Source organism: Ambystoma mexicanum, chromosome 7q, assembly GCF_040938575.1.
Source record: "Ambystoma mexicanum isolate Mex_15411 chromosome 7q, UKY_AmexF1_1, whole genome shotgun sequence".
Classification (NCBI taxonomy): Eukaryota; Metazoa; Chordata; class Amphibia; order Caudata; family Ambystomatidae; genus Ambystoma; species Ambystoma mexicanum.
Genome location: NC_090941.1, coordinates 733,240,932 through 733,529,289, shown reverse-complemented (window position 1 = coordinate 733,529,289; position 288,358 = coordinate 733,240,932). Strand labels below are relative to the sequence as shown.

Here is a 288,358-nt window from a genome sequence, read left to right as displayed (position 1 = left end):
GGGGGCGCGTTTCGATGGGTGCGGCGAGCGAAATGTGCGGAAAAAGCATTTTTTTCCCCACATTTCCGACTTTGCAGGGCTGTCTGGGTAAAAAATTCTGGGGCGATGGGCGCAAATCACACCTCTGCGGATTCCCACGGGTGTCCTCTTTTCGAAAATGCATGGGGTTCCCTGTTTTCCTCGGTGGCTTGGACACCCGAGGCCCATATCTGTAAGTTGCGCCGGTCGGCAGAATGTCTGAGTTTTCCCTCTGAAAACAGACTTGGGGTTACTTGTGTTTTAGGCTTTCCCCTTGGCGGCCAGGTAGGTGCACCCACACATGTGAGGTACCGTTTTCATCGGGACACCTGTGGGAACGCGGGACGGTAGGCCATGTGTTGTTGGGGGCGTGTTTCGATGGGTGAGTCGAGCGAAATGTGAGGAAAATGCGTATTTTTTCCCACATTTCGGACTTTGCGGGGGTGTCTGGGTAATAAATTCTGGGGCGATTTGGGCATATTATACCTCTGCGGATTCCCACGGGTGTCCTCTTTCCGGAAATGCATGGGGTTCCCTGTTTTCCTTGGTGGCTTGGACACCCGAGGCCCATATCTGTATGATGTGAGAGTGTGACATTTCCGGTGTGAAAACAGACTTGGGGTTACTTGTGTTTTAGGCTTTCCCCTTGGCGGCCAGGTAGGTGCACCCACACATGTGAGGTACCGTTTTCATCGGGACACCTGTGGGAACGCGTGACGGTAGGCCATGTGTTGTTGGGGGCGTGTTTCGATGGGTGCGTCGAGCGAAATGTGCGGAAAAAGCGTTTTTTTTCCCACATTTCAGACTTTGCAGGGGTGTCTGGGTAATAAATTCTGGGGCAATTTGGGCATATCATACCTCTGCGGATTCCCACGGGTGTCCTCTTTTCGGAAATGCATGGGGTTCCCTGTTTTCCTCGGTGGCTTGGACACCCGAGGCCCATATCTGTACATTGTGCCGGTCGGCAGAATGTCTGAGTTTTCCCTCTGAAAACAGACTTGGGGTTACTTGTGTTTTAGGCTTTCCCCTTGGCGGCCAGGTAGGTGCACCCACACATGTGAGGTACCGTTTTCATCGGGACACCTGTGGGAACGCGGGACGGTAGGCCATGTGTTGTTGGGGGCGTGTTTCGATGGGTGAGTCGAGCGAAATGTGAGGAAAATGCGTATTTTTTCCCACATTTCGGACTTTGCGGGGGTGTCTGGGTAATAAATTCTGGGGCGATTTGGGCATATCATACCTCTGCGGATTCCCACGGGTGTCCTCTTTCTGGAAATGCATGGGGTTCCCTGTTTTCCTTGGTGGCTTGGACACCCGAGGCCCATATCTGTACATTGTGCCTGTCGGCAGAATGTCTGAGTTTTCCCTCTGAAAACAGACTTGGGGTTACTTGTGTTTTAGGCTTTCCCCTTGGCGGCCAGGTAGGTGCACCCACACATGTGAGGTACCGTTTTCATCGGGACACCTGTGGGAACGCGGGACGGTAGGCCATGTGTTGTTGGGGGCGTGTTTCGATGGGTGAGTCGAGCGAAATGTGAGGAAAATGCGTATTTTTTCCCACATTTCGGACTTTGCGGGGGTGTCTGGGTAATAAATTCTGGGGCGATTTGGGCATATCATACCTCTGCGGATTCCCACGGGTGTCCTCTTTCCGGAAATGCATGGGGTTCCCTGTTTTCCTTGGTGGCTTGGACACCCGAGGCCCATATCTGTATGATGTGAGAGTGTGACATTTCCGGTGTGAAAACAGACTTGGGGTTACTTGTGTTTTAGGCTTTCCCCTTGGCGGCCAGGTAGGTGCACCCACACATGTGAGGTACCGTTTTCATCGGGACACCTGTGGGAACGCGTGACGGTAGGCCATGTGTTGTTGGGGGCGTGTTTCGATGGGTGCGTCGAGCGAAATGTGCGGAAAAAGCGTTTTTTTCCCCACATTTCCGACTTTGCAGGGGTGTCTGGGTAATAAATTCTGGGGCAATTTGGGCATATCATACCTCTGCGGATTCCCACGGGTGTCCTCTTTTCGGAAATGCATGGGGTTCCCTGTTTTCCTCAGTGGCTTGGACACCCGAGGCCCATATCTGTACATTGTGCCGGTCGGCAGAATGTCTGAGTTTTCCCTCTGAAAACAGACTTGGGGTTACTTGTGTTTTAGGCTTTCCCCTTGGCGGTCAGGTAGGTGCACCCACACATGTGAGGTACCGTTTTCATCGGGACACCTGTGGGAACGCGGGACGGTAGGCCATGTGTTGTTGGAGGCGTGTTTCGATGGGTGAGTCGAGCGAAATGTGAGGAAAATGCGTATTTTTTCCCACATTTCGGACTTTGCGGGGGTGTCTGGGTAATAAATTCTGGGGCGATTTGGGCATATCATACCTCTGCGGATTCCCACGGGTGTCCTCTTTCCGGAAATGCATGGGGTTCCCTGTTTTCCTTGGTGGCTTGGACACCCGAGGCCCATATCTGTATGATGTGAGAGTGTGACATTTCCGGTGTGAAAACAGACTTGGGATTACTTGTGTTTTAGGCTTTCCCCTTGGCGGCCAGGTAGGTGCACCCACACATGTGAGGTACCGTTTTCATCGGGACACCTGTGGGAACGCGTGACGGTAGGCCATGTGTTGTTGGGGGCGTGTTTCGATGGGTGCGTCGAGCGAAATGTGCGGAAAAAGCGTTTTTTTCCCCACATTTCGGACTTTGCAGGGGTGTCTGGGTAATAAATTCTGGGGCAATTTGGGCATATCATACCTCTGCGGATTCCCACGGGTGTCCTCTTTTCGGAAATGCATGGGGTTCCCTGTTTTCCTCGGTGGCTTGGACACCCGAGGCCCATATCTGTACATTGTGCCGGTCGGCAGAATGTCTGAGTTTTCCCTCTGAAAACAGACTTGGGGTTACTTGTGTTTTAGGCTTTCCCCTTGGCGGCCAGGTAGGTGCACCCACACATGTGAGGTACCGTTTTCATCGGGACACCTGTGGGAACGCGGGACGGTAGGCCATGTGTTGTTGGAGGCGTGTTTCGATGGGTGAGTCGAGCGAAATGTGAGGAAAATGCGTTTTTTTCCCCACATTTCCGACTTTGCAGGGGTGTCTGGGTAATAAATTCTGGGGCAATTTGGGCATATCATACCTCTGCGGATTCCCACGGGTGTCCTCTTTTCGGAAATGCATGGGGTTCCCTGTTTTCCTCGGTGGCTTGGACACCCGAGGCCCATATCTGTACATTGTGCCGGTCGGCAGAATGTCTGAGTTTTCCCTCTGAAAACAGACTTGGGGTTACTTGTGTTTTAGGCTTTCCCCTTGGCGGCCAGGTAGGTGCACCCACACATGTGAGGTACCGTTTTCATCGGGACACCTGTGGGAACGCGGGACGGTAGGCCATGTGTTGTTGGAGGCGTGTTTCGATGGGTGAGTCGAGCGAAATGTGAGGAAAATGCGTTTTTTTCCCCACATTTCCGACTTTGCAGGGGTGTCTGGGTAATAAATTCTGGGGCAATTTGGGCATATCATACCTCTGCGGATTCCCACGGGTGTCCTCTTTTCGGAAATGCATGGGGTTCCCTGTTTTCCTCGGTGGCTTGGACACCCGAGGCCCATATCTGTACATTGTGCCGGTCGGCAGAATGTCTGAGTTTTCCCTCTGAAAACAGACTTGGGGTTACTTGTGTTTTAGGCTTTCCCCTTGGCGGTCAGGTAGGTGCACCCACACATGTGAGGTACCGTTTTCATCGGGACACCTGTGGGAACGCGGGACGGTAGGCCATGTGTTGTTGGAGGCGTGTTTCGATGGGTGAGTCGAGCGAAATGTGAGGAAAATGCGTATTTTTTCCCACATTTCGGACTTTGCGGGGGTGTCTGGGTAATAAATTCTGGGGCGATTTGGGCATATCATACCTCTGCGGATTCCCACGGGTGTCCTCTTTCCGGAAATGCATGGGGTTCCCTGTTTTCCTTGGTGGCTTGGACACCCGAGGCCCATATCTGTATGATGTGAGAGTGTGACATTTCCGGTGTGAAAACAGACTTGGGATTACTTGTGTTTTAGGCTTTCCCCTTGGCGGCCAGGTAGGTGCACCCACACATGTGAGGTACCGTTTTCATCGGGACACCTGTGGGAACGCGTGACGGTAGGCCATGTGTTGTTGGGGGCGTGTTTCGATGGGTGCGTCGAGCGAAATGTGCGGAAAAAGCGTTTTTTTCCCCACATTTCGGACTTTGCAGGGGTGTCTGGGTAATAAATTCTGGGGCAATTTGGGCATATCATACCTCTGCGGATTCCCACGGGTGTCCTCTTTTCGGAAATGCATGGGGTTCCCTGTTTTCCTCGGTGGCTTGGACACCCGAGGCCCATATCTGTACATTGTGCCAGTCGGCAGAATGTCTGAGTTTTCCCTCTGAAAACAGACTTGGGGTTACTTGTGTTTTAGGCTTTCCCCTTGGCGGCCAGGTAGGTGCACCCACACATGTGAGGTACCGTTTTCATCGGGACACCTGTGGGAACGCGGGACGGTAGGCCATGTGTTGTTGGGGGCGTGTTCCGATGGGTGAGTCGAGCGAAATGTGAGGAAAATGCGTATTTTTTCCCACATTTCGGACTTTGCGGGGGTGTCTGGGTAATAAATTCTGGGGCGATTTGGGCATATCATACCTCTGCGGATTCCCACGGGTGTCCTATTTCCGGAAATGCATGGGGTTCCCTGTTTTCCTTGGTGGCTTGGACACCCGAGGCCCATATCTGTATGATGTGAGAGTGTGACATTTCCGGTGTGAAAACAGACTTGGGGTTACTTGTGTTTTAGGCTTTCCCCTTGGCGGCCAGGTAGGTGCACCCACACATGTGAGGTACCGTTTTCATCGGGACACCTGTGGGAACGCGTGACGGTAGGCCATGTGTTGTTGGGGGCGTGTTTCGATGGGTGCGTCGAGCGAAATGTGCGGAAAAAGCGTTTTTTTCCCCACATTTCGGACTTTGCAGGGGTGTCTGGGTAATAAATTCTGGGGCAATTTGGGCATATCATACCTCTGCGGATTCCCACGGGTGTCCTCTTTTCGGAAATGCATGGGGTTCCCTGTTTTCCTCGGTGGCTTGGACACCCGAGGCCCATATCTGTACATTGTGCCGGTCGGCAGAATGTCTGAGTTTTCCCTCTGAAAACAGACTTGGGGTTACTTGTGTTTTAGGCTTTCCCCTTGGCGGCCAGGTAGGTGCACCCACACATGTGAGGTACCGTTTTCATCGGGACACCTGTGGGAACGCGGGACGGTAGGCCATGTGTTGTTGGGGGCGTGTTTCGATGGGTGAGTCGAGCGAAATGTGAGGAAAATGCGTATTTTTTCCCACATTTCGGACTTTGCGGGGGTGTCTGGGTAATAAATTCTGGGGCGATTTGGGCATATCATACCTCTGCGGATTCCCACGGGTGTCCTCTTTCCGGAAATGCATGGGGTTCCCTGTTTTCCTTGGTGGCTTGGACACCCGAGGCCCATATCTGTATGATGTGAGAGTGTGACATTTCCGGTGTGAAAACAGACTTGGGGTTACTTGTGTTTTAGGCTTTCCCCTTGGCGGCCAGGTAGGTGCACCCACACATGTGAGGTGCCGTTTTCATCGGGACACCTGTGGGAACGCGTGACGGTAGGCCATGTGTTGTTGGGGGCGTGTTTCGATGGGTGCGTCGAGCGAAATGTGCGGAAAAAGCGTTTTTTTCCCCACATTTCGGACTTTGCAGGGGTGTCTGGGTAATAAATTCTGGGGCAATTTGGGCATATCATACCTCTGCGGATTCCCACGGGTGTCCTCTTTTCGGAAATGCATGGGGTTCCCTGTTTTCCTCGGTGGCTTGGACACCCGAGGCCCATATCTGTACATTGTGCCGGTCGGCAGAATGTCTGAGTTTTCCCTCTGAAAACAGACTTGGGGTTACTTGTGTTTTAGGCTTTCCCCTTGGCGGCCAGGTAGGTGCACCCACACATGTGAGGTACCGTTTTCATCGGGACACCTGTGGGAACGCGGGACGGTAGGCCATGTGTTGTTGGGGGCGTGTTTCGATGGGTGAGTCGAGCGAAATGTGAGGAAAATGCGTATTTTTTCCCACATTTCGGACTTTGCGGGGGTGTCTGGGTAATAAATTCTGGGGCGATTTGGGCATATCATACCTCTGCGGATTCCCACGGGTGTCCTCTTTCCGGAAATGCATGGGGTTCCCTGTTTTCCTTGGTGGCTTGGACACCCGAGGCCCATATCTGTATGATGTGAGAGTGTGACATTTCCGGTGTGAAAACAGACTTGGGTATACTTGTGTTTTAGGCTTTCCCCTTGGCGGCCAGGTAGGTGCACCCACACATGTGAGGTACCGTTTTTATCGGGACACCTGTGGGAACGCGTGACGGTAGGCCATGTGTTGTTGGGGGCGTGTTTCGATGGGTGCGTCGAGCGAAATGTGCGGAAAAAGCGTTTTTTTCCCCACATTTCGGACTTTGCAGGGGTGTCTGGGTAATACATTCTGGGGCAATTTGGGCATATCATACCTCTGCGGATTCCCACGGGTGTCCTCTTTTCGGAAATGCATGGGGTTCCCTGTTTTCCTCGGTGGCTTGGACACCCGAGGCCCATATCTGTATGATGGGAGAGTGTGACATTTCCGGTGTGAAAACAGACTTGGGGTTACTTGTGTTTTGGGCTTTCCCCTTGGCGGCCAGGTAGGTGCACCCACACATGTGAGGTACCGTTTTCATCGGGACACCTGTGGGAACGCGGGACGGTAGGCCATGTGTTGTGTTTGTGTGGTTTTCATAACGTTTTGACCCATTTGCTGGAGCCCTTTGTCTCACAACCCTTTCTTTTCCCAAATGTGACCTACATTTAGTCGCTGCTTTAGCCACCATACACTTTTGTAACCTGCACAAGTCACCTACCCTTGAAAAGGTCTGCCTGTGCTCTTTCAAAAAATGTATGGCTGCCGTTCCTCACCACATTGGTTTTCCCAATTTACACATGCTAAGTGCGTCTGGTCAGGCCGTGAGCGTAAAACTCCTGTGTACCATGGCTCAGTGTTTGGCTTGTGGTATTGCTTGTTTTGTACAAACACTACAAAAATGGTATGCTCTCCTAACTGCAAGAGTCGGGGGAATGTAGCGGAGCATTGCTTTTCTCAAAATTCATAGAAGCCATTGCCGTACCAAGCCAACCATGTCCAACACATACCTTTTTTTCAGTCATTTTCCCGCTTTTCCCCCATTCGATGGCAGTTTCCCCTACCTAGTTGTTGCCTGACCTATACAAATCACCCCTTCCTAAACTTGGAATTTTGTCTACTTTTCAGAAATATATGCCTTTCTGTCCTCCAATTTGGCTTTCCTGCCCTTTTCTTCCATTCCGTCCATGCATGTCCAATTGGCAAAAATGGCAAAAATCGCCTACCTCTCACAAAACGGTTGATATCCCCATCAAAATAATTTTTTTCCATTTCCACTCAACCTGTTCCTGAAAGCCAACACATTGGGGAACTCAGCACAGCAAACCATTTGTTCCTAGCTCTTACAAGGAAAAAACCACAGGCTTCTTTGTTCATCATTTTATTGGCATTTTTTGAAAAAACCCAAAATTTTCGCACATTTTCCTTATTTTCTCTCACCCCCCTACAGCAACCTGGGATTCCTGGGTGGCGTTACGACCGCCTACATGTGGGAAAAAAAGGAGCCAAATTTGGCCGAGATATCTCATGTAACAAAAAAGTTACAAGCCATTGAATGGCCACATACCAAAATCACCAAAAAAGGCTCTGGCACTGGGGAGAAATACCCATGGCACTTAAAGGGTTAAAATTTGTAGTCTATTGTGCTTTCATGTGACAGTGCTGTGCCTTGTGGTTTTTGAAGGCATCCACTGTCTGTTCCAGCTGGGCCCTTCATGGTTGTCTTGTGTATGTGTTTGCTGCTTGGGTTCCTTGACTCACATATGCCACTCCTGCCTCCCTTATCCATGGGCTCGCAAGGATGGTTCGGTGTTACAGAATTTTACACAAGGGCTTTGGACTGTCATATCTGTGGCATCTCTGGTGCTTTGTGACTTGTGTTGACACCCCTAGTGGGGATGATTTAGGTGTAATTGTCCACTGTTCAGCTTTTGCTAGATGGGGTGTGTCATGATTAATGTGGACATTGATTGCTATGCATTGTGTATTATGTTTCATATCTTTCCTGTACACGTGCTTGTTGCAAATCATGCTGTAGATAGTGTTCCACACTTTGGAGGTGAAAGACGGACTGATGGTGTGATTTGTGATGTGACTCTCTGACATGGTCAAGTAATGAGATGCCTGATGAGACACACACAGATCACTTTGATGCATTGATCATGTGTTTCATGCCCTTTCTGCAGGGGGATGAGGCACCAGAGCACCTTTGCCAGCAGACATGGCCCATTGGACGACGGAATTCCTGACCCGTTTGTTGGTGCCCACATGCACATGTGTGCACAAGCAGAGCCACAGTGATTGCAGACCCACATCCTAGAACTGCTGACATGTTCCAAGGAACTCCAGGGAAGGTGAGCAGCACAGGGGGGCCACGACACAGCAAAGCTTGCACCAGGCGAGTTGCACATGCAGGCTTAGTCACAGCACTGAGGGTGAGCTTAGACGAATATTGGTGTTGAAGCACACAATGCAGCTCAGATGTGTATGTGGACTGATGGCTGTTGATAGTAGGGTTGTCTGGGACACATGCAGGGGCAGTGGCACATACCCTGCGGTACACCAAGGTTCATTGAGGCACTTGTATTTGTATCAACCATGTAGCCTTCCGAGACATGGAAAGGGGCAGCTCACAGGGACATACAGCAAGGGACATACTCGGGTGCAGTGCATGTCTATTCCACGTACTTCATGATAAATGCACTGCCAACTTTGTTTCGGTCATGGTGGTACGCAACTTGCTCTGTAGTCATGGCTTGCTATATGGGTCTGTCTGCTTACCCAGGGAACATTGCATGTTGTGTGAATTGTGACACATTGGTGTTCCATTTGCCACGCACCCACCAGCGGCTGACTTACTGCATTGACTGTGTATGACCCGTCACAGGGGTGATGTTATATATGGGTACGAAGCATCGAGCACAGATTGTCTGTTTGTAGAGTAGTTTGTTGCTATGGGGGCATGTTTGGTGTTGTGTTTTTGTGTAATTGGCACATACAGGTTGTTGACTGTGTTGCTCTTTGCAGCATTGCAGTGCTCCTGTAACCGGACCTGAGAGTGCGCAGGCAGGAGGCCAGCACTCAAAACCAGAGCTAAGTGTCTTGTTGTTTTTCTTACGAACTGCTCTGCATAGGCTTGCTGGGGAGTGTACTGATGCATGGATGTATGTGTGGTTCTATTTGGTATGTTTTTTTCCCTAATCACCCGTGATCCTATGCAATTTTGAAACCTGTACCCTCTACCCGGTGTTCCTGCTTCCCGTGCCTATCCAAGCAACGTTCCCTGACCCTCTTTCCCCACTGGGGTTGCGGATGCCTGTGTAAGCCCCGAACTTGCAGGCGCCAAAACCCTAGAGGGGGTGGTTGGTTCGTACCACTCCTGAGCCTGGACTATAGAAGGCCATGACAATGATGTCCAAGTTTGTTTGGATTGTGTATGTGTTCATGCAGGTTGTACATTTTAGTGCATTCCCTAGTTTCATGTGTCATTCCTCCTCCCCTCACCTGCCACTCATTCCAGTCATCCAGTGTGTCTACACCTGTCCCGACTGCATATCCCTGAACCTCATTCCCCACCAGGATCTCAGGGGCCTGTGTGAGTTTGACCTTGCAGGCACCCGGGACATGGTGTGGGTGGTTGTTTCATGACACACCCGCGCCTGTACAGGGGACCTGTGACAGTACACATCCATTCATGGTGCATCATCCTATGTCATGTACCACACATGTCTCACATCCTGTCGTGACATTGTTTTGCTGTGCTACCTTGGTTGTTGCATCATTGTGGTAGTACTTGGCGTTTGTGAGGTACTGCTACGTCAAGTCATCTACTGGAGGGTGTTCGGGTTCGTTTTCATGCCTTGGATTTTGTGCATTTGGAAATGTGTGGATTCTGAGGGTTCAGGCATCTTTTTACACACAAGGTGGGAGATGGACACGAAGGGTAAAGGTGATCCTGTGGCCAGGTGGAAATGAGGGTTGGAGGCTCCATGACCCAGGTGCAGTTGTTCAGTGGGTCATGGTCATTTGTGAGGGATGGGGGGGTTGTTGTTGATAGTTGCGTTGCCCTGCAGTGTGATGGGAACTCTGACATTGTAATGTTGTTATCCTATGTACATGTTGGGTTCTGCTGATCAATGCCTGTTCATGTGTTGTGTTTTCCTTTCAGGTGCGAGGGGATAGTTGTGGTTTGACATGCTGGGGTGTACACATGGTGGATGTTCACATGTGATGTGTAGGGAACACTGATGTTCACTTGAGTGCACATGCATATGTGGAGTGCATGTCCTTGCAGAACCACACACTTGCACTTGGATGCACTCCATGTACTCCCACCCTTGCATATCCACGTGTACACTGTTTGCCTTCTGGTGCCCACTGTGTCCCGGCAGCACATGTTCTGTGACCGATTATGGTTCCAGAACATGCCTAATTTGATGTTTGATGTGGTCTGTCACTCAGATGTGATGCTCAGGGTGTGCATCACACACAATGGCTGTTCACTGTGCTGTGCGCTGAGCAGTGTGATGCAGGAGTAGGACACTGCACACATGAGCTGCAGTGTTGATTTTGCAATGCATAATGTGCATATAGACAGGCATTCATTGTGATGTTACGTCTACGACTGTTGTAATGCATTTGGAAACGACTTATTTTGGGTGGGACATTTTGTTGGTCTGTCATGTCATCTGATTCCGGGTCAGGCATCATTGTCCGATGCCACTGTACATTTAGGACATGGCAATGTGTACCTTATCGTTACTGCGTCGGTGTATGGGTATTGCTTGCCATGTCATGTTGATGTTTGGGAGGGTTTGACTGACATGACAGTGATGGCCATGGCCTGTTTTGCAGGTGTGTGTGATGCACACCTTGCATGTCCAGGTCATCCGCTTCTCAGAGCAACTAGCTGGGGGTGGTTTCTCTCCGCAGCAGGGCCCTCCCCCTGGAACAGACTTCCTGCCTGACTTGAACTTGAGGGGAACCATCTCCAGTTCTGGAAGCACCTCAAGACCTTCCTCTTTGCTTCTGCTTACTCTCTGCCTCTCCCTTGCAGAATTCTTCACTGGAACTGCACAGGAGCTGCAACTGGGACACTCTCACCAACCTCGGTCCCTGGCCCAGCCACTCTCCACTTGCACTGCCACCCTGGCAACCCCTGCACTGCAGTACTGTCTCTCTATCCCTACAGCCCTCCCTTCCCAGCACTTGTCTGCACTTACCTTTGCAGTTGCCACCAGGCGACCTATGTATTATTTTTTGGCCTACTTCCCCTGTACTGGACTCCCCCTCACCCTTCCCCTTGCACTTTTCCCTTCCCCCTACCCCTGCACTTGCACAATCTCAATGACACCTGGCCTAGTAGTACCGTTCTCTGTGTTCCCTTGTTCCCCCCCCCTGCCTCATTGCGCCTTGGAATACTTGTGTATGGCCCATTTCATGTCACATGTCATATGTGTGCATTTTGGTTGCACAGGATAGCTTGTGTTTAAGTAGCTAGGGATGCAGACGATGTGGCACTTCCATGGCAACTATCTCAGGGTGGTAGGGTTGTGACAGTTGACTGTCACTTTGTCATCATCGATTGTCACCTGGTATGTGCCAGGCCTGTGTGCACTCCGCAGGGGTGGGAGTTTAGGTGAAAAATGTGGCCACAAGCTGGGTCCGGGCTTCCTCGCCACGTGCCCTGTCCCCTCCCATGGACAGCGCCTGTGCCTGTGGTTGGGGATGTGGGGGCACCACCATGTCCACCGGGACGCCCTGCCGTGTTGCAACATTGTGCAGGACACATGCTGCCACAATGATCCTGCACACTACTGGTGGTGCATAGAGTAGTTGCCCACCAGAGCGGTCAAGGGAGCGGAAACGTGACTTGAGCACTCCGAATGTGCGCTCCACTATGCCCCTGGTTGCAATATGGGCGGCGTTGTATCTTACCTGGGGTGGTGTGGTGGGGTTCCGGATTGGCGTCATCATGTGGTTGCTCAGAGGGTAGGCACTGTCCCCTGGGGAGGTGATAATAATTGAGATTATTAGGGTTGGGATATTTGTCTGTGTGTGACTTGCATGCATGTGCAAGGGCATTTGTACTGACCTAGGAGCCATGTGTCGCCATGCTGCCCAGCTTCCAGGGCCCGGCTCAGGGCGGACATTCTGTATATGAAACTGTCATGGGTGGAGCCAGGGTAGTTTGCATAGACAGAGGTGATCATTCCCTTTGCATCGCATACCACCTGTACATTGATGGAATGCCAGTGCTTGCGGTTTCAGTAGATGTGCTCAGTGGCCCTAGGTGGACGTAGGGCCACATGGGTGCAATCTATGGCACCGAGCACTTTGGGGAAGTGTGCCACCCTGAAAAAATCCAGGACAACGGCCTGCCTTTCTGCGGGTGTTCTGGGCATGTATATGTGCCTGCGGACTGAGGGGCGCGCTGTCATGATTGCCAGTACCTGGTGTAGGCAGCGTGACTGCGTGGCCTGTGAGACCCCCCCCCACTATGGCAGTGGTCCGCTGAAACGACCCAGTGGCCAAAAAATGCAGGACATTGAGCAGCTTCTCCAAGGGGCTCAATGCTTGGGAGCAAAGGGTGGGGGATGTGAGGTCATCTTCCCACTCCCTGTCCAGGTCTAGGATGATATGGGGTGGAAACCTATACCTGCCGTATACCTGGTCGTCAGGCATCCCAAAAAGGCTTGTCCGTGGTGCAAAAATGCATGCCCTGGCTATTCTCCTCCTCCTGCGGTGTCCCACGATCAGTGCAGCAACAAATGGGGCATTCATCGTTGCTGTATATACGCGTTTGTTGTTTGCGCGCACTTTTATGCTGTACGCGGGACGCCTCCGTGTGGGCGGACTCGTTGACGCCTGTGCACGTCTTTTGCCGTGCGCGGGTTTCCCGTATTCGGGTGTCATCGCGTGTGATCGGAGGGGAGTGAGCGTACACGCGATTGGCCTGGGTACGTGTGTTTCGGGGTGCGCGGGTAGTTCCACACGCGATTAGCCTGGGTACGTGTGTTCCGGGGTGCCGGGAACTTTCACACGCGATTGGTTGAAATCCACGTGTTTTCTGTCATCACGTGCAATGAGGGATACACCCTCGCACGTCACGTCACAGACGCGCTCACGCGCTGAGGGCCTTTGGTCCAATGAAATCGCATATGCGTGCTGCCGTGCATACGCGCTAAGGGCCTTTCCTCGTATTACACGCGGACGTGCAGTTTCCACGCGCGCTTACGCGCATAGCCCTTTCCTCGTATTACACGCGGACGTGCAGTTTCCACGCGCGCTTACGCGCATGGGCCTTTCCTCGTATTACACGCAGACGTGCAGTTTTTCACGCGCGCTGAAATGCCCATGCACGTCTGTACGCATCACGTCACAGGGGCGCTTGCGCTTGAGGGGCCTTCTGTCCAATGAAAATGCGTATGCGTGCAGACGCGCTTACGCGCTAAGGGCCTTTCCTCGAATTACACGCTGACATGCAGATTTTTCACGTGCCAAATCACTCCGTATCAAGCTGGCCACGCGTAAGCACACGGAAGACCACGCTCCTGCCCAGAAGGCCGAACTACTGCCCCCCAGAGCCCCGAGCACGCTCCCACCTGCCATCTGCTGCTGCCTGACTGCCTGCTGCCCACGTGCACTGCCATTTGCTGCCTGCACATCAGCCAGGGGTGCTGTTGCTGTGACCACCCCTGCTGGAACCGAAGACTCCCGACTGGGATTCCATCGCTCCACAGCCCAGCCCCAGGACCCAGTTGCCCACCCACTCCTGCCTCTGGGGTTGTCATGTCGGGGCAAACACCATCTGTGACCACTGACAACCCCCGGCCAGAAAGGCAGAGGGACACCAGCTTCAGTGCCACCGAAGTTGGTGTCCTGGTGGAGCAAGTCCTGGGGCAGCATGATGCCCTCTTCGGAAGTTCCCGCGCCGACAAGGAAGGACGGACTCGGATCTGGACGGACATCGTGACTGCCATCAACGCGGAGGGGGTGGCAGTCCGCGACTTACAACATGTCAGGAAGCGCTGGGAGGACTTCAGGTCCAGGACCCTGAACAAGGCCCGGCGCCTCTTGAAGGCAGCGGATGCCAAGGGGCGCCGGGGCCACTTGTCGGAAGAACAGATGAGGGTCCTGGAACGCATATCCCCAGCGCTCCACGTCCAGGTCCTAGAGAAGCAGACCCGTCTGGAGTCGAGCGGTGAGTGTACATGCATCCTGATTGTGAGCAGTGCGTGTGGTGATTATTCAGTAGTGTGCAGGTTGCACATCTGTTTGTATGGGGTCGAGCATGGGTGCGGGTGTACAGGGCCGTGGGGCTGACACATGCGAGGTCTGTAATGTGTGAGACATGGATGGTGTTTGTGTGTGTAGGCTTGCATGCCAAATGCAGTTGTGTGGGCACACATGTTTGGATGAATGTGTATGTAAGTAGACATGTCCGTGATGTCACGCATGTATGTTCTTTTCGGCTGCATGTATCAGCACTGTGTACATGTGCATGTGTGTGTATTTGACAAGGGTGCAACAGTGATGCAACATGGATGCATGTGACAGCGGTATGTGGAAGCCTGATTGGCAGATGTGACATGGATGCCCGTCTGAACAGTGCGACACTTGGCAGAGGTGTACACATGCATGCAAGTGTGGTGGTGTGTGTACATGTGTGGTGCACTTCCTGTGTTGCATGTGATGTCTGGCTCACCTTTGGCTGCTCATGCTGTTGTATGTGTATGGATGGTGGTGGCAGTTGCGATATGGCTGTGGTATGGCTCATGTGTGCGAGTTGTAATGACATGTGTGTTGGGGATTGTGATGACATGTCTGAGGTTTGCCAATGCCACTCATGTGCAACTGTCATGTGTGTATGTGTCCATTGTACAGTGCCCTGATGCCTGTGTTTTGTTTCTCCCTGTCTGCAGCGTCAACTGATGAAGAGGGCGGAGAAGGTGCTGTGGAGCACAGCGGCGGGGATCCCACCGCCAGCCGGAGACGCAAGGCCCAGCTCCCCTCCCGTGTTGTCATCTCGTCGGGGAGTGAGGAGTCCGGTGCCGCGTCCCAGGCCGCAGCTGCCGGGGGGAGGTCCAAGAGGCAGAGGTTGGAGTTGGACTCCTCGGCAGCAGAAGGGGCAGCTGGGATCCCACAGGGCCCAACAGGGGAAGATGGCACGGAGTCATCCAGGTTGGTGGGGGGTTTGGTGGAGGAGGAGGCCGTGCAAGCACCAGAGACGGGGTCTGGAGGTGGGGATCCCACTGGTGCTAGTGGTGCAGTGCAGGACCAGGGACAGGAGGCAGCACAGGCCGCCGCGGAGGTGCCTGTGTGCAATCCTGTCCCCGATCCTGTCCCTGCATCATCTTGCACCAGCAGGGATGGGTGTCCAGTCAACTGGTCGACTGCAAACTGGTCGACTGCAATTTGGTCGACACCATTTGGTCGAATGCCAAATGGTCGAATTTTTTTTTTTTTTTATATATATGTGTTTTGTGGGTTTTCGTGTGGGGAAAAAAAATAAAAAAGAAAAAAAAGGGGGTTGGGGGGGGACCCCCCCAAAAAAAACCAAAAAATGGGTAAAAAAAAAAAAATCGACCATTTGGCATTCGACCAAATGGTGTCGACCAAATTGTCTGTCGACCAAATGTTTTCGACCATTTGACTGGTAACCGCAGGGATGCCTACGTCCAGACCCGTTTTCAGGCAGGGGATGAGCTCACGTCAACTGGCCTTCCTCTGCCTGCGGACGTGGCTATCCAGGTCCGGGTTGAGCCTGTCCTGGCTGGTGTGGCGTTGCGTCAACGGGCCAGGCGAGGTGACCTGCAGTCTTTTCATGGAGAGACTGCACGTCATCTCGAATGGCTCGTTGACCACGTCAGCCTGCTGGGACAGGTCACCCAGGCCGGATTCCTCTGTCTGATGGGGCTTGCTCCGACCCCCTCCTCAACTGGACCCCCTACGCGCCAGTCGTCCTCTGTGCCATCTTCCCACCCATCAGTCACCTGGGTGCCCTGTGGAGCTGCCTCTGACGGTGCGGCCAGGCTGGTGGAGGAGGCATCCATGCCACAGTCGGGAGTCGGACGTCCAGCAGGGGTGGCCACATCAACAACTGCACCCCAGCCGGCGGAGGATGTGCAGGCAGCAGGAGGCAGTGCACGGGCAGAGGCACAGCAGCAGCAGCAACGTGGTGGGAGCCATGAAGGCTCGGGGCCTTCAACATCGGAGGGGCAGGCATCGGCCGGAGGGCAGGTTGACCCAGGACGGGGTGTGTCTTCTGTGTGGCAGCGGTTGGACCAGCAGATAGGTGCGGAGCGGCGGCAGGCGGAAGAGGCGCGGCTCACAATGGTCAGGGCGGAGAACTCCATGCGGAGGGCCCTGAGGCGGGCCGAGTGCCTCGAGGCAATCCGCAGGGGGTTGGAGGAGGAGACGGCGTCGTCCCTGCGGACCCTCGGGGCCATGGAACAGGACCGCCTCCGGGACATCGAACAGGAGTTTGATGATGCCCTGGCCCGGAACACCACGGAGTGAGCCGCTGGACCTGCCCGCCGCCTTTGTATATAGTTCTTTAGTTTTAGCTTTCCTTTGTTTGTTCTTATGATTTGGAGTCGACGGACACTGCTCCACTTTTTGTATATAGTTGCATTTTAGTTAGGGTTTTTTGTAGGTTTCCTTTGTTCATTTGGGCTCATGGACCCTTGGATGTTTTGTACATAGTTCTTCATTGGATTGATTTTATTTTTAATTTGACTTTGGACAACATTTTTTTGGATGTTTTTGGTGTTTTTATGTTTTTAGACGGAAATGCAGCTTATCTTTTTTTCATTCCCATTGTAGTTTGTTTCATTTCATTTGCATTCATTTTTTTTAATACAATTTTGTTTTCATACTTCACTGTGTGGTATCATCTCATTGGTTTCATGCATGTCATGTTGGGTGTTTTCCCATTCAATTGCAACCATTGTGTGTGACGGACATGGGTTCATTTGCTTTATGAACATTGGGGGTGTAACATGTAATTTCAATTTCCATGTGGGTGAATGGGTTACTTGGTAGGGCTTTTTGGCTGTGGAGGCTGACCATAACGCACATGATTGGGGATTGTGAGGACCTGGTGGAGGCTGCCCATGGTGGCTGGTGGGTTGGGGTGGTGGGAGACATGAGTGGGGGCCTGGTGGGGGCTGCCCCTGCACTGCTGGGGGGGTGGGGGTGGTGGGAGACATGAGTGGGGGCCTGGTGGGGGCTGCCCCTGCACTGCTGGGGGTGGGGGTGATAGGGGACATGAGTGGGGGCCTGGTGGGGGCTGCCCATGGTGGCTGGGGGGTGGGGGTGGTGGGAGACATGGGTGGGGGCCTGGTGGAGGCTGCCCCTGGTGACTGGGGGGGTGGGGGTGGTGGGAGTCATGAGTGGGGGCCTGGTGGGGGCTGGCCCTGCACTGCTGGGGGTGGGGGTGATAGGGGACATGAGTGGGGGCCTGGTGGAGGGTGCCCCACAGTGCTGGGGGGTGGGGGTGGTGGGGAACATGAGTTGGACATGGGTGGGGGCCTGCTGGCAGGTGCCCCACAGTGCTGGGGGGTGGGGGTGGTGGGGAACATGAGTTGGACATGGGTGGGGGCCTGCTGGCAGGTGCCCCACAGTGCTGGGGGGTGGGGGTGGTGGGGAACATGAGTTGGACATGGGTGGGGGCCTGCTGGCAGGTGCCCCACAGTGCTGGGGGGTGGGGGTGGTGGGGAACATGAGTTGGACATGGGTGGGGGCCTGCTGGCAGGTGCCCCACAGTGCTGGGGGCGGGGGTGCTGGGAGACATGGGTGGGGGCCTGGTGGAGGCTGCCCCTGGGGAGTGGGGGGTGGTGGGAGACATGGGTGGGGGCCTGGTGGAGGCTGCCCCTGGTGGCTGGGGGGTGGGGGTGCTGGGAGACATGGGTGGGGGCCTGATGGAGGCTGCCCCTGGGGAGTGGGGGGTGGGAGACATGGGTGGGGGCCTGGTGGAGGCTGCCCCTGGTGGCTGGGGGGTGGGGGTGCTGGGAGACATGGGTGGGGGCCTGGTGGAGGCTGCCCCTGCACTGCTGGGGGGTGGGGGGGTGGGAGACATGGGTGGGGGCCTGATGGAGGCTGCCCATGATGGCTGAGGGGTGGGGGTGATAGGGGACATGGGTGGGGGCCTGGTGGAGGCTGCCCCTGCACTGCTGGGGGGTGGGGGGGGGTAGGAGACATGGGTGGGGGCCTGGTGGAGGCTGCCCCTGCACTGCTGGGGAGGTGGGGGTGGTGGGAGACATGGGTGGGGCCTGCTGGCAGGTGCCCCACAGTGCTGGGGGGTGGGGGTGGTGGGGAACATGAGTTGGACATGGGTGGGGGCCTGCTGGCAGGTGCCCCACAGTGCTGGGGGGTGGGGGTGGTGGGGAACATGAGTTGGACATGGGTGGGGGCCTGCTGGCAGGTGCCCCACAGTGCTGGGGGGTGGGGGTGGTGGGAGACATGAGTTGGACATGGGTGGGGGCCTGGTGGAGGCTGCCCCTGCACTGATGGGGGGTGGGGGTGCTGGGTGACATGGGTGGGGGCCTGGTGGTGGGTGCCCCTGGGGACTGGGGGGTGGTGGGAGACATGGGTGGGGGCCTGGTGGAGGCTGCCCCTGGGGAGTGGGGGGTGGGGGTGGTGGGAGACATGGGTGGGGGCCTGGTGGTGGGTGCCCCTGCACTGCTGGGGGGGGTGGGTGCTGGGAGACATGGGTGGGGGCCTGGTGGAGGCTGCCCCTGGGGAGTGGGGGGTGGGGGTGGTGGGAGACATGGGTGGGGGCCTGGTGGAGGCTGCCCCTGGTGACTGGGGGGGTGGGGGTGGTGGGAGACATGGGTGGGGGCCTGGTGGCGGGTGCCCCTGGTGACTGGGGGTGCAGGGGGACATGCGTTGGTGGGCAGTAGTGCAAGTTGACATGTGGGTTGGCTGGGGGTCATGGCCATGGTGGATGGTGTGCCTGCAGGACATGTGCAGGGTAGGCCCCTGTGGTGTGAGCCACCTGCAGGGGCCGTGGAGGGTGTAGAGGGGACACCTGGGAGGACCCACACGTGCAATTCACGTGTGCTGCTCCCGGCGCACCCCTGTAATACACGTACCCTGATGAGATCGCGTTTGGAACTTCCCGCGCACCCCTGGAATACACGTACCCCGCTCAATCGCGTGTTTCATTTCCCGCGCACCCCTGGAATACACGTACCCCGCTCAATCGCGTGTTTCATTTCCCGCGCACCCCTGAAATACACGTACCCCGCTCTATCGCGTGTGTAACTTCCCGCGCACCCCCGAAATACACGTACCTCGCTCAATCGCGTGTGTAACTTCCCGCGCGCCCCCGAATTACACGTAGCCCGCTCCCCCAGGCCCGATCGCGTGGAAAAGTTCACGCGAACCCCTGAAATACATGTAGCCCGCTCCCCCAGGCCCGATCGCGTGTAAATGTTCACGCGAACCCCTGAAATACCCGTAGCCCGCTCCCCCAGGCCCGATCGCGTGAAAAAGTTCACGCGAACCCCTGAGATACACGTAGCCCGCTCCCCCAGGCCCGATCGCGTGTAAATGTTCACGCAAACCCCTGAAAGACACGTAGCCCGCTCCCCCAGGCCCGATCGCGTGAAAGAGTTCACGCGAACCCCTGAGATACACGTAGCCCGCTCCCCCAGGCCCGATCGCGTGAGAATGTTCACGCGAACCCCTGAAATACACGTAGCCCGCTCCCCCAGGCCCGATCGTGTGAGAAAGTTCACGCGCACCCCCGGAATACACGTACCCCGCTCAATCGCGTGTGTAACTTCCCGCGCAACCCCGAAATACACGTACCTCGCTCAATCACGTGTGTAACTTCACGCGCGCCCCCGAATTACACGTAGCCCGCTCCCCCAGGCCCGATCGCGTGGAAAAGTTCACGCGAACCCCTGAAATACACGTAGCCCGCTCCCCCAGGCCCGATCGCGTGTAAATGTTCACGCGAACCCCTGAAATACCCGTAGCCCGCTCCCCCAGGCCCGATCGCGTGAAAAAGTTCACGCGAACCCCTGAGATACACGTAGCCCGCTCCCCCAGGCCCGATCGCGTGTAAATGTTCACGCGAACCCCTGAAAGACACGTAGCCCGCTCCCCCAGGCCCGATCGCGTGAAAGAGTTCACGCGAACCCCTGAGATACACGTAGCCCGCTCCCCCAGGCCCGATCGCGTGAGAATGTTCACGCGAACCCCTGAAATACACGTAGCCCGCTCCCCCAGGCCCGATCGCGTGTGAAAGTTCACACGACCCCTGAAATACACGTAGCCCGCTCCCCCAGGCCCGATCGTGTGAGAAAGTTCACGCGCACCCCCGGAATACACGTACCCCGCTCAATCGCGTGTGTAACTTCCCGCGCAACCCCGAAATACACGTGCCCCGCTCGCACAGGCACTATTGCTGTATGTTGCCACTATTGTAATGCGCAGGGACGCTACCGCCTGCCTTCGTGTGGCAGATGTGTTTGGGCTTGTGCGTGGCTTTGCCCTATTCGATTCCATGAATACGTGTGGTTCGGGTGCGTGTGGGCGTTCCGTCTGCTTCCCTGCAGTACATCCCCAGTTACGCCCTTGTTTTCGCTAGTTGTTCCCCATTCCGCGCGTTACGCCCCGTGTTCCGCCCACTTTCTAGTGTATGCGCAGAGGTTGTGCGCTTTCACTGTGCGCGTCGCGCACGTCTTTCGGGATGTTGCAGTGACGTGTGCGCCATGCACGGGTTTGGCGCACATCCCGAGGAAGACACGCGCAGGGACTTCCATGAATCGCACGCGTGCGCCTGTTTTTTTCCGCTTGCGCCTGCTTGCGCGTAGATTTTCGGCGCACGTTTGTTCCATGAATCGGCCCCTAAATATAGAAAGAGAGTGGGATAAGGGTTTCAATGAAAAAAGAAGTGTTTACAACTAATAAGTCAGGATGTGATTGCCAGGGGTCTCCCTTCCCCATGTTTTGAGCACGGGGCAAGGCGGTTCTCCTAAGCACAGCACACACTCGAGCTTTGCCAGCACTGCCCGACAGTTTCGTACCAGCTTTCAGGTTATTCGATGGTTAAGTCTCTTTTCAATAAAAGTCTCTTGCCTTTGACGACCTGATGCTTTCCAATTAACAGAATAAAAGTTTGTTTCCTTGCAGCACTTAGGGTGATGATTTCTCACCCCTGGGTCCCCCCTCTTCCGTGCGCCAACCCCTCTCGAATCTCAGCCTTCGTCCACAGGGTTCACTACGGCTTTCCTAGCATTCACAGATCGTAATGTCTTTTTAAACAGTTTTCCGTGGACATCCCTCTGCCGGGTTCACTTTTATCAACACACTGTTTCTTGGGACTTTAGACTTCGCCCCTCTTTATTGGCATTACTCTGCCGGGTTCACTCTTGCCACTTTTCAATTCCTTCTGTTTTCTTTTACTGCGGATTTCACTTCCCTTGCATTTCAATGGTTTGTCAGTCAAATAATTTTGACTGTACGGGGATTTGGATCGGCCCCTGAATGACCTGTCTTGGCGGCTCTCCTATGGCCTTCTGGTATTAACAGTTTCATTCAACACAGGATCAACTAGAGTCTCTTGAGTGAGCACCCACGTGGTGTCTCTCCCTTCTGCAGCTGGTCTTCCCTCAAAAATTCACAGTTCTATGAATTCTTCCACTTTGCGACTTTCATTCAAAACAGCTTGGTTTCTTTATCGGCTCTCCCCTCGACTCACCGGCTGTGACGAACCGCTTGGCCTTCTTTATATCTAGAGTCAAGGCTGGTACCATGGTAGCAGGAGTCTCCCTCGGTCCTGCTTATCAGCGTGGGCACGCTCTGTGTACCGTTGACATCTGCTGCAACACACTTGAGCTATTGTTCGTGGTCTTACAATTCCTTCTATGGAGGTCTCACGGGCCTGGCTCGGAAAGGGCAAGGTCACTTCTCGTCTTGTCACCTTCTTGGTTTGCACCGTCTTTCTCCTCCTCTTGAACTGCCATACCTTGATAGCTGTCTTGTTGTGCCTCCCTTGCTCGTACTGTGCTCTCATGCTCCACCTTTAATCCCTGTGGGGAAGGGAAAAGGGTGTCAGGTGTGTGTGTTTCTGGTCAATTGCCTGACTTTGCCTGACACTTTTATTGGGACATGTCAGGTAAACGGCTCTGGTGTTAATCTGTTGTCTTTCGTGTTGTGCGATGGTGATCGAGTAGGAAAAGGAGGGGGCAGTGGTTTTGAATGTTCTACATGGTAGGAATGTAAAAAGGTGTTGAAAGAAGGGTAATACTGCGTCTCACCCATCAGTGTCCCACTCCCACTCCCTGAGGACCCTCCATGCAAGGGATCCTCCCTCACTGGTCCACCACAGGAACTGGATCCAATTGCAATGGCCGTGTCCTGGCCACCTGGATAACAGATTGCGGGGACCAGCTAGGGAGACACTTTCAGGTTTTTCACACATCACAACACTCTCCCACCCAGAATATTCTTTCTGTGCTTGTGTGGAATTGATGAAAATGTTGAGCAGCCTAGGCTGTTTGTCATTTGTTTAACAGTCTTTATGGGTTTCATTCCTCTAAAGGTTCCCTATAGAGAGTCCGAACCATTCATCTGGTGGCATAGTGATGCTGTGTTCACTGACCACGCAAAAATAGTTAGGCTTGCCTTCTAAAGCTTGGGCCAACGAGGCAACAAGTGACATGGCCAAAAAGCACATTTAAAGGAAAGACACACACTCGGTACCGTTAAGGACGCAGATGTCACTTTGTGTACATTCTAGATAAAGCTCAGTCATGCAAAACATTTTCTTTAAATTCAGCAAATAAGTTTAGAGACAAACTCGAGTGCCACAAGCACACAAAATATCCCAGGCATAACTTTGGGTAGCGTAATCATATGACTTGCTTTTTTCTTACACAAAAGTACAACAAAACACACAATTGGAAATACAAGTGGTGTGCTCTTTCTTGAACCACCCTTTCTGGATTTGAACCAATAATCCACATGTTGCTGTAAAGACCTTTATGCAACGACAGTAAAAAAGAGAAAATAATTAAAACCAGAAGTGTCTGTGTGCCAGATCATTTTGTTTTGCCAGCTCGTTTGCAGGGATCCTAGTGTTGGGTGAACACAGCGCTTTACAGGGCGCTTCTGACTCAGATGAGGGTAGGACTGGCCGTCATGTGGATCTAATCCAGAGGTATGGAGCATGCAGGGAGAAGTGCTTGTCCATCAGTTGCCTGCTTGCTCGCTTTTAGACCTCAGCGTTCTTATAGGCCTTTTTTTTATTACCATGGCAGGATTGCACATGAAGGCCTATTGACACTGGGAAGTTCTAGATGGGCCAATCGGTCCAACAGTCTTGGGGCAAAAGTCTCACCAGCATAGTCTGGCTTGCTCAACATTTTCATCAATTCCACACAAGCACACAAAGAATATTCTGGGTGGGATAGTGTTTTGATGGCTGTGCACTTCTTTGATGGATAATGGGGATGTTTGGCCCACTCTAGAGACACGATTTCCATGCAACTTTAACTGGCAGAGATAGATCAGCGTGTGTGTGTGTGTGCGCGTGTGCGTGCGTACATGCATGCGTTCGTGGGTGTGTGTGTGTGTGTGTGTGTGTGTGTGTGAGGGATCGGTAATGCGAGGCGGACAACTGCTTTTTCCCTGACTAACCAAAGCTAAGGGAAAACACTCTAACACAGGATAACTGGCCCTCACACTAAGCAATAAATACACAAAGAAAATATATGGCAATATAACATCACATGAACAGCATTCACAGTTTCTGAATAACCTTCTAATGTCCTGATTTCCCTTCCCCAGGATTCAGAGTCAGGTCTGTTATTGTTCAACCAAAGAATGACATGTCTCAAATCACTTCTTGATAGTTCAAAGTCAGTGTAAATGGTTGTTAACCAAAGTTCCACTAGCAAATCTCTTCTTCATGGTGAAATATCTACTTTCCATTTTCTCCAACTAGCACCAATGGTAATCCCGGCCACAATGCTGTGCCACCTTCCTCAAGAAACCTTGACACAGTTCAAAAGAAATACAATATCCAGACCTCCCAGTGATACTCAGGCCTTGGTTAACAGTATTCTCTTGGTTACAGTTTTCAGCTTCACAATGGTATATTTGTCAGGATGACTTCTTAGGGCTGCTGCTTCAACTTGAACAACTTCACTTCTACTTCATTCACTATGAGAACAGTCATCTTTGGCTCACAGTACTCCCCTTTGTTTGAACTACTACAATATTGCATCCAAGGACAACCAGATGTACCACCACAGATTCAGTACTTTGGACTACTACCACTTCTTCAGTGATTTGTACTTTTAGACAGGCATTCGACAAGATATACTTCAAAGTGCTTCAACAACTTTAAGTAGACAAAGCACTCTTCCTCTGAATAACTCTCTTCAAAAGGGGCAGCCTCTTTGCCTCTCTTGTCTGTCTGCCACAATAACAACCTGGGTTTGCCTTTGAGATTCACTTATCTCTGTCTTCCACAGTCTCTGGCACTACATGTTGCGTCAACTTCAAAGTAGTCTTTACAGGCAGCCGATTTCCCTTCCCCTAATTTTACCTGCACCTTTCAGCCAGTTATCAGCCCAATTAATTACCCAGAAGCCTTGGTGCCACTATATTTGCTTCAGGTAGTACTTGTACACTTGTATTTTAGGCCAATAAACTGTTATCAACTTCACCGTACAGTTAGATTGCTTCTTAACTCTGGGTAAGGTTAGTTTCAGTGTGAATATGGGGAGACTTGGGTATTGCGTGTTTTCTTCTTCAACTGTTATACACTTTTACTTCTTTAAATTAAAAAGGTACGTCTAAATAAGATAAAGAATAGAATTCAGTCTCTCTTTGAAAATCAGAATTAGGCAGAAGTGACCATTTCTTGATATAGTTATTAACGTTTAAAGATTGGGTATAATTGTATTCTCAAGTGAAAGTAAAGGATAGAGTTCAACCCTCCTTTGGGAATCACAATTAGGCACACACAACCACTCTCAGATGTAGTTTTCCCAAGTTAAAGATTGTAACTCTTGTATTGTCAAAGTTAGGTATTCCGTAATGGTATTAGCAGTGTTCCTTATCCTTAATTAGGGACACACAACCACTCCTACAAGCAGTAACAGTCTTTGAATAATGGAACAATGGATTTTAGTAACGTTAGCTTCTCACACGAGTAAAATACCATTTATGTTATACGTGAGTGCTACTTTGCCATTGTTCAGCATATTTTAAATGCAATGAACAACTTCTACTTGCTTAAAGTCTTATGTGAATTAACGTGGAGTTGGATACTGTTGCTGGCAATGCTCATGCAATGTGTTAGAATGCAGTGTTTCACTCACTGGCTTCTTAGACACTTGCTCTGCGGGTCGCACTGCTGTCCCAACGTCTGCCACAACTTCTACTGCTTCTGGCTCACTGGGGACCCACAAACCTGTCCTGAAAAGATGTCTCGGGTCCGGCCACACATTTTTAAAGCTCCTCTCGGTCCCAAGACCCATGGCTTGACAACTGCTTCTGGCCTCGGTCTCCTGCACGTCCGCAGCTTGGCATCCACGGCAATCAGGCTCACATGGAGAAAGACAGCTCTTTTGCACGTCTTCCACTGTGAAGCCTCTGCTCTTCAGAGTTTGGGGGAACAGGACCCTCTCAGAAGTAGGTGAAATCTGCTGTCTTCACGTTCCGGCATCCCTCTTGTTTTCCCACTTCTGCTTGGTTTGCCAGCCTTGTGCCCTAATGCTACAGCTTGAATTCCAGTCACAGTTCCAGCTCCTTCCACTCCTTTCAATGGCCTGCACCTGAGGGTGTCTTTTATGCTTCCCAGGTTCCTTTAGGTGTTGGCTGTTAGGCTTAATTGCCTTGCTACAGCTACAGCATGCCTCTTTAGCCCTCTTCCTCGTCTCACTACTTCTGTGATTATAGGACTTGTAGCCCCTATTAATTATGTTTTTTCAAAAATGTAGCTATTTTTAAGGGTAGGTTTATTTCCCTTAAACTCATTAAAAGATGGACTCTTAGGATTGGTTATTACAGAGGATTACATTGGATTTAAGGCATTTTCTGTAGATCCTTTTATATTATACCTTTGGGAATAAGGAGGGTATTTAGTATTAAAAGATCTTTGTATTGACATGGTTTGCTCAGATTTAATATAGCTTGGTTAGGATTGGTTATTACAGAGGAGTACATTGGATTTAAGGCATTTTCTCTCGATCCTTTTATATTATACCTTTGGGAGTAAGAAAGGTGTTTAGTCTTAAAAGATCTTTGTATTGACAAGGTTCACTCAGATTTAACAGAGCTTGTACCCCGGGTCACAGATCGTATGTGTGTGTCAGAGACACTGTAATGGCAATATGGCATCACCTGTTTTGGCAACCCAGAAAAGCACCTCCTTTCAGAGGACAAACACTGTGTCTCACCCCACTGGATCTCCTCACCCCCTGGGCCCCGTCTCCTGCCATGTGATCCTCCCGCAGTACACCACCCACAGGTTCAGGATCAAGAAGCATCTGTTCCCTGGCCTCCTGGGAGGAGACTTTAGGCAGGGTTTAGTGTGGGATCCGTATGATTCTTCACAGGGCTTGCGTACACAGTATGACTGGCAACAATAGCCTTCCTATTGAAAAACTGTGGATCAGTATTCTAGTGTACCGCACATTTTATTTTCTACCCTCTACCCCATTGTTGCCAGGACATCTTACTGGTGCATTCTTTTTGTTGTGTATCGTGCAGCAACATTGTTTTTTATTTTTTATTAAGGAGCCTTTACCACGGAGATGTGTACAAACGGGAAGCAGCATATAAGAAGTGGGGGCAGAGTGCAGATGGATCCTCCGGGGCAAGATAGCTGAACACTAAACATGCAGCTCACAGATGGTTTATGATACTCCAGTAATTGTTCTTTTACTGCATAGTCATAGAGACCAATTCACAAAGCTTTTTTAAATTATTGAATATGCCCTGATTTACAAAACGTTTTTCAATGGGGGTTGGGGGATGGAATCAGGATTGAGTCACAAAGCATTTTTCAATGGGCGAATAAAGCGCATAGTGATATGGAGAAAACGTGTGTATAGGAGCTTGTCATCATCTCCCCACAGAGTGGGGAGCTGGCAACAGTTTGTTCATTACACATGTGAACCAAGGCTGCCACGCCGAACAGTTGATATCTGTTCAAAAAGCCTGCAGCCCCCCCAAGAGTTCATAATCGCATGCCCCCAAAACCCAAACTGCTCGCAAGTTTTAAACAGACAAAGTTTTACAAATAAGCAGTATCACAAACACATGTCTTTTTAAAATGTTCCTCATTCGCTGAAGAATCGCACTTTCAGAAAAAAGATCTCCAGAGTGCTCTGACAAGGGCCAGTCCAAGGTCTCATTTATAGGTGAAGTTGCAAGTCTTACAATGGGGGGGTGCAATCGTTGTCTCATGCGACACTCGGCTGATACCATTGTGACAGTCCCAATTTTTCACAGCCATTGTAATGCCCGTTCAAACTCTGAGCATCACAGGAAAGGCGGCCACTGGACCCTCTGCTCCCCATCCTGTCTCACACGATCCTCCGCAGATGCCATTTTAAATCTCCCAATTTTTCACTGCTATTATCCAGGAAACTCAGGCATGGGACCTCTGCTGCCCAGTCGCCTGGGCAAAGATTGTTCACGGGAAGGGGTGTGTGCTCCAGGGCATTTTGTATAAACGCAGCAGAGACACATCTATTTTAATTAAGGCTGTCTCACACCTGCAACAAACAATCATAAAGGATGCAGTTGATTTTTCTCTGATCTGGAAGCATGTAATTGAACATGTGAGAAACCTGATGGTGTTCTCCCACCAACTACCCCGGGATTTTCCATTCAGGTGGCCAGGGAAGGGCCATTGCTTTTGTATCCCTACCCTGGGGGTGGGCAAGTGAGGGAGGGTCACCTGAGTGGAGGGTCACAGGGGAATGGGAGGAGAATACCTGAGCGTGAGTCATGGTATTCCCCCTCTCCCCATTTCCCATTGAAAATCCCTTCCTCAGTCTTCGTGGGATGGTTTCAATCCCATTCCATCCCCCCTCCCCATTTCTGACAAAAACTGGGAAGAAGAAGAGGCAACCAAGAGTAGTGAGGATTAACTTCACAAAATACTTTGAGAAACAAATGGAAGGCTGCCAACTTCTACCATTAGGTTGTCCCATTAATAGAGTCAGACATGATCAGGCATTTAACACTGACTACTCACACCTGACTCCACTTGACTCCTGTTTTACGTATAAAAGGTGTGGTTTTGCACGATTTAAAGAGTGGCTGTGAATCCTGATTGGAGCCGAGAAGCCTGGAGAATCCAGAGGAGAGCGGCATGCCGAGACGCTAGCCTTGTGCTTGTGAGGGGCTGCAGCGTGGCTAGGGAGCCATGTCTCCAGGGAGCCAGAGTGAGGCAGCTTGTGTCCTGCTGGCGGTGTGAGGGAGAGTGCTCGTTCCCTTTGGACATGTGCAGGTCCCAAGGGTGTCTGAGGAGCAGGTGGTGCGACCCTGACCCATATCCCCAGAGAAGACTACTCACTAGTGCAATGCTACCCAGTGAGTTTTAAAGCCTGTAAGGGAGAGTAAACTCTGGAGCATGCGGCTAGCTGGAGCGGGAAAAGAGAAAGACAGAGTTTGCAAGCAGCACGAAGCAGAAAGCAAGAGAGAAAACAGAAAGTGAATGGAAAGCGAGAGACAGGCTTTGAGAGAGTGGAAAGGAAGAAAAGGACTTGAAAGTAGATAAGAAGGGTGCAAGTGACCCGAAAGTAAAGGAAAGGTGCCTGTGAGCACCGAATGGCTAAGAGAATGGAAAAGAAGGAAAAAGGCTTGAAAGTAAATAAGAAGGGTGCACGTGACCCGAAAGTGAAGGAAAGGTGCAAGTGGGCACCGGACAGTGCAACAAGTGTGCAAGAGGAATAGAAAGGAAAAGGACAGGTGCAAGGGAGCATGAAAGTAAAGAATTGAATGTGCAAGAGGCACAGTGAAGAGAAAGTGAACCCAAAGGAAGGTGCCAGGGGCACAAGAAAGCAAGAGAAGAAACAGACAAAGAAGGTGCAAGTGTACACAGCAAAGTAGAAGATAACAAAAGGGTTGCAGGAAGCACCTGAAATAGGAAAGGATAGAAGAAATGCAAGTACAGGAAATACAGAGAGGGGCCAAAGATCAGAGTGGTCACGCTTAGGAGGAGCAATGAACCTAGCGTTTTTGAAAGTCTCTGATGTTACCCCATGAGAAGGTTGTATGTGAAAGGAACAGTAAAGAAAATAAGGCACATCTTGACAAGTTGAAGTTTGTGTTTGGAAAGTGAGCTTGTGTTTAAAACTGAAGGGGCCTAAGCTTGGGCAAGAGAGCCCTGAGAGGCCTAATAGGAACTGTGTTGTTAAACTGAACTTGTGTCTGAAACTGAAAGGGCCTGAGCTGGGGGAAGGGAACCCTAAGAAGTCTGAGAGAAATTGTGCTATATTTTTGTTTTGTTTGAAACTTAGAAGGATTGAATCTTGGGGAACGGAACCCCCAGGAACTAAAGATATTGGATGCTGTTTAAATAGAGTGCAATAACTCTGTGGAGAGAGCTAACAAACAACCTCTTTTTGCTTTTTCTAAACTTTGATACTGATCAAGCCCCACCTGGTGAGAAGACCACCTGAAACCAGCCTTGATATATTTTTTTGAATCACTGTTTTTCTTTGAAGAGACTTCCTGCCACATTTTATCAGAGAGTGAGGGCAAGAATAGGTTTAGACACAAATTATGGTTTTGGACTTTCAGACATCAACGGTCCTTGGAAACATCAGTTGAGGCAACCATCCCTTTAGAGTTAGGGCCAGTTGGTATTACACCAACCCCAGCATTATAGTAAATAAAGCTTTTGAAAGTTTAACACCCGAGTCTGTGTCTCTCTTGATACCATGCCTGTCTCAAAAACTTAACAACACACTAGATCGTACTATTAAAGGATTTGAGCGCCAAATCAAAATAAGGGTGAAGCTGCTTCAGAAGGCTCCAATTTACAAGTGGTGTTCAGCAATCATTGAAAACCCAAATCTTTTCACCCACCAAAACCCAAAGGGTACCCTGCAGACATGACCACACACACAGTTGTTATTCTGACTTCAGCTCTGAAGTGCTCAAATATGCCAAGATATAAGACACTTTGGGCCTCATGCCGAGTTTGCCGGTCTGGAAATAAGGGTGCCGGGGACCAGCAAACTATGGGTTTGCCTGCCGGAGCCACTGTGCCCGACAGGTCTGACCCTGCCAGGCGCAGCGGTCACAGTATGCAAAGCCATCATGGACGCACCAGCACTGTTAACAACGTTGCCATTTCTTCTGTGTCCCCACTCCCACAGAGTCCGATGGGACTATAATGGAATGCGGATTAACAGAATTACCAGCGCCTGACTGCCTGGCTGCTGGAATTGTAATAGCCCTGTGGCACAGAGAAGTCAGTACATTTCTACTGGTCTGGCGACAACCAGCTGGTAGTACCGGCAAGGTTACCACCGGACCCATAATGAGGCTCTTTGTCATTCGTGTGCGCTTTTAAAATTTCTAAACTGGTCCCAATGTGTATACATGTAAAGAGTTTAATTTAAAAGATATGCCTGGAGTGGACTAGGTGTCAATTTGGTTCAAGATCTCCGTGTTAAAACGACATTACAATTTATTAAGGAACATGCATTGACAAAGCCAGCAGTTTGTGCTTTTGTGTAGGCATGGGTAAGGCGCTGCCTGTATAAAGTTTGATGGTGAGGGTTGGACTAGGTGTCAACTTGGTTCAAGATCTCAATGTTAAAATGACAGTTCAATTTATTAAGGAGCAAGTTCCGACAAAGCCAACAGTCTGAGCTTTTGTATAGGCATGGGGAAAGGTGTTGCCGGTCTAAACTTTGATGGTGAGGGTTGATTAAAGCAAGGTCAAATTTATAGGGGGTGCGATACATCTCTATCTATACCCCAAAGTGGGGGTTTTATCAATTTTATATCAAATGTACACCAGACCATGAATGATCTGCAGCTATTTACCCCTTCCATCCATTACTTTAACTATGATTTATTTGAGTGCTATTAAATGTATAGGGGTTAACCACAAAGCAACCCCTCTTTCCCTGTTGAACCCATGAGGGGCGGATCACTCTCTGATGTCATAACGACATCACTCTGCATGACCCTAGAGTCATAGTCCTTGTCTTCAGAGCTCACTTCGCTCGCAGATGCCCGGCCAGGCTCCACGGCCAGGGGCAGCTCCAACGATTTATATCCAATTTATATACATAAAGAATGTTGGGGGCCATCAAATGTATATCAAATTTATTGGGGGCTTAGCAATATTGGGTGGGTTATCAACTTGATATGACATATATATCAAACATTTTAGGATGCTTATCAAAATGATAGCTGTTATTATCAAATTGATATCAAAAGGGGTGAGGGATTAGGCATGGGAAAAGGGGCGTGCCACCTGTCAAATTTATTATGATGATGGAAGGGGCCCCCTACACTACTGCAGTAATAGTTCTGCTAGTCCTTGTCAGTAAAATTACCTGAAAACAAATTAAGGATAACAAAGGATCCAAAAAGGACTTGCTTTGTATCCTTTGGTAAAGTTAGGTTAACAGCCCCAATCCAAGATGGCTGCCGAAAATGAAAAAGAGACTTGGACAACTCTGCTCTGTTTTATTATGTACATAGCACTTCAGATGCATTAACCTTAAACATTCCATCCATTAAGCAGGATGCATTAACCTTGAACATTCCATCCATTAAGCAGCCCCAAGTGTATTCTTGGGTTTGGCTGCTAATGGATTGCCTTTGCACATGCTCACTCTTTAGGAGTGGCAGGGTGTGGCTGATAAGCCAGCCCTAATGGGCATGCCCACGATCTCAGCTATATAAGCTGCCCCGATCCTCAAGACAGATGCTTTGCGTTATTCTTCACTTGCAAGCAGCATAACGCTCACTGTCGCCTGAGGTCAGACTTACCTTTGAAGATCCTGCTTCCTGAACATCCTGCTTCCTGCCAGCATACTTACCAACTGAGGGAAGCTGTTCTTACCTGTACATCTCTTCGGCGAACCAAGTATTCCTCTTTACACTTTCCGGATTGTCGAAATGTTCATCTTGGCACCGCAGCACGACGCGCTCCATCGTTGACAGCAGCGCTTGCAAGGAAAAACAGAAGACAAGGTTAGACATCGAAAAAACAGTCCGTTTAAGGTTGCGCTTCGCCATACTTCGCGCTTTCCGTAAACCATCACTTACCTGCTGTCGAACATTGCGGTAGCATCCATCTTCCATCTGGCCGCATCTCGCGTCTCACAGCTGCATTGAGGCCGTATTTCCATCTGAGGGAAGAAAACAGAAGAGAGACATTATTGCAGGCATAAATAGGAGCAACATATAAAGACATTAAACAGAATGAACAGCATCACAAGAGCTCAAGAAAGACTTACCAATCATAAGGAGAAGCATAGTCACAGCTGGGCTGGACTAATCCTTATCAGGGATCAGTGAAGGAACTAGATCCCATTTGACGCGCCCCTGCCAGAAATAGCAGGACGGAGAGCTTATCTTCCATAATTCACAGGTGAGCTTTATGGGCCGGCGTATGCTCACAGAAACTGTACTTTGGGGTGAAGGGTTCAAGAGGTACAACAATCACAGATTGGTGCACTCACACACTCGTATCACCACGCAGGAGCAGTATCACCACGTACCACTGCTCACAGCTTTTCTACTGAGTGAGAGGCCTGAAGGGGGTGATTCAAGTTCAGGTAGGGCTGCAACCGTGCCCCAACGCCTCTGCAGAGACCAGGTGAGCTTAACAGTTACAGAGAACAGGAATAACAGGACTGGCTTCTCTATGTAGCCTGAGCATGCCTACACCCACTTTTAGGGCCATGGCCTCTTGCAGCTTTTACCCTGGAGTAATTTCACCAGTCCCAGGACGTCCAGCCTGACATTTGTCAGATCATATTGTTTGCAAAGAACTCTATATTCCAATGACTGACTAAATGGATTAGGCAAAGACAGGATTATCAAAACCTTTTTAAGATTTACAAACAGATGTAATGGCCTATGTGAATGAAACCCTACAGGCTGTTGCTAAAATTAATTAACTTCAGACTGAGATAAATGCTCTAGCGCAATCACCCAAAGGAGGATCCATTTATGGATATAATCTGGGGAGAGCTACTCCTGCATCTAATTATAGACTCCCATGAACAGTTTCACAATTACCTTCTCCCCCAATGACAGCAACATTTTCCAGAAATTCACAAACTTTTTAGAATTCTAAATACAGTGCCCAGTTCATCTTATGAACAAACCTGGTGGGTAAAAATGTGGGGAAAATAAATTGTTGTTGCACTTAATGCGTTTGGAAGGGGTTTCACTCTCCCCAGCAACTGCTTCAATTAATAGTGATAATGATGAAGAAGAATTCCAGAAAGCTTTTCAACATATTTTTGAGACAAAACATCTTCAACAGTCAATTCAGAAATGAATTTATTGAAGGTTTTCGGCAAGCCAAAGATGTCGACACATATGTGGGCCACTTTAAATCTCTAGGTGCAGAGACTAAGTAGGCTGGAAACATCCAGATCACTTTTTTGCAAAGGGATAAGAGAGGAATTTAAGGATGCACTCGTTCATTCATTCCATCTCCCACTACCTTGAAAAGGTACATAGTGTGCGTTCTACAGATTTAACATAGAGCAGTGGAAATGAGAAGTGAAAACCTGCACTGGGAGGGTTTCAAAAGTGAACGGTAATGTCAGAAACAACTCCAACTTTATTACCATCCTCTGAGCCTTTGTAAATTGGGTGGGGTGGGGGTAGTAGGCCCCTAGACAGAGGAAATCGGAGAAAGGAAACAACAAATCCATTGCTGTGTTTATTGTTGGGCTGGGGGTAATTCTATTTAATATTGCTCCAAAAAGGAAGGGAACATTCGGTAAACCAGACAGCCTATCCACTGCAGGAAATTAACTTTTGATTGGGCATCCCCCCTGCAAGCAAGGCTAAAATTCACCTTAAGTTTGTCCATTAGTTATTTCTTCACACTCCCCATTTAATGATCTCAGAAATAGTTTTCCCTTTAGTGCATTGCGTGGCCGCAGGCACTTTTAAGGATGCGCCATTCCTTAGAGAGCATCAACTTTCAGCTAGAGAAAAAAGTATTCCAGGAGCTATAAAAGCAGTGGGTTGGAAAAATCTCATGTCAAGTTAATTACCTATCAAGCACTACCTTTGATTATGATCTGTGAACAAAACCACCAAAAGAGTATTGTATTTGAAATCATAGAGGCTGAGTACTTTAAATGTATCTTGTAGCTTTGTAAATGTAACTTTGGTAATGCCCCTGGGGCCTCCGTTAAGGTCCTCACTACACTCGGGCATATAACTGTGGGCCCCGGGGGCATTTCCTTAGGCGGTAATGGCCCACCGGCTCGGGGCTTATTGCCACAATACAGAACAATGTTTGCACACTGGCTACAAGCAGCACATTTTGTAAGAATACCAAATTCCTTGGTGCAGGAGACAGATTTAGGAAACATTTCTGAAATGCCCCCTGAATATCAAGATTTGAAAGAGATATTCGATCCAAAAAGAGCTATGAAACAGCTCCACATTGACCTCATGATGGCCATATCAATTTAAATTGCAGAGCAAAAATCCACCAGGGAAGAACTTGCCCAACACAAAACAAGGTGTTACGCAAGCATTTTCAAGAACATGTAATTAAGGGTTGTATCAGATGATCTACTTCACTTACAGCAGCTCTTATCTTTTTCACCTCCAAATAAAATGCTACTGCATTGATACTGTGTATCAATTATAACCTTCTGAATGACATTAGTATTAAAAATAAGATCCCTCTTCCTCTTAACAATGTGTTATTAGATCAGTTCGATCTAGAGGGGGCATACAGTTCAATTCAGATCAATCCAGGGAATTAATGTAAAACAGTTTTTCACACATCGCATGGTGTGTTTGAGTATTGTGTAATGCCATTTGGGCTTTGTAATGCCCCGTCATTTATTTTAATCATTAATTACATGTTTGGAGACAGCCCAGTATGTTATAATCTATTTAGATGGCATCCTCATTTTCTTCTCCTACTTTAGGGTACCCATGCAGCATGTCAGAGACAATGGGCTTCATTACAAGGTCGGCGGTAGCCCACCTGTGCTATCGGCGGATTGCCGCCGTCCTCGTAACACTGTTCCGCCGCTTGATATCCTGTTGCCACTGGGATATTCCAGGTGGTGACAGGCTGGGATGTCAGGCAGTAAAAGTGTAAATCCCCATTGCCGTGACAGGACTCCACGAGAATGGGGATACGGAGGCACCGGCACTGTTAATAACGGTGCTGGTGCTTCCGTGAAAACTATGGCTTCAGCAAGGGCCGGTGCTCCGGCAGGTCAGACCTGCCGGGAGCACCAGTCCCGGCAGGCATTTTCATAGTCTGGCGGTCCGGAAAAGGTGCTGGTACGTTGCTACCAGAACCCTTATTTCCAGACCCCAGACTTGTAACAAGGCCCAAAATGTCAAGATTAAGGCAGAATGGGCTATATGCAAAGCTCAGAAATCGTGAATTTCATAGAACTTCAGTCACCTTGTTAGGATATGTGTTGTCTCCACAAGGTTGCTATGGATCCTGCTAAGGAATCTTGCATAGTGTGTTGGCACACTCCCACTTGGGTGAAAGATGTGCACAGATTTTGTAGGCTTTGCCAATTTTTACCGACAATTTATTTCCAACTATTCGTACATTATTCAACCTTTAACAGCCTTGTTGAATAAGGGAGCAGGATCCTTGAATATCCTTTCATGACTGCTACTATTTGGCACTACCTCGACTCTGAACAACCATTTGTGGTGGTGGCGGCAGATTCATCTAATTTTGCATTAGGTGCTCTCTTATTGCGGAAGGACAGGCAGTCAGGAGTCTTACATTATGTAGCATTCTATTCAAGGAAACGTGATGACTGTGAAAAAAGTATATGATTTTGGTAAAGGAGTTACTAGCTAAACATGTTTTTTGAGTATGGAGTTATCACCCAGAGAGGGCTGCACACCAGATGACATTAATTACAGACCATAGAAATGTGTCGTTCTTTGAAACATTCCGCTGCATGAATCAGCGGCAATGAACATGGGCACTTCTTTCCTCTGCTTGACATTGTTTCAGATATAGACTGGGAAGTTTATAAACTAAAGCGGATACCCTTTCACACATGTTTGAAGGTGTGAAATGGAATGCCTGGAATTGATTGCTTTTATTTAAGAAGACAAGATATTTTCTTCTCCATCAGGTCCAATATCTGGAAGTTTGGAATTCTTACATGGGGGAAGATGGGAGAATGTTTGCAAGATCATCCCTCTGATAGAAAAATGTATGTTTTACATTTTAGAGCAGGGCAAGTATGGATTCCATGTAGAGAGCGATAACAAGTACGCGTACAATGGTGTCAAGATATACTTACAGGAAACCATCCAGGTCAAACAAACAGAGTACTTATTTCAAAGATTGGTATGGTGAGACACATTAAGGTAAGCCATGCAGGAGTATGCTTTTGACACACTTTTTATGTGTTTAAGGCAAAGTTGATCATCAGAAACCCATCGGACTGCTAGAGACTTTGCCAACTACCGGAGGGTCATGGTGGAGGATCATGGTTATGGTTAGGTGTGGATTTTATTACAGATTTGTCTGTTTATGGGGGCTTCACGACAAGTTGTGTTGTGGTGGATCATTTTCCTAAAATTGCCCAACATTTCTTCCTACCTATTTTTGTTTGCATTACTTACCAGACACCATAGTGAGTGACAGTGGGTCCCAAATAAATGGCTTTCTAAAATGTGGAAATTATCAAGCATTACAGGTGGAGTACAATTTTCATCAAGCTACAGTGCCATCCACAAACTGGTGGCCTGACGCAGTTCTCGATCAAATTCTAGAACTGGGGTTTGTCAATACCTCCTAGCTGACCCCCTTGCTTCGGACTATCTTCAACGTCATTGTTCCTCCCAGGACAAAGTTCCTGGCCTTGGTTTCCACAGCAGTTCTCACAAAGATACATTGAGTTCAAATACATGCTCCTCTCAAAAAAAGGTACAAAGTCACTCAGTCCTTTTTCATTCAATTCACCAAAGCTTTCTTTGATTGCACCTAGTGACTTTTACAATGTATCTCTCCCCAAGACTTCTGTGGCCCACCTTGCCCCCTCAAGCCTTCCCAGTCCTGTAAAGCGTGAACGTTACACTTTTTAAATCAATGTACTCTTCACTCTCAATATGATCAATTCTTATGTTTCTCGGGACCCCTCGGCTCGGCTGTAGCCTATTGTCAGAATGAGGAAAGCATGATGAGCCTCTCGGGAACCAAGGAGAAACAAACACTCCAACCCCAAAAGAAAAAGTAACACAATTGGAATAAATACAACTGTGGGACAGTTCCCCCGAGGCAGGAGTGCTACATGACACACCCCTTCTTGATGGTTTGTGACTTCCCCAGGAGCTATGCGGGAAACAAAGGGGACAGATTAGAAACAGAACAATAGACAGGAAAATCCCATCCCTTTCCCTTCAAACTGATTGTTACCTGCAAGCAGGAGGAAGTCAGCAGGGATAGAATGATAGATCCCTTGCCCCAGTATTTGAGAGAACTGGTGAAGCAATAGGGATTCAGAGGAATCCTCTATTTTTTCACACATTGAACTCAATATAATCTGAAATGGGAATGTCTTTTAGCCGAACACCTGCAGCTCCCTTCCAAAGTTCCAAACATAAAGTCCTTCTGGTTATTCACAATTTCACTTTTGTATATTTCACAATCTGAGGGAGGATGGCTACTGTTGGTTTGGTTGTTTATGACCATTGCTTGCCAGTACTCTGACCTGCATTGGTCTATGGACCCCATGGGCGTAGCCACTGACGTGTGCCTGATCGTCACAGAATCATACAGTGACTGATGTGAGTGGTCAGAAATGTGAGGTGGATAACTTTGTGAAGGTTTTTCAAAAGATGCCATTTTATTAACTCAAATGTTTGGATAAATTACTCACTATACCTACCCTGCTGAGGATTTCCCTGCCTAAAATAAACTAAAGAAAAAACTCTAACATAAGGTTTCTGTCCCTCACACTTGTACATACAACAACTCAACAAGGTATTATATGGCAGTTCACAACTAATACATAAAACAGTTAAGTTTGCATCATAACAACTGTCTCTCCCTTTCCTCTGAGTGAATTCCCCTTCCGCAGATTCAAGCAGGATTTTTTTTTGACAGTTCCAAAAGAATAAGGAAATCCTGTCTCATAACAAGTTCCAAAACAGTTCTGTAGGTTTCAACTTTATAACAAAGTTCTAATGCTTCATCATTGTTCAACAAGGTTTTTTCGTCTTCTGCTTGTAACATAAAGGATTCAAAATAATCATCTTGTTATAAACTAAGAAAACGTTCTTAATTCATCAAGATTAAAAGAAATTGTCTTTATCGTGAATCTTCTGCAACAAACACTTGGTTTGCCAATGTTAGATACTTCTGCAGTAGTTTACACAACACTTTCTTCAGCAATGTAAGCTTATCAGTATGATTCTGTAAAAGTTCACAAAGCCACATCCGCTTTATAACTTTTTATCACCACATCACAGCACTCATCAAATTGCACATGGTCCACTCACTTGCCAGGCCTACTATGTCAAATTTCTCTGTTCTGGTGTACTCTCCTGCCAGAACAAGTGCTACAAAGTCATCTGACCTGGTGTACCCTCCTGCCAGCCCAGATCAAAAAACTTATTACAAGTACTTCTCTAGTAAAGGTTATCTGCCAACAAATTAGCAATGCCTCTTGCTTCACTACATCATGATTACAAATGTCTTCAGGGAAAACAAGAATCACACTGGTACTGTGTATTACACCTTTGTGGTTGCCTCACGCAATGCAGTTTACGCCCAACTCATTCTGAATATCCTCTCTCAGAAGGGTAGCCTTCCTGCCAGTCTTGCTTCCCCACTTCTGCATTAACCAAGTGCTGACATTGATTCTGCCTCACTCTGACTCTTCTGTGGTTTTGGCAATGTGGGTTTACGCCAGCTCATCTCATGAGCTCCTTCAAATATGGGCAATAGATTTCACAAACATTTGGATTCCCGTTTGCCCCTCTTGGCTTTGGCAATGATTGTTCCTTTTAATTTGCCTTGTTAAAGTTCTATTTTGGCTTTGGCAATAGTTGTTATTATTGGCTTCTCTAATTTTTGACCACTCTTGTTGCTGGCCGTCAACCTGCCCCACATACATATATCACACCCTTTTGGTCCAGTGATCAAGTTCTCATTCCTCCACTTGCTTCTTTTAAGGTCAGCTTGGTTTACAACATAATGATTGGTCTGCTTTATGTCAGTTCGATATTTGCAAATACCATGCAGTTTAAAAATGTCACTCTACTTGTATTGGTTTTAATGTTAATGCACCCAGACTTGGTACGTGAGCGGTTACGGAACGCTCTGGGGTCACAATCTCTTAGTGAACTCACTGGGTCTGATGTGCGTGTCCATTCGCCTCGCTGCCTCCAGCTCCTCTGCTTCGGCTGCTTCTCGCGGTCTGGCAACCTGCTTCCTTCAGCCTTCTGTGGTCCGTGCCACTTGAATAAAGAGCTCTCACTGCTCCAGAGGCTCTCTGGTGCTCACCTGCTAACGGAGACAGCCTTACTTCGGGGAAAGCTTTTCAAGTTTGCGCTTTCCGCTGTGCCACCTCTGCAATTCTGGTCTCCAGGGGGAAAGCTTCCAGCTTCGCTTCCCGCTGCACGACCTCTGCAATTAAGGCGGTTGGAGGAAAAAACCCTCTAAGGACCGGCAACTGCTCGACTCTCAACAGTGGTCCTGGGGTCTTCTTTTTCCTCCATATTCTGCTTCTGCTGCAACTGGGCCACTCACCGTTCTCGGTCCTTGGCCCAGCCACTCTCTCCTGCACTGCCTCCCTGGCAACCCCTGCACTACGGGACTGTGTCTGTATCCCTACAGCCCCCCTTCCCAGCACTTGTCTGCACTTACCTTGCACTTGCCACCAACTGGCCCTTGTTATTTATCCTGTATGCTAATAACCCTGTACTGCACTTTCCCCTCTCCCTTTCCCCCATGCACTTTTCCCTTCCCCTCTACCCTTGCGCAATCTGAATGACACCTGGCCTAGTAGGATCTGGTGTACCCTCCTGCCAGCCCAGATCAAAAAACTTATTACAAGTACTTCTCTAGTAAAGGTTATCTGCCAACAAATTAGCAATGCCTCTTGCTTCACTACATCATGATTACAAATGTCTTCAGGGAAAACAAGAATCACACTGGTACTGTGTATTACACCTTTGTGGTTGCCTCACGCAATGCAGTTTACGCCCAACTCATTCTGAATATCCTCTCTCAGAAGGGTAGCCTTCCTGCCAGTCTTGCTTCCCCACTTCTGCATTAACCAAGTGCTGACATTGATTCTGCCTCACTCTGACTCTTCTGTGGTTTTGGCAATGTGGGTTTACGCCAGCTCATCTCATGAGCTCCTTCAAATATGGGCAATAGATTTCACAAACATTTGGATTCCCGTTTGCCCCTCTTGGCTTTGGCAATGATTGTTCCTTTTAATTTGCCTTGTTAAAGTTCTATTTTGGCTTTGGCAATAGTTGTTATTATTGGCTTCTCTAATTTTTGACCACTCTTGTTGCTGGCCGTCAACCTGCCCCACATACATATATCACACCCTTTTGGTCCAGTGATCAAGTTCTCATTCCTCCACTTGCTTCTTTTAAGGTCAGCTTGGTTTACAACATAATGATTGGTCTGCTTTATGTCAGTTCGATATTTGCAAATACCATGCAGTTTAAAAATGTCACTCTACTTGTATTGGTTTTAATGTTAATGCACCCAGACTTGGTACGTGAGCGGTTACGGAACGCTCTGGGGTCACAATCTCTTAGTGAACTCACTGGGTCTGATGTGCGTGTCCATTCGCCTCGCTGCCTCCAGCTCCTCTGCTTCGGCTGCTTCTCGCGGTCTGGCAACCTGCTTCCTTCAGCCTTCTGTGGTCCGTGCCACTTGAATAAAGAGCTCTCACTGCTCCAGAGGCTCTCTGGTGCTCACCTGCTAACGGAGACAGCCTTACTTCGGGGAAAGCTTTTCAAGTTTGCGCTTTCCGCTGTGCCACCTCTGCAATTCTGGTCTCCAGGGGGAAAGCTTCCAGCTTCGCTTCCCGCTGCACGACCTCTGCAATTAAGGCGGTTGGAGGAAAAAACCCTCTAAGGACCGGCAACTGCTCGACTCTCAACAGTGGTCCTGGGGTCTTCTTTTTCCTCCATATTCTGCTTCTGCTGCAACTGGGCCACTCACCGTTCTCGGTCCTTGGCCCAGCCACTCTCTCCTGCACTGCCTCCCTGGCAACCCCTGCACTACGGGACTGTGTCTGTATCCCTACAGCCCCCCTTCCCAGCACTTGTCTGCACTTACCTTGCACTTGCCACCAACTGGCCCTTGTTATTTATCCTGTATGCTAATAACCCTGTACTGCACTTTCCCCTCTCCCTTTCCCCCATGCACTTTTCCCTTCCCCTCTACCCTTGCGCAATCTGAATGACACCTGGCCTAGTAGGATCGTTGTCTGTCTCCCCTTGTTCCCCCCGCCTCGTCGCGCCTTGAAACACTTATGTATAGGCGCTTTACAAATGCCATATCATATCATATCATAACACCTCCACCTGTTACTACTGCTATCCTCTTTCTCCTTTCTAATGGCCTTTTAAGCCCCACCAGTCTCCGTCGGGCGTGGGTCATTTCCACTAATAAGCTGCACTTTGCAGTTTTGTGCCTCTTCAACCCTCTTTTTCATCCCAGTACTTTTGGAATTGTGGGACTTGTAGTCCACAATGTAAACATCAGTTTCTTTAACTTTTTCTACTTTTCTACAATAAGTCATGAAAAGGGTGGGGTATCAGTGAACGTTGAAAGAGGGAGTTTCCCATTCTTCCTGACCTGCTCCCCTTTGTGATCCTCCTGCAGCACACCATCCCCAGGGTCAGGGGCAGAAAGCGTCTGCCTTTCCCTGGCCACATGAGAAGGGTCACAGGCCAGGTTGTCTGGGGGAATCATCTCCGATTCATCACACGGACTGACCCCTGCCAAGCGACGAGGACAGTGGGACAGTGTCCCAGCGAACCTCCCCCTTCTACCTCTGGACCCGTCATCCACTGGCTAAAGGAGGTTCCCAGCCTCCAAAGCCATTCTCCCCACTGACCCAGGTAGGGCACTTCACATGGGCATACAGTGCATTCACATATTGGTTTCAGTCAAATTACGCTCCGTGTTTACAGTGAGCACCTTCTAAATGGGGTTTGTCATCCGTGCACAGGTATACCCTGCAAAGGTTTTGCCATGTTGTTGGGCTTGGGCACACACTTGAGGTACCCCTTATTTTGTGCCCATATAAAATTGATAGGATTTAAGTTAGGAGCTTGTGGGAGTATTTTTTTATTTTTATTTGGTTAAAATGTAACATTTAACAATGTGAAAAAGAAAACATAAAAATATTGAATTTAAAATACAAATTACAAGGTAGACATTTTAAAATAAGAGATACAGCATACAAAGTAAATAAAAGGAGTATTGAAACCGAAGTGAACCCCTGTTCCACCATCAAGCAGCTGCAGAAGTGTGCTTCGAGCCATTGACTTGCAAGATGCAAAATGTGCAGGTGCCCACAAGGTAATGCCCTCGCACAAGGCATAAGGCAACACCCCCACATAATTATGATCTCTTTCAAGAAGTCTGTGCCCATTATGCCCTCAAAATAAATAAGGGGTGCTAGGCCTTTCTTGGAGATGTGACCCGAGACATGTACTTTGACTGGATGCTTTGGGATGGGCTTAGTTGAATAGTGTATTTTTTTCCTGAATAACATGTAGTTGGATCCTTCGAGGTCAACAGTATTTTTGTCCATTAGCAGAACATCATTAAAGGATTTCATTGTTTTCATCCTGACCCTAACGTGGGCCACCCGCTTTTCCTTACTGATGTCGTGGATCACAGGGAACAGCCTGTGGAGCTGAAACAGAGCATTATTATAATACAATAAAAGAACATTATCTTGGGTTGGAGTGAGGTAGAGTGGGTGAGATAGAGTGGCTAGTTTGGTGAGGTAGAATGGGTGGATGAGATGAGCTAGGGTGGGTAAGTTTGGCTGACGTAGAGGGAGTGAGTGTAGTGAGGTGGTGTGGATGAATGTAGTGAACTAGAGTATGTGCGTGGGGTGAGATAGAGGGGCGAGCTCGAGAGGCAGTGTGGGGTGAGGTAGAGTGGTTGAGTGGGGTAAGGTAGTGTGAGCGACTGGGGTGATATAAAGTGGCTGAGTAGGGTGAACTGCGGTAGGTGAGTGGATTGGGCAAGTGTAGATGAGTGGAGCGAGCAGGAGTGAATGAGTGAGGCAGTGAGAGCTCGCCGCTCAGGGTGACATGGGCGGTGCCCCCGCTCCCTCCTTCATTTTTGGTACATCCGGGACCCCCTGAAGAAACCCAGAGAATAAAAAAAAAACACATTTACATTATGGAGCGAGTTATTTTCACTCGCTCCATGATCATGCAAATGTAGCATAAATGTAGCAGAGCTGCGAGGGCCCCATTTAAGGTCAGCGTGCACAATGGCAGACCAACAGGATCTGCAAAGCATCTAAAAACATTTAAATTCTTTGCAAATGCAACGACTGGTGGTGTCCCTTATGCCCTAGACAGTACTTTACATTGGTGAAAGCCGGTGAATAAAACGCCCATTCCTTCACTCATGTAAAGGCATTAGGGAGACCAAGGGTGATGTCACACCCTTCAAGATGCCTCAAGGGCACCAGAGAATCCTGCGCAGGAGGCATCCTGAAGGGCTCTTCACCCCTCCTTCTGCCTGTCTGTCTCAGGCCGGGAGTGGATTAAGACTGCTGAACCTGCACTCTGACTGATACAGCAATAGGCAGGAGGGCGGGTGCAGGGTGTCTGCTGACCTTCTTCCACAAATGTGATGACTTTGGAGGAAGAAGGAGAAAGCACAAGAGAAGATCACTACCAAAGCCCGCTCAGTTAAGTTTTAAAAATAAAACAAAAATGTGTATGTGTGTGTGTTTGAGAGAGATATTGTAAATTTAAATGCACATACACGAGTGACAGGTTATTTGCATCAATGAAGTGTTCTGGTGAGTGCATGAGTATGATTGAGAGCGCGGCTGGATGGGTGCGTGATTGCTTGCTTGTGTGCATGCTGTGAAAGTGTTTATGAATATGTGTGTCTGTGTGAGTAAGTGTGTTCATGTGGGGGACGTCTGACTGACTGAACGAAGCTCTATGAGTGCCTGGCTGCCTGTGTGAATGCTGTGAATGACTATTGAAGGCATGATTCTGGGCTCCGTGTAAAATGAGATAAGTGTCATTCCATGATGGAAAGAGACTGCTTATTTTACATGGAGCTTGCAATCAGGTCCTGCATGTGTGTCTACGTACGTGTTCTGGTGCGTGAAATCTAAATGATTGAAAGATGCTGTATGAGTGCATGACTTCTTGTGTGAATACTGTGAATGTGTTTTGAGGGCCTGATTCTGAGCTCTGTAAGAAAAGTGTCATTACTTGATGGAAATACACTTTTCTTATTTTACTATCATCAGCCTTTATTTGACATCAACCTTGGTGGTGTACAACATCATAAGAACATCATATCTGAACTCAGCAATTTACATAAATATCAAAAAATACATATTGGTTATAAATATTCCATGGAGACATAAAAAACATTAAACATAAAATTACCTGGTCCAACATGATTAAACACGCAAGCACATTTGTTTCTACAGTGATTCTAATCAAAAGATTGAAGTATCATCATAATGTGTGGCCTCATCATTTTGACGTGACCTTTTTAGCCAAAGACTACTGTGATGAATCTAGTGAAATCACCCCAGGAACCCCGACATGGGCCTCTTCTCATGCGGCCAGGGAAAGGCAGCCGCAACCCTGATCCTGACCTTGGGGGTGGTATTATGCTGGAGGATCACATGGGAGGGGACTCATGTCGAAGGGAGTGGGAGATCTCTCTAAGAGATTTCCATAATGTTTTTAAAACCTTGATGGTTTATTGTGAAACTGACAATGTTGATCTAAAAACAAACCAGAACATTATGGACTTCAAGTCCCATAATGCTCATCGCGCTCAGGCGAGGAAGAGGGGCTTAGAGTACATGAAGTGTTGTGAGCGGTATAGTTATTTGATTGGGAAGCACCCGAGCAGGAACTTAAAGGACTTTCAGGTTCGAGAGCAGCAGCAGAAGCAGGGACGAGCCGAAGCTGATGTCGGCACTGTGGCAGCAGCAGGATGCTGTGGAGGAGATGTAGCAGAGGTCGGGAAAACGAGGCCAAGTAGAGGACGCGCAGTGGGAATCGGTGTTAAAGCAAGCCACGCCGTGTGGGAAAGAAGCTCCTGACATGCCGTGAAATGCTTCAGCATGAAATTTGCACCAGACAGTGCGCAGAGCTGCGAGGGACCCATTTAAGGTCAGTGTACACAATGGCAGACCAACATGAGCTGTCAAAAGCAGAAGAGGCCCCGAACAGACCCGCAGCAACACCAGCGAGTCAGAACGAGATGCCAAGGCATACCAGTGACCCTGGGTGCTCTGAAGAAGACCGCTTGGTGAGAATAATCATTTTGAATACCGAACCATTGAATTAAGGTGGACTGGGCGCAACTCTCCTACTGAGGGATTCCAAATAGGGGACAATTGTAACCAGTATTACCAAAGCCAGAAAAGAGTGACACAAAGACAAACTGGGTACAACTCTCCCAGAAAGAGATGTCAAGTGGGAGACAATTGTAACCAGCAGTCAAGAGGTTGCACAACCAGAGAACCAAGGCTGCAGGAGCAAACCCTCCTTTTATAAGAGACCAAGGGGGAGAGAACTGTAACCTGCATTGTCTAAAGCCAAAATACAAGCAAGAGAACCATTATCCTTTTGTGGAAATATCAGGTTAGGAAAAACTGTAAGACGTTCTGTTAAGAGCCAAAAGACTATTAAGAGAAGCAGTTGCTGGTTCAAATCTCCTCATGTATGGTTCTAGTGTGGAGAGTTTGGAACAAGCATTACCACAGAGTACAAATTAAAGTAGTAGGAGTTTGATCCTGGCAGGTGAGTACACCAGGAAAGGGACCAATTTTAGTCAGTCCTGGCAGGCGAGTATTCCAGGAAGAAGAAGCTGATTGAAAGTACTGTGGTTGTGTAAAAAGGTAGCAGTGGAAAAGAAGTGTTGACTCCATCATCTTGTCTTGGTAACTGTTGCACTAGAGAATGTGATTGTTGAACCATCCTGACTAAAGTGTTTCTTTTGAAGAAGAAGTATGATGTACTAACAGGTGCTTAGCCTTTTGAGAAAAGAACATTGGCTTTTGATTTGTGAATTTGTGTTTGGAGGAGAAGACTTGTTTTACCAAGGAGGAGGTTGGGGAACATTTGGAATCTCTTTGATTTGTGAGAAAGCTTTTGGAAGAGAGATAATCACTTTGCCAAGTGAAAAGATATTGGATGAAAAAGACTTTTTATGCTACATTAAATGGAACTTTGTTATCTCACAGAACTTTCTTGAAACTGAACTTTGTTCAAATATTTTTGAATTGATCCAGGGGAAGAGAACCTGATCCTGGTCACAAGGATTACTGGTAACAACCTTTGAGCTTGAATTGATATGTTATTTTATGACATTTAAGACAGCCAGACAAACCTTGCATAATTTTGTCGTTTATGTTAGTGTGAGGGTCAGATACTTTTTTGACACTAGGTTAGGTAAAGATCAGCATTTGTTTCACCCCTTTTTAATTAATATAAAATGGCAACTTGTTAGAAAACTATATCTGTTTGTCCGTCTCACATGTCTGACCCCTCACACAACATCACTGCATTTCTCTTGAAAAGCAATTGATCTACTACAGTTTCTACAAGAAATTACTGCAGTTTAGCTGTGAATACTGTAGAACACAATATTCTATAGATTTGTATAAATGCTGCACAGTGGAAACCATTTACTGCAGCATTTCTTACAAACAATTGTAGAGTTCTGTAATATTCTACAGTGTACTACCATATGTTGTCAATTATATTGCACTATATTATAAACACAGTAGATGCACTACAGTTTCTACTGCACATTATTGCAGTTTAGCTGACAATAGTGTAGTAAACTCCAGTATTTAATGGAGAGGGATGAGGGACCTAACCTCAGAATGCTTGGTTTTAGCCCCCCCCCCCCAAGGATTGCACCAGGACATATTACACAGTAAGATGTATGTCACACAAGGGTGCGGGTAACTACCGCGCCCATACAAGGTGCAATGACCCAGATTCTATAAACTTATACTACACTATGTAACCCAAAATACTATTGATTTTTTTTAGCATACTAATACGGTGGGACATATTGTAGTGTACTGTAAACTTTTCTTTTACATAGGGATACACTGCACCTAGTGACCAAAAGAGGATAGAGGGTAGTCCAAACAAAGACCAGCTTTGAGCCTGTTGCTATAAATGCCCAGGTAAGCATTATTATAAATATATGCAGTACATTTTGGGTTTCAGTTACTCTTATGCAATATACAGAAGGGACCACCCAGCGGCCATCCTCATCCACTCCAGCTGAAGCCCCCAACTGACACATTCTGGAACATTCACACTCAAGCACTCATTAATATTTTCCTGAGCTGTCAGTCACACACATGCACATACCTGTTAACTCACCCGCCTTTGGTGGATTTTAACTGCCCTACAGTCAGTTTACTCACCCGCCTATCCCCTTTCTATCGGAGTGATGGAGCTGTCACCTGCATTAACAAAATCCTTTCTTCACCTGCCTTGGAAACTCCAAACGTTGTGAGGTATGCATGCATCAACATTCCATCAGCATCCACAGAAGGCCACAAGGACAACATTCAGCAAGACACTGCCAGAGCTCTCATGTTTCCTGTGGCAATGTGTGTGAAGGCCATTCAGTCCTGTTTTTTCCATTTGGATTTTGGACTGTTCGTTTTTAGTTTGGGCTATTAGGTGGTGCTTATATTCAACCACTGGTCGTATCAGAAGCGGCTTCGGAGTTGCTGTGGTGCCGCTTGATACGCTAGTCCTGAGATGCTGGTAGGTGCTTTCCTCTAGCTCACTCCTGCTGGTGCCAGAAGCATTGGAAGTGTTGGAAGTGTCCAGAGAGTGGCGGTGAGGGCATATGGGAGCAGGAGCTCACTGACGGTGCACCTGTGAGAAAATCTTAAGTGAGGTGTGGGGGAATGTGGTGGAGTTAAGGGCCAGTCTCACTCGTGTGGTGAGTGCTGACCAACTATTTACAACAGCGAACAAAACACACTGAGCTGAAGAAGCAGCCACAGTTTCAGTCGCAGTCGTAGCTGACCTGGTCCCGACCGAAGCAGTGTGTGCATTCTGCACCCTGCCGAAGGAAGAGTCCTGAGCCGGTCGGCTAGAAGAGTTGCGGCTGGGACAGCGGGAGTGAGACCATAGTCCTCGGTGTTCTGGGCCGTAGCATAGCCCCTGGCTCGCATTGTAACACAACTCTTGTCCTAGCTTTGTGTGGAGGTGTGGGTTGGTGAGGTGGCAGGGTTGAGTGGAAGTCTCCCTCCCTTCTGCCCCCTTCCACCCTCCCCTTTTTCTGCCTCTCTGACACTCCTTTGGTTAAAGGATTGAGGGTGTGATCGGGGGGATGTGACAACACCGATATGCTCTCTGTAGTGGACCTACAGGCCTGCAGGGGCCGATTAAGTGGCCTAGGAGTGGCAGCAGACTTCAGGCGGCTGGAAAAGACATTCCGTTCTGAAAAGGGAGAAAAAAGGAAGAGATGACTAGTACCATAAATACAGCAATCCAACCTAAAATTACAAGGTTCCTTTTGCCTTCTGATCCTCGCACCATAACTGATAAAAATGATCCCGCAATGCTTAAAACAGTGGATATGCCCAGCATTCCTGATCATAACTACACGCATCATGCTTTTTCAATTTACAATGATAGCTCACTCTTAAACTTGGTAATGGATTTTAAGCAGAAATCTTTGGGCCATAGTTCGTTCCAGCTGGCTGAAATTCCGGTCCAAAATTATGAGGACACTCTGGAGACTAACTTAGCTGCTACTCCGGATTTGGAAGCGCTGGTGTCAAGCTCTGGGATCTCGGATGAAGGTATGACCTTCAACGAAGAAAGAGAAGACTCAACAGCGGAGGGTCATGAAATGGAAGCCTGTATTACCTTGCATAAGCACACCATTGACATGATCCTGGCAAAAACGGAGGCCTTTCTTACATTATGTTTCGGATTCGCAGCTGAACAACAAGAGATGAAGGCCTTGGTGGCTAAGATCGTGGATGTAATTTTAGACACTAGTACACAACTAATGGTGAATCAGGAGAGCTCCTCCCCAATGGTTGCTGTACCAGCGCAGTCATTGATAGGGATGGGGGAACAGACACAGGGACCAACTAATGGGCTTGTACATCTGGAGTGGGAATGACTCACTTACCATCACAGCAGCAACATAGCAAGATGCTATTATGTGCTATGCAATGAGATCTCCATGCTGAGAGATCTAGAGGCCTCAAAATTCAAAGGAGAGGCCCGCCAGCTAGGAAAACTGCTCAACAGTTGAGACTATTAGAATTTGCTAATGGAAACATAGCAGATTTGGAGCTTTGTTGTCCTGGGATGGTGGTTTTGGAACCTAAAGGTAGAAGAGCAATGGTAACATGAAATATGGGTAATGGTACCTCTAGGCAAGCAGAACTAAGGGGCTTCTTGAACAATTGGATCACCTCCGTTAGATGACAAGAACAAGGGAGGTTGGACATACCCAAATGCCAGGAGGAACAAAAGGAGCCAATTTATGTGGACCATAAGGCAAACCGACATGCAGAGATTAGCCTAACAATGGTAGCTCCTCGATGGGCTATGAGGCAAATGACAACCCTATAGGACCTGAAATAGGTGAACTTGCACCACTTGACCTTAGCCTATTCAGATGGTTGGGAAACTTTGTAAAAGTGGAAGAGACAGCCCTGAGGGTTGATAGTCCATTCTTGAATCACACCAACCTATTATCTCTCTTGAAAAAGTTAAATTGCGATTAGTAGCAGAGATGTGCTAAAGGTCGAGCTTCTTAAATGGCATAGTGCCTCAAATTGGACACTTATTGAATGAAGCTCCTCTTTTGTGTACTTAGGCATGAGCGTTACAAAATTTAGGATTTAAGCTAACTGTGTGACACATCCCTACTCCAAATTTGTGTGGGGGTCAGTTAGACCCCCAAGATTGGTCTCAGCTCTAGTCCCATCCATACAGACCGCGAATGTTAGTTTGGTAAGTTGGAACTCCTACGGCTTCAATAGCATTATGGGAAACACAGATAGACAAAATAATCTCACTGGAAAACGAAATAATTTTCTTACAATAAACATGGCGTTGTGTTCCGATGGTGGTGGATGGGTTTAGAGCTTTTCAACAAAGGGCGATAAAAGGCTCAACAGAACGACCGTCTGGGGGTCTAGCCATATTGATCCAAAACTCTATGTTGATAGAAGCAGAACTTCTTAGCGAAGATACCTATGGTCTACTGGTAGTAGAAGTAAAACTGAAGAGGCTATGCTATTGTCAGCCGATATTGCCAGTTAATATATATATTAATGCAGCTTGCAAAGAGGTGGGTGTTCTGGCTGAAAAATGTGGAGAAGTTTGTGAAACCTTTTTGTGTGATCGAAAAGTTTCCATTTTGTTATGGCTGGTGATTTCCATACGGTTCTTCCTGGGGAGGAAAGCAATGACAGAGAGTGTGTACCCCAGAGAAATGAAGGAGAGGAGGAGGAAGTATCAATTTGGTCAGATTTATTAACTATGTGGAATGTGAGAATCCTGAAAGCGGCAATAGAGGGGGATACCCCCTCCACCCCCGAGTTCAACTTGGCAGATCGGGGAGAAGACAGCATACCTAGATTATTTCGCAGTAACATTAGATCTCTTTGAGATATGTGAGGAATTGAGGGTGGTGGACTCGAATTGGAGTGATCAAGCACAGCTAAGATTGAGTCTGAAGGTGCCCCTCACTGCGGTTTGTGGGCGTATGATGAAGGGGTTGACAGTTAATCAGGCAGGAAATAGACTCTCAGGATATGTGGGGAACCTGGCTGATAATAATAACCATGTCCAGGATCTTCCGAAGGGTAAAGGCACGTTTGGATTACTCCAAACCATTTTGAGGCTTTTTGGAAACTTTTAAAAAGACCTCACAGGGATACCCTAGGGAAATACGAGATCTCATAATCATGATGCAGAGGTCCAGGAGAAAAAGAGAATGCTTAGAAGAGAGATTTGCTTGGTGAGAGAATCAGTCCACACTCGGTGTATAGGTTTGATGGCCATTAAAAGTATGAAGCAAAAGTTTAACAATTGGATGACGAATTATAGATTTATACTGATACAGAACAATGGAATTAAAATGCTGGAGACCCTAGTAAAAAAGATAAAAGGAACTTTTGGGAAATAATTAACTTGATGCAAAATACCTAAAGCTACCTGCAAAGTAATGTGATTGCAGAGTGCAAGTGGATAAAGCATTTTCAGTATGTCTATAGGAAATCAGACCTTGTGGTTGCTTGTCCATTATCTAAGGCAGCATCGGAAATGAATATGTCAGCAGGTCTGATAGAGATGATGATAAAAAGAACATCAAATTCGAGGGCAGCTGGTCCAAATGGCCTTTTGAATGCCCTACTAAAGTTGGATCCGGCGCTATGGTCAAAGGTACTATTTATGTTGTTTGGATCCATTCTGCAAGAAAAGGCGGTGCCGAAGGGAACACCTGGCAAAAATTGGGAGCCAGGATATACGCCTGCCCGTAGCAGCTCACTGGTAGAAATGTCATCAAATGGAGAAGAAGAGTGACCTTAAATTTATTGGGCTGCAGTATGTACAAATGGGCAAAAGAGGAGGAGACAGAGAGAAAGCACTGCGTCAAGCGGAAGCCAGAATCATCTGCAGACTTAACAGTACTGTAACTGGACTCAATTCTGATAATGAGATGGTGTAAGTTCTCTAATTAATGTTTTCTATATGTATATGATCGATATCTGAATGTATAGTTTTGAGATGTGTGGGGGTAAACAAGTTAATAATCCAAATGTATTTCTAGAGCATACATATCGGAGACCAAAATAGTCACCAGATGAAGTCAAGGGTACAAGTACATTACGACTTGGATTAGACATATGCATACTCTTAATTGGACGATAATCACTAAATATGATTTTGCGTTTACCACATGTGGCATCAATGCTCTGCCACAATGCATGACGTCAACATTACTGCCACCCATGAATCAGGCGTAGCTTATATTATGCCTTGTTAACTCATTTTCATTAATAAATATGCTTCAGGCATAGAACTATGTGGATCGGCAATTCTAAAAAATCACCAACACAATTTAGTTATGGCATCACATATGTAATTATTCAAGATTGGGGGCCATGCAATAGGGCTTTACTGAATACACGGTGAAAGCATGCCCAAAAAATGGCGGCCGTAATTTGCCACAATCCACAATGGACACAAAGGTAGGACTCAGGCATCCACTGTTGCCTGAGCAACGCGAGTAGGCAAGTTTGTATTAGCCTCACTAGAACGCAAGAGCAAACACAGAGCCAACGCGAGGGACGCCGGAGGGCACACTAAACAGGTAAGAGACCGTCAATTTAATGGGGACAGCTCAGAATACGTAGAGCAACATCAGCATTCTATAATGAAACCTCCTTACGATCAGTGCAATAATTGCCGATATATGTAATTACACAGCTTAGAAACTAATTGTGCGCAATTATAATGAAGTAATATATGGCTCTAAAGCAGAGAAACCTTGCTACAAGCTAACTGATTGATGAAACAGCAGTATACAGAATTATGCAATACGAGAGCATCCTTATTTAAAAAGTAAACCACTAATGTTCGTAGATGTCTAGTGCAAACTGATGCGAATAGAGCGCTGGATTCCCCGCTATAGATAACGATTAAGTGAGCAGCAAGAGCACACATGCAATTAGTTAGAATAGTTGAACCGGGCTTGATACGTCCGAGACAAAAACCGAATATGGGAAGACTGGACGCTTATTCTATATGAATGCAACCTAAACAGGATCAAAAGAACTGCACTAATTATAATGCACAGAATTTCGATGTTGCTATTAATTTAACTCCCAGGCAATGATCCACCAATGGGAATTGAACACAATCTTATGATATTTACCAACAGGGATTGGACCCTTATGACTAGGTTTTAAACCTAACAACGTTTGCGACTTTAACAAAGCTACAAAGGTAATGTGGAACATCAATAGCCCACACATCCATATGAGATTAATATGGATTGTTATTTGTTAATTGCACAAAATGTGGAAAACAGACCCTTACACTTATATATCTTTTGTCTTTCTGTTCCATGTTTTTCCAAAAAATAAACACCCTACAATACTCCCTTTCTCCAACCCTGAATCTCTGTATTTTATTGTTTTTCCTATTTTGATTCTTAATTTTGTCATTCTGATTTACTCATGATATTTACCATCATGTGACTAGCTATGCAAATGCTATTAGCCCTGATTTGAGGAAGGCTTTCAGTAGCCGAAACACGTGTCATCACTATGGGCATAAATTAAAACCTGAGTAACGCAACATCACAAGTCTGGCGCATTGCTTGCATTCTGAGTATGTGGATAAAATACTATTTGTAGGGTGGTTCGTAGACTCTTTTTCCTCCTAACTCAGAAAAGACGTGACAGTACGTATGAACTTAAACTAAATCTAAAAACAGTAGGTCTAAGGAATCAAGTGTCGCCTGACAGACTAGCCTCGCAAAAGGAGTCCAAGTGAACATATATAGTACATTTTAGGTTGCCTTGTACATGCAATTTTAGCTATCCAGTCTCCCCTTAATAAGACCCTTTTCACCACATTGGGATAAACCTTGAGGTCTTCCACTGATACTTCCAACCTTGTTAGAATTCTGTTCGCTCTCTCCCTGAAGTTACTCACGGCCCGATGCCCAGATTGTAGGATATCTCTCAAATCCTTGTATAGGGAGTCGTTCAGAGGAAGCAGGATTTTTCTATATAATGACAGAATCCTTCAGTCAGTCCAAACTGCGCTCAGTGCTGCGAGACCCGACATGAATCATAAGGAGGATATGGGTATGCAGTCCGGTAGGCCCAATGCGCTCTTCCAAATTCTTTTAACAACCGTCTCATACTGTAAAGAGCATAATGTGTGACTAATTTGTGTTCCAAAGAGCATAGCCGGTACCACCTTCATCCTATAGCATACCAACAAAGGACGAATAGAGAATCTGCAGTACGAACATCTAATTTTCCCCATCTGAGCTCCAGGATGAGTGGCCTTGCCAAGCATATGCGAGAGGGAAACATCTTTATTGTCTGCTACGTTCAGCTTGAACCACAAATAGGTAATAGAGGCTGAGGGTTTTATTGACTGGGTGTCCATGTGCCAGCTAAGTACCTTTTTATCTTTTTTTTTCTCGTGAATCTAATTATAGTTGTTTTCTTCTCATTAATCACCAGCTCATTGCTCGCAGGATATATTTTAATAGCGTTCAATAATCTTTGGAGCCCCCGCTGGGTCCTATCCATCAACATTACGTCATCTGCATACACTAGAAGAGGTATGCTCAATGACAGCAGCCTTGGGGTGCAAAGGACGACTTCATCAGTGAGTTTATCATGTTGCCTATATAGAAGTTGAATAAAGAGGGAGCTAAACCGCAATCCTGCCAAAGTCCCCACTGAGCAGAGATGGCCTCCGACAATCCTCCCTGTCCATTCAACCTCACGCACAACAGATTATGATCATGTACATGAATCAGGATTGGCAGCAGGGGTCCTGGAATCTGCCAATCTCTCCGTTTGAGCCAGAGCAGATTACGGTTCACACAGTCAAAACCATGTGAGAAGTCAACAGCTGCCAAGAATAACAGTAAGTTGCCTGCTCTAAGAGATTCCTCTCCCAACCAACCACCAAACCGTTCAGGTCAGTTCCCATCCCCTTGCGAAACCCAGTCTGATACTTACCTAGAATTACCCTTTTATTTATCAAGCATTCAAGCTCCCTCAGGACTAAGTCTGAGAAAATCTTGCTCTCAGCATCAAGAAGGGAGATCAGTTGATAGCTCCCAGGATTCGCCCTTTCTCCCTTCTTATATATGGGCACTATAATGGCCATGCGCCAAGAATTCGGCACCGCCCTCTCTTGCAGAATGGATCCAAACAACATAAATAGTACCCTTGACCATAGCGCCGGATCTGACTTTAGTAGGGCATTCGAAAGGCCATTTGGACCAGCTGCCCTCGAGTTTGATGTTCTTTTTATCATAATCTCTATTAGACCTGATGACATATTCAATTCTCATGCCGGCTTAGCTAATGGACAAGCAACCACAAGGTCTGATTTCTTATAGACATACTGAAAATGCTTTATCCACTCGCCCTCTGCAATCACATTACTTTGCAGGTAGGTTTGGGTATTTTGCATCGAGTTATTTCCCAAAAGTTCCTTTTATCTTTTTTACTAGGGTCTCCAGCATTTTAATTCCATTGTTCTGTATCAGTATAAATCTATAATTCGTCATCCAATTAATAAACTTTTGCTTTATACTTTTAATGGCCCTCAAACCTATACACCGAGTATGAACTGATTCTCTCACCAAGCGAATCCCTCTTCTAAGCATTCTCTTTTTCTCCTGGACCTCTGCATCATGATTATGAGATCTCTTATTCCCCTCCTTAGGGTATCCCTGTGAGGTCTTTTTAAAAGTTTCCAAAAAAAACTCAAAATGGTTTGGAGTAATCCAAACGTGCCTTTACCCTTCAGAAGATCCTGGACATGGTTATTATTATCAGCCAGGTTCCCCACATATCCTGAGAGTCTATTTCCTGCCTGATTAACTGTCAATCCCTTCATCATAAGCCCACAAACCGCAGTGAGGAGCACCTTCAGACTCAATCTTAGCTGTGCGTGATCACTCCAATTCGAGTCCACCACCCTCAATTCCTCACATATCTCAAAGAGATCTAATGTTACTGCGAAATAATCTAGGTATGCTGTCTTCTCCCCGATCTGCCAAGTTGAACTCGGGGGTGGAGGGGAAATCACCCTCTATTGCCCCTTTCAGGGTTCTCAAATTCCACATAGTTAATAAATCTGACCAAATTGATACTTCCCCCTCCTCTCCTTCATTTCTCTGGGGTACACACTCTCTGTCATTGCTTTCCGGCCCAGGAAGAACCATATGGAGATCACCAGCCATAACAAAATGGAAACTTTTCGATCACACAAAAAGGTTTCACAAACTTCTCCACATTTTTCAGCCAGAACACCCACCTCTATGCAAACTGCATATATATATATATATATATATATATATATATATATATATATATATATATATATATATATATATATATATATTAACTGGCAATATTGGCTGACAATAGCATAGCCTCTTCAGTTTTACTTCTACTACCAGTAAACCATAGGTATCTTCACTAAGAAGTTCTGCTTCTATCAACATAGAGTTTTGGATCAATATGGCTAGACCCCCAGACGGTCGTTCTATTGAGCCTTTTATCGCCCTTTGTTGAAAAGCTCTAAACCCATCCACCACCATCGGAACACAACGCCATATTTATCATAAGAAAATTATTTGGTTTTCCCAATTCGGATTGAACACAATCTTATTATATTTACCCACAGGGATTGGACCCTTATGACTAGGTTTTAAACCTAACAACGTTTGCGACTTTAACAAAGTTACAAAGGTAATGTGGAACATCAATAGCTCACACATCCATATGAGATTAATATGGATTGTTATTCGTTGATTGCACAAAACGTGGAAAACTGACATTTACACTTATATATATATATATATCTTTTGTCTTTCTGTTCTGTGTTTTTTCCCAACAAAAAACACCCTACAATCCTCCCTTTCTCCAACCCCGAATCTCTGTGTTTTATTATTTTATTGTTTTTCCTATTTTGATTCTTAATATTGTCATTCTGATTTACTCATTATATTTATCATCATGTGACTAGCTATGCAAATGCTATTAGCTCTGATTTGAGGAAGGCTCTCAGTAGCCGAAACACGTGTCAACAGTATGGGCATAAATTAAAACCTGAGTAACACAACATAACAAGCCTGGCGCATTTCTTGCATTCTCAGAATGTGGATAAAATGTACTATACCTGGTCATTTTTGGACAAACCATTGGGGAGCATTCCAAAATACCTGGATCATTTTCCAAACGCATATTTGGCTATTCAATTCTTAAGATACTGGCTGAACCAGCTCCCTACAGGATCTTGAAATAGAGAGGTGGGGGTTGGTTGTGCACTGTGTGGCGATGTGAGCATGCTTCATAACAGAGAACATGTGGTTCTGCACTGCCAGGCACTTTCAACCTTCAGATCATTCGTTTTGGAACATTTGGCTTATAAGTATGAAGTGCTAGATGCTACATCTTTTTTTGCCCGTGTATCCAGAGGCGAGGAGTCAAAAGCTACAATAGCAGTTATAATAATCTTGAATAGAGCTGGTCTGATAAAGCTGAAATTGTAAATGTATTACTCAAATTTGTATCTAGTTATCTCCCTTTTTGGGTTGATGTGGTTTACTTCCTTCTTTTAATTTTACTGTATTGCTAATTTATGATAGTTGACTTCATTTTTTTTATGGATTGCTCCGATTAACTATTTTAATATGTTTAATGACATTAGTTGGGTGTATGTATCAATGTATTTTATGTTTTTTTTTTCTAAGTTTTAAAATAAAAATAAAAATGATGTGGTGCTTAAGTGCCACCCATAAGCCAAAACGATTGCCTTGGAGTACATTGGAGGGAGATGACATGTGTGGAGGGACACAAAGCTTGTAGGTGTTGCTTGGTAATTTACCAACCCTTTGACTGCCCCAGGCAATGTAATCCCTATGGCCATTCCCACACACTGCCTGCCCATCCCCGCCCAAAACATCCTCCTGGGATCTCTTTAAGCTCGTCCTATCAAGAGAGAACATCACATTTTTGCCTATCACTGTTATTACTACACCGTCTGCTGGGAATTAATGGTTTAATTGCAGCTGCAAATTGCCAGTGGAGTCATAAAAAACAAGTCTTAACCAACTGTGCCTTCAGCCGCTTGATTTATATCTCTTCCAGGCATTGAAGTCTTGTTAAAAAAAACAATGGCAAGCCAACAATTTTGGCTTGAGATATTAGACAGGCGTTTGGCAGGTACTGCCATTTTAGTCCCAGGTAATCGTTCTATTTGTTAGCTGTTGCAATTTTATGGCCAGGTAGGGACCAATAGGCCGCTGCCTTGCAAATGCCAATCCTATGCCTACACAGATCCCAAAACTGTTGGCTTTGCCAATGCTTCTTTATTTCTCATTTGAACTGTAGAAAAACTACAAGTCCCAGAATTCCATTCAATAGCTCTGAAGCTTTTGTGTTGCCAAGATTGGTGAAAACTCCTGATTTTGAGGGCAGGGGGCAGGTGAGAGCCCATTGAAGTGAATGGGCGTGTAGGGGGCGTGGTGGGCGAGGCAGCTGATTGCACGGCGGGTGACAGCAGAAAAAGTATGTGAGTCGAGAGTTATGCATTAAAAACAGGACTGGTCTTCAATCTCATGGCTATGGGAAACTTGAGAGCTTTAGCTCTGCACTACCCTACTGTGCAGGGTGCTTCGAGCATTCTAGAGTTGTGTATTTCGGCAAAGCTCATTTTAAGAAGCTACTTTTCTTTTTACTGACACTTAAGCTGTTATATTATTTCAGACTTTAACTTACTTTCATTTTCATGTAACATCTAAACAAGTTTAATGAACAAAGAGCATGCAATTCTGTATTTAAAAAGATTAGCATATAACATTTTAGAGTAATTTTAGAATGGCTAGGGTAAGTTCTTTCGGTTCAGGGTTAAGCATAGAGCAAAAACACACACCTGCATATACTTCATCAATGGATTAATTCTACTTCCGGGGGACTGTTTTAAACAGCGGTAAAAAAAAAAACCGTGGTGAAATACCGTGAGCTGCGTTGACAGTTCCACAACCCGTGCTACGTACGACATGTACGTCATACCCGTGTCATTGGATGGGCGGGCACTGTCTCTGCCTTCCCAGCCCAGCATACTCTTGCTTCCTCCTGTTAGACATGGCTTCGGTGGTCGCCACCAGGTTCCTATCGGTATCCCTCAATTTACTACCCCGAACTCGGCACGTCCTACTTCTGCCGCGCCGACTGGGATACTGTGTGGCTAGGAGTACAGCCCGCGGCTTCAGTTCGTCTCTCCGCAGGCTCAGGTAAGCAGAGGCAGGGAAGTTAGAGCCGGCTGCGCAGGCGTAGTGCATGTCGGCAGCCAGCGGGTGAAAGTTCAGCTTTTACCGTCACCCACCCGCCGGTGAAAACTTGCCCTTCAAATCGTTGTTCATTTTAACCTCCTGTTTGCTGTTGGTAAATGGCAGGCACCGTATCCTCTTCGCAAACTCTGCGCCATCAATTCTGTATATTCTTTAAGACCTGCCGTATTCTTCGGCATTCGTTTATATATATCGTAATTCGACAGTTTATGTAATGAGCTTTCGGGGTGTGGACAAAACATGTTTAGTACGCTATTCAAATCAATTGGGATACTCCGGCTGACCAGCTGTACGTTCTGTGTGTTAACTCTCGACAACTCACTATTGTAAAGAAGATGTTCGTACATTGAAGTATTGGTCTGGCATGTCCAGGGGTTTTAACAATCATCGACCAAGCCATTTGGTCTAGCTCGTATGCAGTATATAGTCGTGTATTATCTAAAGTGGATGAATGTGTATTTGGGAACGTTTAGGTGGGTGATTAGTATGTGTACTGTACAAAGGGATCTTATGTCAAATGTATTATAAACATGACTGTCACTTTACATATTCCTTCCAAGGGTTTGGAGTTGAATGAGGTTCGCAAAGCAGCATATAACTTCCAATTTCTATCCCTGGGTTTGTTTTATAGACCAGCTGGAGTGGAGATGTTTGAATCTATGGAGGTTGGTCAGGGCTCAAATCCTTTAGGGCTTCTCAGACGCAAATCGGGGGTCAGCAGAATTGTAATATGCACGTGCACTTGTGGAATGTTGATGCATTTTCAGCAGTCAACATTCCACAGTGGCCGTTAGGTTGAAGAGGCTGAAGCAGCAGGCTGTGGGGTCTTGCAATAAAGTACTTAGCTTCATCTTACCTGTGTCCGGTGAGATTTTGTCGTTGGCGACGAGGATTTTGCTTGACCCCGTCCTACGTGTGCGCCGGACGGTTGTCCCGTGCTACCTGCCCATCCCTGGCGTTGTTGTGCGAGGACGTGGAGTGGCCTGCATCGGATCCCTGTGGAGCTGTCTGCCGTGTACCGTACCCCCTTCATCGTTAGGGGCAGCGGTGACCACAGGGGGGCTCCGTCGGTGGGCGTGCGGTTCCCCCACGGTGACTGGCTGCCCAGGAGCCCAGTCGGGGCATCGGAGGAGGGCACGCCGGTTCGTGGGGGGCAGCTGCGAGTGCGCAGGGTGCCAGGAGACTCGCGCTGCCGGCCGCTTGCCATCCCGGGTTTCCAACGGCAGTGGCGGTTGCAGGCGGGTTTCGTTCGTCGTGGGAAGTCACCACCCGGTGTTCGGCTGCTCGGGGTCCAGTCGGGGCCTCGGAGGAGGAGAGGCCGTCACCGCATACGGAGGCCAGCATCCTCGTTCCTCGTAGGATGCTGAGCGCCGGCCCGTAGCCCCGCCCCCGGCAGTGTCCGCGTACCAAGCTGCTCACCGCTGTCTCCTGAGGGAAGGAGGAGGGGCTGCAGTGGCGCGGCTCAGCAATCAGCTGATTGTTGCTGCTCGGCTTTTGGGAAGGGGCAGGAGCCTCATACAGACACTGTCCAAGGACGCCCAGAGTCTGGGTTGCCACAAGACATCCCTGATCTGCAATCAAAGGGGCCGTGGTGGTAAGGTTGGGGCATTCAACTGCTGTGGAGCCCTGGCAGGTGGAGTTTGGTGCATCTGGGTGGGGCTGTGATCGCAGGAAGTCCGTGTTTGCATCAGTTGGTTTGTTGTGACTCACCCAGTGCAAATTCTCCGGCTGTACTGCATTTACGTGTGGGTGCACGTGTACAAGGTGACAGTGGGGGACATTCGCCATCTCGAGGGAGCAAGGAGTATTGAGGCTCGCACAGTGGTGGGCAAGTTCCTGTTGGGGGCCTGAGGAATAAGGCACCCTATCTGTCCAGCCATGTTACATACGGCTGCCAGGCCTTCGCCTGCCTTTTTGCCAAACCCTGGAGAGCCTGTTGCTCCTTGGGAGCAGTGGGTGGATGCCTTCAAAGTATATTTGAGGGCTGCTGGTGGGGCAAAGTTCAACGATGATGAAAAGGAAGCTGGATTTCTGAATTGTATTGGTACTGAGGGGTTGAGGGTTTTTTGTCACTTGCCTGGAGAGAATGTAATGGTTCAAGGGGGAGGTGAGGGTGAAATGGTGATAAGTACTTACAAGACTGCTTTAACGAAATTGCAAATGCGTTTTGGCAAAAGAGTTAATGTAGTTTTAGAGCGATATAAGTTTTTCTCTAGGGCGCAAGGTTCCACGGAAAGCATAGATACTTATGTTACGGCGCTACGTGCGCTCATGGCTACATGTGGGTTTCCTGCTAATGGGCAGGAACACATAAGGGATCAGATTATGATGAAGACATCCAATCGGAGAGAGGTTGTGGATAGAGAGTGATCCTTCACTAGATAAGGTGTTGGAGATTGCTAGAGCAATTGAAGCTTCTAAGACGAGTGTACAAATAGTTACTGAAAGGGATATGAATAGGGAGATGGTGCATGCCATAGTGTCAAGGAACAAGAAAGGTTTGTATAGAGCTGTGGTGCAAGGGAGTAGAGCATCTAAGAGTAAGGAGGGGTGCAAAAATTGTGGCTGGTCGAGTCACACTGCTGACTCTAAATCCTGTCCTGCTTGCAATGTTGAATGCAGGAAATGTAGGCGTTTGGGCCACTTTGCACGCATGTGTAAGGGGCAGATGGTCGCTAGTGTGGCTCCAGAAGACTCTACCATATTGTCAGAAGGGGCATCAAAAGGTGGCTCTAATCAAAGTGTCATATTACATGTGGAGGGAAGTGGGCGGAAGGGTCCATGGGTGTCGGTATTGGTGGATCAGCACCCTGTGGATATGCTTGTGGATTCGGGGTCACCTTATACACTGGTGGCTCCGGATGTGTATCAAGATGTTTTGGGTAAACAGATTTCTACTTTGTTGGCTCCGGACATCAAACCATGTGCATATGGGCAGAGTCCCATCGACTTACTTGGTTACAATTGGTCGAATTTTTCTTTCAAAGGGAGGCAAACTTTGGGTAAATTGTATGTGGCTTCAAAGGGGACGAGTGTGTTGGGTTGGGATGAGCAGGCTGCACTAAAAATACAGATTCATCCAGGTGAGAAGGAACCGGTTCTCAGTGTCATGGAGGGTGCGGGACAGAATGACATATTGGTTACTCCTACAGTGCTCATGAGTGAGTTTCCAGAGGTATTTTCAGACACCCTTGGTAAGCTCAGAGGTTTTACACATTGCATTGTTTTGAAGATTTGAAGAAGGGTGAAGTTCCTAAAGTGCATAAAGCGAGGGGAGAGCCAGTAGTGGCGAGGGAGGCATTCAAAGTGGAATTGGCTAAGTTGCACTCAGCAGGGATAATTGAGCCCATTAAGTCCTCAGAGTGGTTGTTTCCCGTGGTTTTAGTTAAGAATGGTGACGGGAGCATCAGAATGTGTGTAGATCTCCGGGAGCTAAATTCCAGCATATGGGTGGATCGGCATCCTTTGCCGAATATTAATGAGTTGTTGTTGACATTAGGAGATGCCAGATATTTTTCAACTTTTGATCTGTCAACGGCGTACCATCAAATTTACCTGCACGTTGAATCTAGACCCCTTACTTCATTTGTGACTCCGTTTGGGGCATACAGATTTTGTCGCATGCCATTTGGCCTTGCTTCGGCTTCGGCTGTGTTCCAGAGGTTGATGCAGCAGATGTTGGGAGTCAGCTATTTTCAAGATGACATTCTGGTCTGGGGCAGCAGCAGGGAGGAGCATGTCAGGGTGAGGAGGGTCATGCAGATTCTTAAGGACAAAGGTCTGACTGTAAAATTAACCAAGTGTCAGGTAGGAGTGGAGGAGGTCACATACTTGTGGCATATATTGAGTTCACGAGGTGTGAGCCCCAAAGGGGAGTTGGTACAGGTGTTGAGGGGTACACCAGCTCCGGTCAATAAGGATCAGCTAAGGGCTTTTCTGGGCTTTGCGGAATACTATGTTAAATTTGTATCCAATTATGCTGAAAAAACGGTGGCCATGAGAGCTCTCATGAGGAAGTGTGTAAGATTTGCATGGTCTCAGGAGTGTACGGCAGAATTTGAGTTGGGGCAGAATTTGAGTTGGTCAAGAGGGATGTGGAGAATGCTCCTTGCCTGAAGTCATTTGACCCTAAAAATAAAACTGCTCTGACTGTGGATGCAAGTGAGGTGGGTCTGGGGGCAGTGCTGGAGCAATGGATAAATGGTGAATGGATGCCAGTGGCCTTTGCCTCGAGGACTTTGAGGGATGTGGAAACCAGGTACTCAGTAATTGAGAGAGAGACTTTGGCAGTGTTATGGGCTTCTAAACACTTCAGGACATTTTTGTGGGGCATACCCTATATTGTCTGAACGGACCATAAACCGTTGGTGCAAGTGTTTTCTACCAAGGGAGTCATGGCGGTATCCCCGAGGATTGCGAAGTGGTCAGTACAGCTACAGGATTACAATTTTTCTTTGCAGTATTTTCCTGGAAAGTTTAATGTTGTGGCAGACTGCTTGTCCCGTTTGCCTGTTGTGGAGGTGGACAGTCAGGCAGGCTTGGTGAAAGAGGAAGACTTGCAGGAATGTCAGGTTGCTTTTGTGGCTTCTGCTGTGGAGAAGTCGTTGTGGGATGTGGAGTCTGAGGCCGATCTTGAGTTAAAATGGATTAGGGAAGGTCTAGTGAAAGGTTGGCACACGGTTAAGGATAGGCCTGAAGGGAAAGTTTATGCCCAAGTTCTGCATGAATTAGCCGACGGTCCATGGGGCGTGTCTAGGGGAAGTAGGTTGATACCCCCTGTAGTCTGAGAGGTAGAATGGTGGAATTGGCACATGTTGGTCATTTGGGTCGATCTTTGACCAAGAGGAGACTCGGGGAGGGGTACTGGTGGCCGTCCATGGACAAGGATGTTGAACAAGTGGTGAAAGACTGTCAGGCATGCTCTGTCAGCGATAAGAGCAAGGTACTGCATCTACAACCTGTACATCCTGTAGAGGTTCCAGAGCAAGTATGGTCGAAATTGTCTTTGGACATCATGGGTCCATTTGAGTGTTTAGAGCCTGAGTCTAGATATATGTTGGTGTTGGTGGACTATACGTCCAGATGGATTGAGGTGGCGGCGTGTTCCTGTGTCACAACCAATTCTGTTATTGCCTTCTTGAGGAAAGTATTTGATCGTGAGGGATTACCTGCAAGTTTAGTTACAGATAAAGGGGTGCCGTTCACCTCCAGAGCAATGAGAGAATTTTTGGAACAGCATGCCATTTCCTATTATAGGACAGCTCTGTATAATCCTTCTGCTAATGGATTAGTTGAGAGGGCCAATAGTACGATTAAGTCAGCTATACAATTGGCTTTGGCCAATGGTTTGGATTGGCAGGAGGTGGTGACACAATATCTGGCTGCATATCGGAGAACCCCTGCCATGGTTACGGGCAGATCTCCATTTGAGCTCATGAGGGGCAGGAAAGCAGGTACAATGTTGAGAACCCTGGCTATGGGTGGTGGCGGTCCATGTAATATGGATTTGTAGGCTATTCATCGCAGCATTTTGGCGCGCCAGGAGGCCACAGTGTCTTCACAAAAGTTTAGGAAGGAGTTGAACGTTAAGCCTGGGGATGAGGTGTACATAAAAAATCCCAGGATGGTTCACAAAGGCTACAGCACGTTTTTGCCCTCAAGGAGAGTGGTTAAGGTTGGAAAAGGCCATGTGCAATTGGAGGATGACTCTGTCTAGAGTAAGAGACAGGTGGTGGTGGATGGCTGCAAACGCGTGGAGAGGGCAGGTGTGGAGTCTGATCCGGAATCTCAGGAAACAGTGCTGGATTATGATCCTGTGGGTTCACAAGTGATCAGGTTCGAACAGGAAGAGGTTGTCCCACTTCCAGGTTCTTTGGGTGCAGAAGTGAATGTGGAGTGTCAAAATGCTTCTGATCAGCAACTTGATGTAGGATAAGAAGGGGGTCGTCTGGCCAGGAGGTGTGGTCCTCCTATAAGGTTCAGAGATTACATTTGTTAAACGTGAAATTTAGATTTTATGGTGCGTCGCACCCATGTCGTCAATCTTTCTATATCTATTTGTATTTGTAATGTGTATTAATTATAAGTCATATAATCTTCTGTTCATATTTCCATTGTTCAATTTGTGTTGCGGTTTATCCTTTTACAGGATGTTAACATTTTTGTTATGCAAGGGAAGAGGATATGTTGTAATATGCACATGCACGGGCACTTGTGGAATGTTGATGCATTTTCAGCAGTCAACATTCCACAGTGGCGGTTAGGTTGAAGAGGCTGAAGCAGCAGGCTGTGGGGTCTTGCAATAAAGTACTTGCCTTCATCTTACCTGTGTCCGGTGAGATTTTGTCAAGAATCCAGGTCCCCCCTCTACGTCTGTTGGCCATGAATCCTGCCACCTTGAACTTTCTGACCCAAACAGGTTCAATTATCATGGACCAGCCAGAGGGAGCTGTTACTCTTGTAGCCCCCCTGCCATTTGAGGACCATCAGCTAGATGCCTGGGAGCAAATGGTGGGAATTATGTTATATGTGACTGCCACAATTATGGGAGCAATTCCTTTCGGCATGTTTTAATTTTTACAACGACCAAAGCGGTAAGAGAACGGTAGCCCTATTCAGAACCTTATCTAATTTTGTGTTTTAAATAGCTATGACTGTCAGGGGTGTGCTTTCCCGGTGATAGCGGGGGTTGATTTCAATGTTCGCTTGGGCGTATGATAACGAGAAAGAACTTTCGTTGTCGATTGAAAAATGTGCTTGGTGGATCTAAATACTTAGAGCAGTGCCCTAGTCCTTTCGGACATCCTGATGGAGTATGGTTTGTCAACGGTAGATTTTACTCTAATGCTGGAGGGAATTATACCTTCAACAATGGAAGCTCGTATAGCATTATAGATTGTATTGCATTATAGATTGTATCTTGATACCCATGAAGTGGTGGGGCTGTTGGTGGTTTTGAGATCTCCGAGAGGTGTGAGAATGATCACCTCCCTCTGTCTCTCAAGGGGTTGGGGTGGGGGAGACGGGGGGGGGGGGGGTTAACACTGAGGAGATATACACGCAACTGCTGACTAGGGGTCCACAGGGTTGGGTGCTTTGGTAGGTGGATAGGGAGCCTAAACTCACAAATAAGGTAGCATTCTCCAACAAGGGTGTCGTCTATGATCTTTTTGAACCCTTCCCCTGTGGCTATAATTAACTCCTGCTTCTTTTGTGATCAATTGTAGGACAATCTTCAGATTTTATGAGTCTGGAAAATCTAAATCATGACTGTTAGCCAGCTGCAAAGAGAAAAAGAGGTGCCTACTTGGCGTCCCAGATGCTAGGCATATTATGATATGGTATGGCATTTATAACGTGTCTATACACAAGTGTTTCAAGGCCCCGAAGATAGGATTATAATAGGAATTGATTAAGAGATGAGCTGAGATTGCCAAGGAGCAATCAAAGGCCTTCTGGATAATTGCAGCAAGGAACCTGAATGGGCCGGATTTGGGTCATTTAGAAACCCCAAAGCTTGTGTTGCAGAGAAGGACTGGATGCAGCACTTTAGCTCCTTGTACAGCTGCCGTTTTGTTTCTGACTGGTCAGAGATCGTGTGTACAACCAACTGTGATGAGTCTTTGCCCTTATCTCAGTTACTGAACTCTCCTTTGTAATAAGGAGACAAACATCAAGCCCGGGCCTGGGTCCAGATGGGCTATCTGGATCTATTTGGTACCAACACTCACCTGTGGGCCCCCTTTCTCACACAGGACAACTGGGTTAAAGAACATAATCTCCTGACTGATACTCAGATGGCATTTAGGCCAGGCATGGGTACAGTGAACCTGTGACTTTAATATGTATTTGCTCCTGGCAAAATATGTGCCTCTTGTGGGCTCTCCTGTCTACGTGGCCTTCATAGATTTGAGTTCGGTGTTTGACCACGTGGAGAGGAGACTCCTCTGCGTGGCTTCGGACCAAATGGACATACCAAGACCCCTGAACCGGATGATGGAAGCCTACCATACCGATTCCAAGTCCCGGTCTGTTATGGTAGAGTGAGGGTGCTGACCTATCCTATAGAGGTAGTGAAGGGTGTCGGCCAGAGATGTGTCCTTGCTCCACTCCGTTTTTACCCAATATCAACTCCCTTATGCCGACTCTAGAAGCTAGTAACGCTGATGCCCCCCATCTCACAATTATGGGGTAGGATACCCGCCTTCAGTTATGCTGTTGACACGTACTTACTTGCTAGAACTCCTAAATCCTTACCGGTACTTGTGGATTCCTGCGGTGGCTATATGCAGGATGGAAGACTGACGGCAAATACCACAAAATGCTGTTGTGCGTTTCTTGAGCACCCCACAAATAACTCTGCAGCTCTCATTCTCTCTGAATGGCCATAGGCTGCAGATCTGGGGATTAGCTTTAATGAACGCCTCTCCTGGAAGTACAACAAAGGACTAAAATGAATCGGATTCACCACAGTAATGAGGCAGTACTCGGTTCAGTACATGCTAAAGATTCACAGTGGAAAGGCGGTTGGTGTGGGGGCTTATGGATGCAAGCTATAGGGCTGTGGCAATTTGGGGACTCTACGGGGGGGGGGAATCTCTTTCCTGCTTGTCTCCTTGGTGTTCCCTTTTCCACTTCCTCATATATTCTACATCTGGAAACCGGCCTATCATTATTTGCAGACTTATTATCATTGAGGCTGAACTTGCCATGTGGGTCCGCAAAGAGGGAACTCTTATTGACTGTTGCTTTAGAATCTTCTGTGCATGGAAAATTGCCACAAAATTGTCTCGCTTAATTTTATAAAAGTTTATTTGAGTTGCCTGGGTTTGACTTACTATTTTGAAAACCCAGAAGTATCGCCAGCCTTTCCACCCAGCTGCTTAAAGACGCATTTTTGAGGTCCTGAAAAAAGAAAAAGAAACGCCTGGGAGGAAATGAAATTGTCCTACAGGGGCCTCGCTGCACACTTTACCATGGTCTCAGATTCCTACCTTGAGCAGGGCCGCCTAAATGGCTTCCTTTCAAATAGCATATCGTGTAAATGGTTGGGAGCTCAGTTGTCCGGCAAGAAGGAAACACTACTGCATTTTGTGTTCTGCCCCTTTTTTATATTGACACCCAGAAAATATTCATACTGTATTTCCTCAGGGCTGGCTCACGTCTCTGGAGATCAGGATTTCTGTTTCTGCTGTCTCTCCCCGACCCGGAGGTTGCCTTTGCTCTTGCATGTTTTTTAAAGACAACTTGGAAACTGAGAATTTTTTTTTTTTACTAAAATGGCTGCGTCCTAAGCTGAGTTTTGTTTTTAAAAATTTGACTTGACTATTCTATAATGAATTAAGGCACAGGATTTATTAATCTCCCTGATTACAAGCAAGAGGAACTGGGCAGAGGGGAAATGCCCTGCACATGTGACAAAGTTACTGTTTATTCAAAGCTTTCATAACCAGGATCAAGTTGTGTACAACGCAGTATTCTCACAACACTTTCTCGTCTATCTCAGGCCTGTCATCCTGTTTTTAGGCCGTGCCACAAAATAAAGATACACTTCCAAAAACTTAAGGGGGAACAGAGTTGCTTAATAAAATAGACTACATATATAAAATGTAGGGGATTAGTACATGGATTGGTTGAACCATATCTAGTGGCTCCTCCTGAGACCACCTCCTAAATGTTGCAACTACAGGTATGTCAGGTTAGTGTGCTGTTATTGGGTTATGCACAAGTGTGAGCTTAGCGTGGAAGGTGAATAGGGATTGGTGGAAGAGGGTCTTCTCGACCTTGGAGCTTTGGAAAGTTACCAGCCCAAGTGCAACTATTCAAGGTGGTGGTAACAGCCCTGGTGGTGCTGCTTGTACAAGTTACTATCTCCTATCCTCTAGCCTTGAGTCAGAACCTTGTATCCTCTAGCCTTGAGACAGAACATTAGCCTTTGAACCTGGTATTATTTTTTTATCATCCTGTCGGATGGGAACAACTATCTCAGCTTGGCTCGAATGAATAGACTTTGTGTCGCAGGTTCAGATCACATGTGCACGGACCACAAACTTTATTTTTCCTGCTTGCGTTTATGAGGATTTTCAGCTTTTACACACGCACGTGTCCTATCTTCTCTGCTAATATGAAACTTCATCTCCCCGGTATCCTTGGCAAGAAAATGCACAGTGGCTGCACTGACAGCCTGGTTTGCGTGTCTCTGCGAAATCAGCATGTGAGGTCGGTCTCTCTTTCTCCCCCCCCCCCCCCCCCACTTTCCATTAATTTCAATGTTGCTGTGGCTTTTCGTTTAAACAAAAAAAAAATATTTTTGTCATTTTGCATGAAAAAACAAACGGTAACGACCACTTTCCCCTCCCTTCATACTACTTAATTCTTAATCTATTTTTCCCTTGGCATATAGACCACTAAATGGGATGCAAAACGGATGGTATCCACTTCCAACTAAGGACAGAGCTCAAGAACCACATGTTGCTCGTCCCTCCGCCTCCGAGGGTGTCTTCCATCTAGATCTATATGGCCGCCCATGTTAGTTGCGTATAGCATCAGCAAGCAGTTCATATTTTTTTTTTGGTAAAAATCAATTCAAACTTTAACAATATTGATTAAGCACTAAACACAAAGAGAAAGAAAACATACAATAACTAATGATCATCACGTAGAAATAATCAAATCACAAGTCAGCAAAAAAATAAAAATGACAGAATAACGCATTAAAAGGACAGTCTCCTGTAAAGACGCTGGTGGGGGGTGTCTGTACTTCCGCTCTCTATATGGTAGAGGAGAGGCACAGAGGACCCTATCCAAGATTCTGTTATTGGTATGTGGTCGAGCAATCCAGGCCTAGCTTCTCAGGAGGTGATGCAGGCTGGGTCTTAAGTACAGTGTAGTCCCCAAGCACCCACAAAGGAATGGCCGCACACTGTATCGGTTAAAACACAGTCTTTATATAATTAATATTCAAAGGTATATACAATATCACGATAACGCACTTTGTGCCTGGAAAATCAACAATGGTAAATATATACAGTTCTAAAGTGGTATCACGATTATTAGATCTCATTAAAGTGCACAAACTATGGTCAAAATGGCACACAGATCGATAAAGGGGAAACCAGCAGTAGAGGGAGGAAGGAAAGCAAGATGGTTGAACAATTGGCAGACTACTGGACTGGTCCCGCTACCTAGACACAGTTCTGTGTGGAGATCCCCCCGCCCCCCCCAACCTGGGCAATCTGTAGAATAAAGATGCAACCCCAGTCCATATATTGTTCACACTAGACTTCCCAATAGTTCTGCAACCCCCAAAGTACCTGGTGTTGTAGCGTTCCTCGTCGGGGGAATCAACAGCATTTCTTGAGTGCCCTCCCTTTGAGGCAGGAGTCACGGGTCGTCGAATGTCCGACGGAGAACAGGTTGAGCTACGCTGGTGAAGTGGCTGCGTCGTTCCTAGCGGTGCTCGTTGACTGGGAAGCGTAAACGTCCTGCAAGGAAGAGGCGTGCGGGGCACCTCGGTGTCGATAGTTCTGGACCGCAAAGAGTTTGAAGAACTGTGGCCCAACAAGGGCGTCAAGTCGTTGGTGTCTCTGTGGTCTTTGGGTGGCAGGAAACCCACCGGCAGATGCTCCTCGGCGCGTCGACTGTCGGGCCTTCTCCAGCAGGATACAGCGGCGACGATGCGGATGAGGGCATCCTGGGATCAATGAAGTTCTTAGGCAAAACGGGAGCACGGCGGCTCCATTCGTCGACAGCGGTCGTCGACCGTGGCGGACAACAGTCCTATCGCTTCTCTTTGTGATTCCGCGGCTGTCCCCGTCTCGGGTTGGCAGCCTGTCGAAGGTCTGTCTACCAGGGAGCTTTGGCAAAGGTCTGCTGCTGCATGATGGTCCCTCGTAGCTAGGTAAGAGGGCGCCTTACCAGGTCCTCTCTGGGTCAGTCCTTGGAGGCACAGCAGCTTTCAGATTGTGAAGGAGAGCAACAAGAATTCTTCTCGTTCAGCAGGGCTCAAGGTCAAGCTTCACTCCAGTTACTCGTCGTAGTGGACTTCAGCTTCTGAACACGATTCCTAGCAGTGAGAGGTCCCCAGATATACTGTTGATCTCCCATTCATTCCGCTGGGTCATACTCAAGCATCCAATCACAACTAAGGGCATTCAGGTAGGCAGGCAGCCAATCAGGCAGACAGTGCATTCAGGCCATTCATTTTCTCCAGACACTTACAACAAGTTATGTGTATTGGGACAAGTACCAAGCCATTCAACACTTCATACTGCATTCATACCGGTTTCGGGCAGGGCTGTCTCAGTCATTGTGTCAACCACCAGAGACTAGACACCCACAACTTAGAATGCGTATTCATCACACACTCCATTCACCCAGGTCCCACCCACAGGCGTACCCACAACATAGGGTCGTTGGGAAGGCTCCAGCCAGTCTGGTCAGCACTTCCCCACACTACCATATATGGAACTTCCACCCAACAGCCAGTCAGGGGGAAGGGACAGAGGCCCGTGTCATTTTGATGCGTAAATTTCAATTTTTGTCCTTCATGGTCTGGCTTACGTCAGGCAGGCTCCACACACTGTCCTTTTGCCTTTATTGAGGAGCCACTTGATTCTTTTCTAATCTGGTTAACATTGCTTGAAGGAAAATTCCGAGGGCCCTTGTAGTTTTTTGGTTTGGGTTATCATACAAAGTTGACCACCACAAGTCCGGATCTAGGACGCATGCTGGCATTAATGTTGGCTGTAGCAATTTTCCTCTTGCTGATCTTAACTCGGTACAGTATCAAGTGTTGTAAGGATTCTTTGTCCTGCTTACAAAGGCCACATGTGATATCACTTGCTATGCCATATTTCTTAAGATTTATTTTTGTTCTTAGGATGTTGAGTCTAAATCGTAAGTTTAGATCTTGATGGATGGGCTTTGCACTCTTTCAAGTAACCAGGCAAGTTTTTTGGTACTGTGGTGGATCTTTTTGAAAGTGTGTGGAATTTGGAAGTTGCACGGGCACTTTCCGTATGCGCCCAGTAAACGGGCAGGAGCAAGGTCTTTACTCTCTTAGGGTTGTTACATAGAGTGTCTTTTGTTACGTGCTAGTTTTGTGAAATCTCATTGCGTTTTTCTTTCCAGATGCTCACGGGCCAGAATGGACCTTTTTCGTTTTCAACTTTTAAGATTGCATATTGTGGAGGACAATCTTTTACAAGCGTCTTTCTAAATGTTGACAGTGCTTTCCATACAACCGAGACCTGCATGGGGTGAAGGCCCAACTCGTGCCGTATTATACTCATTGGAACGCATGGCGGAAGTCTCGGGACTTTTCTCCAAAACCTGGCTTCAACCTTATCCCAGGTTTCCCATGGGATTCTGAGTGCTGCGTCACCAGCGTAAGTTATTGATGGGATTACCTTTGAATTATAAAAGTCCACTGTTGGTTGAATCGAAAACTTGCCATATCTTCTTTTTAGGGCTAGGGCTTGTGCCGTGAGATGGTCCGTTTTGTCGTGGAGATGTTCTATCCATGGCTGATCGTTCTAATCGGCGCTTATTATTGCTCCCAGGTATTTTGAGCTCGTTATCGGTATGGGCTTATTGTCAACACACCATTTGAAGGGTGTTTGTACTCTTGCTCTCGGTTTTTTTGATTATTAGAATTTCCGATTTGTCTGTTTATTTTTTTGTTTGTTTTCTTTGACGTAAACGTCCAGGGCTTCAAGCTTGTCCAATATGATCAAATCGTCTGCCTACAGTATATGGCCTATTGCAGTGATGCCTAACTTTGGAGAACATGCTCTTGTTGGTCTGAGCCGATCTACATCCCGGAAATAAAAGAAGTTATAGAGGATTGCCCCCAAAGGTCACCCTTGTTTCAGTCCTCGTTTTGTTGGAATGGCCTTCGTTAAATTGCCCTTTTGATTTAACCGCACTTGTATGGAGGTGTCAGTGTGGAGGGCTGTAATTGCTGCCACTAGATCTGCTGGGCATCCTTTCTGCTCCTTCTTCGTCCACAGTATCTGTCTGTCCACTCTGTCAAAAGCGGCAGCCATATATGCACACGCGAGGTATAGCTTCTGATTTTCACAAATGCTTTTCGCTTCAACAGATTGAGTATAAGTATATTTAGGCCACAGTCGACTTTCTCAACGAACCCTGCTTGCCTGAGGTCGTAGTTTCTTGACGATTCAATCCATTCTTTCAGTCTTTTTAGGAGGATGCCAGTAAAGATAGATTTTGTACATCACGTTTAGTAAAGATATTGGGCGGTAATTCTCAGGCCTTGCTCTATCCCCCTTTTTATGTATTGGAATAATTATTGCTGTTGACCATGTTTCTGGTATTTGTTTGTTATTGATGATTCTTGTGAATAGCACGTGACGCGTGTCAGCCCACACTTCTGGGGCTTGCTTTAGTATGGCATTAGACAGACCGTCGGGCCCGGGAATTGCTGGCTTTGTTGATTAGAAACCTATTTTTCTCGTGTGCAGTCATCTTCATTCGAAGATATTCTGTATTTCTTGGAAATGTTGTCCATTTACCCTCATGGATAGGGTTGATCTGTTCCGCCCCTTGTGATTCAGTATTTTGGTTCAGTAGTCCCCACATAAATTTGGCAGCATTTTTGTTGTTGGATGATATCAGCATTTGTTCAGTCTTTTTGAAACAGTTGGGCCCTATGAGATTTGGTCCAGTTTCGATATGCTTTTTTTTTTAACCTTGTCCTTTTGTCAATTGCGCACTGGGGGTTCTGCTTTTTTTTAGTACCCTGAGCTTTGCGACAAGTGAGATTATATTTATTTATTTATTTTTCTGCTAATTCAGAATTCTGTTTGCGGTGTCATGACTATTTTGGGCTTTATATTATGGCCTTGTATTGTTCTGAAGATGGTAAGACAGGCTTCATATTCTACACTGTGTTAGTCGCTGGCTGCCAGCTCTCCATTGCTTTTTTGAGAGTCGGAATCATATTTGGTGCCAGTCTGTCTATTTAGGCCTTTGTTCACATCAACCTTGTGAGCCCAAATTTCTTGGTGTTCCGTGCCACTTTAATATTGGTTATTTGAGTGTGAACACTTAAGAATGAGTATTTTGTGATCGCTTTTTGTTATTATGTTCAAAGAAGAAATTGATTTAAAGGTTTTGCGATCAACAGAAAAATAGTTGAGGGTTGCGCTTAGGTTATGTGATGTCCAAGTCGGGTCTCCTTGTAGGTCGCCAGTTACATTACTGTTCACCTGTAGGAGATCCCGGCTTTTCATCTCTGTCAGCCAATTTTGCATGAGAGAAAGCTTCTGTTGTTTTTGACCTGTTCGACCCTCGCAATGTTTCCTCTTTGTAAAGTCTATGTTTAGGTTGCCGCAAATAATTATTGATTGAGGAGTTTCGATACTCTGCTCTTAACTCGTCAATATGCTTGGTCACGGTGTCCATGAATTTGTCACCATCTTTAGCTTTGATGTTCCAATAAAGGTTAATTATTATTTGCGTTGTCTTTTCAAATTGTGGTGTACCTCCTTTTTCCTCTTGAGTTATTATTTATATAAGTGGTGAGGGCATCACAACCCTGATAATGTTGCCTTTGTAGTCGTTTTTTCTAATAGTTAGCAGGCCTGCAGAAGGTCTTCTGTCCTTTGTATGCTTTGTTCAAAAGGCATGTGGCCTCATTCATAGTTGGGGTCTCTAATAGCCAACATTCTTGGATGCAGATGATATCTGTCGTCAGTAGCTCATCATTTAATTGTTCCCACAAGTGTTGAAAACCTAGCGTGTTCCATGAGGCTATCCGCAGATTTTTTGACGTCTGGGTATTCAGTCTAGTGACTTTTATTTGGGGCTAAGGTCCAGCTAGCCAGTCCCATGGTTTTTTTGTGTCGATTTTTGTCACAATTGGGGTTTCGCCGTTCGCTGTGTGGTCCACGGCCTTATTTTCAGCACGTCCTTTTATTCTCATTCGAAGGGCATTTGGTCCTCGCAGGACAGTTGGAGAAAACCTTGTTGCTTTGAGATTCTGGATACAAAGATGGCACCACTGATAAAGCGAAACATGCTATGAAATGACTCTTAAGAATAAACATCCAAATGTTACAACTTACAGTGCAGCCATTTTACTGTCGGCTGCCCATATATTGGCCAGACCACAAGGTAAGGGAGGGAGTGCCTCAGTCTTGCCCAGCCAGTGCGAGAGTGACATTACAGAGAGGTTGGCTCGGGAGAGGAACTTCTGGCAGAGGGAGAGACAAGAAAGTAGTAGGCAGCTGACCAGAGCTTTCGGAAGAAGCCTTTTAACTTTGATGCTGTTTTGTTTCCTTCCAATGGGAGTACAATGAATCTGTCGCTGCATGTGAAGACTGGGCGTGTAGTTTAGGAGAATTGTTTCTGTGCATTTGAACTAAACTGTTCTATTATTATAAACATTCACCATGTTCCTTGCTTAAATTATGATTTTGCTGATCGGTTTAATGTGTTATTTTATATCTGCCTTCATACTTGCATGCTTACTAAATATACCAGTTCCTTGGGAGGTACGGGATTTTAAACTGCATTAACAAGCCAACTCATTGTCAATCATTGCACCGAGTCAAATCTGCCATGAACCTTCGTTTTCCCCGACTATATATGTGCTTGATCATGCTGAATCACTGTAGAACTAGGCCCAGATATTCAGAAGCGCTGGCATGGCGTGGCTCAGACATGAATCGCTGATGACCAGGTTTTACAAATGGTACCTTTTGTGTCGGTGTCATACTTGTTATACCATGCTTCCCTTACAGATATTGGGTCCTATCTTGATCGCGGGAGCTGCTGAACCCCACAGTCCCACCAAGTGTTTGGTCAACTACTGAATAAACTAACAGCAGAAATCCCAACACTTCCAGGGAAAGGGGAAGTGGAGAAAATAGATTTCTGTCTTCTAACTGAACGTTTGAGAATCTGCAGAGGATGAGAAAAAAAGAGAATTGGTAAACTCTCTACTCTGGGCCCCTTCCCATCCTAGTAACAATTAGTACCTGTTTAGCCTCCTCGAAGAAGACTCTTTGATATCCCAAAAGATGCAAAGATTCATTGTCAGTAAGTTCTTGGATCACCTTGCACATTCAGGATCAATGGTTTCTCAGATTTATATTGTCCAATATTTCACTCCTAAAGTTTAACCTGCTTAAAACTTGTACGAGCCCATTTGCTCTTAACCTTTGAAACGATGAAACTGTTTAGTATTTGCCTCTTTTTGAATTAATCTTTGAAAAAAGCTTTTGACTTCTTTTGTGACACAATTGAATTACGAAATTGTGTACATTATAACACGCAGACTTGGTTATGTAAAGTCTCATTAAACACGGCTCTTCTGAAGACTTTGCCAAATAATGTGTGCAGAAGATAAGAACTGAGACTCTGACGCGCAGACTAGGTCATAAATTGTCCCAATTAACACTGCTGTCCGTCAGGTGAAGCAAACGTTAAGTGTGTGTATGCACAGATGATGGGAACTAAGCCGCTGATCATAAAAACTTCAATGCGCGTGCACAAATATTAAAACAAAACCTAAATGGATTCATAAAATCTTACAAGGGCGCAATCTAAGTGCATGACACACTTTCAAATCAAAATAGTTTTCTCGCTACTAACTGTAAGGTTCGGGAGATCTCCCTTGAGGGATTCAAGTGCTAATCATTGCAACATGCGCACTTCAGGAAAACTGGTCGTTGAGAGCAAACACTAATCATTTTAAATGCTCAGACTTCCTTTTCATGGATACAGGATCAAGCGTTCGGGAATCCAAAAGTTCCAAATGCAAGTAAATGACCATGATTTTATTCAGTTGTGTAGTTACTTATAACAAACTTGGTAACAGTTTATGGCAGCGACTAACCTAACTAAATACTGAAACTAAGTTATATCTATTTAGAACCTGCTCCGTGAAGGGCTCCTTCACAGAATTGCCAGAGGAAATCGCACAAATGAATCCAAGCACAGCGCTCCCACCAATGCTTTCACTTGTCTTGTCCCACGCTGTACGTACTTCTCCTGATACACCTGTAACGTGACTAAACTTCAGATTATAGACTGGCCTCCAAATTAAGAGCAGCTACACACAGGACCTTCCTACTTGAGGAAGGAAGATGAAAGGCAGTTGGAAATACTAGAAAACCTCCTATGTCTCTAAATTGACCAATTCTGAATTGTTCTGTCCATCTAATCCAATCAGCAGCTTGATACATCTCCGCCATGATGGATTGGGGAAACGTCACTGCAGATATTAAGGGCCCACCCCAAGAAGAATAGACAACTTAATGCAACTTTATTAGTGCCAAGTGCAAGGTATCTCGTCCTTGGGATTACCTCCTTGTTGCGAAGGACGAGATACCTCGTCCTTTTCGGCATTCTGTTTGTGCGATCCCTGCAAAGCAGGGATCGCATAAAACTGTAATCCAACTCCCGGGCTATGAGAGGGGGAGGTCCCCCTTCATATGAGAGGGGGAGGTCCCCCTTCACTGCCCGGGGTTTGGATTAACTTCAATTTCACGTCGGCGTGCGTCACGCATGCCGAAATGAAATTGAAAGTAAATTCACTGCGGCAGCCATTTTTGGCTGCCGCAGTGAAGAGAGAAGGTGAGTGCCCTTCTCCCTCTGCCTCGCTCTCCGACTGTACTTCAAGCCGGAGATCGAGGCACGTATCGTTGGGAAGGGGAGATTCTCCACTTTATAACAATACCTTATGTGACAGCATTGCTGATCACGGATCGGGCGCAGAGCGCTCGATCCGTAGCCAGCAATGCCACTGGACCACCAGGGATTTGTTTGGGAGCGGGGGGGAGGAGGGCCGCTTACTGTGTAAGCGGCCTCCTCTCCACTAAGCCGCCACAGCTCTGGAGACCCCTGGGGGCAGATGGGTGATCATCTGCCCCCAAGGGAGGGGATACAACATTTTTTGGGGAAAGAAGGGGGGAAGTGGGAGTGGGGTTTGGGGCCCACTAGCCACCAGGGTTTGCTCAAAAAGTGGTGTCGTTGGAAAGGGGATATTCTCCTCGCCCCTGAGCCACCAAAGCATGGGGGCACATGCATAGAGACCCCTGGGGGCAGATGAGTATTCATCTGCCCCCAGGGGTGGGGATATTTTGAAGAAAAAAAATATTTGAAAATGAAATGGGGGAGAGGGGTGGGGGTTTGGGGCCCACTAGCCACCAGGGATTTTTTGTAGGACATGAAAGGGTGGTGGCCCTCTCCCTCCCACCCCAAGTGGAAGGGGGGCACCCCTTGTAGTTCTCCCTGGGGGGAGATTTCTGCCCTCAGGGAGCAGTACACGAGGTGGCCCCCCATCCAATTTGGGGGGCACCAAGAGAGTGTAGGCAGGCCCCCCAAAGGATGGGGCCTGCAGTTTAGGGCCCCTGGGGCAGATGGGTGCCCATCTGCCCCTAGGGAATGGGCGCAAAAAAGAAACAAATATCTTGGTTGGTTTTGGGGGGAGTGGCCCCCCACTAGACCAGCAGGGATTATTTTTATGGATGGGGGTTGTTCCCCCCCCCCCCCACCCCCCTCCCTCAAAATGGAATTGGGGTCAAGTCATGCAGCCCTCCCTGGGGGCAATTATCTGCTCCCTGGAAGGGGAATCTAACCCCAGGGAGGGCTGCATGAAATCCTCCACCTCTTATCCTCCCCCAGGGAGGGCTGAATGAGATGCCCCCCTTGCATTTGGTGTGGGGGGGGGAAAAGGGGCACCCCCCTCTACATAACCGAATTCCCCGGCGATTAAGGGTGCCCCTCAGCCCCCCCACCTAGTGCAGGCTGCCATATTCAATATTTTTATTTTTTGTTTACTAAGTTTGCCTTGGCGCAGATGGGCACAATAGTGTGCCAATCTGCTCCCAGGGTGCCCAACCTTGCTGACCCACCCACTGGGGGGCATGTCAGACATTTTTGGCTGCCCCCACCCCAAATGGAGACGGGGTGTACCTCACGCAGCCGTACGTAGGAGGCCTAGGGAGGCCTGCATGATGTTCACCCCCCCCCCCCAATTTGTGGTGGGGGAGAGGGCAACCACAAAATGTCAGACAGGCCCCCCCTTTGGGTGGGGCAGCAGGTTTTGGGCACCCTGGGGGCAGAATGGCGCACTATTGTGTCCATCTGCGCCAAAGGGAGTTGGGTAAATAAACGAAAAGTTAAAATGGTAGACAGCATTTTAAGGGGGGGGCTGTGGGGCACCCCAAAGGGACGAGGAATTTTCTAATGGGATGGGACGTTGAATTCCCCCACCCGCAATGGAGTGGGTGCCATGTCATGCAGCCCTCCCTGGGACCAGATATTTGCTCCTAGGAAGGGACGTCTGAGCCCAGGGAGGAGTGCAGGACAGCCCCAGCCCCTTCTGCCCCCGGGAAGGGCTACATGAGATGCGCCGCCCCTCCAATTGGGGTGGGGGTGGAGAGGTGCACCCCCTTCACATTAGAATATTCCCCAGCGGTGTAGGGTGCTCCTCAGCCCCCGCTAAAGGGCAGCCTGCCATTTTGAATTATTTTCTTTCTTTACTAAACTTGCCTTGGCGCAGAGGGGCACATTGGTGTGCCAATCTGGCCCGGGGTGTCCAAACCTTACTGCCACACCCACTGGGGGGCCTGTCCCACTATTTTTGGGGGCCCCCTCACCTTAAATGGTTGGCAGGGGCACCTCATGCAGGCCTCCCTGGGGGCAGATGTCTGCCCCTAGGAATAGGCAAATGTGTATTCACTGGGGGCGAGGTTCATTAGACCACCAGGGATGGCTTGCAAGGGGGGGGGCATGCTTGCAAGTATTTATTTGTATTTGCTGGTGTGACCGTAGGTAACACATGTTTTTTGTTTTGTGTACAGCTTTTTCCATGTGAGCAGCTGCAATGTTATGTGAGTACTGATTTTTATTATTCTATGGTTGGGGCCTACTGTCAGTGGGGTGGGTGAGACTGGGGCTGGATTGTTGGTGGTGTGGATGGGAATAGGCTGTCTGGGCAGATATGTTGGTGGGCTGGGACACAATTGTAGGGGCAGGCCACAAATTGCCCCCCATGCCAGCAGAACATTGGTGTTTCCCTGGGAGTGGATCCCTCCCATGTGGGTTGTCAGTCTGCAAGCGCAGGCTCCACTTCTGGCTGTGCCACGTTACAGATGTCAGCTCCGGGGAGGAATGGGGATTCTGCTGGGGCTCCCTGAAGCTGCTACTGTGCATAGGGGACGGTAAACCAACATGGTACATGGATGTCAAAGGCCACGGACATCACCTCCAACCGTCCTGGAGTTGCGGATGGGCTCCATTACAGCTTTTCCCTTCGGGGAGGTATTGGCACACTGCCGGGACTCCCTGGTGGGGAGAAGCTGTAACACAGGGCAGCCAGGGCTCCAGCAAAGTCGGCGGTAATATCCCTGGCCTTGGGCACCCTTCTCCCAAGTGGGTGTTTACCCGGGGTTCTGGGTAATACATTCTGGGCCGATTTGCATAAGACAGACATCTGTGGATTCCCACGGGTGTCCTCTTTTGGGAAATGCATAGGGTTCCCTGTTTTCCTTGCTGGCTTCGACACCCTAGGCCCAAATCTGTAGGTTTCCCATATGAACAAAATGTGCTGTGCCGAAAGGCTTGGGGTTACCAGTGGGTTACCCTTTTCCTTTTGAGCCCCCGGTAGCTGCACCCACACATGTGAGGTACCGTTTTCATCGGGACACGTGTGGGGACGTGGGAAGGTAGGCCATGTGTTGTTGGCAGTGAGTTTTGGTGGGTGGCCAGAGCGAAATGTCTGACAATTGTCTTCCTTTCCAGCCAATTTCAGAGACCTTTCCCTGTGTCCACTCACCGAAACACGTCGCCATCCACAGGTGTCATACCGTCTCGCGTACCCACAGGTGTCCCGACGAAAATGGTACCTCACATGTGTGGGTGCACCTACCGGGGCGCAAAAGGAAAAGGGTAACTCGCTGGTAACCTCAAGCCTTTCGGCACAGCACATTTTGTTCATGTGGGCAGCCAACAGATTTGGACCTAGGGGGTCGAAGCTAGCAAAGAAAACAGGGAATCCCATGCATTTCCGAAAAGAGGACACCTGTGGGAATGCACAGTGGACTGACTTGCGCGCAGAGGCCCAGAATTTATTACCCAGAACCCCAGACAAAGTGAACATTGTGTTTTTCCCCCCACCAAATATCACACTTTGTCAGGGATTGTGGCTAATAAAAACTGGGGCCATTTGCGCACGGCAGACCTCTGTGGATTCCCACGTGTGTCCTCTTTTCAGAAATGCATGGGGTTCCGAGTTTTCCTTTGTGGCTTGGACACCCTAGGCCCAAATCTGTATGGTGTGCACATTAGTCAAAATCCTGCGTACCTGCTGTGTGGAAAGAGTTGGGATTACCAGTGTTTTAGGCTTTCCCCTTGGCGCCCAGGTAGGTGCACCCACACATGTGAGGTACCGATTTCATCTGGACACGTGTGGGAATGCGGGAAGGTATGACATTTGTTGTGTTTGTGATTTTTTTTTTTTTCTTTTTTTTATAAAGGTTTGACCCATTTGCGGTGCCCTTTGTCACACAACCCTTTCATTTCCCAAATGTGCCCTACATTGAGTCGCTGCTTTAGGCACCATACACTTTTAACCTGCTCAAGTCACCTAACCTTGAAAAGGTCTGCCTGTGCCCTTTCAAAAAATGTATACTTGCTGTTCCTCACCACATTGGTTTTCCTGATTTACACATTCTAAGTATGTCTATTCAGGCTGTAAGCATAGCACTCCTGTGTACCATGGCTCAGTGTTTGTCTTGTGGTATTGCTTTTTTTGTGAAACACTACAAAAAATGTGTGCTTTCCTAACTGCAAGAGTCGGGGGGGGGGGGGGGGGGGGGAAATGTAGCAGAGCATTGCTTTTCTCAAAATTCATAGAAGCCATTGCCGTACCAAGCCAACCATGTCCACCACATACTTTTTTTTCTCATTTTCCCGCTTTTTCCCCCAATCTATGGCATTTCCCCCTACCTAGTTGTTGCCCGACCTGGGCAAATCCTCTTCCTAAACTTGAAATGTTCTCTACTTTTCAGAAATGTATGCCTTTCTGTCTTCCAATTCGGCTTTCCTACCCTTTTCTTCCATTCCGTCCATACCAGTCCAATTGGCAAAAATGGCCAAAATCGCCTACCTCTTACAAAACGGTTGATAACATCAAAGTATTTTTTTTTTTCTTTCATTTCCACTCAACCTGTTCTTGAAAGCCAGGAAATTGGGGAATTCAGCACAGCAAACCATTTGTTCCTAGCTCTTACAAGGAAAAAAACCACAGGCTTCTTTGTACGTCATTTTATTGGCATTTATTCTCTTTCACCACCCTACAGCAACCTAGGATTCCTGGGTGGCATTACGACCGCCTACATGTGAGAAAAAAAGGGGCCAAATTTGGCCGAGATATCTCATGTAACAGAGTTACAAGGCATTGAATGGCGACATACCGAAATCGCCAAAAAAGGCCTTGGCAGTGGGGGGAAATACCCATGGCACTTAAAGGGTTAAAGACTCCCAAATCACTACACCTATCAGGACTACACCTATCAGGACTACATATCTCCCAGAGAGCCCAGACCTCACAACAGAGTCTTAATTCATCCCTGGCGGGGATCTTCTCTTTCTATCTCATGAATTCTAAATTCATATTTTCAGTATTATGCCTTAACAATTCCTGGCCTCTCTACCGCGATTGCTACGTGTGGCATGTGTGCCTGTTCTGCTTCCAGAACAGGTGCACACGCTGCATGTATGCGCCTGTTCTGATGACAAAGAGAAATCCCCCAGGGATGCATTAGGAATCTGAAAGTAGCAAAACGCTTTTGAAGAATCCACATTTATACATGAGATACCTCGTTAGGAACACAACAGAAGGTCCCAAAACACAGGAATCCATTTATGGGTTTTTAAATAATAATGCCATACTGATGAAGGCCAACACATTGTGTGACTGAGCATACTGCTAGTGGCTTGCATAGGCCAAAACACTGTGGGGCCGATTCATGGAACAAACGTGCGCCGAAAATCTACGCGCAAGCGGAAAAAAAGAGGTGCACGCGTGCGATTCATGGAAGTCCCTGCGCGTGTCTTCCTCGGAATGTGCGCCAAACCCGTGCATGGCGCACACGTCACTGCAACATCGTGAAAGGCGTGCGCGACGCGCACAGTGAAAGCGCACAACCGCAGCGCACACACCAGAAAGTGGGCGGGACATGGGGGCGTAACGCGCGGAATGGGGAACAACACGCGAAAATAAGGGCGTAGCTGGGGATGTACTGCAGGGAAGCAGACGGAACGCCCACACGCACTCGAACCACACGTATTCATGGAATCGAATAGGGCAAAGCCACGCACAGCCAAAGACACGCACAAGCTGAAACACGGCCGCCACACGAAGGCAGGCGGTAGAGTCCCAGCGCATCAAAAAAGTGGCACGCGGGAAGTAAAATACGCGATTGAGCGGGTACGTGGATTTCAGGGGTGCGCGAGAAATTCTACACGCGATTGGCCTGGGTACGTGTATTACAGGGGTGCGCGAGAAAATCTACACGCGATTGGCCTGGGTACGTGGATTTCAGGGGTGCGCGAGAAAATCTACACGCGATTGGCCTGGGTACGTGTATTACAGGGGTGCGCGAGAAAATCTACACGCGATTGGCCTGGGTACGTGGATTTCAGGGGTGCGCGAGAAAATCTACACGCGATTGGCCTGGGTACGTGTATTACAGGGGTGCGCGAGAAAATCTACACACGATTGGCCTGGGTACGTGGATTTCAGGGGTGCGCGAGAAATGCTACACGCGATTGGCCTGGGTACGTGAATTTCAGGGGTGCGCGAGAAAATCTACACGCGATTGGCCTGGGTACGTGTATTACAGGGGTGCGCGAGAAATCCTACACGCGATTGGGCCTGTGCGAGTGGGGCAGTGTATTACGTGGGTGTGCGGGAAGTTGAAGAGGTGAATTGCCAGTGTGGGTCCCCCCAGGTCTCCCCTCTACCCCCTCCACGACCTCTGCAGGCAAGCCACACCACAGGGGACTACCCTGCACCCCTGGTCATGTCCCGCAGGCAGCCCATCCACCATGGGCATGCCCCCCAGCCAAGCCACATGTCCCCTTGCACCCCCACCCCCCAGCACTGTGGGGCACCTGCCAGCAGGCCCCCAACCATGTCCCACTCATGTCCCCTTGCACCCCCACCCCCCAGCACTGTGGGGCACCTGCCAGCAGGCCCCCAACCATGTCCCCTTGCACCCCCACCCCCCAGCACTGTGGGGCACCTGCCAGCAGGCCCCCACTCATGTCCCCTTGCACCCCCACCCCCCAGCAGGCCCCCACTCATGTCCCCTTGCACCCCCACCCCCAGCACTGTGGGGCACCTGCCAGCAGGCCCCCAACCATGTCCCACTCATGTCCCCTTGCACCCCCACCCCCCAGCACTGTGGGGCACCTGCCAGCAGGCCCCCAACCATGTCCCCTTGCACCCCCACCCCCCAGCAGGCCCCCACTCATGTCCCCCTGCACCCCCACCCCTCCAGTCACCAGGGGCAGCCTCCACCAGGCCCCCACCCATGTCTCCCACCACCCCCACCCCTCCAGTCACCAGGGGCAGCCTCCACCAGGCCCCCAACCATGTCTCCCACCACCCCCACCCCCCAGCAGGCCCCCACTCATGTCCCCCTGCACCCCCACCCCCCAGCACTGTGGGGCACCTGCCAGCAGGCCCCCAACCATGTCCCACTCATGTCCCCTTGCACCCCCACCCCCCAGCACTGTGGGGCACCTGCCAGCAGGCCCCCAACCATGTCCCCTTGCACCCCCACCCCCCCAGCACTGTGGGGCATCTGCCAGCAGGCCCCCAACCATGTCCCCTTGCACCCCCACCCCCCACTCATGTCCCCTTGGACCCCCACCCCCCAGCACTGTGGCTCACCTGCCAGCAGGCCCCCAACCATGTCCCACTCATGTCCCCTTGCACCCCCACCCCCCAGCACTGTGGGGCACCTGCCAGCAGGCCCCCAACCATGTCCCCTTGCACCCCCACCCCCCAGCAGGCCCCCACTCATGTCCCCTTGCACCCCCACCCCCCAGCACTGTGGGGCACCTGCCAGCAGGCCCCCAACCATGTCCCACTCATGTCCCCTTGCACCCCCACCCCCCAGCAGGCCCCCACTCATGCCCCCCTGCACCCCCACCCCCCAGCACTGTGGGGCACCTGCCAGCAGCCCCCAACCATGTCCCACTCATGTCCCCTTGCACCCCCACCCCCCAGCACTGTGGGGCACCTGCCAGCAGGCCCCCAACCATGTCCCCTTGCACCCCCACCCCCCAGCACTGTGGGGCACCTGCCAGCAGGCCCCCAACCATGTCCCCTTGCACCCCCACCCCCCAGCAGGCCCCCACTCATGTCCCCTTGCACCCCCACCCCCCAGCACTGTGGGGCACCTGCCAGCAGGCCCCCAACCATGTCCCACTCATGTCCCCTTGCACCCCCACCCCCCAGCAGGCCCCCACTCATGTCCCCCTGCACCCCCACCCCCCAGCACTGTGGGGCACCTGCCAGCAGGCCCCCAACCATGTCCCACTCATGTCCCCTTGCACCCCCACCCCCCAGCACTGTGGGGCACCTGCCAGCAGGCCCCCAACCATGTCCCCTTGCACCCCCACCCCCCCCCCAGCAGGCCCCCACTCATGTCCCCCTGCACCCCCACCCCTCCAGTCACCAGGGGCAGCCTCCACCAGGCCCCCACCCATGTCTCCCACCACCCCCACCCCTCCAGTCACCAGGGGCAGCCTCCAACAGGCCCCCAACCATGTCCCACTCATGTCCCCTTGCACCCCCACCCCCCAGCACTGTGGGGCACCTGCCAGCAGGCCCCCAACCATGTCCCCTTGCACCCCCACCCCCCAGCAGGCCCCCACTCATGTCCCCTTGCACCCCCACCCCCCAGCACTGTGGGGCACCTGCCAGCAGGCCCCCAACCATGTCCCACTCATGTCCCCTTGCACCCCCACCCCCCAGCACTGTGGGGCACCTGCCAGCAGGCCCCCAACCATGTCCCACTCATGTCCCCCTGCACCCCCACCCCCCAGCACTGTGGGGCACCCCCCAGCAGGCCCCCAACCATGTCCCCTTGCACCCCCACCCCCCAGCAGGCCCCCACTCATGTCCCCTTGCACCCCCACCCCCCAGCACTGTGGGGCACCTGCCAGCAGGCCCCCAACCATGTCCCACTCATGTCCCCTTGCACCCCCACCCCCCAGCAGGCCCCCACTCATGTCCCCCTGCACCCCCACCCCCCAGCACTGTGGGGCACCTGCCAGCAGGCCCCCAAACATGTCCCACTCATGTCCCCTTGCACCCCCACCCCCCAGCACTGTGGGGCACCTGCCAGCAGGCCCCCAACCATGCCCCCTTGCACCCCCACCCCCCAGCAGGCCCCCAACCATGTCCCCTTGCACCCCCACCCCCCAGCACTGTGGGGCACCTGCCAGCAGGCCCCCAACCATGTCCCCTTGCACCCCCACCCCCCAGCAGGCCCCCACTCATGTCCCCTTGCACCCCCACCCCCCAGCACTGTGGGGCACCTGCCAGCAGGCCCCCAACCATGTCCCACTCATGTCCCCTTGCACCCCCACCCCCCAGCACTGTGGGGCACCTGCCAGCAGGCCCCCAACCATGTCCCCTTGCACCCCCACCCCCCAGCACTGTGGGGCACCTGCCAGCAGGCCCCCAACCATGTCCCCTTGCACCCCCACCCCCCAGCAGGCCCCCACTCATGTCCCCTTGCACCCCCACCCCCCAGCACTGTGGGGCACCTGCCAGCAGGCCCCCAACCATGTCCCACTCATGTCCCCTTGCACCCCCACCCCCCAGCAGGCCCCCACTCATGTCCCCCTGCACCCCCACCCCCCCCCCAGCACTGTGGGGCACCTGCCAGCAGGCCCCCAACCATGTCCCACTCATGTCCCCTTGCACCCCCACCCCCCAGCACTGTGGGGCACCTGCCAGCAGGCCCCCAACCATGTCCCCTTGCACCCCCACCCCCCCAGCAGGCCCCCACTCATGTCCCCCTGCACCCCCACCCCTCCCGTCACCAGGGGCAGCCTCCACCAGGCCCCCACCCATGTCTCCCACCACCCCCACCCCTCCAGTCACCAGGGGCAGCCTCCAACAGGCCCCCAACCATGTCCCACTCATGTCCCCTTGCACCCCCACCCCCCAGCACTGTGGGAACCTGCCAGCAGGCCCCCAACCATGTCCCACTCATGTCCCCTTGCACCCCCACCCCCCAGCACTGTGGGGCACCTGCCAGCAGGCCCCCAACCATGTCCCCTTGCACCCCCACCCCCCAGCAGGCCCCCACTCATGTCCCCCTTGCACCCCCACCCCCCAGCACTGTGGGGCACCTGCCAGCAGGGCCCCAACCATGTCCCCTTGCACCCCCACCCCCCAGCAGGCCCCCACTCATGTCCCCCTTGCACCCCCACCCCCCAGCACTGTGGGGCACCTGCCACCAGGCCCCCAACCATGTCCCACTCATGTCCCCTTGCACCCCCACCACTGTGGGGCCCCTGCCAGCAGGCCCCCAACCATGTCCCCTTGCACCCCCACCCCCCAGCAGGCCCCCACTCATGTCCCCCTGCACCCCCACCCCTCCAGTCACCAGGGGCAGCCTCCACCAGGCCCCCACCCATGTCTCCCACCACCCCCACCCCTCCAGTCACCAGGGGCAGCCTCCACCAGGCCCCCAACCATGTCTCCCACCACCCCCACCCCCCAGCAGGCCCCCACTCATGTCCCCCTGCACCCCCACCCCCCAGCACTGTGGGGCACCTGCCAGCAGGCCCCCAACCATGTCCCACTCATGTCCCCTTGCACCCCCACCCCCCAGCACTGTGGGGCACCTGCCAGCAGGCCCCCAACCATGTCCCAACCATGTCCCCTTGCACCCCCACCCCCCCAGCAGGCCCCCCACCATGTCTCCCACCACCCCCACCCCTCCAGTCACCAGGGGCAGCCTCCACCAGGCCCCCACCCATGTCCCCTTGCACCCCCACCCCCCAGCAGGCCCCCACTCATGTCCCCCTGCACCCCCACCCCTCCAGTCACCAGGGGCAGCCTCCGCCAGGCCCCCACCCATGTCTCCCCCCACCCCCACCCCTCCAGTCACCAGGGGCAGCCTCCACCAGGCCCCCAACCATGTCCCCTTGCACCCCCACCCCCCAGCACTGTGGGGCACCTGCCAGCAGGCCCCCAACCATGTCCCACTCATGTCCCCTTGCACCCCCACCCCCCAGCACTGTGGGGCACCTGCCAGCAGGCCCCCAACCATGTCCCCTTGCACCCCCACCCCCCCAGCAGGCCCCCACTCATGTCCCCTTGCACCCCCACCCCCCAGCACTGTGGGGCACCTGCCAGCAGGCCCCCAACCATGTCCCACTCATGTCCCCTTGCACCCCCACCCCCCAGCACTGTGGGGCACCTGCCAGCAGGCCCCCAACCATGTCCCCTTGCACCCCCACCCCCCCAGCAGGCCCCCACTCATGTCCCCTTGCACCCCCACCCCCCAGCACTGTGGGGCACCTGCCCGCAGGCCCCCAACCATGTCCCCTTGCACCCCCACCCCCCAGCAGGCCCCCACTCATGTCCCCCTTGCACCCCCACCCCCCAGCACTGTGGGGCACCTGCCAGCAGGCCCCCAACCATGTCCCACTCATGTCCCCTTGCACCCCCACCCCCCAGCACTGTGGGGCACCTGCCAGCAGGCCCCCAACCATGTCCCCTTGCACCCCCACCCCCCAGCAGGCCCCCACTCATGTCCCCCTTGCACCCCCACCCCCCAGCACTGTGGGGCACCTGCCACCAGGCCCCCAACCATGTCCCACTCATGTCCCCTTGCACCCCCACCCCCCAGCACTGTGGGGCACCTGCCAGCAGGCCCCCAACCATGTCCCCTTGCACCCCCACCCCCCAGCAGGCCCCCACTCATGTCCCCCTTGCACCCCCACCCCCCAGCACTGTAGGGCACCTGCCACCAGGCCCCCAACCATGTCCCACTCATGTCCCCTTGCACCCCCACCCCCCAGCAGGCCCCCACTCATGTCCCCCTTGCACCCCCACCCCCCAGCACTGTGGGGCACCTGCCACCAGGCCCCCAACCATGTCCCACTCATGTCCCCTTGCACCCCCACCCCCCAGCACTGTGGGGCACCTGCCAGCAGGCCCCCAACCATGTCCCCTTGCACCCCCACCCCCCAGCAGGCCCCCACTCATGTCCCCCTTGCACCCCCACCCCCCAGCACTGTGGGGCACCTGCCACCAGGCCCCCAACCATGTCCCACTCATGTCCCCTTGCACCCCCACCCCCCAGCACTGTGGGGCACCTGCCAGCAGGCCCCCAACCATGTCCCCTTGCACCCCCACCCCCCAGCAGGCCCCCACTCATGTCCCCCTGCCCCCAGGTCCTGACGAAACACAATCATGGCAGTAATGGGCAGCATACCCAGCACAAACACCCAGGCAAGGATTGCATCCACCCACATAGTAGATGCAATTACATGATACAACCCCAATGGCAAGTATGTAAATGAACACATGTCCCTCACACACACATACACAATGGGTGCAAGTGAATGTCAAAACCCATATCATGACATGCATGAAACCAATGAGAAAATACCACAAATGTAAGTAATAAATATATGTATTAAAGATGAAAATGAAGTAAAGAAATAAAACACACAACAATGGGGATGACAAAACAAATGGTCCATGTCCGAGAACAAATAGAAAAAATCAAAAAACAAAGGAATCCAAAAAATCATGTAGTCCAAAGCAAAATAATGGGGGGAAAAATAAGGAAAAACCATTGCCTCATGGTGAACACAAATATAAATCCAACAAATGTTTTCCAAACATCAAACTATGTACAAGAATATCCCAGGGTCCATGAGCCCAACACCATAAATTAAACCTACTACTACTAACTAATATTAAAAATATATACAGAAAAGTGGCCATTGTCCGAGCGGTCCAAAAAAAACTTAAAAAATAAAGGAAACCTAACACTAACTAACTAAAGAACTATATACAATGGCAGCGGGCAAGTCCTGCGGCTCACTCTGTGATGTTGCCGGCCAGGGCATCCTCGAACTCCATGTCGATGTCCCGGAGGCGGGACTCTGTCCTGGCCCCGAGGTCTCGCAGGGACAACCCCGTGTCCACCTCAAACTCCCTGCGAGCTTCCTCGAGGCACTCAGCCCGCCTCAACGCCCGACGCATGGAGAACTCCACCCTGACCATGGTGAGCCGCTCCTCTTCCGCCCGCTGCCGCTCCGCACCTATCCGCTGGACCAACTGTTCCCACACGGAAGACACTGCCATCCCAGGGTTCTCCTGCCCTCCGGCCGATGCCTGCCCCTCTGATCTTGATGGCCCCGAGCCATGATGCCTCCCACGTCGAGCCTGCTGCTGCCTCCGACGCCACTGCCTCTGCCAGCACGACGGCATCCAGGCTGATGGAATCCACCGATGCCATCGTGCACGTGCCCTGCCAGATGATGCCGGCACATCCTCCATCTGCAGGGGGACAGTTGCTGGTGTGTCCACCCCTGCTGGACCTTCGACTCCCGACTGTGGCAGGGATGGGGTCCCCACCGAGCTGGCTGCGTTGGTCGGGGCAGGTCCACAGGGGGCCCTGGTGGCATCTGGGCCGGAAGACGGCATGGAGCACGACTGGCGCATAGCCTCCACAGAGGAGGAGAGGGTCGCCAGAAGGCCACACACATGTAGGAAACCCCCGACCATGGCGGCTCCCAAATGGTTCACGTACGCACGGTGCTCTTCGTGATGATGTGCATGCTCCTCCCGGGAAGCATGCACCTCATCACGAATGCCAGCCGTGCGCAACGCGACACCAATCAGGACCCTCTCCACACGGCCAGGGGTCCCCTCGTCCGCAGGTAGAGGAGTGTCAGATGACATGGACATCTCCCCTACCTGCGGACGGGCCTGGGATGGGGCATCCCTGCTGGTGCATGGTGGTGCAGTCATAGTGTCAGGGACAGTGACATGCACAGGCACCTCCACGGCGACCTGTGCTGCCTCCTGCCCCTGGCCCTGGACTGCACCACTTGCACCAGCGGGGATGCCCCCACCAGGCCCCATGTGTGGCTCAGTAGCGGCCTCCTCCCCCTCTGTGGAAACCACCAACCTGGATGTCTCCACGCCGTCTTCCGCCGGTGCAAGCCCCTGTGGGGGCTCACCCACCCCTTCCGCTGCAGCCGTGGTGGCATCCCCGCCGCTCTGCTCCACAGCGCCTTCTCCGCCCTCTCCTTCACTTGCCACTGTGTAGAGGGAGACATAGAACACAAGCATCAGGGTACTGTACAATGGTCCCCTAGACAGGAAGCAACAGCAGATGAGTGGCACTGTCATACATCACTTCCATCATGTCCCGCCACAACACATGGGTCAGTGCAGGCAAAACACATACAGTAACAGGCATGGCGCATGCCATGGACATTGGCATACATGACCAAGGGACACATGATTCATACAATGTTGGTTTTAAACTCACATGCATCATGGGTCTTGCCATCACATGCACACACCTCACTGTAGTTCCATCCATCTGGCCTCGTACACCACAGACGCAGTGGATACAAGGATGACTAGGCTGCATCAGTGAATCTGAACATTGTCACAGACATGTGTCATGCATCCATGGCAGTTACAAGTCACAGACACGCAGTTCAGACACACACACATGGGCACCATACGTGTACATGGGACCAGCACCCATCCCTCACCCCCACCCATGTCCAGGAACAGAGACTGCCATGCTTCCATGTGTCCATTCCGCACAGAGCCCCCCATGTTGCAATAGAACACATGCACCAACCATGTGGTTCACACATCACTGTACTCACATGCCTGACCATGATGTCCCTGCACACACACATACGTACATGGCCTATGTCACACATACAGGCAGGTATCAGACAACCAGCACACTGCAACATGCCCTGTCTCACACAGTAATGCTTGGCCACTTACCGGCCAACTCCAGATGGGTCTGCCTCCGAAGGATCTGGGCGTGGAGCGCTGGGCCTACGCGTTCCAGGACCCTCATCTTGATGTCACTCAGGCGTGCCCGGCCCCCCTCCGCGAGGCGCCGGGCCTTATTGAGGGTCCTGGACCTCAAGTCCTCCCAGCGCTTCTTGATGTGCTTGATGTCGCGGGTTGCCACCCCCTCCGCGTTGATGGCAACCACTACATCGTCCCAGATCCTCTCCCGTCCTTCCTTGTTGGCGCGTGGTCTTCCGAAGAGGGCATCATAATGCCCCAGGACATGCTCCACCAGGACACCAACTTCCTTCTCACTGAAGCTGGTGGCCCTCTGCCTCTCTGGCTGGGGGTCGCCACTGGTCTCAGATGGTGCTTGCCCCGACATGGCGACCCCCGAGGCAGGCGTGGGTGGGCAACTGGGTCCTGGGGCTGAGCTGTGGAGCGATGGTATCCCAGTCGGGAGTCTACTGTTCCAGCAGGGGTCGACACAGCAACTGGACCCCAAAGGCCCTCAGCGCGTGAGCGCGTCTGTGACGTGTCGTGCGAGGGTGTATCCCTCATTGCACGAGATGACAGAACACACGTGGATTACAATCAATCGCGTGTGAAAGTTCACGCCACCCCGGAACACACGTACCCAGGCTAATCGCGTGTGGAACTACCCGGAAAAACACATACCCAGGCTAATCGCGTGTGGAAAACTGCACGTCCGCGTGTAATGCGCGTGAAAAACTGCACGTCTGCGTATAATGCGCGTAATCGCGCATGAAAAACTGCACGTCCGCATGTGACGTGACGCGCGCGTGCGTTTCCCTCAGCACGGGTTAAAGGTGAGCGGGCCCAGCAGTTCGCTGTACGTGCCTTCCGTGGAGACCGACGTGTGTTGCTGCTTCCAGTTGTTTCGCGCGCCATCTACTTCACAGCTCTCAAGGACGTATCTCTTCTTTTGGCGGGGGTATTGGCTATGCGTGTTTTTCTGCATCGCGCTAGTCAGACGGTGAGTCGCAAACGCTCCTTTTCCCACTGTGGGTGCCCCTGTGTATTGCACCCATTTTCGATGTCATCGTAGCCTGCGTGTCCCACGCGTACGCGTTATTCGTGTTACTGGGTGCCACCGCGTACTGCGGGAGGTCAAATCCACACACGTAGGCTGCAGGGTTGCGTTCACGGTTTTACTGCAGTTTTGGGGTGCCTGAGCGTTGCGTGACCCATCACCACATCACCGGGGTCACATACAGCCTTGCAGGTGCAGGGGGGCTGTTAACATCTTGCTTCCCACCCCCTTCACCCCAATTGCCCAGGACAATTGTGGTGTACACCTCCCATTGGCACCACTCCATCTGTGCCAGCGCTATTACATCTGTGCCATGGTTGGGAGGCCACCAAAGGTGAGGGGCGCCTCAGCTGGGCGTACTCCTCGTGGCGGGCGTGGTCGGGGACGTGGCCGTGGTGACCAGGGAGTAGGGGGACTCCAGGGTGTCCAGGGCAGCCACAGAGGGGGAAGAGGCAGGGGTGCGCCACTTGAGCACAATGTTGTGCCATGTGTCGGTGCAGCCATGCCACCACCCCCTGTGGTTCCGGGGGATGCAGCTCCTGCATCTGGCACTGGCACCCGTATGACCCAGCAGTCCGTTCCATCGACTGCCACGGGCCCAAGGGTAGCGGTAGCTGCAGGTGCAGCTGTGGACACCGCCACCCAGGCTCAGGGTCTGCCAGCGCAGGCTGCGTTGGCACTTGAAGAGCCCTTGGTAGATCTCCAACAGGCCAGGGGGGAAACCATAGGGGCACGCCGGGCTGCTCAGACCAAGACACGTGTCCCTGGGGCAGTCATGTCATCTGCTGCCCCGAACAGCCGGGTGTTGGCAAGTGCAGGGGCTTCTGCACCCAACAGCACCCCGGTTGTGAGTCTGCCAACCAGGACCGTTGCGGTCAATGACCCTGCCACAGCTGATGTTGCTGCGCAGGGTCCATTAGTGGGCACCCAGCTGCCACTGACACAAGTCAGGCCTTTGGTCATCCCTCCACCTGCCACTCCCTCGGCTCAATCCACCGAACCCACTGGCCATACTGGTCAGGGCGGCATTAGCCAGCCAGGGTCTGCGCCACAGTCCAAGAGGAGGAAGGTTGCACCTGCAGCACAGGCTGGGACCCCACACACAGCCACGACCTCCTGCACGTCGAGGAAGAAGCCTTTCTGTAAGCAGGAACTGGACTTCCTCGTGGACTACGTGCGGGGACACAGCCGTGACATGCTAGTGGGTGCCAATAGTCAGACTACGGCTGCCCAACGTGACACCCACTGGAAGCATGTTGCGGAACATGTCAGTTCATTCGGCCATGAGGTGCGCACAGCGCAGGAGTGCAAAAAGCGCTGGAATGACATCAAGCGCAGCACTAAGGATAAGCGTGCCTCAAATTACAACTTGACTCTGGTGACTGGCGGTGGGCCTGCACCAGAGGAGGAAGAACTCACTCCGCATGAGGCTCTCGTTGCGGAGTTCATACCACCAGAATTGGTCGAAGGTGTGGGAGAGATGCTGGACTTTGATGCCCAGTCCAGTGAGTGTTGAAGCGTAGTTGTTGAGGACGTGTGTGTTTCACTTGTGGGATGTGTTGTGCATGATTGCTGCTACATGTGACGTGTACATGGTTCTGAGGTGTAAGTAATGCAATGCTACCGTCATGCATGTCTCCTCTGCCTGCATGCGGGACTCCATGTGGGCATGCTCCCTTGCCCCTCCTCCGCCACTCTGCACCCCAGTTCCACCTTTGCACTGGTCTGCTACATTCTTGCCAATGTGTAGTTTCTTGTTCATGTGTCCTGTGTAGATGCTAACTTCCAGCTTAGAAACTGCCAGACATATGCCGTGTGGTACAGCCTTAGTACTCGATGCAGGGTATCCCACTTGTACTGTGCATGGGTCAGATGTCCCGCAGGGACATGAGTGCCCATTCATGCTCCATGTGCATTGCACGCATGCCCATATGTGTCCTTGACTGGATGATCACTGTAATATGAGTCCTTGGTTACATACATTGCCTGCCATATTATCGGCCTCCCCATGTCAACTGTGGCTCAGTCCTGCGTTGCACACATGTTTAGGCAATGACAATCTGTGTGGCTCACAGGCCTCAGCCTGTTCAATGGCCAATGACTCTGTCCAACTCTTGTCGTGTCTTCTTCACACGTGGCTGGCCTCCGGATCTTCCATCATGTGTCCTGCCCACTGTCCCAGCATCATTAGCAGTGTTGTAATTTGATTCACATTAAGCTGTTGATGCCAGTCAACACTGCTTGTCAATACACAGGTGTATGGGCAGCCTTTTGATACCATGCTAGGCATCCCTGCTTTGGTACTGGGGTGGAGGGGTGCTTGGCTGCTAGACATGGTACACATTGAATACACAATGCACGTGATGTCTGAATTTGACATTGCACTGCCTTCACATTTCCTGGCACACACCATGGAGTGCTTGTACATGTAGGTAGTGAGTGGCGTACACATTTTCAGCACTGCATAGACCCACTTCCATGCAAACTGCCACCTTTCAACAGGTCTGATCACAGTGGCTATTCTAAGTAGACCCAGCATGCATGCCAGGTCATATGTTGTGTGTCACATGTCTGCCGGATGCCTTTGCTGTCGGTGTGTGTGTGTGTGTTGTGTGCTTCTGACATGTGTAGTGACCTTTTCCTCTCTATTTTTCAGGTGATGACGCAATGGATGCAGAGGATGGTGTTGTCACGCCAGACACAGGGTTGGTAAGACCACATCAACCCGGCACTAGTGGGGGTCGTGGGGTGGTAGGCCACGAAAACCCCCAAGTGCTGCAGTCCATCCTGTCTCTGGCTGCCTAGGAGTCCAGCCTTGATGACGACTCTGACGTCCATGTTGAGTTGGATGACCATCAAGTCCATGTGTCAGGGGTGAGTGATTCTGATGTGGACACTCTTCTGTCTGCGACACCTGCACTGAGGGATCAGACAGTCTTGGTTCCTCCGCCCGTGGTGGATCGGGACGCAGGGTCACCCTCCACACCAGTCACTGATGTGCCTGGGACATCACGTCGACGGGGGCATGTAGTCGTGCAGCCGCAGGCGGTGCCAACACAGCGAGGACCTCCGGTCCTTGGGTCCCGCAGGGGTCATGCCCGGCAACGCGGTCGCCGCGCGCAACCGCTGTATACTGAGTGGGAGCAAGCCATGACTGCCAATTCCGAACGGCAGGGGGCAGCAATGGAGAACATCGCTGACAGCATGGAGCGTGTGGCCCGATCTGTGCTCCCCCCTGCTAGGCAGGTGCTTCTCCAGCAGCAGGCGGCACGGTCCACGGCCCGCTCGCTCAGGCTGGGCATGGCGGCCTCAGACAGGGCACGCCAGGCTGAAATGTCGTCTCTGCGTCAAACAATTGCTGCTCACGCAGAGGCGCACATGGATGCCCTGAGGGAGGAGTATGCCTCTCTCAGATCCACTCTGGGTGTCCTTATGATGTCCCAGAGGCAGCAGGCAGAGGAGAGGTTTGCACAGCTTGAGCGCACCATCTCGGCTGAGCTACAGGCTTGCCGGGAGGTGCAGCGGTTGTCCAGCCAGGCCTTGCAGGAGGAACTCCGTGTTACACGTGCTACCTTGCAAGAGGAAGCACGTGTATCATGTGAGGTTCTGCATGCAGACCTATGTAACATCGCCACACAGAACCAGGCTCACCTGGTGCAAGCGCAGACTTGCTGCCGACGAGGGGCAAGCTGCGGCTAGGCGTGGCCAGGCTACTGTGCCACGTCCTCCTTTCCGGGATGAGCCAGACTCGGACGACCATCTATCTCCCACATAGGTCGTGCTGTGCAGGCGTTGAGCCCATGGAGGTATTTTTTTTTGGCTCAGCATCATCGCATGTGGATGTTGAGCAGCACCCTGTACCTCCCCCCCCCCCTCCTGGGTGCCTCCCCTCCCCCCCGGGTCGTATGTGGCCATTTTTGATTTTTCGTTTAGTTTAGTTAGTTAAGTTTCTGTTTGATAGTTAGTTTAAATAGGTAATGTAGGTTTTCCATAGTTAGTGTAATTAGTTAATAGTTGAGTTAGTTTAAAATTTGTAGTCTATTGTGCTTTCATGTGACAGTGCGGTGCCTTGTGGTTTTTGAAGGCATCCACTGTCTGTTCCAGCTGGGCCCTTCATGGTTGTCTTGTGTATGTGTTTGCTGCTTGGGTTCCTTGACTCACATATGCCACTCCTGCCTCCCTTATCCATGGGCTCGCAAGGATGGTTTGGTGTTACAGAATTTTACACAAGGGCTTTGGACTGTCATATCTGTGGCATGTCTGGTGCTTTGTGACTTGTGTTGACACCCCTAGTGGGGATGATTTAGGTGTAATTGTCCACTGTTCAGCTTTTGCTAGATGGGGTGTGTCATGATTAATGTGGACATTGATTGCTATGCATTGTGTATTATGTCTCATTTCTTTCCTGTACACGTGCCTGTTGCAATTAATGCTGTAGATAGTGTTCCACACTTTGGAAGTCAAAGACGGACTGATGGTGTGATTTGTGATGTGACTCTCTGACATGGTCAAGTAATGAGATGCCTGATGAGACACACACAGATCACTTTGATGCATTAATCATGTGTTTCATGCCCTTTCTGCAGGGGGATGAGGCACCAGAGCACCTTTGCCAGCAGACATGGCCCATTGGACGACGGAATTCCTGACCCGTTTGTTGGTGCCCACATGCACATGTGTGCACGAGCAGAGCCACAGTGATTGCAGACCCACATCCTAGAACTGCTGACATGTTCCAAGGAACTCCAGGCAAGGTGAGCATCACAGGGGGGCCACGACACAGCAAAGCTTGCACCAGGCGAGTTGCATATGCAGGCTTAGTCACAGCACTGAGGGAGAGCTTAGACGAATATTGGTGTGGAAGCACACAATGCAGCTCAGATGTGTTTGTGGACTGATGGCTGTTGATAGTAGGGTTGTCTGGGACACATGCAGGGGCAGTGGCACATACCCTGCGGTACACCAAGGTTCATTGAGGCACTTGTATCAACCATGTAGCCTTCAGAGACATGGAAAGGGGCAGCTCACAGGGACATACAGCAAGGGACATACTTGGGTGCAGTGCATGTCTATTCCACGTACTTCATGATAAATGCACTGCCAACTTTGTTTTGGTCATGGTGGTACGCAACTTGCTCTGTAGTCATGGCTTGCCATATGGGTCTGTCTGCTTACCCAGGGAACATTGCATGTTGTGTGAATTGTGACACATTGGTGTTCCATTTGCCACGCACCCACCAGCGCCTGACTCACTGCATTGACTGTGTATGACCCGTCACAGGGGTGATGTTATATATGGGTACGAAGCATCGAGCACTGATTGTCTGTTTGTAGAGTAGTTTGTTGCTATGGGGCATATTTTGTGTTGTGTTTTCGTGTAATTGGCACATACAGGTTGTTGACTGTGTCTCTCTTTGCAGCATTGGAGTGCTCCTGTAACCGGCCCTGAGAGTGCGCAGGCAGGAGGCCAGCACTCAAAACCAGAGCTAAGTGTCTTGTTGTTTTCCTTACAAACTGCCCTGCATAGGCTTGCTGGGGAGTGTACTGATGCACGGATGTATGTGTGGTCCTATTTGGTATGTTTTTTTCCCTAATCACCCGTGATCCTATGCAATTATGAAACCTGTACCCTCTACCCGGTGTTCCTGCTTCCCCTGCCTATCCAAGCAACGTTCCCTGACCCTCTTTCCCCACTGGGGTTGCGGATGCCTGTGTAAGCCCCGAACTTGCAGGCGCCAAAACCCTAGAGGGGGTGGTTGGTTCGTACCACTCCTGAGCCTGGACTACAGAATGTCATGACAATGATGTCCAAGTTTGTTTGGATTGTGTATGTGTTCATGCAGGTTGTACATTTTCGTGCATTCCCTAGTTTCATGTGTCATTCCTCCTCCCCTCACCTGCCACTCATTCCAGTCATCCAGTGTGTCTACACCTGTCCCGACTGCATATCCCTGAACCTCATTCCCCACCATGATCTCAGGGGCCTGTGTGAGTTTGACCTTGCAGGCACCCGGGACATGGTGTGGGTGGTTGTTTCATGAGACTCCCGCGCCTGTACAGGGGACCTGTGACAGTACACATCCATTCATTGTGCATCATCCTATGTCATGTACCACACATGTCTCACATCCTGTCGTGACATTGTTCTGCTGTGCTACCTTGGTTGTTGCATCATTGTGGTAGTACTTGGCGTTTGTGAGGTACTGCTACGTAAAGTCATCTACTGGAGGGTGTTTGGGTTCGTTTTCATGCCTTGGATTTTGTGATTTTGTAAATGAGTGTGGATTCTGAGGGTTCAGGCATCTTTTTACACACAAGGTGGGAGATGGACACGAAGGGTAAAGGTGATCCTGTGGCCAGGTGGAAATGAGGGTTGGAGGCTCCATGACCCAGGTGCAGTTGTTCAGCGGGTCATGGTCATTTGCACGGGAGGGGGGGGTTGTTGGTGATAGTTGCATTGCCCTGCAGTGTGATGGGAACTCTGACATTGTAATGTTGTTGTCCTATGTACATGTTGTGTTCTGCTGATCAATGCCTGTTCATGTGTTGTGTTTTCCTTTCAGGTGCGAGGGGATAGTTGTGGTTTGACATGCTGGGGTGTACACATGGTGGATGTTCACATGTGATGTGTAGGGAACACTGATGGTCACTTGAGTGCACATGCATATGTGGAGTGCATGTCCCTGCAGAAACACACACTTGCACTCGGATGCACTCCATGTACTCCCACCCTTGCATATCCACGTGTACACTGTTTGCCTTCTGGTGCCCACTGTGTCCCGGCAGCACATGTTCTGTGACAGATTATGGTTCCAGTACATGCCAAATTTGATGTTTGATGTAGTCTGTCACTTAGATGTGATGCTCAGGGTGTGCATCACACGCAATGGCTGTTCACTGTGCTGTGCGCTGAGCAGTGTGATGCAGGAGTGGGACACTGCACACATGAGCTGCAGTGTTGATTTTGCAATGCATAATGTGCATATAGACAGGCATTCATTGTGATGTTACGTCTACGACTGTTGCAATGCATTTGGAAACGACTTCTTTTGGGTGGGACATTTTGTTGGTCTGTCATTTCATCTGATTCCGGGTCAGGCATCATTGTCCGATGCCACTGTACATTTAGGACATGGCAATGTGTTCCTTATTGTTACTGCGTCAGTGTATGGGTATTGCTTGCCATGTCATGTTGATGTTTGGGAGGGTTTGAGTGACATGACAGTGATGGCCATGGCCTGTTTTGCAGGTGTGTGTGATGCACACCTTGCATGTCCAGGTCATCCGCTTCTCAGAGCAACTAGCTGGGGGTAGGTTTCTCTCCGCAGCAGGGCCCTCCCCCTGGAACAGACTTCCTGGCTGACTTGAACTTGAGGGGAACCATCTCCAGTTCTGGAAGCACCTCAAGACCTTCCTCTTTGCTTCTGCTTACTCTCTGCCTCTCCCTTGCAGAATTCTTCACTGGAACTGCACAGGAGCTGCTACTGGGACACTCTCACCAACCTCGGTCCCTGGCCCAGCCACTGTCCACTTGCACTGCCACCCTGGCAACCCCTGCACTGCAGTACTGTCTCTCTATCCCTACAGCCCTCCCTTCCCAGCACTTGTCTGCACTTATCTTTGCAGTTGCCACCAGGCGACCTATGTATTATTCTTTTGGCCTACTTCCCCTGTACTGGACTCCCCCCCCCCCCCCCCCCCCACCCTTCCCCTTGCACTTTTCCCTTCCCCCTACCCCTGCACTTGCACAATCTCAATGACACCTGGCCTAGTAGTACCGTTCTCTGTGTTCCCTTGTTCCCCCCACCCCCCCTGCCTCATTGGGCCTTGGAATACTTGTGTATGGCCCATGTCATGTCACATGTCATATGTGTGCATTTTGGTTGCACAGGATAGCTTGTGTTTGAGTAGCTAGGGATGCAGACGATGTGGCACTTCCATGGCAACTATCTCAGGGTGGTAGGGTTGTGACAGTTGACTGTCACTTTGTCATCATCGATTGTCACCTGGTATGTGCCAGGCCTGTGTGCACTCCGCAGGGGTGGGAGTTTAGGTGAAAAATGTGGCCACAAGCTGGGTCCGGGCTTCCTCGCCACGTGCCCTGTCCCCTCCCATGGGCAGCGCCTGTGCCTGTGGTTGGGGATGTGGGGGCACCACCATGTCCACCGGGACGCCCTGCCGTGTTGCAACATTGTGCAGGACACATGCTGCCACAATGATCCTGCACACTACTGGTGGTGCATAGAGTAGTTGCCCACCAGAGCGGTCAAGGGAGCGGAAACGTGACTTGAGCACTCCGAATGTGCGCTCCACTATGCCCCTGGTTGCAATATGGGCGGCGTATCTTACCTGGGGTGGTGTGGTGGGGTTCCGGATTGGCGTCGTCATGTGGTTGCTCAGAGGGTAGGCACTGTCCCCTGGGGAGGTGATAATAATTGAGATTATTAGGGTTGGGATATTTGTCTGTGTGTGACTTGCATGCATGTGCAAGGGCATTTGTACTGACCTAGGAGCCATGTGTCGCCATGCTGCCCAGCTTCCAGGGCCCGTCTCAGGGCGGACATTCTGTATATGAAACTGTCATGGGTGGAGCCAGGGTAGTTTGCATAGACAGAGGTGATGATTCCCTTTGCATCGCATACCACCTGTACATTGATGGAATGCCAGTGCTTGCGGTTTCGGTAGATGTGCTCAGTGGCCCTAGGTGGACGTAGGGCCACATGGGTGCAATCTATGGCACCGAGCACTTTGGGGAAGTGTGCCACCCTGAAAAAATCCAGGACAACGGCCTGCCTTTCTGCGGGTGTTCTGGGCATGTATATGTGCCTGCGGACTGAGGGGCGCGCTGTCATGATTGCCAGTACCTGGTGTAGGCAGCGTGACTGCGTGGCCTGTGAGACCCCCCCCCACTGTGGCAGTGGTCCGCTGAAACGACCCAGTGGCCAAAAAATGCAAGACATTGAGCAGCTTCTCCAAGGGGCTCAATGCTTGGGAGCAAAGGGTGGGGGATGTGAGGTCATCTTCCCACTCCCTGACCAGGTCTAGGATGATATGGGGTGGAAACCTATACCTGCCGTAGACCTGGTCGTCAGGCATCCCAAAAAGGCTTGTCCGTGGTGCAAAAATGCGTGCCCTGACTATTCTCCTCCTCCTGCGGTGTCCCACAATCAGTGCAGCAACAAATGGGGCATTCATCGTCGCTGTATATACGCGTTTGTTGTTTGCGCGCACTTTTATGCTGTGCGCGGGCGCGGGACGCCTCCGTGTGGGCGGACTCGTTGGTTTCCCGTATTCGGGTGTCATCGCGTGTGATCGGAGGGGAGCGAGCGTACACGCGATTGGCCTGGGTACGTGTGTTTCGGGGTGCGCGGGTAGTTCCACACGCCATTGGCCTGGGTACGTGTGTTTCGGGGTGCGCGGGTAGTTCCACACGCCATTGGCCTGGGTACGTGTGTTTCGGGGTGCGCGGGTAGTTCCACACGCCATTGGCCTGGGTACGTGTGTTTCGGGGTGCGCGGGTAGTTCCACACGCCATTGGCCTGGGTACGTGTGTTTCGGGGTGCGCGGGTAGTTCCACGCGCCATTGGCCTGGGTACGTGTGTTCCGGGGTGCCGTGAACTTTCACACGCCATTGGTTGAAATCCACGTGTGTTCTGTCATCACGTGCAATGAGGGATACTCCCTCGCACGTCACGTCACAGACGCGCTCACGCGCTGAGGGCCTTTGGTCCAATGAAAATGCGTATGCGTGCAGACGCGCTTACGCGCTAAGGGCCTTTGCTCGAATTACACGCTGACGTGCAGAATTTCCACGTGCCAAATCACTCCGTATCAAGCTGGCCACGCGTAAGCACACGGAAGACCACGCTCCTGCCCAGAAGGCCGAACTACTGCCCCCCAGAGCCCCGAGCACGCTCCCACCTGCCATCTGCTGCTGCCTGACTGCCTGCTGCCCACGTGCCCTGCCATTTGCTGCCTGCACATCAGCCAGGGGTGCTGTTGGTGTGACCACCCCTGCTGGAACCAAAGACTCCCGACTGGGATTCCATCGCTCCACAGCCCAGCCCCAGGACCCAGTTGCCCACCCACTCCTGCCTCTGGGGTTGTCATGTCGGGGCAAACTCCATCTGTGACCACTGACAACCCCCGGCCAGAGAGGCAGAGGGGCACCAGCTTCAGTGCCACCGAAGTTGGTGTCCTGGTGGAGCAAGTCCTGGGGCAGTATGATGCCCTCTTCGGAAGTTCCCGCGCCGACAAGGAAGGACGGACTCGGATCTGGACTGACATCGTGACTGCCATCAACGCGGAGGGGGTGGCAGTCCGCGACTTCCAACATGTCAAGAAGCGCTGGGAGGACTTCAGGTCCAGGACCCTGAACAAGGCCCGGCGCCTCTTGAAGGCAGCGGATGCCAAGGGGCGCCGGGGCCACTTGTCGGAGGAACAGATGAGCGTCCTGGAACACATATCCCCAGCGCTCCACGTCCAGGTCCTTGAGAGGCAGACCCGTCTGGAGTCGAGCGGTGAGTGTACATGCATCCTGATTGTGAGCAGTGCGTGTGGTGATTGTTCAGTAGTGTGCAGGTTGCACATCTGTTTGTATGGGGTCGAGTATGGGTGCGGGTGTACAGGTCCGTGGGGCTGACACATGCGAGGGCTGTAATGTGTGAGACATGGATGGTGCCTGTGTGTGTGGGCTTGCATGCCAAATGCAGTTGTGTGGGCACACAAGTTTGTATGAATGTGTATGTGAGTAGACATGTCCGTGATGTCACGCATGTATGTTGTTTTCAGCTGCATGTATCAGCGCTGTGTACATGTGCATGTGTGTGTATTTGACAAGGGTGCAACAGTGATGCAACATGGATGCATGTGACAGCGGTATGTGGAAGCCTGATGGGCAGATGTGACATGGGTGCCCGTCTGAACACTGCGACACTTGGCAGAGGTGTACACATGCATGCAAGTGTGGTGGTGTGTGTACATGTGTGGTGCACTTCCTGTGTTGCATGTGATGTCTGGCTCACCTTTGGCTGCTCATGCTGTTGTATGTGTATGGATGGTGTTGGCAGTTGCGATATGGCTGTGGTATGGCTCGTGTGTGCGAGTTGTAATGACATGTGTGTTGGGGATCGTGATGACATGTCTGAGGTTTGCCAATGCCACTCATGTACAACTGTCATGTGTGTATGTGTCCATTGTACATTGCCCTGATGCATGTGTTTTGTTTCTCCCTGTCTGCAGCGTCAACTGATGAAGAGGGCGGAGAAGGTGCTGTGGAGCACAGCAGCGGGGATCCCATCGCCAGCCGGAGACGCAAGGCCCGGCTCCCCTCCCATGTTGTCATCTCGTCGGGGAGTGAGGAGTCCGGTGCCGCGTCCCAGGCCGCAGCTGCCGGGGGGAGGTCCAAGAGGCGGAGGTTGCAGTTGGACTCCTCGGCAGCAGAAGAGGCAGCTGGGACTCCACAGGGCCCAACGGGGGAAGATGGCACAGAGTCATCCAGGTTGGTGGGGGGTTTGGTGGAGGAGGAGGCCGTGCAAGCACCAGGGACGGGGTCTGGGGGTGGGGGATCCCACTGGTGCTAGTGGTGCAGTGCAGGACCAGGGACAGGAGGCAGCACAGGCCGCCGCGGAGGTGCCTGTGTGCAATCCTGTCCCTGATCCTGTCCCTGCATCATCTTGCACCAGCAGGGATGCCTATGTCCAGACCAGTTTTCAGGCAGGGGATGAGCTGACGTCAACTGGCCTTCCTCTGCCTGCGGACGTGGCTATCCAGGCCCGGGTTGAGCCTGTCCTGGCTGGTGTGGCGTTGCGTCAACGGGCCATGCGAGGTGACCTGCAGTCTTTTCATGAAGAGACTGCAGGTCATCTCGAATGGCTCGTTGACCACATCAGCCTGCTGGGACAGGTCACCCAGGCCGGATTCCTCCGTCTGATGGGGCTTGCCACGACCCCCTCCTCAGCTGGACCCCCTACGCGCCAGTCGTACTCTGTGCCATCTTCCCACCCATCAGTCACCTGGGTGCCCTGTGGAGCTGCCTCTGACGGTGCGGCCAGGCTGGTGGAGGAGGCATCCCTGCCACAGTCGGGAGTCGGACGTCCAGCAGGGGTGGCCACGTCAACGACTGCACCCCAGCCGGCGGAGGATGTGCAGGCAGCAGGAGGCAGTGCAGGGGCAGAGGCACAGCAGCAGCAGCACCATGGTGGGAGCCATGAAGGCTCGGGGCCTTCGACATCGGAGGGGCAGGCATCGGCCGGAGGGCAGGAGGACCCAGGACAAAAAGTGTCTTCCGTGTGGCAGCGGTTGGGCCACGCCATAGATGCGGAGCGGCAGCGGGCGGAAGAGGCACGGCTCTCAATGGTCAGGGCGGAGAACTCCATGCAGAGGGCCCTGAGGCGGGCCGAGTGCCTCGAGGCAATCCGCAGGGGTTTGGAGGTGGACACGTCGACGGCCCTGCGGACCCTCGGGGCCATGGAGGAGGACCGCCTCCGGGACATTGAGGAGGAGTTCGATGATGCCCTGGCCCGGCACATCCAGAAGTGAGCCGTGGAACTAGCCCGCTGCCCTTGTACATAGTTATGTAGGTAGTGTTAGGTTTCATTTTTGTTTTTGTTTCATTTGGACCTTTTGGACATTGGCCACATTTTTGTATATATTTTTTTTATTAGTTAGTGTAGTTAGATAGGTTTCCTTTATTTTGTTGGGATAATGGACCCTGGCTTCTTGCATTGTACATAGTTGTAGACTTGTACATACTTTCTTTTTTAACATTCTCCATGGATCAATGGCTTTTATTTTTATTTCCCATTGGATTTTGTTTTGTGGACATTGACTTAGTACAACATTACTTTGGATTTCAATATATTTTTATTTTTTTTATTTTGAACGGACATGCTTCTTTTAATTTTTTTACATTCACATTTCTGTTTCTTCATTTTTGATTCTATTCATGTTTCCTTTAATACATTATTTTTTTGTTGAACTTCATTGTGTGGTATCTCATTGTTTTCATGCATTTCATGTTGTGTTTTGAGATTCACTGACACCCATTGGGTGTATGTGAGGGACATGTTTGTTTCGGAACTTGCAATTGGTGTTCTGTGATGTGATTGCAAATTATGAGTGGGTGGATGCAATACTCGGGTGGGTGTTTTGCATTTGGGGGCTGACCATAGAGACCAGGGTTCTGGATTGTGATGACATGTTGGGACAGGAACATGAGTTGGACATGGGTGGGGGCCTGGGGAAGGCTGCCCCTGCACTGCTGGGGGGTGGGGGTGCAAGGGGACATGAGTGGGACATGGTTGGGGGCCTGCTGGCAAGTGCCCCACAGTGCTGGGGGGTGGGGGTGCAAGGGGACATGAGTGGGACATGGTTGGGGGCCTGCTGGCAGGTGCCCCACATGGGTGGGGGTGCAGGGGGACATGAGTGGGGGCCTGCTGGGGGGTGGGGGTGCAAGGGGACATGAGTGGGACATGGTTGGGGGCCTGCTGGCAGGTGCCCCACAGTGCTGGGGGGTGGGGGTGCAAGGGGACATGAGTGGGGGCCTGCTGGGGGGTGGGGGTGCAAGGGGACATGGTTGGGGGCCTGCTGGCAGGTGCCCCACAGTGCTGGGGGGTGGGGGTGCAAGGGGACATGAGTGGGGGCCTGCTGGGGGGTGGGGGTGCAAGGGGACATGAGTGGGACATGGTTGGGGGCCTGCTGGCAGGTGCCCCACAGTGCTGGGGGGTGGGGGTGCAAGGGGACATGAGTGGGGGCCTGCTGGGGGGTGAGGGTGCAAGGGGACATGGTTGGGGGCCTGCTGGCAGGTGCCCCACAGTGCTGGGGGGTGGGGGTGCAAGGGGACATGAGTGGGACATGGTTGGGGGCCTGCTGGCAGGTGCCCCACAGTGCTGGGGGGTGGGGGTGCAGGGGGACATGAGTGGGGGCCTGCTGGGGGGGTGGGGGTGCAAGGGGACATGAGTGGGACATGGTTGGGGGCCTGCGGGCAGGTGCCCCACAGTGCTGGGGGGTGGGGGTGCGAGGGGACATGAGTGGGGGCCTGGTGGAGGCTGCCCCTGGTGACTGGAGGGGTGGGGGTGGTGGGAGACATGGGTGGGGGCCTGGTGGAGGCTGCCCCTGGTGACTGGAGGGGTGGGGGTGGTGGGAGACATGGGTGGAGGCTGCCCCTGGTGGCTGGGGGGTGGGGGTGGTGGGAGACATGGTTGGGGGCCTGGTGGAGGCTGCCCCTGGTGACTGGAGGGGTGGGGGTGGTGGGAGACATGGGTGGGGGCCTGGTGGAGGCTGCCCCTGGTGACTGGGGGGGTGGGGGTGCTGGGAGACATGGGTGGGGGCCTGGTGGAGGCTGCCCCTGGTGACTGAAGGGGTGGGGGTGGTGGGAGACATGGGTGGGGGCCTGGTGGAGGCTGCCCCTGGTGACTGAAGGGGTGGGGGTGGTGGGAGACATGGGTGGGGGCCTGGTGGAGGCTGCCCCTGGTGACTGGTGGGGGTGGTGGGAGACATGGGTGGGGGCCTGGTGGAGGCTGCCCCTGGTGACTGGAGGGGTGGGGGTGGTGGGAGACATGGGTGGGGGCCTGGTGGAGGCTGCCCCTGGTGACTGGAGGGGTGGGGGTGGTGGGAGACATGGGTGGGGGCCTGGTGGAGGCTGCCCCTGGTGACTGGGGGGGTGGGGGTGCTGGGAGACATGGGTGGGGGCCTGGTGGAGGCTGCCCCTGCACTGCTGGGGGGTGGGGGTGCTGGGAGGCATGGGTGGGGGCCTGGTGGAGGCTGCCCCTGGTGACTGGGGGGGTGGGGGTGGTGGGAGACATGGGTGGGGGCATGGTGGAGGCTGCCCCTGGTGACTGGAGGGGTGGGGGTGGTGGGAGACATGGGTGGGGGCCTGGTGGAGGCTGCCCCTGGTGACTGGAGGGGTGGGGGTGGTGGGAGACATGGGTGGGGGCCTGGTGGAGGCTGCCCCTGGTGACTGGAGGGGTGGGGCTGGTGGGAGACATGGGTGGGGGCCTGGTGGAGGCTGCCCCTGGTGACTGGAGGGGTGGGGTGGTGGGAGACATGGGTGGGGGCCTGGTGGAGGCTGCCCCTGCACTGCTGTGGGGTGGGGGTGCTGGGAGACATGGGTGGGGGCCTGCTGGGGGTGCAAGGGGACATGTGGCTTGGCTGGGGGGCATGCCCATGGTGGATGGGCTGCCTGCGGGACATGACCAGGGGTGCAGGGTAGTCCCCTGTGGTGTGGGCTGCCTGCAGAGGTCGTGGAGGGGGTAGAGGGGAGACCTGGGAGGACCCACACTGGCAATTCACCTCTTCAACTTCCCGCACACCTACGTAATACACTGCCCCACTCGCACAGGCCCAATCGCGTGTAGATTTTCTCGCGCACCCCTGAAATCCACGTACCCAGGCCAATCGCGTGTAGATTTTCTCGCGCACCCCTGAAATCAACGTACCCAGGCCAATCGCGTGTAGATTTTCTCGCGCACCCCTGAAATCCACGTACCCAGGCCAATCGCGTGTAGATTTTCTCGCGCACCCCTGAAATCCACGTACCCAGGCCAATCGCGTGTAGATTTTCTCGCGCACCCCTGAAATCCACGTACCCAGGCCAATCGCGTGTAGAATTTCTCGCGCACCCCTGAAATCCACGTACCCAGGCCAATCGCGTGTAGAATTTCTCGCGCACCCCTGAAATCCACGTACCCAGGCCAATCGCGTGTAGAATTTCTCGCGCACCCCTGAAATCCACGTACCCAGGCCAATCGCGTGTAGAATTTCTCGCGCACCCCTGAAATCCACGTACCCAGGCCAATCGCGTGTAGAATTTCTCGCGCACCCCTGAAATCCACGTACCCAGGCCAATCGCGTGTAGAATTTCTCGCGCACCCCTGAAATCCACGTACCCAGGCCAATCGCGTGTACATTTTCTCGCGCACCCCTGAAATCCACGTACCCAGCCCAATCGCGTGTAGATTTTCTCGCGCACCCCTGAAATCCACGTACCCAGCCCAATCGCGTGTAGAATTTCTCGCGCACCCCTGAAATCCACGTACCCAGGCCAATCGCGTGTAGATTTTCTCGCGCACCCCTGAAATCCACGTACCCAGGCCAATCGCGTGTAGAATTTCTCGCGCACCCCTGAAATCCACGTACCCAGGCCAATCGCGTGTAGAATTTCTCGCGCACCCCTGAAATCCACGTACCCAGGCCAATCGCGTGTAGAATTTCTCGCGCACCCCTGAAATCCACGTACCCAGGCCAATCGCGTGTAGAATTTTTCGCGCACCCCTGTAATAAACGTACCCAGGCCAATCGCGTGTAGATTTTCTCGCGCACCCCTGAAATCCACGTACCCAGGCCAATCGCGTGTAGATTTTCTCGCGCACCCCTGTCATGCACGTACCCAGGCCTATCGCGTGTGGGGACACCCGCACACCCCTGAAATACACGCTCCCCGCTCTGCGTTTGCTGCTGCCCTTTGCGCTGGATTGGGGATTTTGATGGCTTTTCCCTGCGCAAGGGGCGTTCTTGGGGGCGTAACTGACGCTGCTGCAGGGTCGCTGCGCCACTGCGCCACGGCTTTTTGTGGATGTTGGAATCCATGAATACGCTGTGCGCCTGAATGTGTTTCGGCGCACGCGGCTGGCGCAGACTACCGCACGCGCACACTGTGCGCCAGCCGCGTGCGCCACTTGTGCGCCGAATTCTATGAATTGGCCCCTGTGTGTCAACAATGTTCGTAAAAATATGCAATTGGCATGTGAATGGGTTAGCATGTATTGCCTTTCTATATCCAGTAGATTTCTGTTGGGGGAGAAAGTATATGCACAATAAAGTTGATTGTATTTACGCACAAAGCGTGTTGTCTTAATGTGGTTTATCCCACACTGTGATGGATTTCAATGTGCTGAAGGATGTTTTTAATTGTGCTCAGAAGTGTGAATACACTAATTAGCACTAGTGTGAATACACTTGTTGGTGGTAGTGCATTTGTATGTCTAGGTACACTTTGATGTAATTTATGTTTTTGGTGTGCTGACCTCACAAAAACTGTATCAATAATACAATTAATTATTACAAAGATTTGTACATTTTTCTTAAGTAGATGGCTCTGTCCCAACATTTGATTGAATGTCTGTCCATATAACCCTGATCATTTAGTTTAGAGAGATCATGGCCATGCCCCTCTGGGTGAACATTAAGTAAGGTAAGGTGCGGCGTAGCAAGCGCAGCTGGGAGAAATGGCTCCTGGCTATGGCTTTGACCCGTGGATCAAGAGTGAATGTGTGGTCCATTTTCGTTCCAAGATTTCTTACTATGCATGACTGGTTTTTGCAGAGTTTCATCTTGTCAGGCCGCGGGATTGTGGTTGAGTTAGAACCTGTATTATAATTATTATTATTATTACTATTATTTCTTTATTTTATTTAATGGTTACAATTTTTACAAAATATTGAATACCCCTTGTCCCACATCTTTTATGCCTTCTGTTTGTTTTCCAGTCAGTTGTCCAAACATCATGAAACACTTGGGTGGGGGGTGGGTGGGAAGAGGAGAGGAGAAAAGAAGAGATATTGGTTCAATTCAGTACACTGCTCCAGGCCAATGTTTTTCATGAATGAAGCGACCGCAATAACCCATTGCCTCTTCTTTTTACCGCTCATTAATAAAGACCACCATGTTTCCTCATCGTTAGTTGATGATGACTTCAGATTTTCCCTAAATATGTAGATCTAGCTGCCTGTGTGCCAGTGCAGGTTAAGAGGAGATGTCAAATTGTTTCCACTTGATCTGTAGCTTTACAAAAGTGCCATTTGTTGGAGCTAGATTGGCACCTTATCACCATTATTTCATTTGTTTTCATAAAATTTAGGTGAATTCTTAGGAATGTGCGGCCAAGCTTTTGTCTGGAAATTGTCCTAAATATCCTCGGACTTCATTGATTTTCATTGGGTTGGTTGGAAGACTTAGTTAATTTGTAGGTCTCAGCCACTTCTATGGTCTTGATCCAGTCCATTTCAATGAACTTCCTTATGACTTTGTCTGGATTTGTTAAGAGGTTTTCTTCAGTAGTACCCAATTCATCCAGGAGGTTGTTGTTTTCCAAAGCCCAATTCGTCAACATTTTGTTCTTACCACCTTCCATCTTTTATTTTTTTATGATGTTGAAGTTTTTGGGTCTTGGGTGAATAATAACCTTTCTATTCAGCATCAGTGTTTCTTGGCATCATTGTGTTCAATGATGTTAAACATAATTTGCGTCTTATGAGGACCATTGGAGTTGTTTGAGGAAGGCCAAATTCGTGCCTCCAAAAATATCCCTCTCGCTTAAGCCACATTTTTGGGGGGATTTGGGGCATAGCTTCTGTACTGTATGATAGGCTTGTCACCACTTTAGCTTTGAAAAAGTTTATTGCCGGGATAAGTGAAAAACGTACGCATTTTCTATCCACGGCCTTCGCCTGTGTGGTCAAAACTTTCAACTTTTCATACAGTGTCGCCTGCATAGGTGTTTCCGAGGGGTTGCTGTTCATTGTTACTCCAAGATATTTAAAGCTTATCACCTTCTCCAGTTGGACTCCTACAATACGCCATTTACATTTTTCCCAATTTCTTAGATGGCTTTTCAAACGTAATTTTTGTTTTTGCCTTATTCAGCTGAAGGTTGTTTTCCTTTTAAATATTTTACAAAGTTGTTCAATTGTCTTTGAAGACCCACCGCCATTTGGTCCGATAGGATGATTTTGTCTGCATAGAGGAGTATATAGATCTTCGACTCCCCTATTGTCGGCGTGTGAAATTTCAAATTGATTTTTCAGTGTCTCCAAAGTCTGCCATTTAGGCGTTATACAGGGCTGGGGCCAATGGGCATCCCTGTTTAACGCCTCTGGCCGTAGGGATTTCCTTTGATGGAGCTCCTGCTTGGCTGAGTCTTACTCTCATTGATGTCTCTAGATAGAGAGCTTTGATGGGACTCCAGGCAGTTCTGTTTAGCCAATTTGTCCCAAAGGCGGTCCCAGTTGACCTGGTCAAATGCTTGTACCAGGTCAACAAAGGCTTTAAAGATCTTGGGTCCACCCTGTAGAACCTTGGCTTTAAGGCTACTCAGCAGGAGGTTGATCGCTGTGGTTCCTGTGTTCTTACCAAAACCTGTCTATAGGGTGGATAATGTCGCAGATCTTGCTTTTGAAAATCGGTACGAATTTGGTGGTATTACCTTGCCCTGGTTGCAGTTGTGGAAGATTTTACTAATGAAGAGCGCCCATTCGCCTATTCAATTTGGTGATTTTTGCCAAGATTGACTCAATGTCGCATGGGACCTCCCAAGTTGTTGCGTTTTGCTCCTGAGGAACTGGGGTGGTAATCGTCAGGTTTTATATAGTTGTGAAAAGTGCCCACTGTGATTCACCCACATTGTTTTGAAGTGAGTCGTTGCTGCTTTTCGCAGTTGCTTTGATCAATGACCAGAAATCCCTGGCTTTCCTTCAACAGGCTATGCGCAGCATCTGCTCCGAGTCATGGTGGTAAAGCTTGAGGTGGTGTTGTAAAAGCCAGTTTTTGTATCTTTTTTTCGGCAGACTTGACAATTTTTCTGATCTTTCAGAGAATTCCTTTTCTTCGCCACATGTTTTATTTGACATAGAATTCTTGTTTGTTGGACCAACTGCTGGTTATACGTGTTGATAGGTGATTTCCGTGGGTGTTCATTCGTTAAATATTTGACATAGTGAGCTGTAAGGAGAGGTAAGTAGTCCACTTCCAGTTTGAATTGACTAGTGGGTTTGTCCCGCTTGTTGTTATGATCTCTATATGCTTCTGACATTTGTCCAATTGTGTTCTCAGACAATTTTAGGCAGTTGCCACTTTCACAGGCTTCAATGTCGTGGGTCATGTAAAATTTCGGGGCCTCTTGAGGTGACCAAGAACACCCTTAATAGTGTGTGGAAATAAGAACATTTGGGCTGAGAGTTCTAAGCCACTGCCTAAAAGAATTGCTGTTGAAAGGCGGGGTGTTGGGCAGCCTGTAGAACCCTTTTCAGCTAGTTTCAAGGCTATTACTTAACCATTCAAATTCGATTTTGTCGTCGGCCGTGTCTCCTGCAGGCATAGGACGTCAACATTTCCCAGATTGACGTCGCTGGTTTTGGTTGGATGCCCAAAGACTCTGGTGTTCCACGAGCCCATAAGGATGTGGTTGTTGAAATCCAGTGTGGTTTCTTCCATAGTTTGCTTGTGTGGCTGATGCACTTGAGCAGCTGGTATTCAGGCCCACTTGTTTTGAACGTCTTCGTTATTCCCTCTCCCTGGGTTGTTCGTTATCCTCATTGACTTATTACTCGGTAGATCTTGGTCAATAGTTATTTTTACCTTTTGCAAGGGGCCATGGGGGTATCCTATCTGGATCTCTTGCATCTTCAGCTGGCCCGTCCGCATCAGCGCTGCTGGATCTTGTTTATTTTGTGGAAGTCCTCACCATGAACTTCTGGTCTCGTCAATGGCTGATGTTCTTTTCTGTTTTTCCTGTCGTAAGATCTTTGATCTTGGTATGAGGATTTTTTAATGGCATGGCCCGTTTTCCTGGTCTTTCCACAATTGTTTTCAGGCCCTCGGATTCCATCAGAGTGAGAGTATCTGGAGACCGGTTTGGGCTCTCTAGAATCAATATCTCTCTCCTGTTTGATTTCCCTTAGGTCGTAACTCAGGATTAATAGGCTTTCTACTAGCAGGTTTTTCACTACTGGGGAGGCGATCTGAAGGTAGGAACAGTCTGGACGACCGTTTTCACAAGCTTCAACTATCCTCCGATTTTCCGTGTGTAATTGTCTCAGACTTGGGATATGCCTAAATAGGCTAATTATTGTATTCCTGTTCAATGTCAGGCTGTCGTGTAAGTCCAAAAAACGTCCCAGCTTGAAAGTGCAGCTGCTCTGGATTTTACGGGTGATGTGTTTATCGGACCTTCCTCTCGCTCTGGGATTTACGACTTGGTCGCCGGCCACAGGTTCTCAATCTTCTTGGACTGGATGTATCCTTCTTTCAGGTGAAAGGTGTTGTGGTGGTGGACTGGGACTCCTCTTGTTATCAGAAAACTATCTTCTATGCTTCATCCTTAACTGGAAGTTCCGTTCAGCGGTCAAAGACCTCCTTTATTCTGATCTTTTCCCTTGTTGATTCTCGGTTGTTGGCGGTAGAATAACTTTGTCTAAGGTTCTGTACTACCTTTTACTCTCTCCATCCATGGTTGGGAAGATCTGGGAGGGTGGTTCTCTTCCTAAATTCTTGAATCAAAGTATTTTGCTGAAGATCGTCTGCTTTCCTAATCTGATTCGAGTGGTTTAGCAATTCGGATTCTTACACAGTCTACATGCTAAAATCCATCAGATCCAAAGATGCCTATTTGTCTTCCACGACAACTTTATCTGGGGCTGTTTTTTCTTTATCGTTCAGTTGCAGCACCCTGGAAGTCTCCTTCACCTTACTTCTTAAATTTTGCTTCCTTGGGGCTAAGGCCGTACTTGGTGATCAGTCTATATTCACTGAGTCTTTGATTCTGCTTGGGATTGGGCCAGAGAAATCTTATTTACGGTTTTCTGGACGTTTAGTAAATCTGCCAAACACAAGTCTGTTTTTTTTTAATTTGCCTTAGTGGCTTTCCAGAGGCCACTGGTATGGTTGTCGGTTTTGATATTTGTCCCTGGGACTCAGTTGCTATACAGCCATTTACTCTCGTTTTTCCTACGTTGTTTTGTTTGTTGACCTCTAACGTTTGATTTCCTGTTGGGGGGGGGGGGGAGGGGGGGCTTGGGTACTGCTCCCTGTTTTGCTTTTGTCATGGATTTACTTTGTGATATTGATTTGTTTTCCGTTAGTGTTACCTCTTCATCGTTCTGCATGTCCCTATTGGAATGCTTTTGTGTCCCTTCTTTCTTTGTCTGCGAGCCTACCGAGATCACACTATTTTTTTTAATATTTATTTATTTATTTATTTTTTTTGCAGAGGATTGCCTTTTATTTAGTTCCGATTCATCATTAGTCCTAATTGGGCGCTCAGTCCCTTGGACTCTTGTGTTCGTTGTCCCCTCTTCTCTTGCCATTATGTAGCCTTCCAAATACGTCACCTTGGTGTGCATTAGCGTAATTCTAGTTGTGTCGTCTTTTTGTTCCCTCTTCTCTTGCCATTATGTAGCCCTCCAAATACGTCACCTTGGTGTGCATTAGCGTAATCATAGTTGTGTGGTCTTTAAGGGTCTCGTTCAGTGCTTCATAAAGCTTCCTGAATGGAGGCAGGGCTGTGGTCACAGTGGATGTAATTGCAAGTAGATCTGTGCTTTTTTTCCTGATGTTTCTTTCACCAAACTTTGTGGTATTTCACTTCATCTCCTGGCTTGAATAGCGGTGCTGGTCGCGACAGGGAGATTTGTCGGTGGCCTCGTGTCGCTCTTGTTCTTTGGCAGTGATGTTATTCCTCTGGGTGCGTTATTTGCTCGCTGGCTCTCTTGGCCACCTTCAGCTCGAACAAGTCCGGCGTTGTAGGCATCAATACCACTTCATCCACTAGCGCTTCCTCCTGATCTTTTGCTATGGGGGCAATTGCTAGTGATTTAGGTTGGGTTCCGTTAGGGGCATAAAGCTCCATTCCTTACCCCCCCCATTGGAGGCATTGCTGGATATACGTTGGTGTCTAAGAGGGGACCAGGTTTGCCGAAGGTTTGTACTTTGCTAGGCAAGTTGTCGGCTACTTTTCCAATGGGAGTTGATTTTTTTTTCAGGCTTCCTTATTTGAATTTCTTTAGAGAACGAAGGATCCTTTGATATCTCTTTAATTGCGACGATTTCCTGGTCCAGCGATGCTTCCACGCCCTCCAGGTTTTCGGCGTCCGAGATTTCCTCCACTCTGGCTCCACTCTTTATGCCCTTTTTTAAAGTTCACCAGGAGATCGGCCTCGATAGGCATTGAGGACAACTTCTGCGGGCCCACCTTCTTGTGAGCTTGTCGACTTTGGGTAGGCTTCTTCAGCGTTTTGCCATGATTTAAACTTTTAATCCTATTTGTAGGTTTACTTTGATATTGCTGTTTGGTCTCATTAGACTTCTGCGCCTTCTCATTATCGATGCACAGTAATCTGTCTGCAGAGTCCGGTCTGGCTTCTGTATTTTCCTGGGTGGCTTGCATTGGTGTGGCTACGTTACCCATGTCCGGGCTTATGTATTTTACATTTGGCTCGGGCGCTTTTTCGGTGGTGCTAAGGCCAAGGGAGCAAGACTTTGTTCCAGGGAAACTTCACAACCCTTCTCTCCCATGCCTGAGCTAGCTCCTTCCATCCAGGAGAACGACAAGTACGGTGAAGCGTCCTGAGGGCTCTTTAGGTTTTCTTTTTCGATGTGGGGATGAATTTCAATATGGATATTCAATGGTTGCTTTTTTATTTCCAGGTGAACACCCGGGTTGCCAGGCTCAGACTTTATTATCCACAAACATTGGAGGCTCCTCTGTGGACTGGTTATTGGGGACTTAGCACAAATTTGCTGTAAGAGATGGGTTTGGACAATCAGGTCGTTTCGCCTGAGGGCCTGACTAGGTGGTGTTGCTAAATCTTCCACGTTGGTTTTGTCACCCCCTCCTCACCCCCCCAGACTGGATTTGCTCCGGTTCCAACCCTCCTCCATCCGTGTCACGGATATTAAAATCTCAAATCCGCTGTCGCAGGTGAAATTAAAGGTTGGCCCAGAGTTGGGACAGGTTTTGGTTCCAATAGTTTTATGGTAATTTTGCTTGGTTTGCTAATGGCAGTCTCTCTTGTAGCACCGTAGCGCTCGCCGTCTGTTGTCCATGCTTGGCAGTAAAGAGGGGAGGTGAGTCGTACATGTGTTTACGCAACCTCTCTTAGCTGCATCTTCAATCTGCCGGTTGCTCGGCACCACGAGGGAGTCAGTCACTGATGCTGGGGACGTGAGCTGGGGCCGCGAACATAGCCTCCTTCCGACGTTGTCTTGCACTTCTCAGATGGCGACCCTCATCTTCGTCTTCCGACAGTCTCCGCCCCTCTGCTTCCATGACTGCAGCACATACTCTGCAGCCTGACAAGGGTTTTGTGGTGGGTCCTCCCACTGAAACAATGAACAGATTCTGTAAGCAGGAATCGGGACCAAACAGACTGCCAGACTGCAGTACTCTGCAGTATTAGAGCATCGGCTATGTTTTGCTTGGGTTTAGTTTTAGCATGTTTGTTGTCATCCATGTTTGGGGTATTTGATGGATGGGTGCTACACAAATGTGTAGATTGTGTCTCATCTCTGTAGCTGTAGCAGGAGATACCAGATTTATTGATGTCATGTAGAGGTGAGAGTGCGGATCCTTGGAGTACTATGCAGGTAAGGAAGGGGGCGAGGCTCAGGAATTGTAGGGGCCCAAGATTGGGGTTTCTGTTCTACCCGTGAGGAAGGAGGTGATCCAGTGTAGAATTGATTCTTTAATACCATTCGGTGTCAGTCTTTCCTGGAGGATCTCATAACTGATGGTGTCAAAAGTGGCTGTGATGTCTAGCAGGAGGAGTGCACTCTGGGTTTTCATCTGCATTGCTTTGAAGTGTATCCCAGATGGAGCACAGAGCTGATTCTCTATTCAAAACCATGTTGAGCCTCATTCAGGAGTTGGTTTGTTTCAATAGATTCTTGGGAGTTGACAATATATATGAATTTTTGCAGATGTTTTCCATTGACAGGTGTTTGAGATGGGGCGAAGGCTGGCTGGGTCATATGGCTCTGCTCTGGGCTTTTGGAGCAAAGGTCTGATGTAGACGGATTTCAACTGATCTGGGACTTTTCCCCAGCTGATGAGTCATTGAGGGATTGGAAAATTGATGCCCAGTCTGGAGATTTTATGATTGATTTGTAAATATTGGTGGCACTTGGGTCCAAAGGAAAGCCTGACTGGTTGCATGAGTCAATTGTAATTTGTATACCCTCTGTAGACGGCAGAAAGACAATAGCATAGGTAGGCGAACATGCTAGTGGGTAATTAGCTTTTTTGATTTTCTCCAGTTTACAAGTTTCCTTTATTAAATGGGTGGTGGGACTGGGACTGGTTATTGGTCCATCTGCGGGTGTGGTAGATATGGTTGCTTCTAGTATTTTCAGTAGGGGGTTGTTTCTTTCCATGGTCTGGTCCTGGTTGATGGTTCTTTTGAATGTCTTGCAAGGCGTGTTGTCTCATTCATGTGACCGGGATAGATAAATGATTTCTTCAACCCGACCCCTCCCTCTGGGAGGTATGCTGGGAGACAAGACAGTGGATGGCATTTTTTGTAATGACAACCTAATCCTAGTGTGTGCAGCTATATGGGTGGGGACCCTTGACCATCTAATTCAAATGATTTTGTAATAGCGTTTCCTTCTTTCTCAAGCCAGATTTTGAAATCTCCATTTCATAGTCTCCTCCATTGAGGTAGTTACCCAGTAACGTGCCAGATAGTTTAGACCGTAGTTGGCGTTTTTTCACATGCTTCTTTTCAGGTGTTTTTCCTAATTGAATCACTGTTGCCTCCCTTTTTGATAATTCCTAATTGGGGGCTTTGCAGTGCTGGTTGAGGACTAGAAATGCCAGTATGTCATTTCTGGTGTAAGCAGAGTTTTCCCCTTGTGGCTCTTCAGGGCTCTTGTCACTCTCCCTGTTCACTCTCCAGCATTTCGGTTAAGCCCAAACTAACCTTGTATCTCGCTTGCATGCCTATATTGCAAGATGTACAATTCTTATTAGAGGAAGTGCAGTGTTTGTCAGCGGCAGTCCCTTCTTTACTGCTCCATACAAAGTTGCACAGCCAACTATTGGAGGGTTTGTGGTTGGCTAAGGACTGGGCACTTCTACTAACTGATGCATGTACTTTTAGGAGGCTCCTATTTACGCCCTTGCTGTGCCTTGTAGAACACATTGGACCATAAGGTGTCCCTCATCCCCCAGATCTTGAGAAGTAAATGTTATATTGCCAACCTAGTGCTTTGGAGTGAAGACTGGGCCTGGGCTCCCCTATTTAATCTTGTTAAATGTCTCGTATGGAGGGACTCTGGGCAGTGCACCACCCCTTTATACCACCTGGCTCGCGCATTAGGTGACCTTCCCTAATCGCCAGAGCCCATGAGCCATGACCTATAATGTGACTTACCTAAGGAAGATAAACTGTTGAATAGGAAACATGATTATATAGCAACAAGCATCACGAAAAAGGATTGGTCCATAGAAAAATAAACTTAATTTCAATCATTGGGAATCCCAATATTACAAATCTGGTATACAACGTATCGATGACATAAAGGCTATTTCGTTGAAATAAATTAAACATTTCATGCTCGTATGCTTAACGCGCGCCTGTCTTAATGGTGCTTGGTGCAAAAGATACTGCCCCCTTATTCAATAATGTAGAAAGTCCATTGTTGCTTTATTTTTTATCTTGTAACATATATATTTTATTTGTTTGTAAATTAATTACGCGCTGTGGGGGGGGAGGGGATCAATTGGATCCATGGTTCTAGAGCAGAACCAAAGATGCGAAGGCTGGGTTAATGATGTGTGATAATGATAAGTTGCTATTCTGTGGTTTGCTATTTGATCAACTTTTTTGTGAATTTCTTTAATGAAAGTAATCTTAACTTAGGAAATTATTTGGAATCTTATCTCAAATTTCGTCTAGCAGAGCATGTAATATCTATGGTAAATGCTTATTTTTGTTTCTGTAATGTTTTGTCGTTTACCTGCTTATCTATCAGCACCACTTGCTGCTTTCCACTACTGCTACATCTCTACTTGCCTCTGTCTCTAAAGCCTCTGCTACTTTCACTGCTCTACAGTCTCCAACCTTTTCCAAGTCTGAGCATCCTGCTACTGTAACCCACATTGCCTGCCTGGATCATAGTTCTTTTTGATGCTGTGTTCCCCCTTCCCGCTGGGTGGGCCTTTCAGTGACCCTTACACGCACATCCCATCATGAGACCTCCAGAACATGGTTGTTATCCGAGAAATGCCATCTACTCAAAGCTTTAATTCCAGCCTGGCCCAGCATGAAAAATAACCATAACATGGAACACTCCCATCCTATCATAACATGTGTGATGGATAATGCAATAAATATAGCCGTGTACCATGACAATATTAAAGTTCAATCACATTTCTCAAGCTTATACTTGAATTGCTAACTAACTTTAGTGCATTTGTATTGCACATCAACGTATTGATTAACCAAAATAGTTGAACACATTCCCAATTCATTGCATTAATTTAAACGAAAGGCATAGTTCTGGGAATGATCTCTTGGTATAAGACTTGGAAATGCATGTTTTCCACATTGTAACCCTTAAATGCAAAATTTAAAGTGGGTCATAATATTTTAAATCCAAAAATGATCACCACCCTAAACTTTCTATTTTTGTTTAATATTGTATCCAAGAAAATGCAATGAGCAACAAATGGACGCAACTAACCCAGTTCAATTTGCACACCCAATAACAAATTCAATGTTGTGCAACTTATTTATCTTGCAAATAAATTGATCTATTAATCTCTGTCGCTCCAAATGCATGGTCTTGCAGGCTAACCTAGCACACTCTTTTGTTTCTATTCCAATCCCACAAAGGCTACACATATAGCAGCGATGTACATGCTGTAGTACAAATTCCTGGATTTGTCCTTAGGATTGGTGTTACTCCTACGTCCCGTCCCCTTTCCTCCATACTTATGGGACATCTTTCTGTCCTGTGGGACGGGACCGGAGCACTTTGAAAAAGCATCAAAAACTTTCCAAAAATGTTGGTCCTTCCTCTCTTTCCACGCACAGGGCATGGCACACTGCCGTATCCCTGCCCACCTTGGTTCCGCCCATGCATCGCCCATCAGTCCTTTTCTCCTCGTTTGGGACTGGACGCACTTAGCATCCGCGGAAGAATTCTTCCTTTTTTCCTCCTCTCTGCCCCTCGCTAGCAATCGCGTAATAGTCTGTCTGTCGTTTTAAAGTAGACTTTCCAGATTGTTCATCCTGTCATCGACGCTTTGCGAGGGCGGATCCCCATCCTCTTTGTTTAGAGTGTTTGGGTCCGGATCACCGTTGGGACTCTTGCTTTTACTGTGATTTCCCTTTCGGTCCGGGCACTTCAACGTCGGTTGGAGCGGTGGGAGGAGGTGTTTCGATGTACTCCTCCTTCGCATTTCCAATCTTTCATAGACTAAAAGAAGAAACGTCCGCTAAGTTCTTTACTTTTCAGAGCACCCCGGCCGGGAGACACCTTCCCGGGTTCTACTCGTTTCGAGAGGAGCATCAACCGCTCTAGCACCGGGGCCTGCCCCGAGATGCTTTGTGGGCCTAATAATTGTACTGGAGTTTTCTCTGAGGGTCTCCGTAAATGGCCTGTGGATACCGGAGTATGCTCCGAGGCCCCTCCTGTGGGGGCTGCTTGTAGACATAGCTCTACTGAATCGTGGGGTACCGAGTTCGTTCTGAGGCCTCTTTGTCGGCTTCCCTCAAAAGTACTGGGGTGCGCCCCAAGGCCTTGGTGGGGCTTGGTGTTAACGAACACATGTTAGAGGCCCGCGTTGGTAAGGCTGTTACCGGACCTGGGTCCGAGGTCCCTCGTACAGATGCTAAAGAAACCAACATTTCTTAGAGGACTGAGAAGGCCTTATCGGTGAAAGCTGTGTCTCGCTGTTCCCGCTCATGTGGCGACGCCAGAACTGTTGAGGGGGCAAGGAGTCGAAGTTCCTCTTTTACCGGCAGTGCCAAGGTCCTTCCTGTGAAGGCTAGTTTGGCTATTGGTATGCCCCAAAAACATTCCAGGCCGCATAGTACTGGTTTAGCCGAGGTTCCTTGGGTAAAGGCTAAAATGAAGACCCCCTGATCCACCGACTGGGACCCCTGCCTCACTTCCACACTTGCTCCAGTTCCCCTCAGGCGACGGCAAAATGGCGGCCGTTCCCGCCACAACCTCGGCTGCCATTTTGGGTGCTTCGCCCACAACTTACGCCATCAGCCTCAGGTGTGGGGAGCGGTTCTGTAGGTGAAGATAAGGTTCTGTTTGCGCACCTGTTTCGTCCAGTTTACGGCTGGAACGCTCGGATGCCTCTTCCGCATAACCTCTCGCAGCCTGTGGGTTCGGCGCACTTGATTTATGTGGACTCTTCAGGGGACGGGCTGGCTTGGCAACCCTCTCCTCTGCGTCCGTGGAATCATCCCCCTCATGAGAGGCCTTCTCTGGCAGCTCCAAAGCTTTCTCTGGAGGACGCCTTTTCAGGTGCTCATGCGTACTGACCCCATGAGGGAGTATTTCAAGGGTCTTTTTAGTGAGATATGCCCGCCAGCGCCCCCGGCTCCACCCCCACCCCCACCTTGGTGGTTCCTCCGGCGCCGCCCTTGCCTACGGTGCCTCCCCCGACCCTTCCGCCCTTGCCTCCATTGTCCCCTGTGGACAGAAACGGTGCCTGACACGGTTCAGCAGGACCCTGACCTGTCGGATGATCCGCAGGGCGATCAGGACAGCGAAGACCAGCCCCGCTCTATTAGAGCTTTTCATGACCGGGTACTGGACATGATGTGCCTATTGGATGTCCCAGTGCGGCACCCGCTACGCAGGAGGGCGTGCTTTCGAGGGCGTTCACCTGTCTCCTTCGGAGCGTACCTGCCTGTTCTTGCAGAAGGACGTCTTGGCCGAGGTCCGTAGAGTCTTGGAAAAGCCACACTCTGGACTTTTCGTAAGAAAATTGACGCGAGATACAGTACCTTCTTCAGAAGAGGTGGCCCCATCCTCTTGTCTGCCTCCCTCCTCCACGGTGGTGGCCGCGGCCACTTTACAGTCCAGGCCTGCAGCATCCTCTTATACGACGGCTACTCGGGTCCTGGGCAAAGAGGACAAGCTCCTCGACTCCCTTGGAGGAAGATTTTTGTAAACTCGGCCCTGCACCTCCTGCAGGCCAATGCGGAACTGGTGTTAGCGGGGGAGAATATGAAGATGTGGAAAGGTCTGTCGGAGTTTGAGGAGTTCATTCCGGTCGAGAAGCTGGAAGATTTTAAGGTGGGATTGTCCGATGCCAGGGTCTTGGCCCAGGATCTGCTGAAGGCTGCGACTCATCACCTCGACACTTCGGCTCGAGGCCTGATGCTGGGAGTTGATATTTCTGGGCAGGCGTGGTTGCATGCCACCAAATTCTAAAAGGAAGTGCAGGACAAGGTGTTGGACCTGCCGTTTGACGGTAAGGCGCTTTTCCATTCCACAGCGGATGTGGAGCTGACTAAAACAAAGGACAGCACCCAGACAGCTAAGTCCTTGTCTGTCCTGGTCAAAGATCCTTTTAGAACCCAGAGACCGTTGTCGCAGAGCCGGCCCGCCTTGGGTTTCAGAGGGTTTCTAGACCGGAAATCTCAGAGTGGACACCCCTTCAGGTAATAACCGCCAGAGGCAACAGCGGACTCGGTTTTTCTCCCGCTCCTCAGCCTCCTCCTCAGGTTCAGGCGGTAACACCACCGAAAAACCTGCCAAATGAGGGTTCTCTGCGCTCGCACGAGACCCCGGTGGGAGGACGCATTGCGTCTCAGTGGGAGGCATGGCAGACCATCACCGAAGACAGGTGGGTCTTGTTAGTCGGGCGGGCTTCCGCTTACCTTTAGCCCCTACCTCACCCTTTAACCCTCCTTTCCAGCAGTCGGGGTCGTCCTCCCTGAAAGCCGAGGTTCAGAAGCTTCTGGACCTCAGAGCTGTGGAACCTGTTCCCCTTGGGGAACGAGGGGAGGGCTTCTACTCCCGGCTGTTTATAGTGCCCAAACCCAACCAGGCTGGCCTGTGCACAATCCTAGACCTTTCCCAGTTCAATCTTTTCCTACCCCAAGAGAAATTGAAGATCATGCCCCGCCAGATACGGTCCTCCTTGCAGATGGGCGATTGTCTCAGCGAGGTGGACCTTCAGGATGCATACATGCATATTCTGATCTGGAGTCCACACAGGAGATATCTGTTTCTCTGTGGGAGAGGAGCACTTCCAGTTTCGAGTGCTTCCTTTTGGCCTAAGCTCGGTCCCGCGTGTCTTCATGAAGATGTCGGCGGTTGCGGCCTATCTTCGTCTGCAGGGTATCCATGTGTATCTGTATTTGGACGACTGGCTCTTACGCAGTCCTTGCCCGTTGAAAGCCGTGTGCAATCTTCAGTCTCTCCTTCAGCTCCTGCTACATCTTGGGCTGTCGGTGAACTGGCGGAAATCTTCCATGACGGTCTTGCAGGACTTGATTTTCCTGGGTTTTCGCTGGAACATGATCGACTGCAGAGTGTACCTGACCGGGGACAGAATGGCGGATCTGTTGGCCACCTGTCTGATATGATATGGCATTTATAACGAGCCTATACAAAAGTGTTTCAAGGCGCGACAAGGCAAGGGAGGGGAAAACAGTGGAAGACAGACAACGATCCTAATAGGACAGGTGTCCTACAGATCGCAAGTGCGAGGGTAGGGAGAAAGGGAAGAGTGCAAGGGGAAGGGAGAGGGGAAAGTGCAATGCAGTACATGTAAGAAGAATAAATACGATAAATAAAACAGCCTGATGGTGGCAAGTGCAAGGTAAAAGCAGACATAAGTGCAGGTAAGGGGACTGAAGGGATTTCAGAACCAGTCCCCAAGTGCAGGGGGTTGCCAGGGAGGCAGGGCAGGTGAGCAAAAGGTGGGACCTGGCCCCAGGATCAGAAAGGGTGGTCAGATAACCGGTGCAGAATCGGCAGGGGAGAGAGGCAGAGAAAGCGGAAGCAAAGAGGAAGGTTTTGAGGTGTTTCCGGAACCGGAGATGGTTCCCAAGTTTCAGGGAGGCAGGCTGTTCAGAGGGAGGCCCCAGCCGAGGAGAGAGATCGACCACCAACTAGAAGCGGCTAACCCTGAGGGAGTTGGAGGCAGATGAGCGAAGAGCCCGGGAAGGAAGGTATTTAGGAAGAGAGAGTTGAAGGTAGTGAGGTCCCAGGCCCCAGAAGGCCGTGTGGATAATGCAGAAAGTTTTGAACTTGATCCTTGCAGCCACTGGGAGCCAGTGCTGGGCAGTCCTGGAGAGATATGATCCCTGGGCTTGAGGCCAAGGACAAATCTCAGTCCTGTTTTGGATAAGTTGCAGAGGGCGGAGATGATTTAGATAGAGGCAGGCAGATTTAGATAGAGGCTGTTGCAGTAGTCCAGCTTAGAGAGAACCAGGGCTCTGGAGACGGTGAGCTTCTGGGGGAAGGAGAGGAGACAGAGAATACCTCTGAGAAGGTGAAGCTGGTTTTGTGACTTCTTAGAGACGTCGGCGATGTGAGGAGTCGAAGATGACCCTGAGGTTTTTTGCCTTGCAGTTGGGAGCAGGAAGAGGGCCAAGAGAGGCCGGCTAGAGAGCTGAAGGGAAGGAGGGAGAGGGTGTGCCGATGAGTAGAATCTCGGTCTTACTGGCGTTAAGGCAGAGGTCGTTGGCGGCACACCACTCCTGGATAGCAGTCAGTCAGAGATGAGGGAAGGAGAGGAGGAGGCCGAGGGTAGCCTGAAAATGAGCTGGGTATCATCCGCATAGCACTGAAAATTGGGGCAGAGGGCGGCGATGGGGTGGGCAAGGAGTGCCAGGTATTGGTTGAACAGCCAAGGAGAGAGGTTGGATCCCTGGGGAACGCCACAGGTAGTGAAAAAGATATCGGAGAGGAAGGACCCAAGTTGGAGCTGGGAGGGTCGGTCGGAGAGGAAAAGTCAGCCACGCCAGAGCCTGTCCAGCGATACCCAGGTTATCACGGAGACGGTTGAGCAGGATGGCGTGGTTGACGGTGTCAAAGGCAGAAGAGGGATCAAGCAAGATAAGGACACACAGGGTATTGGAGTCAAGGTTGGAGAGATGTTTGTGCAGTGTCGGCCTGGTGGTTCCAAAGGCTTCTGGGTCTCATGGCCTCATGCATGTTGGCTCTTCTCTGTCTTTTCTCAAGTTTAGGCGGACTCGGATGGCTCTTTTGGAGTTCTTGGTGTCAAGCTGTGGATCCGGACTCAAGTTGATAACGATTCCATGAGAGCGGACCTGGAGTGGTGGTCGTCGCTCAGCAACCTGTCGGTGGGGGCAGGTTTTTTGGACCCAGCCCCTATGGTGATGGTCACAACGGACTCCTCCCTTCTAGGGTGGGGTGTGATGTTGGATCTTCATGTCTCGGATCTTTGGTCGCCTCAGGACAAGCTCCTCCGCATAAATCATCTGGAGCTTCTGGCGATTTTCCTAGCGCTCAAGGCGTTCAGACCAATCATTGCCAACAAAGTGGTCCGTATCCGCACGGACAATGTGTTGACAATGTATTACATCAACAAGCAAGGGGGCACAAAGTCTCCCCCCCCCTCTTGTGAACCTGTCTGTCCAGATTTGGGAGTGGGAGATTTGTCATGGTGTCTGGCTAGTTGCAGTACACATTCCGGGCCAGCTGAATGTCACGGCAGATGCCCTCAGTCGGCGGACGATGGTCAGCTACGAGTGGGAATTGAAGGCGGAGATCCTCTTAGGGATTTTCCTGCGTTGGGGCACTCCAGAAGTGGTCCTCTGTATGCTCCAGAAACGGGCTGGGAGCCTCCTCTTGTGGGGGGGGGGATGCTCTCGAGATTCCATGGCACAACATGAGGGCTTATGCTTTCCTGCCTCTGATTCACCGGACGATTTGCAAGCTGAAGAACACAGTAAACTGTTCTCTCCTGCTCATAGCCCCCTGGTGGCCAGCAAGGTTTTGGTTCTCAGAACTTCAACACCTGTCGGTGTGTCCACTGATCAGGTTACCATTGACTCCGATCTTCTTCACAACGGGGATGAACAGCTGTGGCAGCCCTTCTCACAATAGTTCAACTTGGCGGCATGGTGCCTGAGCTCAAGTCTTTAGAACATCTCAACCTGTCTGCGGATAACATGCACATTATTCAGGCAGGCAGGAAACCCTCGACTAGGTCTCAATACAGGAGCAAATGGCTTGGGTTCGGTCATTGGTGTTTACACAAACAACTGGACCCAAGGGCGGCTACAATTGACACTGTACTGTCCTTTGTATCCCACCTAGCAGAATCGAGAGTTCACGTTCTGTCATGCAGAACTTATCTTTCGGCGGTATCCGCCTACCTGTCTACGGACCAATGTTCTTACTCTAATCCAGTGGTTAAGAGACATTTTGCAGGTTTGGCACGCCTTTATCCCCCGGTTCGTAATCCGCACCCGTCGTGGGATCTGAATGTCGTCCTTACAGCGTTGTCCTAAACATTTCGAACCAATGGCCGCAGTGGACCTCAAGCACCTGTCGTGGAAGGTGTCCTTTTTGGATGCCGTTAACTCAGTGAGGCGTGTGAGTGAGCTCCAGGCTTTGTCGGTGGAGCATCCCTTCTTGGTTTTTCACAAGGATAAGGTGGTCCTATGGACAAACCCTTCTTTCCTGCCAAAGGTTTTCTCGGATTTCCATCTGAATCAATCAATCTCCCTGCCGGTCTTCTTCCCGAACCCTGCTTCAGAGGTGGAAAGGGTTCTGCACTGCTTGGATGTCAGAAGGGCTCTTAAGTTCTATCTAGACAGAACTTCTGAATTTAGGAACTCTTCTCAATTGTTAGTGACTTTTGGTAACCCGCAGGGTAAGCAGACTTCTAAAGCGACTATCTCCAGATGGATCGCTGCCTGTATTACGGAGTCTTACCCTGTCCAAGGGCTGCCACCCCCTAAAGGTATTCATGCACACCTGGTGCAGGGCAAGGCAGCCGCACTTGCTTTTCAGAAATATGTTCCCTGGGAGACCATTGCAAGGGCGGCTACTTGGGCCTTCACTTCGGTTTTTTGCAAGCATTACTGCCTAGATATGAGCTCCAGATCTGATGCTCAGTTTGGCCAGGCTATACTGAAGAACCTTTTTCAGTAAGGTTTTTTTCCATCCACCCTTAGGTTCTGTGAGGAGTGCTTGGGAATCCCCCATAAGTATGGAGGAAAGGGGACGGGACGTAGGAGTATAACCAGGTTACTCACCGTAGTGATCACCTTACTCCTAGTCCATGGTCCCCTTTCCTCCATACGCCCGCCCTCCGTCCCCTCTAATAAGGTTCTTCTATTATTGCTTAAAGGTCTCTGACCTGGCGATAGAAAAGGACTGATGGGCGATGCGCGGGGCAGAGCCAAGGTGGGCTGGGTTACGGCCGCATGCTTTGCCCCGCGCGTGAAGAGAGGAAGGACCAACATTTTTTGAAAATGTTTGATGCTTTTTTCAAAGTGCTCCCGTCCCACAGGACGGAGAGATGTCCCATAAGTATGGAGGAAAGGGGACTATGGACTAGAAGTAAGGTGATCACTACGGTGAGTAACCTGGTTAATCTCTGATCCGGAGAAAGGAGATGAGCTACATCATCTCACCCCAAGTAAACCCTAAGCACAAGAGTTCCATTTATTTCGTTTTGGAGGTTTATGTAGACTAAATCAGCCGTTCTAATCTCAGCCCAACTGCATAATGTACAAAATATTATTTTTAGTGACTTTCTTTCTATCTGGCTCTAAAACAGATAATACACCCTTGCACCTTCACGCGACTAGCTACAGCAAACTACTTAATATTGCACATAAAGATTAGCAACGGTAGGGTTAAATAGGTGCTAATAAAGGCTGTGGAGTAAAAAACAAAAAGCAACCACCACTTTTACTTTCATCAAAATGATGCCTAAATCAAGGGGCACTGGTTCAGTACTGGCAGAGCTCTAAATATTAATCTTTTTCCAACTGGTCCTTTTCAGTTTGTTCTAAAATGCAAAGATCTGCTGCATATGTAATAATCAGACTGTTTTTTATATTGTATGCCCTGACAGCTTGCTGAACCAAGCACCTTTTCAGAGTGCTCTTGTAGTTTTGAGCCCTTGCATAGGTCTTGTAAGTTCACCCTCCTACTACTATATTCAGTCAGGCTTCCAGCTCTAGTCAGGCATAAGCCCAATGACAAAAATGCTTATCCCGGTAAACCTTTACAGCAAAAGAGAACCACCACAACTGTTTTATCTCAGATCTTCCCATGTCCGCCCTCGTTCCCTCACATACCATGGACGTCTTTCACAAACAGGGGTCTAATGTTCCCGATGCATTAGGGACTCCTAGTGTCCTAATGTGATGAGCTCTTTGATTCTTCAGGTTTTTCTACCCCTGGCTTTCTGACTTGTACTATATATGTGGAAAGGATTTAGCTACTGCACATTAAAACAAATGTCTTTTGTCGGGCCCTTTTAAACTACTGTTGTGCAGTTTACTTTTATTGCAAATCACAATATGTTTTGTCCCAGTGAGAAGTGTACTTTTTCTTCAGTGCATTTCAGCAAATTGCATTTTTATTGCAGCCCAGACGATGAAGTAACTGTCCACTTTATAAATCGTGATGGTGATGAACTTGTAGCCAAAGGGAAAGTTGGAGAGTCGCTGCTAGATCTAGTGGTGGAAAAGAATTTGGATATTGATGGTTTTGGTAAGTGCTTTACGACTAACTGCATCTGTAGACTAAACTACGCTGGCTTGAACACCTGGGAAACTACATCTGATTTTAAAATTAAAGTAAGTTCTCAAAATAAGTTATTAAAATGCATTGCCTAATAGTGCAGTGTATATATATTTTTTTACATAATTTTTATTGATTATTACAACAAGCAAATCATAACGTTCACACCCGACATTTTCAGTTACAGGTATCTCAGCATACAATACATGTTTCTCCTTTGTCTCTCCCCTCCCCTCCATTCCCCTAAAACTCGAGCTCCCCCTCACCCCCCATATGCCTCTGACTCACATTGCTCAGGATTAATTCTCTTCCTCATTCTTGGGCGTGTCGTCCTCACTGGGGTCACCTTGGGTGGGCCCATACAACGAGGCTATCATTTGTCTCCATTCTGTCAGTGGTCCCACATCTTCACCTTCCCCTCTGTTAGCTGCCTCATACCATGCCACTGTCTCGGCGTCTGCCCATTTTAGGAGGTCCTTCCACCATATCTCTAGTCTGGGTCTATGGGCGGCTTTCCAGCTCATGGCAATTCTCCTTTTGGCCAGGATGTACGCTAGGTCCTTGAGTTTACATACGTGTCTCAAGTTGCGTGGCCTGGTGAATTCCCCCCAGCATGCATGCCCATATGGATTCCACGTCTAGTTTAATTCCCTTTTCGGATAGCTTGTGCTGAATTTCCCCACCTCCGGGCATGCCCAGAACATGTGGATCATCCCTGCTCCCACCTCTCCACACTTGGGGCATTTTTGTGCTTCTGCGTTTCTGAATTTTGCAATCATTTGGAGGGGTCATGTATGCTCTGTGGGTAACGTATAGTTGGATCTTTTGCAGTCTCTCATTTCTAGACACCATCTTGTGTTATCTTTGGGCTCTCTCCCATTGCCCATCCTGCATGGCCTCTCCCGCCTCCTCCTCCCAGTCTCGCCTCAGTTTGAGCGGCTCTTTTCCCACTCTTGACATGTTAGTTCGTATATCCTGGATATTTCATGCCCTCCCTCCAACATGTGATACATCATTTCAATGGCTGTATCCGGTTGTTCTGCCAGCGCTATTTTCGACCATGTTTCTTTCACCCTTTTAACTATTCTGCTATATGTAATATGCTCTCCCGCATGTACCCCGGTTCCGTCCATTATGGTTTGAAAATCCAGGGCCCTCCCCCCCCCTTGCCAAATGTGCAGTATATTTATTGGATATGGCTAACTACACCATTTAAGCAATACATGTTTTCATCCATTTCAATGTACCAGCTTGTTGGATAAAACAAAGCAACTCTTTGAATTTCCTGGAGATTGAGGACAGCTGAAATTGGTTGGTGGGCATGAAGTGGAATTGGGCAAAGGGGTGCACTTTAGAAGTGGATATTTTGTTTCAATATACATGTTTGTCCAATCACCTTGCATAGAAGAAAACGAAGTACCATGTACATAGAACGAACACATGTGTTTAAAGTCATATGTAATTTCTGGGAGCCATAGGCAGAGTTTCCATAAAAGAAAAACAAAAGCTATTTTCTTTTTTTCTTCTCCTTTCTTTTATTCATTTTTCCTTTTGATTACGTGATTTAAAGTTTCGAATTAATTAAAATGAATCGATGTATGAATAATTTGCTTTCATATTTTTTAATTCTTTTTACATGCTTATGTAAGACACGTTTTGTTGGTTAATTCATAATTAAAATAATTAAAAAATGTAAGCCACAAAAGCATTTACTTTCCACAGCATTAACGTTTGTGACCGGGCTGCTTTTTTTTCACCACACATGTCATTTGTACAAGAGTTCCAGTCTGCAGAGGGCAGCCTGCTGATTTATCTTTGCATTATGTGCACATCTTGTTTAAACCGGTTCGTTGTGGGACGAATTCTCATTCTTATTTTTCATATCTGTAACCCAATGCAAGTCTTCAGAGACTGCAAGTATAACGGCATAGCTAAACAGTGTCCATTAAGAGAGCATAGACAGCCTAGAGTAAGAGCTAGAGTAAACTTTGCTGCTTTTGGTTACTTTGCTAAGTTTGTGGATGTACAAATGACTGTCCTAGACTTGAGTGCAGTGGTTGACAAGCTTTGTTGAATTTGAAGATAGACATCTGATGTTTCAGACTTTGTCAAGCCAAAGCTAGTGAAGGGCAGACGAGGAAAAGATGTGCTTCTTGCAACCACTTTGCATTAGGAGGCAAACTGCAACATTTTTGAAAAGTTTAAAGGCCCCTTTATAAATTGCTATTCTAGCCCTAGTCAGTGTGAAAATACCTTTTTACAGTCGCCACCACGTTTCCAGGGAAAGATGTGACAATTTTGAGGTGGAGGAAGCTACGACTGTGTTCGCTTACGAGGAAAGTGAGCATTTGCTGTCAGCAAAAGTCCAAATCACGTTCAGATTTGGAATGAAAGTGGCCCCTGGCCGCCGTAGAAGTCCAGAGTAATCACTTCAGTGGTGCAATTCCTTGCTAATTAGAATCCTAAACGCTTACAAGTGAACACATTCTGTCTATGGCATTCCTCTAACGCTTTATTTCCTAAAGGCAGAAAGTGAGGCTTTGCGCTACATGTCGGAATCTGTAGTGTAGATGAAGGGTGTTTTGTGTGAGCAGCTCAGCAGGATGAGGGTCTTAGGTCAGTAGATGTTAACGGCTTAAGTTTAAAAAAAAAAAGAATTATTTTGAAGAATTTAACGACATCCTATACAGATCTAGTATATAGGGTTTAACCACTCATTGCTGAAACCTCAACTTGACAATTTTTGGGATTGTTGTGAGTGTGACTGCTATTTTGTTTGACTCCTTTTTAGGAGTTATTTTGTTTGTTGTGGTGAAATGAGTTGCAATTGCGTGAAAAAATGTATATTGTTGTAATATAGGTCTGTTACGTTGTGCTGGGATGTGTTTTTTGGGTGTTGGTGGTGGTTCGGCACACATCATGTTTGAAGTTTAGTTAATTTGTAAAGCGCAAACAAGGCCCAGGGGCAACCGGGCGCATACTCACAGTAACAGTAAATACATAATAAATTTACTCAAATATACACAATATACAGCAAAAATACCATTTACAGATTATGATACAAGTACATTATGGGGTGTGTATACACATAATTTATATAACACGTGGAATGCAGGATAGAGTGAGGGGCCTCATAAGTCATGAGAGAACAGCCAAGATTTGGGTGATGCAGTTAAGAGAGTTTAGAAAGGGTCTGCAGGCGGTGATAAATTTGCAGGTATAGGCTGAAGCTGACCTTACTGCGTTTGTTTGTCTGTTCAGGGAGAGCGTGGAATCCAGATAGACGCCTAAAGTTTTAATGTCTTTGCAGACCTTGATATCATTGCTGTCGATGGTGAAGGACTTGTAAGTTTGATCTTGTTAAGACGATGGCTTGATCCTAGTAATAAAAGCTGTCTTTTCGTCATTAAGGCAAAGTTAGTGATGTGCCATCCAGGCCTGAATGACCAGGTAGACATCATTCAAGGCTTTAGTGTCTGCTGTGTAATCACCGGTGATGGGAATGAGTATCTGGGTGTCATCTGCGTAGTTGGTGTAAGAGACACCCAGATAGTCAAGCACATCGAAGAGGGGCTTTGTGAATACGTTGTACAATGTAGGGGACACACAAGAGCCTTGAGGAACGCCACAGTGAATAGGGGAGGGGTCTGCCGATGCTGTAGGTGAAAAGACCCTCAGGAATGAATGGATCCAGGCATTGGCAGACTCTGAGAAGTGGGCCGCAGATTTAAGATGTTGGCAGAGTATTTGGTGGTTGACCAAATCGAATGCCGCAGAGAGGTCAAGGAGTAGGAGTAGTGCTAACTTCTCATTGTCCTTTAGTGTCTCCATCTGGGTTTTCAAATCAATCCGGGCTGATTTAGTGCCATGTTTAGGACGGAATCCTGATTGTCTTAACCCCAGAAGATTGTTGGATTCGAGGTAGTCTTGAATCTGCAAGTAGGCTGCACGATCCAGGATCTTGAGCAGAAACTGGACCGTAGTAATTGGTCTAAAGTTGGTTGGAATGTTAAGGTCAAGGGAAGGTTTTTTGAGAAGTGGGATTACCCACACATCCTTAAGGTTGTCCGGGACTATACCCTTCTTGAAGGAGGCGTTTAATAATGCTGTGATGAAAGGGGCTAAGTTGTGAGATGCTTCCTTGATGATAGGGGCCGGGCAAGGGTCACCTTGGTAGTTGGACGGTTTGAGGTTGTTTATGATTCCTTCTACTTCAAGGGTGGTGAGCGGGGAGAAAGAGAATGGTTTGAGATGGATTGGCTTGGTGAGAATTAGGTATGGGTGTGGTCAGTGGTTGATCAGTCTGTAGGGATTTTTGTTCATCTCTAATTTTAGTTTGGAGGGTGGCAATTTTACCCAGGATTGCTGTCTTAATATTCGTGCACCAAGTACTATCTTTGGTGCATGAGTCAGGGGGGGCTGCAGGTGTCTCGTTCCTTAAGAATTTTGAAGAGGTTGAGAGTGGAAAACAAGAAGTTAAATTTGGAATAAAACACTCGCCTTTTGAAAAAGCAATCTGGTGTGAAGGAAATTTATTTGGCGCTTACCATAACATAAAAGTACAATGGGAAATCGCAAGTGGAGATGTATTTATTTTGAGAAAAGTTCCTTGGTATTCTACTGGGCTGACACAATACGGTTGTTGTAGGAGTCTTTTTTAGCCTGTAGAAAGGCTTCTTTATAGTTAAGGGTGGCTAACAGAAGTCCCTCCTTATGGGTGTCAGAAGGGTGGCTTTTCCAACGTGACTCTGCAATACGTTTCTCTTTGCGTAACACTCTGAGTTGGGGAGTGAACCACGAGTTGAGGTGAGCACATTGTTTAGGTCTCCTAAGTTTGAGCGGGGCAATAGAGTTGATGGCTGCAAGCACTGACTGGTTATAGATGTCGGCTAAGATAGTAGGGTCCGAAAAAGTGTCAGGAGCATTATTAAGGGTGGGAAGGATGAGGGGGAGTAGTTTTTCCGTGGTTATGTTCTTTTTATTTCGAGTGAGGGTGGCTGGGGCGACATGAGGCGTGGGTAGAGAGGCTGTTTCAATACTAACGGTGATGATGTGGTGATCAGACCAGATGCATGGGTTGTTCGAGAGTACGCAGATCTTGCAGTTGGTGTCACTAAGCCAGTCAAGGGACGGCCCTTTGATGTGGGTGGGTTCCTGTATATGGTGTGAAAATCCTAGATCTGTTAGGGTGTTGGCGAGGTCGAGGGCCGTGGAATCATTAGGGTCTTGGTAGCCTAGATTAAAGTCACCAAGGATGATGGTTTGAGAGTTAGGTTTCGCTTTATCAAGTACTAGGGCAGAGATGTCATCCACAAAGCATGTAGGAGGACCAGGATGGCGACCGTTTGGTTGGCTGAAAGTTGGAGTTTGACAGAGTAACTCTGCGGATTCCACATTGATGCTTGGAGTGGTTCTAAGACCTAGTGAGTTTCTGTAGATAAATGCAATTCCTCCACCTCTAGAAGTGTGGTCGCATCTGATGATGGAGTAATCTGTGGGGATGGCCAGAGAGAGTGCCGGGCCTGATGCAGCATATAGCCAAGTCTCAGAGATGGCAATGAGGTCAAGTTCCTGAGTCTTGATAAGATCAGCAATGTCCAGAGCGTGAGCAGCTAAGGACCTTGCGTTGATCAGAGCGGCCTTGATTAAGCCGACGTTGCTTGTTGAAGCAAGGTTGGTCTGAAGGCATTGGGGCGTGGGTGAAGTGGATGCATGGGGGGGGGCGGCTAAGCATCTGGGTTTTCAAATATAGGCTTGGGTACATGGGGTGACCCTTCTTGCCCAGAAGTCGAGCCTAGTCTTAAGTTTCTTAGGGCGGTGGAGCAAGGTTGGTTAGGTGTGGGTTTTTTGGCGAATTGTCAAGTCATAATGCAGGAGCATTAAGATAGATGTTGGGGTTCTGAGGTACAGTACTTGAATAGGTATCAGCAAGACTGTAGGTGGAGGCCATGGATGTAGTGTGCAAAGTGCTGAGTACAGCTAAGTTATTTAATGAAAGGTAAAACGTCCAGGTAGATACCCACACTAAAAGTGGTGCTCGTAATAAGGAGAGCAAAGACCTTAGGGTGGACAGGCGTGGTAACATGTTACCAGAGTTGGAAAGGTAGTATGGCACGAGGACTGTGTAGGAATCGCTGGTTGAGGTTGCAAGAGCTACTGGTCTAAGCAGTGCAAGCTCACATGTTAAATTTACTTGTTAGTGATGGGCACAAAAGGCAGACTGGTTGCGACTGGGATTCAGTTGTATCAGTACGGCAGGCTAGGCAGTAGGGGCACATCCAAATCAGAAGTCCAGAAGGCAAAGCAGATACCGGGGCTTGCAGTAGTTGTGGGCATATCAGGCAGAGAGCAATACAGCATACATGGGGCACAAATCAATTGTGTGGCGCAACAAGTTGGGCAATGCAAATACACGAAGGCTAGCAACAAGTGTGGGCATATCAGGCGAAGAGCAATGCAACATACATGAGGCACAAATCAAGCTGCAATGTATCGTGCGATTCGCAGGCGTGAGGTGGGGCAAAGTTTAAGATGACCACATATGCTTGTAAAGCAGCAGGTGGCCTGGGCACAGCGTTGGGGAGGAGGTACACAAGTACAATTTAGAGTGAATATCAGTCGTAAACATTCGGCGTGCATGCAGCAGGAGACCGCCAGTATATTATAATGGCCAATCAGAAACAGTGCAACAGAGACAACATAACGAATGTGGGCAGAGGCACGATCATTGGGTGTACATACACCAGGTTAGAAATGGTGCGCTGTAATTGCAAGTCCGACAGCATTACAGCAAAGGTCAGCATGAAGGGTGAGGGCGGGAGGCAATGATTTAGGGAGACAGGGCGGACGTGACCAGCTCATTTATTAGAGTGTGCGTGGAGATTCCAGCAATGCTGGTTTGGTTCTATGCATAGTATTTAATGGTTAAAAGGTTAAGCATTACCATTGGCATTCCACATTTGTAGACTGTTTATTGGTAGCAACCTTCACTGTTTTTATGTTCTTCGTCCTCACTTATTTCCCATGTTTTTATTGGGTCTTACCTGCTGGTTTATATTTTGCATTACAAATTATTTTCTTTCGTTTTTGTATTGTTTTCGACATTGTATAACATTTACTGAAGTGTTTTTGAAACCATGACTATGCCACCCAATTAAATGGATTTCAGACACAATGTTCAAGACAGTCACGGTTGTGAAGGCAACCTTTTGTTTCTGGTTCCTTCGTTTTGTTCTTGGTTTTCAAAATGTCCCTCCTTTGTCGTATGCAACAGCGTTGCAAGTGCTGCAGTTATGTACACTGTGTTCCAATAGTGTGTGATGCAATGCGTTACTAGAAGTGGAAGTGTACAGGGGATTAGTAGGGGTGTTTGTACATGGTGTTTACTTGTTAGGGTTGCATATTTTGTTTATATTTGTAATCGTGAATTTTCATGCTTACTTTGGGTTGATCGGGTTTTAAGTTGTTCAGTGGGTAGTACCAAAGAGGTATCTTCCATGCACATTGTTCTTCATATACACAAATCAATAACTTCATAACAGTAACATAAAAACATTTAGCTAACTTCGGCTACAGTTTCAGGTCGATCATCATGGGTAGTTAATTGCAATTGAGGGCCACATTAGTGGTGGTTGTATGCCCGGGCAGATGAGGTTGAATGAGGCGCTTTACCTCCACCCCCTGAAAAGAATGGCTTGCAAAAAACGATGTTTTGGGTGGGTTCCAGGATTTCATGGTCGTTTGCATTGTATGGGACTGAGAGGAATTTGTTGGTTTTGTTTTGAAGACATTGTTGAGAAGTGCTGCATACCTGCTTTGTCCTGGTTTCATTATTTTCCTCTTGCACAAAGTATTTTAAGGAGCACGTGTGCAGAGATTAGTACCTAATAGGGGGCACAAGACAGTTCAACTTTGAAATGGCAGTGTTTTTGAACTGCCCATCCTGTTCCCCAATTCCTCCTTCCCTCTCTTATTCACCACTGGCATATTGTTCTTCAGTCTCCTGCAGCTGTGGCACTCCTTTAGTCCAAAATATGTTGCACCCAGCTTTTTGAGGCCCTTCACCTTTATATTTCCTGCTCCTCACGTCATTGTGCAGAACCTGCGGCAGGTTTTATTCATCATTCTGAAACTTAGTTATGGAGCTGCTTCAACATCAGGTGAGTGGGGGCGTTGGGAGAATCTCTTGTTGGCTTGTTGCTGTGCGTAACGTGTGGGAAGAATTTGAGGCTTGTAGGATACACTGGAGAAGTGTCCAGGGATTCTGGCCGCCTCCCTGAGAACCTGACCAATGCTGTTGTTATCTGGGCAAAAATGCCAGCTGGCCACCGAGCAAGGTAGAGTGCGCTTAAAGAGGATTTCAGCCTACCAACCAACATACTTAGCGTTAATAGGGGGGCCTCTTCTCTCAAACGACCCTTTCTCTGCACTTGCGTGTTCTCAATGTCACTGGGCTTAGTAAGATCGCTGTTTTGTTCTAGCCTGTTCCCCTCCCTTGCCTTGTCGTGCTCTGAAACACTTGTGTACGAGCGTGATAGAAATAAAATATCAATATCTGTGGTGAAAGTTCTTGCCTCTCATAACCTGTAGCGTTTAGCTTCTGGTAATGAAACGAGGTTACTTCAGCCTGCCCCTTCACTCTTCTGCTAATTCCCAGAGCATTATTGCATAATTGGTGCAATGGAACTGGGATAGACTTCTTGAGAGAGTTGGACATTGAACTTGAGAGGGGGGGTTATTGAGTGGGGGAGAGATATATATTGTGAGAGACAATGTGATAAAGTGAAATATTACTGGTCTGCAAGAGCCCAGTTTAAGTGCAGTGAGAACACCATTTTGTTTTGCCTTTCAAGTCCCGCACTACTACTACTGACTAACCAACTCCCTTCTAAGTCCTCTTACCTTACGCTCTAGATTACACACAACTGCCACAGATGGCTACCACAGGCCTAGCTGTTAGCACATCAACACTAATCCAGCTAAAGATCACTTGCATTGCTTATTTTTCATAGGATGTTTTGTCTAATTACGTTTTGAATGATATTGCTCTTTTTTTAAAGTTGTTGTAACATTTTGCATTTTAAAGGTAACAAACACCGCCCCCTTCTTCCTTCAGACCTGTTCCCTTTCAAACCACCCTCCTTAAATAATTGGAGGTATTGTCCATACTTTTTCTCCCATCATTCCCCAAAATCTAGCAGTATTCATAGAAGATCCAGTATCCTCAGTTTGTGTGGACCCCACTGTATTTGAGTCATTTTCGAGATCGGGTAGCACCTTTTGCCAATCCCGCTTGAATGCAGCATGATCCCCTTGGATGCCATGTTACCCATTGCATCGCTAGGACGTTCCATACTTTTTGAAGCCAGTGAAATTCCGTCGGGCGGTGGGGTTCATTTATTGCACCAAAACAAGCCATGCCTCTCCCAATGCATCCCCTCCAACAATTGGGGCAAGGGTTTGGGATGGAGTCTGTGTAAGATGTCGGGAGTGTAGTGCCACTGCATTATTTTATACCACGTTTCCCCGAGTTGGATTGAGCGCGTCAATTTTGGGATGTTGCCCATATTGTACATTCTAGTGGTGATTGCCACTTCTTCATATGTTGGGTTGAACATTCAATGAGGATCTTATATAGTGATATTCGTTTTTTCGATCCGGCGTGTGTGGTTCTGAATTTCTCAAATGGGGTCAATGGTCTAATGGCTGCAGCCTTCTGATAACCAACGCCTCCACTGATAATACTGTTGTCTCTCCCTCACCCACTCCTATGTATTGTTTACATGTCTTAAAAGACCTAAACTGCAACCCCTGCATCATATCCCTCAATGTTGGACATCCCACCTTTTGCCGCTGCTTGAATTCTCCTTACCCGGGGAGAACTGTTGGTTATCAAATAGAGGAGTAAAGGGTGCCAGGTTGGTTGAGAGTGACTCTTGTGCTAAGAAATCCCAATTGTCTATCACATGTGACAATATATGACTAATGTGAACATTGGGTGGTCTGTTCCAGCTACTGCTCTGTCCGTTCTCGCCCACATTTTGGATACCCGAGAACCAATCCTGCATTACTCTTAATTGTGGCGCTTCTGACTATTTAAAAAAATTCAGTAACCCCAACCCTCCTTTATTACCTGCAGCCATTAGGGTTATGATCGCCCTCCGGGGTGGTTTGGTTTATTCTGCCAAATATACTCCGATATTGTTTTGGATAGCGAGAGGCTGTGAGAATCATTAGCACCACCATTTCTATCAAGGTGATTCTCCATAACCACGATATGGAAAGGGGACGCTATTTCTGCAGGTCTTCTTTAACTTTGCGTAATACGTTTTGGAATCGTTTGATCTCGGGGCAAAACACCACCTTGACGATTGCAGTGGGTCAGGTTCTTTTAAAACTTGACCTGACCCAAACAGGCGTTTGGCAGACTGGGACTAATGTTTCTTAAGAAAAACTGGTGCAACTTAGTGGTAGAAATGTAATAACTGAGGAGGAGGTGCAGGTTGTTTGGGGAAATGAAGGTTTTATTTTTTGTTTTTTTCTGTTTACTTTCTTTCTTTCAAAGGTATGTCTTCTATTTGGTAGAACTGTAAAAAAAGAACTGTAAACTCAATGTTGATTTCAAATTGGTAATAAGTTGGTTTTTAATATTTTGTAACGATCTAATTTGATCAAAAAAAATTTCAAAAAAAGTTTGGATAGTCTACCACCATCACCCCCTCCATAAAGTTAATCTAAAGTGTTTTGCTAATGCCGCCCCCGCCACGACCGTTCCGCCCCCCCCCCCCCAAGTAAGTTTTTCCATCCTGTGCCCATGGGAAGTGGGAGTGTAATCAATTGTGTTGCAGCTGATCTTGCCGTACCGATAGATTTAAGATTTCTGACTTTAGCATATATATTTTTTAACTGCCACTTCCCTGAATTCCACTGGCTACCTATTCTGCCAATGTAAGCAACATCAGCGAATGCCATAATTCCTACCCTCGTTGACCAATCCCTTTAATTTTTAATTGCATCTGTCGTACTATTGTGGATAGGAAGGGTTCCAAATACAGTGGAAATAGTGGGCATTCCTGCTTAGTTCCCCTTGTTATGGGAATTTGCCTGGATAGGTGACCATTAATTGAAAGCTTTATAGAAGGGGATAGATGCTGTGCTTGAATCATTAGTATACATTTGGAACTGAACTGCATGTGTTCTATTGTATGAAAGAGGGAGGACCGATCAAATGCTTACTCTGCGTCTATGGAAATCCTAGGCGCCAGTGTTTGCTTGATTGAGGTCTTCTCTACCAGGTGACCGACCTGCCTAATTTTATTTAACGTTTGCTGCTCCAGAGTGAACCCAGATTGGTCAGGGCTTATCAATTTCAGGAGTGGAGTAGTGTAGTCGGTCTCTTTGCCAAAATGTCTGTGTATAGTTTAGCATCTATATTAACGCTATGGGCCTATATGATCTGCAGCTGGGGTAGGGTCCTTATGGGGCTTTGTGAATACAACCACTCTTGCTACTTCTGTGGATGGTGTTACCCTCCTTCTTCTAAAGGAGTTAACTAGTTTTTGTTAGCCATGGAATAAGTCTGGACTTCTATTTTGTATAAAAATAAGGCTGGAAAGCCGTCTGGGCCTGGTGCTTTATTAAGCGGGAGGGACTTCATAGCCGCTTTCACTTCTTCTTGAATCTGTTTCTTGGTCTTCCCTTTCTAAGCTAGTTATCTTTTAGAGTGGTGTTGCACTCAAGTTAATTTGAGTGCCCGCATCTAGGGTCCGAGAAATGATGCTTTTTGTATCCCGCAAAAGCAGTAACTATCGCTGTGTTTTCTAGAACTATATCCCCCTCATTCATTGTTATTTTTAGTGTAGTCTGGGCTGCGGGACCCTCTTTTAGCTGTCTTGCGACCATACAATCCACTTTGTTCGCACTTACATAATAGCTTTGCATAAAGCAAGTATTTCTCAGCTCTGTTTGTACAGATTGTCTAATTTACTGCTTACGTGTTTGAATGTTTTCTTTGAAGTGCTTTCGTCTTTCATCTCCTGGTCCTGCATGATCCATTTATCTGTTCCTTCTCCAATCGTTCCCATTGTTTGTTTTTCGTTGGGATTTTATTGCGATCAATTCACCTCTTATGACTACCGTAGAGGCATTCCATATATTCTCCTGACTCACCCCTGTTGAAGTGTTCCCTGCAAAATATAAATGTATTTCACCTATTGAATCCACCAGAACTTGATCTTTCAGAATCTGGCTCGGGAACCTCCACTTCCATAAGCTACCACCCCTCCTGGGTATATCTATTCTGGCTGTTATCGGCACATGGTCTGATAGTGAGATCAAGCCTAGTTCGAGAGCCTTTACCTTACCCAGCAGTCTAGTGAATACCCAGATATAATCGATCCTAGAGTGTGAACTATGGACTTGAGAATAATAGGTGAACCTGCTCTCATTCCCTTTAATACGTGCCACATGTCCCTGAGCATCATGAGATCAAACCTTTTGTTTTAAGACTCTTTATGGGGCTAGGATACCTTGTTGGGACTCGCACTAGTTTAAAATCTCCTGCCAAAATTACTTGCCCCTTCAGCGAAAAGTGTGAAACAACTCCTTGTAAAAAGCCATCCTGGCTGTAGTTGGGGGGGGCATATACATTTGCCAGTGTGCATATTTGTTATATTCTAATTTGGACAAACCAGTAGCATCCATATGGGTCTGGTTGTGTGTTTAGAGGCCCTCTAAATGTACAGGTCCTTCCTAAACGCTATGAGAACCCCTCCCGTTTTGTCTTGTGCATTGGCTTGGTACATACACGTATATGATTTCATCCTAATCGTTGATCCAACCTTTTTCTTGATGTTTCTTGCAACATCAATGTTGGATTCCTCTCGTTTTAGAAGCGCTTCTATTTTATTTCCTTTTGACTGAGGAGTTAAACCCCCTAACGTTATGAGCTTGAAAATTGGTTGGAAGTGTATGTTTATTTTTCATCACTGGTCGTGATGTAACACCTGTCCCACCCAGATTTCCTGCTCCATCCCCAACTTTCATTCTAAAAAAAATTCCCTGATGCTCCCTCAACTCCCACAATCCACACTGCCTCAACAACCGGGTTGGATCATAGTTCCTATTGATCCTGGATATCTCGGATCCCCAGCCATGAGCCACATTAGCTCATGAGTAAAAAAATATTGTGGAAGAACTACTTCCCTCATAGTGATTCCAGAGCGTCCTGGACCATTCTGTCATCTGTCCCTGGAATCTTTTCAGGGTCTCTATTTTTTATGACTATCCCTTGTTGATTCTCTAGCTTCTCCCATCTGCTCCTCCTCCAGCCCAAGAGTCTGCATATCCTCACCAACATGTTGACCACTTTGTGTCATCTTGTGTAATTGTGCTTGAGGGATTAGCATTCCACTGGTGTGCATTCTTTTACCCTGGATTACGGTTGTATAATGTTTGGGATGGATTAGAAGCCTGGTGATGTAAGAAAGAATGTTTGGTGTGAGTGTGGGAATGCTTGTAGCAAAGTTTCTAGATTCAGGCAGTTGGGAGATCACCTGCCTGGGTGATGGGAGCCAGTGGTTCTCACTAGTCATCCTAATGTAACTGGAATAAAGTAACTTGCTGGAACCTACCTGTTGTACCTGAGGATCCTGCTTTACTTCACTGCCGTAGTCCGCAAGATACAAACCTGCCCAGGGAGATGGAAATGGACCTGTGTGGCAAGATAAGATGTTTAAGGTGACCAGTATGCTGCGAGGGGGTGCAGAAGAGAAAGAAGAGCATCCACTGCCCCCACAAGTAAGTCCCATTACCCAGGGCTAAGAGGGGAAGCTGCCCTATTAGATGGCACAGGGAGAAGAGAGGCAAAGGGCGGGGAGCTAAACCCCAGTGGTGTGAGAAATTCCCAGGTCAGAGAAACAAGGCGTGCTCCTACCACATGACCCAGGGCGAAGAAAGGGGGAAAGTTGCACCCCATTAAATCACCAAGGGCGAAGAAAGAGGAGCTTGTACCCAGTGCAAGAGCCAGGCTATAGAGAATTTCTCCAAGGAAAAAAGTAACGGGAGTTGTCCCAGTACAAAGACCCAGTGCTGTGTGAAGGATGCTGCCGAGTAAGAAGACTCTGGGTAGGAAGAGTAACCTGTGTGGCCCAGGATGCTGTGAAAACATGTGCCCAGGAGAAGAGCAATGGATAAGGAAAGGGGTGCAGTGTATCGGAATGGCAATCGGGAGGAATGAAGAGGGCAGTGACTTGGGGCCATGTCTGTGTGTTATCAGTTGATGTTTTACAAGTAAAGGAGGAATTATTGAAGAAAAGCAGCTTGCTGTGTCGCTTGTGCGTGATGAGGTCAGGCTGTGTGGGAGTACGGAAGACCTCACTAGCAGCTTAATTAAAGTTGCGGTCTGTGTAGCTGCCCTGTCAGGCTAATTGAATGGTGCCAGCGTAACAGTACTTTGTGTCTTAAGCGTTCCAAGTTGGCAAAATGTTATGTGAAGAAAGGAGATGTTGGAATATGTCCGTGGTGTGCTGGTCCCGCAAGAGGGGCATCGAAGAAATTTGAGGTACTCTGACTTTGGTCTATCAGTAGTGCCGGAAGTACTGTACCGTGGCTTTATCATAAGAGCAGTGCAGGAAGAAAGGAATACTTTTTTTTTTTTTGTGACTGTCGGTTGGAATGGTGAAGCGCCCAGTGCTAGTTAGTTGTTTTAACCTTGAACATTTGTTATTATTTGGGTTTTGTAGACAGAAGCTCAAAAAGTGAGATTGACCTAAAGTGGTTATAATGACCTGTTGAACTGTAGATTTCGCAGCAGTGATGTGTCGGGGATTCTGTTAAAGGACAGGTGTGTGACTGAAACGTGGAATGCTGAGACACATACGAGTAGTATGTGACAATGGGTAATTGGCAGCATTGTGAGATGGTATGGTTATAGTGCATGCCAGGATGTCAATGCATCATTAATGACTGCATTATGGTTTTCTGGTTAGAGCTGGACTTCCAGCTACGGACTAAAACCAGCTACGGACTAAAATATACTTAATCTCGGGAGGAAGTTACACTTGCAGCATTTAAGATGAGTTGAGAACATGAGCCTATGCGCTGGTGATTAACATTTGAGGAATTTCCGGTTTTGAGCTGAGAATAGCTGTGGACTTTGAGGGCTATGATAAAATGTATGTTGTCATAGTGTGAGTATTTCGTCCAGCTGAACGGGGTGAGAGAGTGTGCTAGTTTAACAGGCTTGAGGAATTTTCAGCATTGGACTTTAGTCAAGCAATGCAGTGCACTTCTTTACCCCAAGAGTGATAGGAGTACAGGTGTTGCATTGTTTATGCCAGCCAGAGTAGATGGGGGGGGGGGGGAGGGTTTGACCTCAATCCTGTGAGAGTGGTTGATCTGTGTTTAGATCTAACCAGAGTAGAAAGGAGGCTGTGCCTCCGTCATGTAGAGTGGTTGTTATGTAAAGATTCAGCCAGAGTAGAAATGGGGGAGGGGCGTGGTTACGTAACGGTATTGTTCATGAGTTGCACCTCTCTATAAAAAGGCGCACTGTGTGAGTGTGGTTGGGATGTGTCAGGACGTGCAGACGTGTGTGTGTGTGTGATGAATGCTTGCTTTATGTGAGGAAATGAGATGTTGTGATGTGGTGAGATCTGGAAGGAAGGGAAATGGGTTTTGTAGGGTTTGGGATGGATGTAGACGCCTGGTGATATAAAGGAGAATGTTGTAGGGCCGAGAATGTTATGGTGTGAATGAAGGAATGCTTGTAGCAAAGGTTCTAGACTCGGGCAGTTGGCGAGCCCCTGCCTGGATGGTGGGAGCCAGTGGTTCTCGCTAGTCATCTTAATGTAACTGGAATAAAGTAATTTGCTGGAACCTACCTGTTGGGCCTGAGGATCCTGCTTTACTTCACTTACAAACTTATGGGCGTTCTTCTCTTACCTTACTTCTCCGCAGCACTTGTTCCCATTCACATCTGTTTATCCCCTTTGGTTGCCTGGTTGGATTCTGAGCTTTGCGTTCCTCATTGATCTGCAAAATGTGCAAGCCTTCTTTTCATGTAGTAATCCGTCTTTACTTATTGTCTCACGTAAAAAGCAGCCCAAATGGGAAGGTTCATCTGTATCCAACACTTTTTTGGTTCAAGACACTACTTACTGGCCCCATTGACCACCTCTTCCTGAGCATAGATTGTGTGAGGTATTGATACAAATTGATCTCCGTCCCATTAATTGAAGTATGTTCTGTATGAGCCGTTTGTAGCATTTGTTTCTTTTTGGACATAAGATGTTAAAGCTACCAAAACATCCTGTGGTCTTAAGCCTGTTTTGGTCTGTAGTGGGCTGACTGTGGATTCGATCAATCCCCATGTCCTACAATCGGAGATCTGTGACAAGATCACCAAAGCACTGCTTGACAGTTTCTTTGAGGTCTTTGTCCGAAACACTTTCAGGGAGTCCTTTTGATGTAGATCTTCACAATCTATTTTCCAGGTCCTCACACTGGATTTCTAAATGTTGTGATTGCCTTGATAAATGTTTCAGGTCCTTGTTTGTTCGCCTTGTCTCATCCGTTAACCCCTTGAAGAGCTTGTTCCGTTGTATCAATTCTTGCCTCCAGTGTCCCCAGCTCTGCTTTCAGCTCCTTCGTTGATTGCTGTGTTCCTTCAGCGCTGCAAATTGATCTTGAAAGGATGTGGTCTTACCCTGGACCTCGTTAAAGGAATAGTGTGCTCAAAAATATTATTGGACTTGTGAACAAAGCACAGAAGGGAAGTGAAATTGGAGGGTCTGTCCCAATGATCCAAGGAGCAGCAGTATCAGTGACTACCGCCGTAAATTCGAATGCAAACACTTTAAGGATCCCCACTCCTGTAGCCGATTCTGATTTATCTACCTCTCCACAATTGGGCCTACCTACGGACTTTTCAAAGGAGGTATTAACGCTGATTAAAAATGCACTAGGGGACTTGGCTCCGAATTTGAAAGCGAAAAAGAACAATGTGATCCCTACTAAAAGTGTTAAAACACAAGATATGTTGAGAATGGGAAAAGTCAATCCTTGAGTGGCATTGCGTTCTATGATTGTGAAATGCAGACCAGCCCCATGCACGCAATATGATCTGAACAGAAGAGCGATACTAGCAATTTTTTCAGACATACCGCTGCTGGAAGACATAATTTCAGCTGATTTGACCTGGGTGGAATTTATATCAAATCAGAACTTAAATGCAGTTCGAGTGTGGTTCCAATCCAGAGCAATTCGTAATCTGGTATGGCAGGCGAAGAACTCATTATTTGATCTAGGTTTTTTACTTGACACAGAAATGGATACCGTATTAGAACCTAATATGTCAAGCAATGCAGAACCCATGCCAAGGACAAAAACTGTCGCAGCAAATGGTCAAGATTTAAATCAATCGCCAAATGATAGGAATTTGTGTGCATGCAATTGCAACAGTAACTCAAATTAGCTATCTAATTTGACAAAGTTAACCCCTCTTACTTTGGTCAGCTGGAATTTGCGGGGTTACAAACATTTGCTGAATAATAATGAGAGTGGCCTAGGCAAATTTGACATAATTTTGCTGCAAGAGACCTGGTTACTAAGCCCCATACTTTGGTCAGGATATCAAATACATTTGAATCCAGCTAGGAAGCCCATTATAGGCAGACCCACTGCGGGTCTGCTGGTGGCGTTGAAAGATGATCCGGGAACATCGTCACAGTTGTGGGCCATGCCAAATACTCATATGCTACTTGTAAGGGCAGTGATTAACGGTGACATCTACGCAATTCTGAACATATATTGGAATCCAGCAGCTATTACCACTGAGTGTTTCTTTAGGGATCTGAATATGATATTTGACATTGTATCTGCGGATGATAAGATCCTATACTTCATTTTAGCAGGGGATTTGAATAGGAATTGCTTAGCAACAAACGGGACACACAAGAGTGAAAAACTGTTACAATGGAACACAATGGTTACTCACAGAAACTTGCAAATGTTGAATGGAGCATTTAACACAGATATGCCCCCTGCACCAACTTGGAAGAGAGGAAATTCTACATCCACAATTGATTACATATATGTAAATTGTGCCTTATGGTCAGCAATGTGCTCCTTTTGTGTGTCCTCATCTGTGTTAAGTGACCATATGTTGTGTGCTAGCTGGCAAGTAATGGCCAAAACTAATGATATCAAACCTAAGCCAATAGGAGGTGGTTGCATTGTGGTAAATGGTGGTAAGAATCGACTCTGATGGTCAGAGAACGCCTTGTGGCACTTCAATCAAATTTTATACGACTCAACTAACTCCATTAACTGGCAAACTTCAAATATAGGATTAACATATAGCAACGCAATGCAATTGTACAGTCAACAGAAGGCAGTGAATACCACAAGAGAAAGTCATATCCATGTTTTTGATAGCTCCATATTCATTAGGAAGAGAGCTTACCGTGCTGAGGTAAGAAGTTTAGCAAGGCTCCCTCTCTCCATTAGATCGACTCTCACTAAAAAAGCCTGCCTGAGTTATAATAACTGGGTCAAAGGACATCGAGCAAATCTTTATCAAAAAGATGGAGCCATTATGTTGTCGACTCTGGCTGATAAAAACATCTCAAGAATGTGGGCAATACTAAATCAAACTAATAATGCCCGCCAGTTAGATCTTCAAACCTCAGTAGTTGAAGTACATCAGTGGGTAGATCATTTCCAATCCCTATATGCCTTACCCATAAACACAGTCTCGACACTAAATGCACAACAAGTGATGAGGTTTTGGTTGCATACTGATCAGAAGGAAATAAAACACCTAATTATGACCTCTAGCAACTCCTGCGCAGTAGGCCCCGATGGGATTTCAAATGCCCTGATGAAAAAACATCCTGAAGTTTGGAGCTCAATTCTCTACAAAATATTCGCTGCAATAAATAAACATCAAAAATTACCTAAAACATGCACGGAAGCCGTTACAATTCCGATTTCCAAAAAAGGTGACCGCCAGCTACCAACGAGTTATCGCCCAATTTCTTTATTGGATGCTCCGGCGAAAATATTTTGTAGAATAATACTAAAAGAGCTTAATGAGTGGGTAGATCAAAACAGCCTAAGAGATTTATTTCAGTCAGGCTTTGTTAAAGGCATGGGCACAATACCGAACATTCTAGCCCTTTCGATGATTCAATCGGAGCAAGCTGATGGTGGACTCCCCTTGTATCTGGGGTTCATCGACTTTAAATCCGCCTTCGACTACATTGATAGAGACATGTTAATAACTAAACTTAGACAACATCGGTGTCCAACTTCTCTTACAAACCTAGTGACATTGTTACACACCTCTACATCCATGCGAGTTAAATTAAATATGGGCGGAAGATTATCACCAGCCATTCATACCTATAGAGGAGTGAAGCAGGGTTGTGCTCTTGCCTCTTTTCTATTTAATTTCTTCTTTCTGGATATAGGCCCTGTACTAAGGAACTGCGTAACAGATGCGCCTCGCATAGGAACTCAAAGAGTTCCCTATTTACTATACGCAGATGATTTGGTACTATTATCCTGCACACCTATAGGCTTACAAAACATGTTAAATCAATTAGGCTCATATACAACATCGAATAACCTTGGGATCAATACAGCTAAATCCCAAATTCTAATTTGTAATAACAATTTTTCAAAAAGGTATAATTTCGAGTGGTCCCTTCAAAACTGTGTATTAACCAAAGTTGCCACATATAAATATCTCGGAGTTTACATTGAACACAAAAAAACCCTAAGCACTACGACAACTGAAGCTAGGGTTAAATTAAGCTCCTTGATTTCACAATCGAAAATCATTCTTAGAAGATACGGGAAATTCACAGTGAAACATATTGTGCACTTTTATAAGGCCAAAGTAATCCCAATTTTGCTATATGGTGTCGAGGCCTTGGCACCACAAACTCGTAAATTTTGGGATAGCTTAGAAGCCAGATTTTGGAAAAAAGTTCTAACACTTTCTCCAGGAACACCATTGGCCATACTGCGACATGAACTGGGTCTGGTCTCCCTATATGCCCATGTACTATGGAAGCAATGTGCTCTTCTATGAAAAATGCTGGATGGTATAGGGAAACGCAGCCTTTTAAATGTATTGGCCCTAAACCTATTAACCTCCAAAATTGGTATGTCATTGAAGTGGAGAAATCATACGCTAAATGCGGTTTCTGATGCTTCAGTAACGATCGAGCTTCTTTTGACAAACCCTGACTGTGCCAAAAATAAAATTTATCAAGCAGACTGGATATCCAACATGACAATCTGCTCAAAACTCAAGGATTTTAACCCCGAGGCATTTGGCGTCAAAAGGTATGGGATAATAGCAGAGTATCTGCTAAAATACCCATCACCTGCATCCCGTCAGAAATATCTAAGATTCAGATTAAATCAATATGAAACTAATGAGATTTTACATAGAAGGAAAGTAATACCAAAGGACCAGAACTTCTGTCGGCACTGTAATGACAAAGGACAATGTGAAACATTACAACATCTTATAATTGAATGCCCCGCTCTACATGACATCAGAGTGAAATGCTTTGGAAGTAAATTGTTGGTTCAGAGTGGTACTAGTTCTAGGCAAATATGGAATCTATTGTTTTCTAATCCAAGATTAACTATACAGCTCGCAAATTGTGCAATTTCTTAATTTAATATTTCCTGTTACGAAGACTGTCTGTATCAATTCGAAGTGAAGGGTAGTCTGATGGTTGTAACATAATTATTCATTCTACTCTGCTTTATTGTGCCTCATAATTATTTTTAATGAGATGCAAATAATAATTTACTTATCTTTTATTGTTGTAAGTGTGGATGTGCAAGTTTAAAAAAAAAATGATAATGAGTGTAAATATTTGAAAAGTTGGTTTACCAGCTATATCAAATTAATAAAAAAAAAATATATATATATATTATTGTCCCGAACGTTCAGGCATGTGTTTTTAGGCATGCGTTGATCGAATGTAAAAACATTTCCCATGTACCTTACCTTAGTTTTCCTCGCTTTTACACATGGGAAATCAAGCAGCAGGGTGTGACCATCTTGTGCTCATCTTATCCGTTGCTGCGTTTTTCTAAGGTGAACTGGCTTCGCGGCACTAAATCCTATCCCCCGCCCCTGAAGTTGACATCACTATTCCTAGCGATATTCTCCACCTATTTTCATGACGTTAGTGGGCAGCGGAGCCAAATGTGCCCAGTCATCACCTACGTCTTGACGTTCGTTGACGCAGAACCCAGAATATCGACACACACCACCTTTCACGGCACAGCGCGTCCCAAATCGGAATATAAAACACTATTTTTAAAGGAAACACCAATACTGTGCAATGTAGAATGTGGTTTTATTTCACAATAAACGCTCCGAGAACATCCGCCAATTTCCATTTTTGGCTAAATTTTTTATTTCGTAGTGTTCGAAAATCCAATCATTATCACGAGGCACACAGTGTTCCTTTCGGTAGAAGAAGCGCATTGGACGCACCTTGAATCGCAAGGCTTCAGCATCTGCTTCTTGCTAGACCACCGTAAACTGTCGGGTTGCTCCTTGTCGCTGGTCCTGCCAAAGGGCATATCGGTCCCGGGCGATCGTCCTACAAAAGCTTCATTGAGATCCACCCATTTAGGTTTATCTGCCACTGCCTGTTGAAAAAGCCAACACTCGGTATCTGGAAATGATGACATTCGCAGAAAGAAATGATGTATCCAACGGAAATATATTTCAGTAGCCGTTCTTTATTCAAATGTATTAATTCGCCCTTTAATTCTGCACCGGGTGAGACCTAATGATGAACACAAACAAGATACAATGAAAACACAGAGATAATATTGTGGAAAGTTGGAGTCTACATGTGCTTGAGAGGTTAGTGTTGTGGAGTATGTTTAGCAAGGGGATGCGGAAGCTGATGGAAGAATTCGAATAACATTATACCGGAATATTAGCAACAAACGTGACATTGGTGGAACCTGGGATAACCCAGACATGGACTCCATGCATTTCGGTGCTGGACTACCCATGTGCCCGGTACAAAGACAAATACATGCATATTGTGTTTGCATGTTGTCACTATATGCACCAACCAATTTGCCCCAAATTCAGTAAAACGTACATAATCGGTATTTCCATTGTCTTGGCGTAACGCGGAGTGTCCGCTCAGACCAATGGTTTTCAATAAATGAAATGACATGTTCCTTTGTCCAGTTTTAAAATATTGAACCTTATAATTTTTGCGTGTATTACACCCCTCCCATCCTTCAATCCATAAGGAATCCTCCCTTCCTTCCTTCCAAGGACGAACAACAATTGTGCTTTATGCTAAGTTTCCTTTTGATGAAGGAAAGCCACAAATCAAAAACATACTGTACAGGATACCTTGGTGTGATCAGCCCACAAGCAACATCAAACGCAGTGAGTGACCTTCACTCCATGGTAGCGGTTATCCCGGCCATCCAACTATGTTTGAAAAATAAACAAATTGTTTGCCAGCATCCACCAATGCCGCCCTATCGTATATACTTTTGTTGCTCAACTATATTAATAGAGATTTAGTTATTTTAGGGAAAGAGTTCCAGTTAGAGTCCTCCTCGTTGTCACATCTGCGTTCGCCGTGTGTTCATGGAGGAATGTGCTCTGCGGATAACGTGATACACTGACAAGCCATACATCAAAGTGCCCTTCCATCTCCACTGATCTTCCCGTGCACTAACAAATGTTGGAGGAGAGGTGGTATATCCCGCCCCATGCACCATTCTCGTGAAATGTTCACTCTCCTCCTCCCAGAGCCGCGCACAGCCAGCCCCCACCATCTGTCTTCTGTCAGCTCAGCGCGTCTCCTGTTCTCACGGAAATGTAGCTATTCATTTTAGCGAGTATCGAGCCCTGACAAAATGTGCTAATCCAAGATTGTGAGACCAAGGCCTGCTTGAACCTTAGTGCCCCATCTATCTCTGCTGACCGACTCATGAACTCTCCACCCCCTCCCTGCCAGGCCGCGTTCACCTAAACCCATGCCCCCTATTCCCTTTGAACACATCTGGTCCCTACACCTGCACCATCTCCAATTCGCCTACGATATACCTAATCGTGAGTGGTCATATATTCTGGTAACACTAACACCTATCAACACTGTTTGAAATTGTATGACTACAAAGGCTGCAAATCAAAGATCTTCCCTTCTGATGATCTGATGAGGCATCCGAAAGGAACAACCCCTAACTCATGCCCCTATAAAAAAAAATAGGTCAGAATGCACCTATTTCACACCAACAGCCCCCTTTCATGCAGTGTTTTGCTTACAGTCAATAGTTTGTGCATGCCAAGTTTATTTAGCTTGGGTCTCATTACCTAATGGGACACATATTTATTCTGTCTATTTGGACACGTGCATGCTAAGGCAACTGAAGAACCCACAGTTGCTTTCATGCTGATATCCAGCTGACCCTCCTGTGCCCTGATCAGTGATGGACCCACAAGAGCCTGCCGAAAGCGGGAAGGGGGAAAACACACAGTTACACTGTATGGCATCCTCCAACAGGCTCTTCTTGCAAAAAAGCGAAAACAAAGCGGATACATTTGAAAAGACAATTTTGACGCTTAAAACTTCTTAAAACTTTTATCAGTTTTGAAATTCAAGTTAAATAGATTGCCATTGGTAATGTAAAATGTACAAACTTTGTGGGACATACACACCGCTGCTAATCATTTAAACCATGAAGTCAACTGTTCAACGAGTTCCTCTTTTGGTGGACAGGGCTCGTTTGCAATGTTTCCTAGGAACAAAATAAGGATTGATTCTGTGAATATGCATGGCCAACACAGTCAAAGGGAGATCTTTCATAAAATCGAATTCCATTTCCTGGTATATCGGCTTGGCAATCCATTTTTTGTTTTGAAAAGGCCATCTTGTAACGAAGCATTCCAAAGTTTCCTGCAGCTCTCTGCCTAGAGTCTCGTTATGCGCTATTACGGCTAGTAATGTGCGATATCGCATACATCGTATATGCCAAAATGCAACCTCTTTTGCCTGTACTTTAGGCACATATTGTGGAATGCCTCCAAATCTCCGGTGTGACAGAACTCTGGGAGTCCTTCAGGTCTCTTGAAAGAGTTTTATCACACACCATCTTCCCAAGAGCTTTCTGTGGAGGTGAAGATGGAACAAACCACTTCTTGCGTTCCTGTTCCTCTGATAAAGGTCCATGTGGACATTGGTGAAAATGTTGGTTTACTGTCCATGAGTGGAAGTTGGAACAGTGGTACATCAATGAGCACTATTTTTTAGTAGAATTTTCACATACCCATCACTTGGAGAACCACCAAAAATGTTTGCTGAAAGACTGGGACCACTTTACAATAATTCTAGAACCCCCCCTTTTATTATTATTTTTTTTTATTGATCGATTTGGCAACGTGCCATACATCAAATTGATGGCGAATGTTTGGAAACTGCTCTTGCATGGTCTTGGCTATTGAAACATGTCGGTCAATGGCTATGATGTCGATTTGCATTCCCCTCGATTGAAGATGTTCGAGGGATTTTATGAAACCAAGTTTCTCCATGGCCACTGAGGATTTACATTGGGACACCTGCACGACCTCCGAACTCGCAATTCTTTTTAGTTCCCATGTCCTGAAAGTGGTATGTGCAGTACTTTGCTGAAATTCCGGGGCTGTCACACTGTCCATCGCCAACTAGCCTGAATCGTTTGCCAGAGAATGTCCTTTCAATCTTCATTTGTTCAATTTTCCAGGCTTGACTAATAGCGGGGAATAGAAATTCTCTTTGATATTTGTAGTACTGTGTTTTAGAAAGGAACTGAAGTCCCATAAATTGACAAAAACTGGACAACTTACTAAAAGTCGAAACCCTGAAAAGAAGAGCTGCTGAACACAGTAGATCTCCTGCTGGCACTTTGCCCAGCATCGGTTGAGCTGGCCATGAAAATGTATCAACGGGTGGCTTGGATTTTCAGGTTAGTGCCTTGTAATACACGACTCTCATTCACCAACACAATTCAGCATCAGTATAATCTCTACCAGGCCGCTGTCGAATACAATGTATTTGTGCTCTTTAATCGTCCGGCATGAATGTGGTTTGTGACTCAGCTGTAGTGGTGGACAAATCGGTCCAACTAGACATACTGTAGTCGAGATCTTTGGCAAGTACCTCGGTCATTTGCGTTGAGGCTTCAGTCTGTCATTTCAGCTTGTGTTAGCAGCACACAAATGGAGAAACCATTAAGGCTGATTGTTTATTGGGTGGCCCTTTTCTTGCGGTGTTGATTGTGTAACGTGGTCAGCGAGTAATTCAAAAGCATCTTCATTATGTTCGTTTCATCTTCATGTTGTCGAGTTCTCACATTGTAGCAATAGTTCAGCAACACTTTGTTGGCTTCGCGGGGCACATTAAATTCATTTTCTGGCCATTGGACATAAGCATCTCAAGTCTGTTTATTGACTGGACCAAGCTGCGCCTCAATTAGTAGTTGTTCCATGGTGAAATCTGTTTGCAGCATCTTTGGTTTAATTTGTTGTCTGTCTCTATACTTCTTTTCCTTGTAGGCCTCTAGGAGATGGGTTGTAAAAACATGTTCAATGTAAATCACACATACAGTTGATAGCACTTCAGATAAAAAAATAAAGAAAATACCAGCCCAAAACATTTTTAGTAAACAAAATGGTTTGTTACCCTTGTTTTCTTGATTTTCTGTGAAACCGTTGTCTTCTATGTAACGAACGCACCAGCAAGCTGGTCCACCACCACCTGATCCGTGTGCCTCCTTCTAATTCCCGACATTGTATACATTCCTTGACTAGAATATTTTTTTTTAAAGTCAAACGTATTTGAAGTTAAAATCTTTCATCGCACACATCGCTCACATACACACCCTCGTAAACCGTATATGTCATTTAGTCAAAATATACATTTTGAATTTCACTTAATTGATGGCAAGTGTACTCGATCAGAGATCACTGTGCAAAACATACTGATTGTAATGTTGCCCTCAAACATTTTGCATTGTATTCTACATTAGGGTAAAAATGGTAACATTAGAACTGAAATGATTTGAAATACTGCATGTTTTATATGAATGCCACTGTCTAATAGTATCCTATGTAGGATTTGCTTTCCTTAATTCAAGGTGACTGTCTGTACACATACCTCCTACTCTGAAACAGCTCTAAAGGATGATGTAATTGTAGTCGAAGTACCAGCATACCCCTGTAAAACAGTACTAGTTTTAGTATGGATGAAAGCAGCGAAATGGAACAGAGACAATAGGATGCAGACAATACATATAAAGAAAAACCCATAAAAGACACGTAGTGTAAACAGCCGACAGGATACATAAACCATTTCATAATAGTTTAAATTCCAAGCATAATGCATTTTCGTAATTGAAAAGTGAAATAAAATTGCCCGATAGGCGCTCAAAGGTGTTGATGTGTCCGGAAAAGAAATGGATGCAGAATCTTGCTCCTTCATTTTCAGTGCATTGTCATGAAGTGGTAAAGGGGAAAATTGGATTTGCATTAGGTATGTGGGAAGATCCCTTGATGATATGAACTACTGCAAGTCTGTAGATCTCACCATTGGTATACTGGACGTGTCGGTGGTATCCTCACTTGGGAGGGTCTGTGCTCCCGTCAGTATGCTCTCATTAACACAAAAAAAAAAATGACATGACAAGCTAACAATTATGAACAGATTATGCTCCTTTTGAAGGGCACTATGGTATTTTCTGTGGTCATAATTACTTTCTATGATGCTCCATTAACCGGGGACAGATGTGTAGTAAAATGTGGTATAGTTAAAAAGTAATACAATCTGATAAATATGCAAACTTTAGTAAGACAAATTTACACCGAAAGCACAAATCAGTTCATGTAGTTGCATGTTCAGTACCCCACCGCCTACAGCTAATTCATCATCTGGGACTCACCTGGGGCTTCGTGTGCATCAATAGTGTTGGAATTGCATTTGGAAGCAATTTACGAGACATTCTGGGTCAATGCTTTTTTGTGTACTGCGTTTGGTTGTACATATCCGGGGTAAAGTGCAGGCTGCAGATGCGGAATCGATTGGCCCTCAAGACTCCAAAGACAACATGGGCTCTACTTTCAAGCTCGTGCAGCGGAAATCGACAATATCCAACCCATTCTCTTATTAAATCCATAGTCCTCGGGAATGTATGCATTATTGTGCCCTTAGTTTTGTCATGGCTCTTAGAAATGCAACCGAAACCCATACAAGCAGGCATTTTTGAAAAATCTGTATAAAAAAAGTACACATAGTTGCACTTTTTTTTTTTTTTTTTTTTTTTTTTTTTACATGAATGCGTGAGAAAGATGGAATTTTATCAAAGTTTTCTATGCAATGTTTGTTTCGGTCACAGAAGCAAAACCTTTGTAGCGTAGTCTAATATACACTGGGATAACTTTCTTACAGAATTGATTGATGCAACGGCAATCGTAACGTGTTACAGGTCCGCTGAAAGTACTTTCATTCATCAAAAGGAAGCATGCTTATATACCTGGTCCAAGAAGGATGCAATTCTATCACAATTGACACTGATGTAATTTGCTATATGTCCAGATCGGAAAACTTTACACAGTAGACAATGGTAAAGTCAATGAGATGAATGAAAATTACACTACTAGGTACATTCATTCGAAATGGATAGACATTTTGGGATCAGAAAGAGAAGATTAGGTGACCGCCCTTACCTTGACTAACAAACAATTAGATTCAGCAAGCAGGGTAGTTAGTAGCAGGAGAACAGGTAGCGCGATCAAGAGTTGACTTCCTGTGCTCACTGACATTCACAGGTAGCAGGATCACGAGTTGACTTGCAGTGCTCACAGATGTTTTCAGGATAAATATCACGGGGTTTATAAAGAATTAGAGAAATGGGTGTGTATGTGAATGAGTTACGTGTTTCTGGCGAGGTCGGCTTCAGGAGAGCATGCTTGGAGACACAGGGTCTGGGGAGGCCATGTGAACAATGGCCCCTGCGTGTAAGATACCTTTTGAAGTGTACATGGTGTTGGGCACCTTGGACGTTCCCATACTGACAGCCCCCTTGGAAAGGCACGGCCATAAGTTTGAACTGCCATTTGAACTGGAGGAGGGATGGAGGAACAAGAGGCATGCAGAAAAGGGCGTGGAAAACACTGCTGAATGGAGACATACTTATGTGGATTGCAGGGGGTGTGGTCTGCTTCAGGGGAGCATGCCTGGAGACACGGGGTCTGGGCAGGCCATCTGAACAATGCCCCTGCTCGTAAGATACCTTTGAGGTGTACATGGTGTTTGGCACTTTGGACGTTCCCACCATGCCAGCCCTGACAAGTGAGCGTGTACTTGATTCACTGAAGAATTGAAACAACTGTTCATGAAGTAGTATTTTATTTTTTTGAGGATGTTGATGGCACAACTGTACTACACATTGTATACTTCGCGTTGCAGCACAGTGTGGGAAAATCCCCTGGACTGACCGCTGTCACTGGGGAATTCGGCTCGAATGGCATCAGCGACACAGGCGGGTATTACTCATAGAACGCAGTATCCAAGCCTCCCATGAAGCCACCATGTAAATGCACGATAGTCCACCAGCCTGTACCACTTGTGGAAGAGAAACATACAAACTGTATTTAAATTAACATAAGTGTACAAACCTTCGTTGAAAATGCAAACTTGTATCCTATGGCATAGTTGCCAGTAGAAATGTTACTCCATGGATAAATCAACTTGGGCATTAAAATTTAGAGACATTACTAAGGTGAACACCCATGCAATCCAGAACGTTTGGTGCACAGAGAAATATTGTTTCTTGGTTGTGCGTGAAAGACACATCAGATGACCACTAGGATTTCCCCAAATCGCAAGAGATGTATTGAATTGCCACACTGCATTTATTTGGCAGTGATCGATCAAAGTTACAACAATATAGGAGACACACCTGAAATGTTAGTGGCCTAAGTGACATCACATCTAGAGTACACTTAATCGTTACTTGGATTGCGAGGGAGAACTGTTGCACAAAGTTTGTGCATAAGCACCATCATAATCCTCCAGAAGGACCTTGTGAGGCAGGCTGCCCTGAAGTCTGGCAGCTTGGTAACGCATTGCGGCCGTGTCTCGTCTTCCGATATATGTAGACCAAGCATCTAGAGTTTTCTTGGCAGCAGCAGTTCTCCTACTCAATAGGCATGACCTTGCACCAAATCCAGGTACACCAGGTGGAAACGTCTTCCATGCGACTGGGCTCAAGCTCATGATCCGTCCTCCCAGCTGTCGTCCGATGCCCCATCGTTTCTGCATCTTTCTCTTTCAACTAATTCCGAATCGGAATACTCCGGCTCGTACTGGCAGGGCTGTATTGTTGCCATTCTACAAAAAAATGAAAATCTATAGTAATGCTAGTAATAGTATCTGTTTGCCCGGGCTAAGAGCCACGAAGATGGCTGAACAGAGCAGAAACGAGCCACAGGATATACAAAATAAAGCAGTGAAATGATTGAAAAAGCAGCTCTGATGTTGTCTGATGAGAAGCAGTCTGTTTATACTTATTGAGGAAAGAGGCGTCTTGCCATTTCCATGGAGACACGTCATTAGCTGGCGCACGGAGAACGTTGACACGAGACGTGCATTCGTATTGTGAATTGGGCCGTATGCGTCTAGTGATGTCAGCTTCAGTGGCGGGGGATATGATTTAGTGCCGCAAGAGCACTTGACCTTATGGCGATGCGGTAATGGATAAGATGAGCACAAGATGGCTGTGCCCTGCTGTTTGATTGCGCATGTGTAAAAGTGAGGAAAACTAAGGTAAGGTGCATAGGAAATGTTTTTACAATCGATCAACGTATGCTTAAAAACACATGCCCGAACGCTCGGGACAACAATATTTTTGAGCACACTATTCCTTTAAGCACTGAATCGGGTCTTCTTCACTCACTGCCATTTGGTGGGGGTGTGCTCCTGTGTCGATCTACTTGAGAGCCTGCTATTACTTGTTGCCAGCAGTGTTGCAAACCCCTTCTGCCAACGGAAGTAACTGATTTTGATGTGTGCCCCTAAGGGCTTCCTTAGCATTTGGCCATGGCATCGATGGGGGCACGGGGTTGCTTTGTTACCCCCTGAGTATGTGTCTGTACCACTTTATGCTCTGTCAGCTGTCTCCTGTTCTCTGAAACTGTGGATTGTTCCTACCCTTGTGTCGTGTTTGGGTGGCAGGAGAGGTTTGTTGGCTGTTGTCTCCCCCTTGTAAGTCCCAGGCCTCTTTTGGCGCTCTTCTTCTTTTCCTTCCACTATCAAGGTGAACTATGATGTCACAACTTCTCTGTGAAACCCCAGGCTTCTTGAGGAGCTTTGTGTGGGCTTCTTGTATGTAAGCCTCTGCCTGTGTGTTTAGGTTGTGCCCGTGTTCTAGGAAGTATCCACCAGGTAGCTTGTTTACCCCCAGCCCTACTGGCTCGCCGATGTGGAAATTGCCCACTGACCTTCCAAGCTGTGTTGCAGGGTGGCTTTTCCTTTTGCTTGGTTCGGGGGTGTGGGCGGCAGCCATCCCCCTTGCAGGACCCGCTGAAATCTACTCCACGATCGCTCTTCATCCCAGCCATGGGTCTGTGGGCCTATTCTGGCCTCCTCTTTTCCGCCTCACGGATCCTGCAACATTTGTGTTTGTAAAGGACACCAATGGTGTGGCTGATGGCCACTGACTGGGTTGCTTTCCTACATATCAGACCCTTCCCGTGCTCTACCAAGTTCTGAAGGAGACCCTCAAGTGATCCGCTTGTCTTGTCTGCCCCATTTGGTGGTGTTCGGGTTAGATTAATTATTTTTGCAGAGACCCGATCTTCACATGCACTCCTGTCTGGCCACCATCTTGGAATCCTAAACGATAGTGCTCCTAATAATTTTTTTATATATGCCTCTTTAACAGAGAGAAGTCTTTCATGACAAACTGACGAATTACGTCTTGTCAACTGCAGACTGAAACACTTGTGTATGAGCGCGATATAAATAAAATATCATCATCATAATGCCCACTGGTGGTTGAACTGCCAAGATGAATCGTTGCATGCTTGTTCTACTTCATCCCTGAGGTAGATACTTGATCATGTATTTAAATAGTAATTAAAGTCTATTTTTATGTCATGAGCTCTATATTTTAATGGCAATTGAGAAATCCCCATGTAATATTACTCCTTCAATATTTTGTTTTTATTCAAGGTAATGATTGGCCCAATTGTAATGTGTGGTTGTGTTTGACGATTTTTTTTTTTAGATTTCTTTATTTTTCAGAATTTGCAATATAAATTCAAGTAGTCAAATCGTGGCATGGCATGAGAGGTCACCTGATTCAGTGAGGCAGAGTGGACGTGCTCCGGATCGGTTTGCACTCCGCAATGCAAAATAGTTAATATGAGAATTTCATTAAACTGAGGGGGTTGTTTTCCAACAATGCACCAGTTGAAGAACAGCTGGAGTGTGTTGTGCATTGCAGGGTGGCGGAAATGCTGAAAATAAAACCTGAAACAGAATGATGTAATGGGCAGTAGTCCAGGTTGCCCTGATTGGGGGGGGGGTGTGAGGTCCTGGGTGCTCAGAGTTGCACAGTGGTGTGGTTATCTTGGTTTGGGAAGCAGATTACCATGCCTGTATTTTATGACCGTGCTGATTGAAATGTGAGTTATGGAAGATGCCTTTGCCATTAAGGTTGAAAATCTAGCCTTAAGATTAACAATGAACAATATTCTGGACAGACCCACAGAAGCGGGAAACGGGTAGGCTTGCTGATGTGATCGCATTGCTCCTTTGGAAGGGCAGGTGTGGAGCCTGGGTGTTGAATTTAGAACAGTGGTGGCCAGGTCTGAAAAGGGGGGCAAGAAGGAGTGATGTATATATTTTTATTGGGTTCCTGTCAACAACACTCGGGGATTTAACTGCAGAAATCTATAGGAAAGTTGATAAACTACTCCTTCAGGCAAAGGTGTCTGAGGTATTCCTAGTAGAGCATGGACATCAATCAGTGGCCCCTTTGCCCCCCCCCCCCCCCCCTTTGGATGTTCAGAGCCTGATACTTGCAGAGATATTAAACTATATAAATAGGGCGAAAGAGTAGGGAAAAGGAAATGCCCAATGAGCCAATGTACTGCAGATGAGACAGCCCTGCTTAAAAAAGGCATGGCATATTTAATGATGCATCCTGCAAAGTTATAAAAATGATGCATCAGGGGAAGACTTATTTCTTTATGGATGCTGTAAGTGTTTTATGTCGTGGCGCAAGTGTACAGATCGAAGAGTGGGCAGAATGAGAGGACTGCCAACGTTGGAGGGGACTAAAAACGGAAGGTCGCCGGTGGGGAAATGGCAGAAATGGAGAGCTGAACCACAGAGGGTGACTGAAGGAAGACCAGACTCTGGACTGGTTGCAATGGAGAGTAGCGCCAGAGGAAGATAATGACAGGATCTAGAGGGTCCGTGGTGGCCCCCAGTAGACAGCATTTTTTTAGTTTTGCAAAATTGCATACAACAGAACTGCAGGCTGTGGTTGACTCTGTTGGGCGGGGGGGGGGGGTAGAATCACAGATCCCACACAGAGTAGTAGTCCATGGACGTGAGGACTGGAATAGACTATGGGTATACCAATGTGGACAGGGGAAAATTGGACAAGGAATTGTGGAGGAGTGAGGCTCTCTTGAGCTGTAGAGTGTAGTCCTGGGAGTGGGGAGGGAAGGTAGGAAGGTGAAATGGGGAGTGCGATAGAGGTGGAGTGGGGTAGATGGAGGTGATCAATTGAAGACTTGCTGGATATCCCTCCCTATCCCTGGGTGCTATTTAGTGCCTGTGATTTGGTAGGGATCGGCTCATTCTTGGTACAGGTGGTTTGTGGGGGTTTGCGCAAGTCATAGAGCGACACATGGCCACTGCAGGACATATTGGATTGTGAAAGTTACCATAGCAATAGGTGTGCACAGGGCTACTAGGATTACGACCATGTGATGCAGGGATAAGTGAAATGCGGGGTGGCCGAGGGGGTGCAAAGGGTGCCTCTGGAGGTATTGGGACTGAGCAACAATTTGTTTTTTTTTAAACTCCTCGCTCCTGCGCTTCGCAGGGGGTTAAATCACTGGAATAGGGTGCTCATGCAAGGTATGAGCACCTTATTCCAATGCAAACCGCCTCACTCCCGCATCGACGGCCTGCCACTGCGGGCGCATTTAAAACAAAAGGGCGCCTGCCGCGCATTCTCCCACTACACCAGCTCGTGGGAGCCCTTGAAAGACTCTCACCCCGAGCTGGTGTGGCAGGGGGCTAATGGCACCCCGGGCAGTCGCCTGCCCTGATGTCGCGGGCATCCAAATGACAATTGTCCCCCGCTTTCCATGCAATGGAAGTGGGGGAGGGGGAACCCCTGCAACCTCAACCCATAATGCCAAGCTCGTTTGGCATTATGCGATTCGAAGTCCGTGCCGAATGATGCTTGCTAAATGTACATTAGTCATTTGTTTTTGGGAATACCGATTTCACCATATATGCATTGCATCGGGAAGCCTGTGGTTGAATTTGTAAAAATTGGGGCTGTCCTTGTTGTATTCACCACAGACGACCCAGCATCTATAATGGCTGTGATGCTCACGCCACATTTCAGTATTTGATAATTTGGCTGGTGGCACTGACCTTAAGTGCACTTTCCCAGCTCCATTCGAGACCTATCAATGTAGGATGTTGTTGTATGCATTTGGTTCAGCGTTTGAAGCCTGGGCTTTTACAGTTGAGGGAGGTTCAGGGGTGGCCATGCAATCTTTCTCATTGGTTCAGCCGGCAACGCTTTGAGTCCTTTTGACGAGGAGCTGCCCTATGGGTAGGAGCGCATGCCCGGGTGTATCCTGTGTTTATTTTTGTATGCTATCTGCGTTGTGATATACATTAGAACACCATGCTTTGTTCTGGGTGTGTTTTCCACATGACTTGGACTAACGCAATACCTAGCTTGTTGCACACAGCTTCCAATAGTGCCACTCTTGCGTTGGCCATTTTTGGCTTGTAATATTCTTATTACACTCTTTTGTCGCAGTATTGATCTGGTCTGTGGGAGTTATCGCTTTGAAAATCTTGTGCACTCTGGCAGGGCTGGCCTTGGGGGCAGCAGCACCCTGGGCGAGATGGCGCCTCCCCGCATGCCCGTGGTCAACAGGGGGGCGGGGTGGGCCATGTTGTGCCACCTTTTTTTTTTTTTTACAAGGAGAGTGTTGTGAATAGTGCGCATCAGCACCCTATTGTTAAATGCGCTCTGCCGCGGGTGCACTTAATAACAGAGGGGCACCTGCCGCGCCTTCTGCTACTAAGCCAGCATGGGGGAGCCCTTGAAAGACTCCCCCGAACTGGCGTGGTGGGGGCTAATGGCGCCCTTTTGCTATTAAATGTGCCCACTGCTGCAGAGGGGGGCATTTAATAACAATAGGGTGCTGACTACAACACCCTATTGTTGTTAAATGCGCCCGCAGAGGTGGGCTCATTTATAGCCAAAGGCCGCCTGCCACGCCTTCTCTCAACGCCAGCTCGGGGGAGCCCTTGAGACTCCCCCAAGCTGGTGTGGCGCGGCTAATGGCACCCTGGGGAGGCGTGGCACCCTGGGCGGTCGCCCGGCTCGCCCCCCCCCCCCCACCTGCCCCTAAGGGTCAGCGCTGCACTCTGGTGTATCTTGTCTTGCTTGCCTGTTTGCTTTAGTGACAATATCTGCCGTCCTATGTCCTACAGTTGGAACAGGTATTGTCATTTACGCTGGGTGTCGGAAGCCCAGTAACTCTGTTTTTGCCTAAATTCTGATGTTCCAAAGTATTTTCCTGTGTGATGCTGACATGTGACGACCACTCGTTATGCCATATAATCAACACTTCTGTACCTGCTGTGAGGACTTTTTCACTGCATCGTTTTCATTAATGATGGTCACGTACATTTTTATTCTTTTCACCTGGAATTCCCAGCGTGCTCCCAATGGCTTTGCTGTTCCATGGGCATAGAATTCTTGCGCTGGGGTAGTGGACTATTTAACGCACTTAATACCCGAGTTTGGTTTCTGCGTGGATCCGGGATTCGAACCTTTGTTGCTTCCAAGACCAGCACGTTGCCCCTGTGCTTGCCTCCGTTCCAATGATGGTGATGCATCCAGTAAGTGTTCCTCGCCACCGGTGGCCTTACACATTGGGTAACTTGTTGAAAACTGTACCCTTCATGTGTTGCCTAGAAGGGCGGATAAGCCCGTGAGGGACATAGACTAGGAGTAAGAGGTTTCCGACACCAATGAGTAAACAAGGGACTGCCCTGGAGACTAATAACCCAGACCTTCTGGGCATTTGCATGATGGGATTAATGGCCAGTCCGCCCTTACAGTAAGTACCTTCTGATGGAACTGGTACAGAAACCGGTCTCATCAAAAATAGTTTCCAAGTAGGATTTGGAACAAAGCACGATTTTGGATTTTTTTTTTTAAATCTTTGCGCTAATGCATGAAATCTGGAGAGGTACTTTTGTGAGAAGAATTTATTTTTATAATTGGAGTTATTGAACATATATTTCAAGTGAGGCTGAAGGGACGAGGTAGTATATTAGCTGCATGCCCAAGTAAAAGGTAGTGTACCGGAAACTAAGGTACTACCTTTGTAGAGTACGTGCACTGGTAAACCTATGTAGCGAGGAATGTAATGAAACAATTGCATTTTTTTTAATGTACAGACTTTAAAAATTGCTTGGTTTTTGGCATTAAGAAGGCAAGTAACGGTTCGTGAACAAACAATGGGTGAAAAAAGCAGTGAGCAGCAGTCTCTAGGGAAGTGTTAGATGGAGACCTATCCGCTTTTTTGCCGCCCCCTCTCACCTGCCAGTAAGCAGTGAGTGGCAGTGTCTGGAAATCCAGTCCTTGGAAATGTAGATGTCTGCAGGGCAAGCCAATGCATCAAACGGATACTCGTCAGTTCTTGGATGTAAATTCATAGGCAGCAGTGGCAGAGAAGGCTGTGGAGGCATACTTGTTACAGGGAGCGTTGCTGGTCCCATGAGGAAGAGAGAGGGCATAGTTCTGCTGCTGCCTAGATGGATGCCCAGTACGACTGCCCCACCCAAGATTTGATCTGAAGGTTTTTGACCCCCCCCCCCCCTTTCAGTCCCCTTGTGTTTAACTGTTTCGTAGCACAGTAAGTTGTGCAACTGTTGTGGAGAGCTGTATGGAAAAGTGTTCCTATTAAGGTGAGGGCAATAACAAGCGCACCTCTTTTGTTTTGACTTAATGGGCATTCTTATTGTGTAGGTACCAGCACTGGTTTGACTTCAGCCACCCCTGGCTACAGAAAAGCTATCGTTCTACTATAGTGCTGTTCTGCCATTAAAATACACTGATTTGTGGAAATGGCTCGAGACCGTCTTTCTGGCTACGAAATGTGTATATTGAGGTACTGACCAAGATCATTTGTGGTACTGCTAAGAGTAAAAAATATCCGCAGGAATCATTATTTATTTAAAACAGTCTTTACTGATTGCCCAGTATGTGAAAAAAGTGCAAAGGAATTTAAGTGGTTGTAAAATCAGCTTTATTAGTTGATTTTGTTTAAAACTTCATCCATATACATTGCAGTGTCCGCAAATGACCCTGCACCATGCTGGATATTTTCACACTGCTCTGGTTTTTGCTAGTTTTATCATTGTTGCTGCCTACAGTTTCCCAGCATGTTCCGTGACGGCTCTATCGTTTCATTGCCGGTCCATTCATAATCGTGAGTAGTCTTTTTTAAACTTAAGACAGAACAGTATACAAATCATATCTATGCTTGCATGAGATGGGTATGAATCGAATGGTTCTATACATGATTTGTGAATATTCAGTGTATCAATATACACACACACCTGTCGTTGCCACTGCTCATTATATGTGCTCCCCTACTTTTTCTTGTGGCCTACTGTGTGCCGCCATCCTAAATAGGATTCCTAGAGACACCGCAGGTGGGACACTGGTGGCAGGTAAAACACCCCCCTCCTGTTAAGAAAAATACAATTGTAAAATCCCCTTAATTTTGCTCTTTCATCGAATTAGTGGACAGGCAAGTCGAACAGATGACTTGAGTGTCAAACCCAGAGACACCACTTGGACCTCGCAAGGTTGTAACCTTAAGTCTGTCCTTCCAGGATTGTTCCAACGACAATCACAAGATTTCTTGGCACTTTTGATATGGTGCTGCTTTAGGACGACATGAACTGCCTGAGTTTATTACATGTGATTGTTGCCCCGCTCCCCCTGCTGTGTGAACATCCTGGTGAAGAGGATCAGAAAATTATGCTAAATGTTGGCATAGACGAAGCACAGGCGGCAAGGGGCAAAATGGTTACAAACCCTTTGTTGTCTCTGTAATTGATTTTTAATAAAGGACATTAGTAAAATGGACTATGTAGTTACAAAAATGATGGTAAAGTACCCCCTTAAATTGTGGATGTTTTTTTTCTTTCTTGGTGGATGTTGGGAGCTGGTGGAGGTACGGTTATTGATTGGTAAAATCTGTGCATACGATGGGTCATGCTGTGCTTTATGGTGACTGTGTTGGGGACGGACCCCCCAGGTATGCCAGAGGGACGTCTGCGGACTTGGAGAGCCCAACTCCCTCCTTCCCAAGATACATGTAGGACTAGTCCACGGCAAGTTCAAACTGTGGTTGTATCCCAGCCAAAACCAACAGGGATCTGCACAAACGGAGAAAATCCATGCACATCGCGCTCTTCCTCGGCTCGCAGGCTGGTTTTACAATCACATTATGTCAGAGTGACACCACAACCTGGGCCGTTCTCCAGAAAACTTATCGGACCATGGGATTGGGTATGAGTATTTGTTACGCTGCTATATAATTGTATGATCCACTTCAATTTAGCATTGTATAGTAGCTTGTCTGTTCTACCCTCCCCCACCCCCCACCCACCTTTTTGCCCTAATTTTTGTTAGGCACTTTGAAAAACTGAGGATTGTCGTCAGACATGAGTTATCTCCACTTATATGTATTATTTGCACTTATTCTTGCACTTACCCTGCTCTGTGCAGGCATATATCATTCAGAAAGTCCAGGGCTCTGAATGACTGTTGTTTTTTTGTTCCCCCACTGTCTGAATCCCCTGCCCCCTCTTGAGCGCTTTGAAACGCATCTCTGTGTATAGGCGCTATAAAAATAAACAATACATAAATAAATATCACCTATAGTGGACTTGAAAGAGGTTGTTCTACTGGCTCTCGCATGTCGGGTGGCTGGCCTGGTCCATCCCAGAGTTACTATCTATAACAATGTTGTAGTGTGGTGGATTTACCATTGGTTCTTGCCCATTGCTAGCCACCCCTATGGTACTAAACTCTGATTGACTAGAGTTGATGTCCCCAGGCCTGGGATCTGCAAGTGTTCTCAGTTCTGTGTATCTCTTCAGGGTAACAAGAATGACTGTCTGCACCACCTTAGCTTATGCTATGTGCTTGGTGCTCTCCTGATCAGTGCAACACTTGTAGCATATTATTGCAGACTTGTCGCTGTCTGTGTCTAGCCGCCTGGAACTAGTGCTCCTTTCCCCACCGCTGATGCTGTCCATTATCTGCTTCGACCGGGTCACATGTTCAGACCACAAATTTGAACTGTGCAGCTCTGAATTAATAGCAGTTTCGGCAGCTGGTCCCCTTGTGTGTGGATTGGAATGTCACCTGTACCTCTTGGCTGCGAGTCCTGTTTCACATGTCTTGCTCTGTGCAGCCTGAATTTCAGCTCAGCTCGTCTCTTGCTGAGGGTCCTGTGGCCTGCTGTACTTTTCATAAACCTTCTAATGTGGTTACTACAGAGTCAATACTATACTAAATTTCCATAGGTTAGTCACAATCTGTTCTGTCAGGACCCATGGGTGCGCCTGCAGTTCCATAGGGTTAATTGCATGTAAGTATCTGCAAGCTGTGCTCAGGATCTCTTGCGGTTTCTGCTTTGCTGCGTTTGCCTAATGGCAAAAATAATAAAAAGCAGTGACAGTATGCAACTGTCTACTAACTATAGAACTGTATGCGCGTGGTGTTCATGTATTGGAGTGTATGTTTGTGTCCCGTGCGGATGGCACGTGTGCTTCTTGACTAAGGCTGTTATGTCGTGGTGTCTAACGTGGTGCTTGGCTCAGGCTGTCAATAGAGGTGTTTTTGATCATGGCCTGTGGCTCTTCAGCCGCGCTGTAGTAAATCCGTACGGCTCCTGTTATTTAGGGCTGGTTGAGGGGGTATGGCTGCTCGACATATGGGACCACTGGGAATTGGTCCGAATTGGAGTGGGTGCTTTTCAGTATGTCCTGGCCTCCTGTACAGGAGGGCGGAGCGACCTCTGACGAGCCCATGGCATCAGAGCTCACCCTCAAGTACTTTAAGACGAGATAGCTGCACCCTGAGGAGGATGGGGTGCATGATTCTCTTACTGCAACACCAATCAATATGGATAACTCGCTGGTTTGGCAAAGGGAAGTCCGTCTAATGACAAGTACAAAAAACGGGGAAACATTAGGAAATCAGTGATGCGATCGCCCGTCTCGCTTCAACTCCCACAATCTTCATTCAAACAGCATTTTTTATAGGCAATATTCATCATTGACGTGTAACACTCGAAAGTTTGTCATGCGAGTCTATTGGTTGGAAAAGGTAACTTAAGTATAGGCACTATAACTGTATATGGTAACAGGGTGTGAGGATTGGATAACTCTTATCGGGTGGGCGTCTACGCCCATCCCTCTACATCACTCGTGCTAGACGGCACTACTAGTACGACGTCTCATTGGTTCTACTAGCTATAGGACCCTAGATTACTTGGTCCATTGTTATTGGGTCGGTTATACCCCTAGGCATAAATCTCCACTTTAATTAGCAGCTTGCAGAATGGTTACCCAGATGCGGAATGGCCCAAGATTCACCCTGCCTCCCTTCCATCAATCAGTACTTTAGGGCTATGTGTCAATTAGTTGGCTGAGGACGGCTTTGGAACTGTAGCTTCTTATCAGGGAAAGTTATGGCATCCACTGGTTTTGGGTGACATCAGATGTTGGTACCGCTTCACGCTTGGCTGGTCACATGTCAGTACACCGTGAAGCTGCTTCACTTCATCTATTTGCGTATTTGATTATCTCTTCGGCCTCGCCACCTGCCCGGTCCTCCTTCTCTCGACCTTCACGGGCAGGCTGCTATGCTCTTAAGTTTCGATTCTTCGGAGTTGCTGCTCTTAAACCTTCCGTGGGTTGACCTCGAATTCCTAGGCATGAGCCACTTCTTGCTAAGTTTCGATTCCGCTCTTTCGTCTGGCTTTGTGCTGTTATATGAATCCTGGCCTGTTTGGCCCCTAGCTTCCTGGGCTTAATTCTGCTTTCATGTAAAGTGGACTGCACTTATATAATGGGCTTCATTGAGGTAGATAGATATATGTATATAGTTGGCACTTGCCTCTCTATTCTTCTACTAAGCATAGCAAGCCGTACTGTTTTCTTAGCTTCTTGCGCTACAAGCCTATGTACAGGCGTTGGCTAGTTACATTTTTTCATCCTGCTTTATGGTTGCATTTCTTTATATTTTGACATCGTCTTAACTTCTATGTCTGTGATGTCTTTTATTCATGGTGTTTCGTGTTAGTGTGTTATCTTTTTGGTTGTTGTTTGTTCAGCTGTGCATCTGTCTGGGCCCTCGTGACGTCACCATTCACCTTCGATTAAGGTCCTTTGGGTCTCTTCTGGGACAGTCTGAAAGTAGTCTTCATGTCGTGACAGCTGTTGGTATGGTTGTCTCAATGGGTACCGTGCTGCCCATGGTTGTCTGGTTATTGGCACTTCAACAGGTATTTCTCTTCTGATGGGCACTGGGCAGAGCCCCAGTGTGCCTCTCTGTTGGTTTATTTGCTCCTCATACGTCGCATATTTCGGCGAGTATGTTCCTGGTATTTCAAAATGGGTGGCTGGAGTGCAGGCCATATCTGGGACCTCCTCTACACTCCTTCCTTGAATGAATTTCATAGGATATGGTCGCGGTGGTAGGCTTCCCCATCCCTCTTCAACTGGATATTGGAATCTCCTATAGCAATGGTCTACGGAGCACACACATTACTGCAGGTTTTCATGGTGCTTTGTGGATTCTAGCTGTGGGACCTACAATGTTTCAAAAAACCTGTTATTTTGTCAAGTAATGATTTGATGGTAAAATAGTTGCCTTTTCAGTAACACGATGTGCACTTAATCGACTCCAATTGCAAGGCCATAGCAGTCATTTAATAACAACCCCATCCCACCTACTAATTCTACTGTGACACCCAATTCAAAAAAAGGCACAGGAGTGGAGAAAAAAAGTTCACTTGTGGATATTTTTGACTGCATTGATTTAAAGTCCAAACTTTATTTATGGGTTCCTGCAAAGATTCCTCAACGTACTTGCCAGAGAAATAGGGCATTGATGTCACCAGAGAGTTCCTGGAATCTTCTTCGCCTCATATATTCAAAGCCTACAGTTTTGTCTTTCGTCTAGGCAGAGGATATACATTTGCCATGCACTGCACTACCTGGTCATATGGCAATAGCAGGAAAAGGGTGTGGTTACTTGGAAAATCCCAATCTAATACCTATGCACAAGTCAAAACTCTTGTCTTTTTCAGTGCATGTTAACTATAATACTGGCTAGCCAAAGTTTTTGCTGAGGTTTTGTAGTCTCTGGCAGCACGTTTGCTGTTCTGCCTGCAGATTCGATTGGAAAAGGAGCTTACCAACAAAACGCTCGTTATGCAGAGCGTTCGCAGAATTTCTACAGTCTCCGTCAGTCTGCGGCAGGGTGGGGGCAGGTTACGATGGCAGTCCTGAATGACACAGCATCCCATTCAATAGGAGAGGTGTCTTCGTCAGCAAAGACGTTGAGGACCACGGAGCAGTGTCTACTAAACAAAAATGACAAGGTGAATGCCGGGAATGGAGTGAATTGGACAATGACACTGCTATTTATATTGAACCCTGTGACATTAAGCTACACACGCATGATTCTCGGGCAGGGATTCAAAATGCCAGAAACCAGTCTTTGCCTGTTCAGTATGGAGGTGCAAGTTATTGTGAGTACAGGGCAATACATTGATAACTAAGGGGCGTCTTTGGGGCTGAAAGAGTGGGAAGTAGTGGTTGAGGAGAGAAAGACTATTGACCAGCCCTCTGGTGCCTTCCCCAACACTTCTACCACCACCACCAACAGTAATATCGACATCACTCCATGAATCACAGAATACGGACAACGACAACACAGAAGTTGAGGTGGAGACCCCTGCCGTACCGTCTCATCAAGTTCTGCTAGGAATTGCAGACCTCTTGGCTCCCTGACAATTAGGTCAGCCATTCTTGCAAATCTAACAAAAGACCGCACCGTTTCAGCTATTCAGCAGCAGCCCTCCTGGGGCTTGACCTATGACTGCTGCTCGTCTCAGTTTCACCAGGCTAATTCTTCCAAACTAATCTAGGGGGTGATTGATCCAAACCCGGCTCACCCTATTAGGGAAGAAAGCAATACCACTCTGTCTGGCACCGTCTCTCGCATGGGGAGGGATGGCCACAAGGGTGGGATGAAGAGCAAATCTCATCAGGCGCTTGCTGCAAAGAGTCAAACAAGTGTCTACACAGCATTTCAAGGGTTAGCTGGAGCAATCAACGATTAACCTCGGCTCCATAAATGCTGGGAAAACATAGCTGCTGGCTCTGATATCTAGCAGAAAAGAACTAAAGAAGTGGCCCAATAACTTTGCACAGGAAACTGCTTGTAGGCTGACAGCAAAAAATAAACCTGGATTTAGAAACGGCGAAAGAACTAAGAACCACTACATTGTATCGAAGTCTCTCTGGCACCCCACTAGGCTGTCATTGAGCAACATGTTAGCCAACCAAGCCAAATCGAGGACAAGGGCGAGGTGTTGAACTGTGTATTGCTGGAAAGTATGGAAAACCTAGTCTGGTCCTATAGCTCAAGATGCTTTTCAGCTGAACAGAGTTGTAAGCTTCCATAACAAAAGTGGTCCTGCGCACAACATGGCACAAGAAACTCATGTTGAACCCAGCAGAAAACAATGGTCTTCGATTGTCGAGGTGCAAAGGAGGAAAAGTTGTTTGCTTGAATGGAGCTTGTGCAGCTCATTGAATGTCCCAATGCCTACAGTTGATCGAACCCCAGAGAAGATTACAAGGATTCTTATGAAAGGCCAAGGCTCACTTCAAATTCCGGGGGTAGAGATTTGGACTCCTCGGACGACGAAGTACCGATCCAGCCAAACAATTCAAGGTCGACCAATCTGCAACCGGCTCAGAACAATAAGGGAGCTAGTGTCAACAGCCCGAAGTTGGGTTGAGGCTAACATGATAGCGGCCTTAACGTTCACAATGGCTTCTTTCATGAAACTCTACGAAGGTCTTGACGACCAACTGAAAGATAACGCTACGATCTTAGCAATGCTACATTCTAAAATACTGTTCATGGAAAGATTCATAACAGCCATACAAGAGAATTTGGACAAGAATACGGCGCAGAACACTAATATACTGTACAGTATCTTGAACCAGATCATTGTGGGGAAAAACAAGCTAAGACTTGAAAGATCATTATTAACCACGCAGTCTCAAAAAGAGGGCAATATAAATATTGCTCTAGGCCCACTTAGCCCTTTAAGACTGGACCTGTCTAAAAGGAAAGCCAATTCATCAGACTCAGAGACAAACAGGACACAAAAGTACCTCAGTGATGGAGAACCTCACCCACTGCAATCGCGGAGTCAGCGAGGTAAAACGTTCATGAATGACTAATCCTGGAGCAACCTAAAACAAAAGGATAATGGTGAGGTTGGAAAGGATCACAAGGATGACGGTGTAATCGTGGATGAACTAGACAAAACTATTCCGACAGACCACGATTCAGACATGTTAGTAATTGCTGCCTCATCAATGATGAGAAGGGATTCGCAACTAAAGAGTTAACCGTACCTTTGAAAGAATACGACCTATTCACAAAGAAAGTAGAGACTCAAGTCAAGACCCGGAGAGTCAGCCCCAGCGCCATTCAACGCCAGTGAGCGGAAGAGGCCCACAACGGGGTGGGGAGTGGGTTAAACGCAAGCAAAGGAGTCCACTCTGGGTGAAAAAAAATAAAAAATGTAAAGGCCCCACACAGGCCAAGATCGAGCAAGAGCAAAACGTTTGTTAGAAACCTGACTCTACCCATCAACATTGGTCCCTCAACCTCAGACAAGGTAACACTTCATAGAAATGCAAGAAAGGGTCCCGATCACAAGGAAAATAAAGCTACACATCAGGATGAGCCCAGTCCTTCCAATTCACCCTCAAATATAGACATAGCAGAGGATTTAATGAATATATTCAGCTAGGGCTCAATTTCTCCAAAAGAAGACCGGCTGGCCATGGTGATTATTAGACTAGGCATCAAGCTTGTTATCGATGGGCTTTGACCTAAGGGAGATAACGCAAAGATGATGTTTTGCAAGGAGGAGTAAAATTGCGACATGGTGCAACAACCTCAAATTCTGTTGGAAGAAGAAAGGAGTTCAATGATTTGGACAGATACAACTAGAAGCATAATAACGACGAGTCTGTGCCGGATGCAGCCCAAGTCTCTACAACAATCATGGATCTCCTGGACAGGACAACAGAAAAGTGTCCCGACCCACATAAAATACTATGTGGGGATTTTAATATCCACTGCTTTGACCAAAACAACTGCCTCATGGAGAACACAAACCTAGTTGCGACTGAAGCAAAGGTTTTATGTGCTGAGAGGACTTGTTACTTAGAAACATCAACATACTAAATGGAAACACTGTGGGCGATTCTCCTGCTAAAGTAACATGGAAAAGTGGATTGGAAGGTAAGACCCTGGATTATATCTTTGCCATGTAGTATGCTAAAGCACGTGAAACCTTTAGAAGTTCTGGAAACCTGGCAGAGTGACCACAATATATTAAAGCTAATCTGTTAAGCCTAAAATGTGAGGCTGACAGAAACCTACTCTACAACACTGGGATTGGCTCAGGGGAGAAATCATCTATGCCGAGAGAAGAACTGTTGATTAACAGATTTAAGGCTCAACTGGATTGGGCAATAGGGGCCCCAATAGAACAAATCTTAAACTACCCCAAGCTGTTGATGGACTTCGTGGAGTTCAGAAAACTAGACCCAAGAAGATCCTGCTCCTCTACACACATGACTAAGTTGTGGCAAGGAGAAAAAAGATCCTTAATTCAACTCTGAGACACCTCAATAGGATGGGTTCAAATGACGTAGTATCAATCGCAAGAAACTAAAACAAAATCATTGCAACTGGATTCGATCACGCAACCATGAGTTGCTGCAGCAAGACTCTGAAAATATGCTGGATTGCGTCTAAAAACACAAGCGAAATTCAGCAGATGATCGAGGCATTACTGACCAACGCCGTTTCGGCCAATACCTGTGTGTATCATTTTGCTTCATTAATCCTAACCAACGACCTGGTAACGTGTGACACCCGATCTCCAGGGTCTGAAGGTCGAACCATCGAGACCACCAGAGATGATATTCTCGACCTAATCAATAAAGCCAGTAATTTGGGGGCCCTGGGGCCGGATGGGATGTCGAACATAATGCTAAAGAAAGATCTGAAGCAGTGGACCTCCTTCTTGTGGGTCTTATTTGACCACATCAAAGTCAAGGCGAGTACCGCCCTCATGGAAAACTTCAATCATAGTCCCAATTTTTAAAAAGGGGGACAGGTCGGATCCAGTAACTACAGGCCCATAGCTTTCTTGGACGTGGCGGGGAAGATCTTTGCGGCATTGATTCTACAGGCTCTCGCAAGATGGAGTATGAAGTCTGGGAACTTTGATATAAGGCAATCTGGCTTTGTCAAAGGGGCGGGCACAGCTTTGAATGTCTTTTTGATTAATATCTTAAAAGCACGTTATTTATGGCAAATAGCGTTATTCAGGAAGTGTCTTTTTGCTTATTAGTCTGCCATGGTAATAGGAGTGCTGTCCAAATACACATTCTGTTCAAAAGATCTGATTATAAGAAGGTGGCAATCTCTGGTCATTCAGGCATTAGCGGACGCGGATGTTTCGCTTCTTGTCTTGATACAGAATCCAACCAGAGTCAAGACCAAATTGTTTCAGTGGGACTGGATTAAGACCAGATCTACATGCCGTTCCTATCGAGATTTTATGGAGAATCCTTTCCAATGTAAATGATTTGGTGCCCCACAGTCTTTTGGTCAAGTCTCTGTTGATTATGCATAGATCAGATTTCTTACGATGAAGGTTTAATATTTGGTTAAGAAATAACTTTCTTGCTGAATGTAAAATCATTAGCCAGCCAGAGGACGTGTCGTTTCTGTAAGAATCCGGCTCAAATATAAACCTTAGGACACTTGCTGGTCGATTGTTGCGCCCTACTGTCAGTGAGATTTAAGTATTTGAAATCAGCAACAAAAGAGTACAGAGACCAGACTCTTGATTCATTATGGCAGTTGATGTTTTGCCGGATTATTACTCCAGTAAGACTTGGTGTGATTGGTTTTCTCAATGCTCTGAATCTAAAAGGGGCTTCGAAGCGTAGCATTGAGTGGTCTTTGCCCGAAGGTAAAGTTCCCTTAACCTAGCCCGTGGTACTTTGAAAGATGCTAACATGTCTAACAAATGCCTGCGATTAATACGTCTATCGAAAATGAGTGTCTAACTTAGTAGCCGGCCTCTTAGAACTGTCTACTGTTCAATCAAAGAGGTTTATAGTACGGTTAATGTTTTCCTGGCTATTGCAAAGAACGCATGCTCCTTTTATCTTTTGCAATGTTCTTGATAAAAAATTGACGTTTGAATGATTTTTATTGTACACTCAGATTATTTGAGAGTTTAGTATCTTTTTATGTGTGATCTTAAAATCATTTCTTTTTAATTTTTTTTTGTTTTGAGCATTTTCTTAAACATTGTCATTTATTTTCTAAACACTTTTTTGCTGTTCAGTCACGAATAAGAAAACATTTTTTTCCAGGCATACTTTAGATGAACTAAAACGCCCCCACCCTCTCGAGACAAAACGAGTCACTGGTGTTGATCACATGGTTGGTAACGTTCCGTGGTTATGGGCTTCATTTCTCGAGGGTCGTTCCCAGTCATTTGTAGGCTTCGAGGAGGGATCCCACTCCATTTCTCTACTTGGGGTTATCTCGTGGAGGGCTTTGGTGATATTTTCAGTCTTGTAGAGTTCTCTAGCTTTCCGGGCCCAAGTGGGCTCTGTCGGGAGGGTCTGTGACTTTCAACTGATGGTGATGTAGACCCTCGCTGCTCGTAGCAGGAGGTGTGCCATGTGGGGGGCACGTTTCCACCGGGTTTCTAGTTCTTCCAGGCCGAATATTACCAGTAGAGGATTGCATTTTCCATTTTTTCCCGTCTATTTTTTGAATCCATGTGAGCAGCTCTTTCCAAAATGCCTGGGTTTTCAAGCAGGCCCTCCACATATGCCAGTAGTCGGCATGGTCACTGCATCCTCTCCAGCATTGGGGGCTTGTGCAATTGAACATTTTGGGGAGTCTCTTGGGATCGTACTGCCATCTGTGCAGTAATTTTATACCATGCAGTTTGTACTGGGCTGAAATGGGTCTTTTGCGCTGATCTGCACATCTGGGACCATAATCCGTCTGACATCATTGAGCCCATGTCTTTCTCCCATCTTTTTTTGAGGCCGTTTTATTCTGTTTCTTTTGATATTCAGAAGGGATTTACATAGCTGTGAGATTAGGCCTTTAGTTCCGAGGGAATTGTTCTGTTTTCTCTATTGATGTAAGGTCTCTCTGGATTGTTTTCCTTCCATTTCAGGGTTAATAGGGCTCCTTTAGTTGTAGGTATGTGAACACTCCTAGGGTTCCGATTTGCAGACCTGTTTCCAGGTCTTGGATATGTATACATCCATCAGTTTTGACAAATTGTCCCACACTCTGCAGTCCTGCTTAGTACACCATTTCTGTTAGCATTGGGGGGTCAAGAATTTAATTTCTAACGGGGGAAGGGGGGACCCATATGCAGCTCATGGGGGACAGCCATGTCATGAGACCTCTCATTTCTCCCTTGTTCCACAATAGCTGCAAGAGTGATACCATTGCGAAGTGGTTGATTACACTGTTGGGGAAGGCCTTCTTTGGCGCCCATAGCCATTCACCAAGTGTCTTGGGGTGCATTAAGTAGTTTTCGATGGTGACCCACTGTTTGCCTCCTCTGAGGTGTGGAATCGGGGCTCTCAATTGGGACACTCGATAGTATGTGTACATGTCCGGGAGACCTGTTCCACCTTCTTCCTTCAGTTGGATCAGGGCGTCGTAGGATATCCAGTTTTTTCCCTTTTTATAGGAATTTAAGGAGCATGGTTTTCATGTCCGCGAAGTGGGTTTGTAGGATGGTGATCGGGAGCATCTGGTATCGGTATAAGAGTTTGGAGAGTATTACCCTCTTTATGGCATTTAGGCGGCCCAGCCATGATATTGTTAGTTTGGCCCATCTTTCCATGTCTTTTGTTAACTCCGTAATGGGAGGTGGGAGGTTTCTCCTATAGCTCTTCTGGCATTTTAGCGACATTAATTCCCAGGTATCTTAGTCTTTGGTGTGTTGTCGGGATCCCCCAAGTAGTTGTATTACTTGCATCAGGGGGGTTGGATATCTTGTATGGTAAGACCGTTGATTTTTCGGTATTTACTTTCAGTCCTGCTCATTTGCCAAATTCCTGCAATGTCAGTAGCACTTTGGGTATGGCGATTTGGGGGTCTGTCAGATAGGAGTATGTCATCGGCAAACATAGCCAGTTTATATTCTGTGCCGCCCACTATGATCCCCTAAATTGCGTTTTCTTTTCTAATAGCATTACCCAGGGGTTCGATGGATAGGGCGTAGAGGAGTGGGGGCAGGGGGCACCCTTGTCTGGTTCCTCTGAAGAAGTCAGCATGTCCAGAAGTTTTGCTGTTAACAGCCACCTTGCCCTTTTGGTTCTTTGTAAATTTCCTGGATCCCACGTATGAGTTGCTCCCCAAATCCCATATTCCTGAGTGTGGCCCAAAGAAAGTCCCATTCCACCCGATCGAATGCTTTCTCTGAGTCCAAGCTGAGAAGCGCCTGGTCCACGTCAAGTCACTGGAGTGCGCCATGATGTCCACAGTCTTACGCATTGCGCCTGCTCCTTGTCTGCCTTTTTATAAAAACCCACTTGTTCCGGGTGGACTGGGCGGGGCACCTTATCCCTTCCCTACGGCTGGCTAGGACCCTGGTATATATTTTGGCATCAGTGTTCAATAATGAAATCGGCCAGTAGGATTTACATTGTGTGGGGTCTCTACCTGCTTTCAGGATTACCACTGTGTGTGCCAGGGAGAATAATGGGGGCGCTTCGCCGGATTCTCAGATGTGATTGAATAAGGTGGATAGGTGCGGGGAGGAGGCAGGGGTTCGACAAAGTGCTTTTAGAAGGTCATACCATATCCGTCTACTCCTGGAGCCCCTCCTGATGGGAGTCTCTTTATTGAGTCTTTACTTCCTCTGGGCTGATGTCAGATTCCAGGAGTGATTGTTCTGGTCCCTTTAGGTGTGTTAGTCCTGCTCTCTCGATGTAGTCTCTCTTCTTTCTCATCTCTGTTGCTCTGAGGTATATAAGTGTGTATAGTACTCAGCAAATTGATTGGCTATGTCCTCTGGGGATTGTATCCTTTCACCCTCTTCTGTTTCAATTTCATCTACCCATCTCTCTGCTTTTTGGGCTCTCAATCTAGTGGCCAGTTATCTCCCCTTTTGTAGAATTTTTGTTTTAGTAGCCTTTGTTTCCTGATTCTCTTTCCCAACGATTTAAGCTCCTCCCTTTTCTGTTTGAGGGTTTCTAGGTGGTCTTGGGAATAGGACCCTTGAGCATGTTTAGCATTTCCTTTCCCAATTTTCTTCCTGTAGCCTTCACTCTCTTTTAGGCTTTGCCCTTTCCCTCAAGTGGCCCCTCCATACTGCCTTTCCTGCTTCCCATACTGTTAAGATGTTTACCTCTCCATTCTCATTTATTTGAAAATATTCTTCTATTGCAGTTTTGAGATCCTGAGCGTAAAGTTTCTTTCCACAGGTAGTCATTACAGTGCCACTTGGAGTCTCGGTGACTAAGCCCTTCCATTTCCAGCTATGCTGTGACTATTCATGGTCTGACCAGCCTATGCGGCCGATGGCACTCTCCCTAACTCTAGATCTGGTTTCCCGGTTTACTAAAAAGTAATCTATTCTAGTAAATGTTTCATGTACGCTAGATCTGAAAGTGTACACCTTCTTGTCCGGGCTAATTGATCTCCAGACATCCGCCAGGTCATTTTCTATGAGGTAGGTTTGAAATGTGTTACCCTCCTCTCTGGAGCAGTCTTGGGTTTTCACCCTTGTTGCCTGTCTATTTGTGGGTCTGCCCATGTGTTAAAATCTCCCCCTATGACCACAGGGCCACTGCTATTTCCCATTATGGTGGACAGGGCTTTCTCATTGAAAGCTTTTTGACCTTGGTTGGGCGTGTATACTCCTGCTAAGGTGATCTGTGTCGTTACCCATTCCCCTTGAACCACCAGGAGCATACCTTCCATTAATGATTTCACGGTCAGGTTTTTCAATCAGATATGTATGTTCAATTTCAAGCCTACTCACCCTTTCTTTTGGTCTGATGCCCAGAATGTCTGTCCCACTCCTATTCCCCTCAGTGGTTTCTCCTCCCTTGATTTGAGCCTGGTTTCTTGGATGAAGAGAACATCCAGGGCTGCCCTGTCAAATTCACTCGTTACCAGTGAGCTCTTGGTGGGGGAGTTTAACCCCTTTATGTTGAGAGTACGCACTTTTAACATTGCTCCCCCAGCCCCCGAGCTGGTGGACTTTCCCTGTTCTATGTTGGGTCCCATCTTTTCTGCATGATCTTTCCACTCTTGCCCCCTTCCATTAGATACCTCCTTGTCCCTTGCATCACCCACCTAGTGTTACATGTCTTTTTGTCTCCCTCTTTTCCCCCCTTTATTAACTGCAGACGTAACTAAACCCCTTAACTGAACTGTGGCCATTGCGTGTGGCCCAGGTCCTTCGGGTTGAGATGCCCTCTTAAAACTAGGGTAGGAACTCGTCCCTCGCTTGGGACTCCCTCTGTCAAGCCCTTTCATTGTATTATTTTATGCGTCTGATGCATCTTGTTCCTTGCTTTGCTTACTGTGTGGTGATACTGCCCATCGTGTCAGCCTCCCCTTTGCCTTTTCATGGTGGTTTTGGTGGCGATGCTGGACTTAGCTTGGTGTACTTCCTCCTCACCTTGCTCCTTTTTCGCCTATGCGGAGGCCCTTCCCCTGATTGTGCTTGTGGTGAATGGGTCCCTAGTTGACCGGCGGCGCCCCTGGCTTCATTTTGGTCTGTCTGATGTTTCAAAACTTTGTTTCACTTCATCGGGGGTGACCACTCTATATTCCTCCTTTTATACTCAAAGGTTAGATCGAAGGGGTAGCCCCATCTGTACTGGATACCTTGTTCTGTGAGCCACTGGGGGAGAGGCCTACATACCCTTCTTCGTCCCTACGTGCAGCTGGATAGGTCTCGGAATATTCTTATTTTGGAGCCTTGACATTCAATATCTTGTGTCTGCTTTGCTTTGAGTAGGATTTTGGATTTCGAGGGGATTGGGTCCTCCGACGTATTCCATATCTATGACATGTAATCACCACAGCTGTGCTGCTTCGGAAACTTTTTCGGCGTCTGCGTCCTGCGTCGATGACGTCGATGCGCCGCCGTCGAGGACCTCCTCCGACGTCATCCGATGTGATAAGTAGGACGCACGACGCCAGTAGCCTCAGTTCCGTTTTTTCCGCGAACGTGTTGCTTCGTGTTTCTCGGTTCTAGCCTCGACTCATTAGAGTTCTGTTCTTTCCGGTTCTTCGAACCTGTTCGTTTGTGAATTGTTCCTTCGACGATGTCTTCCACTTCGTCTTCAACCCCGCGTCCGGGCTTCAAGAAGTGCGGGGAGTGTGGGTCCAAGATGTCGGTGACTGACTCGCACGATGCCTGCCTCTGGTGCCTCGGGGAGGCCCACGACACGGATGACTGTGTCGACTGCCTGTCGCTCACGTCCAAGGCCTTACGCGAACGTAAGAAGAAATTGTCGGTAGGTCGGGTGTCCAAGCCCCGGAAGTCGAAGTCGGCGGGGCTTTCGACGGATGATTCGAGGGGTGACTCTCCGCGTCATCGTCGGAAGTCTCGTCGGTCTTCTTCTAGGAGTCGGTCTCGCCACTCCTCGGCCTCTTCGAGGCATTCTCGGAAGCGCCGACACCGGTCGCCTTCCAGGTCCTCTTCAGAGGACTCTGCCCGGCACGTCGGTTACCCCACCAGCCGTGCGACGCCGGAGGAATGGGCTTCCTTCGGGAAGAAGATGTTGGCGATTCTTGAGTCGCAGGGTACTCAACCGTCCGCGCCCCCGAGTGGGGTCGGCCGTGAGAGGTCGAGAGCCACCGCTCGCAAGAGTGGTCGGCGCGAGTCACGGGAGAGGTCCCGTTCGGACAAGGCGGCTCGTTCTCGCCGTACCCGTTCCAGGTCCCGGTCCTCGACGCGATCGAGACCGTGTGCACCTTTGATGTCTTCGAGGAAGACATCGACGTCTGAGGCGTCGAGGGCGTCGACAGGCTTTCTCGAGGCTCCGGCTCCGAGGAAGTCGTCGAAGCCGTCGACGGTCAGGTCGTCGAGGGACACGCTCGGAGCTCCGGCTTCGAGGGCTGTGTCGACGCCGCCGATACTGGAGGCGCTGCATCTGACGTCGACGCCGATTTCCTCGACGTCGACGCCGATCCTCTCGGCGCCGTTGCCGGTTTTCTCGACGTCGGCGCCGATTCGCTCGACGCCATCGACGCCTTTCGTGTCGGAGGTGCCCCGTGTCTCGGGTGTTCCCCCTAGGAAGGCTCTGGTTAAGAGCAGGCACTCTCGGGTGCCTTTCCACCACTTGGATTATATTTCGGAGGCGGATGAGGATTCGGATGGCCTGGTTCCTAGTCAGGTGCCGGATGACATTGTCTCGGGCCATAGTCAATTTGACGATTTGAGGCAGTCGCTGCATGATGCCAGTGGACTGGACACCTCTCCGGAGGTGGAATTTGGTCGGCCTGAGCCTGGCTCCCATGCCGATTCCTCATACCGGCGCCTTATGGCTAGGGTGTCTGAGTATCTGGGATGGTCTGCTCCCCCAGGTGAGTTTGTGCAGGATGATCTGACGGACATCCTTGATGTTGGTCCCCCAACTGACCCGGTACTGCCGTTCCATATGGCTTTACAGCGTAGGGTGGCGGCGGCTTGGACTGCTCCGGAGAGTCTCCCGGCAGTGGGCAGATCCTTGTCGCGAAAATACCGTCCAGCCAGTGGCGACCCCTGCTACTTGACCAGGCACCCCACTCCGGAAAGTTTGGTGGTGCAGGCGGCCACGGCCCCGGCAAAGCAGGCGTCGTACCCTACCTTCCCTCCTGATAGGGACGACAAACGTTTTGATGGCTGGGCGAAGAAGGTGTTTTCTTCTGGTGGTATGGCGCTTCAGGCGGCCAACTCCGTTTGTGCCTTGTCGCGTTTCACGCACACTCTGTGGAACTGTGTTGCGTTAGCGGCTGAACATATTCCCGAAGGGGTCGAACGGGATGGTTTCCTTGCTATGGTCCAGGATGGTAAGGATGCCATGTGTGAGTCCGTTCAGTCGGGTTTGGACTTGGCTGAATGCGTCAGTAGGTCCATGGCGGCGAGCACCGTGATACGCAGGTTTGCGTGGTTGCGGAAGTCGGGGTTTGCTCCTGATGTGCAGTCCCGGCTCCTCAACATGCCCTTTGATGGTGAACATCTTTTTGGCAGCAAGGCTGACGAGAGCCTTGAGAGGTTGCAGACCTCAAAAGCTGCAGCGAAGTCGTTGGGCGCTGCAGTTCGCCAACCTCCGCTTTTTCGTCCTAGGGGTCAGCAGTGGAGGGGTGGCTCCTTTCGCTATTACTCGTCCTTTGGTAGAGCGAGAGGAGCTGGCAGTCAAAGGGGCCAACGCAGGGGTACCAGAGGTGGACGACAAGGTACCCGTGGTGCCAAGGCCGCTCGGGCAGTTGCCTCTTTGCCCTCAGGTAACGCCGCAGCCGCTCCTACTCAGTCATGAGGCCATGTACCATGGTTCGCCGGTTGGGGGAAGGCTGGCGCAGCATCTTGTAGAGTGGCGTGCCATTACTTCAGATGTGTGGGTTCTGGAGATCATTTCCCACGGCTACTGTCTTCCCTTTCGGCACAGGCCTCGCGACAATCCACCGGGGAACCTCTCTTTGAAGAGTCCGGATCCGCTCCTTGCGCAGGAAATTCAAGCCCTGCTGGAGAAAGGCGCCATAGAACTGGTGCCTGTAGCGGAGAGGAACAAGGGATGGTATTCCCCTTATTTTTTGATTTCGAAGAAAGACGGGGGTTTGAGACCCATCATGGACTTGCGCGGTTTGAACAAACTCCTCAGGAAGGACAAGTTCAAGATGGTTACTCTCTCTCAAGTCCTCCAGGCCCTTCAGCTTCAGGACTGGTTGGTGTCACTCGACCTCAAGGATGCTTACTTCCATGTGCCGATCCATCCCAAGCACAAGAAGTACCTGAGGTTCGCGGTTGGCGACTCGCACTTTCAGTTTCGGGTCCTGCCGTTCGGTTTGACCTCCGCCCCGAGGGTTTTCACCAAGCTCATGGTGGTGGTGGCAGCGCATCTCAGGCAAGGGGGGATTCACGTCTACCCCTACCTGGACGATTGGTTGATCAGGGGGAGCTCTCCCGAGCAAGTCCTGGATCATCTGTCCGTCGCCTGCCACTCCCTTCACAGGCTGGGCTTCTCCCTCAATTTAAAGAAGTCCCATTTGACGCCAACACAGAGGCTCCAGTACATCGGAGCAGTGCTCGACACTTCCCTGGGGCAGTGTTTTCCTCCCCAGGTGAGGGCTCTTCACATTCAGCAGATGGTGCACAAGTTTCAGCATGCCCAGACGCTCCCGGCGTTCGAGTTCTTGAGGTTGCTCGGCCTCATGGCATCCTGCATTCTTCTGGTGCCAGAGGCTCGCCTGCGGATGAGATCTTTGCAGTGGGCACTCAAGACGCAATGGTCGCAGTCCTCCGGCAGGATGTCGGACCCGGTTCAGGTGCCGCCCTCGGTCGCCCGGGACCTTCTGTGGTGGGCTGTCGAAGGCAACTTGATGAAGGGGGCTCCGTTTTGGCTACCCTGGCCGGAGGTGACGATCGTGACGGATGCATCCCTCACGGGATGGGGAGCTCATGCCAACGGGCTGACAGTCAGCGGTCGTTGGTCTCCGTCGGAGTCCAGACTCCATATCAATCTGTTGGAGCTGAGGGCCGTCAGGCTAGCCCTGAAGGCTTTTCTGCCGACTGTGCGAGGAAAGGCTGTCCTGATCATGACGGACAACACTGTGGCCATGCACTACCTCAACAAAAAGGGGGGGGGCAGGGTCACTTCCTCTGTGCAGGGAGGCGATGCAGCTCGAGTTCTGGGCCATCCGGCAGGAAGTTTCGATCTCGGCAGTTCATCTGGCCGGAGACGAAAACGTGACGGCGGACGCTCTGAGCAGGCAGAGCGCGATCTCTCACGAGTGGGAGTTGGCTCAGGAGATTCTCCTGGAGATCTTCGCCCTTTGGGGGACCCCTCGAGTGGATCTCTTCGCCTCCAGTGTCAACCGGAAGTGCGAGAGGTTTTGCTCGCGGGAATTTCCTCCGAAAGGAGCCTTAGGCGACGCGTTTGTGGTGGAGTGGTCATTCCCGCTGCTGTACGCGTTTCCTCCAGTCCCCGTCATCCCGCAAGTGCTGCGGAGGTTGCGGAAGTTCGGTTCCCGGATGATCCTCATTGCTCCGGCGTGGGCTCGGAGGACGTGGTACCCGGACCTTCTCGACTTGTCCATCTGCCCTCCACGTCGTCTTTCCTACCGAGACGATCTGCTCTCACGGGAGGGGGGTCAGGTTCTCCATCCAGAGGTCGGATCCCTCAACCTTCACGCTTGGCTTCTGAAAGGTTGAGGTATAAGGATTGGGACCTCCCTGAAGACGTGATGGAGGTGTTGCTTTCGGCCCGAAGGCCCGCAACTAAGTCTCTGTACCGTTGCCGTTGGCGTAAGTTCTGCGACTGGTGCAGAGTTCAGAATGTGGATCCTTTTGCATGTGACATCCCCATGGTTCTGTCCTTTTTGCTTTCTTTGGCCCACAGGGGCTTGCAAGTGGGTACCATTAAAGGTTACCTGGCGGCGCTGTCCATCTTTAAGCGCTCATCTGAAGAATGTTCTTACTTTAAAATCCCTTTAATTTCACAGTTTCTGAAAGGGCTCACTAATGTGTTCCCTCCGTCGCCTTTCCTGGTGCCCGGTTGGGATTTAAACCTTGTTCTTAGGTTTCTTATGGGTGCTCCGTTTGAGCCTTCACATTCTTGCCCTTTGAGACTGTTGACTTTGAAAACTGCGTTTCTAGTTGCGGTTACTTCCGCTCGCAGAGTGAGTGAGTTACAGGCACTTTCTGTTAAGCCACCCTTCACTGTATTTCACAAGGACAGGGTTGTCCTTCGAGTTCGTCCTTCTTTTCTTCCAAAGGTAGTGACGGAATTTCATTTGGCCCAGAAGATTGTTCTTCCGGCTTTCTATCCTCCTCCGCATCCTGGTAAGGAAGAGGAGAGGCTCCATAGGCTTGATCCTAGGAGAGCTTTGAGCTTTTATGTTTCTCGCATGTCCCGGGTCAGAGTGGACGATCAACTCTTTATTGGTTACGCTGGTAAGCGCTTGGGGCAAGCTGTGACGAAACAGACTTTGTCACGCTGGATTATTTTGGCCATCTCGGAGTGTTACCGCTTGGCGGGTAAGGACCCACCGGCTGGCTTGCGGGCCCATTCTACCAGGGGCGTGGCTGCATCTACTGCCCTGCAGAGGGGTGTTCCTATTCGCAACATCTGTGATGCTGCCACCTAGGCTTCAGTACATACATTTGTACGGCATTATTCCCTCGATTCCATCAGAGGGCAGGATCTGGCCTTTGGCAAGGCGGTCCTTTGCTCTGCTATTTGATTGGCTATTCTAAATTTTGTTTCTAAATTCTTTCCCTCCTCCTTGATTTGGTACTGCTTTGGGAGTCTGTCATAGATATGGAATACGTCGGAGGACCCAATCCCCTCGAAGAACAAGTTACTTTCTTACCTGGTAACGTTCTTTCGATGGGATGGTCCGACGACGTATTCCATATCGCTCCCACCCTGCCTTCCCCGCTGCAGAATTTCTGTTGCGATTGCAGCTTACGTTCCGCAAGGCTTTGTGTCGGACTGGCAGTTGACTAATGTCACACGTTCTGGGGGAAAAAACTACAACTGAGGCTACTGGCGTCGTGCGTCCTACTTATCACATCGGATGACGTCGGACGTCGGAGGAGGTCCTCGACGGCGGCGCATCGACGTCATCGACGCAGGACGCAGACGCCGAAAAAGTTTCCGAAGCAGCACAGCTGTGGTGATTACATGTCATAGATATGGAATACGTCGTCGGACCATCCCATCGAAAGAACGTTACCAGGTAAGAAAGTAACTTGTTCTTCTCTTTGAAGCTGAGGAATTTCACAACTATCGAACGTGGACCTCCTCCGGACACTCACCCACCCCCCCCACATGGGTCCTTTCAATTTGCACTTTCTTGCCTCCTTCCGCCTCATAGAGCTGGTTTATTATGTCTTGGACCTTCCTTCCCACATGGAACAGGGTTTCCCCCTTATTTTTCTCCTGACCCAGTATGCGTAGGTTTGATCTCCTTTCCCTATTTTCCAGATCGTCCATCTTGAGGTCCATATTGATTTGGTTATGTTCCAGATTTTCCACTTTTCCTTCAATGTGTTCGACCTTCCCTCTAATTTCTGAGATGGATGTTTGAATGTCCGACCTTAAAACCCCGATTTCCGCCATGATCCCGCTATGTCTTCTTTTGTGGATGCAGTACTCATTGTGGGGGTGTTCGTGTAAGGGGCCTTCAGGTTGTGAGACTGTTGTCTTCGTTACTGTTGTAGCCTACCTAAGCTACTTCCAAGGGTGGGGTCTCTCTCTTTACCGTCCAGTTCTTTTTGTTTTAGTGGAGCGGGGGGGTTAACCCGCGTCTCACAGTTTTAACTTCCAGGGCTCTTTATTGGTGAGTTTTTGTGGTGGTATTACAGAGTTGTAGGGTGTGGTGGTTCTCTGGGTTGGACCTTGTTGCAGTTCTTTTTTTTTTTTGACATTTTATGTTTCTTCCACTGCTGTTGGAGAACGTTTTTATTTTCATGGGGAAGAGCTCCGAGGGGCCTCTATGCCACTGTGAGGATCTTGAGGCTGTCTGGGATGCAAACCCCAGGAGGGGTTCATCCGCTCTGTGTGGCAGGTTTTGAGTTCACTTCCTGGAGCATTCAGCGTCAACTGATTACTTAGTTCTATTGTGCACTGCAAGCTTTACCCGCTGCCAGTGGGTTTCGTTTTGTGGGCGCTCTACATGGGGAGCGTCTCCTATCACATTGCCCTTAACCCATCACCTCCCCATGATTGCTGCTCTTGCTTCTCGTCAGTGGGGATTGATGCCTTGTAATCCCCTATGGTGTCTATTAACTCTCTGGATGTGGAAGGTAGTGGCGGGTTCATCATCTCGTTACAGGTGGGTGCCCCTTTTCTCTATGATGGTGCCTTAACCTCACTGTGTTGCTGGGTTGTAGGGACAGGGGGTCTCTCACCTGTAGATCTTTGTGATGCTCTGACCGTCTGCAGCTCCTCTGCCTCGGGGTGGTGCGAGTTCTAGCCTTTCTTTGGGCTTTTGTTGTCTGGTTGCCGGATAGCCTTTCTGTGGTTCTTCCTCACTTGGGTCTTTGTTGCTGTTGGGCTCTTCCGACGTGATGTAAAGTCAGTGGTGGCTCCTCTACGGGTCTTCTACCATTTTTCGCATTTTGCTTCAGGCTGGCTGCCTGCTCAGGGTAGCTCATTTGAAGACGGCTCGGGGGTGGTGGGAGGAGAAATTCGGTCTTGCCCGGGACGTTACTAAGCCCCCCTGATATCTTTTGGTATTCGGGGGGGGGGGGTCCTCTGCGGCTCGAAGTAGAGCTCCGTCTCTGACGGATTGGTTAACTTCAAGCTGTGCTACTGGCTCATTGTTCGGGACGTGGCTGAAGGGTTATGCCGCCACACGTCCAATACTGTTTTCTCATTTTGAGGCCACCATTGCTTTCTTATATTTATGGCCTCCTGTTTTGGGCTGGGGTCTCGTCTCCGACGACCCTGGTTCTGGGTCTTGCCTGCTGTCCAGTGGACGGCACCTCGTCCTGGTCGGGGGTCCGGGGAGGCGTTCCGCCTTGGGGTGCAGGGTCGGTTCATGCCCGCTTGGTTTTCTCCTTCTCTCTCCGGGCCTTTAACTATACAGACGTGGCAGTCAGCGGTCCAATCCCTCGGGGCTCCTCCTGTCACCCAGGCTTTTACCCTTTAACAGCGGTATGGTCTCCTCCGTTAGCCATTCGCTCTGCTTTTTGGGAGGTCCTCGTATGCTGCTTCCCCTCATCTGTTTTGCACCCTTCAGTGTCTGGCTGCCATACTCATGACTGTGTAGGGGGAGCGGAGCTCAACTCTTTTTGCAGTTTCTTCTCCATTTCACTGGGGTGTCGGAGGTTAGCTGGCTTCTTTTGAAGTCTCCACACATTAAACCACTGATTTCTTCGCAATGTTATGTTCGGGAATATCTCTTTACACTCTCTTTAGTCCCCTCTGTGAGAGGAGCCGAGCTTCAGGCAGCCATTGTCTTTTGCGCCCCCTAGTGGTCTCCATAATTCCTTTATTTCTTTTCTGTATATTTATGATACAAAAACTATTGTAAAGTTGATGTAAATAGCTAAATCAATTAAAAAAAATGTACCTGCCATTCATAGACATTACTCAGCCTTTCGGCACAATTGACCGCACAAAACTCTGGTTGAAGAGTGGAAATGCCCCCAAGATTTAGCGGAAGCTATAAAAGATCTATAGACAGGGACTTCTGTAAAAGTCAGATTGGATAGGAATGGTCTGCTCTGAGCCCATCATGACTATGAAGGACTTGAAGCAAGGCTGCTGACTTGCTCCTGCACTATTCAACCTCTTCATTTCCGACATCCATAACACCTTGAAGCTCCATGTCTTCTCTCAATGTTGTTGCACTGCCAAAACCTTGTCTCTCAAGTTTCATTTCCTTTAAATCTCCTTTGGTGCTTTTCAATGTAATTGGCAAATGTCAATCCTGTTAGCAGTGCAACAGTTCAACTTTCCCCAGCATTTGCAGATTTGTTTAATATTTATTTTATTGTTAAAAAAATGAAATGCTAACTGAGATTTTATCCCACAAATCTCACTTTTTAATCCTGTCTCATGGAGTTTTTTTCTCTGGCGTCTCCAATAGGGATTCTTTTTCTTTACTTTCTAACATTGATTGTTGCTGCTTCCTTTCTTTAAAAAAAAATGTTTTTAAACTTCTTTTTATTTGATTTTCAAAATTACAATAACATCTCTGCCAAAGGGATCATTCAATATATCTGGTTCCGAACAATATCTCAGGTACAACATGAATTAGAGAGACATGTGCAAATATCCCACAAACTATTGTTACTTCCAAATGAACCAGTGGAATTATTAATGACAATCAATTGTTTGAACTCGAACTGTAAGAGGGGGAGAAGTCCCAGAAAGGAACAGAGCAAGAAAGAAAAGAAAGAAGAAGAAAAAAGAAATGAGAACACCACCTTATTGCCTTGCAATCATTATCTCTCAGAGTTCAACTATGCCAGGCATGCTGGTCCTTAAACTCTTATCACGGGTTCAACAGATTTCAATATCCTGGGTTGGAAAAACATATGCTCTTTATCCTCCAAGTAATCAAGGAATGGTCCCAATGTGCGAGAGGATTTTGGCGGTTTCCCCTCGAGCATAGCTGTTAGTTTTTCCATTCTCAACAGTTCCTAGACCTTTACCCACCAATATGCTATATGAGGGCCTTCTACGTCTTTCCAGAAATGGGCATGTGTAAGGCGAGTGGCCATAAGCCGTTGAGAGATCAGCTCCGTTCTGGGGCCCGACATTGGGCAAGAGCCGTCCTCGGGTGTATCGCCCAATACTATTATCTGCGGGGCCATAGGGATCAAGACACCCGTCATTTCCCTAATTTTAGATAGTATCTCAAGCCAAAAGGATTGTATGGTAGTACAGTGCCACTATAGGTGGCCTAAGTCACCCCTCTCTCCACATCCGTGCCAGCACGTGTCTGGGAAGTCCGGATTCATAACGTGTAACCTATGCGGGGACAGGTACCACCGGAAGCGCAGCTTGAGCGCCCCTTCCCTTACTGCTGAACATCGGGATATCCCGTGGGCTCTCCCCCCATATTCTCTGCCATGATTCGTGAGGGATCGGCTCTCCCAGTTCCCTTTCCCATGCTAGCATGTAAGGGAGCTTCTTATCCATAGGAACATGTTCTAAAAGGCGGTAACAGGTAGCAATTCTATGAGAGTGATGGCCCTCCGTGATTGTCAATTCTATTCCCAAATTTGGCCTGGTAGCAACTTGCACTATGGCAGGGTTTGTTACCAAATGACGTAATTGTATGTATTTGAACCCCTCTGTTTACGGAAGGCCAAAATTCCCTTTACATTGTTCAAATGTTAAAGGCCGGTTATTTTCATACAGATCATATAGCCTCCGCGGTTTTTCCGGTGACCAAATCCGGTAGGATTCGGGGTGGAGTGCCGGGGCGAAGGCTGGGTTTTGTGTAAACGGAGAAAGGGGGCCGAGGCTTGATGAAGAGCCTCTTTGGGCGCAGGCTTTATCTCAACAACGGAGCGTCGCTATCTTGGTAGGTAAGAGGGAGTCTCGGCGGGTACAGGCTATTTTCGTAAGAAATGGCATTGAGCTTAACAGAAACTGAGAGGCCGACTGTTTGATGTCATGCCATTTGGGAGACTCTCGAGGGTCAGTCCAACTTAACATTACCGCCACCTGCGCACCCCTATAATATCGTGGGATTGAAGGGAGCCACCCTGTACTTTCCCCCTCGTGAGGAGTTTACGCGAAATCCTAGGAGTCTTACCTTGCCAGACAAAACAACCTATTTCTTTCTGTAAGTCAAGAAGATCTTGCTCCGGAATTAGTATTGGCAAGGCGTGAAACGTGTATAATGGTTTCGGGAGGAGGGACATTTTAATTGCACTGATTCGCCCAAGCCATGAGATTTCTTTTGCGGGCCAGTGTTGCAGCGCTTCTTTTGAATCTTTGAGGAGGCCAGGGATGTTGGCTTTCAGTAAGCCTGAATAAGTCTGGGTCAGATGCACTCCCAGGTAGGTGATGTGTGTGGAAGACCATTGGAAAGGGTATGTGTTTTGCAGGGTGGCTAAGACTTCGGGGGTTCTGAGAGGTTCATGCCCAGTGATTTTTGCCGTGTTTATCGTGAAGCCAGAGAACGCCGCAAATTGATCCAGTAGAGTCATGAGATTAGGGATCGAGCTGTCCGCGTCTTTCAAGAAGCAAAGCACGTCATCCGCGTACAGTGCAACCTTATGACCTTGTCTTTCAACCTCAAACCTCTGTATCCCCTGATGAAGACGGCCCCTGATGAAGACGGATCAATTGTGCCATGGGCTCCACCGCCAAGGTGAATACCAGCGGGGACAAGGGACAACCTTGTCTGGTTCCTCATCCCAAAAGTATCTGATTGGTCCACTGTGAGTTGACCCGTATTCGAGTTGATGGGATTTGAAAGTTAGTTAAAACCAGACTAGAAATCTTTGGTCCAAATCCCCTCAGAACGCGTCTCAAGTAATCCCACAACAGACTGTCAAAAGCCCTATGCGCGTCCAGCGATAGGATTGATAATGTACCCGGGATCTTGGGGGCCAGGGCCACCAGGTCCACCGCTTGACGAATGTTATCATGAGCTGACCGACCCTGGATACATCATGTCTGGTCCCTGTCTATTAGCAGCGGAAGTATCTCCCCTAATTGGTGGGCTATGACCTTGCCATAAATCTTCGCATCAGAGTTAAGCAGAGCGATCAGGCGTTAAGACTTGCATGTCGTAGGATCTTTCCCTGGTTTTAGTATCAGTCGTCACAGACTCGGCCATTGTTTTAGTGACAGATCCCTTGTCCCACAGGTAATTAAAAAAGCTTTGTAAACTGAGGGGCCAACACACTACGAAACGTTTTGTAAAATTTGTTTGTGAACCCATCCGGGTCTGGGGCTTGCTCAGAGGGGAGGGATTTAATTGCGCTCTCTACCGCCTGAATCGTAATTGGCTCTTCCAAAGGATCTCTTAAGGCTTGAGGAATCTGGGGGAGCTGGGCTTGTTATGAATTATTTTGTGTCCTGTCTATCTCCCAAGTGAGGGGCGGCCTGCTCCTTGTAGAATTGCTCCACTACATGTAGCTTGCCTTCCTCTGAGGAGATATAGTTGCCCGCTGAGACCCTCAGGGTGTCTATTGTTTCGTTTTTTATTCTTTCAATTTAGCTGCCAATAACTTATTAGCTTTGTCCCCTCTTGTATAAAAGTACTGCTTTGTGCGTAGCATGTAACGGGCTGCCCTGGCTGTATGATGTGACTCTAGCGCCCTTTTTGCTATTCGCAAGTCTCTCAAAGAACGTCGGGACCCACTTTCTTTATGTGCTGTCTCAAGCCTGCGGGTCTCTCCCTCTAATTGGGCTTGCAGTGTCCTTCTAGCTTTCCCTCTCTGAGCCGCCTGTTCAATGAAATGCCCCCTGATCACCGTCTTCGCAGCATCCCATACCGTGTCGAAACCCACCGTGTCATTTTCCTCAAAGTAGAAACCTATGGGTTCAGCTATATGACTTCGGATCTGGAGATCCTCTAGTAGGTGGTTGTTTAACCACCAGAATGGGTTGCGGGACGGGGGATCTTGCAAAGGGATGAGTGACAGCCTCACAGGGGAGTGATCGGTCAGCGCCTCTGGAAGGATTTCAGCATCAGTTACCTGAGTTATGAGTGTCGGAGAGAAAGAACATGTCTAACCGGGAGAAGCCCTTATGAACTGCTGAAAAATAAGTGTAGTCTCTCTCGCCTTGGAGGAAAACCTCCAAACTTCTATTAGTGTTCCCTCATCAAAGAAGTAAGAGCTTGAAAGTTCTGTTTGTCTATTGAGGTTGGAGCCAATGTCTTATCTACTAATTGATTCACCACTGCGTTAAAAACCCCTCCCAATATTATTTCCCCTTCCGCATGCTTGATCAATATTTTGGATAAGGATTCAAAGAATAGGTTCTGTTTACTGTTTGGAGCATAAAGTGACAACAGTGTAATCTTCCGACCCCACAGGGGCGAGACCACTAATAAAAATCTTCCCTCCCCATCTCGCAACACCTTCAATGCTTTCAAGGGGGTATCTTTGCGAGCTAGAATGGCGACCCCTCGCTTCTTTAAACCACTCCAGGCAAAGAATTTCGTGGGCTAGAGTTTGTTATTGAGACAAAATTCATCTGAGGGTCTCCCCTTCTCCCAGATCCTCTCAAGTCCTCCCTTCACATGTGTATATGGGGATGTCACCGGGCCCACCCCAGCAGCAGAGTATTTCATTGGCGTTTTCCACCGTGAATGAGTGTTTAGTCTATGACAATCAGGTGGTCAAACATAAGTAAAAGTGCAACAAATGTAAAAAAGGACAGCTGTAAAGGTCAATGATGGTGTGAAGAAAAAAAAGTAAAAAAATCAGACTTGGATAAAAGTAATTTAAAACAGAGGACATTTTTAAAGATCCCCTTATCCTTACCAACTTATAACGTCAACAATGCGTGCACAATCCGCTTGGAGCGCCCAAACACACTTTTCTTAAGAAACTTGATCTCTAAGGGCCTCAATCCGAACCAAGTTCGCCCAGCAAGAATCTTGCACAAGAATTAAATTCAGCTTTGTCAGCCCTAGAAAGCCTCAAAGAAGGTGTGCCCCGTCCACCAGTTCACCCAGTGGACTATCGATCCGAGGCTTCCCCTACCATCCTTTCTGCTTATCGCTTCAGGTTCTGTACCTCCAGACAGATCCGGGTTCGTGTCACTCGTTGGGGTCCGCCCCCCGGCTCGCAGCCTGGATGGCCTGATGAATAAATAGAGTTCAATCTTTTCCTCAGCATTGCAAGGTGCCCACATAACTCCACACAGGCGTTCCCCTGCAGTCGGACAAAATTTCCCCCGGTGGCCCAGTCCAGCCTTTGAAAGCAGTCAGAGGAGCTGGCGCTTTCAGTCAACATCCTGCGTCTCGCCTTCTACAGACACACTGAGCTCTTCCGAGGCAAGTTGTGTCTCTGTATTCTTGCCAGCTTCTACCTCCTGATGGAGAGGTCGGCCGTTTCGTTGCCACCCCCTGGGCCGTCTTCGCTTGTCTCTGTGTGGGGTTAGGGTCCGGCTTTAATGTTTCTTGCATCCGGGTTTCCGGGTAGAGTGCACCATTTCCTTCAATCAACAGGCCCCTTACCTCCTCTTCAGAGGATATTACATAGTGTTCATTGTGATAATCAAATACCAGGGAGCATGGAAATCCCCAGCGATAGCGTATTTTCTGAGCCTAGAGCCAAGTCTTGACCCTCTGGAGACGCCTCCGCCTTGCTAAAGTATATGGCGAGAGTTCCTGGAATAATTTTAGTGTTGCTCCGCGGAATTGTATTGGTTCCGACCTCCTGGCTGCCGCCATAATCTCCTCTTTCTGACGATAAAAGTGAACTCTGGTCAGGACGTCCGGAAGCATGTTCCTCCTTTGCTGGATAGTGGAATAGACATGGTGGGTCCTGTCCAGAGTCAAAGCTTCTGAGGGAGGGAGGGAGGTCCATCAAGGATCTGAACAATTCACTTACATAATCTGGTAGGTCTTGATCCAACACCTGGTGAGGGACCCCCCGAAGGCGTATATTCTTCCTTTGCAACCTATTTTCAAGGTCCGCCTGTTTCGGCCAAACTTCCTCTAGATGCTCTTCGATAGTTCTTATCCTCTCCTCCAGAACTTCCTGTTAGTGGGTTTGTTCGCCTGTGTTGTTTTCCAGATCGTTGGGCCTGGTTTCAAGATCTCCCATATGTGAGGTTAGATCCACAAGTGATCGGGCTAGTGAGTCTTCGGAAGTTTTAATCTCTGCCTTGATTTCCTGTGTGATGTCTTGTTTAAGGGATTTTAACATCTCTTCAAAATCTGTCTTTGAGAATGCCATCTCCATGGGTACAGCCGGTCCTGGAGCTGGGTGGATTTCCGCTATAATTGTTTGTCGCAGGGTATCACTTGATGGCTGGGGTGTCAAGAAGGCTGTTAGGCAGAATCCTGTGCAGTGCCCTTAGGGACCACTACACACAATTAAGACTACAAGTGGTAATACAAGTTCACCTTTGGTACAAGCCTGTACTACTATGTTAAAGTGGTAGTATTAGCGGAGAAGCCAGGCCAATCTCGAGTATATGAGCAGTAGCAGAGATTACACAAAGGACCACAATTACTGTGACTCAGGTTTCAGGTAAAAAATAAAAGTACATTTATTTTTTAAACATCAGTTATTAAACACTTCAGTTCTATAGATTGGAAACCACACGTAAAATGCACCACACAACCAATTTTACTTGTGCCAGTAAATTCAAGGTAAGTACATTAGGATTTGACAGACAGTTATGCGATACGAACGTGCACCAACGGCTCAAAATGCTCACGAAGTTAAATCCCACTTAGTACTTACGAATTTAAAACAAGGGAAAAGTGAATAAAAATCAAAGGCAATACTTTTTCAAGGCAAGGAGTCTTGAGTACCAGTTCAAAGATACAGATTAGTCAAGACGCCTGTCCCAGTGTCAATGGAGGAGATACTCAGTTGCCGAGGATCACACGGTGAACAGTTCGAGATTCGAGATGCCAAGAGTTCGGAAAGATTGTCAAATGGAAGGAAAAGTTATAAGGAGGGAGAACAAATCTTCGTGGAGGAAAAGGGTTCACCCCAATTCCGGCTGGTCAGACTGAGAGAAAGACCAAGTATGCACAGTACCTTATTCCGTTGGAGAAAAGCTGGTGCCACGGCAGTTGTTCCTGATAGTTCCTGCAGACTCACGGTTCCTGCTGCTTCCGTCGTGGGGACAAGGAGGATGTCTGGAGCGATCGTCACTACCCAGTGATGAGGCCAGCAGCAGCGAGAAAGACAACGATGAATAAAGGGTGCGCTCCTTTAAATCAGGAGAGGGCTCTTCTGATGGCTATCCGGACCACTACAGCACAGCAGTGATTTCGACCCAGGAGAGGATTCTCTGACTGACTGAAGAAAAGACAAGCTGGTTGATCCCACCAGGCTCAAGGGAAGAAGACTCCAGACTGGATGATCTTAGTCGTTGAAGGGGTAAATAGCTCAGGACTGCAGCAGGGCTTCACCGGGACTCGGGGTTGCAGCAGCCATCTTCTTCTCCGCTTTTCTTTGGTTCCTTGTAGTTTCAGAGGCGACTGTCTTCTAGCTCAAGAGTCTTGCCTTTTATGCCAAAATCCCCCATTCACACAGCTTGGCTGTCAATCACTCAGCAGGGGGGTTGTCCAGCCTGGACAACCACCTCAGCCAATCAATACAAAGTGTGACTTGGGTCTCCAAGGAGACCCTGTGCAAGGGGTGACTACACCCCTCCCTCACATTCAGCCCACCTAGACATCCAGACCCCAAAGGAGGGCTTCTAGTCAGAAGACTGGAGGCAAACCTAGTTTGCCACGCAAAGAAAGACCCAAAGAAGGATGTTAACAAAAAGAAATGGCGATTAAACCCAACTGGAGCCCAAATAAAAAGTATTTGGGCTATCGGGTTTAAAGTTCAAGGCTACTAAAATAGCCTAAAACAATACCACGTTATGTAATGTAATCGCGGTAGGAAAATTAGGGTAGATACCACTGCCACCAACCAAGTCTTGATGTTAAGGGAGCGAAACAATGCTCCAAGAGGTACAGATAAAAAGGGCTAAGAATTAACCCTTTCCAATACTCCATATAGGATGTGGTGTACTGGATCTACGGTTAAATGACTATGTAAAGTTAATGGCAACTTTACCCTTTTCTGGGGTACAGTGGTCAGCCCCAGAAATGGAGTCGGTGGGAAGTCGAAACGACAACCCTGTGTCACTGCACTGAAGGTGCTGGGTAACACACAAGTGTGGGGCTACTGAAGTGGTGTACTCCACAGTCCACAATCACAAAAACAGATGAAATACACATGGCAAAACACAAAAGGCTCACTCTTAGTAAGTGGAAAAATAAACTCCAGAAATCCAGCAAAGCTGCTGTGGGACTCGCTAGGTGAGGGAAATTAGCCATAGAATGAGAATTCTCCCCAACACTGGTGATAATCAGGAACTCTTAGGACTGGAGCTTGACAAAGGGCTTTCTTTAGACCTTCAAAGGCTTGATTGCACTCCTCATTCCACCTGACCGTTTTAGGGAATTTGGCAGAGGAGATGACATTCAAGGGAGAAGCTATGGTCCCATAGTGCTCACTGAAGTTCCTGTAATACCTAGTGAGACCTAGGAAGGCTCTCACTTGGGTTTGACTAGTAGGGGTGGCCCAGTTTTGTAGAGCTTGTACTTTGCTAGGCAATGGCCTTATTTCACCTCCTCTTACCTCATGTCCAAGGTAGACCACTGTACTCTGACCAATTTGACATTTACTTGCCTTTTTGGTCAGATGGGCCTGTTCCAGTGCCTGCAATACATAGCCTAGGTGTTCAATATGTTCTTTCCATGTAGAGCTGAACACGGCAATGTCATCCAAGTATGCCATGCAGCAGTCCTCCATCCCATTCAGAACCTGATTGACCATCCTCTGAAATGTAGCAGGGTCATGCTTTAATCCAAAAGGCATTACCTTGAATTGGTGGAGGCCAGCTGGGGTGGAGAATGCAGTTTTCCCCTTGGCATGGTCTGTCAGGGCTATTTGCCAATAGCCTGACGTTAGGTCAAATGTGCTGAGGTACTTGGCTGCACCAAGTTTGTCCACCAGCTCATCTGTCCTAGGCAAAGGATGGGAATTCTAACAAAGCTCCCAGGCTGACGCAACATACGAGCTGCTCTCAAAAATGGAAGAAGCCTTCAACTTAAGAGAAGCACAAACCAATTAATTATTTTTGAGGCATCGCCAAACTGGCTCATCAGCCCCTACTCAGAGAGACAGTTATTCTCTAAGACATTTATTTGAACAACTGGAAAATCTAAGCAAACAAGAGCTAAATAAATGGTGGGAAATTAAAACCCTTAAAATGGAAGTAAATCTAATTCCTAGAGGCCTCCGCATATGTATTTTTCCCGCTTTTTGAAGAAGATGTTTCAATAGCATTTAACGATTGGGTTGATCTGCTAAACACATCAAAAGAGATAAGATTAATAAATCAAGCGGAAACGACACATGAAAGAATTATGAAAGACATAGAGGACACTAAGGAGGCAATAAAAAATTTGGAATGCCTGGAAATCTTATTTAAGAATTATCACATTTTAGATGAATATCTCAACATTTATGAAAAGGAACTAAAAATCAAAAAACAAAACATTCATAAGAGATGAGGAAGACTATATAAAGAATAGAATCTTTACATTCCAAAGGAAATATGATGCCAATGCTAAGCAACAATTCAAGAACAAAAGTCCAACAAGTAAAAGTTTTGCCTCCACACCATCATCTTCAGATATCGAAGCTTCCAGTGATAAAGAAATACCGGAGACTGAACCTACTCCGGTACCACCATTGCCAACTAGAGACAATGCATCGAAAGAGGATCAAATTACTGAACCTAGAACCTGTCCTTTTTTGGAAGAGGTTTTGAGGCACAGAAAAAGTTCACGTATAAACGAAACAATTCCCCGTGGAGTGCCACTAAACCAAAAGCAACTTCCAGGTACCTCGCTCTCCAACGCCCCAGAGGAAAGAGGGGAGGGAGCAAAACACGCAAACGAAAACCAAGGAGTGGAAACAAAAGCCCAAAAACAAGGGAGGAGAAGGTGACCTTAATAATACCTTTTATCAAATTTTACAGTTACTCCTGCATTAACTACAGCATTAACCAGAGCACTATCATTCAGCCCGACATATAGAGGAGACTATTTTCAGACTCAACTAGATATCTGTAAATTCTCCAGAAAATTAAAGCTTAAAAAATTCTTCGAGGAAACCAAGAAAATCAAAGAAATATAACCAATACCGATTCCATCCATACTTACAGAAAACATGGTTGAGGACACAGTAGATCTACTGAACATTGAAGAAGATTTATACGACAGAAATTTTCCTGCAGGGTCAAGGAATACTAACTTGTCTATCTAAAGATACCAGTATTAAGCCCAAATCAACATTTACACCGATATTTTCATCAGAAAATGCAATAGAAATCTTTCACAAAACTGTGAGCGACAAGGAAGAACTATGAGTGGAAAACAAACCAGAACAAAAAGCAATTTGACTCAGGAAGACCAATTAGCTATTAGAGAACTAGCACAAGACACCTCAGTAATGACTAAGGCAGCTGACAAAGAAGGAAAAATCGTTTTGATGAACAGAACAGACTACATAAATGAAGGTCTGAAACACTTAAATATGGTTGATTGTTATGAAAAATTGGCAAATAACCTGTTACCAGAATTGGAACTAGAATGGAACAACACTATCAAAAACTGGTACGAACTGAGTCTGCTCAGCGAAAAGGAATATTATGGTCTACTCACCAAAAATTCGATTCAAGCAACCATTATTTTTTACCTAAAGCACACAAAACTTTCAGCAATTTCCCTCCATTTCAATGTATAATAAATGGAATCAGATCAATCGCTGAAAACACCTCTCAATACATTGATACACATCTTCAACCGTTGACCACCAATCTAGCATCGTTTGTGAAGGACTCAAAACACATTATTCAACAAGTAAATCAGATTCCATGGGAAGAGAACTACCTATTTGTTACCTTGGATGTAGTTCAACTTTACACTAGCATTCAACATAACAGAGGAATGGAAAGCACATCATTCTTTCTAAAAACCAGATCCATCTTGTATCAACAACAAAGCCAAATGATAATAGAAATGCTTCATTTCTGTCTTCATAATAACATGTTCACTTTCAATAATAACCTATACAAACAACGTCAAGGTACAGCGATGGGATCTAAATTTGCACCTTCGTATCCAAACCTCTGTTTTTTTTTTTTTTAAATTCAGCATGCATGGAAAGATCCACGCTTCAATAAAAATGTGAAATTTTGGGGACGCTTTATAGATGATATCCTGCTCATTTGGGAAGGCAATACTGAACAGCTGGATATCTATGTAACTTATCTCAATGACAACAACTATAATCTTTCCTTCACAAAATCGGTAAATTCGACAAAGATAGAATTTCTAGACTTGGAACTTTTCATAGAAAACTCACAAATTCAAACTAAACTTTTCACAAAACCGTCAGCAGGTAACAGTCTCCTCTATGCAACATCAAATCATCCAAGACATACAGTTCAAAATATACCATATGGGGAGATCCTTAGACTAAAACAAAATTGCAGTACTACGTCTACCTTTCAAGAAAATTTGAAGACCACTTTTTCAAAATTCAGACGAAGAGGCTATGGCATTAACAACATTAAAACCGCCATAACAAAGGCAGAAAATATCCCTAGAGAATCCCTACTTATTGACAAACCAAAAATTGCAAACACCAGACGTAAGACCCAATTCATTACAACTTACAGTACAGAATCAAAGAACATTAAAAAGATTCTGTCAGAAAACTGGAATATCCTCCTTACGGATCCGAGCTTAAAAACACATTTGGATGAAACAGCAAGTATATGCTTTCAGAAAGCCCCAACCATAAGAAATCTCATTAGTCCCAGCTTCCTCAAACCATTACCAGATACAAGGAAAATATTTTTTCAATCACTCACAAAGGGCACTCATAAATGTGGACATTGTAAATTATGACCGCTGTTAAGCACAGGAAAAAAGGAGATCTCACTACCAAATGGAAAAACTAAATAAATCAATCAACTTATTAACTGCAATTCAACATTTGTAATCTAATGGCTAGAATGTGTTTACAAAAAACTGTACATTGGCAGCACAATACGAAAACTAAAAGTAAGAATTTTTGAACACCTGAGAGCAATTCAAAATAAAGATCTAAGATCTCCCATATCAGTTCACATAATGGAAAATCATCCAACGATGGAGATATCAAATGTAAAGATATTTGGCTTGAAAAAAATCTCCTTACCACCTAGAGGAGGAAACGAGGAAGAAATCTTGAGAAAGCAGGAAAGTAAATGGATATGTATTATGGACACATGTACAACTGGTTTGAATTGCGACACAGTTGTACAATTGGTTATGATTTTTTGTTATGTTAACTATGAATATGTCTGACTAGAACAAGTTGTATATATGATTTGGTCTTGCTAAAGTAATGATATCCCAGTATAACTGATCATCAGCAGATTATTAAGTGTTAATTCTGGTTAAAATTTTCCTAAATTGTAATTTAGTAATCAAACGATTATATAAAAATTGTATTTTTTGCGAACAATTTCCTCTAGTAAAAACGCATATATAGAATCATAAAAATATAAAAAATATATAACTGTCTCGTTCAAACATCAAAGAAGGGATATATGCCATCTAATGAAGTAAAATACAACTAATGTGAATTTATTAATGCCATAAAATCGAATTAGGAATACCCCAAAAAATAAGTTTGCTTCGAACTAGAATTGCTAACAAAAATGGCCACCGAAACGTGAGGCCACGCGATGATGTCATCACAACGTGTAACAACGTGGCATGCGGCGTGATGACATCATCGCGCCTCGCGCGAAGTATAAATACAGCGTTTCCCAACAGAGTTGCCGCGAAAGCATCCTGCAGCACTCTGCCAATTACCAGGACCAGGAAGGACGATTTTAAAGATGACCGCAAACAAAAAACAAAGGTGAGATTATCCAGCTTCCTCACTAAGAGGTGGTACTTTGTTGGAAATTTAAATACATTTCCAAGCCATCTCTAAACTTAATATTAACCGGTAAGACCTTATGCCTTTTAAGTAAGCCTTCTCTGTCTCAACAGAACTTATTAAGAACTACCAGCAGAGAGCTGACATCATAAATTATCATTTAAAAACGCACAGCTATTGGATTTAAATTGACTGCAAATTTAACCAACTTGGAAAAGTAAACACACTACTAAAAATTGTTTATGAAGGAACAAAATAGGGGGAGTTACGAAACAATACAACATTTTATACATTCTGAAAATGGTCTTTTTCTTTTACCTTTCTTTTTTCCAACAAAAGTGAAAAACAGACTAGGATTTGCTCTCCCGATGAAACATTGTAATGAGGAATGGGGAAACGTTTGTCGAGAGTGAGTGGGAATGAAACTAATCAAGTGAAAGATAAAATATTATTTGAGAACTACTTTTGCTTATTGAATTGTAAAGTGTGGAGTAAACACTTGGACTAAATATACATGTGATGGTAACATGTGGAAATCAAAATAAAGAGCACCACAAAATAGAAGCAATGTATTGAAGATTCTTTTTCTTTCGAATACTCGCCGCAATAAATTCAACTTTAAAGGTTGGCGCATTTGAGTAGAACTTTATAGCTCACATCGATTCATTTTTCAAAGGATGGGCATCAGTCTTAGTGACTGAATTCAGAGCTCTATAGCCCATGCAGAATCTCAACTCTTTGGATCCTGCCTTTGGTACAAGCACAACTGGGCTAGACCATGGGCTAGTAGAGGGCTCCATAACCCCGAGATCAAGCATCTTGTTGACCTCATTCTTTATATGGGTTCTTACATTGTCAGACATTCTGTACCTCCTGCTTTTGACAGGCAAACAGTCACCTGTGAGTATATCATGCTGGCCCCAAGGGGTCAAGCCTGGTGAGCGTGGTAACAGGGAGGCAAACTGATTTAACAGTAACTTGCACTCATCCTGCTGGTCAGATGTGAGACTGGAGGAGTAAGCCTCTGAGGAGGTCAGGTAGAGGTTCACTCTCCTCCTCCTGAGCTGAAGCTAAGAGTAATGTTCCTATGTCAGGTCTAGAGACATAAGCCTTTAAACGGTTGGTGTGAAATACTCTAGGAGCCTCCTTAGGATTGCCTAAGTCCACCAGATAGTTTACCTGTCCAAGTTTACCCACAACTTTGAAGGGTGCCATCCATTTGTCCTGCAAGGTCCTCTGCCTTGTGGGGACCATAACACGAACAAGCTGGTCTTGAGTAAACTCAACCATGTTAGCCTTCTGGTCATGCCAATGTTTTACCAGAGCTTGACCAGCCTTCAGGTTATCACTTGCCTCTGCCATCATGTGTGACATTCTCCTCTGGAGACCTATCACATAGTCAGTCACTCTGGCTGGCTTGGGGGAAGGAGGACTCTCCAACCCCGCCCTAATCATGGCCAATGGACCTCTGACTGGATGACCATAGAGAAGTTCGAAGGGACTAACCTACTCCCTCCTGAGGGACTTCTCTATATGCAAAGAGAAGGCATGGCAGTAGAAGGTCCCACTTTCTTTTAAGGGGTTCTTCTAAAGCACCTATCATGCTCTTCATAGTTCTATTAAACCTCTCTACCAGCCCATTGGTTTGGAGGTGGTAGGCAGTAGAGAACTTGTAGGTGACTCCACAGGTTTTCCACATGGCTTGCATGTAGTGGGAGATGAAATTTGATCCCCTGTCAGATATCACAGCCTTAGGAAAACCTACATTGGTAAAAATACCAAGTAGGGCCTTAGCCACAGCCGGAGCCGTAACAGTCCTCATAGGTATGGCTTCAGGATACCTAGTGGCATGATCCACTACAACCAGGATATACCTGTTGCCTGAAGATGTGGGAGGGTCAAGAGGACCAACAATGTCAATCCCGACCCTCTCAAATGGAACTCCCACCACTTGGAGAGGCACCAGGGGTGCCACATTCTTGGCTCCACTTTTGCCAGAAGTTTGGCAAGTGTGACAGCTCCTGCAGAGTCTACTTCTGAACCCATTTTAGGCCAGTAGAAGTAAAGTGAGAGCCTTTCCTTGGTCTTCTTAAAACTAAGTGACCAGCCAAAGGTATCTCGTGGGCTAACTGCAGAAACTGGAGTCCGTTCACTAGAGGTACTACAAGTCTTTTGCAGTCTCCAGGGGTTGACTTGGTCGGTTCACTGTAGAAGAGGCCATCTTCCCAGTGCAACCTATACTTTCCAGGCTCAGTCCCATTGAGTTGAGAAGCTGCCTGTAGCCGAAGACCTTCAAGAGTAGGACATTCTCTTTGTCCTCTGCTGAAATCTGCCCTGTTGGGTCCACCTTCTGCCAGTAAAGACTGCAGCTCAGGATGGTAAACCGAGTCAAGATCTCCAACCAGAGTGAGATCATCTTCTAGATCTGATTCCTCGATATCTAGTTGAACCATACAGGGTTGAACCTCGCACTCGGCCTCAGCTGGTGAAGCGGTCACTGAAGTGACTTTGGACAGTCTTGGAGATGTCCTTCTGGGCACAGGAGTGCTTGCTGGTTTCTTGCTGGCAGACTTGGGTTTCCCCTTTGTCTCTTTCTGTCCTGCAATAGCAGTAAATCCTGTGGACTTGGGGTGATAGTTTCCTCTATCATGTCCCCAGGAGAGCCTCTCAAGGTTCTCTCCCTTGCAGACCTTGTGAGCTCCTGCTTCCTTCTGCTTGGGGAACTGGGGGGGTACTAGACACAAAATTACCCAGCAGAACCCTCCCAGGTACGTTATTTTGCATGCTTGCAGGTATTCTGACAGTCATGTCATTACACTGGATGAGAGCTGGTAACTGGGGAACCATTTGCACAGGGCCTCCAGCTAACTTGGTTAGGTGTTTGGGTGCCTTAGCAACATCCTCCACCTTGGAAAAAACATTAATCAACCACAGTTATGCTGGCTCCAGGGTCTCTGATGGCAGATGTTTCCTGACGATTCACAAGAACACTATCTTTGTAATACTCTTTAGTATTATCTGGGATTGAGTTATAGACATCGAAGTTCTGTTGTTCCCAAAGACCCAAGGACACTAAAGAAACACTAGCTGAGACTCTCATGAGCTCATCAGCTAGTAACTGAAAGTTTCCACTGGCTATAGGTACTTCATCCACCTGGGAGAAGGCTAAGGAGACAGTGTGCACCCCTGAAGGTTTACCCTTATATCTGGGATCCCCTTTCACATGGTCAGTTGACCCACAAACAAAGCATTTACCAAATGCTCTATTGAATGGAGGTTTGTTCTGACCTCTATCTGGTTTGGGACCAGATGGTACACTAGCCTGATTAGGTTTCCCTTGTGGCTTACCCTGGTTGTGTTTGTGGCCCTCTTTTGGAATGGAATTATTGGAATTCTCTTAGTTGTCTTTCTTTGGCTGCTTTCCCTCATCCTTTTTGAGTTACCCCAGAATCCTTGTGAGTAGCCCTGTTGGCAACCCACAAGTCGGCAGCCTTAGTTAACTTCTTAGGATCTATCTCCTTTGAATCAGCCAAGTGCTGTCTAAGCTCGGGAGCAGACATCAAAATACTCCAACATTACAAGGTTCCTCAAACCTTCATAAGAGTTTACTTTGTAACCCTTAACCCAACCATCTAAGTTGTTCAAACATTCACACACCCAGGTAGCCCAAGGGGTACCACCATGCTTTTTGAGGGTCCTAAGCCTCTTGAGGTACAGGGAAGAGGTCTTCCAAAATCTAGCTATTAAGGCTAGCTTCACACACTCATAACCCTGTTTATCCTCCTTCCCCCAACTCCATTACAGCATCACTTGCAACAGGGGGAAGCCTAGAGAATAGCCAAGGAATCAACGGATTCCCTGAGATACCTTGAATCCCATGATTGTACTCAAACATTGCTAACCAATTCAAAACATCAAGTTTAGTCTCATAAATACCAATCATTTCCTTTTGGCATACGGGGTCTCTTAGGGCTGGAAGACCTAGACGACTCTGGGAGAGGAGCATTTTCTAAAGACAATTTCTTCATTTCCTAGTTCATCGTTCAACTCCATTTCTCTGAGCCTTAACTCTTGATGTTTCATGGCAGTTTGTGCATCAATATTCTAACTCCAGTCTCATCTTCTCTAGTGCAATAAACTCAGGGGTAAGTGTAGGACCTGTGGTGTCCCTGTGGACAGAGGTTGTGGTTGCTGAGCAGGCAAGGGGTTGGTAGGAACTCCTAACAAAGGGTTATCTACTCCTTCTTCAACACTCTCTGAATCAGAAACGTCAGTATCCACATTTGTTGGAGGGGTAGGCCCTTCTGACCCACTCTCGAGACTTTGTTTTCCTAATAACCAGTTCAGATTTCTTTCCTTTACCAGAGAGACTCCTCTCCCTACACATGGTTCTCAAAACCTCAGCAGTGTAGTTCGAGACAGTCTTCAGTGTAGCTTACCATATTTGACATGATTTCTTTAGCTAATAGAATTTGTGGTATTTAGCCTTGTGGTTAGTTGACCAAAAGCAATGGCACCACTCTAAATGTAATCACTCTTTCAAATCCCACCGCTGCCACCAGTGTTGGGCATAATCCTGTGCAGTGCCGTTAGGGACCACTACACACAATTAAGACGACAAGTGGTAATACAAGTTCACCTTTGGTACAACCCTGTACTACAATGTTAAAGTGGTAGCAGCAGAGCAGCCAGGCCTATCTCAAGAGTATATGAGCAGTAGCAGAGATTACACAAAGGAGCACAATTACTGTGACTCGAGCAAACGCTGACTCAAGGTTTCAGGTAAAAAATATATGTTAATTTCTGGTGTTTATCTGCTTAGAATCACATGCTGTGCATAGTCCGACATCCAGTGGTCACTGTGGAGTATTCCATCTCGTTTTTCGAAAGTTGAAAAGAGGACGTCGACATAGGCGTGTCTGTAATACTATCCCTATAGTGGCGTGTAATGTACCCAAAATCCCTCACTCGTCGAGGTCCCTCAGATTGTATTTTTCCACCCAGTATACTGGTCGCCTTATGCAGAGCTCGTAAGAGACTTTGCCATTTAACATTTATTCGACCCTTGGTCGATTTGTCAGTTATTGTTTAATCCAACCGCCTCCAGCCCTCTTTCGACGGCCATTCAACTTCCCCGCCGAGTCAAGATCTTCGGCGGTGGTTTCGACAGAGGTGATCCTTTCGGCGTTGCCGAACACGTGGCCCGGCCTCACCGGCCTACACAGTAGGGAGAGTGGGGGTTGTTGTGGACATTTCTGTTTTCTTCTACTAGAATGCCTTTCCTTCGGGGTCATTATCACTTACTACATCCTCAGCTATGGAGAGGACTCCTTTTAGATTTTGCCCTCATAACGGCAAATTTCCGTGGAAGGACAAGCATAAGCGGTGTAACCACTGCTTACCCCTTGACCACAACGAGGCCGGCTGTGCGGCCTGTAAACTCCTTCGCCCAAAAACCTTGAAGGAATGCAGGGTCGAAAGGTGGGCAGCCTATGGCATGTCAAAGGCTGGTTCCTCACCAGCGGCCACCGCCGCCAAGTGTGACGAGGGGGATAGTTATAACACTACCTCCATAACGGAGGTTGTCAACCTCTCTATGGAGCGCTCCCGCTCCACTGCGTCTGTCCCCGGCCCCAAAAAGCTTGACTCCGGCCCTACTTATGGGGATGTACACCCCGGCGACGCTGACTCACACGCAAAAATCGCAAATCACAAATCCCACATCACACAACCCACGGCCATTCTTCGAAATCGAAGACGGCCTCAGCGCCAACTGAAACACCGAACCAACCGACAGCCTTCGACCGTAAGGGTCGCCAGCCCTCCCCGCAGCTGCATACGTGCCTAGCGGCTGGGCCTTCTTCTACTAAGGGCGCTACCACCAAAACGTCTGTCGAAACGCCTCGTAAGAGGGCGTTTGACGACGGTAAGGTTTCGGCTCCGCCGAAGACTGTTCAAGACCAGCCCTCGACGGACAAACTAGTTGTGGAAAGTTTAGATGGAATAGTCTCCAAGGACACTCTGAGACGGGGGGTGAAAGAGTCACCGATGCCCGCTCACAAGGTCAGAGACGTCGAAATCTATGGAGGGTACGCCGGAACCTCCCCCCCACGTCAAGGGGAAAACCCAGAGATGCGTCCCCAGTGCCAGCCCCACAAGAAGGGTTCTCAGAGGGCGAAGGGGGTATATCCTCCACGCTATGGGAGAGATCTCAACCCCTAGACGCAGAGGAGCAGCCCTTTCGCCCACTAGACCGTTCAGGGTTATCCCAGTGGACTAGGGAAAGATTTGAGTCATGTATGGACAGACTAGATAGGTTTGTGTCCACCTCTGAACACATTACAACCATATTTCCAAGACTTTTCGACCCACATAAGGAAGAAATTGATACATATGACCTCACTGAAGAGGATCCACATTTTCAGGAAGATGAAGAATTCCTAAATACTGAGGATCCACAAGACCCTGTAGGGGACTTCGACGAAGACCCAGACATTTGTGAACCACACCCCTGGCAGTCACCAGGGGCGTCTACAGACCCTGATGTTAGATCTGCCCTCTCCTCAAACCACACCGGTCAGGGACCCTTCACCTGTGGATGAACAACCCACCTTCAATGCAATGCTACGCAAGGCGGCAGCTCATTTTGAAATTGAAACAAGGGAAACTTACCACAGAAGTAGATTTTGTGGAGAAAATAATTAAGGAAAAGCCGCCTGCTAGCCAAGCCATACCCCTTCTTGCCTCAGTCAAGAGACGCCTCGTTCCCTCTTTATCTACACCTGCATTAGTTAGAGGGGTCAATCCAAGAAAAGAGAAGCTTTTTAGCCCCTCACCTTCTGATCCCTTATATTTGGGGTCACTCCATACCTGATTCCCTGGTAGTAACCACCACGAGGAAAAGGGCGGGGGTTCCGCAATTTACTAGTGAAGCACTCCCAGACAAAGAGGGGAAGAAGCTTTATGCTTTGGGAAAGAGGATTACATCCTCTGCAGCTTTTGCCACACGGATTGCCAACAACACAACTTTGTTGGCTAGCTATGCTGATGCCCAATGGGGATTGTTGCACAAAGGCCTAAAAGAAGCCCATGAGCCCTTGAGAACCCGCCTGTTAGCCATTGTGACAGAAGGTACTCAGGTCAACCAAAACATCATCAAGAACACCTTAGATGATGCCGAAACGGCTGGCCGGTCTCTAGTCCAGGGTGTACTTCTTAAGCGTCACGCTTGGCTCAAACTCAGATTTCAAACCAGCAACCCAGGCGTCCCTCATCAACAAACTGCTTGAAGACTGAAACCTTTTTGGCAAGGCGGTTGACGATGCACTGGAGACAGCTAAGAAGGAATTTGAAACCCTGAAGACTCTGGACCAAATCACAAGACCTCCTAATAAGCAAGGTTACGGCAACAAACGCTTTTTTCGTGGCCAACGACAAAACTAACAACAATACTCCTCAACAAGCAACTGGTCCTCCCCTAAGGGAACCAGTGGACAATATGCACAGATAGGACAACGTCGTGGCAAGGGAAGAGGTCGAGGCCTCACTCCCAGAAACTCCCCGGCTACCAACACCAAATGACCCAAAAGTTTGGGTCCCCTCCCATGCATCTCCGGTCAGGGGCCGGTTAACATCATTCCTACAAGCATGGGAGGGAATTACCACAGACTGCTGGGAACTGTCAACAATAGCCCACGGTTACTGCATCGAATTCAGTCGGTCCCCAACATTCAGACCCCCAAGGGGAAGACACCTTTCAATGGAACAACTCTCCATCCTTCTTCGTGCCTCTATCACAGGTAAAGGAGGGTATTTATTCAGTGTACTTCCTTGTACCCAAAAAGGATTTAACCATGTGCCCTGTACTAGATCTGCACCCAACAAACAAATTTGTTAAAACCTCAGAAATGTCGTACGGTGACTTTGCAGGTGACTTTGCTCACACAGGGGGATTACATGGCAACATTGGACCTGAAAGATGCATACTTTCATATTTCAATGTTGCCAGCGCACAAGAAATACCTCAGGTTCATGACAGAAGGCAAACACTATCAGTTCCAAGTGCTACCCTTCGGCATAGCCTCACCACCAAGGGTATTCACGAAGGTACTGGTACTGGCAGTGGCAGCGGCACACCTGTGCAGATTGTCCACTCCAGTCTAACCTTACCTCAACGACTGGCTCATAACAGGGGATTCTTTCGAAACATGCTTCTCAAATACCCAAAATACTGTAGACCTTTTGTTTCACCTGGGCTTCTCCATCAATGAGAAGTCCAGTTTAGACCCCAGCCAAGTCAAGCAATTCCTAGGGGCTCTAATTCGAGCAAAGGACGGCCTCGTCTTCCCCTCCGAGAGGGTCCAAAACATGTTGTTTCAGATCCCTCAGTAGGTAGCCGGTCGGTAGGTGACGGTACGCAAGGCCATGCGATTGCTAAGAATGATGGCGTCATGTATTTGGTACCTCACGTGCGCCTACGCATGCGCCCAATGCAAGAGTGGCTCAACAGCCAGTGGTGTTAGGCCAGCGGACATTGGGACGGTCTAGTGGTGGTCTCGCAGGCCTTGGTTCTCTTTCTGCCATGGTGGTCGAAGGAAAACCTTGTGTTGGGGAAACCTTTTGCAACCCCCGCAGTGGAAGCCACTCTAACCACAGACACATCCCTCACAGGATGGGGGGCTCACCTATCCCATCAAACTGCACACACAGTTTGGACTCCGAGTGTGGCGGCCAAACACATAAACTTGCTGGAACTACTGGCAGTCTTCAAAGCACTGAAGGCTTTCCAGACACACCTACAACAGAAAACGGTGCTGATCCTCACAAACGGCACCACAGCCATGTACTACCTGAACAAGCAAGGGGACACTCACTCTCCAGGATTGTCCAAGCTGTCCCAGAACATCTGGAAGTGGGCTCTCAAACACATGTTTGTTATCTCAACACATACCAGGGGAACTCATCTTCTGGCAGACGAACTCGGCAGAGACTTCCCCCTGCCCGCAGAGTACCAATAGCGACTACACGATGACATTGTCTCCAACGTTTTTGCAGAATGAGGCTTCCCATAGATCTACCTGTTCGCAAGCAACTTTGGAGAACACCCAATGCCTAGATTACGCCTCCAGGTACACCCAGAACCGATCCAAGAGGAACGGTCTCTGGATAACCTGGTCAGGGAGATTTGTCTACGCTTTTCCCCCCAAGCCACCTTCTCAACAAGATGGTGCATCTTGTGCACTAGGAACCAGTTACCATGATACTGGTGCCCCCCATGTGGGCCCGCCAACCCTGGTTCGCTCATCTGATGGAGATGTCACTGTCTCCTCCAGTGAAACTACCCTGCCCGTACAACATGCTGTCACAGGACAAGGGCCAAACGCTGCACCCATGCCCACAGACCCTGAACTTGGCAGCCTGGCTCCTGAGGTCATAGAATTTGGTCATTTGCAGCTCCTTCAGAGATGCATGGATGCTCTCAGAGAAGCAAGGAAACCGAACACTCGTTACTGCTACTCTAGCAAGTGGAAACAGTTCGTCATCTGGTGTAAGTCAAAGAGCATCAATCCTGTTGACTGCTCTCCCACACAGATTGTTCTATACCTGACTCACTTGTTGGACTCAGGTTTAGTCATTAATTCTATTCAAGTTCACCTAGCTGCACGCTCCGCCTACACTACGTCTCAACATAAGGTGTCATGGTGGGAAGTTCCAGTTATTAAAGCCTTCATGGAGGGAGTGAAAAGGATTCACCCTCCTATATCTAACCCAGCTCCCGGATGGGATCTGAATGTTGTACTAACCAGGCTGATGGACTCCCCCTTCGAACCCATGAATAAAGCAACCCTTAAGTACCTCACTCTTAAGACTGCTTTCTTGATAGCGATCACCTCCATTAGGAGAGTGAGTGAACTACAAGCACTCTATACGAGATCCCTTTGTAACAGTTCACAAAGATAAGGTTGTTCTACAGACACACCCTAGGTTTGCACCAAAGTTCACTTCAAAATTCCATGTCAACCAGTATATAGAACTACCAACGTTCTTTCAAAACCCATCAAACTTGGGAGAAAAGAGCCTACAAACACTTGATGTTAGCAGTGCGGTCATGTTTTATATGGAAAGAACTAGACCATTGAGAGAGACTAATCAGTTATTTGTCTCAGTGGCCGCAGGAAGAGAAGGAGATGCAGTTTCCAAATCCACTATATCTAGATGGATTGTCCAATGCATCACTCTCTGTTAGCTGTTGCTAAAAGAGAACTGCCCTTCAAGCCTAGAGCACATTCTACTCGAGGCACTGGGGCATCCATAGCATTCATTGCAAATGTTCCTCCTGGAGCAACCTGGAGTTCTGTACACACCCTTACAAAACACTGTTGTCTAGACGCCCATTCTAGATCTGATTCCCAGGTGGGACAAGCAGTACTAAGACATCATTTCTCTACTGTTCCTTCTCGCAACCCACCTCCAACTCCGGGTACTGCTCGCTAGTCTATGCACAGCATGTGATTCGAAGCAGATTCACAAGCATCCGAAGACATGCATTACTTACCGTAAAAGCACTTCTGATGGTTGTATCTGCTTAGATTCACATGTGCCCACCCTTCCTCCCCGCTAGGATGGAAGGAACATAAACGTCTTATTACTTTCTCTCTCTCTTTTCTGTACTCACTCACATTAGTCATAAGGCTCCCTCAAGGCAGAAAAAATACAACAGAGGGACCTCGACGCATGAGGGATTTTGGGTACACTACACGTCACTATAGGGATAGTATTACAGACACGCCTATGTCGACGTCCCCTTTTCGACTTTCGAAAAACAAGATGCAATACTCCACAGTGACCACTGGATGTCGGACTATGCACAGCATGTGAATCTAAGTAGACACAACCATCAGAAAGGCTTTTACGGTAAGTAATGCATGTCTTATTTTTAAACCATCTGTTATAAAACACTTCACTTCTATAGATTGAAAACCACACATAAAATACACCACACACAACCAATTCCACTTGTGCCAGTAAATTCAAGGTAAGTACATTATGATTTGACAGACCAGTGTGGCGATACTAACGCGTACCCGCGGCTAGAAATGCTCACGAAGTTAACACACTTTGTACTTAAGAATTTAAAACAAGGGAAAAGTGAATAAAAATCAAAGGCAATACTTTTTCAAGGCAAGAAGACTCGAGGACCAGTTCAAAGATACAGATTAAGTCAAGAGGCCTGCGCCAGTGTCAGTGGAGCAGATGCTCAGTTGCTGAGGATCACACGGTGAAGAGTTCGCGATTCGAGAGGCCAAGAGTTTGTAAAGATTGTCAAATGGAAGGAAACGTTATAAGGAGGGAAGAAAGAACAAATCTTCGTGGAGGAAAAGGGTTCACTCTGATTCCGGCTGGTCAGGCGGAGAGAAAGACCAAGTATGCACAGTACCTTATTCCGTTGGAGAAAAGCTGGTGCCACGGCAGTTGTTACTACAGACTCGCAGTTCCTGCGGCTTCAGTCATGTGGACAAGGACGACGTCTGGAGGGATCTGCACTACCCAGTGATGAGGCCAGCAGCAGCAGCGAGAAAGACAACAATGAATAAAAGGTGCGCTCCTTTAAATCGGAAGAGGGCTCTTCTGATGGCTATCGGGACCACTACAGCACAGCAGTGATTTCGACCCAGGAGAGGATTCTCTGACTGAAGAAAAGACGAGCTGGTTGATCCCACCAGGCTCGAGGGAAGAAGACTCTGAACTGGATCTTCTTAGTCGTTGAAGGGGTAGATAGCTCAGGGCTGCAGCAGGGCTTCACCGGGAATCGGGGACCCTGGACAGGTGGTGACTACACCCCTCCCTCACATTCAGCCCACCTAGACATCCAGACCCCAAAGGAGGGCTTCTGATCAGAAGCCCACCAAAAGGTCGGCGAACAAAGGAGGCAAACCTGGTTTGCCGCGCAAAGAAAGGCCCAAGAAGGATATTAAAAAAAAAAAAAAAAAAAAAAAAAAAAAGAAATGGCGATTAAACCCAACCTGAGCCGAAATAAAAAGTATTTGGGCTAGCTAGCGGGTTTAAAGTTCGAGGCTACTAAAATAGCCTAAAACAATACCACGTTATGTAATATAATCACGGTCGGAAAATTAGGGTAGATACCACTACCACCAGCCAAGTCTTAATGTTAAGGGAGCGAAACAATGCTCCAAGAGGTACAGATAAAAAGGGCTAAGAATTAACCCTTTCCAATACTCCATATAGGATGGGGTGTACTGGATCTACGGTTAAATGACTATGTAAAGTTAATGGCAACTTTACCCTTTTCTGGGGTACAGTAGTCAGCCCCAGAAATGGAGTCGGTGGGAAGTCAAAACGACAACCCTGTCACTGCACTGAAGGTGCTGGGTAACGCACAAAAGTGTGGGGCTACTGAAGTGGTGTACTCCAGTCCACAATCACAAAAACAGATGAAAAACACATGGCAAAACACAAAAGGCTCACTCTTAGTAAGTGGAAAAATAAACTCCAGAAATCCAGCAAAGCTGAGAGGGACTCACTAGGTAAGGGAAATTAGCCATAGAATGAGAATTCTCCCTAACAAAGGCTTTAATACCCCGAGATTTCCTCCTACCCAGTGCTTTGGGCATTCCCCACTGCTCAATGGGCGGGGACAAACCTCCGTTGATGACCGCTTATTCCTGGGGCTCGCTCTCAGCTCTGAACTGGACTTGGGGAGTGACAGAGGAGCTACAGCCGGAAAGCGCCAAGGGGGTGGGGGGGGGTCGCGTGCCGTGATGTCCAGCAAATGCTGCCATTTCCAGTGTGACAACAGGTACGCCGCTCTCGGTGCCCCCTCCACAGACAGCTAGACACACGCTAGCGCAATATCATTTACCCTGAGTGCTGCGCATGCCGCCCATTCCAGAGACATTTCATTCGAGCATATTGGGGATTACTCTGCTCCCCAGGATGTCAGTCCACTTCAGGCACCCTGTGCAGTGTCGCATGAGGACTGTTCCCCCGCCACGTGGTCAAAATGCTCTCAGCACTGATCCGCCAGCACCGGAGGTCCCCCTTCACCTTGTCCTGGATTGGGCGCACGTCGGGATCCGCTCCTCCGCTGCCAGCTATGCAGGGCTAATGCAGGTCTCGCGGTCCCGATCCTCCCCAGCTTTGCCGCTTTCTTCAGCTCTGCCGCTCCCGCTGCATTACCTCTGGGAGGAGGGTCCAGAGCCGCTGCGCGTCCTCTTTCTCCAGCCAGCCACAGGAGAGAAGCTCCAGAAGATCTTGCCAGCCTCCGCCTTCCGTTCATGCCCCATCTCACCTCTATTTCAATATGAGAGCTCGATTGGGCGAGTCCCCATGCTGTGCGGGTCCCGGGGGGGTCAGACTCGCTCGCAGAGATCCAGCATGCAAATGCTTACAATACCGTGCTTTGGGCGCTCGGCCACAGAGCTTACGGTGAGCACAGCTGCATGGTGTACCGCCTGTCCACGCCCCCGTGCTGCCTTTCTTTGATGAAAATAGCTTATCATGCAGAATACATTCCTTTTCTTTTGCAATCTCTGCATGAGACAATTTCGTTTTAGCCATGGGAAATTGGAGCTTTGGAGAATCTACAGATGTTTCACATTTTTAAAGCCTGGTTTCGATTCATCTGATAATGCAAACTATCGGCCCATCAAAGCCTTACCTTTAGTGAAAACGTTATAGAAAAGTGGAGCAGATAATCGCCCCCATCACTCGTATCCACATGGTTTCTTTTTGTATTGAATTGTTAATCTGTATTGCGACCAGGATGAAGAACTGAGACTACCTTCTTTTTAAAGATTGTGGATGATGGTATGCATCTTGTTACTTGTGGTCATGGATCTCTCAACTGCATTTGACACCATTGGCCATGAGATTTGTTTTCAAACCTCCCATCTTGGTGGATGGGTCTGGCTGAACCAGTCCTGCCCTGGCTCATCGCCTTTCTGCATAATAGGTTGCAATTTTTGCAGGTGGGCTTTGCGAGGTCAGGCTAACTCCCCATGCTTTGTGGGGGTTCCTGAGGCTTTTCAGTCACCCATGTTCTTCAATATCTACATGCAACCTCCCGGAGGATTTGGTGTTCATCTCCCCTTGAGGTTCACCAATGTATGGATGACAGTCCGCTACATTTCTGGCTGTCCTCACAAAGGGTTACCATCTACTTTCTAGACTGTCTCTTTGCTATCGATGATTGGATGTCTAATTCTTAAACATCATCCCATTAAAAGTGAAGTTTTGTTGGTGGTGTCTTCCTCATGTATTCAAGAGTGGTTGTTACCACACTGGTTTCACTCCTTCCTTGGTGTCTGGACACAAACACATTGAGTTGGACACAAATTGAGTTGCATATTACTTCCAGGCACAGTTTTCTCTGGTTTTGCTGTTTTTGGAAAATACTTTGTCCAACAGAATTGCCTTGCTGCCCCATAACTTCTTTAACCATGTAAATCTCTAGTACTAAGTACCTCTTGCAAACCACATTCCCGGATGGCCCCTCTCTGTACAGCACCCAGAGTAAAAAAAAAAAATGTTGTTTAAATCCTCCTAAATCTCTCTGGAACAAGACTGATGCTAAAAGGTCTACTTTATTGCTAAGGGGACACACACTGTTTAGCTCCACCTTTTCTGCTTTTCCACTGGAGTATTTCAAGTAAACTAGCCTAGCTCCCCATGAAAGCGAACATTAACCCCGAAGCATCAGCAGCTACATTCCCATTCCTAAACGCCCATTGTTAATGTCGCATAGGTATGCTTGTATGGCACCAGTTGGCCTGGTGCAACAAAAGTATCGCCCTGATTTGTTTATTTGGTATTATTTATTTTAGCTTTTTTTGGTGGTGTCATGACCAGTCTCATCTAGACTATAACCAGGAGCTTGATTGCCAAACTCCAAATCCTAGCCAAATTCAAAGGGAAGATATTGAAAACTCACATTGACACCCTCCTTTTTTTCTCGAGTCTGGTACAAAGAGCTTGCTCATCACTTAAGACGATGGACAAAGCCCTCAACACTGTGGATGACTTGTACATGCCTCCAGGTACCATGGTACATCATTAGGTGCTCTTGGTCTTCACTCTGGGGTCGCCTAAGTTCCCATGCTCCTGGTTCCTTTCATTTTGATTCCCTTCTATTCAATGGCACTATGCAATTGAAACTGCTAGGAACTCTTCTATCACCAGAGCTCATCAACATCTAGCACTTCCCTGGGAAGAGAACCAAAGGGTGCAACGTGTTCTGCCATGCCTATGCCGGTGTCGTCCTGTTCTACCAGTGCTCCACCAACAAATGAAACTGAGCCCAGCAGATTGCATGAGCATTACTGAAATGCAGTTAGCAGTGTGCTGCTTCCAACTTAATGTTACTAAAACAGAATTGCTGTTTCTAAACTTGAAAACACTACTAAAACACACTACCATTCTAAGAGAAGCTATCAATTTGATGTCCATTGACAAAAGCATGGACCCTTAAACACTGCAGCAGTGCTTAAAATGTATATTGGATCACCCGGAAGATCAGACAATAGTAGGCGACTCTATCAAAGCATGCACCTCGCCTGCTCAAACTCCCTGCAGCTGGCCTATTGAACTATCAAATGTACTTTCTCCAAGTAGTACAGAGTGCTGCAGCCGGACAGATTATGGGGGAGGATCTGGAGGGAGCGAGCTCTGGCGCTCCATCAGGCAAGCACTGAGAACACTTTAATGTTTAACATATTAAAATGTAAGTTCTTTATATTTTCAGTAACAGTATAACATAATGATCCAAACACCTTTGGTGGCAAATGCTACATTTATTTGGTGTTCTACATATACAATTTTCAAATGTATCGTCGGGAGCCATTACTGATCAATGTAGCCACTGTGAAGTGCCAGGAATGATACTCTGCCACAGTCAATTCATTATTTTGGTCAAATACCTTTATTAAACACAAATGGATGTGGAAAATGCTTCTGTTCCTGAGGTACATTCCCTACCCAAAACAAAATGAATGGGACGTTCCTTTGTCAAGATGTCCAAAGTAAACTGTCTTTGGCCTTGGAAGGTGTACAAATATTCAAAAAGGGAAATGCTTAACTCCAACTTAAAAGTTCCAGGAGGATAATTAACTCCAACAAAAGTTGCAGGAGGATAAAGTTCACAATTCCAGAGGGTGGTCCTCTTCCCCTGGATTTATCCTCGCTCAGCTTTATAATGGTTTCCTTAAGTTCCTTTTAGATCAAATATATTTACCATACAGAACAGATTGACTGACCATCTGATTCTTGATGGACTACCTGGTGTGCTTTCCTGACAGGTTTCTTCTTACTCTTTGATCTCTCTCTTTAGTTACTTCCTGATGTATCCTTCTCTAGACTTTCTCATGCAATGTATTTTATAAATTGTCCAATTTGTTTTTACCCGGTATACTCTCTGGCCAGGTTTCTTTCATATGCAATCATTTCTTTTCATCATCTACAAACACCTGTGACTTACAATGCCTGGTATACTCTCCTGCCAGGGCTTTTCTCATATGCATACTTCTGCACCTTGGATCTGCCTACTATACTCTCCTGCCATGGCTTTTCTTAAATGCAAAACACTTTTTCTCATACACAAAAAAATGTATTACCTAATATGTATTGGAACAATTTAAAGACCCTGCTTTTTAATTAATCTCACTACTTCTACACTAACTCTTGCCCAGCTCCCATCCTTTTAGTTCTCCCCTCCTTTCCCTGGTGGAACAGTTGCACCACTGTGTGCTACGATTGCTCTAATTCTGTTTTATCTCATTGTTAACAGGTTCACCCATCTCGGTCCATTGTCAAGATGCTCTCGTGTCCTCTCCCTTGTCTTGTTGAACATTGTTCCTGTCCACTCATGTAACTAAGTTTGCATTCTTGTAACGGCACCATGATGCCTTTGGGCTGTTTGTACGCTTTATAAATGTAAAAAATAAAAATAAATACTCTCCTGCCAGGGCCTTTCTCTTATACGTATTGGGATCACTTGCAAACGTTACCAGTTCATATCTTTGTTCCGCTCTGTTTCTATAATGTGCCACTTTTTGTTCTTTCTCATTTACTCCATTTTCTTCTGTTCGCTTTTGGTCCTGTTGCCGAAATGCCCCGGTGTCCCCCTCTTCCCTCTGGTGGGCTCACCAGTATGCTGTTGCGGGAATGGCTCCTCCCACAGTGAACCTGCAGCGGCTTGTTGGCATCCCGCTTCCTTCCTTCAGGCTCCTGCTTCTGTATCGTGTTTCCTGTCCTTCCAGCGTCTCTCGCTTGCCTATTCCGTGCTCCAACAACGCAGAGGCTTCTCTTCGGTACAGCTGCATGCCATGGGGCCATCCTCCCTCCTTTGGCGTTCCCGCAGTGTACCAGTCTCTGGTCTGCCTCTCTTGGTTTCTCCCATGAGGCGGGTGGCTCCACAGACCTCTGATTCGCACAGCAGTACCTCAGTCGGCACCAAGAGGACTCAACCTCTCCAGCCATCTCCTCCTTGTCAGCCGGCTTTGCTCTTTAAATATCCTGTCGGCTAGTATGCCCTCACAACTAGAGCGTGGCTCATGCTCTGGTTCTTCACTGATATTCATAACTCTGCTTCCTCGTGGCAGTACTTTTTTTCTTTAGAAAAAGGGACGTCCGCTTGGGTAAATTTAGAAGCAGAGTCCGGGAAGGTATTCTCAGCAGTTTTAAATGTCCAGTTTGATGACTTGCATGCAAAACTTGAAGAGCTATTTTCAATAGTTTTAGAGGTTAATTTAAGTCTGAGATTACACGAAGGAAATGGTTACGGAAATGACTGGGAAGTTATCTTCACTACTCCCTGCCATCCTAGACACACCAACTTAACATAGAGGTGGGGAGTGAGGGTAACAATATGCCATTAAGGCACGGGAGACTGAGGAAGTATCCTATAAGAAGAAGGGTGGGTACTTGATTTCCTCCACTGATGCCATTGGGTCTCCCTGAGCGTTGCTTCCCCCCAGGTCCTTCTACCTCATGAAGCTGCCCCCAGGGTCGAGATCAGATAGCAGCTGCTGTCCCCTGGCTACATGGTGGGGGGGGATTATCCCCGGGAAAGGAATGATGACGTCCTTGGATCCATCACACCACCAAGTTCAATCAACTTTTTTGCTGGGGTTTTCGTTCTTCAGGGGTCACCAAGCCCTTTTACTGTATATATTCCATTCAGTGTCGGATCAAGCATTTAAGTTACTGATGTATCTATTAGTCGATCTCCAGTCACAGTGCCATGCCTCGCCTGAAGATAAGATCTCAAATCTAGCAATGTATCCTAAGGATACAGATGATAGTTTAGTGCTATAATTGCAGCATATAAGGTCATTCAACCGTTTATCTTTAGTAGGGAACACCAGTTTATTGCAACCAAACATCTAGCTATAACGGAGGCAACACTAAACACCTTAACTTAATTACAAATCTTTAGAAACCCTGCTTATGGAGTGAGAGCTAGCTCAGGTTCTACTATATTCATATCCGTGTTAGACGAAGCTCTTTTCTCACAATTGTATCAACATCCTTGGCTCCAAAATGAAGTTCTAGGCTCCTCCGTGCTTAATTTGTGCCAGTGGCCAACACCGGCACTGTTTATTCGGCACCGGCTCTTTCTTGCAGCTTCCCTTCATGTCATGGCTCTCTGTGCAGCGGCGCACGGGGTTGGAGGCATTCATCAAAGAAAGTGTAACACTTAAAGTCTTCACTTTCTTTGATAATGCAACACAGTAGCTGATCGACACGGGCGCAACAGTGAATGTAATGCCAACGACAGCATTCAGCAAGCTCCGCCCGAAGCCCAAACTCCATAAGGAGAAGGGCCGACAATATGCCTATAGATGCAAGAAACCCCTACCTGTGCAAGGTTCCTTCAAATCAGACTTTTCTCACAATAACACCAATTGCCGGGCACGCATATATGTCGTGGATGCTGGCTGCGAAACACTGCTAAGCTGTAAGACAGCAGAAAAACTGAAATTAATACAGTTCGCTTTCAGCCTCCAACACAAAGAACTCGACGACCTACTGGAACAATACCAGAAGATATTCCAAGGCATCGGATGCCTGAAAAGGCTGAACCATCAAGCTCCACATAGACCCTACCATCGAGCCTAAAGCTGTACGTCACCGGATACCATATCCTCTTGAGAGAAGCAGTGGAAAAGGAACTAGCCAAGCTCGAGGAAGCAGGAATAGTAGAGAAAACATCAGGTCCAACTCCATGGGTGTGCCCATGGTAGTTGCCCCAAAACCCAAGCAACTCAACGCGGTACAAATCTATCGACATGAAGCTTCCCAATGCAGCCATCGGAAGAGAACGCTACATAACTCCAACGATAGATGAACTCATTGTTGACCTCACAGGAGCAACAATATTCAGCAAGCTTGACCTCAGATCTGGCGATCACCAACTCAGATTAGCCAAAGAGTCGAGATATATCACTACATTCTCCTCTCACCTTGGTCTGAGAAGGTACAAACGGCTAAACTTCGGGATATCGTCAGCCGCAGAGGTATTCCAACACGAAATCCGCAAAGTTCTCACCGGCTTAGAGGGAACAACGAACATCAGAGACGACATTCTTTTGTACGCATCCAACGAAAAAGAGCACCACAAATGCCTGGCAGCAGTCCTAGGCAGATTGGAAGAAGCCGGTTTGACGCTAAACGCAGAAAAGTGTGAGTTCGCAAAGGAAGAACTATACTTCTTCGGTTATATATTCAACGCACAAGGAGTGTCGCCAGACCCCTCCAAAGTCAAAGTAAACGACATAAAGAACACCAAAGCCCCTCAATCTGCCACTGAGGTGAGGAGTTTCATGGGGATGGTGACCTACTGCGCGAGGTTCATTCCAGACCTTGCCAGCATTGCAAGCCCACTCCGGGAACTAACAAAGAAGGATCAGAAGTGGGAATGGATACCCGTCCACCAACAAGCATTCCAACAAATCAAGGACTCCTTATCAGCCTCCACAACCATGGCATTCTTTGACATAGAAAGGCACACCGAACTTCTCCAGCATGGGGTCTGGCATGGATTCACATGCTCATGAATATTCCCCGTCGTCAGGCTGGGAATCCTCGGTAAAGAAAAATCAGTATCAGTTTCGTTTCTGATCTGTCTTTCGTAATAGTAACCAATCACTGATCTCTGCGTCATACTGACCACAGCCAATGACTGCCCTCTACCTAAGCCCCGCCTCTGGCAGCCATCTTCAGATTTTTACCGCACGTTCAAGTGTTGGGAGTCCTCGTGCTTAGCTCTCGAGCTTTTACTGCGTGTTTCGCGCTTTTTCAGGTGAATTTTCACATTTTTTTCGGTTAATGTCATGATCTCTGCTTCCAAAAGGTCAGGGTTTTCCCAACTCCCTTGGAAGCAGATCCATAACCCAGGTTCCGAGTGCCAACCAGTCCCAATTGGGACCTTTTGGACCCAGTCCTGGCGCCAGTGGCACCAGGCTCATAAATATGCCCAGTCCCAGCGCTGGAAGCGCCGGGCTCATAATGCTTGGGTGGACTTACCTTCAGCAGACCATGCTGCTTACTTGCCTGCCAGTTGAGCCTCTGATCCTCTTCTGTTTGGAACTACTTTTCCTGTTGGGTGGGGCTGGAGCCACTCCCTAGATTCAGAACACTGGAACTCTTCTGGAAGGCAGGAACTCTTTTCTTACCAGGAACTCTTTTCTTACTTAGGCGTGGCTGTGGAAGGAGACACCCAAGCACTACAGGAGGCTATTTAAACCACACCCGGTGGATGAATCTTGCTTTGCGTTATTCTGCAACCTCTGCAGCAGAACGCTCATCGTGTCTTCTGCATCCGGTCCTGGGCCTAAGGAAAAAGGCTTACCATCCTGAATCCAGTCTTCAGCAACACCTATAAAGACAAGAAAGAACAGGTTAGCATTCCGGCATCTGAAAGGCAAAGGCTTACCTACTCTTCGGCGCTGCATCCCGCATCTGAAAGACAAAACAAGGTGCGTTTAAAGACATTGGGGAACTTTAATACTCACGTGCCATGACTCCTTTCAACATCTAATCCAGTGGGTATTCCGGCACCCTGCAGCCGCTCCGAACTCGTACCTGCAAAATAAAGACAGTTAGAGCGCATAGTGAAGCAGGCAACAAGCGCTTACTTACGTGCTTCCAGGCGCTTCTATTCATCACACGGGCTCCATCTTCAACTCACTTCAGCCCGTCATCCGCCATTGCCGGCACCCTGCAAAACAAGAGACATCATTACTAAAGACTTTAAAGACATTTGAATGACTCGAAACTTACCGTTCGTGCAGTAAACGACGGACAGCAGTCCTCTGAAGTCAAGAGGCCTGCACTACCTATCCAGTGAAGAAACTGGTTACAGCACCCTGCCCCGAGGCAGATGGAGAGCTCGGCATTCACTTACCTAAGGTGAGAGCGTTAACCTTTGGGGGTCTACAGGAGAAGAGGAAAGAGATAGGGACACCCCAATAACCCCAGTTCATTAACCCCATATTTTCTATCTGCAGACATCTTACTCTACACGTCAGGCATACAGTGCACAGAGGTCCAGCCCAAAGAGCCAACCGGGTGCTACACATCACCTTTGAAGATACGGTAGTCGCCCAGTCAAGACCGGCGCCTCTGCGAGAATCAGGTGAGCGTTACAGTTAATCGAGCCTCGAGCTCCACCGTTTCTACTCCCGTTAACGGCTACCCGTTGCAGGATTTTCCTACGCCCCTCAAGAGTGAAGATTTCGTAGAATCAACTTCTTGGAGGATTCCAGAAGATTTGCGGCCTACTTCGAGATGGCCCAGGATGCGAGTTCGTCGCCCGGACCCAAGCTGTTTCGCAGCTGCCCTGGATGCGGGCTGCAGAATGTGTTTAAGGAAGACGAACATTAGCGATGCCTCTACTGTCTTCATGGGGACAAGACTCATGTAGAGAAGGACTGCCAGTTCTGCAAGAACTTGTCAGAACGGACCATGAGGGACTGTCGATCCCGTCCCGCAAGCTGGTTGGAGAAGGGCTCGACGGGTGAGAAGAAGAAAGGGTCCGAGCGGGCTTCAAAGTCCTGTGCGGGCGCCCCGGCGACGGGGGCCCAACACCAGGCCAAGCGCCGCGAGTCCGCTGGCTCCGGGAGCGCCGAAAGGTCGGGCTCTTCGGTCGCCAGGTAGGGTGCACCTTCCCCGGCACCGTCAACCACGAGCCAACGCTCCGGTTCGGGGAAGAGAAAGTCTGAGACCCCGGGTAAGCTTCGGGAGAAGCCCCGTCCGATCTCGGAAGAGGGGGAGCGAGGCGTTGCCCCTCCCCCGAAGGAGAAGGCCCGGGACGCACCTAAGGTGGTGAAGGCCCCTACCCAGCAGGCGAAGGCCTCTATCGAGGCTATCGCAGCGACTCTGGCCAAGCCGGCAGAGACTCCGCCAGCGGAGACTGCCTCCGGGACTAGAGTTTCCCTGCCACCAAGGAGGGAATCCTCTTTTTAGCCCATCGTCGTGGCCGCCATGATGGAAGAAGCGAGGGGAGGCACGTTGCCCTCCTCGAGCTCGGAGTCAGCCTCGGAGGAGGAACTGACCGAGGCCGCGAGGAACCTCGAAGTCCAATTCGAGAAGGTTCGATCCCGTCAGGAAGATCCTCGGGAGATAACCGAGGAAGACGACGATGGTGAGGAAGAGCGGCCTTCCCTACCGGCGCAGCCGGATCCTAGGCCTCAGGATGGCTCGGCGGCCATTTTGTCTGCCATCCAGTCCTTATGCTCTGAGATAAGGACGAGATTCCCAAGGCCCAGGCCGGAGGACCCGCAACCTTGCCCCGTCGGGAAGTCCTCAGAACAAACGACGGAGGACCCAACCCTCTCCTCCGCTCGCCCCCGTAAGGCCTACAGTTCCCTCCTCATCCTCCCACAAGTCGGGAGATGACGGTGCGTTGGGCTCGACGACGGGTTCTGACGGCGACGACGACGGAACGGGTCTCCCGTCGCACGGGCCTCGCCGCCCGACGAGATTGGCTCATTCCACGCCATGATCGCCAGGGCGTCCGAATTGTTCTAGCTCTGCCCGGAGGAGCAGAAAAAGGAAGGTTTCCTCTATCAGTGCCGGGAGGCCAAGAGGAAGACGGTCATCGCGGTGCCCCTAATCGATGACATCTGGGAGGAGGGCCTGTCGGTTCTCAAGAACCCCTCCACGGCACCAGCCAAACGGGACCGGTACGAGAAGAAGTAACGGGTCCCCGAAACCGCTCCCCTGTGCCTCAGGGCCCAGCCAACGCCAGACGCGGTCGTCTCGGCTGCGGCGAAGAAGAAAGCGGCGGGGTCAGGAGCCTCGACATCGAATTCCCCGCCGGACGGCGAGGGAAAGAAGTTGGACGCCATGGGACGCCAGACCAGGGTGTTGGACATGCCGTTCGATGGCAGCAACTTGTTCGGGAAGGCGGTGGACGAATCCCTCCAAGCCATAAAAACGGAGACGGCCCGCGCCCTAGGAGCCCTTCAGCAACGACGGCCCTTTCGGCGCTCCGGAGGCAGACTGGGTGCCTCCAAGGGATCCAGCGGTGGCTCGTCGTCCTACCGCCAGGCTGCACGCTCCTAGTCTCAGGAAGCCTAGAGGGGGCGCGGCAAGCAGGGAGCGCCACGCCGCCGTCGGCAAGGTGGCCAGGGCGGCAAGGCCACCACCTCCAAGCAGGACTGAACCGGCCGTGGTCTCGGGCCCCCACCGAAGCACCCCGGTGGGAGGCCGGCTGACGAACTTAGTCGGCGTGTGGAAGTCCATCTCCACCGACCGTTGGGTGCTGGATACCCTGGCAAGAGGACACTCTTATCGAATTCCTGAAGAAGTGCCCTCACGTTCCACCTGTGGCCAGGAAGGAAAATCAAGTCCCGCAACTGCTGTTGGAAGTACGGGCGATGCTCAGGAAAGGCGCCATCGAGCTTGTCCCGAAGAGGCTCCGGGGTATACTCAAGGTACTTCCTCGTCAGGAAGAAGACGGGCGGCTGGCGCCCCAACCTGGACCTTCGTTGTTTGAACAAATACATCAGATCACAAAAGTTCAGGATGGTAACCCCCCAGCACATACTGGGACAGCTGGAGGAAGGCGACTTTCTATCGTCGTTGGACCTGGAGCATGCATACTTCCACGTTCCCATCCTCAAAAGTCACCGAAAGTTCCTCAGGTTCGTCGTCCAGGGACGCCACTACCAATTCAGAGCACTGCCGTTCGGATTGAAGTCGGCCCCCAGGGTCTTTACCAAGTGCCTAGCACCAGTGGCAGCGCGGCTGCGCCTGCAGGGGATTCACGTCTACCCCTACCTGGACGACTGGCTCATCCGCTCAAGGACGAGGGTACTCGCCGTCGAAAACACTGCGAGGACCGTCCAGCTACTCACAGACCTGCGATTCGCCATAAACTACCCAAAGTTCCACCTGGTGCTGTCGCAGGTGGCCCTGTTTCTGGGAGCGAAGCTCGATACAGTGAGGCGCCTGGCGGCCCCGTCGGAAGAATGGACGAAGACCATTCTAGGCAAAGTGCAGCGCCTGCTAGCCACGGACGTGGCCAGGGTGAGGTCCATCAAGTCCCTCCTGGGGATGATGTCCTCTTGCATCTACCTGGTGCGCCTCTGCAGACTACGGATGCGCCCTCTTCAAGAATTTCTCGACGCCCGTTGGATGCAGGCGACGGGCACCTTCGAAGACAGGGTCCCCCTCAACAAGGTGTTCCGTCGGGCGATTCAGTGGTGGGGCGTTGGAGCGCACCTCATGGCGGGCAAGGACTTTCAGACGCCGGCGTACCAGGAGACGGTGACGACGGACGCCTCCCTGGAAGGTTGGGGCGCCCACACCGGAGATCTCCACGCAAGAGGCCTCTGGCTCCCGGAGGAGAGGCTCCTGCACATCAACGTCCTGGAACTCCGAGCCGTGTTCTGGGCTCTCAAATCGTTCCTCCCGTCGCTCAAGGGCAAGGTGGTGCGGATCTTCACGGACAACACCACGACAATGTTTTACATACGGAAGCAGGGAGGCACCAGATCCCCAGCCCTATCTAAGGAGGCACAGGATCTGTGGCACTGGGCGGTCGCCCAGGGGATGTTCCTGGTTCCCTTCCACCTGGCAGGAGAAAGAAACACCATCGCCGACTCGCTCAGCAGGGAGATGCGCGCGTGTCACGAGTGGGAACTGCGCCAGGATCAGGTGGATCAACTCTTCCGACGATGGGGCAAACCCCAAATCGACCTGTTCGCACAAGCGACGAACTCGAAGTGCAAGAGGTTCGCCAGCAGGTGTCCCCAGCCGAGAAGCATGGGCGATGCGTTCTCGTTCCCCTGGGACGGCCTATAACTGTATGAGTTCCCGCCGTTGCCGTTGCTGCTTCGACTCATCAGCCAGCTCAAGAGGTCCCGGTGCAGGATGATCTTCGTTGCACCGGCGTGGCCGAGGCAGATCTGGTTCCCGGACCTTCTGGACTTGTCAACGTCCCCTCCCATCAAGCTGTCGGTGGACGCGGACCTTCTCTCCAGAAAAGGAGGCGCCATCTTCCACCACGACCCGTCGTCGCTGAACCTGCAGGCTTGGCTCCTGCAGCGCTAGAGTTTGGAGGGTACGATATACCGGCCGACTGCAGAGAGGTTCTTGCAAAGGACAGGGCGTCCTCGACTCTCAAATGCTACGGTCATAAGTGGAAGAGGTTCTCTATCTGTCTATCTGGTGCCGAGCACAGAAGATCAACCCCCTACGGATTACGGCTCCTCGTGCTGCCGTACCTTCTATCGCTGGCAAAGGCTGGGCTAGCCCATGCCTCCATTTAAGATTCATCTGGCGGCGATCTCCAGATATACCAGAACCACAGGACGGACGTCCCTGTGGTCCCATCGACTGGTAAGAGTTTATGAATGGACTGTTCCGGTCGTTCCTGCCGGTGAAGGCCCCGGCCCCGGCGTGGGAACTTAACGTGGTGCTCACCAGGCTCATGGGGGCCCCCCCATTCGAGCCGATGCACTCCGCACCGATGAAGTTTGTGTCATGGAAGACTGCATTCCTGGTGGCCATTACCTCCGCACGACGAGTGAGAGAGATCCAGGCCCTATCCTGCAAAGCACCGTACTTGACTTTCCATGCCTCGAGGGTGGTGCTTAGGACGCACCCCTCCTTTATGCCCAAGGTGCCGTCGGACTTCCATCTTAACGAGCCCTTGGTGTTACCTGTTTTCTTCCCGTCTCCTTCGTCGCCGGCCGAGAGGACTTTGCACTCGCTGGATGTGGCTAGAGCGCTGAAGTTCTACGTGGACCGCACGAAGAGTTTCCGGAGGACATCACAGCTGTTCGTGAACTTTGGACCTGTGAATCAAGGGAAGGCTCTCTCGAAGTCTTCTATTTCCAGATGGCTCTCCGGCTGCATCATGCACTGTCACCGGTTGGCTAACCGACCGCTGCCAGGCCGTCTGGGAGCCCATTCGACCAGAGCGATCGCTGCTACTACGGCGTTCTTATCTGGTGTGCCCCTGCTGGACATCTGCAGGGCTGCTACGTGGAGGTCGACGCACACCTTCACGAGATTCTGCTGCGTCGGTCGGGATTCCAGGGAGGAGTCCAGGGTCGGCCAAGCAGTGATGCGCAACCTGTTCGCTTAAGGTGAGCCTGGTGAGGAGGTAAGAGATGCTTAATGTTTTTTTGTATTGCTTAATGTTGAGCCTTTTGCCACCCCCCGTGGTTGTGCATGTGTGTACTGCTATTTATTCTTATATTCATGAATATGTGAATCCATGCCAGACCCCATGCTGGAGAAGGAACAAGTTACTTACCTGTAACTGTTGTTCTCCAGTATGGGTCTGGCATGGATTCACATGCGAACCCTCCCGCCTACCCCTCTGCGGCTCTTCACTTGGTCATACTGCCACTTCACCTGCTACCAAATCTGAAGATGGCTGCCAGAGGCGGGGCTTAGGTAGAGGGCAGTCATTGGCTGTGGTCAGTATGACGCAGAGATCAGTGATTGGTTACTACTACGAAAGACAGATCAGAAACGAAACTGATACTGATTTTTTCTTTACCGAGGATTCCCAGCCTGACGACTGGGAATATTCATGAGCATGTGAATCCATGCCAGACCCATGCTGGAGAACAACAGTTACAGGTAAGTAACTTGTTCCTTCTTGTCGATGCCAGCCCAGTCGGCCTAGGGGCAGTATTAACCCAAACAGACAATGAAGGTACCGTGTACCCTTCGCGTTTGCCAGTCGGGCACTCGCCAAACCTGAGCAGAACTATGCCCACATAGAGAAGGAAGCCCTCACTATCCTGTGGGGATGCCGACACTTTAAAGTATACCTGCTAGGCAAGCAAGCTAAAGTATTCTCGGACCACAAGTCCCTGATCCCAATATTCCGAGGATCGGCTCCTCACCCACCAGCACGCATTGAAAAATGGATGCTGCAGCTGCAGCCCTACAATATAGAAGTGGACTACCGCCCAGGGACGGACAACCCAGCCGATTACCTGTCCCGTCACCCGCGACCCGCCACTGATGGAGAACAATGCCACGCAAAAGAGACAGATGAACATATATGCCATGTAGTGGCCTGCGCCCGACCGCGGGCCCTGACCCTACATGAAGTAGCAAGCGAGACGGAAGCAGACACCATCCTGATGCACACGACCACTGCCATCCAGTCAGGTAACTGGAAGAACTACCTCACATCCATGGCCCAACGTACCACGTCCACCCAAGCCAAACTTCGAGCACTATTCGGAATCCGACATGAGCTCTCAGTTGCCCCCGAAGGAATACTCTTCAAGGGCCACCGGATCGTGCTGCCCGCATCACTAGAGGGGAGAGCCCTCAAACTAGCCCACAGCGGACATCAGGGCATCGTCAAAACAACGGCATACTTAAAGTCCGGAATGTGGATGCCCAACATACGAGTAGTGGAGCTGGTGGAGTCCTGCGCTGCCTGCCAAGCCTCCAGGAGGACCGAGAACCCAGAACCCATCATCCGCGCCCCAAGAAGCAGCAAGAGGTGCGAGGCAGTCTGCATGGACCACTGTACCATTGCCGGCGAAGGGTATCTATTCGTTGTGATTGATGAATTCAGCAGATATCCTGAGGTAGAACACGTGGCATCCACCAACGCGGAGACAACGATCCTCACGCTGGAAAAGATCTTTGCAACACATGGGATCCCGACAAAAGTCAAGAGCGACAACGGACCATCGTTCACCAGCCAAGAGCTGCGCACATTTTTCAAAGACATAAACGTAAGACACAAGCGGATCACCCCAAGATGGCCCCAAGCAAACTGTGACGCCGAGAGGTTCATGGGGTCACTCAAAGTCATCCGCATTGCCAAAGAACGAGGACATCTATGGCTGAAGGCAGTATATCGGTTCCTGAGGACCCACAGGCAAACTCCACATTCCTCCACGGACATCGGCCCTGCTGCCTTCATGTTTAGGGTACCTATACAGGCAGAGCTCCCCATACACCCACAATGCGCAGCCCCGGAACCTGACATCCCAGCCATAGACGCCATGAGACTGAGGCGAAATGAGCAAGAGAGCATTACCAGGCGAGCCAGCCACCGAGATCTAACACCAGGAGACACCGTCATCGTCAAGAACCAGGCGACGCCCAAGAAGATGTCCCTCAATTTTGAATTCCTACCGTGGACAGTCAGTGCCGCAAACCATAGCATGATTACCGCCACCCGAGGAAGTGAAACCGTAACAAGGAATGTGTCACACTTCAGGAAAGTACCACCGGAACTATGGGAAGAGAGCCCTATGTCCCCAGGAGGAGGGTCGGCGACACCGCGCACGCCCGAGACCAAATGACACCCAGAACCTATGCCACACCAAGAGAGCCAGAGGCACCCCATCAGCAAGAAGATAGGACTGAACCCGAGCCCCCAGTGGCGGACAAGCTGGAGAGGGGAAATCCCTGATACCTCCTGAGAGAGAGGCCCAGACCGTCGTCCCGCTTCCAGGGATACGCGGTGGACAGAGTCTACCTACAGAAAACCCGGCCAAGATGAACACAGAGTTGTCTGGAGGGTACGGTACCCGTTATGATATATTTGTTAACTGTTGTGTAAACACCTCCAAGTTGGAGAGGAATCTGGTGTCACTTGCCCAGATACTTCCGGGTCACGTGGCACCCGGAAATAAAGGAATCACCGGAACTGACGTTAGAGGGGCAGTCCGGGTTTATGCACCAGAACGAGTGGTCGTGTCTTTCTTTCGCGCGCCGCGAAGCGCCGCGCACCAGGCCAGGCCTAAGCCGGGCCTGCACATGAGGTCGGGCCATGCGTGCTATCCAAGGCCCGACATCACAGCGGTGACAGGCGTAGCATAAACACAACTCTTACTACAACAGTATATGTACATAATGCCATTGTAATGATTGGTCTGTATTTCTGTTTGGTCAATGAGCTAATTCCCAGAGCTGTGAGGAAAGGGTTGCTGGTGAGAATTGCAGCAGGCAGACTCATCCTTTCATCCTTACGTCCATTCCAACAATCTCCAAGTCAATCAGAGTGGAGTTTGTGGCTTGCAGTCAACATATTACTGCCATTGGACACATATTGCTAGTATCGGCGAGTAGAGGTTGTTCTATAAACGAGCACCACTTGCTCGTAATCGTGCACCACACTGAATGGTGTCTTGCCACAGAAAGTTCCACTAGACGATGAGCAAATTGAATTTGCCTTTATCAGGTTGTTAATACTATTACTTATTGGCACGAGTATTAGCCACACTGAGCGGAGATGTTTTCAGAGAATTTTGTGCCGGTATCCGGTCGCCGGGATGCTGGGGCAGTGACTCAGTCTCCCGGGCGAGGGACTTACCTGCAGGTGTGGCGAGGTGCCCTCTGGCCAAACGTGCTCCGGTGCATTGTGCAGCATCTGTTCCTGGACTGGCCGCCGCGGCTGTTGCTGCCAGTTGAGTGTTGCTAGCTCCAAACAGTGTCTGTTATTGTCCGGTTCTGTACCTCACAATGTTTCACTCACATTCTAAGACTCCCCACAAAGGGTCTTCACGGCAGACACTGAAAATAACACCCTTAACACATCGTCTTTCTCCAGATCCAATTTCTGGATGCTCTATTCTGCCGCCGAATAATGGTAGCAACCCAGACCAGAGGGCCAGAAATTGGGAGCAGTATCCCTCATGTTGTTAGTGGGACAGGTGAGGCACGAAAGCATGCTCTTGCTGGCTGTCTAGCATCTAGGTCTAGCACTGAGCCGGCACAGGCCGTCCACTCTGCAGGCGGTGCCCGCCGGCACTCGGACCAGAATTAGGGGGCCAAGATTTTTTGGGCACTGGCACTTATTTTTTTACAAATTAAGCACTGAGGCTCCTGTATATTAATTCAGTACGCCCACTCGAGAGCTACTTCACATGGTCTCGGAAACATGGCATGTTCAAAGATTGGCAGTTGAGTGAACCCAAATGTTTTTTTATTTTGTGTAGTCCCAAGCCGCACTCAAACAAACCATCTGATCTGGGAGTGGGAGTGGGTGGGAATTAAAAATACTATTTTACTAACTGCTATATGCGTCCGATTCTTCGAATTGTCCGTTCAGTTGATTCCAGCACTCCAAGTATATTAACTCGTTAATATCGAATCCTATTACTGGACAAGTGGGATGGGCTTGCTGAATCTTCATGTGCAACCTGCTGATGTGGTGCTGGAATAGTTTATACACATATGTATCCTACATTTAGCAGGGTATTGATGGTGGCCTTGTAAATTAGTTTATATAACCGCAAGCTAGTGTGATGTGTCGCTGACTATCGGCTGATCGCCGATTATTTGTTAATCGCTTATGCAACATATTTTCTTCTGACGTCTGCACCCCTCATGCACCCTTGTGCTGAATGAACCCTTTGACACATCCTTTCTGGGGTTGTCTCGGGTTAAAATAGCTGTGATACTGTGCATTTGCCTTAGGAAATACTAATGGAATACATATCGATAAACGTCTTCCTGTTTTGAGTTTGTTCAAGCTATATCAGTTCACCTTGTGGTTCTCCACCTCCTGGCCCCAATGCATGTACTCTACCTTGTGATGTGCCGCTTGTCCATTGCACAATTTTCTGCGGGCCACATGTGCGGAATTGCAGGACGTTTTTATGATGAGCAAGCATGTCCGTGCTGGTAGGTGGACTGTGATCCCCAACTTTGAGATTGAGATTGTTGAGATCCAGAACATCATAAAGCATTTTTTAGCTGAGGAAAACAAGTCCAGTGTATGAATGCAGTTTAGCCTATCCGGCGGTGTGCTGCACTGAGATACGTAAGCTGATTATGCATTTGCTGCTTCTTTAGGTGCCTGTGAAGGAACACTGGCCTGCTCTACGTGCCATTTGATCTTTACAAACAGTGTGTACAGACAGTTGGAACCAGTCACAGATGAGGAGATGGACATGCTGGACCTAGCATATGGACTGACAGACACGTAAGGCACAGTTTTTCAAACTTGTGAAGAAATGAGGATTGGTGAGGGGGGGGGGACAGTGTTCTGAGCTCCTTGTTGCAATATGATAATGCAACTGATAATACTCTATCGGGTATATGTGTATTGTAACAAACTATAAAATGTTTCTTATAGGAAGACATTCCTTTTAAACGTTTTGGAAATGTAAAGTGCACAGGCAGAAATAATGCCTATTAACATCTTCATGAATGAAGGCTCACTTTTCGCTTCAATTGAAAGACCGTTATCTACGAAAGATGTCTCAGAACCAGATATTTTGCCATTGGGAAGTAAAAGCAGGCATTAGTTTGTGTGTTTATACCAGAACTTTCTAGCAGTGCAATTATTCTTGGATGAAAACAGTAGTTTATAGATGGCAGACTTTCGTTTTTATTTAAATATTATCGGAGAAAGGCTCCTACCTGCTGTAGATGGCTTTTCTCTTCCCTGTGTTGAACGAGTCGGAGCAGAAGTATTGCCTGTTCCTGCCCTGATTCACACTATGGACACAGTACTAGCGTTTATAAATTCATCAACCAAACTCTTCCCGTCGTAAATTGCCCCACTTGCCTCTTTGATAAGTGCTTAATGACGCCTGAATACGTGCCTTGACCTTTTCACATGGGACCCATATGCTCCAGGCATGAACTGAGCTATGGGAGGACATGAGCATTCAAGTTTAAAAAGGTTGGTCCAAACCGTATCATAGTTTCTAAAGTTTAAATCGGGGGTGGGGGGATTGAGGGGGGGCACGAAGGAATGTTCTTGGAGCACCAAAACATGAGCAAACCTTACAGTACTGTATTGCCTAGGACACAACTATAACATTAATAAGTGTAGCATATGTCTGTTTTGGATTCAACAGCCTTTACGAAACGAAAGCAACAAAATGGAATCACAGAAGATCAAAGAAACACAAGGTCAGAGACGAACAGGGTGGACTGAATTTACTACTGTGCATTACAAAAATAATTGCACTAGGTGGCAGGGAGTTTGTGGGGGCTAAGGGGCTAGGCATGCGGTCTATGACAGCGGTCTGGTTTTTGTAAATGTTTTGTAGAACTGTAACAATCAAATCAAATACAAGCCAATTACAAAAAGGTTTTGGGCGAGGCAGTATTGGAACGCACCACACTTGAACGTTCATTCAGAAGGCCATGTTGTGTTCTCAGCAATCCAACCCTGTGTGTTTATTTATTTGATAATGCTCTCTGAACCCTCGATAACTGGGCGCAGAGAGAAGTGCGAGTGAAGTCCGCAAGTGCAGACTAGCTTTAAAGCATCACCACAGATCACCATAAACTTGGATTGCAGAAAGCCTTGAGCATGGATAGCGCAGTTGCCGTCTAGCGCTGCACCATGTTGGTCCCACCGCCTCACGCCCCACTAGCTTCCTTTTTCGACCAGCAATAGCGTTGATGACAATCCTGCTGCTTCATTCCCCTCAACACCATCCAAGAGTCAATGCGTGATTCGGTGCCTGATCAGCCTGAGAAACACCCTTTTCCATGGCTTTCTTTTCCTGCTTAGGTCTTGACATCCTGGTCTGTATGTATCAGGAGGACTTTGCTCTCTTCTCCCTTTTGCCTATGTCGTGTTCTCCATGTTCTCTCCATTCTGGCTATGCAGAGTTCCAAACGGCCCTCGACGTAGGAAAGCTGACAAGGGTTTTTCCTCCAAAGAAAAGTGGGTCAGTGAACAGATGTTCTAAATCCACTTAAAATAATTTTGAAGCTCCTATGGTGTCATGAAGCCGCTCCACACAGAGGTGATCATTGTCAATGATTCATTCTAGAAAGGATAAACCCAACCTTAATGTTCTACTCCCATTTTTAAACCCTACATAGGCATACCAATCGCTCATTATCAGATATGTTGGTGTATGCACAACAACGTACACATTTGATTAAGGTTAGACCATTCAACATGAATATTAAATGTAATACGCAACCTGATATTGAGGGCTTTTATATTGGTAAACCCATAATGCACCCTTTTCCCCGATGTGAGACCGGTTATCTCATTGAGTGACTTTTTTTTTTTCTTTTTTCCTTTCACTAATAGCCCTAAAGAGAGAGAAACTACACATCTGCACGGTGTGGCACTACACTGCAACTGTGCTGTCCATGTTCCAGGCTTTGCGCAATCCAAGTTTATGGTGATCTGTGGTGATGTTTTAAAGCTAGTCTGCACTTCTGCTTGCTTCACTCGCACAGGGTTGGATAACCAAGGGAATGCAACATGGCCCTCCAAATGAGCATTCAAGAGTGGTGGGTTCCACTACTGCCTCGCCCAACACCTTTTTCTAATTGGTCTTGTATTTTATGTTAGTTCTACAAACCTTTTACAAAAAACAGACTGCTGTCGTAGCCAGCATTTGTACCCCAGCCACCTAGTGCCAGTTTTTTATTTTTTAATGCATGCTAACTAATTCAGTCCACCTTGTTTGTCTCTGACCTAGTGCTTTTTATAATCTTCTGTGTTTACATTTTGTTGCTTTTGTAAAGTCCGTTGTGAATCCAGACATATGCTGCACTTATTAATCGTATAATTGTGTCTTAGGCAATACAGTATACGGGTAGTCTGTCAGTCAGGATTGAGCACGTTTTGGCGCTCCAAGCACATCCCTGTTTCTTTTTATTTTTTTGTTTTTTGTTTTGTTTTCCCCCTCTGTTTAAAGTTAGAAACAATGATATTGTTTGGACCAACCTTTCTAAACTTGAATGCTCACTGTCCTCGCATAGCTCAGTTCATGCCTGGAGGCATATGGGTCCCATGTGAAAAGGCGCAAGGCACGTATACAGGGGTTATTAAGCACTTAGCAGGAGGAGTAACATTTCCTGCCAAAACTAACACCAAAACCCAAAATGTAATTTACGACATTTTAAAAGGCAGTCCAAACTGTAGCACTTATTTCAATAATGTTCTCACAGCAAATAGACACATATTCAATATAATTTTACCAACAAACTGTGTTGGCTGTCCAGCAGTTCCGAACCTGTTCTATTTGGTCGCTAGAACGTATTTAAAGCCATCTCTGGGTGTTGGATACATGTAGACTATCTTCAGCTAGCAAGCCAGTGCACAGAACCCCTTGGTCAACCAACACCCGACCGTAAATTCTGCTTTAAGTGTACATACGCTTACATACAGTGCTGTAAGCTGCGAAACATATTTGTTTTTCATGTTACATTTCTTGGTGTGTCAAAATGAAGGCACCAACACTTTAAGAAAGACAAAATAAAGTCACTTGTGTGGTGATGACATAACCCTGCATCACTGCCTTCTGCCACCAGAAGCAAAAGCGCTCACTGCGTCCCCCCCAAAGATGTGAATATGGAACGTGAAAGTGCAGATGAGCATCAACTCCATCTTATACATCACAATGTGCTCTACTACAGTGAATGGCAAAAATCTACTTAATGGAGGGATGAGAAACAGACTGTTTAATGTACATCCCGAAAAAGAATGTAATAATCATATGCTTTATTTGGGAACTGTACAAATATCAATAACAGAACTATTGCACCAGGGAAGGACTTTGGCCTACAGCACCCTTTACTACTAGTAGCCACACCAAAACTAACAATCTCACTAAACGTGTTCTTTGTTAGTCTAAACCTTGATTTTTATTTTTTACAGCAAAATCGAATGGCAGTTGATCACTAGACAACAATTGATTTTATGAGGAAACTTGTCAAGAAAAAATAAATGGATATCAATAGATAACCCGTAGTAGTAAATGAGTTTCTGATGCTTGTTCTGCTTAGAATCACATGCTGTGCATATAGTCTGACATCTAGTGGTAATCAGAGTATTGCCTCTTTCGAGGATTGAAAGGGGACGTTGAGATTGGCGTGACTGTAAAACTATCCCTAACGTGACGTGTAGTGTACCCAAAATCCCACACGCGTCGAGGTCCCTCAGATTGTTTTTTTCCGCCCAACTGTCGGTCGCATTATGCGGAGCTCTTAAGAGTTGATATTTGCTCATTTGTTATTTCTTTCTCCCACGACCAATGGTCATCTAGTCTTCTTCTCTTCGACTACTTTGTGAACTGCTACGCCGAAGACATCTATTGCTGTTTGGCATCTGGTGCATTGATCGCCGTCTGGCGACCGCGTGGCCTTGGGCTTCCGTCCAGGCCCGTACAGTAGGGAGAGTGGGGGCCCTGGGTTGGTTCTTTTTGAGACTGCATTTCCTTTCTCTTGCCCTCTCTGGTCTGGCTTCCATTCACCTCTGCTATGGAGAGGACTCCATTTAAATTTTGTCTGTCGTGCAATGGAAAATACCCTTGGAAAGACACCCATCGCAAATGCAATAGGTGCTTACCTCGTGACCACGACAAGCATTTGTGCAAGTCCTGAAAACTCATTCGTCCTAAAACGTTAAAAGATAGGCAGACAAAACGGTGGGCGGCCTACGTGATGCAGCCCGAAGGTTGTTCCCCCTTGGATGACAAGGACTCGAGCGGCAGCCATGGCTCTGATATTGACGCCATAGACCTTTCGGCGGAACCCTCCGGTTCCCAGATGCCAGGCCCCGACAGACAGACCACCGGTTCTGTTATGGGGAGTTCCCACACCAGCGACTGGGGCACACATGCACCATCTAAGGAAAAACGCACCACCCCCAAGGCCTCGACGGACATGTCAAAGAAGCGCCAAACACCAACAGGCCTGCTGAAAACTTCGGTGCCTGCCGAACCTAGCGGTCCGGCGCCCTCCCCGTCACCGTCTTCTCAGCATGCAACTGGTCTTCCTCCTCATAAGGGCGATCCCATAAAACATACGGCTGCCGCCACGTCGTCCAAAGGCGCGGCCACACCTGAGGCTTCGGTATCGACAACCGCGACAATTCCGTCAGGTGTGTCGAATCACAGTATTCAGCAGCCGAAAATATACGAGTCTCTCACTGCTATCATTCCGGCCGTGGAACAACCCAGGAGCACCCCTTCTCATCCAGAGGAGTTCTCTGAAGGCACCCAGCCACTCTCCAGGGCTTTATCGGGTAAGTCTCCCCCCTTCTGAGCAGCCTTTCCCTCCTCCAGTCCCCTCTTCTTTATCCCTGGGTACTAGACAGACATTTGAAAATTATATGGATTAGATGTCCCAATTCGTGGACTTATCAGAAAGATTAACTATTCCCAAGAGACAAAGGGAGGAGGACTCCTCCTGTCCCATTCCACCGAAGCTGCAGAAGCTTCACAACCAGAGGAAGCATATGACAATCATTTTGGTCAGGACACAACTGACCAGTGCCCAGACTGGGAACAAGATCAGCCAGTAGATCAAGGGCCTTGGCTCTCACACACCCATAACCCAGACCCAGACGTTGTCGGGACCCGCCTTCTTCCCCTCAACAAAGGCAATCCTCGCCATTAGATGACCAGATGGTATTTAATGCCATCTTAGAGAGCCGCAGATCACTTTCAAATTACTATGCAGGAGACTGTCCAGGACTCTGACTTAGTTGAGGACATTCTTAAAGAAAAGCCTCCATCTAGCCAGGTTATTCCCTCTGCTCAACTCCATTAAGAAGCGCCTTGCTCCTTCCTTATTGTCTTTTTCTTTCACATGGGCTGTCAACCCTACGGTTGAGAAACTGTTTCGCCCCTCTCCTTCTGACCCCGTGTATATTCAATGTCGTGCCACACCAAACTCTATGGTTGTTACAACCACCAGGAAAAGGGCACGGGTGCCACTGTCTACGGCAGAGGCTTCCCCGGATAAGGACTGTTAAAAAAAAAAAAAACCTCTATGCCCTTGGCAAATGTATTACAACATCTGCAGCCTATTGGACCTAAATTGCGAATAATACGAACCTTCTCACTAGTTACAGCGACATGCAATGGGGCCTGCTCCAAGAAGGCCTCCAAGAGGTCCCTGAACCCCAATGATCATCCCTGCTGGCGGTCGTCTGAGGGTAGACAGGTGACCCATAACATTCTCAAAAACACTCTAGACGCTGCTGGAACTGCGTGACGCACTCTGGCACAGGGAACTCTCCCCAAGAGACATGCTTGCCTGAAAAATTCAGGCTTCAAGCTGGAAAGTCTGGCATCCCTGATAAATAATCCTGTAGAAGAACCAAACTTATTTGGTAAGGCTGTGGATGACGTCTTGGAAATGGCTAAAAAAGAACATGAGGCACTGAAATCGCTCAATCATATTACAGCCAAGCCTTTCCAAAAGCGGGGAGGTTCAAACATTGGTCGTACCTTTTGGGGTCAGTCCTTCACCTGATATCCCCATAGACAATATGGCACTGGAGGTACCCAATGGTCCTCGGACAAGGTTCATCTGGCAACAGCCAATATCAGCAAAGGGGACAGCGCAGAGGCAGAAACTCCACCCTACGAGGCACCCCGGCCTCTGCATCAAAATGACTCGCCAGTCAGGGTCCACTCCCATTCCTCCCCGGTTGGGGGACGGTTGTCTTCTTTCATTCATGCATGGGAGGGGGTCACATCAGACCAGTGGGCGCTAAACACCATTGCCCATGGTTATGGTATCGAATTCCACCGGCCACCTTGATATCATCCACCAAAGAGCAAAGGCCAATCACCAGCACACCTGCAAATCCTAGTGGAAGAGGATGCAGATCCTTCAGGAAAAGGGCACCATAAAAGTCGTCCCCATTCACCAGATAAACTGGGGTATTTATTTAGTGTACTTCCTTGTACCCAAAAAGGATCTCACCATGCGCCCTGTGAGACTTGCGACCAGCAAACAAGTATGTAAAACTAGAAAAGTTCAGAATTACAACATTGCAGGAAGTAATCCCACTGCTGGTATAGGAGATTACATGACCACATTGGATATGAAATATAAATACTTTCATATTTCGATGTTGCCAGCACATAGAAAGTACCTACGGTTCTTGGAGGACAAGCACTATTAGTTCAAGGTTCTTCCCTTTGGCATTGCCTCAGCTCCACAGGTGTTCACGAAGGTACTGGCGGTAGCAGCTGCTCACCCGCTCACCTGAGCAGGCAGTCCATCCCAGTTTACCCTTATCTCGACGACTGGATAATAACGGGGGATTCTTGCGGAACATGCCATACCCAAATCACTGTAGATCTCCTCTTCAGTCTAGGCTTCTCGATAAATGAGAAAATGTCAAGCCTAGACCCCAGCCAAGTCTAACAGTTTCTGGGGGCTCTAATTCAGACCAAAGACGGGCTTGTCTTTCCCTCCAACGAGAGGGTTCAAAACATGCCATTCCAGAACCCTCACTATGTATCCAGTCACGAGGTGACCGTACGCAAGGCTATGCGACTGTTAGGGATGACGGCTTCCTGCTTTTACCTAGTTCCACACGCATGTCTGCACATGTGCCCCCTGCAAGAGTGGCTCTCAAGCCAATGGTGTCAGGCTAGCAGACAATGGGACGATCTAGTGGTTGTCTCGGCAGCCCTCATTCAGTCTCTGCAGTGGTGCTCAACTGAGAACCTTTGAAAAGGGAAAATCTTCACAACCCCCGCATTAGAAGCCACTCACCACAAACGCATGTCTGACTCGGTAGGGAGCCCACCTCCTTCATCAGATGGCGCGCAGCGTGTGGTCCCCAGAGGTTGCAACCAACCACATAAACCTGTTGGAACTGCTAGCAGTGTTCAAGGCCCTGAAGGCATTTCAGACACACCTCCCAGGGGAAGACCGTTCTAGTCCACACAGTCAGTACTACGGCCATGTATTACCTAAACAAACAAGGGGGCACTCACTCTGCAGGGCTATCCAGACTGTCACAGAACATATGGAAACGGGCTCTCATTCCTCCTGTCACAACATGTTCCAGGGGAACTTGATCTTCTGCCGGACGTACTCCGCAGAGACTTCCCACTACCTGTAGAGTAAGAGTGGTGGTTGTACGAAGACATTGTTTTCAATGTCTTCGTGGACTGGGGCTTCCCAGAGGTCGACTTGTTCGCAACTCTGAAAAACACACAATGCCCAGATTAAGTCTTCAGGTACCCTCAGAACCACTCCATGGGGAACGGTCTCTGGATAACATGGTCAGGGAAATTTGTCTACACTTCTCCCCCTGCCCTCACCCCTCCCAACTCCCATGCTCAACAGGATAGTGCACAAGATGCACCAGCAACCAGTCAGAATGATTCTGGCGGTCCCGATGTCGGCCCACCAACCTTGGTTCTCCCATCAAATGGCAATGTCCGTCTCCCCTCCCACTGTCATGTCCTTACATGCTGTCACAAGGGGGAAACGCTACATCCATGCCCTCAAACTCTCAACTTGGCAGCTTGGCTCCTGAGGTCCTAGTTTGGGCACCTGAAACTCCCTCAAAGATTTATGGCCGTACTTAGGGAAGCACAAAATCCTAACACCAGACATTGCTACTCCAGCAGGTGGAAGTACTTTGTCATTTGGTGTAATGGCAAGGAAACCAATCCTAATGAATGCACCCCAGCACATATTTTACTGTGGCTAACTCGCCTACTAGATTCAGGCCTGGTTTTCAATTCCCTTAAAGTCCACTTGGCTGCGCTTTCAGCATACACCACGTCCCAGTAAAAGGTTTCATGGTGGAAAATTCCAGTCATTAAACCGTTTATGGAAAGGTTTAAAAGACTTAATCCTATTTTCAACCCAGCTCCCGGGTGGGACCTGAACGTTGTATTTACCAGACTAATGGGCCCTCCCTTTGAACCTATGCACAAGGCTTGCCTTAAAGCACTCGCCTACAAGACCGCCTTCTTGGTGGCGATCATTTCGATAAGGAGAGTTGGTCAACTGCAGGCCCTTTCAGTTCAGGACCCTTCTGTCACGATTCAAAAGCACAAGGTGGTTCTGCCAACTCACCCACGATTTGCGCCTACATTTATTTCAAAGTTTCATGTGAATCAAGCCATAGAACTACCCACCTTTTTCCAGAACCCCACTAACGTGGCAGAAGAAAGCCTCCACACACTAGATGTGAGGAGAGTGGTGATCTATTATCTGGAAAAGAAGTGACCACTAAGAATGACAAACCAGTTTTTCATTTCAGTGGCAGCTAATAGAGAATGGGCCTGTGTCTCTAAATCAGCTATTTCAAAGTGGATCATAAACTGCATCACACTATGCTACACTCTTGCCAAGAGAGATTTACCCTTCACGCCTAGAGCACACTACTCTGGGCACAGGGGATACCATAGCATTCACTGCAAATGTTCCTCTTGAGTCCATTTGCAAAGCAGCAACCTGGATTTCTGTACACACCTTTACACAACACTAATTCCTAGATGCACACCCTAGGTCTGATTCTCAGGGGGGCCAAGCGGTGCGAATACATCACACATCCCACCACCATCTCTGGGTAATGCTTGCTAGTCTATGCACAGCATGTGATTCTAAGCAGATTAACATGCATCAGAAGACATGCATTACTCACAGTAATAGCATTTCTGATGATTCTGTCTGCTTAGATTCACATGTGCCCACCCGTCCTCCCCTCACAGATTAGAAGGAATATAGACCTCTTACACCACCTCTCTTCTGTACTCCCTCACGCGGACTATAAGGCTCCCTCATGGCAGAAAAAACACAATCGGAGGGACCTCGACACATGAGGGATTTTGGGTACACTACACATCACGTTAGGGATAGTGTTACAGTCCTGCCCACGTCAACGTCCCCGTTCGATCCTCGAAAGAAAGATGTAATACTCTGCGATTACCACTAGATTTCAGACTTTATGCACAGCTTGTGAATCTAAGCAGATACAATCATCAGAAATGCTATTACTGCGAGTAATGCATGTCTTATTCTTGGAAGAAGTACATGAAGCTTTCCTAAAGTACAAAAATCCATCTTTTGAGAACCTAACCAATTTTATGCAGCATTTGAATCGCAGGTTGACACAAGCATCTCATTATCACAGTTAATTGCTACAATTCTGTTGAGATTGATTTATCAGACCAAACTGAAGCCAAACCTATCAGTCAGAATAACAAGTAGCTCTGCTAATTAATATTGTAATACAGCTAGTGCATCTATTTTTTGGTAATGGTAAGCCTTTTTTAACCAGGCCTTTCAACTAGAAACTGCACATGTATCACTTCTAGTGTGTTGATCTGCAGGCAGCAAGAGATATCCTAAAACTAATAACAAACAAGGATCTCAACAGAGGTCTCAACCAAACATGTATTATCACCATAGAAAGCGGGCAAAGGAAAATGAACTTTATCCACCCTGACTGCTAAAAACAAAAAAAAGAATTAAACAATTACTTTACTCTTCCTTGCAGTGGGATGTATGGTCTGCAATGGTTAAAGTTCCCAAGTGCAGTTTATGAATTAGAATTTTGCATGGAAAGGCTTGATTTCATTGTGATGGTCCTCAAAACCTAAAATATGTTTATAAACCAGATATTTTTTAGATAGTCCACTGCATGTGCAGATCTTCCAGGCCATGGAGCAATCGTCAAATGCAGTCTTCACTGACCTTTTTAATGAAATCGTAATGTAGGAAAGCGTTGTCCAAGATATAATCAAGCCTGAGTATTTTTGTCATACCCCTTCTAGTTCTCGTCCAAGGCAGCAGTGCTGCTCTTGGGAAATCGGACAAGGCCTCTCAATACATAGCCAAGGCTGTAAAACCCCATGTCCTGACCCAGTACAAGAGGTTCCTCTGTGCTGTTTAAGAGTAGTACTCCCCTGACCCAATATCTGGTGCAAAGAGTTGATGAGGTACCACTTGGAAGTGACAAAAGACCTTGTAATCGATGTAGTATTCAAGTAAATTGTGATATGGTGCTGTTATTCCACACCTAATCGCCAATGATGGCCGAAATGGTCAGAGGACCAGTATACCTCCAGTGCTGCGACAGTTGCTTGCCCACCAAACCATTTTGAAAATATGGATGCCTCCACTTGCTTAGCAAGGAGTGGATCATTGTTTTCACCTGTGGGCAACAAGAGTCAGCCTGGCTGAATCGCACCTTAATTTAGTTGAAGAACCCGTCTCCCTTGTTGGTTCCTTGTAGAGTAATTAACGCCTACATTTAAGTGCAATGCATTTAGTTTTATCAATATTGACCACCGTTTTGTAGGATGTTTTAATTGGGTCACATCTAATTCAGGGGAACGTTCCACCCACCCCATACCAGGTGCGCATATTCCTTTATTTAATAAGGTTATTTTTATGAATCTGAAACCCCCAATTTAATAGAATTGATTCCTTACAGCTTCCTTAAAAATTCCCCTGCCCTTTCGGGATAAGAAACGCACAAGGTTGCACAGAAGGTATAACTTTGTTTATCTTTAAACTGATTCAATTATTTCCATTTTGTTAATAAATATATTTCCATGTACATTTTAAGACTTATGAAGAAAAATAATCTCCACACTAGTCTCCTTTGTTCTCAATGCGACAGTTCTAGAGTCCTTTCTAACACACATCACAGTGAATTCACCCTGAACGTGCATGCACCTTGGATTGAATGCGTGAGAGTCCAGGATGAATGTTTCACTTGAGAAAAATAACAAATTAAAGTATACCTACCTATCCAATTCTCGGTTTCCCCTTCATGCAAAATAGATACCACCCACTTAGAGACTGGTCAGAATTTCTGTAGCAATCCGAATGCTAAATTGCAACAATACTAGACCTTGATGTATGTAGGTGGCTTGTAGAAAAGCAAATGTATGTTCAACATGTATGCAGGCTAGATTCCCTTCAACAATTTTTCTTTTTCATTAACGTGTAAAGGCGTACCTCTCACTTTCAATGGGTGCTTTAAACGGCGAGAGAATGGGTAGCGAATAATCACCCTCTCCCGTTTATTTTGAGCAACTCCTCAATAATAACCACTTACTGCTTGATGGCTTCTCCAGGAAGTGACTTCAGTTACTATTTGTCTAGGTAGGTACACAGTGAGAGATCATACACTTGTCTGCTTGTGCATTGCACAGAATAGTACTCAAGGGATCTCCCATATATAGACACACACACACACACCAAAGGGTCTACTTCATCAGATCTATAATTCCAGAAGCACATACAATTATGAAATATTTACTTATTTCACAGAATGTACAGGCCAGATCCTCACTAGTTAAGAATAACAGGGACCAAGATTTAATCCAATTCCCTTTATACTATCACTCCCATTACGGTTATTTCCCCATACTCCCATCAATTTCTTTTGGCTTTATCATAGACAAGTGGCCACCCTCTTAAGGAATGGTTCAATTCTCCCTCTCAATCAGTCAGCAAGATGTGATCAGCTTTCCTCCATAGCATGTCTGCTCTCTCTCCTTCTGAATAAGGCTTGGCACTTTAACTCCTACTAGGCCTCACTTTCAGCACATTGGTAATGATTTAAAATGGGTCCAAAAGATGGACAATCTATTCCTTAACCTTCCTGTTATCAATTCTTCTTTCTCTCCTCTGCATCTGTGAGTGAGTGGATCTGTCAGTGTCTAGTCTGTCTCGAGTGTGTGTTGGTACATATATAGAACAGTGACCCCACCTTTTGTGCTGTGTATACTTTCCTCAATATAATTGGTCCATGTATGCGAATTTTCCAAAAGTGACATCACAGTAGACATACGCATCTGCAGTCATTGGACATATTAATGAAGCAGCTGTCTGGTGGGATTAACTTCTAAACCCAGTTTCCCCTCCCTTTGGGGCCAAGGGAGATGACTACTTGCAAAGGTTTCTTGTCCAAGTCTGCAACACAGTCCTTGGGCTTAGCTGTTTAACAATCCTCTGCTCCCGCTTCTAGGGGAACAAGGTTTCATCCTTTCTCCATCGGCCTACCGCAGCAGAGGACAGGCAGCCTCCGTTGAGCAGCAGTTGCACCTTTGCACCCGCCAGAGTAGAAGTCAAAGAGCCCAGAAACTGGGCATCTCTGCTGAGGTATCCACGGCCTCTCCCGGCACAAATCGCTTGTGAAGAGCACTTTATTCATTGTAACCCAGTTTGGGGAAGAATATCCCTGTTCAGCGAGGAGTGGCATCACACCACATCAGACCCTTGTGCCTTACAGGCTGTGAATCCAGGGGTATTGCCTGCCTTTTACTCAACACCCTCCGGACATCCCCTTACCAGTCTTACCAGTCTGTCTGCCTCTGCACCACGTCCTTTTTTAGGCGGTTTGTTCGCCTCTATGGAAGGGAGCCTTAAAAGTGGTGCCCCCTGAATGAGGCGGGGGCTGGTATTCTGTGTTTTCTGTATTTTCTGGTTCTGAAGGAGGATGAGGAAGTGTCGGGGCAGCTCTTGAACGTGTACCTGCACTAGGACAAGTTGAAGATGGTCACTCTAGTCCAAATCCTTCAGGCCCTCGAAATATAGGGCTGGCCGGTGTTTCTGGGTCTTCAGGACCTCTACTTCCAGGTCCCTTTACATCTTAAGCACTGGGAAATACCAGAGATTCTCAATGGGGTCTTCTCGATATCGGTTTCGGGTTCTGCCTTTCTTCAGCACCCAGGGTTTTCATCAAACTGCTGGCTGTGTTTGTGGCTCTCCTCAAGAGGGAATGTAGCCATGTCGTTCCTTACCTGAAGCCTGGCACATTCGAGCTTGCTCCCCCACCTAGGCGTCGGCACATCTGTACTGCACGTGCAGCCTTTTGCACAATTTGGGCTTCTCCCTGAGCCTCAAGATCTCTCTGGTTTCAGGGTGGGACTTAACATCCCTAAGCATGAACATATCTCAGCCGCAAGAGAAGAAGCGCACACTGGCTTACCCATCTGCAAGCGTATCCTATTTAAATCCTTAGCTAATATGCACAAATCCCTCCCCCATATGGTTCTGAGGTATCTCTCCCAGAAATTGACCAACATGCAGTCTCCCAGACCCACCCTCTCCTCCTACTCTCACCAATTTGCCATCCCAAGTTTCAGGTGAAAGAGATCGGGGACGGGGGGGGGGTGGGACTAGCGTCCCTGTCGTTGCCTTCAAGAATTATAACTCACTTGGAGCTGAACAATAATACTGGGCTTTGCAGAAACATCTCAAGACCTACTTAATGTCCTAGTGATCCAGTTGGGTTGGAAGTATGGTAACTCGCGCACTTCCAGAAAGGGAGATCACTGCGAGGTTTATGAAACGGATACTGTAGTAACAGATGCACTTATCTTGATTACACAAAAATATTTTATCAGGTTCTGAACAGCCGACACGTGTTTCGACCTAACTGGTCGTCCTCAAGGCTGCCATATACAATCGTGAATCAAAATTAATTAACCACAAATTAAAGTAAATGGATGAACAAAAAGACATCGTCACAATGTAGTTTAGAAAAATTAGGCCGATTGTAAATCATCATCATTGGTAGGTTATAGAGGAAAGGTTATCCATACCATATACAAAATAATATAGAGGTAACATACCGAAAACCAGTTCATGGATTCAGGGATGAGCGGAAAACGCACAGAAAAAGCTGAAATATAGTCATTGGGACATTCCATACATTTTTCCAAGTATGTCATAATAAGTGTGTTTACACCTCATTTGCCCCAGTGCCTCCATATTAAAATTATGTTGTAGGCCCGAAGATAGGCAAACATTGTAATTCTTTGAAAGGCTAGCTATATAAGTCAGAAATCCTAGATTACCTCTTGCCATGCATTGGCTACGCGAGCATCAATTGGCTGATAAATCAGATCTGAGATTCATAGGTTCATTGCGAGCCAAAAAGGGTATGCATGGTGGCGACTTATTGGTGAAACTTCGACAAATGGAATGCAAACTAATCTGCTTTTTACGATGTACTGTTAATGTTCTAAATACGGATCATGAAATGTCTGTTTTTCTGTGATGCAATGCAACTCATATGTCTCAAGGGCATTAGATGGATTAGCTTCTCACGAGCATGCATAACATATTTTGTATTTGTCACTTTGTATTATACATGAAATGTGTGTGCTCTTGCATCTCATTTGCCTCCGGTCGTCTGTTTCTGTAAGATATCCTTGACCATTGCAGATCTCCAAACACGTCACTATATGCAAGCACTACGAATCATTTTTATTTATCCCCAGGGAGAGGACTCTTTTCCTCTTTATTCAATCGCTAGCATTTGTGCAACTTTGGATGTCTGGTGCACACATCATTCATAATTTTTATTCTTTTTATAATTCTTATTTAGTTCTCGCCCTCAGATCCGTTATGATGAGACTGACTTACTAACCTTGTGGATCTAACCATTTACTTTTCTCCCAAATGCATCATTGCAACCTGGCATAACTAGGCTTTCACCTTGAGTATCATTTATTTTTACCCTTATTTTAATTTCACATCCTTACTGTTCATGGCCTGTAAGAATGTCATTGTATTTTCCCTTGTTCCCCCCTTGCCTTGAAACACTTTGAAACACATTGTGTATAGGCGCTATATAAATAAACTATCATATCATATATCATACCCTAGTCCCGCTGCTACCAATTCTTTGGGCTACAGCAAAAATGTTCACTTGTTTGATGAATCAGTTGAACAGGCAACCTTTAGCCTCGGATATCTGGCACCCCTAATTTGGTGTTTGACTCATTCATTGTTTTATTCCTTCATATTGGAAGGTGCAGTAACAGTTTTTACCTATTCATTTCTTTCTTAATTTAGTGATTTCGAAATGTTGCAATTAACTGATTGCTTTGACCTTTTTACTACGTGGTACAGTGACGGTTCTTCTGCCTGTCACTTCCCGTTTCCTTATCTAGTGACTTTGAAAGTCTGCAACCAATTTGCCATGGCACTTGTCTTTTTTTCTGAGAATGGACTCTCTCCACCATTTGCTTTTTCTTTACGTGATCACATTTGTTATTGTTTACAGATGACATCACACGCACAGTTGCACGTGATGTCATCGCAGAAATACGCCATTCCTTGCTATGTGTTTCCTGCGACCAGTCATCTTGTGGTACGTACGTTAGTGCAGCAGTTCCCGTCTATTGAGCTTTACGAGTGGGATTTATCCCTATTGACTATATGCTAAGGGAATGCGCGATTAGAAGGCGAGTTACTCCTCATTTTTGTCTCTCCACTCCGCTAGTATTCGTGCAATTGTATGCCACTGAGAAATTCTTTCCCTTTTACCTTGTTACTAGGGTCTATGCTAACTTAGCATTCAGTTTCTTCCAATTGCCTTCTTTTTCTCCTTATATTGAATAGGCACAACCCCTAGATCCACTTATTCTACAAGAGGACTGCATTATCGAAGGAACCTTTGCTCCTTCAGAATAGTACTACTTTCTCCTTACTACACCATTAGGTGAGGAATACTCTCACTCAATTCTGTTTTTTTGAATCTCTTGCTTAATGTGCTTATTCAGGGGATTGATGAGTCTTCTCTTATCTGATTTCTGACTTCTAAAGAGGTGTTTTTCTACGTGATGAACTGTGAAACCCTTTTTAAAATATTATTACGTGCTACTCTACGCACGTGCTATGCTACTCTACTTACGTGACGGCACATATTTATGGTATGAATCCTTATTTACGTAAGTCTTCAAATTTAATATTTCTGTCTCCATTGGTTGGACTGATCTCCTAAGCCATTACTTATTATTTTCAGCTAATCATCAGATTTCCGTTTCAAGACTTCAGGGTAAGCTTGCATTCATGTTACTGGGTGCATGTTACATCTTGCATGTCATTGGAGTTCTCCCTTTTTATCACACAACAGGTGTGGTCTTGTCTTTTGATTAATATAATTTGGGCTCTACAATTACTCGCCTAAGGACACACTAGCCTTTCGAAGAATTAGTGTTTGCCTATCTTCGGGCCTATGACATCATTTCAATATGGAGGTACTGGGCAAACGAGTTGTAAACCCACATTTCCCAATGACTGTATTTCAGCTTTTTGTGTGTTTCTTTTGTTTTTCTGTGCGTTTTCCGCTCATCCCTGAATCCATAAACTGGTTTTCGGTATGTTACCTCTATATTATTTTGTATATGGCATGGATACCTTTTCCTCAATAACCTACCAATGATGATGATGATTTACAATCGGCCTATTTTTTCTAAACTACATTGTGACTGTCTTTTTGTTTATCTATTTACTTTCATTTGTTGTTAATTCATTTTTTTATCATGTTTGTATAAGGCAGCCTTGAGGACCAGTTAGGTTGAAACGCGCGTCGTCTGTTCAGAACGGTGTCCAGTCATTTGGTCGACTGCAATTTGGTCGACGCCATTTGGTCGAAAACCAAATGGTCGAATTTTTTTTTTTATTATTTATATATGTGTTTTGTGGGTTTTCGTGTCGAAAAAGGTAAAAAGGGGGTTCGGGGGGGACCCCCCCCAAAAAAACCAAAAAAGGGGTGAAAATAAAAAAAAAAAAAAATTCAACCATTTGGTTTTCAACCAAATGGCGTCGACCAAATTGCAGTCGACCAGTTTGTAGTCGACCAAATGACTGGCAACCGTTCAGAACATGATTAAGTATGTTTGTGTAATCAACATAAGTGTATCTGTTACTACAGTATCCGTTTCATAATCCTTGTAGTGAAATCCCTTTCTGGCAGTGCGCAAGTTAACCAAATTGGATCACTACTACCAAATGTGAGCCTTTTTTCGGGGGTTTCTGTTAAAGTGTAAACGCAGCGATGCCATCAACTTAGTTATTTCACAGGTGGATAATATAGCACATTGGTACATTTGTCGAACCCTTTATCCTTAATTACTTCTACTTTTCAAACATATGTGGATTACATTGGACATTATCATGTCGGTTTTGTCTGTTTGTAGTAGCGCCTTGATGCCCTAGAGTGTAGTGCGCTTGATGCAAAAATAAATCTTCTTTTGCCTTATCAAATGAAAGCTTTATCCAGAGTCCTCATTCATCTTTGAATCCATAGTTGGCCCAAATGTATAGACCGTGATTGTGTTTACAAAAGTCTATTCAAGTGAATGTAGCATAGAAAAGTGATGCAACCAGTATATTGATCATTCTTCAGTGAAGTTGGAATTTCATAGATGCATCATTTGGTTAACTAAATTGATGTACTCATTTCTATTTTAATAAATGGATCTTCTGTGCAATGCTGCATGTTTGCTGTCCTAAAAGGGAGGGAGGCTGTAGGGAATCAATATTGTCAAATTGGCGCTCCCAGATTAATAAAAATAACTAAATAAAAATGATGTGCGCCTGATTTGGGGTTGGTGGAAATTCCCCCACCCCCTAACTAGTTGTCAGATTTTAAAACCACCTGCAGCTTTAATCGCAGACAAAATTGTGACTGGAAACAACCTCCTATAGACCACACATTTAACTGGGGAACGTCAAAAACAGTCAACAAAGATAAGGTACAGGTCATTATTGTTCAATATGACAATGTGGAAAGATAGGACTTATAGTACCTGGCCCCCTTTTGAAAAACCCATCTTGCAATAGATAAGCTATCTCTCACCAATTGTAGAAGTAAAACACAGTCGTATGTAAAGGATTACCTAAAGAAGGTTAATGGGAAATGTAATAGTAAGTTCATTTAATTAAATGAAAACGCTGTATCTTGGTTCAAGGAAAACTAGGCCTTTGTATTCAGTACCCCGGCCTAGTGTAGCTCAGAATTGAATTATATGCGTTCAGTTAGGATGGAGGAAAAACCTTGGCACACCAATGCAGCTTCTGCTCTTGTACTTGTATTACTAACTGAAACAGATTCAAACAAGTGAAGCGTGCAAGTTGTCATTGTATTATGAATGCACATCTGTGTTGGCATCTCTTGAAGACTAGGAGTGACCTTGAGATACCAGACTAGCCGGCCTCCTCATGGAATACCACTGTGCTAATTGAAGGAGTGAAATCCTCCATAGTAAAGACCTGGAAGCTTACATATGTTGCTTTGGACTCCGTGTCGAAAACCTGTGTAAATTGATAAAGGGGTGGGATTTGTTTGGGAATTGTGTGGTGTCCCTTCCGTGTTAACCCTGCAATGCTGCCATTACAGTTTTTACTGAGCACACCTCACCTAAGATTTGAGTCACCCATTTGATTTCTGCCACCTTTCTTATGGACCATAAATGGAGAATGCATGTCACTTAGTTTTGTCAGGCTAACCTGCAGAACAGCCAAACATGTACTCCTAGTTTAGCTTACATTTGAAAAATAATTTGTAGCCTGTTTCTCAACAAATAGCGCCCACCCAGACCCTCTGCATGCACTGGCTTCTCGTTTCACCACTAAAACCCAGGACATCCTGTGCACACTCCTCCTCTTCTACGCCTCTCTCCCACTACCTCGCACAGGGCCTCCTTGGTCAACCCTCCTCATTCCCCCCCCCTTCTCTCTTCCCTCTCTCCTGTAACACTTGATGTTTCTAGACAAGTCTGGTCTATGAAAGTCTTTCCAAACAGGTGTACCCCCCCACCTCTGCTCCTCCAGAACCATTAAGCACAGCATTTTCTCTCGCTCCAGCCTGGACCGATTTATGTAATCATTCCTTTGCCACTGGTTCTTTCCCCTCTTCTCAAGCACTCCCCTGTGCACCTTCTACTAAAAAAGCCTACTGCCGACCCCTCCATTCCGGCAAACTATTGCCCGAGCTCCATCGCCTCTTTCCTGGGGGAATTCCTGGAGAAGATGGCTATCTCCCAGCTAACCCTCCACACTGAATCTGTTGATTGCCTCCATGACTATCAGTCTGGCTTCAGAGCAGCCAGTGGCATGGAAACTGCTCTCCTGAACACCCATGAAGATCTGCTCTCGAACCTTGACCCCAGCTCTCCCCCTGTCCTCTTTCCCCTTGAGCCTTCCTCTGCATTTGACAGTCAACCACGCCATCCTAATTAATCGTCTGAGACCCTGGACATTCACTTGGACTGACCCTCACAGGTTCAGCTTGGGTCCTTTCTCTCCACCACCTCGCTCTCCACTTGTGGTGTTCCCCAGAGCTCTATCCTCTCACCCTGGCTCTTCAATGTCTATCTGGCCCCTTTGGCCCTCCTGTTCTCTACCTACTCTTACATTCCGGCGCCTTTCCTCCATACTGGATGGGCATCCCTTCCAAGGGACGGGAGACGGAACCTTTTTCACCAGAGAAATCTCTTCCCCCTTTACATTTAGAGGCGCGCAGCGGTGTGGCCCTGGGAGCATCCGCTGCCCTGACTCCACCGCCACAACCCAGTCCCCTTTTCCGCGTTGACGGGAATAGGCCGAATTCGCCAGCGCTCCTGGGTTTGGCTTCGACCATGAAATTCCACACGCAGATACTTCTTCTGTCTTTTGTCTTTTTATCATACAGGTACTCGGTCCTCAGGTGTCGCGCTCCTCCCCGGCACATGTCGACTTCCACAGGGTTCAGCAGGTGTCCATCCTGCGATGGGCTCTTTCCAACTTCAGACCCCCACGCCCTCTGCCTACATTGTCTTGGCCCAGACCACGGTTGGCAAGCTTGTACAGCATGCAACGCCCAGTCATCGAGGTCTCTGAAGAAAAGGCTTGCCAGGTACAGGGAGCGCTTCCAGAAATCGCTACAAGAGTACCTGAAAGACTTTGTGAAACATCAATCTAGGCCCAAGGTAGGGCCTCTGTTCTCCATCGCGCCCCGCAAGGGAGACTCCTTCCCAAGAACTCGCCCGCGCTGGAGGGACCGCCCAGATTCTACTACCACCACATACACCGAGGCTTCCCCCGGCTACCGGCCTATTGGCTGAGAGATGCTCCCAGTGACAGTGTTGACGGATGGAAGGTTCTCGTACCGCGTCTTCACCCGAGGGGCCACGCCGTGTACCGTGAGTATGTCTGAGGGGCCACACCCTAGTACCAGCAATACATATGAGGGGGCGCCTAAACGCAGCTTTACCAGCCCCCTTGCCGAGGGTGTTACGCCTAACAGGCCTCTGCCTGAGGAGCACAGGCATGTGGAAGGGAGCTCGACAAGATGGCCGCCATACCAGACAGCAGCACCCGTCTGCCGCACCAGGAACAAGAATTCGGCGAATGAGTGTCAAGGTGGGAGTGGTGTCAACCAGGTACATGGCCTATGGCCTATCCTTCATTTGCGCAGGGCAGGTTCCTGCTATGTTCATATGGGCAGGGTATGCAGCGCCTCCAGCAGACGCCTGCTACTCAGTCTATACCCCCTACTACCTCTCCAGCCTGTGAGGACAGGTTCTTTGAGAGGTTCCTCAGACTCATTAAGTCATCTTGGATGGGGGTTATCCTCAGGGATGCCATCAAGGAGGTGCTCCCAACAATGCTTCCCACACCTCAGGCTCTTCCTCATGCCCGGCCCGACGCAGCCTTTGCCACCTGCTCCGGTCCCCAGCCGATTCCTCAGGCTGTTCCGTACCAGTCTCCGTCTCCTGCCACTCTTCCACCGGTGCAGGATCCTCCTGACACCCAGGTGGACACGGAAGATGAGGAGGACCCCGACACGCCATCGTCAGCCAATGCCTTTCATGAACATCTTGCGGGGCTGGCTGAGTACCTGGGCCTTCTTCACCCGAGTTCAAGCAACCAACAGAGGGGGGTCCTCACAGAAGTCCTCACGCGACGCCTCTCTGCTAAAACGGGAATGCCACTGCAGAACGATGTAGTCGCCCTGGCCAAGAAGGGTTGGCTCAAGCCCCACTCTTTCCAGCTGGTCAATCGACTCCTGGACTCCAAGTACAGGCAGCTGGAGGGGGATACACTCTTGCTATAGGCCCATCCTCAGCCACACTCCTCGGTGATCGATGCAGCATCACTATACTCCAAGCCTGTTATCCTCACCCTCCTCCTCTGTGGCACTGCTAGGCAAGGAGTAGATCTTGGAGGCGTATGGGAAGAAGCTGTATTCCAACGGGTCCTTGCATCTTCGTCAGGCCAACGCCGATGCCATGCTTGCGGCCTCTAACCTGAGGTTATGGTGGGAAATTGCGGATTTCCTCCCAGAGCTTCCTACGCAGAGCCAATCGCGTTTCAGGGCGCGACTGGATGAGGCCAAGCTGGTGGCGCCGGACATCATGGAGATGAACAGCCTGGCTCTGGGCAAATAAATTCAACCCGGACGTCCCCTTTCCTCCATACTTATGGGACATCTCTCCGTCCTGTGGGACGGGACCGGTGCACTTTGTAAAAAGCATCCAAAAATGTTTTCAAAAATGTGTCCTTCCTCTCTTTCTTGTATGCGGCCGTAACCCCGCCCACCTTGGCTCCGCCCGGCGCATCGCCCATCAGTCCTTTTCTCCGCTTGTTCGGGACTGGACGCACTTGCATCCTCGGAAGAGTTTCTTCCCTTTTTCCTCTCTGGCTTTCGCTAGCAATCGTGTGCTGGTCTTTCTATGTCGTTCAAACTAGATTTTCCAGATTGTTTGTGTCACCGTCGTTTCGCGAGTGCAGATCTCCATCCTCTTTAGAGTGCTTGGGTCCGGATCACCGTTGGGACTCCTGTTTTTACTGCGACTCCCTTTCGGTCCGGGCACTTCAACGTCTGTTGGAGCGGTGGGAGGAGGTGTTCCGACAAACTCCTTCTTCGCATTTTCAGGGGTTCATCAACGAGAAGAAGAAACGCCCGGTAAGTTCTTTACTTTTCAGAGCACCCCGGCCGGGGGATACCTTTCTGGGTTCCTCTTGGGCCAGGAGGGGCGTTGATCGCTCTGCCACCGGGGTTCGCCCTGAGGTGCCCGTTGGGCCTAATAATTGTACCAGAGTTTTCTCTGAGGGTCTCCGTAAGGGGCCTGTAGATACCGGAGTGCGCTCAGAGGCCCCTCCTGTGGGGGCTGTTTGTAGACCCAGCTCTACTGAGTCATGGGGTACCGGAGCTCGCTCTGAGGCCGTTCTGTTGGCTTCCCTCAAAAATAATACCGGGGTGCGCCCCGAGGCCTTGGGTGGGCTTGCTGTTACCGAACGGATATTCGAGGCCCGTGCAGATAAGGCTGTTACCGGACCTGGGTCTGAGGTCCCTCGTTCAGAGGCTAAAGCTACCAACAGTTCTGAGAGGCCTGAGAAGGCCTTGTCGGTGAAAGCTGTTTCTCACCGTTCCCGCTTTTGCGGTGACACCAGACCTGTTGAGGGGGCAAAGAAGCAAAGTTCTTCTTTTACTGGCGGTGCCGAGGTCCTTCCTTCGAAGGCTAATTTGGCGGTTGGTATGTCACAAAAACATTCCAGGCCACACAGTACCGGCTCTGCCGAGGTCCCCTATGTTAAGACTAAAGTTAAGACCCCTGATCAATCGATGGGGACCCCTGCCTAGTTTCCTCACGTGCCGCACTTCCCCTCAGATGATGACAAAATGGCGCCCATTCCTGCCACGACCACAGCGGCCATTTTGCGTGCTACCCCTACAACTACGCCATCGGCCTCAGGTGTAGGGCTTGGCCCCTTGGGTGAACATAGAGTCCCTTGTGCGAATCCTTATCGGCCAGTTTGACTGGAACGCTCGGATGCCCCTTCCGCACAATGTTTCACTGCCTGCAGGATCGGCACTGTTGATTTAGGTGGATACGTCGGTGGAGGGGCCTGTGTGGCACCCGTCCCCGTTACGTCCCTGGATTTGTCCACCTCATGAGAGGCCTCCTCCGGTTCCAAAGCAGTCCCCGGAGGAATACTTTTTCAGTAAATTTCAAACACTTATGCGTACCGACCCCATGAGGGAGTATTTCAAAGGGCTATTTAGGGAGATATGCCCTCCCGCGCCTCCGGCTCCACCTGTTCCTCCAGTGGTTCCGCCGGCGCCTCCCTTCCCTACGGTGCCTCCCCCGACTCTTGGCCTTTGCCCCTATTGTCCCCTGTGGACAAGGCAGCACCCTACACGGTTCAGCAGGACCCTGATCTGTCGGATGATGCACAAGGCGATCAGGACAGTGAGGATCTCCCCCGTTCTATCAGAGCTTTTCATGACCGGGTACTGGACATGATGAACTTCTTAGATGTTCCAGTGCCTGAGGCTCCCGCTCCGCAGGAGGGCGTGCTTTCTGGGGCGTTCACCCTGTCTCCCTTGGAGCGTACCGGCCTGTTCTTGCAGAACGACGTTCTGGCCGAGGTCTGCAGAGTCTGGGAAAAGCCACACTCTGAACTTTTTGTCAATAAGAAAATTGACGCTAGATACAGGCTGCATTCTTCAGAAGAGGTGGCCCTGTCAACTTGTCTGCCCCCCCTCCTCCACAGTGGTGGCTGCGGCCACTTTGCAGTCCAGGCCTGCAGCATCCTCTTCCACGACGGCTACTCGGGTTCTGGGAAAGGAGGACAAGCTCCTCGACTCCCTCGGGAGGAAACTCTTCGCCAGCTCGGCCTTGCAGCTCAGGCAGGCCAAAGCTGAATTGATATTAGCGGGAGCTAACATGCGGATGTGGAAAGGTCTGTCAGGCTGTCCTGTGCACCATCCTAGACCTTTCCCAGTTCAATCTTTTCCTACCCCAAGAGAAATTCAAGATGATCACGCCCGGCCAGATACGGTCCTCCTTGCAGATGGGCAATTGGCTCAGCGTTGTGGATCTTCAGGATGCGTACATGCATATCCTGATTTGGAATCCACACAGAAGATATCTCTGCTTCTCTTTGGGAGAGGACCGGTTCCAGTTTCGAGTGCTTCCTTTTGGCCTCAGCTCGGCTCTGCGTGTCTTCACGAAGATGTCGGTGATTGCGGCCTTTCTTCGTCTCCAGGGTATCCATGTGTATCCATATTTGGACAACTGGCTCTTACGCAGCCCTTGTCCGCTGACGGCAGCGGGCAATCTCCAGTCTCTCCTTCAGCTCCTGTTCCATCGTGGGCTGTCGGTGAACTGGCGGAAATCTTCCATGACGGTCTTGCAGGACCTGATTTTCCTGGGTTTTCACTGGAACACGATCGACTGCAGAGTGTACCTGACCGGGGACAGAATGGCGGATCTGTTACCCGCATGTCAGATGTTTGCGCAGTCGGAGAGCATGTCGGCCTGGTGGTTCCAGAGGCTTCTGGGCCTCATGGCCTCGTGCGTGCTAGCTCTTCCTCGTCTCAAGATGAGATGGACCCAGATGGCTCTTCGGAGTTCCTGGCGTCAGGCTGTGGACCCGGATTCCAAGCTGATAATGATTCCCGATTCCATGAGTGGACCTGGATTGGTGGACATCTCTCAGCAACCTGTAGGTGGGTGCAGGGTTTCAGGACCCAGCCCCCACAGTGTTGATCACGACAGACTCCTCCCTTCTGGGGTGGGATGTGATGTTAGATCTTCTGGCGATCTTCCTAGCGCTCAGGGCATTCAGAGCACTCATTGCCAACAAGGTGGTCCGCATACGCACGGACAATGTGGTGTCAATGTATTACATCCCAAATTCCCCTGATCAAAACACCAATACCTAAACCCAAAGAATTCACTCTATTCAACTTCTCTAAGGTCTCCGTGATCGAGGTAGAGAAAACCATTCTTGGACTCAAACCATCCAATTGCAAAGGTGACCAATGCCCAGCACAACTGATCAAGGACGCTGCTAGAGATCTAGCTCCCTTCATCACCAAACTTATTAATGCCTCCTTCACCACTGGCACTATCCCACGCAACCTAAAGGAATCTTGGGTACTCCCCCTTCTGAAAAAACAAACCTTGGACCCCAACATTCCCACAAACTACAGGCCCATCACCACGGTGCCTTTCTTACTAAAAATACTAGATAAGGTAGCATACACCCAAATTCAGAACTTCCTTGAGGTAAACCACCTCCTTGGCGCCCGCCAATCTGGTTTCCGCCCTCAACACGGCACGGAGACTGCCCTTATCGATTTAAAGGCCCAAATAGACTCACTTAGAGACGAGGGTAAATTAGCACTCCTCCTTCTACTAGACCTCTCAGCCGCCTTTGACCTGGTGGACCATAGAGTCCTGTGTAATCACCTGGACTCTGCGGCCCACTTTTCAGGGGAGGCTATAGTCTGGATACAGTCATTCCTCAGTGACAGGACCATGAGGGTGTTCTCCCCCTTAGCGAAAGCAGACCCGATACCCATTACTTGTGGAGTGCCACAGGGATCATGTGTCTCGCCTACACTCTACAATTTCTTTGTCAAGATCGTCAAAGAGTGGCTTGGTAATCTGGGTATCACCTATACCAACTACGCAGACGATACCCAGATTCTCCTACCTCTTTCCGGGGATTACGGGGAAGATTTGGCTTTGGTGAACAGAGTCTATAGCATCGTTCAGGCATGGATGGCCAACCATGGCCTTTGCCTGAACGATGACAAAACAGAGCTCATCATCTTGATCACCGCTGCTCGCATTTCTAAACTCAACCCAAATTACTCTGCATTTATCATCGATGGTATCACTATCAAGGTCACCAGAGAAGTAAAAACGCTAGGTTTCTACCTCGACTCGACCCTATCCCTCACCAAATAGGTAAACTCATTGGCTTCATCCACGGCCTATACATGTAAATTAATACGCGCCGGGAAACAATTCCTATTAGATGACAGCTGCCTAATCCTAGCTAGAGCCCTTATCTTATCAAAATTAGACTATTGTAATTCCCTTTACATAGGGGCAACTAAACAAACCATCAACAGAATACAAGTGCTCCAAAATAATGCACTTAGAGCGGCCCTGGGTATTCCCAGAGGAGTACATATTTCAGAAATAAGACGGAAACACAAATGGCTCCATACCCAGGAAAAAAATCAACCTCAAAGTTGCCTCCCTCATCCACAAATGCTTAAATAACAAAGCCCCTTGTTACCTAACAGAACGTTTTGCTAGAAAAATCTCCACTAGACCATCAAGAACAGCCAGTCCCAATTGCCTGCTAGTGCCCAGATTTAAACTGACCACTATTGGAGGGTCCAGCTTCCCAGTCAGGGCAGCTCAACTTTGGAACTCCCTACCTCATGCTCTTAGATCCGACCAAACGTTCAACAAATTCAGAAAGAACACAATAAAATGGCTCACCGAGAATGCTATGTAACCCGTATTCGCCCCACCTATCCTCTGCATGTACTGTACTTATATAGATTTGCTATCATGTAAAACGTCAGCTATATGATGACCGGCTTTCTGCACACCGTATTGTACATGCACTTTACTGCCTTAACTTCACCCTGTGGAGCCAAGAAAACTGTTTGTACCATGCTCTGTATATCTGTAACTTCTGTAACCAAGCTGTAAGTCCTCTTGTCTTATGCGCCCTGTTACCTCAGGGTCCGGTGCGCACAATAAATAAACAAACATCAACAAGCAAGGGTGAACAAAGTCCCCCCCCCCGCTCCTCCTCATGGACCTGTCCATCCAGATATGGGAGTGGGCCATGCTTCATGGTGTCTGGCTGCTTGCAGTACACATCCCGTGCCAGCTGAATGTCACAGCGGATGCCCTCAGCTGGAGGACAGTGGTATACTACGAGTGGGAGTTAAAGGCAGAGGTCCTCTCATGGATTTTCCTGCGTTGGGGCACACCGGAGGTGGACCTCTTCGCTACGGCGGTAAACAAGAAGCTTCCTCAGTATGAGAGCCTCCTCTCTGTGGGATGCTCTCGAGATTCCATGGCACAACATGAGAGCTTACGCCTTCCTGCCTCTGCCTCTAGTTCATTGTGCAATTTTGAAGCCGAAGAACTCGGTTAACTGTTCCCTTCTACTCATAGCCCTGTGGTGGCCGGCCAAGTTTTGGTTCTCAGAACTTCCGCCGATCAGGTTACCAGTGACCCCCATCTTCTCCACCAAGGGGAACAGCAGTTGTGGCACCCTTCCCCACAGTCGCTCAGCTTGGCGGCATGGTGCCTGAGTTCAAGTCTTTAGAGCATCTTAACTTGTCTTCGGATAACTTGCGTATTATCCAGGCAGCCAGGAAACCCTCGACCAGATCCCAATACAGGAGTAAATGGCCCAGGTTCTGTCATTGGTGTTTAGAAAAGCAGTTGGATCCAAGGGTGGCTACGATTGACACGGTGCTGTCCTTCGTGTCCTCCCTAGCAGAGTCGGGTGTTCACGTTCTGTCATGCAGAACTTACCTTTCAGCGGTTTACGCTTATCTTTCTACGGAACAATGCTCTTATTCTCTGAGTAACCCAGTGGTTAAGAGGCATTTTGCAGACTTGACACGCTTCTACCCTCCGGTTCTTAGTCCTCACCCGCCGTGGGACCTAAATGTAGTCCTGACGCTGCTGTGCCATAAACCTTTTGAACCAATGGCAACGGTGGACCTCAAGTACCTATCATGGAAAGTGTCTTTCTGGTCACCGTTACGTCAGCGAGGAGAGTGAGTGAGCTCCAGGCCTTGTCAATTGAGCATCCATTCTTGGTCTTTCACAAGGACAAGGTAGTCCTACGTACAAACCCGGCCTTCCTACCGAAGGTGGTAACTGAATTCCATCTGAATCAGTCGATCTCCCTACAGTCTTTTTTTCCAAACTCTGTCTCCGAGGCTGAAAGGGTTCTGAACTGTCTTGATGTCAGAAGGGCTCTTAAGTTCTACCTTGACAGGACTTCCGAGCTTAGAAGTTCTTCTCAACTTTTTGTGACCTTCGGTAACCCTAAGGGTAAGCAGGCGTCTAAGGCGACTATTTCTTGGTGGATCGCCGCCTGCATCACAGAGTCTTTCACCGTCCAAGGGCTGAAATCTCCTTGCCCCCCACACCTGGTGCGGGGCAAGGCAGCCGCGGTTGCTTTTCAAAAATATGTCCATCGCTAGGGCAGCTACTTGGGCCTCCCCATCTGCTTTTGTAAGCATTTATAAGCATTATTGTCTTGACATGAGCTCAAGAGCTGATGCTCAGTTTGTGCTCAAGAACCTTTTTTAGTAAGGGGTATTTCCATCCACCCGTAGTTCCTGTTAGGAGTGCTTGGGAATCTCCCATAAGTATGGAGGAAAGGGGACAGGACGTAGGAGTAAACCAGGTTACTCACCGTAGTGACCACCTTACTCCTAGTCCATAGTCCCCTTTCCTCCATATGCCAGCCCGCCCGCCGTCCCCTCTAAAAAGGTTCCTCTGTTATTGCTAATGGGTCTCTGACCGGGCGATAGAAAAGACCTGATGGGCGATGCGCGGGGTGGAGCCAAGGTGGGCGGAGTTACGGCCACGTGCCGGGTCCCGCGCAAGAAAGAGGAAGGACACATTTTTGGAAAACATTTTGGATGCTTTTTACAAAGTGCTCCGGTCCCGTCCCACAGGACGGAGAGATGTCCCAGAAGTATGGAGGAAAGGGGACTATGGACTAGGAGTAAGGTGGTCACTATGGTGAGTAACTTGGTTATTAGACCTGCCATTCGGGGGGGGGGGGAGGTTGACGTCTTCTACTTCACCAAGGACGAGGAGCTGGACAAAAAGAAAAACTGGTCACAAATGGCCAAGTCTTTATCCATCCGGACAAAGACCATGCCCAAATCTCACGCCCATTCACAGCAGCGCTCTGACCATGGATGTACATACGGAGGGTTGCTCGGCTTCCAAGAACGGAGGTCCAGGTAGCCGGACTGCTCGTCGACTTCGCATTGGTGCAAGCAACAAAAAGGGTGTGGGGAATTGAGGGCTTTTTCCAGTCCCCCTCCTCCCTAACAGCCTCAGAGGGTAAGAAGGCATGACACACCCCTCCTGGTCCATGTGTCTCCAGTGGGGGGCAGGCTTGCTCTCCAGGCACATTTCTGGCACCAGATTTTTGCGGACCCCTGGATTCTCTCCGTAGTAACCACAGGGTACCGCATACCCATCCCAGCCTCTCCTCCCTTCTCCCCTTCACTCCCTCAAGTTGGTACAGCTACTCTTCTGGCGGAGATCCGGTCGCATGTCGAGAGCCAGGCAGTGGAGGAAGTCCCAGCCTCCCAGCGAGGCTTGGGCTTCTACTCCCAGGATTTTCACCATTCAGAAAAAGAACCAGGCGGGCCTTAGACATGTGCTGGACCTTTCCACCCTCCACCTTTCCTTACCTCTACAAAAATTCAAGATGGTTACGCCAGCTTTTATAGCAGAGACATTGTGCAAGGGAGACTGGAGGACGCGTACCTACTCGTCCCGATTTGGCAGCTCCATCGTTATTTCCTACGGTTCAGGATCATGGGCTACCACTTCCAATATAAGGTCATTCCTTTTGTCCTCAACTCGGCCCCCACAGTCTTTACCAGACTCATTAATACTGTGGCGGGCCTCCATACCTCGAACTGGCACATCAGGGCTACATCTCCAGAAGCAGTGCACCACACTTCCCATACTCTTATGAACACACTGCATGATCTGGGCTTTTCGCTCACTCTCAGCAGAGAAGTGACCTCGGCCTGGTGGTACCAGCACCTCCTGGGTCTCCTGGCAGCGGTTCTGTTAGCTGTCCCCCACACGAGACTCCAGATGAGGAGAATACAGCTACACTTTGTGGCATCATGGAACTAGGAGCGGGGCTCTCAATCGAGATTATAAACGTTCCTCCATCTCTCACATGGTGTTCCACGGACTGCAATCTATGGATGGGCAAGCCCTTCCAGCCTCCCACGCCGCAGGTCACGATCACCATAGACGTGTCTCAACCTCTCCCTCTCCCTCTCCCTCTTGAGATTATAAACGTTCCTCCATCTCTCACATGGTGTTCCACGGACTGCAATCTATGGATGGGCAAGCCCTTCCAGCCTCCCACGCCGCAGGTCACGATCACCATAGACGTCTTTCTTTCTTTCTGTCTTTCTGTCTTTCTGTCTTTCTGTCTTTCTGTCTTTCTGTCTTTCTGTCTTTCTGTCTTTCTGTCTTTCTGTCTTTCTGTCTTTCTGTCTTTCTGTCTTTCTGTCTTTCTGTCTTTCTGTCTTTCTGTCTTTCTGTCTTTCTGTCTTTCTGTCTTTCTGTCTTTCTGTCTTTCTGTCTTTCTGTCTTTCTGTCTTTCTGTCTTTCTGTCTTTCTGTCTTTCTGTCTTTCTGTCTTTCTGTCTTTCTGTCTTTCTGTCTTTCTGTCTTTCTGTCTTTCTGTCTTTCTTTCTTTCTCTCTCCCCCTCCCCTGGACAACATCTATCTCACGGCAGGCCACCTTTCTGGAGAATCCAACCTGGAGACGGACAGGCTCAGCAGGTTGGGGGTGGACAATTACGAGTGGCAGCTAAACGACCTTGTTCCTCAGGAGATATTCAGCAAATGGGGTCACCCCCAGGTGGACCTCTTTGCCACCTGGCATAGCAAGAAGTGCCCTCAGTTCGCCTCCTGGCACGGACAGGGCCCTGGCTCCCTGGGTGACGCATTTCAAATTCAGTGGAACGGCAGGACAGCGTATGCCTTCCCTCCCACTCCACTGATTGAGTAATTTGCAAGATCAAGGAGTCTTACCAGCTCAGCATCATTCTAATAGCTCCGTGCTGGCCAGCCAGGCCATGGTTCTCGGAGCTGCTCAGCCTCTCTGAGTTGCCTCTGATTCATCTTCTGACGGGCCCAGCACATCTTCTGGTGCAGCAGGGTGGTGGGGGGGGGGTGCAGGGTCATCCACCCGGCACCACAGAAGCTGTCCCTTACAACGTGTTTCCTGAGCAGATAACCCTAAGGCAGCTCAGCCTCTCCCAGGCCAATCTGCAGATCATACAGTGCACAAGGAACAAGGCTACCAGGGCCCAGTATAAAAGTAAATGGACCAGGTTCTGCCACTGGGCAGACTCCAAGGACATCGGCCCACTGGCATGTACTTTGGATGACGTGCTCTCCTTCTCAGCGCACCTCGCCCACTCAGACGTACAGGTGGACACCTGTCGCACTTACTCGCAGCCATCAGGGCTTACAGGAACTCAGAGGCGGTGGGTCTTCTCCTCTTCCAATCCCATTGTAAAACATTTGACGGGACACGCAAGGCTCTACCCACCCACCAAGAGGCCACACCCTGTGTGGGACCTGAACATAGTCTTGGACGCTTTGGCGCACAAACCATTTGAGCCAATGGCGTCCGCTGACATCGGGCTGGTCACCATTAAGACGCCCTTACTAGTCGGCCGCACCTCGGCTCGCAGAGTCGGCGAAATCCAGGCGCTGGTCGTATCTGAACCATATACTACCTTTCACAGGGACAAAGTAGTCCTGCGGACACACCTAGCATTTCTGTGTAAGGTGCCGTCTGCTTTCCATTTAAACGAGGAAATGGTGCTTCCTGCGTTTTTTGTCAATCCTAAGGACAAGGCACAGAGAGTTATGCACTGCCTAGATGTGGGGTGTGCCTTGAAATTCTACCTTGACAGGACCAAGGGGTTCCACAAGTCAGACGCCCTATTTGTCACGTTTGGAGGTGCAAGACCAGGCTATCGGGCCTCTAATGCCTCCATAATCCAGCTGGATGGTGTTGGCCATCAAAGAAGCATACGAGGGGCAGCACAAACCTCTTCCGGCAAGCATGCACACCCACGCAGTCAGGGCCAAGGCAACGGCCATAGCTTTCCAGTGCCAAGTCCTTGGCAAGTCATAAGCAGGGCGGCCACATGGGCCACTCCCTCGGCTTTCTGCAAGCATTACGGTTTGGATGCCGGTTCCAGATCTGATGCAGCCTTAGGATAGGCGGTTCTCAGGAACATGCTCGCTTAGGGTGGTTCTCCTCTCCACCCTGGGGCTACATTCAGTTGTAATCGCCCATGCAGTATGGAGGAAAGGGGCAGGGACGGAAGAGTAATTATAAGTTACTCACCGTAGTGACTACCATACTCTTAGTCGTTAGTCCCCTTTCCTCCATATGCCTCACCATCCCCCCCCCTAATAATACTAGTGTCATTAGGCAATGTTAATCTATTGTTGACGCATCTAAGGGGACTGAAATGTGGCACCGGAGGGCGGAGTGAGGGCAGCGCTTGCTCCCAGGGCCGCGCCTCTAAATTTAAAGAGGAAGAAGGTTTTTCTGTTGAAAAAGGTTCCCTCCTTGAAATGAATGCCCATGCAGTATGGAGGAAATTGGACTAAGTGCTCCTTGGGCCATCTCCTCTCACCCTCTTGTGAGGCAAAAACCTTGGTCATCTGACTCCTCTCTCCTTCTCTTCCCACATCTCAGACCTTGCCAAGAAGGCCCATTTCCAGCTGCACCTCCCCAGATGTATCAGATGTATTCTTCCTTTTCTCACCTTCCCCCAGAAGCTCACCATATACAGAGCTCTAGTTCTCTTTAGGCTGGACTACTGCAATAGCCCCTTTCTCAATCTGCCTAACTCTACTCTTTGACCTCAACGTATACAGACGGAACCGTGAGATTTATCCTTGGCCTCAAGACCAGGGACTGCATTGCCCCAGCCCTGAAATCACTCCACTGGCTACCAGTGGCTGCAACGATCAAGTTCAAGACCCGATGCATTGTCCACATGGCTTTCTGGGGCTGTGGTCCTCACTATCTTCAACTGTCTCTTTTGTAAATACTTTCCTTCTAGAGCCCTCCGCTTGTCTACCTCTAATTCTCTGTGCGTCAGTCGCTTCTCCAAGCAGAGAATGTGGGTGCGGGGTATATCTCTCTCCCCTGCTGGTGCCTCCTTCTGGAATGGCAGCCTCTCACTGCCTTAATCTGGTTCTCCTTAAGTGCTGGAAGCTCCTCAAGACCTTATTTTTCTCGCTCACTCTCTCCCTGCTCCCCTACCCTTGCTCCTTCATCCATCTGCTTGGTGTCCTCTGAGTCTTAGAGGGCACCACCCCTCTTTGAACCTTCTGTAAAAGATTAAATGATCGTGAAAAAGAGCATTAAATATAAAATGTTCAGATTCCAAGAATTACATAAAGGGCCATAGTTGGCCTCCTAGAAGTTCCAGAAATGTGTCTGATTTTTCTTTTTCTTGGAATTGAAAGAAATTAGTATTCAAACATGTTTTCAATAGTTAGTATAACCATCTTATATGCTGCAATGTCTTCTGATCTAAGTAGAAGACATTCCATAGCCTCTGTCCCACCTCAGTGTGGGAACGAGGTTTAGAAGCTCACTACATCCATGGTATATATACTCATTCTGTTGTTCAAATTGTCTCAACAGTCTCTGAAAATGCCTTGCATCTTTAAGATGCACTGTTGCTTGTTGAATCAAAGGTAGTGCGATCGTATCGATGTATTTGGAGAGAGGCTTCAATAAACTCTATGTAGCTGCAATGATTGGACGCCCTGGGGGAATTTTTAAATTTATGGATTTTAGGTAGTGGATAAAATACTGGAGTCAAGCTTTTGTTTTTTCAGTAATTCACTAATTAATAACACCCTCATCTAGTACTTCCTTAATCAATCCTTGTACTTGGGCAGTAGGATCATAATCTCTAGATATGTATGCATATCACTTTGTCTCGTTACCTCTCTAATATCCTGTTAACAATCGCCAATGCTCCCCCCTTTATCGGCCAGTTTGATTTCTGATGTTTAGATTTTGTCTTAAATTGAATTGATTTTCTTTGTTTTAGATGAATGGACTTTATGGTATTGCATCCTATGCATTGAGAAGCTATAAATGGCAAGAGTACCTGGCACTTTGAGGACCATACTTCGGATAGGATTGTAACACCTGCCATATAATGGTAGTACTAGAGCATTTGATGACAAACATGACAGATGTTGGGAATACTTGTGTATATATTGTCAGTAATCAGCAAATGTGTGTTTTTAATTCAAAATTAAACCATTTACAAACACACAAAGCAATACAATTTACAAAGATAGACCAATAAATAATGAAAAACTTAAATTTCAATTTAAAATGAACACAATAACCCCACATATATATAAAATACAATAAAAGACCCAGTATACATCAAGAAATGTTCTCCATATTTTCTCAAAAACTTTCAATTTCATTTGTCTCCTAAAATTACCATTTCCATATCTGCAAGAGAATGCATCTCGGAGATCCAATCAGGTGACAGTGGCAAAGTTTGTGACTTCTGATTGCGAAGTATCATCTTTTTACCTATTATTGCCCAACTGAACAAAACATTTTTTTTTGACATGCTAAGATCATCCAATAAACCGTTACTTCCTAAAATCATAGTCTTAAAGTCCAAATCAATGTCAGTCTCCAGAACACAAAGGCACATGTGACAAATAGCTGAACAAAATCCTTGAATTCTCGGACAATGCCAGAACATGTGTTCTTATCAAACATTTCCAACAATCATCCGAGTCAGAAATTCCCCTTTTCTTCATTCTTTTTGGTCTCTGATAGACCCTGTTCAAAATTTTTATCCGTGTAGATCTCTCACTCAAATTCAACGAACAAAGTTTCACATTCCCACACATCTCCATCCATTCTTTCCCCGTAATATCATACCCCATGTTTGTCTATTCTACTCGCAATTCCTCCTTCAACTGGTCCTCTTAAAGCCGTCAATATTTCAATATTCACATCCTCTTCCCACTTTACCTTACAATTGCTTTTCTTCAAATGTCTAATCAGATTCTGAAAAATTATCAATATTCCATTTCTCACAAACTTCAGTCCCCGAAATCCATTTTCCATTCTGCCATAAATCTCTAATCCAGCACACACCAGCCAAAAATCACTCCACCCAAAATAACATTGTTTTTTCTTTAACTGCTGAGTTCATCCATATCGAAGCATTCAGTGAACTTGAAGCATCTGAACCCAAATACTCATAAAGCTGGTTCCAACTCTTCCTCAAGAACTCTGCAATTGGATTTCTCCTACTCGCAGTGCTTGTCGTGGTAAGGACCGCCTTCGGTAGAAGTGGTCCAGCCAGCCCTGCCTCTGCAACAACCCAGTCATTTTATTCTTCCTTAAGAAATGGAATCATGAATTGACATGTAAAAGCTCAATGATAAGCACGAAATTTGGGCAATCCTAGGCCCCCTTTTTCCAAAGGGAGTTGAAGCTTCCATAGCTGTAATCTCGGGTGCTTCTTATCCCATATGAACAAATGAACCAGATAGTCCAGCTCCCTCCAGAATGAGGACTTAATTTCCAGCGGAAGCATGCCAAGTACATAATTCTAGGTGTAGCAGTCATTTTCAAAGCATTTGCTTTACCCCACAATGATAACTTTAAAAAGGTCCATCTTTCCAAGCTTACTTTAAAATCCCTACCCAGCTCATTCATGTTCTCCTCCACCATATTCTCAACTTGTGGAGTGAGCCATACACCAAGATACTTCATTCTCTTCTCACACCATTGGAAGCCCAACAATGAGATAAAAGCGAACGTCAACGGCATAACCTCTGACTTAGAGCAATTAATCTTGTAGCCTGCCACTCCGTAACACCTACTCAGTAGTTCCAACAATGTTGGCAGGGATATATTTAGATCCCTAATTATCAACAATACATAGTCTGTGTAAAACCAGATCTTTTGTTCTGCCCCCCTGAATTCCAATTCCTCTGTCATGATTTTGTCTCAAAGCAATTGCCAAAGGTTCAATAGCCAAGACGAAAAGCCATGTCTAGTACCCCTTTGTAAAACAAATGAGTCAGATCGTAAACCATTAGTCCTGATATCTGCTGTTGGAAGCGTATATAAAAGACATATCCATGAAATAAAACTGACTCCGAAGTTCATTCTTTTCAGGACTGAGAAAAGATGGTTCCAATTTATTCTGTCAAACGCTTTCTCAGCATCAAGCCAAAAGGCTGCAACATCATCCATGGAGGATTGAGCCTTACACATTGTCAACAATAATTTGCGCACATTACTTGAAGTTTTGCAACACTGAATGAAACCTGATTGGTCCTCATGAACTAGAGTACCCAAAAAACGAGCAATTCTTAATGCTAATACCTTTGCCAGAATTTTATTATCAGTATTGATTAAGCTTATTAGGCGATAACTTGCTGGAAGATTACCATCCTTTCCCTTTTAAAAAAAAAAAAAAAATTGTTGCATGAATAGTAGATGGTAAAAGACCTTCATCTCGGGACGTAAGTATCCCTCAACAAGTCTAGCGCAGAATCTGGCAGAATTTTGCAAAACTCCACCGGAAGCCGTCTTGCCCCAGAGATTTTCCTATATTTAAGTTGTGAATCGCCTCTTTGATCTCATCTAAAGTTATAGATTTTTCAAGGGAACGTTTATCCTTATCAGACACTTGTGGGATTAGTAAGGACTCAAAAAAGGAGTCACCATGCCCTGTAATATCTGGTTCATCCCGATAAAATTGTGAATAGTACTCTTTAAAAACCTTGTTTATTTCCACAGGATTAAAAGTCGTATTACCATCCGTGCTACAAATCGATGTAATGGCCCTTCTTCTGCTGACGAAGCCGGTCGGCCAGCCAGCATTTACTAATTTCACCTTGCTCAAAATAGGAACATTTGAGATGAAACAACTGTTCCTCAGCCCTTACATTAATTATTCTGTTCATTTCTCTTTTTAAAGTACTTAATTTCTTTTTTAACCTGGACTCGCTGGATCAATCACCAAAATATTAGCCACTTCCTTAATCTGTTTCTCAAAACTTCCATCGTTTTCCTCTTACCACTCGATCAAACCCAAGGCCAGGCCCCTCATTGTGCATTTAAATGCCTCCCAAATTACTTTAACATTCAAATCATCAGTTCAGTTTTCTTTCACAAAATGATCTGCTTCACTTCTAATTTTATCAACTATCTTTTCATCTTGTAAGATTGAGGTGTTCCTCCGCCAAGTGAAAGATTTATGAATTCCAAAATCAAGTTTCATCTTCAAAGAGACAGGGGCATGATCCGTAACCACAATATTTCTTATTTCCCTTCCCATAAAATTTTCAGTAACTTTGCCACTTGTGAGAAACATATCAATGCGAGAGTAGGTAAAAGAAGATTTTGAATAAAAACTATACTCTTTCAGTTGTGGATGCGTTGGGCGCCAACAATCCTTTAAATCATTCTCCGCTATCAACGACTGAAAAGATCTAAAAAGAGGGTCCCTTCTATTGTCCATACCATCATTACTTCGATCGAACTTTGTATCCATCACCAAGATGAAGTCCCCACCTAAAATAACATTCAGGGTATCAAAATCCTGCATCAGTGTGAAATCTTCCTGAAGAAGGAACCATCATCAATGGATGGCGCATGAATGTTATAGTCACCTTGCATCCTTCAAGTTCAATCAACAAGACTATAATTCTTCCCTCTTTGTCTGAACTTGTTTCAAAATTTTAATCTGTGCATTTTTATGAACTAAAATTGCCACTCTAGATCTGGAAGAGTAGCACAAACCATACACACCACCAACCCATTGTTTCTGCAGTCTTTGGATCTCTTCATTCAACAAATGTGTTTCTTGTAGAAAATAAATATCACATTGCATCTCACACATACAATTGTAAATTCTTTGCCGCTTGTTCAGATTATTCTATCCATTAACATTCCAGGACAGCACTTTCAGGTCCTGCTTCAATGGCGACACCATCTCTTTCAATAAATCCAAAATATACTAGATGTGTCAAATTTTACTAAAAGAACGAAAACCAAATAGCAAAAGTAGAAGTAGCCCCCCCACCCCCTTATCGACAGAAAGCTGATGGCAAACACTACAGTATATGAAAGCCCAGACCCCCCAGCACTCCACCCAAATTTAAAATGAGAACATCAGTAACTAAACTAAAAATAAAAGTACAGAACCAAAATATATTAGAATGTACTAAATCAACACAGTACATGCACACTATCATGAAACGCATCAAAAGTCAACCAGTCAGCTTGGTGCGAGTAACTGCCTGGCATTACCTGCAAGTATTGGTTTTGTCAGTGCGTGTTTCTTTTATCCTAAATTCCTTACCTTCTCACTCAAAGGGATATGCTCCCTATTCTATGCACTGCCACTGGCCGTCAGTAGCTAATGTTCCATGAAGGTATAAGCTCTTATTTGTAACCCTAGTTCTGCTTCCTAGTTATCTTCAATACATTCATAGACAACCAGCCTCCTACCCCCGAGTAATCAAGAGAAATGGGAATCGGTACTCTGTATTTTACTGGTAATTAGATGAAATGCAAAGTTCTGAGTCTCAGCCAATCAGATTCCTCCTACTGTGGGCACTAGACTCAGGAACTCAATGATTAGTTAAATGGCCCCATGCAAAACAACTTGAGCCATCTCCCTAATGTGTACCCTTCTGATGCCAATAGGACATCCTTAGTAAGGCAAGTATAGCTGATTACCATTTCACCTTACATCTTTGTCTCTGCATTTCTAGGTATTTATTGAAATGTGGCTGGAACCAAGAACATTCACATACCTGTTTTATCTAATTCTATTTGGAAATAGTCCTGCTGCCATTTTGACCTTTTTAGCTTGTTTCTGCTCTCTACTTCTTACTCGACTGGGGATAAAGGACTTAAAGGAATAGTGCACTCAAAAATATTATTGTCCCGACCATTCGGGCATGTGTTTTTAAGCATACGTTGATCGATCGTACAAACATTTCCTATGTACCTTTATCGTAGTTTTCCTCACTTTTACACATGCGAAATCAGGCAGCAGGGCACAGCCATCTTGTGCTAATCTTATCCGTTGCTGCATTGCCCTAAGGTGAACTGCCCTGGCGGCAATAAATCATATCCCCTGCCCCTGAAGCGGGCATCACCATTCCTAGCGATATTCTCCACCTATCTCCATGACTTTACTGGGCAGCATAGCCAAACACGCCCAGTATTCACCTACGTCTTGACGGTCAGTTGATGCAGAACCCGGAATATCAACACAAATACTCACAGCACAGAGCTTCCCAATTTTGAATACAAAACATTATTTTTAAAGGAAACCGCAATACTCTGCAATTTATGTGCTTTTATTTCACAATAAACGCTCCAAGAACATCCGCCGATTTCCATATTCAACCACCGGTCAGAAAATGAAACCTTGACTCGTTCGTCTATAAACTTGTCTACAGTAAAACGTACATAATATTCGGCATTTCCATTCTCTCGGTGTAACGCAGAGTCTGTTCAGATCAACACATTTTTATAAAATGAAATTCCATGTTCCTTTGTCCAGTTTTGGAATGGTGAACCTTATCATATTTGACGGTATTACACAACTCCATTCATTCCATTCCGATCCTCCCTTTCTTCCAAGGGCGAAAAACAATCAAACCTTATACTGTGTAGGATGCGTGAGTGTGCACAGCTCACAAGCAAAATTCAAACGCGGTGACCTTCACTCCCATGGGAGTGAATAGCCCTGCAGACCAATGTGGCATTTGAAATATTTTCGAAAAACAAAATGTTTGCTAGCATCCACCAATGCGCAAAATTTCTAGTGATTTTACTTTTTTTAATGAAAACAGTTATTTACTTCCAAATGCCTTATTTTTAGAGTCCATCTGGCCCTCTGGTGAACTGCTCGCTCTCCCAGCACCTCGGACAGCCAGCCCCCCACCACCTGTCGGCTCAGCCCATCTCCTGTTCGCACAGAAATGCAGCTATTAATTTTTGCAAGTAGCGAGTGTCCAGCCCTGACAAAATGTGCTCATACGACAATGTCAGAGCAAGCCCTGCTCCAACCTTGGTGCACAATCCGCCTCTGCTCACTGACTCGTGCCATCTCCAACCCCCTCCTGCCAGGCTGCAGTCCCTTGAACCCCTGACCCCTGTTCTCTTTGAATCCATCTGGCCCCCAGACCCTACCCCTGCACCTCCTCAAATTCACCTCCCATATACCTAATTAGGAGTGGTCATATATTTTGGTAACACCGATACTCTGCGTTTGAAATCGTAAGACTCCAAAGGCCGCAAATCAAAGATCGGCCCCTCTGATAAGGCATCCGATAGCAACGACCCCTAACACATAACCCATATAAAAATATAGGTCAGAATGCACCTATTTCACACCAACAGCCCCCTTTCATGCATTGTTTTGCTTACAGTCAGTAGTTCTTATGTGCCAAGTTTCTTATCTAGCCTAGGATTCATTCCTTTGTGGGACGCGTATTTATTCAGATATTTCATGCTGATATCCATCTGACCCTCCCCGATCAGTGAAGGACCCACAAGAGCTCAACGAAAGCGAGAAGTGTGAAAGCACAGCTCTGCACTGTATAACATCCTCCAAAAGGCATTTCTTGGAAAAACAATTGAGAGGATACATCTAAAAAGACAATTTGGACGCTTTATTTGGCCAATCTATATAAACCTTATTGAACAAATAAATAGCTGCTAATCATTTGAACCGGGAAGTGAACTGTTCCACAAGGTCTGCTTTCGGTGGACAGGGCACGTTTGCAATGTTTTGTGGCAATGTGTGTCCTAGGAACAAAATCATGAGTGATTGCATGAGTATGCATGTCCAACACAGTCAAAGTGAGATCTTTCACAAAATCGAATTCCATTTCCTGGTATATTGGCTTGACCACCCATTTTTTGCTTCTTTTTTGCAAAGGCCATTGTGTAACGAAGCATCCCAAAGCTTCCCGCAGTCCTCGATTGTTCTCTCCCTATGTGTGTTATGCGCTAATACCGCTAGTAATGTTCAATATTGCATCCCGTCTATGCCGAAATGCAATCTCTTGGGCCTGTACTTTAGGCACATATTGTGGAACACCTCCAAATCTCCTGTGTGACAAAATTCTGAGAGTCCCTTCAGATCTCAAATACGATCTTCTCAAGAGCTTTGTGTGGAGGTGAAGATGGAACCAGCTCCTCGGATAAAATGTAGGTTTTCTGTCCAAGAGTCAACATTGGACAAGTGCTGCATTAATGAGCGCCATTTTTCAAGTAGAATTTCCACAGACCCACCACAAGTTTTGGAGCTCCACCAAAGATGGTTGCTCAAATACTGGGACCACTGTAAAATATTTTCAGAACCCTTTTTTTTTTTACCAGAAGCTGTGATTTTTTTTGTTAGTTTTTTTTTTTTTTTAATTGATTTGGCAACGTGCCATACATCAAATTGATGGCGAATGTTTGGAAACTGCTCTTGCATGGCCTTGGCTATTGAAACTGTCTGTTGGTGGCTATGAGGTCTATTTGCATTCCCTCGATTGGAGATCTTCCAGGGATTTTATAAAACCATGTTTCTCCATGGCCACTGGGGATTTACATTTGGACACCTGCCTGACCACCGAACTCACTTTTAAAAAAAATATATTTTTTATTTTCCATGTCCTGAAAATGGTATGTGCAGTACTTTGCTGAAAATCCGGGGCTGTCACACTGTCCATCGCCAGCTAGCCTGACCAGTTTGTCAGAGAATGTCCTTTTTTCCAGGCTTCACTAATATCAAGGGAATAAATATTCTCGTTGATGTTTGTAGTGCTGCGTTTTAGAAAGGAACTGAAGTCCCACAAATTGACAAACTGGACAACTTAATAAAAGTAGAGCCACTGAAAATAAAGCTGCTGCACAAAGATTATTTCCAGCTGGCACTTTGCCCAGCATCAGTTGAGCGGACCATGAAAATGTAGCATGGAGCTGGGCACATGTGGCTTGGATTTTCAGGTCACATTTACCAATGACTGCCCGCATACTCCTCCACCCCCCCCCTGTTACTCAATGGACACATTTCAGCAGCATCAGTATAATCTCTACCAGGCAGTTGGCGAATACAATGTATGTGTGCTCCTTTATTAGACTATTGTCCTGCATGAATGTGGTTTGTGACTCAACTGTGGTGGAAATATCAGCCGAACAGGACACACTCAAGTCGAGATCTTTGGCAAGTTCCTCGGTCAATTGCATTGAGGCTTCATGATCTGTTATTTCAGCTTGTTGTTTACACATGAATTGGAGAAACCATCAATGTCGATTGTTTATTGGGTGGCCCTTTTTTGCGGGTGTAGATTGTGTGAAGTTGTTACTGAGTAATTCAAAAGCATCTTCCTTATATTCAGTTTCTTCTTCATCTTGTTGAGTTCTCACATTATAGCAATGGTCCAAAAACACTTTGCTTGCTTTGCCGGTCAGATTTTATTAATTTTCTGGCCGTTGGGCGTAAGCATCTCAAGTCTGCTTATTGTCTGGACTACGCAGCGCCTCAAATAGTTGCTCAATGGTGAAATCTGTTTGGCAAGCAGCATCTTTGATTTCATTTGTTGTTTGTCTTTTTATACTATTCTTTCTGGGCCTCTAGGAGGTGGGTTGTAAAAACATGTTCAATGTAAATCCAACATACAGTATATAGCACTTTAGATTTAAAAAAAAAAACATGTTGTGAAGACAACACAAGCCCAAACCCCTTTTCGTGAATGAAATTGTAAGTTACCATTGTTTTCTTGATTATCTGTGAAACTGTGCTCTTCACTACAACGACCGCACCAGCAAGCTGGTCCGCCACCTCTAATCCATGTGGCTCTTCTAATTCCCGACCTTGTTTATATCCCTTGAATAGAATATTCATTAAAAAGATGTTAATCGAATTTGAAATGAAATTCTTTCATCGCACACATCGCTTACATACATACCCTCCTAAACAGTGTACGTCATTTAGTCAAAATAGACATTTTCAAATTTCACCTCAATGATGGCAAGTGTACTCGATCAGAAATCACTGTGCAAAACCTACTGATGGTAATGTTGCACTCAAGCATTTTGCATTGCATTCGGCATTAGGGTAGAAATTGTAATGTTAGAACTGAAATGATAAAAGTTAGAAAAACTCACGTTTATATAAATGTCACTGTCTAATAGTATCAGATGTAGGATTTACTTTTCTTTAATTCAAGGGAACTGTCAGTATGCGTACCTCATACTCTGGGCCAGCTTCAAAGAATGATGTAATTGTAGTCGAAGTACCAGCATCCCCCTGTAACACAGTACTTGTTTTAGTATAGATGAAACTGTGAAATTGAACAGAGACAATCGGATGCAGACAATTGTACATATAAATAAAAACCCAAAAATGAACAATTATGTAAATAAACGACTGGATACGTAAACTATTTCATATTATCTAAACTTCCAAGCATATTACATTTCCGTAATCGAAAAGCGAAATAAAACTACCTGATGGGCGCTTGAAGTTGTTGTTGACTCTGGAAAAGAAATGGATGCAGAATCTTGCTCCTTCATTTTCAGTGCATTGTCACGGAGTGGTAAAGGGAAAATTAGATTTGCATTAGATATATGGGAAGATCAAACTCTCAATAATATGAACTTCAGCAAGTCTGTATGGCTCACAATTGGTATACCGGATGTGTCGGTGATGTCGTCACTACCGATAGTCTGTGCTAACCTAAAAGAATTGACATTTGAAGCAACAGATTACGAAAAAGATTATGCTCATTTCGAAGGGCACTATGGCAAAGTTTTCTGTGTTCACAAATAATTTTCTATGATCTCCTAAAACCAGGGACAGATGTCTACCAAAATGGGGTATAGTTATAAAGCAATACGATCTAGTAAATATGCAAAGTTTAGTAAGAAACATTTACACCGAAAGCACCAATCCGTTCATGTAGTTACCTGTTCAGTACCCCAAAGCCTACAGCTAATTCATGAACCGTGACTCACCTGAGGCAGTGTGTGCATGAATAGAGTTGGAATTGCATTTGGAAGCATTTGACGAGACGTTATAAGTCGATGCTTCTTTGTGTACTGCGATTGATCGTACATATCCGGGGTAAAGTGCAACCTGCAGATGCGGAATCGATCGTCCCTCATGTCCTCCAAGACATATGGGCTCTACTTTCAAGCTCGCCCGTCGCAAATCCACAATATCTGACCCATTCTCTTATTAGATCTCTCTTCCTCGGCAATGTATGCATTATTGTACCCTTAGCTTTGGTATGGGTCTTAGAACTACAACCGTAAACCATACAAGCAGGCGTTGTTGAAATATCTGTAAAAAAAAGTACACATAGTTAAAACATTATTTTAATGAATGTGTGAGAAAGATGGAATTATATCATACATTTTTCTATGCAATGTTCGTTTTGGTCACAGAAGCAAAACCTGTGTAGCGTAGTCGACTACACTAGGATAACTTTCATACAGAAATGATTGGTGTGACGTAAATCGTAACATGTTACTCTTACATTGAATGTACTGTCATGCATCAAAAGGAAACATGCTTATAGACATGGTCCGCGAAGGATGCAATTCTATCCCAATTGACATGAGGACAATTGCTATACATCGAGAACAGAACAAATTAAACCGAAGTCAATGGTAATGGTAATGGCAATGAGATGAATGAACATTACGCTACTGGGTACGTTCGTTCGAAATGGATAGAAATGTAGAGATCAATAAGAGATGATTAAGTGACCTTCCCTTACCTTGACCAACAAACAGTTAGATTCAGTATGCAGGGTAGTTAGTATCAGGAGAACAGGTAGTGTGATCACTAGTTGACTTCCAGCGCTCAGAGATGTTCTCTGGTAGCACGATAACGAGCTGACTTTCATAGGTCACAGATGTTCTCAGGTAGCACGATCATGAGTTGACTTGCAGTGCTCACAGATGTTCTCATGATAAATATCAAGGGGTTTATAAAGAATTAGAAAGAATTAGAAAAGTGGGTGTGTATGTGAATGAGTGACGTGTTTATGGCATGGTCTTATGTGTATGGCAGGGGCGCGGCCTGCTTCAGGGGAGCCTGCCTGGAGACACTGGGTCTGGCTAGGCCATGTTTACAATGGCCCCTGCACGTAAGATACCTTTGAAGTGTACATGGTGTTTGACACATTGGCTGTTCCCATCCCTGCCAGCCCCCTTGGTAGCGCATATCCACAGGTGCGGACTGCCATTGATAATGGAGGGGGGATGGATGGGCATGAGGTCTACAAACCAGGCCCGGAACACCGCTGAAGGGAGAGACACGTCTGTGGATTGCAGGGGCATGGTCTGCTTCAGGGGAGCCTGCCTGGAGACACTGTGTCTGGGGAGGCCATGTGAACAATGGCCCCTGCACGGAAGATGCCTTTGAAATATACATGGTGTTTGGCACCTCGGCCGTTCCCACCTAGTCAGCCATGCTAGACAAGTGAGCATGTCCTTGATTCACTGGAAAATTGAAACAACCTTTCATAAAAGTTCTGTTGTATTTTATTTTGTTGCTGATGTTGATGGCACAAATGTACTACACGTTATAAACTTCGGGTTGCAGCACAGTGTGGGAAAATCCCCTGTACTGACCGCTTTCACTGGGGAATGTGGCTCTAATGCAACGACACAGGCAGTTATTACTCATCGAACGCGGTATCCAAGCCTCCCATGAAGCCACCATGTAAACACATGATAGGCCACCAACCTGTACCACCTGTGGAAGAGAAACATACAAACTGTATTTAAATCAACATGAGTGTATCGAACCTTAGTTAAAAATGCAATCTTGTACCCTATGGCATAGTTGCCAGTACAAATATTACTTCATGGATCAATCAACTTGGGCTTTAAAGTGTAGACAAATTACAAAAGTGAATAGCTGTGCATTCAGTAACGTTTGGGACACAGAAATATTGTTTCTTTTTTGTACGTGAAAGACACATAAGATGACCAGTATGATCGCAAGTGATGTATAGAATTGCAAGACTACATTCATTTGGCGGTGCTAGATCAAAGTTACAATGATATAGGAGACAAACAAAAACGTAAGTGGCTTCAGTGGTCAAAGTGACATCAAATCTAGAGTACTTTTACTCGTTGGATTACGAGGGCAAACTGTTGCTCGAAGTTTGTGCATAAGCACCATCATAATCCTCAACACGGACCGTGTGAGGCAGGCAGCCCTGAAGTCATGCAGCTCGGTAACACATTGTGGCTGTGTCTCATCTTCCAATATGTAGGCCAAGCATCCAGAGTTTTCTTGGCAGCAGTAGTTCTCTTCCTGAGTTGGCATGGCCTTGCACCGATTGCAGGTACACCAGGTGGAAACGTCTTCCATGCGACTAGGCTCAGGCTCGTGATTCGTCCTCCCAACTGTCGTCCGAAGCCCCATTTGTTTCTGCATCTTTCTCTTTTGACTAATTCCGCCTTGGAATACTCCGGCTCATACTGGTAGGGGTGTATTGTTGCCATTATGTGACAAAATTAAAATAGATTGTAATCGTAGTACTAGTATCTGTTTGCACGGGCTACGAGCAACGAAGATAGCTGAACAGAGCAGAAACAAGCCACATGATACACAAAAAAGACAGTGAAACAATTGAAAAGGCAACTCTGTTGTCTGATGAGAAGCAGTCTATTTATACTTATTGAGGAAAGAGGCGTCCTGCCATTTCCATGGGGACACGTCATTAGCTGGAGCGCAGAGAACGTTGACATGAGACGTGCATTGGCGCTGTGAAATGGCCGTACGTGTCTAGTGATGTCCGCTTCAGGAGCGGGGATATGATTTAGTGCCGCCAGGGCAGTTCACCTTAGGGGGACGAAGCAAGGGATAAGATTAGCAGAAGATGGCTGCGCGCTGCTGCCTGATTTCGCATGTGTAAAAGTGAGGAAAACTACGGTAAGGTGCATAGGAAATGTTTGTACGATCGATCAACGTATGCTTAAAAACACATGATCGAATGCTCAGGACAATATTTTTGAGCTCACTATTCCTTTAAAAGGGTTATAGCCCATTAAAAGAATCAATGTCTTTATGCAGAGATTGCCATTTGAAGCCTGTGAATATTACCCTGAAAGCGTCCTTAGAAGTCCACTTCCCAACCCTCCAAACCCACCTCTTTAAACTTTAGATTCCCTTTCCTTTGCATTCAGTCTTTAAAAATGACATTTTAGAAGGCATGCAGAGATGAGTCAATGAGATTTGTCATAAATTACTGTTGGTCCTAACAAACTTTCACCTGTAATACCTGTGGTATTCATGCTCCCCTTTACCTACAACTAGGGGTGTAACGAACTTCGGCTTCGAGTAAGTATTTGGCCGAATTCCAGGTGAAAAAAAAGCTATTCGGCTCCGGCTGAATAGTTTCTTGCTATTCGGCTCTTGCCGAATACTTTAACATTCTCATTTGAATGCAATGCAACATGAACTCGGGCAAATATAGACTTCAGTTTGCAAAACTGAATAGAATTAGGCCAGACAAATTGCTATCACATAGCTGAAAAAGGTATTATAATCTACTGTTTAGGGCATGTTTTGTTACAGATTCTTAGACATAAAAGGTGCTCATCTTTTATACTTAGCCTGCAACAATACAGGAAAATCTTTTCTTTTGGTGAATGTTTATATACATTGTGCACTTTTTTCAGTTGGAAAAGGCAAACTGAAAGAAATGTGCATAGATACTTTCAGTTCCTATCATGTCACTCCCCATTGGGTACGTCATAGTCCCCCCCCCCCCCCCCCCCCACCCCTTTTCTTTTTTTAAGGACTTGAGTCCTGAGTTTAACATTATCTGATAATTTATCAGGAATGATAAGTTGCGTATGTTTTTGTATTGGCGAGCTAGGATAAGTGAAAAGTGAGCAGCATTTGTTTGGGTGGGGTGAAAAGTTGTGAGATGGATTTCTTGCATTTCAGATTTCCACTTGACTTGTGTCCTGCATGAGCCTACATGAACCATTTTATACATTTCTATGTGAGCTGCAAAGAAGTTTTGAAACTCGACCGCATCAACTTTGTAACTGGATAGAGAATTCAATCCATCTGATTCACAAAGGCAGTCCTTTTGCATTTGTGAAGCCTCCTACTTTAACGGCACTGAATATGCAACCATCTTCTGTACATTTGGTCCTTTCATTTTGGTTAAATCTGCTTTATAGCTGGCTTTTATACTTTAAATAAAGATGCTACATTAATTACAACGAAGAGAAATAAAAAGTATAGAATAGATTTAAAATGGTGCTTTATTTGTTTTTTTTAATAAGTGTGTTTTTTGAAGTTTGGTCCATTATTTATTAAATAAAGCAACTATTCGGCTGAATAGTTGAGAAACTATTCGGCTGAATACTAAATGTGCTATTCGGTACAGCCCTACCTACATCCCACATGAACAGTGTGTACTTCTGAAGTGAGTCAGTCCATGGATTGATTTCAAACAACACCATATGGTTGTTTCGGCTTCTAAAATAATCTCAAATGTATCTAAATTGGTTACTGATAACCAAGTACATAAAAATGTCAAGGTTAAAGTATCTTAAATAAAGAACAGCGTTTTTTTAGTAGTAATTATAACAGTTGATTTACTGGTTGTGTTTTAATGCTGCCCTGAAACTAGAGGTCCCTAAAGCAATATAAATGTGTTTTTTTTTTTTTTTTTTTCTTTTTTTTTCTTTTCAGCTCTCGGTTAGGCTGCCAGATCTGCTTGACGAAGGCCATGGAAGGAATGACTGTTCGCGTCCCCGAGGCTGTTGCCGATGCTAGGCAAGCCATGGACGCTGACAAGAACTCCTGAAAGTCAATAGAATGGCATTCACTACAATAGGTATTGATTTGTTAAATATGTAGAAACATTCTTATATGTAAGTTTATGTGGGAGCATGTATATTATAAAATAGCAATTTGTAAATATAGAAATTAAAGTTAAATTTTTAATCTGAACACGAAAACCTGAATTTTGTATTTCTTTTGAAATAGCAAACGTTTTTATAATTTTTGTTCATTAGAACACTGTACATGATCATTGTGTAATGAATAAACATTTACTTTTCTGTTTATGCCACTGAAAAAAAAGTTGCCACTGTTAAACTGAAGAAATCATGTCCTCTTTGTGATTGCATTACTAAAAAAAGGCAATGCCATGAATGTCCCAGAATAGCCCTGTAGTTAGATGGGTTAGTCGTATTTTTGCATTTGTGATGCTACCACCGTCTTTTCAGAAGATCAGCATTGGCTGTCTTCTTGGAAGGTGTTCTTTCGTCTGAGTTGTAAATAATGTACTCTGGTTATTCTAGCAGTAAAATAGTAAGATTTTTCTCATTGGGTTTACTACTGTTCATATTCTAAACCATGTAAGAAAGATATAGCATTGCTCTCTTTCAGCAAGGACTAGAATTGTTTTAATAAGATGAATTGCGGTAAAATGCCTTTATACATCTCTACAAATAAATATTTTCATTTAAAATGCACTTTTGTCATGGTGATTTATTTTAAAGTCTTTTTCTTTAATTTGCATTACTAGATTTAACCTGCTTTTGCTGTAGCCATTTTGTCAAAATCTTCTTTCCTGTTTGAATGCATCATTTCCAGGCTTCATAGTGACAGATACATTCCAACTACCTCTATGTATTGTATCACCAAGGGATCTTTGTTGTATGTTCTGGAGGTCATGGAATTAGAAACCACTATGTACATGTGGCATAAGCAGGTATGGAATCTGGCACCTGTCAGAGGGGTAGTTTGGCTGGAGAGAAACTGTGGTGTGTTGCTGTGCTGGTGGGGTCCGTAACCTACAACCTTAATGAAAATGAACTTGCTTGCCAGTCTCAACTAGCATGTTCTTAGGCGATCCCCATCGGGAAGCAAGCACAGCCTACCCTACACTCTGGGTGCGGGGCCTGAGCAAGTAGATGTTTGACGGTATCCTGGACCGGAAGCCAGGAGAACAAGTGGATATACATGGAATATGGAAGTAGCTCCTAGAAGGCATGATAGGAACTTATGATCTGAAGATTTAAATTTTTTTGTGGTCATGAAAGTTAATCATACTTACCAGTGATTGCACAAAGGCACGGTAGTGTTGTAGTAGGCACGTCTGAAGGCTGTATTGTTGAAACAAAAATAGGTGTCCCGGCTGAAGACTCCTCTGGCCATGGCTAGTGAGCAGGGAGTGATTTAAAAAAAATGCAGAGGGCACGGCTGAAGGCCATGACAAAAAGCAATGGTTAGTGGCCAGGTAGTATTTTAAAATGTACAAGGGGCACGGCCAAAGGCCATGGACAGTGGCGCGGAAAAATATACAGTAGGCACAGCCAAAGGCCATAGACCGTGGAGCTGAAAAATATCTGAAAAATATACAGTAGGCACGGCCGAAGGTAACGGAAAATATACAGTGGCATGGCCGTACTCCAGGGCAAGTGGCGGCAAAAAATACAGTGGCCACGGCCAGTGGCACTGAAAAAAATACAGTGGGCATGGGAAAAAACCATGGTATAACAAAGCACTTGAAATTCAGGGAAAAAACTTAAGTTGAAGTGCATTTAAGAGGAGTAAACCTTAAGGGGAAGTGTGCTCAAAAATGTCCTTGTCCCGATCGTTCGGGCATGTGTTTTAAAGGATACTGTGTTCGATCGTAAAAAAAAATTCCTATGCAGCTTTTACGCATATGAAAACAACGGGTTGGGCGTGGCCATCTTGTGCTAATCTTATGCGTTGCTGCATCGCCCCAAGTTCAAGTTCCCTCGCGGCACTAAATTACATATCCCGCCCCTGAAGCTGACATCACTATTCCAAACGATATGCTCCACCTATTTTCATGACGTTGGTGGGCAGCATAGCCAAACGTGCCCAGTCATCACCCACGCTATAACGTCAGTTAACGCAGAACCCGGAAGATCAACACACATTTTCTCACAACGCGTCCCAAATCGGATTCGCAAATATTATTTTTAAATAAATCATTAATCTGCAATTTAGCAAGTGCTTTTATTTAACAAGAACACTCCAAAAACTACATTACCATGATCCGCTGATGGCGATCAACGACCCATTGTTGTGTGTCCTTAGGTTAGAGCGGCATAACTTTATAATGGCGCACATGGTGTTCCTTTTGGGAGAAGATGCTGATCTGACACGCCTTCATTCGCAAAGCCTTTGCCTCTCGGGGTCATCTTCGACTCCACACTCTCCTTCTCTCCTCATATATCTGACGTCTCTAAGAAGTCACACTACCAGCTGCACCTCCTCAGAGGTATTCTTCCCTTCCTCTCCTTCCCCCAGAAGCTCACTGTCTCTCGAGCCCTGGTTCTCTCAAGGCTGGACTACTGTAACAGCCTCTATCTTAATCTGCCTGCCTCCACTCTCCGCCCTCTGCAACTTATCCAGAACAGAACTGCGAGACTTGTCCTTGGCCTCAAGCCCAGGGACCGTATCTCTCCAGGACTGAAATCTCTTCACTGGCTCCCAGTGGCCGCGAGGATCAAGTTCAAAACCCTCTGCATTGTCCACAAGGCCTTCTGGGGCCTGGGACCAAAATACCTCCAACTCTCTCTTCCTAAATATCTTCCTTCACGAGCCCTTCGCTCATCCGTCTCCAACTCCCTCATGGTCAGCCGTTTCTCGAAGCAACGAGCTGGGGGTAGATCTCTCTCCGCAGCAGGGGCCTCCCTCTGGACCAGCCTTCCTGCCTCCCTGAAACTTGAGGAGAACCATCTCCGGTTCCGGAAGCACCTCAAAACCTTCCTCTTCGCTTCTGCCTTCTCTCTCCCTCTCCCCTGCTAATCCTGCTTAACTCCCCACTGAACTCAGCTCAAACCTGCATCTGGGCCACTCTCGGCAACCTCGGTCCAGGGCCCAGCCACTCTCCACCTGCACTGCCTCCCCGGCTCCCCCTGCACTGTGGGACTGTCACTGTATCCCTACAGCCCCTTTCCCAGCACTTGCTCTGCACTTACCTCGCACTTGCCACCAGCTGGCCCTTTCTATTTATTATTTATTATTATTTTTTTTTTTTTTTTTACGCTACTTACCTTGTACTGCACTTCCCCCCCCACCTCCTCCCCCCTGCACTTCCTCCTTTTCCCCTTACCTCTGCACTTGCGCGATCTGAATGACACCTGGCCTAGTAGGATCGTTTGTCTGTTTTCCCCTTGTTTCCCTCCCTCCCTGCCTCGTCGCGCCTTGAAACACTTGTGTATAGGCGCGTTACAAATACCATATCATATATCATATATCATCATATCATATCATCATATCATATCATATCATCAGCTTCTTGCTATACCGTAAAAGATGACCGGTTGCTCCTTGTTGCTGGTACCGCCAAAGGGCATGTCGGTCCCGGTCTAATGTCCCGCAGGACGAAGAATCCATCCCACGTTAGCTGGAACCTATGGCATTCGCAGAACAGTACAATGTATCTGTGTAGATAACAGAATAAAAATATAATTTTGTAGCGGTTATTTATTCAAATGTATCCATTTACCCTGTAATTCTGCACCTGATGAAACCTAATAACGTACACAAACCACACATATTAACACACACAGACAACCTGGGGGAGTATTTGAGACAACAATGTTAATGAAAGGTTATCGCTGTGAAGTAGGTATAGCTCCCAATGGGATGGTGAAACTGACAGAGAAATGGAACAGACGAATGGCATTATAATGGAACTGGGAATATTAATCTATCGAAAAGCAAACCAGGTTCCCTCGGAAAATGTTCTGCCGCCGGCACATCCAATATTGCAACGTTGATGGCATCCCCTGATATTCCATGGGACGAAGTGGTTTAGATATCACTAGTCTGCAATCAGGCTGTGGTTGCAGGTTGTCAATGAATAATTGTCAAAATATGCTCCAAACTAACAACCCATAACAATGTCAGTAAGCAATAACGGCCAAAAAAATCAAACCTTTACTCACTCCTCTTCAAACTATACACAAATAACAATTATTAGTAGACATAAACAAACCGCAAGTTACACACTTGGTTTTTTAAATATGGCGTGGTATAAATTTAATCAACGGAACAACATATTGTGTCCACTATTTTCATCAAATGGCATATTTGCACATCACTGAATTGTTGCAAATGCGTACAGCACAAATGCTGTTTTTAATCGCAAAAATATTATGGATAGTTGAACTTGCATTGTTTGATAGTTCCATTCTCTTGGCGTAACACA

At 47.7% G+C, this 288,358-nt stretch overlaps 1 protein-coding gene across 2 annotated transcripts; it reads left to right on the top strand.

The window, feature by feature from the left end:
• The first annotated feature begins 59,447 nt into the window (after positions 1-59,447).
• On the top strand, positions 59,448-284,639 carry FDX1 (ferredoxin 1). Of its 2 annotated transcripts, XM_069639833.1 has the most exons (5): positions 59,473-59,703; positions 80,598-80,627; positions 130,216-130,340; positions 234,814-234,943; positions 283,852-284,639. In XM_069639833.1, the coding sequence occupies exons 1-5, from the start codon at positions 59,495-59,497 to the stop codon at positions 283,964-283,966; spliced, it is 609 nt and encodes a 202-aa protein (XP_069495934.1). In that variant the 5' UTR covers positions 59,473-59,494; the 3' UTR covers positions 283,967-284,639. The 2 variants fall into 2 exon arrangements, with proteins under 2 accessions (XP_069495935.1, XP_069495934.1); XM_069639834.1 differs by lacking the exon at positions 80,598-80,627 and having other exon boundaries at positions 59,448-59,703.
• Positions 284,640-288,358: the final 3,719 nt, after the last annotated feature.

Coding starts and splice junctions, on each gene's coding strand:
- FDX1 (XM_069639833.1), top strand. CDS start 59,495: ATGGGCGGGCACTGTCTCTGCCTTCCCAGCCCAGCATACTCTTGCTTC. Junction 80,628..130,215: donor GTGAGCAGCTGCAATGTTAT/GTGAGTACTGAT, acceptor TTTTTATTGCAG/CCCAGACGATGAAGTAACTG. Junction 234,944..283,851: donor GCATATGGACTGACAGACAC/GTAAGGCACAGT, acceptor TTTTCTTTTCAG/CTCTCGGTTAGGCTGCCAGA.